Source organism: Heptranchias perlo, unplaced genomic scaffold (assembly GCF_035084215.1).
Source record: "Heptranchias perlo isolate sHepPer1 unplaced genomic scaffold, sHepPer1.hap1 HAP1_SCAFFOLD_217, whole genome shotgun sequence".
NCBI classification, from domain to species: Eukaryota; Metazoa; Chordata; class Chondrichthyes; order Hexanchiformes; family Hexanchidae; genus Heptranchias; species Heptranchias perlo.
The window spans coordinates 315,035-577,272 of record NW_027139231.1 but is presented as its reverse complement, the minus strand read 5'-3'; the positions used below and the strand labels follow the sequence as shown (position 1 = coordinate 577,272).

General features: G+C 45.0%; 2 protein-coding genes across 2 annotated transcripts; one reads left to right on the top strand and one right to left on the bottom strand.

The window, feature by feature from the left end:
- Nucleotides 1–67,568: 67,568 nt before the first annotated feature.
- LOC137310106 (DCC-interacting protein 13-beta-like) lies at nucleotides 67,569–158,593 on the top strand. Its single transcript, XM_067978065.1, has 21 exons — nucleotides 67,569–67,701; nucleotides 84,610–84,708; nucleotides 87,796–87,855; nucleotides 93,137–93,208; nucleotides 98,210–98,297; nucleotides 104,643–104,684; nucleotides 111,999–112,057; nucleotides 114,158–114,304; nucleotides 120,844–120,926; nucleotides 121,199–121,360; nucleotides 132,016–132,204; nucleotides 138,750–138,792; nucleotides 138,892–138,948; nucleotides 139,048–139,139; nucleotides 141,100–141,252; nucleotides 141,343–141,395; nucleotides 151,062–151,236; nucleotides 154,436–154,472; nucleotides 154,744–154,890; nucleotides 155,218–155,265; nucleotides 158,156–158,593. Exons 1-21 carry the CDS (start codon nucleotides 67,648–67,650, stop codon nucleotides 158,276–158,278), a joined length of 1,983 nt encoding a protein of 660 aa, XP_067834166.1. The 5' UTR covers nucleotides 67,569–67,647; the 3' UTR covers nucleotides 158,279–158,593.
- A 4,567-nt stretch (nucleotides 158,594–163,160) lies between these two features.
- Nucleotides 163,161–246,472, bottom strand: LOC137310104 (WASH complex subunit 4-like). The gene is made up of 32 exons (XM_067978061.1): nucleotides 246,175–246,472; nucleotides 239,639–239,692; nucleotides 238,293–238,358; nucleotides 238,065–238,110; nucleotides 234,127–234,194; nucleotides 223,983–224,065; nucleotides 221,765–221,807; nucleotides 221,463–221,566; nucleotides 216,407–216,527; nucleotides 216,083–216,206; nucleotides 215,321–215,448; nucleotides 215,064–215,224; nucleotides 207,964–208,090; nucleotides 207,556–207,681; nucleotides 196,543–196,650; nucleotides 195,674–195,820; nucleotides 192,444–192,523; nucleotides 192,245–192,350; nucleotides 190,696–190,812; nucleotides 189,322–189,490; nucleotides 189,055–189,209; nucleotides 188,675–188,749; nucleotides 188,466–188,570; nucleotides 176,737–176,871; nucleotides 170,401–170,509; nucleotides 169,243–169,309; nucleotides 169,077–169,163; nucleotides 168,580–168,727; nucleotides 167,888–167,984; nucleotides 166,592–166,788; nucleotides 164,979–165,078; nucleotides 163,161–164,396 (listed from the first exon to the last, which is right to left on the bottom strand). The coding sequence occupies exons 1-32, from the start codon at nucleotides 246,409–246,411 to the stop codon at nucleotides 164,329–164,331; spliced, it is 3,558 nt and encodes a 1,185-aa protein (XP_067834162.1). The 5' UTR covers nucleotides 246,412–246,472; the 3' UTR covers nucleotides 163,161–164,328.
- Between the last annotated feature and the right edge of the window lie 15,766 nt (nucleotides 246,473–262,238).

Genomic DNA, 262,238 nt, shown 5'->3' with positions numbered 1-262,238 from the left:
TATAATCCCCCTAGACCCCCACTGACTGAATAATCCTCCTATACCCCCACTGACTGTATATCCCCCTATACCCCCACTGACTGTATAATCCTCCTATACCCCCACTAACTGTATAATCCCCCTATACCCCCACTGACTGTATAATCCTCCTTTTCCCCCCACTGACTGTTTAATCCTCCTATACCCCCACTGACTGTATAATCCTCCCATACCCCCCACTGACTGTATAATCCTCCTATACCCCCACTGACTGTATAATCCTCCTAAACCCCCACTAACTGTATAATCCTCCTATACCCCCACTGACTGTATAATCCTCCAATACCCCCACTGATGATATAATCCTCCTATACCCCCACTGACTGTATAATCCTCCAATACCCCCCACTGATGATATAATCCTCCTATACCCCCACTGACTGTATAATCCCCGATACCCCCACTGAATGTGTAATCCCCCAATACCCCCACTGACTGTATAATCCTCCTATACCCCACTAACTGTATAATCCTCCTATACCCCCACTGACTGTTTCATCCTCCTATACCCCCACTGACTGTATAATCCCCTATACCCCCACTGACTGTATAATCCCCCCTATACCCCCACTAACTGTATAATCCTCCTATACCCCACTACTGTATAATCCTCCTATACCCCCACTAACTGTATAATCCCCCTATACCCCCACTAACTGTATAATCCCCCTATAGCCCCACTAACTGTATAATCCTCCTATACCCCCACTAACTGTATAATCCACCCTATACCCCCACTAACTGTATAATCCTCCTATACCCCCCACTGCCTGTATAATCCCCCTATACCCCCACTAACTGTATAATCCTCCTATACCCCCCACTAACTGTATAATCCCCCTATACCCCCACTGACTGTATAATCCCCCTATACACCCACAAACTGTATAATCCTCCTATAACCCCACTAACTGTATAATCCTCCTATACCCCCACTGACTGTATAATCCCCCTATACCCCCACAAACTGTATGATCCCCCGATACCCCCACTAACTGTATAATCCCCCTATACCCCCCACTAACTGTATAATCCTCCAAAACCCCCACTAACTGTATAATCCTCTATACCCCCACTAACTGTATAATCCACGTATACCCCCACGAACTGTAGAATCCTCCGATACCACCACTGATGATATAATCCTCCTATACCCCCACTGACTGTATAATCCCCCTATACCCCCACTAACTGTATAATCCTCCTATACCCCCACTAACTGTATAATCCACCGATACCCCCACTGACTGTATAATCCCCCTATACCCCCACAAACTGTATAATCCCCTCTACCCCCACTAACTGTATAATCCTCCGAAACCCCCACTAACTGTATAATTCTCCTATACTCCCACTAACTGTATAATCCCCCTATAACCCCACTAACTGTATAATCCCCCTATACCCCCACTAACTGTATAATCCTCCTATACCCCCACTAACTGTATAATCCCCCTATAGCCCCCACTAACTGTATAATCCCCCTATACCCCCACTAACTGTATAATCCTCCTATACCCCCACTAACTGTATAATCCTCCTATCCCCCCACTAACTGTATAATCCTCCTATACCCCCACTAACTGTATAATCCTCCTATACCCGCACTAACTGTATAATCCCCCTATACCCCCACTAACTGTATAATCCTCCAATACCCCCAGTAACTGTATAATCCTCCTATACCCCCACTAACTGTATAATCCTCCCATCCCCCCACTGACTGTATAATCCTCCTATACGCCCACTGACTGTATAATCCTCCTATACCCCCACTGACTGTATAATCCTCCTATACCCCCACCTACTGTATAATCCTCCCATCCCCCCACTGACTGTATAATCCTCCTATACCCCCACTGACTGTATAATCCTCCTATACCCCCCACTGACTGTATAATCCTCCTATACCCCCACCTACTGTATAATCCTCCCATACCCCACTAACTGTATAATCCCCCTGTACCCCCACTGACTGTATAATCCCCCTGTACCCCCACCTACTGTATAATCCTCCCATACCCCCACTAACTGTATATTCCCCCTATAACCCCCACTGACTGTATAATCCTCCTATACCCCCACTGACTGTATAATCCTCCTATACCCCCACTAACTGTATAATCCCCCTATACCCCCACTGACTGTATAAGCCTCCTATACTCCCACTAACTGTATAATCCTACCATACCCCCACTGACTGTATAATCCTCCCATACCCCCACTAACTGTATAATCCCCCTAGACCCCCACTGACTGAATAATCCTCCTATACCCCCACTGACTGTATAATCCCCCTATACCCCCACTGACTGTATAATCCTCCTATACCCCCACTAACTGTATAATCCCCCTATACCCCCACTGACTGTATAATCCTCCTTTTCCCCCCACTGACTGTATAATTCTCCTATACCCCCACTGACTGTATAATCCTCCTATTCCCCCACTGACTGTATAATCCTCCTATACCCCCACTGACTGAAAAAATCCTCCTAAACCCCCACTAACTGTATAATCCTCCTATACCCCCACTGACTGTATAATCCTCCAATACCCCCACTGATGATATAATCCTCCTATACCCCCACTAACTGTATGATCCTCCTATACTCCCACTAACTGTATAATCCCCCTATACCCCCACTAACTGTATAATCCCCCTATACCCCCACTAACTGTATAATCCTCCTATACCCCCACTAACTGTATAATCCTCCTATACCCCCACAAACTGTATAATCCTCCTATACCCCCACTAACTGTATAATCCTCCTATACCCCCACTAACTGTATAATCCTCCTATACCCCCACTAACTGTATAATCCCCCTATACCCCCACTAACTGTATAATCCCCCTATACCCCCACTAACTGTATAATCCTCCTATACCCCCACTAACTGTATAATCCTCCTATACCCCCACTGACTGGAAATCCTCCCATACCCCCACTAACTGTATAATCCCCCTATACCCCCACTGACTGTATAATCCTCCTTTTCCCCCCACTGACTGTATAATCCTCCTATACCCCCACTGACTGTATAATCCTCCGATACCCCCACTGACTGTATAATCCTCCTATACCCCCACTGACTGTATAATCCTCCAATACCCCCACTGATGATATCATCCTCCTGTACCCCCACTGACTGTATAATCCTCCAATACCCCCACTGATGATATAATCCTCCTATACCCCCACTGACTGTATAATCCCCCGATACCCCCACTGACTGTGTAATCCCCCAATACCCCCACTGACTGTATAATCCTCCTATACCCCCACTAACTGTATAATCCTCCTATACCCCCACTGACTGTATAATCCCCCTATACCCCCACTGACTGTATAATCCCCCTATACCCCCACTGACTGTATAATCCCCCTATACCCCCACTGACTGTATAATCCCCCTATACCCCCACAAACTGTATAATCCTCCTATACCCCCACTAACTGTATAATCCTCCTATACCCCCAATGAATGTATAATCCCCCTATACCCCCACTGACTGTATAATCCCCCTATACCCCCACTAACTGTATAAACCTCCTATACCCCCACTAACTGTATGATCCTCCTATACTCCCACTAACTGTATAATCCCCCTATACCCCCACTAACTGTATAATCCCCCTATACCCCCACTAACTGTATAATCCTCCTATACCCCCACTAACTGTATAATCCTCCTATACCCCCACTAACTGTATAATCCTCCTATACCCCCACTAACTGTATAATCCTCCTATACCCCCACTAACTGGATAATCCCCCTATACCCCCACTAACTGTATAATCCCCCTATACCCCCACTAACTGTATAATCATCCGATACCCCCACTAACTGTATAATCCTCCTATACCCCCACTAACTGTATAATCCCCCTATACCCCCACTAACTGTATAATCCTCCTATACCCCCACTAACTGTATAAACCTCCTATACCCCCATTAACTGTATAATCCACCTATACCCCCACTAACTGTATAATCCTCCTATACCCCCACTAACTGTATAATCCTCCTATACCCCCACTAACTGGATAATCCTCCTATACCCCCACTGACTGTATAATCTCCCGATACCCCCACTGACTGCATAATCACCCTATACCCACACTGACTGTATAATCCTCCTCTCCCCCCACTGACTGTATAATCCCCCTATACCCTCATTGACTGTATAATCCTCCGATACCCCCAATAACTGGATAATCCTCCGATACCCCCACTGATGATATAATCCCCCTATACCCCCACTGACTGTATAATCCTCCTATACCCCCACTGACTGTATAATACCCCGATACCCCCACTGACTGTATAATCCCCCTATACCCCCACTGACTGTATAATCCTCCTATACCCCCACTAACTGTATAATCCCCCTATACCCCCACTGACTGTATAATCCCCCTATACCCCCACTGACTGTATAATCCCCCTATACCCCCACTGACTGTATAATCCGCCTATACACCCACTAACTGTATAATCCTCCTATAACCCCACTAACTGTATAATCCTCCTATACCCCCACTGACTGTATAATCCCCCTATACCCCCACAAACTGTATGATCCCCCGATACCCCCACTAACTGTATAATCCCCCTATACCCCCACTATCTGTATAATCCTCCAAAACCCCCACTAACTGTATAATCCTCCTATACCCCCACTAACTGTATAATCCTCCTATACCACCACTGATGATATAATCCTCCTATACCCCCACTGACTGTATAATCCCCCTATACCCCCAGTAACTGTATAATCCTCCTATACCCCCACTAACTGTATAATCCACCGATACCCCCACTGACTGTATAATCCCCCTATACCCCCACAAACTGTATAATCCCCCTCTACCCCCACTAACTGTATAATCCCCCTATACCCCCAGTAACTGTATAATCCTCCTATACCCCCACTAACTGTATAATCCTCCGATACCCCCACTGATGATATAATCCCCCTATACCCCCACTGACTGTATAATCCTCCTATACCCCAACTAACTGTATAATCCCCCTATACCCCCACTAACTGTATAATCCTCCTATACCCCCACTAACTGTATAATCCTCCTATACCCCCACTAACTGTATAATCCCCCTATATCCCCACTAACTGTATAATCCTCCTATCCCCCCACTAACTGTATAATCCTCCTATACCCCCACTAACTGTATAATCCTCCTATACCCGCACTAACTGTATAATCCCCCTATACCCCCACTAACTGTATAATCCTCCAATACCCCCAGTAACTGTATAATCCTCCTATACCCCCACTAACTGTATAATCCTCCCATCCCCCCACTGACTGTATAATCCTCCTATACGCCCACTGACTGTATAATCCTCCTATACCCCCACTGACTGTATAATCCTCCTATACCCCCACCTACTGTATAATCCTCCCATCCCCCCACTGACTGTATAATCCTCCTGTACCCCCACTGACTGTATAATCCTCCTATACCCCCACTGACTGTATAATCCTCCTATACCCCCACCTACTGTATAATCCTCCCATACCCCCACTAACTGTATAATCCCCCTGTACCCCCACTGACTGTATAATCCCCCTATACCCCCACCTACTGTATAATCCTCCCATACCCCCACTAACTGTATATTCCCCCTATACCCCCACTGACTGTATAATCCTCCTATACCCCCACTGACTGTATAATCCTCCTATACCCCCACTAACTGTATAATCCCCCTATACCCCCACTGACTGTATAAGCCTCCTATACTCCCACTAACTGTATAATCCTACCATACCCCCACTGACTGTATAATCCTCCCATACCCCCACTAACTGTATAATCCCCCTAGACCCCCACTGACTGAATAATCCTCCTATACCCCCACTGACTGTATAATCCCCCTATACCCCCACTGACTGTATAATCCTCCTATACCCCCACTAACTGTATAATCCCCCTATACCCCCACTGACTGTATAATCCTCCTTTTCCCCCACTGACTGTATAATTCTCCTATACCCCCACTGACTGTATAATCCTCCTATTCCCCCACTGACTGTATAATCCTCCTATACCCCCACTGACTGAAAAAATCCTCCTAAACCCCCACTAACTGTATAATCCTCCTATACCCCCACTGACTGTATAATCCTCCAATACCCCCACTGATGATATAATCCTCCTATACCCCCACTAACTGTATGATCCTCCTATACTCCCACTAACTGTATAATCCCCCTATACCCCCACTAACTGTATAATCCCCCTATACCCCCACTAACTGTATAATCCTCCTATACCCCCACTAACTGTATAATCCTCCTATACCCCCACTAACTGTATAATCCTCCTATACCCCCACTAACTGTATAATCCTCCTATACCCCCACTAACTGTATAATCCCCCTATACCCCCACTAACTGTATAATCCTCCTATACCCCCACTAACTGTATAATCCTCCTATACCCCCACTGACTGGAAATCCTCCCATACCCCCACTAACTGTATAATCCCCCTATACCCCCACTGACTGTATAATCCTCCTTTTCCCCCCACTGACTGTATAATCCTCCTATACCCCCACTGACTGTATAATCCTCCTATACCCCCACTGACTGTATAATCCTCCTATACCCCCACTGACTGTATAATCCTCCTATACCCCCACTGACTGTATAATCCTCCTATACCCCCACTGACTGTATAATCCCCCTATACCCCCACTGACTGTATAATCCCCCTTTTCCCCCCACTGACTGTATAATCCTCCTTTTCCCCCCCACTGACTGTATAATCCTCCTATACCCCCACTGACTGTATAATCCTCCTATACCCCCACTGACTGTATAATCCTCCTATACCCCCACTGACTGTATAATCCTCCAATACCCCCACTGATGATATCATCCTCCTGTACCCCCACTGACTGTATAATCCTCCAATACCCCCACTGATGATATAATCCTCCTATACCCGCACTGACTGTATAATCCCCCGATACCCCCACTGACTGTGTAATCCCCCAATACCCCCACTGACTGTATAATCCTCCTATACCCCCACTAACTGTATAATCCTCCTATACCCCCACTGACTGTATAATCCCCCTATACCCCCACTGACTGTATAATCCCCCTATACCCCCACTGACTGTATAATCCCCCTATACCCCCACTGACTGTATAATCCCCCTATACCCCCACAAACTGTATAATCCTCCTATACCCCCACTAACTGTGTAATCCTCCTATACCCCCAATGACTGTATAATCCCCCGATACCCCCACTGACTGTATAATCCCCCTATACCCCCACTAACTGTATAATCCTCCTATACCCCCACTAACTGTATGATCCTCCTATACTCCCACTAACTGTATAATCCCCCTATACCCCCACTAACTGTATAATCCCCCTATACCCCCACTAACTGTATAATCCTCCTATACCCCCACTAACTGTATAATCCTCCAATACCCCCACTAACTGTATAATCCTCCTATACCCCCACTAACTGTATAATCCTCCTATACCCCCACTAACTGTATAATCCCCCTATACCCCCACTAACTGTATAATCCCCCTATACCCCCACTAACTGTATAATCATCCGATACCCCCACTAACTGTATAATCCTCCTATACCCCCATTAACTGTATAATCCTCCAATACCCCCACTAACTGTATAATCCCCCTATACCCCCACTAACTGTATAATCCTCCTATACCCCCACTAACTGTATAATCCTCCTATACCCCCATTAACTGTATAATCCACCTATACCCCCACTAACTGTATAATCCTCCTATACCCCCACTAACTGTATAATCCTCCTATACCCCCACTAACTGGATAATCCTCCTATACCCCCACTGACTGTATAATCTCCCGATACCCCCACTGACTGCATAATCACCCTATACCCACACTGACTGTATAATCCTCCTCTCCCCCCACTGACTGTATAATCCCCCTATACCCTCATTGACTGTATAATCCTCCGATACCCCCAATAACTGGATAATCCTCCGATACCCCCACTGATGATATAATCCCCCTATACCCCCACTGACTGTATAATCCTCCTATACCCCCACTGACTGTATAATCCCCCGATACCCCCACTGACTGTATAATCCCCCTATACCCCCACTGACTGTATAATCCTCAAATACCCCCACTAACTGTATAATCCCCCGATACCCCCACTTACTGTATAATCCCCCTATACCCCCACTGACTGTATAATCCCCCTATACCCCCACTGACTGTATAATCCCCCTATACCCCCACTGACTGTATAATCCCCCTATACACCCACAAACTGTATAATCCTCCTATAACCCCACTAACTGTATAATCCTCCTATACCCCCACTGACTGTATAATCCCCCTATACCCCCACAAACTGTATGATCCCCCGATACCCCCACTAACTGTATAATCCCCCTATACCCCCACTAACTGTATAATCCTCCAAAACCCCCACTAACTGTATAATCCTCCTATACCCCCACTAACTGTATAATCCACGTATACCCCCACGAACTGTATAATCCTCCTATACCACCACTGATGATATAATCCTCCTATACCCCCACTGACTGTATAATCCCCCTATACCCCCACTAACTGTATAATCCTCCTATACCCCCACTAACTGTATAATCCACCGATACCCCCACTGACTGTATAATCCCCCTATACCCCCACAAACTGTATAATCCCCCTCTACCCCCACTAACTGTATAATCCTCCTATACCCCCACTAACTGTATAATTCTCCTATACTCCCACTAACTGTATAACCCCACTAACTGTATAATCCCCCTATACCCCCACTAACTGTATAATCCTCCTATACCCCCACTAACTGTATAATCCCCCTATACCCCCACTAACTGTATAATCCCCCTATACCCCCACTAACTGTATAATCCTCCTATACCCCCACTAACTGTATAATCCTCCTATACCCCCACTAACTGTATAATCCTCCTATACCCCCACTAACTGTATAATCCCCCTATACCCCCACTAACTGTATAATCCTCCTATACCCCCACTAACTGTGTAATCCTCCTATACCCCCACTAACTGTATAATCCCCCTATACCCCCACTAACTGTATAATCCTCCTATCCCCCCACTAACTGTATAATCCTCCTATACCCCCACTAACTGTATAATCCTCCTATACCCGCACTAACTGTATAATCCCCCTATACCCCCACTAACTGTATAATCCTCCAATACCCCCAGTAACTGTATAATCCTCCTATACCCCCACTAACTGTATAATCCTCCCATCCCCCCACTGACTGTATAATCCTCCCATACCCCCACTAACTGTATAATCCCCCTGTACCCCCACTGACTGTATAATCCCCCTATACCCCCACCTACTGTATAATCCTCCCATACCCCCACTAACTGTATATTCCCCCTATACCCCCACTGACTGTATAATCCTCCTATACCCCCACTGACTGTATAATCCTCCTATACCCCCACTAACTGTATAATCCCCCTATACCCCCACTGACTGTATAAGCCTCCTATACTCCCACTAACTGTATAATCCTACCATACCCCCACTGACTGTATAATCCTCCCATACCCCCACTAACTGTATAATCCCCCTAGACCCCCACTGACTGAATAATCCTCCTATACCCCCACTGACTGTATAATCCCCCTATACCCCCACTGACTGTATAATCCTCCTATACCCCCACTAACTGTATAATCCCCCTATACCCCCACTGACTGTATAATCCTCCTTTTCCCCCCACTGACTGTATAATCCTCCTATACCCCCACTGACTGTATAATCCTCCCATACCCCCACTGACTGTATAATCCTCCTATACCCCCACTGACTGTATAATCCTCCTAAACCCCCACTAACTGTATAATCCTCCTATACCCCCACTAACTGTATAATCCTCCAATACCCCCACTGATGATATAATCCTCCTATACCCCCACTGACTGTGTAATCCTCCAATACCCCCACTGATGATATAATCCTCCTATACCCCCACTGACTGTATAATCCCCCGATACCCCCACTGAATGTGTAATCCCCCAATACCCCCACTGACTGTATAATCCTCCTATACCCCCACTAACTGTATAATCCTCCTATACCCCCACTGACTGTTTCATCCTCCTATACCCCCACTGACTGTATAATCCCCCTATACCCCCACTGACTGTATAATCCCCCTATACCCCCACTAACTGTATAATCCTCCTATACCCCCACTAACTGTATAATCCTCCTATACCCCCACTAACTGTATAATCCCCCTATACCCCCACTAACTGTATAATCCCCCTATAGCCCCACTAACTGTATAATCCTCCTATACCCCCACTAACTGTATAATCCACCTATACCCCCACTAACTGTATAATCCTCCTATACCCCCACTGCCTGTATAATCCCCCTATACCCCCACTAACTGTATAATCCTCCTGTACCCCCACTAACTGTATAATCCCCCTATACCCCCACTGACTGTATAATCCCCCTATACACCCACAAACTGTATAATCCTCCTATAACCCCACTAACTGTATAATCCTCCTATACCCCCACTGACTGTATAATCCCCCTATACCCCCACAAACTGTATGATCCCCCGATACCCCCACTAACTGTATAATCCCCCTATACCCCCACTAACTGTATAATCCTCCAAAACCCCCACTAACTGTATAATCCTCCTATACCCCCACTAACTGTATAATCCACGTATACCCCCACGAACTGTAGAATCCTCCGATACCACCACTGATGATATAATCCTCCTATACCCCCACTGACTGTATAATCCCCCTATACCCCCACTAACTGTATAATCCTCCTATACCCCCACTAACTGTATAATCCACCGATACCCCCACTGACTGTATAATCCCCCTATACCCCCACAAACTGTATAATCCCCCTCTACCCCCACTAACTGTATAATCCTCCTATACCCCCACTAACTGTATAATTCTCCTATACTCCCACTAACTGTATAATCCCCCTATAACCCCACTAACTGTATAATCCCCCTATACCCCCACTAACTGTATAATCCTCCTATACCACCACTAACTGTATAATCCCCCTATACCCCCACTAACTGTATAATCCCCCTATACCCCCACTAACTGTATAATCCTCCTATACCCCCACTAACTGTATAATCCTCCTATCCCCCCACTAACTGTATAATCCTCCTATACCCCCACTAACTGTATAATCCTCCTATACCCGCACTAACTGTATAATCCCCCTATACCCCCACTAACTGTATAATCCTCCAATACCCCCAGTAACTGTATAATCCTCCTATACCCCCACTAACTGTATAATCCTCCCATCCCCCCACTGACTGTATAATCCTCCTATACGCCCACTGACTGTATAATCCTCCTATACCCCCACTGACTGTATAATCCTCCTATACCCCCACCTACTGTATATTCCTCCCATCCCCCCACTGACTGTATAATCCTCCTATACCCCCACTGACTGTATAATCCTCCTATACCCCCACTGACTGTATAATCCTCCTATACCCCCACCTACTGTATAATCCTCCCATACCCCCACTAACTGTATAATCCCCCTGTACCCCCACTGACTGTATAATCCCCCTGTACCCCCACCTACTGTATAATCCTCCCATACCCCCACTAACTGTATATTCCCCCTATACCCCCACTGACTGTATAATCCTCCTATACCCCCACTGACTGTATAATCCTCCTATACCCCCACTAACTGTATAATCCCCCTATACCCCCACTGACTGTATAAGCCTCCTATACTCCCACTAACTGTATAATCCTACCATACCCCCACTGACTGTATAATCCTCCCATACCCCCACTAACTGTATAATCCCCCTAGACCCCCACTGACTGAATAATCCTCCTATACCCCCACTGACTGTATAATCCCCCTATACCCCCACTGACTGTATAATCCTCCTATACCCCCACTAACTGTATAATCCCCCTATACCCCCACTGACTGTATAATCCTCCTTTTCCCCCCACTGACTGTATAATTCTCCTATACCCCCACTGACTGTATAATCCTCCTATTCCCCCACTGACTGTATAATCCTCCTATACCCCCACTGACTGAAAAAATCCTCCTAAACCCCCACTAACTGTATAATCCTCCTATACCCCCACTGACTGTATAATCCTCCAATACCCCCACTGATGATATAATCCTCCTATACCCCCACTAACTGTATGATCCTCCTATACTCCCACTAACTGTATAATCCCCCTATACCCCCACTAACTGTATAATCCCCCTATACCCCCACTAACTGTATAATCCTCCTATACCCCCACTAACTGTATAATCCTCCTATACCCCCACTAACTGTATAATCCTCCTATACCCCCACTAACTGTATAATCCTCCCATACCCCCACTAACTGTATAATCCCCCTATACCCCCACTAACTGTATAATCCCCCGATACCCCCACTAACTGTATAATCCTCCTATACCCCCACTAACTGTATAATCCTCCTATACCCCCACTGACTGGAAATCCTCCCATACCCCCACTAACTGTATAATCCCCCGATACCCCCACTGACTGTATAATCCTCCTTTTCCCCCCACTGACTGTATAATCCTCCTATACCCCCACTGACTGTATAATCCTCCGATACCCCCACTGACTGTATAATCCTCCTATACCCCCACTGACTGTATAATCCTCCAATACCCCCACTGATGATATCATCCTCCTGTACCCCCACTGACTGTATAATCCTCCAATACCCCCACTGATGATATAATCCTCCTATACCCCCACTGACTGTATAATCCCCCGATACCCCCACTGACTGTGTAATCCCCCAATACCCCCACTGACTGTATAATCCTCCTATACCCCCACTAACTGTATAATCCTCCTATACCCCCACTGACTGTATAATCCCCCTATACCCCCACTGACTGTATAATCCCCCTATACCCCCACTGACTGTATAATCCCCCTATACCCCCACTGACTGTATAATCCCCCTATACCCCCACAAACTGTATAATCCTCCTATACCCCCACTAACTGTATAATCCTCCTATACCCCCAATGAATGTATAATCCCCCTATACCCCCACTGACTGTATAATCCCCCTATACCCCCACTAACTGTATAAACCTCCTATACCCCCACTAACTGTATGATCCTCCTATACTCCCACTAACTGTATAATCCCCCTATACCCCCACTAACTGTATAATCCCCCTATACCCCCACTAACTGTATAATCCTCCTATACCCCCACTAACTGTATAATCCTCCTATACCCCCACTAACTGTATAATCCTCCTATACCCCCACTAACTGTATAATCCTCCTATACCCCCACTAACTGGATAATCCCCCTATACCCCCACTAACTGTATAATCCCCCTATACCCCCACTAACTGTATAATCATCCGATACCCCCACTAACTGTATAATCCTCCTATACCCCCACTAACTGTATAATCCCCCTATACCCCCACTAACTGTATAATCCTCCTATACCCCCACTAACTGTATAATCCTCCTATACCCCCATTAACTGTATAATCCACCAATAACCCCACTAACTGTATAATCCTCCTATACCCCCACTAACTGTATAATCCTCCTATACCCCCACTAACTGGATAATCCTCCTATACCCCCACTGACTGTATAATCTCCCGATACCCCCACTGACTGCATAATCACCCTATACCCACACTGACTGTATAATCCTCCTCTCCCCCCACTGACTGTATAATCCCCCTATACCCTCATTGACTGTATAATCCTCCGATACCCCCAATAACTGGATAATCCTCCGATACCCCCACTGATGATATAATCCCCCTATACCCCCACTGACTGTATAATCCTCCTATACCCCCACTGACTGTATAATCCCCCGATACCCCCACTGACTGTATAATCCCCCTATACCCCCACTGACTGTATAATCCTCCTATACCCCCACTAACTGTATAATCCCCCTATACCCCCACTGACTGTATAATCCCCCTATACCCCCACTGACTGTATAATCCCCCTATACCCCCACTGACTGTATAATCCCCCTATACCCCCACTGACTGTATAATCCGCCTATACACCCACTAACTGTATAATCCTCCTATAACCCCACTAACTGTATAATCCTCCTATACCCCCACTGACTGTATAATCCCCCTATACCCCCACAAACTGTATGATCCCCCGATACCCCCACTAACTGTATAATCCCCCTATACCCCCACTATCTGTATAATCCTCCAAAACCCCCACTAACTGTATAATCCTCCTATACCCCCACTAACTGTATAATCCACGTATACCCCCACGAACTGTATAATCCTCCTATACCACCACTGATGATATAATCCTCCTATACCCCCACTGACTGTACAATCCCCCTATACCCCCACTAACTGTATAATCCTCCTATACCCCCACTAACTGTATAATCCACCGATACCCCCACTGACTGTATAATCCCCCTATACCCCCACAAACTGTATAATCCCCCTCTACCCCCACTAACTGTATAATCCCCCTATACCCCCAGTAACTGTATAATCCTCCTATACCCCCACTAACTGTATAATCCTCCGATACCCCCACTGATGATATAATCCCCCTATACCCCCACTGACTGTATAATCCTCCTATACCCCAACTAACTGTATAATCCCCCTATACCCCCACTAACTGTATAATCCTCCTATACCCCCACTAACTGTGTAATCCTCCTATACCCCCACTAACTGTATAATCCCCCTATACCCCCACTAACTGTATAATCCTCCTATCCCCCCACTAACTGTATAATCCTCCTATACCCCCACTAACTGTATAATCCTCCTATACCCGCACTAACTGTATAATCCCCCTATACCCCCACTAACTGTATAATCCTCCAATACCCCCAGTAACTGTATAATCCTCCTATACCCCCACTAACTGTATAATCCTCCCATCCCCCCACTGACTGTATAATCCTCCTATACGCCCACTGACTGTATAATCCTCCTATACCCCCACTGACTGTATAATCCTCCTATACCCCCACCTACTGTATAATCCTCCCATCCCCCCACTGACTGTATAATCCTCCTGTACCCCCACTGACTGTATAATCCTCCTATACCCCCACTGACTGTATAATCCTCCTATACCCCCACCTACTGTATAATCCTCCCATACCCCCACTAACTGTATAATCCCCCTGTACCCCCACTGACTGTATAATCCCCCTATACCCCCACCTACTGTATAATCCTCCCATACCCCCACTAACTGTATATTCCCCCTATACCCCCACTGACTGTATAATCCTCCTATACCCCCACTGACTGTATAATCCTCCTATACCCCCACTAACTGTATAATCCCCCTATACCCCCACTGACTGTATAAGCCTCCTATACTCCCACTAACTGTATAATCCTACCATACCCCCACTGACTGTATAATCCTCCCATACCCCCACTAACTGTATAATCCCCCTAGACCCCCACTGACTGAATAATCCTCCTATACCCCCACTGACTGTATAATCCCCCTATACCCCCACTGACTGTATAATCCTCCTATACCCCCACTAACTGTATAATCCCCCTATACCCCCACTGACTGTATAATCCTCCTTTTCCCCCCACTGACTGTATAATTCTCCTATACCCCCACTGACTGTATAATCCTCCTATTCCCCCACTGACTGTATAATCCTCCTATACCCCCACTGACTGAAAAAATCCTCCTAAACCCCCACTAACTGTATAATCCTCCTATACCCCCACTGACTGTATAATCCTCCAATACCCCCACTGATGATATAATCCTCCTATACCCCCACTAACTGTATGATCCTCCTATACTCCCACTAACTGTATAATCCCCCTATACCCCCACTAACTGTATAATCCCCCTATACCCCCACTAACTGTATAATCCTCCTATACCCCCACTAACTGTATAATCCTCCTATACCCCCACTAACTGTATAATCCTCCTATACCCCCACTAACTGTATAATCCTCCTATACCCCCACTAACTGTATAATCCCCCTATACCCCCACTAACTGTATAATCCTCCTATACCCCCACTAACTGTATAATCCTCCTATACCCCCACTGACTGGAAATCCTCCCATACCCCCACTAACTGTATAATCCCCCTATACCCCCACTGACTGTATAATCCTCCTTTTCCCCCCACTGACTGTATAATCCTCCTATACCCCCACTGACTGTATAATCCTCCTATACCCCCACTGACTGTATAATCCTCCTATGCCCCCACTGACTGTATAATCCTCCTATACCCCCACTGACTGTATAATCCCCCTATACCCCCACTGACTGTATAATCCCCCTATACCCCCACTGACTGTATAATCCCCCTATACCCCCACAAACTGTATAATCCTCCTATACCCCCACTAACTGTGTAATCCTCCTATACCCCCAATGACTGTATAATCCCCCTATACCCCCACTGACTGTATAATCCCCCTATACCCCCACTAACTGTATAATCCTCCTATACCCCCACTAACTGTATGATCCTCCTATACTCCCACTAACTGTATAATCCCCCTATACCCCCACTAACTGTATAATCCCCCTATACCCCCACTAACTGTATAATCCTCCTATACCCCCACTAACTGTATAATCCTCCAATACCCCCACTAACTGTATAATCCTCCTATACCCCCACTAACTGTATAATCCTCCTATACCCCCACTAACTGTATAATCCCCCTATACCCCCACTAACTGTATAATCCCCCTATACCCCCACTAACTGTATAATCATCCGATACCCCCACTAACTGTATAATCCTCCTATACCCCCATTAACTGTATAATCCTCCAATACCCCCACTAACTGTATAATCCCCCTATACCCCCACTAACTGTATAATCCTCCTATACCCCCACTAACTGTATAATCCTCCTATACCCCCATTAACTGTATAATCCACCTATACCCCCACTAACTGTATAATCCTCCTATACCCCCACTAACTGTATAATCCTCCTATACCCCCACTAACTGGATAATCCTCCTATACCTCCACTGACTGTATAATCTCCCGATACCCCCACTGACTGCATAATCACCCTATACCCACACTGACTGTATAATCCTCCTCTCCCCCCACTGACTGTATAATCCCCCTATACCCTCATTGACTGTATAATCCTCCGATACCCCCAATAACTGGATAATCCTCCGATACCCCCACTGATGATATAATCCCCCTATACCCCCACTGACTGTATAATCCTCCTATACCCCCACTGACTGTATAATCCCCCGATACCCCCACTGACTGTATAATCCCCCTATACCCCCACTGACTGTATAATCCTCAAATACCCCCACTAACTGTATAATCCCCCGATACCCCCACTTACTGTATAATCCCCCTATACCCCCACTGACTGTATAATCCCCCTATACCCCCACTGACTGTATAATCCCCCTATACCCCCACTGACTGTATAATCCCCCTATACACCCACAAACTGTATAATCCTCCTATAACCCCACTAACTGTATAATCCTCCTATACCCCCACTGACTGTATAATCCCCCTATACCCCCACAAACTGTATGATCCCCCGATACCCCCACTAACTGTATAATCCCCCTATACCCCCACTAACTGTATAATCCTCCAAAACCCCCACTAACTGTATAATCCTCCTATACCCCCACTAACTGTATAATCCACGTATACCCCCACGAACTGTATAATCCTCCTATACCACCACTGATGATATAATCCTCCTATACCCCCACTGACTGTATAATCCCCCTATACCCCCACTAACTGTATAATCCTCCTATACCCCCACTAACTGTATAATCCACCGATACCCCCACTGACTGTATAATCCCCCTATACCCCCACAAACTGTATAATCCCCCTCTACCCCCACTAACTGTATAATCCTCCTATACCCCCACTAACTGTATAATTCTCCTATACTCCCACTAACTGTATAACCCCACTAACTGTATAATCCCCCTATACCCCCACTAACTGTATAATCCTCCTATACCCCCACTAACTGTATAATCCCCCTATACCCCCACTAACTGTATAATCCCCCTATACCCCCACTAACTGTATAATCCTCCTATACCCCCACTAACTGTATAATCCTCCTATACCCCCACTAACTGTATAATCCTCCTATACCCCCACTAACTGTATAATCCCCCTATACCCCCACTAACTGTATAATCCTCCTATACCCCCACTAACTGTGTAATCCTCCTATACCCCCACTAACTGTATAATCCCCCTATACCCCCACTAACTGTATAATCCTCCTATCCCCCCACTAACTGTATAATCCTCCTATACCCCCACTAACTGTATAATCCTCCTATACCCGCACTAACTGTATAATCCCCCTATACCCCCACTAACTGTATAATCCTCCAATACCCCCAGTAACTGTATAAGCCTCCTATACTCCCACTAACTGTATAATCCTACCATACCCCCACTGACTGTATAATCCTCCCATACCCCCACTAACTGTATAATCCCCCTAGACCCCCACTGACTGAATAATCCTCCTATACCCCCACTGACTGTATAATCCCCCTATACCCCCACTGACTGTATAATCCTCCTATACCCCCACTAACTGTATAATCCCCCTATACCCCCACTGACTGTATAATCCTCCTTTTCCCCCCACTGACTGTATAATCCTCCTATACCCCCACTGACTGTATAATCCTCCCATACCCCCACTGACTGTATAATCCTCCTATACCCCCACTGACTGTATAATCCTCCTAAACCCCCACTAACTGTATAATCCTCCTATACCCCCACTGACTGTATAATCCTCCAATACCCCCACTGATGATATAATCCTCCTATACCCCCACTGACTGTATAATCCCCCGATACCCCCACTGAATGTGTAATCCCCCAATACCCCCACTGACTGTATAATCCTCCTATACCCCCACTAACTGTATAATCCTCCTATACCCCCACTGACTGTATAATCCCCCTATACCCCCACTAACTGTATAATCCTCCTATACCCCCACTAACTGTATAATCCTCCTATACCCCCACTAACTGTATAATCCCCCTATACCCCCACTAACTGTATAATCCCCCTATAGCCCCACTAACTGTATAATCCTCCTATACCCCCACTAACTGTATAATCCACCTATACCCCCACTAACTGTATAATCCTCCTATACCCCCACTGCCTGTATAATCCCCCTATACCCCCACTAACTGTATAATCCTCCTATACCCCCACTAACTGTATAATCCCCCTATACCCCCACTGACTGTATAATCCCCCTATACACCCACAAACTGTATAATCCTCCTATAACCCCACTAACTGTATAATCCTCCTATACCCCCACTGACTGTATAATACCCCTATACCCCCACAAACTGTATGATCCCCCGATACCCCCACTAACTGTATAATCCCCCTATACCCCCACTAACTGTATAATCCTCCAAAACCCCCACTAACTGTATAATCCTCCTATACCCCCACTAACTGTATAATCCACGTATACCCCCACGAACTGTATAATCCTCCTATACCACCACTGATGATATAATCCTCCTATACCCCCACTGACTGTATAATCCCCCTATACCCCCACTAACTGTATAATCCTCCTATACCCCCACTAACTGTATAATCCACCGATACCCCCACTGACTGTATAATCCCCCTATACCCCCACAAACTGTATAATCCCCCTCTACCCCCACTAACTGTATAATCCTCCTATACCCCCACTAACTGTATAATTCTCCTATACTCCCACTAACTGTATAATCCCCCTATAACCCCACTAACTGTATAATCCCCCTATACCCCCACTAACTGTATAATCCTCCTATACCCCCACTAACTGTATAATCCCCCTATACCCCCACTAACTGTATAATCCCCCTATACCCCCACTAACTGTATAATCCTCCTATACCCCCACTAACTGTATAATCCTCCTATACCCCCACTAACTGTATAATCCCCCTATACCCCCACTAACTGTATAATCCTCCTATACCCCCACTAACTGTGTAATCCTCCTATACCCCCACTAACTGTATAATCCCCCTATACCCCCACTAACTGTATAATCCTCCTATCCCCCCACTAACTGTATAATCCTCCTATACCCCCACTAACTGTATAATCCTCCTATACCCGCACTAACTGTATAATCCCCCTATACCCCCACTAACTGTATAATCCTCCAATACCCCCAGTAACTGTATAATCCTCCTATACCCCCACTAACTGTATAATCCTCCCATCCCCCCACTGACTGTATAATCCTCCTATACGCCCACTGACTGTATAATCCTCCTATACCCCCACTGACTGTATAATCCTCCTATACCCCCACCTACTGTATAATCCTCCCATCCCCCCACTGACTGTATAATCCTCCTATACCCCCACTGACTGTATAATCCTCCTATACCCCCACTGACTGTATAATCCTCCTATACCCCCACCTACTGTATAATCCTCCCATACCCCCACTAACTGTATATTCCCCCTATACCCCCACTAACTGTATGATCCTCCAAGACCCCCACTGACTGAATAATCCTCCTATACCCCCACTGACTGTATAATCCCCCTATACCCCCACTGACTGTATAATCCTCCTATACCCCCACTAACTGTATAATCCCCCTATACCCCCACTGACTGTATAATCCTCCTTTTCCCCCCACTGACTGTATAATTCTCCTATACCCCCACTGACTGTATAATCCTCCTATTCCCCCACTGACTGTATAATCCTCCTATACCCCCACTGACTGAAAAAATCCTCCTAAACCCCCACTAACTGTATAATCCTCCTATACCCCCACTGACTGTATAATCCTCCAATACCCCCACTGATGATATAATCCTCCTATACCCCCACTAACTGTATGATCCTCCTATACTCCCACTAACTGTATAATCCCCCTATACCCCCACTAACTGTATAATCCCCCTATACCCCCACTAACTGTATAATCCTCCTATACCCCCACTAACTGTATAATCCTCCTATACCCCCACTAACTGTATAATCCTCCTATACCCCCACTAACTGTATAATCCTCCTGTACCCCCACTAACTGTATAATCCCCCTATACCCCCACTAACTGTATAATCCCCCTATACCCCCACTAACTGTATAATCCTCCTATACCCCCACTAACTGTATAATCCTCCTATACCCCCACTGACTGGAAATCCTCCCATACCCCCACTAACTGTATAATCCCCCTATACCCCCACTGACTGTATAATCCTCCTTTTCCCCCCACTGACTGTATAATCCTCCTATACCCCCACTGACTGTATAATCCTCCTATACCCCCACTGACTGTATAATCCTCCTATACCCCCACTGACTGTATAATCCTCCTATACCCCCACTGACTGTATAATCCTCCTATACCCCCACTGACTGTATAATCCCCCTATACCCCCACTGACTGCATAATCCCCCTTTTCCCCCCACTGACTGTATAATCCTCCTTTTCCCCCCCACTGACTGTATAATCCTCCTATACCCCCACTGACTGTATAATCCTCCTATACCCCCACTGACTGTATAATCCTCCTATACCCCCACTGACTGTATAATCCTCCAATACCCCCACTGATGATATCATCCTCCTGTACCCCCACTGACTGTATAATCCTCCAATACCCCCACTGATGATATAATCCTCCTATACCCCCACTGACTGTATAATCCCCCGATACCCCCACTGACTGTATAATCCCCCGATACCCCCACTGACTGTGTAATCCCCCAATACCCCCACTGACTGTATAATCCTCCTATACCCCCACTAACTGTATAATCCTCCTATACCCCCACTGACTGTATAATCCCCCTATACCCCCACTGACTGTATAATCCCCCTATACCCCCACTGACTGTATAATCCCCCTATACCCCCACAAACTGTATAATCCTCCTATACCCCCACTAACTGTATAATCCTCCTATACCCCCAATGACTGTATAATCCCCCTATACCCCCACTGACTGTATAATCCCCCTATACCCCCACTAACTGTATAATCCTCCTATACCCCCACTAACTGTATGATCCTCCTATACTCCCACTAACTGTATAATCCCCCTATACCCCCACTAACTGTATAATCCCCCTATACCCCCACTAACTGTATAATCCTCCTATACCCCCACTAACTGTATAATCCTCCTATACCCCCACTAACTGTATAATCCTCCTATACCCCCACTAACTGTATAATCCTCCTATACCCCCACTAACTGTATAATCCCCCTATACCCCCACTAACTGTATAATCCCCCTATACCCCCACTAACTGTATAATCATCCGATACCCCCACTAACTGTATAATCCTCCTATACCCCCATTAACTGTATAATCCTCCAATACCCCCACTAACTGTATAATCCCCCTATACCCCCACTAACTGTATAATCCTCCTATACCCCCACTAACTGTATAATCCTCCTATACCCCCATTAACTGTATAATCCACCTATACCCCCACTAACTGTATAATCCTCCTATACCCCCACTAACTGTATAATCCTCCTATACCCCCACTAACTGGATAATCCTCCTATACCCCCACTGACTGTATAATCTCCCGATACCCCCACTGACTGCATAATCACCCTATACCCACACTGACTGTATAATCCTCCTCTCCCCCCACTGACTGTATAATCCCCCTATACCCTCATTGACTGTATAATCCTCCGATACCCCCAATAACTGTATAATCCCCCTATACCCCCACAAACTGTATAATCCTCCTATACCCCCACTAACTGTATAATCCTCCTATACCCCCAATGACTGTATAATCCCCCTATACCCCCACTGACTGTATAATCCCCCTATACCCCCACTAACTGTATAATCCTCCTATACCCCCACTAACTGTATGATCCTCCTATACTCCCACTAACTGTATAATCCCCCTATACCCCCACTAACTGTATAATCCCCCTATACCCCCACTAACTGTATAATCCTCCTATACCCCCACGAACTGTATAATCCTCCTATACCCCCACTAACTGTATAATCCTCCTATACCCCCACTAACTGTATAATCCTCCTATACCCCCACTAACTGTATAATCCCCCAATACCCCCACTAACTGTATAATCCCCCTATACCCCCACTAACTGTATAATCATCCGATACCCCCACTAACTGTATAATCCTCCTATACCCCCATTAACTGTATAATCCTCCAATACCCCCACTAACTGTATAATCCCCCTATACCCCCACTAACTGTATAATCCTCCTATACCCCCACTAACTGTATAATCCTCCTAAACCCCCATTAACTGTATAATCCACCTATACCCCCACTAACTGTATAATCCTCCTATACCCCCACTAACTGTATAATCCTCCTATACCCCCACTAACTGGATAATCCTCCTATACCCCCACTGACTGTATAATCTCCCGATACCCCCACTGACTGCATAATCACCCTATACCCACACTGACTATATAATCCTCCTCTCCCCCCACTGACTGTATAATCCCCCTATACCCTCATTGACTGTATAATCCTCCGATACCCCCAATAATTGGATAATCCTCCGATACCCCCACTGATGATATAATCCCCCTATACCCCCACTGACTGTATAATCCTCCTATACCCCCACTGACTGTATAATCCCCCGATACCCCCACTGACTGTATAATCCCCCTATACCCCCACTGACTGTATAATCCTCCTATACCCCCACTAACTGTATAATCCCCCTATACCCCCACTGACTGTATAATCCCCCTATACCCCCACTGACTGTATAATCCCCCTATACCCCCACTGACTGTATAATCCCCCTATACCCCCACTGACTGTATAATCCCCCTATACACCCACAAACTGTATAATCCTCCTATAACCCCACTAACTGTATAATCCTCCTATACCCCCACTGACTGTATAATCCCCCTATACCCCCACAAACTGTATGATCCCCCGAGACCCCCACTAACTGTATAATCCCCCTATACCCCCACTAACTGTATAATCCTCCAAAACCCCCACTAACTGTATAATCCTCCTATACCCCCACTAACTGTATAATCCACGTATACCCCCACGAACTGTATAATCCTCCTATACCACCACTGATGATATAATCCTCCTATACCCCCACTGACTGTATAATCCCCCTATACCCCCACTAACTGTATAATCCTCCTATACCCCCACTAACTGTATAATCCACCGATACCCCCACTGACTGTATAATCCCCCTATACCCCCACAAACTGTATAATCCCCCTCTACCCCCACTAACTGTATAATCCTCCTATACCCCCACTAACTGTATAATTCTCCTATACCCCCACTAACTGTATAACCCCACTAACTGTATAATCCCCCTATACCCCCACTAACTGTATAATCCTCCTATACCCCCACTAACTGTATAATCCCCCTATACCCCCACTAACTGTATAATCCCCCTATACCCCCACTAACTGTATAATCCTCCTATACCCCCACTAACTGTATAATCCTCCTATACCCCCACTAACTGTATAATCCTCCTATACCCCCACTAACTGTATAATCCCCCTATACCCCCACTAACTGTATAATCCTCCTATACCCCCACTAACTGTGTAATCCTCCTATACCCCCACTAACTGTATAATCCCCCTATACCCCCACTAACTGTATAATCCTCCTATCCCCCCACTAACTGTATAATCCTCCTATACCCCCACTAACTGTATAATCCTCCTATACCCGCACTAACTGTATAATCCCCCTATACCCCCACTAACTGTATAATCCTCCAATACCCCCAGTAACTGTATAATCCTCCTATACCCCCACTAACTGTATAATCCTCCCATCCCCCCACTGACTGTATAATCCTCCTATACGCCCACTGACTGTATAATCCTCCTATACCCCCACTGACTGTATAATCCTCCTATACCCCCACCTACTGTATAATCCTCCCATCCCCCCACTGACTGTATAATCCTCCTATACCCCCACTGACTGTATAATCCTCCTATACCCCCACTGACTGTATAATCCTCCTATACCCCCACCTACTGTATAATCCTCCCATACCCCCACTAACTGTATAATCCCCCTGTACCCCCACTGACTGTATAATCCCCCTATACCCCCACCTACTGTATAATCCTCCCATACCCCCACTAACTGTATATTCCCCCTATACCCCCACTGACTGTATAATCCTCCTATACCCCCACTGACTGTATAATCCTCCTATACCCCCACTAACTGTATAATCCCCCTATACCCCCACTGACTGTATAAGCCTCCTATACTCCCACTAACTGTATAATCCTACCATACCCCCACTGACTGTATAATCCTCCCATACCCCCACTAACTGTATAATCCCCCTAGACCCCCACTGACTGAATAATCCTCCTATACCCCCACTGACTGTATAATCCCCCTATACCCCCACTGACTGTATAATCCTCCTATACCCCCACTAACTGTATAATCCCCCTATACCCCCACTGACTGTATAATCCTCCTTTTCCCCCCACCGACTGTATAATCCTCCTATACCCCCACTGACTGTATAATCCTCCTATACCCCCACTGACTGTATAATCCTCCTATACCCCCACTGACTGTATAATCCTCCTAAACCCCCACTAACTGTATAATCCTCCTATACCCCCACTGACTGTATAATCCTCCAATACCCCCACTGATGATATAATCCTCCTATACCCCCACTGACTGTATAATCCTCCAATACCCCCACTGATGATATAATCCTCCTATACCCCCACTGACTGTATAATCCCCCGATACCCCCACTGAATGTGTAATCCCCCAATACCCCCACTGACTGTATAATTCTCCTATACCCCCACTAACTGTATAATCCTCCTATACCCCCACTGACTGTTTCATCCTCCTATACCCCCACTGACTGTATAATCCCCCTATACCCCCACTAACTGTATAATCCTCCTATACCCCCACTAACTGTATAATCCTCCTATACCCCCACTAACTGTATAATCCCCCTATATCCCCACTAACTGTATAATCCCCCTATAGCCCCACTAACTGTATAATCCTCCTATACCCCCACTAACTGTATAATCCACCTATACCCCCACTAACTGTATAATCCTCCTATACCCCCACTGCCTGTATAATCCCCCTATACCCCCACTAACTGTATAATCCTCCTATACCCCCACTAACTGTATAATCCCCCTATACCCCCACTAACTGTATAATCCTCCTATACCCCCACTAACTGTATAATCCTCCTATACCCCCATTAACTGTATAATCCTCCAATACCCCCACTAACTGTATAATCCTCCTATACCCCCACTAACTGTATAATCCACCTATACCCCCACTAACTGTATAATCCTCCTATACCCCCACTAACTGTATAATCCTCCTATACCCCCACTAACTGGATAATCCTCCTATACCCCCACTGACTGTATAATCTCCCGATACCCCCACTGACTGTATAATCACCCTATACCCCCACTGACTGTATAATCCTCCTATACCCCCACTGACTGTATAATCCCCCTATACCCTCACTGACTGTATAATCCTCCGATACCCCCAATAACTGGATAATCCTCCGATACCCCCACTGATGATATAATCCCCCTATACCCCCACTGACTGTATAATCCTCCTACACCCCCACTGACTGTATAATCCCCCGATACCCCCACTGACTGTATAATCCCCCTGCACCCCCACTGACTGTATAATCCTCCTATACCCCCACTAACTGTATAATCCTCCTATACCCCCACTGACTGTATAATCCCCCTATACCCCCACTGACTGTATAATCCCCCTATACCCCCACTGACTGTATAATCCCCCTATACCCCCACTGACTGTATAATCCCCCTATACACCCACAAACTGTATAATCCTCCTATACCCCCACTAACTGTATAATCCTCCTATACCCCCACTGACTGTATAATCCCCCTATACCCCCACTAACTGTATAATCCCCCTATACCCCCACGAACTGTATAATCCTCCAAAACCCCCACTAACTGTATAATCCTCCAATACCCCCACTGATGATATAATCCTCCTATACCCCCACTGACTGTATAATCCCCCTATACCCCCACTAACTGTATAATCCTCCTATACCCCCACTAACTGTATAATCCACCGATACCCCCACTGATTGTATAATCCCCCTATACCCCCACAAACTGTATAATCCCCCTATACGCCCACTAACTGTATAATCCCCCTATAACCCCACTAACTGTATAATCCCCCTATACCCCCACTAACTGTATAATCCTCCTATACCCCCACTAACTGTATAATCCTCCTATACCCCCACTAACTGTATAATCCCCCTATACCCCCACTAACTGTATAATCCTCCTATACCCCCACTAACTGTATAATCCTCCCATACCCCCACTAACTGTATAATCCTCCTATACCCCCACTAACTGTATAATCCTCCTATACCCCCACTAACTGTATAATCCTCCTATACCCCCACTAACTGTATAATCCCCCTATACCCCCACTAACTGTATAATCCTCCTTTACCCCCACTAACTGTATAATCCTCCTATACCCCCACTAACTGTATAATCCTCCTATACCCCCACTAACTGTATAATCCTCCTATACCCCCACTAACTGTATAATCCTCCTATACCCCCACTAACTGTATAATCCCCCTATACCCCCACTAACTGTATAATCCCCCTATACCCCCACTAACTGTATAATCCTCCTATACCCCCACTAACTGTATAATCCTCCTATACCCCCACTGACTGGAAATCCTCCCATACCCCCACTAACTGTATAATCCCCCTATACCCCCACTGACTGTATAATCCTCCTTTTCCCCCCACTGACTGTATAATCCTCCTATACCCCCACTGACTGTATAATCCTCCTATACCCCCACTGACTGTATAATCCCCCTATACCCCCACTGACTGTATAATCCCCCTTTTCCCCCCACTGACTGTATAATCCTCCTTTTCCCCCCCACTGACTGTATAATCCTCCTATACCCCCACTGACTGTATAATCCTCCTATACCCCCACTGACTGTATAATCCTCCTATACCCCCACTGACTGTATAATCCTCCAATACCCCCACTGATGATATCATCCTCCTGTACCCCCACTGACTGTATAATCCTCCAATACCCCCACTGATGATATAATCCTCCTATACCCCCACTGACTGTATAATCCCCCGATACCCCCACTGACTGTATAATCCCCCGATACCCCCACTGACTGTGTAATCCCCCAATACCCCCACTGACTGTATAATCCTACTATACCCCCACTAACTGTATAATCCTCCTATACCCCCACTGACTGTATAATCCCCCTATACCCCCACTGACTGTATAATCCCCCTATACCCCCACTGACTGTATAATCCCCCTATACCCCCACTGACTGTATAATCCCCCTATACCCCCACAAACTGTATAATCCTCCTATACCCCCACTAACTGTATAATCCTCCTATACCCCCAATGACTGTATAATCCCCCTATACCCCCACTGACTGTATAATCCCCCTATACCCCCACTAACTGTATAATCCTCCTATACCCCCACTAACTGTATGATCCTCCTATACTCCCACTAACTGTATAATCCCCCTATACCCCCACTAACTGTATAATCCCCCTATACCCCCACTAACTGTATAATCCTCCTATACCCCCACTAACTGTATAATCCTCCTATACCCCCACTAACTGTATAATCCTCCTATACCCCCACTAACTGTATAATCCTCCTATACCCCCACTAACTGTATAATCCCCCTATACCCCCACTAACTGTATAATCCCCCTATACCCCCACTAACTGTATAATCATCCGATACCCCCACTAACTGTATAATCCTCCTATACCCCCATTAACTGTATAATCCTCCAATACCCCCACTAACTGTATAATCCCCCTATACCCCCACTAACTGTATAATCCTCCTATACCCCCACTAACTGTATAATCCTCCTATACCCCCATTAACTGTATAATCCACCTATACCCCCACTAACTGTATAATCCTCCTATACCCCCACTAACTGTATAATCCTCCTATACCCCCACTAACTGGATAATCCTCCTATACCCCCACTGACTGTATAATCTCCCGATACCCCCACTGACTGCATAATCACCCTATACCCACACTGACTGTATAATCCTCCTCTCCCCCCACTGACTGTATAATCCCCCTATACCCTCATTGACTGTATAATCCTCCGATACCCCCAATAACTGTATAATCCCCCTATACCCCCACAAACTGTATAATCCTCCTATACCCCCACTAACTGTATAATCCTCCTATACCCCCAATGACTGTATAATCCCCCTATACCCCCACTGACTGTATAATCCCCCTATACCCCCACTAACTGTATAATCCTCCTATACCCCCACTAACTGTATGATCCTCCTATACTCCCACTAACTGTATAATCCCCCTATACCCCCACTAACTGTATAATCCCCCTCTACCCCCACTAACTGTATAATCCTCCTATACCCCCACGAACTGTATAATCCTCCTATACCCCCACTAACTGTATAATCCTCCTATACCCCCACTAACTGTATAATCCTCCTATACCCCCACTAACTGTATAATCCCCCGATACCCCCACTAACTGTATAATCCCCCTATACCCCCACTAACTGTATAATCCTCCGATACCCCCACTAACTGTATAATCCTCCTATACCCCCATTAACTGTATAATCCTCCAATACCCCCACTAACTGTATAATCCCCCTATACCCCCACTAACTGTATAATCCTCCTTTACCCCCACTAACTGTATAATCCTCCTAAACCCCCATTAACTGTATAATCCACCTATACCCCCACTAACTGTATAATCCTCCTATACCCCCACTAACTGTATAATCCTCCTATACCCCCACTAACTGGATAATCCTCCTATACCCCCACTGACTGTATAATCTCCCGATACCCCCACTGACTGCATAATCACCCTATACCCACACTGACTATATAATCCTCCTCTCCCCCCACTGACTGTATAATCCCCCTATACCCTCATTGACTGTATAATCCTCCGATACCCCCAATAACTGGATAATCCTCCGATACCCCCACTGATGATATAATCCCCCTATACCCCCACTGACTGTATAATCCTCCTATACCCCCACTGACTGTATAATCCCCCGATACCCCCACTGACTGTATAATCCCCCTATACCCCCACTGACTGTATAATCCTCCTATACCCCCACTAACTGTATAATCCCCCTATACCCCCACTGACTGTATAATCCCCCTATACCCCCACTGACTGTATAATCCCCCTATACCCCCACTGACTGTATAATCCCCCTATACCCCCACTGACTGTATAATCCCCCTATACACCCACAAACTGTATAATCCTCCTATAACCCCACTAACTGTATAATCCTCCTATACCCCCACTGACTGTATAATCCCCCTATACCCCCACAAACTGTATGATCCCCCGATACCCCCACTAACTGTATAATCCCCCTATACCCCCACTAACTGTATAATCCTCCAAAACCCCCACTAACTGTATAATCCTCCTATACCCCCACTAACTGTATAATCCACGTATACCCCCACGAACTGTATAATCCTCCAATACCACCACTGATGATATAATCCTCCTATACCCCCACTGACTGTATAATCCCCCTATACCCCCACTAACTGTATAATCCTCCTATACCCCCACTAACTGTATAATCCACCGATACCCCCACTGACTGTATAATCCCCCTATACCCCCACAAACTGTATAATCTCCCTCTACCCCCACTAACTGTATAATCCTCCTATACCCCCACTAACTGTATAATTCTCCTATACCCCCACTAACTGTATAACCCCACTAACTGTATAATCCCCCTATACCCCCACTAACTGTATAATCCTCCTATACCCCCACTAACTGTATAATCCCCCTATACCCCCACTAACTGTATAATCCCCCTATACCCCCACTAACTGTATAATCCTCCTATACCCCCACTAACTGTATAATCCTCCTATACCCCCACTAACTGTATAATCCTCCTATACCCCCACTAACTGTATAATCCCCCTATACCCCCACTAACTGTATAATCCTCCTATACCCCCACTAACTGTGTAATCCTCCTATACCCCCACTAACTGTATAATCCCCCTATACCCCCACTAACTGTATAATCCTCCTATCCCCCCACTAACTGTATAATCCTCCTATACCCCCACTAACTGTATAATCCTCCTATACCCGCACTAACTGTATAATCCCCCTATACCCCCACTAACTGTATAATCCTCCAATACCCCCAGTAACTGTATAATCCTCCTATACCCCCACTAACTGTATAATCCTCCCATCCCCCCACTGACTGTATAATCCTCCTATACGCCCACTGACTGTATAATCCTCCTATACCCCCACTGACTGTATAATCCTCCTATACCCCCACCTACTGTATAATCCTCCCATCCCCCCACTGACTGTATAATCCTCCTATACCCCCACTGACTGTATAATCCTCCTATACCCCCACTGACTGTATAATCCTCCTATACCCCCACCTACTGTATAATCCTCCCATACCCCCACTAACTGTATAATCCCCCTGTACCCCCACTGACTGTATAATCCCCCTATACCCCCACCTACTGTATAATCCTCCCATACCCCCACTAACTGTATATTCCCCCTATACCCCCACTGACTGTATAATCCTCCTATACCCCCACTGACTGTATAATCCTCCTATACCCCCACTAACTGTATAATCCCCCTATACCCCCACTGACTGTATAAGCCTCCTATACTCCCACTAACTGTATAATCCTACCATACCCCCACTGACTGTATAATCCTCCCATACCCCCACTAACTGTATAATCCCCCTAGACCCCCACTGACTGAATAATCCTCCTATACCCCCACTGACTGTATAATCCCCCTATACCCCCACTGACTGTATAATCCTCCTATACCCCCACTGACTGTATGATCCCCCTATACCCCCACTGACTGTATAATCCTCCTTTTCCCCCCACCGACTGTATAATCCTCCTATACCCCCACTGACTGTATAATCCTCCTATACCCCCACTGACTGTATAATCCTCCTATACCCCCACTGACTGTATAATCCTCCTAAACCCCCACTAACTGTATAATCCTCCTATACCCCCACTGACTGTATAATCCTCCAATACCCCCACTGATGATATAATCCTCCTATACCCCCACTGACTGTATAATCCTCCAATACCCCCACTGATGATATAATCCTCCTATACCCCCACTGACTGTATAATCCACCGATACCCCCACTGAATGTGTAATCCCCCAATACCCCCACTGACTGTATAATTCTCCTATACCCCCACTAACTGTATAATCCTCCTATACCCCCACTGACTGTTTCATCCTCCTATACCCCCACTGACTGTATAATCCCCCTATACCCCCACTAACTGTATAATCCTCCTATACCCCCACTAACTGTATAATCCTCCTATACCCCCACTAACTGTATAATCCCCCTATATCCCCACTAACTGTATAATCCCCCTATAGCCCCACTAACTGTATAATCCTCCTATACCCCCACTAACTGTATAATCCACCTATACCCCCACTAACTGTATAATCCTCCTATACCCCCACTGCCTGTATAATCCCCCTATACCCCCACTAACTGTATAATCCTCCTATACCACCACTAACTGTATAATCCCCCTATACCCCCACTAACTGTATAATCCTCCTATACCCCCACTAACTGTATAATCCTCCTATACCCCCATTAACTGTATAATCCTCCAATACCCCCACTAACTGTATAATCCTCCTATACCCCCACTAACTGTATAATCCACCTATACCCCCACTAACTGTATAATCCTCCTATACCCCCACTAACTGTATAATCCTCCTATACCCCCACTAACTGGATAATCCTCCTATACCCCCACTGACTGTATAATCTCCCGATACCCCCACTGACTGTATAATCACCCTATACCCCCACTGACTGTATAATCCTCCTATACCCCCACTGACTGTATAATCCCCCTATACCCTCACTGACTGTATAATCCTCCGATACCCCCAATAACTGGATAATCCTCCGATACCCCCACTGATGATATAATCCCCCTATACCCCCACTGACTGTATAATCCTCCTACACCCCCACTGACTGTATAATCCCCCGATACCCCCACTGACTGTATAATCCCCCTGTACCCCCACTGACTGTATAATCCTCCTATACCCCCACTAACTGTATAATCCTCCTATACCCCCACTGACTGTATAATCCCCCTATACCCCCACTGACTGTATAATCCCCCTATACCCCCACTGACTGTATAATCCCCCTATACCCCCACTGACTGTATAATCCCCCTATACACCCACAAACTGTATAATCCTCCTATACCCCCACTAACTGTATAATCCTCCTATACCCCCACTGACTGTATAATCCCCCTATACCCCCACAAACTGTATGATCCCCCTATACCCCCACTAACTGTATAATCCCCCTATACCCCCACGAACTGTATAATCCTCCAAAACCCCCACTAACTGTATAATCCTCCAATACCCCCACTGATGATATAATCCTCCTATACCCCCACTGACTGTATAATCCCCCTATACCCCCACTAACTGTATAATCCTCCTATACCCCCACTAACTGTATAATCCACCGATACCCCCACTGACTGTATAATCCCCCTATACCCCCACAAACTGTATAATCCCCCTATACGCCCACTAACTGTATAATCCCCCTATAACCCCACTAACTGTATAATCCCCCTATACCCCCACTAACTGTATAATCCTCCTATACCCCCACTAACTGTATAATCCTCCTATACCCCCACTAACTGTATAATCCCCCTATACCCCCACTAACTGTATAATCCCCCTATACCCCCACTAACTGTATAATCCTCCTATACCCCCACTAACTGTATAATCCTCCTATACCCCCACTAACTGTATAATCCTCCTATACCCCCACTAACTGTATAATCCCCCTATACCCCCACTAACTGTATAATCCTCCTATACCCCCACTAACTGTATAATCCTCCTATACCCCCACTAACTGTATAATCCCCCTATACCCCCACTAACTGTATAATCCTCCTATACCCCCACTAACTGTATAATCCTCCTATACCCCCACTAACTGTATAATCCTCCCATACCCCCACTAACTGTATAATCCTCCGATACCCGCACTAACTGTATAATCCCCCTGTACCCCCACTAACTGTATAATCCTCCAATACCCCCAGTAACTGTATAATCCTCCTATACCCCCACTAACTGTATAATCCCCCTATACCCCCACTAACTGTATAATCCTCCAATACCCCCAGTAACTGTATAATCCACCTATACCCCCACTAACTGTATAATCCTCCTATACCCCCACTAACTGTATCATCCTCCAATACCCCCACTGATTATATAATCCTCCTGTATCCCCACTGATGATATAATCCCCCTATACCCCCACTAACTGTATAATCCTCCTATACCCCCACTAGCTGTATAATCCCCCTATACCCCCACTAACTGTATAATCCTCCTATACCCCCACTAACTGTATAATCCTCCTATACCCCCACTAACTGTATAATCCCCCTATACCCCCACTAACTGTATAATCCTCCTATACCCCCACTAGCTGTATAATCCTCCTATACCCCCACTAACTGTATATTCCTCCTATACCCCCACTAACTGTATAATCCTCCTATACCCCCACTAACTGTATAATCCTCCTATATCCCCATTAATTGTATAATCCTCCGATACCCCCACTGACTGTATAATCCCCCAATACCCCCACTGATGATATAATCCACCTATACCCCCACTAACTGTATAATCCTCCAATACCCCCACTGATGATATAATCCTCCTGTATCCCCACTGATGATATAATCCTCCTATTCCCCCACTAACTGTATAATCCTCCTCTACCCCCACTAACTGTATAATCCTCCTATATCCCCATTAACTGTATAATCCACCAATACCCCCACTGACTGTATAATCCCCCAATACCCCCACTGACTGTATAATCCCCCTATACCCCCACTGACTGTATAATCCCCCTATACCCCCACTGACTGTATAATCCTCCTATACCCCGACTAACTGTATAATCCCCCTATACCCCCACTGACTGTATAATCCCCCTATACCCCCACTGACTGTATAATCCTCCTATACCCCCACTAACTGTATAATCCCCCTATACCCCCACTGACTGTATAATCCTCCTATACCCCCACTGACTGTATAATCCTCCTATACCCCCACTAACTGTATAATCCCCCTATACCCCCACTGACTGTATAATCCCCCTATACCCCCACTGACTGTATAATCCTCCTATACCCCCACTGACTGTATAATCCCCCTATACCCCCACTGACTGTATAATCCTCCTATACCCCCACTGACTGTATAATCCTCCTATACCCCCACTAACTGTGTAATCCTCCTATACCCCCACTGACTGTAGAATCCCCCTTTCCCCCCACTGACTGTATAATCCTCCTATACCCCCACTAACTGTATAATCCCCCTTTTCCCCCACTAACTGTACAATCCCCCTATACCCCCACTGATGATATAATCCCCCTATACCCCCACTGACTGTATAATCCTCCTATACCCCCACTAACTGTATAATCCTCCGATACCCCGACTAACTGTATAATCCCCCTATACCCCCACTGACTGTATAATCCCCATATACCCCCACTGACTGTATAATCCTCCTATACCCCCACTGACTGTATAATCCTCCTATACCCCCACTGACTGTATAATCCTCCTGTACCCCCACTGATGATATAATCCTCCTATACCCCCACTAACTGTATAATCCTCCTATACCCCCACTAACTGTATAATCCCCCTTTCCACCCACTGACTGTATAATCCTCCTATACCCCCACTGATGATATAATCCTCCTATACCCCCACTAACTGTATAATCCCCCTATACCCCCACTGACTGCATAATCCCCCTATACCCCCACTGATGATATAATCCTCCTGTACCCCCACTGATGATATAATCCTCCTATACCCCCACTAACTGTATAATCCTCCTATACCCCCACTGATGATATAATCCTCCTTTTCCCCCACTGACTGTATAATCCGCCTATATCCCCACTGACTGCATAATCCTCCTATACCCCCACTGACTGCATAATCCTCCTGTACCCCCACTGATGATATTATCCTCCTGTACCCCCACTGATGATATAATCCTCCTATACCCCCACTGATTATATAATCCTCCGACACCCCCACTAACTGTATAATCCTCCTATATCCCCACTGACTGTATAATCCTCCAATACCCCCACTGACTGTATAATCCTCCTATACCCCCACTAACTGTATAATCCTCCAAAACCCCAATGACTGTATAATGCTCCTATATCCCCACTGACTGTATAATCCTCCAACACCCCCACTGACTGTATAATCCTCCTATACCCCCACTGACTGTATAATCCTCCTATACCCCCACTGACTGTATAATCCTCCTATACCCCCACTGACTGTATAATCCTCCTATAACCCCACTAACTGTATAATCCTCCTATACCCCCACTGACTGGATAATCCTCCTATACCCCCACTAACTGTATAATCCTCCTATACCCCCACTGACTGTATAATCCTCCAATACCCCCACTGACTGTATAATCCCCCTACACACCCTCTGACTGTATAATCCTCCTATACCCCCACTGATGATATAATCCACCTGTACCCCCACTAACTGTATAATCCTCCTATACCCCCATTAACTGTATAATCCTCCTATACCCCCACTAACTCTATAATCCTCCTATACCCCCACTAACTGTATAATCCTCCTATACCCCCACTAACTCTATAATCCTCCTATACCCCCACTAACTGTATAATCCTCCTATACCCCCACTGACTGTATAATCCCCCTATACCCCCACTAACTGTATAATCCTCCTATACCCCCACTGACTGTATAATCCCCCTATACCCCCACTGACTGTATAATCCTCCTCTACCCCCACTGACTGTATAATCCTCCTATACCCGCACTGACTGTATAATCCTCCTATACCCCCACTAACTGTATAATCCTCCTATACCCTCACTGACTGTATAATCCTCCTATACCCCCACTGACTGTATATTCCCCCTATACCCCCACTAACTGTATAATCCTCCTATACCCCCACTGACTGTATAATCCTCCTATACCCCCACTGACTGTATAATCCTCCTATACCCCCACTGACTGTATATTCCCCCAATACCCCCACTAACTGTATAATCCTCCGAAACCCCCACTGACTGTATAATCCTCCTATATCCCCACTGACTGTATAATCCTCCAATACCCCCACTGACTGTATAATCCTCCTATACCCCCACTAACTGTATAATCCTCCAACACCCCCACTGATTATATAATCCTCCTATACCCCCACTAACTGTATAATCCTCCTATACCCCCACTGACTGTATAATGCTCCTATATCCCCACTGACTGTATAATCCTCCTATACCCCCACTAACTGTATAATCCTCCAATACCCCCACTGACTGTATAATCCTCCTATACCCCCACTGACTGTATAATCCTCCAACACCCCCACTGACTGTATAATCCTCCTATACCCCCACTAACTGTATAATCCTCCAACACCCCCACTGACTGTATAATCCTCCTATACCCCCACTGACTGTATAATCCTCCTATACCCCCACTGACTGTATAATCCTCCAACACCCCCACTGACTGTATAATCCTCCTATACCCCCACTAACTGTATAATCCTCCGATACCCCCACTAACTGTATAATCCTCCTATACCCCCACTAACTGTATAATCCCCCTACACACCCTCTGACTGTATAATCCTCCTATACCCCCACTGATGATATAATCCACCTGTCCCCCCACTAACTGTATAATCCTCCTATACCCCCACTGACTGTATAATCCCCCTATACCCCCACTGACTGTATAATCCTCCGATACCCCCACTGACTGTATAATCCTCCGATACCCCCACTGACTGTATAAACCCCCTATACCCCCACTAACTGTATAATCCTCCTATACCCCCACTAACTGTATAATCCCCCTATACCCCCACTAACTGCAAATCCTCCTATACCCCCACTAACTGTATAATCCCCCTATACCCCCACTGACTGTATAATCCTCCTATACCCCCACTAACTGTATAATCCTCCTATACCCCCACTGACTGTATAATCCTCCTATACCCTCACTGACTGTATAATCCTCCTATACCCCCACTGACTGTATATTCTCCCTGTACCCCCACTAACTGTATAATCCTCCTATACCCCCACTGACTGTATAATCCTCCTATACCCCCACTGACTGTATAATCCTCCTATACCCCCACTGACTGTATATTCCCCCAATACCCCCACTAACTGTATAATCCTCCGAAACCCCCACTGATTGTATATTCCCCCTATACCCCCACTGACTGTATAATCCTCCTATACCCCCACTGACTGTATAATCCTCCTTTTCCCCCCACTGACTGTATAATCCCCCGAAACCCTCACTGACTGTATAATCCCCCTATACCCCCACTGACTGTATATTCCCCCTATACCCCCACTGACTGTATAATCCTCCTATACCCCCATTGACTGTATAATCCGCCTTTTCCCCCACTAACTGTATAATCCTCCTATACCCCCACTGACTGTATAATCCTCCTATACTCCCACTGACTGTATAATCCACCTATACACCCACTGCCTGTATAATCCTCCAATACCCTCACTGACTGTATAATCCCCCTATCCGCCCACTGACTGTATAATCCCCCTCTCCCCCCATTGACTGTATAATCCCCCTATACCCCCACTGACTGAATAATCCTCCTATACCCCCACTGACTGTATAATCCCCCTATACCCCCACTGACTGTATAATCCTCCTATACCCCCACTGATGGTATAGTGCTCCTATACCCCCACTGACGTTATAATCCTCCTGTACCCCCACTGACTGCATAATCCTCCTATACCCCCACTGATGATATTATCCTCCTGTACCCACACTGATGATATAATCCTCCTATACCCCCACTGATGATGTAATCCCCCTATACCCCCACTAACTGTATAATCCTCCTATACCCCCACTAACTGTATAATCCTCCTATACCCCCATTAACTGTATAATCCTCCTATACCCCCACTGACTGTATAATCCTCCTATACCCCCATTAACTGTATAATCCCCCTATACCCCCACTAACTGTATAATCCTCCTATACCCCCATTAACTGTATAATCCTCCTATACCCCCACTGCCTGTATAATCCTCCAATACCCTCACTGACTGTATAATCCCCCTATCCGCCCACTGACTGTATAATCCCCCTCTCCCCCCATTGACTGTATAATCCCCCTATACCCCCACTGACTGAATAATCCTCCTGTACCCGCACTGACTGTATAATCCCCCTATACCCCCACTGACTGTATAATCCCCCTCTCCCCCCACTGATGGTATAATGCTCCTATACCCCCACTGACTGTATAATCCTCCTATACCCCCACTAACTGTATAATCCTCCTATACCCCCACTGACTGTATAATCCCCCTATACCCCCACTGACTGTATAATCCCCCTATACCCCCACTGACTGTATAATCCCCCTATACCCCCACTGACTGTATAATCCCCCTATACACCCACAAACTGTATAATCCTCCTATACCCCCACAAACTGTATGATCCCCCTATACCCCCACTAACTGTATAATCCCCCTATACCCCCACGAACTGTATAATCCTCCAAAACCCCCACTAACTGTATAATCCTCCTATACCCCCACTGATGATATAATCCTCCTATACCCCCACTGACTGTATAATCCCCCTATACCCCCACTAACTGTATAATCCTCCTATACCCCCACTAACTGTATAATCCACCGATACCCCCACTGAATGTATAATCCCCCTATACCCCCACAAACTGTATAATCCCCCTATACCCCCACTAACTGTATAATCCTCCTATACCCCCACTAACTGTATAATTCTCCTATACTCCCACTAACTGTATAATCCCCCTATAACCCCACTAACTGTATAATCCCCCTATACCCCCACTAACTGTATAATCCTCCTATACCCCCACTAACTGTATAATCCTCCTATACCCCCACTAACTGTATAATCCCCCTATACCCCCACTAACTGTATAATCCCCCTATACCCCCACTAACTGTATAATCCTCCTATACCCCCACTAACTGTATAATCCTCCGATACCCCCACTAACTGTATAATCCTCCGATACCCCCACTAACTGTATAATCCCCCTATACCCCCACTAACTGTATAATCCTCCTATACCCCCACTAACTGTATAATCCTCCTATACCCCCACTAACTGTATAATCCCCCTATACCCCCACTAACTGTATAATCCTCCTATACCCCCACTAACTGTATAATCCTCCTATACCCCCACTAACTGTATAATCCTCCCATACCCCCACTAACTGTATAATCCTCCTATACCCGCACTAACTGTATAATCCCCCTATACCCCCACTAACTGTATAATCCTCCAATACCCCCAGTAACTGTATAATCCTCCTATACCCCCACTAACTGTATAATCCCCCTATACCCCCACTAACTGTATAATCCTCCAATACCCCCAGTAACTGTATAATCCACCTATACCCCCACTAACTGTATAATCCTCCTATACCCCCACTAACTGTATCATCCTCCAATACCCCCACTGATTATATAATCCTCCTGTATCCCCACTGATGATATAATCCCCCTATACCCCCACTAACTGTATAATCCTCCTATACCCCCACTAGCTGTATAATCCCCCTATACCCCCACTAACTGTATAATCCTCCTATACCCCCACTAACTGTATAATCCTCCTATACCCCCACTAACTGTATAATCCCCCTATACCCCCACTAACTGTATAATCCTCCTATACCCCCACTAGCTGTATAATCCTCCTATACCCCCACTAACTGTATAATCCTCCTATACCCCCACTAACTGTATAATCCTCCTATACCCCCACTAACTGTATAATCCTCCTATATCCCCATTAATTGTATAATCCTCCGATACCCCCACTGACTGTATAATCCCCCAATACCCCCACTGATGATATAATCCACCAATACCCCCACTAACTGTATAATCCTCCAATACCCCCACTGATGATATAATCCTCCTGTATCCCCACTGATGAGAAAATCCTCCTATTCCCCCACTAACTGTATAATCCTCCTGTACCCCCACTAACTGTATAATCCTCCTATATCCCCATTAACTGTATAATCCACCAATACCCCCACTGACTGTATAATCCCCCTATACCCCCACTGACTGTATAATCCCCCTATACCCCCACTGACTGTATAATCCCCCTATACCCCCACTGACTGTATAATCCCCCTATATCCCCCCTGACTGTATAATCCTCCTATACCCCCACTAACTGTGTAATCCTCCTATACCCCCACTGACTGTAGAATCCCTCCATACCCCCACTGTCTGTATAATCCTCCTATACCCCCACTAACTGTATAATCCTCCGATACCCCGACTAACTGTATAATCCCCCTATACCCCCACTGACTGTATAATCCCCCTATACCCCCACTGACTGTATAATCCTCCTATACCCCCACTAACTGTATAATCCCCCTATACCCCCACTGACTGTATAATCCTCCTATACCCCCACTGACTGTATAATCCTCCAATACCCCCACTAACTGTATAATCCCCCTATACCCCCACTGACTGTATAATCCCCCTATACCCCCACTGACTGTATAATCCTCCTATACCCCCACTGACTGTATAATCCCCCTATACCCCCACTGACTGTATAATCCTCCTATACCCCCACTGACTGTATAATCCCCCTTTTCCCCCACTGACTGTATAATCCTCCTATACCCCCACTAACTGTGTAATCCTCCTATACCCCCACTGACTGTAGAATCCCCCTATACCCCCACTGACTGTATAATCCTCCTATACCCCCACTAACTGTATAATCCCCCTATACCCCCACTAACTGTACAATCCCCCTATACCCCCACTGATGATATAATCCCCCTATACCCCCACTGACTGTATAATCCTCCTATACCCCCACTAACTGTATAATCCTCCGATACCCCGACTAACTGTATAATCCCCCTATACCCCCACTGACTGTATAATCCCCCTATACCCCCACTGACTGTATAATCCTCCTATACCCCCACTGACTGTATAATCCTCCTATACCCCCACTGACTGTATAATCCTCCTGTACCCCCACTGATGATATAATCCTCCTATACCCCCACTAACTGTATAATCCTCCTATACCCCCACGAACTGTATAATCCCCCTTTCCACCCACTGACTGTATAATCCTCCTATACCCCCACTGATGATATAATCCTCCTATACCCCCACTAACTGTATAATCCCCCTATACCCCCAATGACTGCATAATCCCCCTATACCCCCACTGATGATATAATCCTCCTGTACCCCCACTGATGATATAATCCTCCTTTTCCCCCACTGACTGTATAATCCGCCTATATCCCCACTGACTGCATAATCCTCCTATACCCCCACTGACTGCATAATCCTCCTGTACCCCACTGATGATATTATCCTCCTGTACCCCCACTGATGATATAATCCTCCTATACCCCCACTGATTATATAATCCTCCGACACCCCCACTAACTGTATAATCCTCCTATATCCCCACTGACTGTATAATCCTCCAATACCCCCACTGACTGTATAATCCTCCTATACCCCCACTAACTGTATAATCCTCCAAAACCCCAATGACTGTATAATGCTCCTATATCCCCACTGACTGAATAATCCTCCAACACCCCCACTGACTGTATAATCCTCCTATACCCCCACTGACTGTATAATCCTCCTATACCCCCACTGACTGTATAATCCTCCTATACCCCCACTGACTGTATAATCCTCCAACACCCCCACTGACTGTATAATCCTCCTATACCCCCACTGACTGTATAATCCTCCTATACCCCCACTGACTGTATAATCCTCCTATACCCCCACTGACTGTATAATCCTCCTATAACCCCACTAACTGTATAATCCTCCTATACCCCCACTGACTGGATAATCCTCCTATACCCCCACTGACTGTATAATCCTCCTATACCCCCACTGACTGTATAATCCTCCTATACCCCCACTGACTGAATAATCCTCCAACACCCCCACTGACTGTATAATCCTCCTATACCCCCACTGACTGTATAATCCTCCTATACCCCCACTGACTGTATAATCCTCCTATACCCCCACTGACTGTATAATCCTCCTATACCCCCACTGACTGGATAATCCTCCTATACCCCCACTGACTGTATAATCCTCCTATAACCCCACTAACTGTATAATCCTCCTATACCCCCACTGACTGTATAATCCTCCAATACCCCCACTGACTGTATAATCCCCCTACACACCCTCTGACTGTATAATCCTCCTATACCCCCACTGGTGATATAATCCACCTGCACCCCCACTAACTGTATAATCCTCCTATACCCCCATTAACTGTATAATCCTCCTATACCCCCACTAACTCTATAATCCTCCTATACCCCCACTAACTGTATAATCCTCCTATACCCCCACTGACTGTATAATCCCCCTATACCCCCACTAACTGTATAATCCTCCTATACCCCCACTGACTGTATAATCCCCCTATACCCCCACTGACTGTATAATCCTCCTCTACCCCCACTGACTGTATAATCCTCCTATACCCCCACTGACTGTATAATCCCCCTATACCCCCACTAACTGTATAATCCTCCTATACCCCCACTGACTGTATAATCCTCCTATACCCCCACTGACTGTATAATCCTCCTGTACCCCCACTAACTGTATAATCCTCCTATAGCCCCACTGACTGTATAATCCTCCTATACCCGCACTGACTGTATAATCCTCCTATACCCCCACTAACTGTATAATCCTCCTATACCCTCACTGACTGTATAATCCTCCTATACCCCCACTGACTGTATATTCCCCCTATACCCCCACTAACTGTATAATCCTCCTATACCCCCACTGACTGTATAATCCTCCTATACCCCCACTGACTGTATAATCCTCCTATACCCCCACTGACTGTATATTCCCCCAATACCCCCACTAACTGTATAATCCTCCGAAACCCCCACTGACTGTATAATCCTCCTATATCCCCACTGACTGTATAATCCTCCAATACCCCCACTGACTGTATAATCCTCCTATACCCCCACTAACTGTATAATCCTCCAACACCCCCACTGATTATATAATCCTCCCATACCCCCACTAACTGTATAATCCTCCTATACCCCCACTGACTGTATAATCCCCCTATACCCCCACTAACTGTATAATCCTCCTATACCCCCACTGACTGTATAATCCTCCTATACCCCCACTGACTGTATAATCCTCCTGTACCCCCACTAACTGTATAATCCTCCTATAGCCCCACTGACTGTATAATCCTCCTATACCCGCACTGACTGTATAATCCTCCTATACCCCCACTAACTGTATAATCCTCCTATACCCTCACTGACTGTATAATCCTCCTATACCCCCACTGACTGTATATTCCCCCTATACCCCCACTAACTGTATAATCCTCCTATACCCCCACTGACTGTATAATCCTCCTATACCCCCACTGACTGTATAATCCTCCTATACCCCCACTGACTGTATATTCCCCCAATACCCCCACTAACTGTATAATCCTCCGAAACCCCCACTGACTGTATAATCCTCCTATATCCCCACTGACTGTATAATCCTCCAATACCCCCACTGACTGTATAATCCTCCTATACCCCCACTAACTGTATAATCCTCCAACACCCCCACTGATTATATAATCCTCCCATACCCCCACTAACTGTATAATCCTCCTATACCCCCACTGACTGTATAATGCTCCTATATCCCCACTGACTGTATAATCCTCCTATACCCCCACTAACTGTATAATCCTCCAATACCCCCACTGACTGTATCATCCTCCTATACCCCCACTGACTGTATAATCCTCCAACACCCCCACTGACTGTATAATCCTCCTATACCCCCACTGACTGTATAATCCCCCGATACCCCCACTAACTGTATAATCCCCCTATACCCCCACTGACTGTATAATCCTCCTATACCCCCACTAACTGTATAATCCCCCTATACCCCCACTAACTGTACAATCCCCCTATACCCCCACTGATGATATAATCCCCCTATACCCCCACTGACTGTATAATCCTCCTATACCCCCACTAACTGTATAATCCTCCGATACCCCGACTAACTGTATAATCCCCCTATACCCCCACTGACTGTATAATCCCCCTATACCCCCACTGACTGTATAATCCTCCTATACCCCCACTGACTGTATAATCCTCCTATACCCCCACTGACTGTATAATCCTCCTGTACCCCCACTGATGATATAATCCTCCTATACCCCCACTAACTGTATAATCCTCCTATACCCCCACTAACTGTAGAATCCCCCTTTCCACCCACTGACTGTATAATCCTCCTATACCCCCACTGATGATATAATCCTCCTATACCCCCACTAACTGTATAATCCCCCTATACCCCCACTGACTGCATAATCCCCCTATCCCCCCACTGATGATATAATCCTCCTGTACCCCCACTGATGATATAATCCTCCTTTTCCCCCACTGACTGTATAATCCGCCTATATCCCCACTGACTGCATAATCCTCCTATACCCCCACTGACTGCATAATCCTCCTGTACCCCCACTGATGATATTATCCTCCTGTACCCCCACTGATGATATAATCCTCCTATACCCCCACTGATTATATAATCCTCCGACACCCCCACTAACTGTATAATCCTCCTATATCCCCACTGACTGTATAATCCTCCAATACCCCCACTGACTGTATAATCCTCCTATACCCCCACTAACTGTATAATCCTCCAAAACCCCAATGACTGTATAATGCTCCTATATCCCCACTGACTGAATAATCCTCCAACACCCCCACTGACTGTATAATCCTCCTATACCCCCACTGACTGTATAATCCTCCTATACCCCCACTGACTGTATAATCCTCCTATACCCCCACTGACTGTATAATCCTCCTATAACCCCACTAACTGTATAATCCTCCTATACCCCCACTGACTGGATAATCCTCCTATACCCCCACTAACTGTATAATCCTCCTATACCCCCACTGACTGTATAATCCTCCAATACCCCCACTGACTGTATAATCCCCCTACACACCCTCTGACTGTATAATCCTCCTATACCCCCACTGATGATATAATCCACCTGCACCCCCACTAACTGTATAATCCTCCTATACCCCCATTAACTGTATAATCCTCCTATACCCCCACTAACTCTATAATCCTCCTATACCCCCACTAACTGTATAATCCTCCTATACCCCCACTAACTCTATAATCCTCCTATACCCCCACTAACTGTATAATCCTCCTATACCCCCACTGACTGTATAATCCCCCTATACCCCCACTAACTGTATAATCCTCCTATACCCCCACTGACTGTATAATCCCCCTATACCCCCACTGACTGTATAATCCTCCTCTACCCCCACTGACTGTATAATCCTCCTATACCCCCACTGACTGTATAATCCCCCTATACCCCCACTAACTGTATAATCCTCCTATACCCCCACTGACTGTATAATCCTCCTATACCCCCACTGACTGTATAATCCTCCTGTACCCCCACTAACTGTATAATCCTCCTATAGCCCCACTGACTGTATAATCCTCCTATACCCGCACTGACTGTATAATCCTCCTATACCCCCACTAACTGTATAATCCTCCTATACCCTCACTGACTGTATAATCCTCCTATACCCCCACTGACTGTATATTCCCCCTATACCCCCACTAACTGTATAATCCTCCTATACCCCCACTGACTGTATAATCCTCCTATACCCCCACTGACTGTATAATCCTCCTATACCCCCACTGACTGTATATTCCCCCAATACCCCCACTAACTGTATAATCCTCCGAAACCCCCACTGACTGTATAATCCTCCTATATCCCCACTGACTGTATAATCCTCCAATACCCCCACTGACTGTATAATCCTCCTATACCCCCACTAACTGTATAATCCTCCAACACCCCCACTGATTATATAATCCTCCTATACCCCCACTAACTGTATAATCCTCCTATACCCACACTGACTGTATAATGCTCCTATATCCCCACTGACTGTATAATCCTCCTATACCCCCACTAACTGTATAATCCTCCAATACCCCCACTGACTGTATAATCCTCCTATACCCCCACTGACTGTATAATCCTCCAACACCCCCACTGACTGTATAATCCTCCTATACCCCCACTGACTGTATAATCCTCCTATACCCCCACTAACTGTATAATCCTCCGATACCCCGACTAACTGTATAATCCCCCTATACCCCCACTGACTGTATAATCCCCCTATACCCCCACTGACTGTATAATCCTCCTATACCCCCACTGACTGTATAATCCTCCTATACCCCCACTGACTGTATAATCCTCCTGTACCCCCACTGATGATATAATCCTCCTATACCCCCACTAACTGTATAATCCTCCTATACCCCCACTAACTGTATAATCCCCCTTTCCACCCACTGACTGTATAATCCTCCTATACCCCCACTGATGATATAATCCTCCTATACCCCCACTAACTGTATAATCCCCCTATACCCCCAATGACTGCATAATCCCCCTATACCCCCACTGATGATATAATCCTCCTGTACCCCCACTGATGATATAATCCTCCTTTTCCCCCACTGACTGTATAATCCGCCTATATCCCCACTGACTGCATAATCCTCCTATACCCCCACTGACTGCATAATCCTCCTGTACCCCACTGATGATATTATCCTCCTGTACCCCCACTGATGATATAATCCTCCTATACCCCCACTGATTATATAATCCTCCGACACCCCCACTAACTGTATAATCCTCCTATATCCCCACTGACTGTATAATCCTCCAATACCCCCACTGACTGTATAATCCTCCTATACCCCCACTAACTGTATAATCCTCCAAAACCCCAATGACTGTATAATGCTCCTATATCCCCACTGACTGAATAATCCTCCAACACCCCCACTGACTGTATAATCCTCCTATACCCCCACTGACTGTATAATCCTCCTATACCCCCACTGACTGTATAATCCTCCTATACCCCCACTGACTGTATAATCCTCCTATAACCCCACTAACTGTATAATCCTCCTATACCCCCACTGACTGGATAATCCTCCTATACCCCCACTAACTGTATAATCCTCCTATACCCCCACTGACTGTATAATCCTCCAATACCCCCACTGACTGTATAATCCCCCTACACACCCTCTGACTGTATAATCCTCCTATACCCCCACTGGTGATATAATCCACCTGCACCCCCACTAACTGTATAATCCTCCTATACCCCCATTAACTGTATAATCCTCCTATACCCCCACTAACTCTATAATCCTCCTATACCCCCACTAACTGTATAATCCTCCTATACCCCCACTGACTGTATAATCCCCCTATACCCCCACTAACTGTATAATCCTCCTATACCCCCACTGACTGTATAATCCCCCTATACCCCCACTGACTGTATAATCCTCCTCTACCCCCACTGACTGTATAATCCTCCTATACCCCCACTGACTGTATAATCCCCCTATACCCCCACTAACTGTATAATCCTCCTATACCCCCACTGACTGTATAATCCTCCTATACCCCCACTGACTGTATAATCCTCCTGTACCCCCACTAACTGTATAATCCTCCTATAGCCCCACTGACTGTATAATCCTCCTATACCCGCACTGACTGTATAATCCTCCTATACCCCCACTAACTGTATAATCCTCCTATACCCTCACTGACTGTATAATCCTCCTATACCCCCACTGACTGTATATTCCCCCTATACCCCCACTAACTGTATAATCCTCCTATACCCCCACTGACTGTATAATCCTCCTATACCCCCACTGACTGTATAATCCTCCTATACCCCCACTGACGGTATATTCCCCCAATACCCCCACTAACTGTATAATCCTCCGAAACCCCCACTGACTGTATAATCCTCCTATATCCCCACTGACTGTATAATCCTCCAATACCCCCACTGACTGTATAATCCTCCTATACCCCCACTAACTGTATAATCCTCCAACACCCCCACTGATTATATAATCCTCCTATACCCCCACTAACTGTATAATCCTCCTATACCCCCACTGACTGTATAATGCTCCTATATCCCCACTGACTGTATAATCCTCCTATACCCCCACTAACTGTATAATCCTCCAATACCCCCACTGACTGTATAATACTCCTATACCCCCACTGACTGTATAATCCTCCAACACCCCCACTGACTGTATAATCCTCCTATACCCCCACTGACTGTATAATCCCCCGATACCCCCACTAACTGTATAATCCCCCTATACCCCCACTGACTGTATAATCCTCCTATACCCCCACTAACTGTATAATCCCCCTATACCCCCACTAACTGTACAATCCCCCTATACCCCCACTGATGATATAATCCCCCTATACCCCCACTGACTGTATAATCCTCCTATACCCCCACTAACTGTATAATCCTCCGATACCCCGACTAACTGTATAATCCCCCTATACCCCCACTGACTGTATAATCCCCCTATACCCCCACTGACTGTATAATCCTCCTATACCCCCACTGACTGTATAATCCTCCTATACCCCCACTGACTGTATAATCCTCCTGTACCCCCACTGATGATATAATCCTCCTATACCCCCACTAACTGTATAATCCTCCTATACCCCCACTAACTGTAGAATCCCCCTTTCCACCCACTGACTGTATAATCCTCCTATACCCCCACTGATGATATAATCCTCCTATACCCCCACTAACTGTATAATCCCCCTATACCCCCACTGACTGCATAATCCCCCTATCCCCCCACTGATGATATAATCCTCCTGTACCCCCACTGATGATATAATCCTCCTTTTCCCCCACTGACTGTATAATCCGCCTATATCCCCACTGACTGCATAATCCTCCTATACCCCCACTGACTGCATAATCCTCCTGTACCCCCACTGATGATATTATCCTCTTGTACCCCCACTGATGATATAATCCTCCTATACCCCCACTGATTATATAATCCTCCGACACCCCCACTAACTGTATAATCCTCCTATATCCCCACTGACTGTATAATCCTCCAATACCCCCACTGACTGTATAATCCTCCTATACCCCCACTAACTGTATAATCCTCCAAAACCCCAATGACTGTATAATGCTCCTATATCCCCACTGACTGAATAATCCTCCAACACCCCCACTGACTGTATAATCCTCCTATACCCCCACTGACTGTATAATCCTCCTATACCCCCACTGACTGTATAATCCTCCTATACCCCCACTGACTGTATAATCCTCCTATAACCCCACTAACTGTATAATCCTCCTATACCCCCACTGACTGGATAATCCTCCTATACCCCCACTAACTGTATAATCCTCCTATACCCCCACTGACTGTATAATCCTCCAATACCCCCACTGACTGTATAATCCCCCTACACACCCTCTGACTGTATAATCCTCCTATACCCCCACTGATGATATAATCCACCTGCACCCCCACTAACTGTATAATCCTCCTATACCCCCACTAACTCTATAATCCTCCTATACCCCCACTAACTGTATAATCCTCCTATACCCCCACTAACTCTATAATCCTCCTATACCCCCACTAACTGTATAATCCTCCTATACCCCCACTGACTGTATAATCCCCCTATACCCCCACTAACTGTATAATCCTCCTATACCCCCACTGACTGTATAATCCCCCTATACCCCCACTGACTGTATAATCCTCCTCTACCCCCACTGACTGTATAATCCTCCTATACCCCCACTGACTGTATAATCCCCCTATACCCCCACTAACTGTATAATCCTCCTATACCCCCACTGACTGTATAATCCCCCTATACCCCCACTGACTGTATAATCCTCCTCTACCCCCACTGACTGTATAATCCTCCTATACCCCCACTGACTGTATAATCCCCCTATACCCCCACTAACTGTATAATCCTCCTATACCCCCACTGACTGTATAATCCTCCTATACCCCCACTGACTGTATAATCCTCCTGTACCCCCACTAACTGTATAATCCTCCTATAGCCCCACTGACTGTATAATCCTCCTATACCCGCACTGACTGTATAATCCTCCTATACCCCCACTAACTGTATAATCCTCCTATACCCTCACTGACTGTATAATCCTCCTATACCCCCACTGACTGTATATTCCCCCTATACCCCCACTAACTGTATAATCCTCCTATACCCCCACTGACTGTATAATCCTCCTATACCCCCACTGACTGTATAATCCTCCTATACCCCCACTGACGGTATATTCCCCCAATACCCCCACTAACTGTATAATCCTCCGAAACCCCCACTGACTGTATAATCCTCCTATATCCCCACTGACTGTATAATCCTCCAATACCCCCACTGACTGTATAATCCTCCTATACCCCCACTAACTGTATAATCCTCCAACACCCCCACTGATTATATAATCCTCCTATACCCCCACTAACTGTATAATCCTCCTATACCCCCACTGACTGTATAATGCTCCTATATCCCCAGTGACTGTATAATCCTCCTATACCCCCACTAACTGTATAATCCTCCAATACCCCCACTGACTGTATAATACTCCTATACCCCCACTGACTGTATAATCCTCCAACACCCCCACTGACTGTATAATCCTCCTATACCCCCACTGACTGTATAATCCCCCGATACCCCCACTAACTGTATAATCCCCCTATACCCCCACTGACTGTATAATCCTCCTATACCCCCACTAACTGTATAATCCCCCTATACCCCCACTAACTGTACAATCCCCCTATACCCCCACTGATGATATAATCCCCCTATACCCCCACTGACTGTATAATCCTCCGATACCCCGACTAACTGTATAATCCCCCTATACCCCCACTGACTGTATAATCCCCCTATACCCCCACTGACTGTATAATCCTCCTATACCCCCACTGACTGTATAATCCTCCTATACCCCCACTGACTGTATAATCCTCCTGTACCCCCACTGATGATATAATCCTCCTATACCCCCACTAACTGTATAATCCTCCTATACCCCCACTAACTGTAGAATCCCCCTTTCCACCCACTGACTGTATAATCCTCCTATACCCCCACTGATGATATAATCCTCCTATACCCCCACTAACTGTATAATCCCCCTATACCCCCACTGACTGCATAATCCCCCTATCCCCCCACTGATGATATAATCCTCCTGTACCCCCACTGATGATATAATCCTCCTTTTCCCCCACTGACTGTATAATCCGCCTATATCCCCACTGACTGCATAATCCTCCTATACCCCCACTGACTGCATAATCCTCCTGTACCCCCACTGATGATATTATCCTCTTGTACCCCCACTGATGATATAATCCTCCTATACCCCCACTGATTATATAATCCTCCGACACCCCCACTAACTGTATAATCCTCCTATATCCCCACTGACTGTATAATCCTCCAATACCCCCACTGACTGTATAATCCTCCTATACCCCCACTAACTGTATAATCCTCCAAAACCCCAATGACTGTATAATGCTCCTATATCCCCACTGACTGAATAATCCTCCAACACCCCCACTGACTGTATAATCCTCCTATACCCCCACTGACTGTATAATCCTCCTATACCCCCACTGACTGTATAATCCTCCTATACCCCCACTGACTGTATAATCCTCCTATAACCCCACTAACTGTATAATCCTCCTATACCCCCACTGACTGGATAATCCTCCTATACCCCCACTAACTGTATAATCCTCCTATACCCCCACTGACTGTATAATCCTCCAATACCCCCACTGACTGTATAATCCCCCTACACACCCTCTGACTGTATAATCCTCCTATACCCCCACTGATGATATAATCCACCTGCACCCCCACTAACTGTATAATCCTCCTATACCCCCATTAACTGTATAATCCTCCTATACCCCCACTAACTCTATAATCCTCCTATACCCCCACTAACTGTATAATCCTCCTATACCCCCACTAACTCTATAATCCTCCTATACCCCCACTAACTGTATAATCCTCCTATACCCCCACTGACTGTATAATCCCCCTATACCCCCACTAACTGTATAATCCTCCTATACCCCCACTGACTGTATAATCCCCCTATACCCCCACTGACTGTATAATCCTCCTCTACCCCCACTGACTGTATAATCCTCCTATACCCCCACTGACTGTATAATCCCCCTATACCCCCACTAACTGTATAATCCTCCTATACCCCCACTGACTGTATAATCCTCCTATACCCCCACTGACTGTATAATCCTCCTGTACCCCCACTAACTGTATAATCCTCCTATAGCCCCACTGACTGTATAATCCTCCTATACCCGCACTGACTGTATAATCCTCCTATACCCCCACTAACTGTATAATCCTCCTATACCCTCACTGACTGTATAATCCTCCTATACCCCCACTGACTGTATATTCCCCCTATACCCCCACTAACTGTATAATCCTCCTATACCCCCACTGACTGTATAATCCTCCTATACCCCCACTGACTGTATAATCCTCCTATACCCCCACTGACTGTATATTCCCCCAATACCCCCACTAACTGTATAATCCTCCGAAACCCCCACTGACTGTATAATCCTCCTATATCCCCACTGACTGTATAATCCTCCAATACCCCCACTGACTGTATAATCCTCCTATACCCCCACTAACTGTATAATCCTCCAACACCCCCACTGATTATATAATCCTCCTATACCCCCACTAACTGTATAATCCTCCTATACCCACACTGACTGTATAATGCTCCTATATCCCCACTGACTGTATAATCCTCCTATACCCCCACTAACTGTATAATCCTCCAATACCCCCACTGACTGTATAATCCTCCTATACCCCCACTGACTGTATAATCCTCCAACACCCCCACTGACTGTATAATCCTCCTATACCCCCACTGACTGTATAATCCTCCTATACCCCCACTGACTGTATAATCCTCCAACACCCCCACTGACTGTATAATCCTCCAACACCCCCACTGACTGTATAATCCTCCTATACCCCCACTAACTGTATAATCCTCCGATACCCCCACTAACTGTATAATCCTCCTATACCCCCACTAACTGTATAATCCCCCTACACACCCTCTGACTGTATAATCCTCCTATACCCCCACTGATGATATAATCCACCTGTCCCCCCACTAACTGTATAATCCTCCTATACCCCCACTGACTGTATAATCCCCCTATACCCCCACTGACTGTATAATCCTCCGATACCCCCACTGACTGTATAATCCTCCGATACCCCCACTGACTGTATAAACCCCCTATACCCCCACTAACTGTATAATCCTCCTATACCCCCACTAACTGTATAAGCCCCCTATACCCCCACTAACTGTATAATCCTCCTATACCCCCACTAACTGTATAATCCCCCTATACCCCCACTGACTGTATAATCCTCCTATACCCCCACTAACTGTATAATCCTCCTATACCCCCACTGACTGTATAATCCTCCTATACCCTCACTGACTGTATAATCCTCCTATACCCCCACTGACTGTATATTCTCCCTATACCCCCACTAACTGTATAATCCTCCTATACCCCCACTGACTGTATAATCCTCCTATACCCCCACTGACTGTATAATCCTCCTATACCCCCACTGACTGTATATTCCCCCAATACCCCCACTAACTGTATAATCCTCCGAAACCCCCACTGATTGTATATTCCCCCTATACCCCCACTGACTGTATAATCCTCCTATACCCCCACTGACTGTATAATCCTCCTTTTCCCCCCACTGACTGTATAATCCCCCGAAACCCTCACTGACTGTATAATCCCCCTATACCCCCACTGACTGTATATTCCCCCGATACCCCCACTGACTGTATAATCCTCCTATACCCCCATTGACTGTATAATCCGCCTTTTCCCCCACTAACTGTATAATCCTCCTATACCCCCACTGACTGTATAATCCTCCTATACTCCCACTGACTGTATAATCCACCTATACACCCACTGCCTGTATAATCCTCCAATACCCTCACTGACTGTATAATCCCCCTATCCGCCCACTGACTGTATAATCCCCCTCTCCCCCCATTGACTGTATAATCCCCCTATACCCCCACTGACTGAATAATCCTCCTATACCCCCACTGACTGTATAATCCCCCTATACCCCCACTGACTGTATAATCCTCCTATACCCCCACTGATGGTATAATGCTCCTATACCCCCACTGACGTTATAATCCTCCTGTACCCCCACTGACTGCATAATCCTCCTATACCCCCACTGATGATATTATCCTCCTGTACCCCCACTGATGATATAATCCTCCTATACCCCCACTGATGATGTAATCCCCCTATACCCCCACGAACTGTATAATCCTCCTATACCCCCACTAACTGTATAATCCTCCTATACCCCCATTAACTGTATAATCCTCCTATACCCCCACTGACTGTATAATCCTCCTATACCCCCATTAACTGTATAATCCCCCTATACCCCCACTAACTGTATAATCCTCCTATACCCCCATTAACTGTATAATCCTCCTATACCCCCACTGCCTGTATAATCCTCCAATACCCTCACTGACTGTATAATCCCCCTATCCGCCCACTGACTGTATAATCCCCCTCTCCCCCCATTGACTGTATAATCCCCCTATACCCCCACTGACTGAATAATCCTCCTGTACCCGCACTGACTGTATAATCCCCCTATACCCCCACTGACTGTATAATCCCCCTCTCCCCCCACTGATGGTATAATGCTCCTATACCCCCACTGACGTTATAATCCTCCTGTACCCCCACTGACTGCATAATCCTCCCATACCCCCACTGACTGTATAATCCTCCTATACCCCCACTGACTGTATAATCCTCCTATACCCCCACGAACTGTATAATCCTCCTATACCCCCACTGACTGGATAATCCTCCTATACCCCCACTGACTGGATAATCCTCCTATACCCCCACTAACTGTATAATCCTCCTATACCCCCACTGACTGTATAATCCCCCTATACCCCCACTGACTGTATAATCCCCCTATACCCCCACTGACTGTATAATCCTCCTATACCCCCACTAACTGTATAATCCTCCTATACCCCCACTGACTGTATAATCCTCCTATACCCCCACTAACTGTATAATCCTCCTATACACCCACTGACTGTATAATCCCCCTATACCCTCACTGACTGTATAATCCCCCTATACCCCCACTGACTGTATATTCCCCCTATACCCCCACTGACTGTATAATCCTCCTGTACCCCACTGACTGTATAATCCTCCTTTTCCCCCCACTGACTGTATAATCCTCCTATACCCCCACTAACTGTATAATCCCCCGATACCCTCACTGACTGTATAATCCCCCTATACCCCCACTGACTGTATATTCCCCCTATACCCCCACTGACTGTATAATCCTCCTATACCCCCACTAACTGTATAATCCTCCTATACCCCCACTGACTGTATAATCCCCCTGTCCGCCCACTGACTGTATAATCCCCCTCTCCCCCCACTGACTGTATAATCCCCCTGTACCCCCACTGACTGTATAATCCTCCTATACCCCCACGAGCTGTATAATCCCCCTCTCCCCCCACTGACTGTATAATCCCCCTATACCCCCACTGACTGAATAATCGTCCTATACCCCCACTGACTGTATAATCCCCCTCTACCCCCACTGACTGTATAATCCCCCTATACCCCCACTGACTGAATAATCCACCTATACCCCCACTCACTGTATAATCCCCCTATACGCCCACTAACTGTATAATCCTCCTATACCCCCACTGACTGTATAATCCTCCTATACCCCCACTGACTGTATAATCCTCCTATACCCTCACTGACTGTATAATCCTCCTATACCCCCACTAACTGTATAATCCTCCTATACCCCCACTGACTGTATAATCCCCCTATACCCTCACTGACTGTATAATCCCCCTATACCCCCACTGACTGTATATTCCCCCTATACCCCCATTAACTGTATAATCCTCCAATACCCTCACTGACTGTATAATCCCCCTGTCCGCCCACTGACTGTATAATCCCCCTATACCCCCACTGACTGTATAATCCTCCTATACCCCCACGAGCTGTATAATCCCCCTCTCCCCCCACTGACTGTATAATCCCCCTATACCCCCACTGACTGAATAATCCTCCTATACCCCCACTGACTGTATAATCCCCCTATACCCCCACTGACTGTATAATCCTCCTATACCCCCACTAACTGTATAATCCACCTGTACCCCCACTGACTGTATAATCCCCCTATACCCCCACTGACTGAATAATCCCCCTATACCCCCACTGACTGAATAATCCTCCTATACCCCCACTGACTGTATAATCCCCCTATACCCCCACTGACTGAATAATCCTCCAATACCCCCACTGACTTTATAATCCTCCTATACCCCCACTGACTGTATAATCCTCCTATACCCCCACTGACTGTATAATCCTCCTATTCCCCCACTGACTGTATAATCCTCCTATACCCCCACTGACTGTATAATCCTCCTGTACCCCCACTGATGGTATAATCCCCCTATACCCCCACTGACTGTATAATCCTCCGATACCCCCACTGACTGTATAATCCTCCGATACCCCCACTGACTGTATAAACCCCCTATACCCCCACTAACTGTATAATCCTCCTATACCCCCACTAACTGTATAAGCCCCCTATACCCCCACTAACTGTATAATCCTCCTATACCCCCACTAACTGTATAATCCCCCTATACCCCCACTGACTGTATAATCCTCCTATACCCCCACTAACTGTATAATCCTCCTATACCCCCACTGACTGTATAATCCTCCTATACCCTCACTGACTGTATAATCCTCCTATACCCCCACTGACTGTATATTCTCCCTATACCCCCACTAACTGTATAATCCTCCTATACCCCCACTGACTGTATAATCCTCCTATACCCCCACTGACTGTATAATCCTCCTATACCCCCACTGACTGTATATTCCCCCAATACCCCCACTAACTGTATAATCCTCCGAAACCCCCACTGATTGTATATTCCCCCTATACCCCCACTGACTGTATAATCCTCCTATACCCCCACTGACTGTATAATCCTCCTTTTCCCCCCACTGACTGTATAATCCCCCGAAACCCTCACTGACTGTATAATCCCCCTATACCCCCACTGACTGTATATTCCCCCGATACCCCCACTGACTGTATAATCCTCCTATACCCCCATTGACTGTATAATCCGCCTTTTCCCCCACTAACTGTATAATCCTCCTATACCCCCACTGACTGTATAATCCTCCTATACTCCCACTGACTGTATAATCCACCTATACACCCACTGCCTGTATAATCCTCCAATACCCTCACTGACTGTATAATCCCCCTATCCGCCCACTGACTGTATAATCCCCCTCTCCCCCCATTGACTGTATAATCCCCCTATACCCCCACTGACTGAATAATCCTCCTATACCCCCACTGACTGTATAATCCCCCTATACCCCCACTGACTGTATAATCCTCCTATACCCCCACTGATGGTATAATGCTCCTATACCCCCACTGACGTTATAATCCTCCTGTACCCCCACTGACTGCATAATCCTCCTATACCCCCACTGATGATATTATCCTCCTGTACCCCCACTGATGATATAATCCTCCTATACCCCCACTGATGATGTAATCCCCCTATACCCCCACGAACTGTATAATCCTCCTATACCCCCACTAACTGTATAATCCTCCTATACCCCCATTAACTGTATAATCCTCCTATACCCCCACTGACTGTATAATCCTCCTATACCCCCATTAACTGTATAATCCCCCTATACCCCCACTAACTGTATAATCCTCCTATACCCCCATTAACTGTATAATCCTCCTATACCCCCACTGCCTGTATAATCCTCCAATACCCTCACTGACTGTATAATCCCCCTATCCGCCCACTGACTGTATAATCCCCCTCTCCCCCCATTGACTGTATAATCCCCCTATACCCCCACTGACTGAATAATCCTCCTGTACCCGCACTGACTGTATAATCCCCCTATACCCCCACTGACTGTATAATCCCCCTCTCCCCCCACTGATGGTATAATGCTCCTATACCCCCACTGACGTTATAATCCTCCTGTACCCCCACTGACTGCATAATCCTCCCATACCCCCACTGACTGTATAATCCTCCTATACCCCCACTGACTGTATAATCCTCCTATACCCCCACGAACTGTATAATCCTCCTATACCCCCACTGACTGGATAATCCTCCTATACCCCCACTGACTGGATAATCCTCCTATACCCCCACTAACTGTATAATCCTCCTATACCCCCACTGACTGTATAATCCCCCTATACCCCCACTGACTGTATAATCCCCCTATACCCCCACTGACTGTATAATCCTCCTATACCCCCACTAACTGTATAATCCTCCTATACCCCCACTGACTGTATAATCCTCCTATACCCCCACTAACTGTATAATCCTCCTATACACCCACTGACTGTATAATCCCCCTATACCCTCACTGACTGTATAATCCCCCTATACCCCCACTGACTGTATATTCCCCCTATACCCCCACTGACTGTATAATCCTCCTGTACCCCACTGACTGTATAATCCTCCTTTTCCCCCCACTGACTGTATAATCCTCCTATACCCCCACTAACTGTATAATCCCCCGATACCCTCACTGACTGTATAATCCCCCTATACCCCCACTGACTGTATATTCCCCCTATACCCCCACTGACTGTATAATCCTCCTATACCCCCACTAACTGTATAATCCTCCTATACCCCCACTGACTGTATAATCCCCCTGTCCGCCCACTGACTGTATAATCCCCCTCTCCCCCCACTGACTGTATAATCCCCCTGTACCCCCACTGACTGTATAATCCTCCTATACCCCCACGAGCTGTATAATCCCCCTCTCCCCCCACTGACTGTATAATCCCCCTATACCCCCACTGACTGAATAATCGTCCTATACCCCCACTGACTGTATAATCCCCCTCTACCCCCACTGACTGTATAATCCCCCTATACCCCCACTGACTGAATAATCCACCTATACCCCCACTCACTGTATAATCCCCCTATACGCCCACTAACTGTATAATCCTCCTATACCCCCACTGACTGTATAATCCTCCTATACCCCCACTGACTGTATAATCCTCCTATACCCTCACTGACTGTATAATCCTCCTATACCCCCACTAACTGTATAATCCTCCTATACCCCCACTGACTGTATAATCCCCCTATACCCTCACTGACTGTATAATCCCCCTATACCCCCACTGACTGTATATTCCCCCTATACCCCCATTAACTGTATAATCCTCCAATACCCTCACTGACTGTATAATCCCCCTGTCCGCCCACTGACTGTATAATCCCCCTATACCCCCACTGACTGTATAATCCTCCTATACCCCCACGAGCTGTATAATCCCCCTCTCCCCCCACTGACTGTATAATCCCCCTATACCCCCACTGACTGAATAATCCTCCTATACCCCCACTGACTGTATAATCCCCCTATACCCCCACTGACTGTATAATCCTCCTATACCCCCACTAACTGTATAATCCACCTGTACCCCCACTGACTGTATAATCCCCCTATACCCCCACTGACTGAATAATCCCCCTATACCCCCACTGACTGAATAATCCTCCTATACCCCCACTGACTGTATAATCCCCCTATACCCCCACTGACTGAATAATCCTCCAATACCCCCACTGACTTTATAATCCTCCTATACCCCCACTGACTGTATAATCCTCCTATACCCCCACTGACTGTATAATCCTCCTATTCCCCCACTGACTGTATAATCCTCCTATACCCCCACTGACTGTATAATCCTCCTGTACCCCCACTGATGGTGTAATCCTCCTATACCCCCACTGACTGTATAATCCTCCTATACCCCCACTGACTGTATAATCCTCCTATACCCCCACTGACTGTATAATCCTCCTATACCCCCACTGACTGAATAATCCCCCTATACCCCCACTGACTGAATAATCCTCCTATACCCCCACTGACTGTATAATCCCCCTATACCCCCACTGACTGAATAATCCTCCAATACCCCCACTGACTTTATAATCCTCCTATACCCCCACTGACTGTATAATCCTCCTATACCCCCACTGACTGTATAATCCTCCTGTACCCCCACTGATGGTATAATCCTCCTTTCGCCCCACTGACGGTATAATCCTCCTGTACCCCCACTGACTGTATAATCCTCCTATACCCCCACTGACTGTATAATCCTCCTATACCCCCACTGACTGTATAATCCCCCTATACCCCCACTAACTGTATAATCCTCCTATACCCCCACTGACTGTATAATCCTCCTATACCCCCACTGACTGTATAATCCCCCTATACCCCCACTGACTGTATAATCCTCCTATACCCCCACTGACTGTATAATCCCCCTATACCCCCACTAACTGTATAATCCCCCTATACCCCCACTAACTGTATAATCCTCCTATACCCCCACTAACTGTATAATCCTCCTATACCCCCACTGACTGTATAATCCCCCTATACCCCCACTAACTGTATAATCCTCCAATACCCCCACTGACTGTATAATCCTCCTATACCCCCACTGACTGTATAATCCCCCTAGACCCCCACTAACTGTATAATTCTCCTATACCCCTACTGACTGTATAATCCTCCTATACCCCCACTGACTGTATAGTCCTCCTATACCCCCACTGACTGTCTGGGGAAAAAAACTCGATAGGGCCTATTACTGGGCGTAGGCAGTGTTCTCCGCGAATAACCCGCGCCCAAAGGCCCTGCGCAGGCAGGACAAGAACTTCATCCGGCCTTAGTACTCACCGTCAATCTGCGTTGAAATCTCGGCCTTGCGATCGATTCAAGTAAATGCACACTTGCCACCAGTTGGGGGGGGGCGGGGGGGCAATCTCTTAAAGGGAGGATGTCTCTTCATATCTCTTAAAGGTAGCTGGTACCTGTTATTTGCTAAAAATAACAGTCTGCTGTTGCGTAGAGTCCAAACAGAGATCAGACATTGCACATGTAAAACACAGATGCAGGTCATGACCCTATGTTTACACACTGATGAGTTATATTAAGACATTGAATAAAGGTTGAGCACTACTAACTCTCCATCCTGCAATCTGTGTGCCAGACCTCACCAATCTGCCAATCTGAGTTGGTACCAGACCTGTGAGAGTGCATGCACCAAGGTTCTCTGCTGATGCACTGGAGACCTTGGTGCAAGAGATGGACAGAAGGAGAGACATCCTATATCTGTGGGGGGAGGGGGGGGCAAGTGGCCCTCCAGACATATGGCCCCAAAAGGCAGTGGGAAGCAGCAGGGGATGAAGTCCATGCCAGGTGCACAGCACATGGTTGCAGTGCAGAAAGAAATTCAATGCTTTGACACGAGTGGTCAAGGTGAGTGAGGTCAACTGTCAAGTGGTGTCTCCTACTAACTGCACCACACACTACACCCCCATCACCCACATACCAATAAACTCTTTCCATCAGTACTCAACTCTGCCAATCAGATGCTTCCTCTCACCCTTACACATTACCACTGTTGCAAGCCGCCCAACCACAACTCACAGGCCACACACACTGGCAGCTATTCAACCTTTCCAGGCACATCACCCAGACACACATGCTGCTTTCTTGCAGAAGAAAGTGGCGCATAACAGGAGGCAGCAAGTGGCAGCGGTATTTAGCCCCTCGAGCCTGTTCCACCATTCAATGAGATCATGGTGGACCTGTGACCTAACTCCATATACCCGCCTTAGCCCCATATCCCTTAATACCCTTGGTTCACAGAAATCTATCAATCTCAGATTTAACTTTCACAAGTGAGCTAGCATCAACTGCCGTCTGCAGAAGAGCGTTCCAAACGTCTCCCACCCTTTGTGTGTAGAAGCAGTTCCTAATTTCACTCCTGCATGTCCTGGCTCTAAATGTTATGCTATGTCCAAAAACAGTTACAAATGTCTCGGCAGCCAGAAGCAATCATCCAGCCGCTAACTTGTAAATCCTGCATGGTCCCTTTAAATAGCACCGGTGGGGGGGGGTCCTCCCGGCACTCTAAGACACGTTCAGATGGTCGTTGTGAAGACTGTGCGTTGAGTTGAGCGTTAAGTGCCAAAATGATGCCAACTTTAAATCAGCGTTGCACACCGATTGTATCCATTTTCTCCCTACTTTACATGCTTCCAGCGTTCGGTATTTGCGCATGTGCTAACTCCTATACCAAGATGGCGTCCGGCACACGTCATGCTGGAAACATACGTGCACAGCCAAGCCGCCATCTTGGATGTTTGCGAGGCCGCGTAGCGCTGTAACAATGGGCGCTCCATGGCCCAATTTAGCACCGCATATTCCACTATATCCCCATTTACAGTATAATCCCCATATCCCCATTTACAGTATAATCTCCTATATCCCCATTTACAGTATAATCTCCTATATCCCCATTTACAGTATAATCTCCTATAACCCCACAGACGGTATAACCCCCCCCCATTCCCACAGACTGTATTTGTTTTATATCCTCACTGACTGTATTATCCCCTGTATCCCCATTGATTTAATCCCCCCATATCCAAATTGACCGTATAATCCCCTATATCCCCACTGACGGTGTAATCGCCTGTATCCCCACTGACTACACAATCCTGCTATATCCCCATTGACTGTATAATGCCCTATATCCCCACCGCCAGTATAATCCCCTATATCCCCTCTGACGACCTAATCCCCCTATATCCCCACTGATTCTATAATCCTCTATACCCCACTGACTGCATAATTCCCTGAATCCCCACAGACTGTATAAACCGCCATTTCCTCACTGACTATATAATCCCCTGAATCCCCACTGACTGTATAATCCCCCAATCTCCACTGACTGTATAATCCCCCATATCCCCATTTACAGTATAATCTCCTATATCCCCACATATGGTATAACCCCCCATATTCCCAGACATTATTTCCCTTATATCCCCGCTGATTGTACAATCCACTGCATCCCCACTGTCGCTAAAATCCTCTTTATCCCAGTTGACTGTATAATCCCCGTATTCCCACTGACTGTACAATCGATTGTATCCCCACTGACTGTACAATCCCCTCTAGCCTACTGACTGTATATTCCCCTCTAGCCTACTGACTGTATAATCCCCTGTATTCCCACTGACTGTATAATCCCCCGTATCCACACTGACTGTATAATCCCCTATTTCCCCAATGACTGTATAACCCCCTATATCCTCACAGACTGTATAATTCCCTGTACCCCAATGACAGTGTCAGCCACTGTATCCCTACTGACTGTATAATCCCCTATATCCCCACCGACTGTGTAATCCCCTGCATCCCCACAGACTATATAATCCCCCCTATCCCCATTGACTGTATAATCCCCCATATGCCATTCACTGTCCAATTCCCTATATCCCCACTGACTGCAAAATCCCCTGAATCCCCACAGACTGTATAATCCCCATATTCCCATGGACTGAATTATCCTTTATATCCCCACTGACTGTATAATCCCCTATATCCCCACTGACTATATAATCCCCTTTATCCCCACTGACTATATAATCCCCGGTATCCCCACAGTCTGTATAATCGCCTATATCCCTTCTGACTGTATAATCCCCTCTATTCCCACTGACTGTACAATCTATTGTATCCCCACAAATGGTGTAATCCCCTCCAACGAGGGAGGAGGCTCTGTGAACATCCCCATCCTCAATGATGCCAGAGTCCAGCATGTGAGCGCAAAAGAAAAGGCTGAAGCGTTTGCAACCAGAAGTGCCGACTGGATGATCCATCTCGGCCTCCTCCCGCTATCACAGAAGGAAGTCTTCAGCCAATTCGATTCACTCCACGTGATATCAAGAAACGGCTGAGTGCACTGGATACAACAAAGGCTATGGGCCCCGACAACAACCCGGCTATAGTGCTGAAGACTTGTGCTCCAGAACTAGCCGCGCCTCTAGCTAAGCTGTTCCAGTACAGCTACAGCACTGGCATCTACCCGACAATGTGGAAAATTGCCCAGGTATGTCCTGTCCACAAAAAGCAGGACAAATCCAATCCGGCCAATTACCACCCCATCAGTCTACTCTCAATCATCAGCAAAGTTATGGAAGGTGTCGTCAACAATGCTATCAAGTGGCACTTACTCACCAAACCTGATCACCGATGCTCAGTTTGGGTTCCGCCAGGACCACTCGGCTCCAGACCTCATTACAGCCTTGGTCCAAACATGGACAAAAGAGCTGAATTCCAGAGGTGAGGTGAGAGTGACTGCCCTTGACATCAAGGCAGCATTTGACCGAGCGTGGCACCAAGGAGCCCCAGTAAAATTGAAGTCAATGGGAATCAGGGGGAAAACTCTCCAATGGCTGGAGTCATACCTGGCACAAAGGAAGATGGTAGTGGTTGTTGGAGGCCAATCATCTCAGTCCCAGGATATTGCTGCAGGAGTTCCTCAGGGCAGTGTCCTAGGCCCAACCATCTTCAGCCGCTTCATCGATGACCTTCCCTCCATCATAAGGTCAGAAATGGGGATGTTCGCTGATGATTGCACAGTGTTCAGTTCCATTCGCAACCCCTCAGATAATGAAGCAGTCCGAGCCTGCATGCAGCAAGACCTGGACAACATCCAGGCTTGGGCTCATAAGTGGCAAGTAACATTTGTGCCAGACAAGTGTCAGGCAATGACCATCTCCAACAAGAGAGAATCTAACCACCTCCTCTTGATATTCAACGGCATTACCATCGCCAAATCCCCCACCATCAATAGCCTGGGGGTCACCATTGACCAGAAACTTAACTGGACCAGCCATACTGTGGCTACAAGAGCAGGTCAGAGGCTGGGTATTCTGGGCGAGTGACTCACCTCCTGACTCCCCCAAAGTCTTTCCACCATCTTCAAGGCACAAGTCAGGAGTGTGATGGAATACACTTGCCTGGATGAGTGCAGCTCCAACAACACTCCAGAAGCTCAACACCATCCAAGATAAAGCAGCCCACTTGATTGGCACCCCATCCACCACCCTAAACATTCACTCCCTTCACCACCGGTGCACTGTGGCTGCAGTGTGTACCATCCACAGGATGCACTGCAGCAACTCGCCAAGGCTTCTTCGACAGCACCTCCCAAACCCGCGACCTCTACCACCTAGAAGGACAAGGGCAGCAGGCACATGGGAACAACACCACCTGCACGTTCCCCTCCAAGTCACACACCATCCCGACTTGGAAATATATCGCCGTTCCTTCATTGTCGCTGGGTCCAAAATCCTGGAACTCCCTACCTAACAGCACTGTGGGAGAACCGTCACCATACGGACTGCAGCGGTTCAAGAAGGCGGCTCATCACCACCTTCTCAAGGGCAATTAGGGATGGGCAATAAATGCCGGCCTCGCCAGCGACCCACATCCCGTGAACAAATATAATATATATATATCCCCCAGTGTGTCCAATCCCCATATCCTCACTCACTCTTCCATCCATTGTATCCCCGCTCCTGAGCTCCCGCAATTTGGAGGCACGCGTCCGCCCTCCCGTTTGTCTATCGTCGCCTCAGACGGGCACGAGCACGGTGGCGGAGCGGGCACGAGCACGGGGCACGGCGAGCACGGGCACGGCGGGTCCTCGGACGCTGTGCGGGAGCTGCGGTATCGCGGGCCGGACACACGGAGTCTCCGGAGTGAAGATGCCGCCTGTGGATAAACTGCTGCTGGAGGAGGCGCTGCAGGATAGCCCGCAGGTACCGACCCACCCCCCGGGCCCAAGCGTCCGCTCCCCCGGCCCTCCGCTCCCCCGGCCCCGGCCCTCCGCTCCCCCGGCCCCGGCCCTCCGCTCCCCCGGCCCGGCCACGGCCCTGGCCCCCCGGCCCCGGCCCTCCGCTCCCCCGGCCCGGCCACGGCCCTGGCCCCCTGGCCCCCCGCTCCCCCGGCCCTGGCCCGAGCGTCCGCTCCCCCGGCCCTGGCCCCCCGCTCCCCCGGCCCCCCGCTCCCCCGGCCCCGAGCGTCCGCTACCCCGGCCCGGCCACGGCCCTGGCCCCCCGCTTCCCCGGGCCCGAGCGTCCGCTCCCCCGGCCCCGGCCCGAGCGTCCGCTCCCCCGGCCCCGGCCCGAGCGTCCGCTCCCCCGGCCCCGGCCCGAGCGTCCGCTCCCCCGGCCCCGGCCCGGACCAAATTTTGATCCTCTGCACTTTTTCGCTTACGGAACCCCGCGAGTCGCCACCGGCCTGTTTGCGGTCTCCGGGAGAGCGGGGCCCGTAACTCAACGCTCGCCTCCCGGGGAGAGTAGGGTCTCTCTGTGTCTGTGGGGAGGGAGAGTCGGGTCTCTGGGGGGGGGGGGGGGGGGGAGAGTCGGGTGTCTGTGGGGAGGGAGAGTCGGGTCTGTGGGGAGTGGGGTCTGTGTCTGTGTGGGGGGGGGGGGGGGGAGAGGAGAGAGAGGGAGCGTAGGGTCTGGAAGACTGGTGTGGGGAGGAGGGGTTCCACTTCATGGGACACTGGCACCAGTACTGGGACAGGAAGGAGCTGTACCCCTGGGACGGGCTCCACCTGAACCGGAATGGGACCGGAGTCTGAGTGGAAAGGATAAATAGGGCTGTGGATAGGACTTGAAACTAATAAGATGGGTGGAGGGATTTGGGGAGGAGAACAAGTGTGAAGAAAAAAGAAATAGGAAATGAGAGTCAAGGTCAGACCAAGTTAAGGAATGAGGGTAACACACTGCAAGGGAACAAATACAGTTATAGAACATAAGTACAAAGTGAGGGGAACAATTACTAAAAACAAATTAAATTGCCTGTGTGCACAGTATCCGAAACAAAACAGGGAAACTGGAAGCAATAACTCGTAGCGAGGAGCCAGATGCAGTCAGGAGAACTGAAATATGGTTACATAAGGAAAAGGGCTGGCAGTTAAATATTGCAGGATATAATGTATTTAGAAAAAAGGGACATAAGTAACATTAAGGTAGAAACCGAATCCCTATGGATTGAGGCAAAGGATAAGAAGGGATCGATCACGTTAATAGGGGTATTCTATAGACCACCTAATAGTGGACGGGAAGTGGAGGATGAAATATATAGGCAAATCTATGAAATGAGTAAAAAACACTGAATAATAATCATGGGAGATTTTAACCACCCCCAAATAAACTGGCAAGAAGAGGTAAGGAAAGGGGAATGGAGTTTTTACAGTGTGTACAGGACTCCTTTCTTACCCAGTATGAGAAGCCCAACAAGAGGAATCACTGCTGGATCTAGTAATGGGAAATGAACCAGGGCAGATAAGAGAAGTGAGTGTAGGGGAACATCTAGGCAATAGCGATCATAACATAATGAGGTTTAAGATAATGATTGAGAAAGTCATAAGTAAGACAAAGACCAAAGTAATAGTTTGGAAAAAAAGCTGATTTTTGGGGGGATAAGAATGGAACTAGGGGAGGTAAACTGGAAGAAGAAATTGACAAAGAAATAGAACAGCAGTGGGAAATATTTTAAAAAGTGATCAATAGAGTTCAGGAGAAATATATTCTCTAAAAAAACAAGAACAAACTAGTCAATAATGAAACACCATGGATGAATAAAGAAATAAGGGTAAAATTGAAACTAAAGAAAAAGGAATACTCTACATAGACAATAAGGGAGAGGATGATAAGAGGGAGTACAAAAAGGATAGGAAAGAAGTCAGAAAAACAATTGAGAGCAAGGAGGAACTATGAGATTAAATTATTAAGGAATATAAAAAGAAATAGTAAAGTATTCTGCAGACACATAAATAACAAAAGAAAAACCAGGATAGGGCCATTAAGGGGTACACACGATAAACTCACAGGTAACGACAGCGAAATGGCAGAAATACTGATTAGTTACTTAGTCTCCCTGGTAAATATGGAGGCAAACAAGGTGGGCCGGAAAGTAGAAGAGGAGATCGCAAAAGATATTAAAACATTTAAGATAGAAAGGGGGGAGATAATTGAAAAACTAATTAAACTTAGGGAGGATAAGACCCCTGGTCCAGATGGATTGCATCCACGAATATTAAAATAAGTTACGGAGGAGATTGCAGGAGGAGATACATATATATAAAAAATCATTAGAGAAAGGAGTAGTGCCAGAGGACTGGCGGACAGCTAATATTATTCCTATATTTAAAAAGGGAGCTAGAATAAGTCCAGGGAATTATCGACCAGTTAGCCTAATGTTGGTGGTAGGAAAGATAATGGAATCTTTGTTCAAAGGTGTAACAGAAAGACATCGAGAGAATGAAAATATGATAAAGAATAGTCAGTTTTCAGAAGGGAAAGTCTTGCTTGACCAACCTTATTGAATTCTTTACAGAAGTAACAGAAAAAGTAGACAAGGGTGATGCAGTAGATCTAATATATTTGGATTTTCAAAAGGCCTTTGATAAGGTAGTGCATTGTAGACTCATGACTGAGGTCGGGGCAGGTAACAATGGATGGCAAGTTGGCTACAAAACAGAAAACAGAGAGTGGGGGTTAAGGGTAGCTACACAGACTGGTAAAAGTTGGGAAGTGGTGTTCCACAGGGATCGGTGCTGGGACAACTGTTGATCACAAATGACATTAACTATTTGGATTTGGGAATCAGAAGTACAATTTCAAAATTTGGGGACGACACCAAATTGTGGGGTGCAGTTAATACAAAGGAAAAATGCGTCAAAATGCAAGAGGACGTTAATAAACTTGCAGAATGGGCATGTAATTGGCAAATGAATTTTAATATAGATAAGTGTGAGTTGGTGCATTTTGGTAGGACAAATAAGGAGGCCACATACTGCTTTGATGATAAGAGTCTAAATGGGGTAGAGCAACAGAAGGATCTCAATACAGATACACAAATCACTAAAAGTAGCGATGCAGGTTAATAGGCCATAAAAAAGCAAATCAAGCACTGGGGTTCATTTCTAAAAGCAAAGAAGTTATGTTAAACTTGTATAGAACCATCGTTAGACCACACTTGGAGTATTGTGCACAGTTCTGGTCTCTCCAGTTGGTTGAAGGGTAAGGCCTCTCTGGGCTGGGGGGGAGGGCGGGGCCCCTCCCGTGTCGGCTGGGGGGGGGGGGAGGGCGGGGCCCCTCCCGTGTCGGCTGGGGGGGGGGGGGTGGAGGGCGGGGCCCCTCCCGTGTCGGCTGGGGGGTGGAGGGCGGGGCCCCTCCCGTGTCGGCTGGGGGGGGAGGGCGGGGCCCCTCCCGTGTCGGCTGGGGGGGGGAGGGCGGGGCCCCTCCCGTGTCGGCTGGGGGGGGGAGGGCGGGGCCCCTCCCGTGTCGGCTGGGGGGGGGAGGGCGGGGCCCATCCCGTGTCGGCCGGGGGGAGGGCGGGGCCCCGACTCTCCCGGCGGGGGGGATGGGTAGAATCTTTCTGAGGGGAGAAGAATAGGGGGTCTCTGGGTGGGGGTGCGGGGGCGTGGTCAGTCGGGGGTCTCTCTGCGGGGGGCGGGGAGAGTAGGGTCTCTCTGCGGGGAGAGTAGGATCTCTCTGCGGGGAGAGTAGGGTCTCTCTGCGGGGAGAGTAGGGTCTCTCTGCGGGGAGAGTAGGGTCTCTCTGCGGGGAGAGTAGGGTCTCTCTGCGGGGAGAGTAGGGTCTCTCTGCGGGGAGAGTAGGGTCTCTCTGCGGGGAGAGTAGGGTCTCTCTGCGGGGAGAGTAGGGTCTCTCTGCGGGGAGAGTAGGGTCTCTCTGCGGGGAGAGTAGGGTCTCTCTGCGGGGAGAGTAGGGTCTCTCTGCGGGGAGAGTAGGGTCTCTCTGCGGGGAGAGTAGGGTCTCTCTGCGGGGAGAGTAGGGTCTCTCTGCGGGGAGAGTAGGGTCTCTCTGCGGGGAGAGTAGGGTCTCTCTGCGGGGAGAGTAGGGTCTCTCTGCGGGGAGAGTAGGGTCTCTCTGCGGGGAGAGTAGGGTCTCTCTGCGGGGAGAGTAGGGTCTCTCTGCGGGGAGAGTAGGGTCTCTCTGCGGGGAGAGTAGGGTCTCTCTGCGGGGAGAGTAGGGTCTCTCTGCGGGGAGAGTAGGGTCTCTCTGCGGGGAGAGTAGGGTCTCTCTGCGGGGAGAGTAGGGTCTCTCTGCGGGGAGAGTAGGGTCTCTCTGCGGGGAGAGTAGGGTCTCTCTGCGGGGAGAGTAGGGTCTCTCTGCGGGGAGAGTAGGGTCTCTCTGCGGGGAGAGTAGGGTCTCTCTGCGGGGAGAGTAGGGTCTCTCTGCGGGGAGAGTAGGGTCTCTCTGCGGGGAGAGTAGGGTCTCTCTGCGGGGAGAGTAGGGTCTCTCTGCGGGGAGAGTAGGGTCTCTCTGCGGGGAGAGTAGGGTCTCTCTGCGGGGAGAGTAGGGTCTCTCTGCGGGGAGAGTAGGGTCTCTCTGCGGGGAGAGTAGGGTCTCTCTGCGGGGAGAGTAGGGTCTCTCTGCGGGGAGAGTAGGGTCTCTCTGCGGGGAGAGTAGGGTCTCTCTGCGGGGAGAGTAGGGTCTCTCTGCGGGGAGAGTAGGGTCTCTCTGCGGGGAGAGTAGGGTCTCTCTGCGGGGAGAGTAGGGTCTCTCTGCGGGGAGAGTAGGGTCTCTCTGCGGGGAGAGTAGGGTCTCTCTGCGGGGAGAGTAGGGTCTCTCTGCGGGGAGAGTAGGGTCTCTCTGCGGGGAGAGTAGGGTCTCTCTGCGGGGAGAGTAGGGTCTCTCTGCGGGGAGAGTAGGGTCTCTCTGCGGGGAGAGTAGGGTCTCTCTGCGGGGAGAGTAGGGTCTCTCTGCGGGGAGAGTAGGGTCTCTCTGCGGGGAGAGTAGGGTCTCTCTGCGGGGAGAGTAGGGTCTCTCTGCGGGGAGAGTAGGGTCTCTCTGCGGGGAGAGTAGGGTCTCTCTGCGGGGAGAGTAGGGTCTCTCTGCGGGGAGAGTAGGGTCTCTCTGCGGGGAGAGTAGGGTCTCTCTGCGGGGAGAGTAGGGTCTCTCTGCGGGGAGAGTAGGGTCTCTCTGCGGGGAGAGTAGGGTCTCTCTGCGGGGAGAGTAGGGTCTCTCTGCGGGGAGAGTAGGGTCTCTCTGCGGGGAGAGTAGGGTCTCTCTGCGGGGAGAGTAGGGTCTCTCTGCGGGGAGAGTAGGGTCTCTCTGCGGGGAGAGTAGGGTCTCTCTGCGGGGAGAGTAGGGTCTCTCTGCGGGGAGAGTAGGGTCTCTCTGCGGGGAGAGTAGGGTCTCTCTGCGGGGAGAGTAGGGTCTCTCTGCGGGGAGAGTAGGGTCTCTCTGCGGGGAGAGTAGGGTCTCTCTGCGGGGAGAGTAGGGTCTCTCTGCGGGGAGAGTAGGGTCTCTCTGCGGGGAGAGTAGGGTCTCTCTGCGGGGAGAGTAGGGTCTCTCTGCGGGGAGAGTAGGGTCTCTCTGCGGGGAGAGTAGGGTCTCTCTGCGGGGAGAGTAGGGTCTCTCTGCGGGGAGAGTAGGGTCTCTCTGCGGGGAGAGTAGGGTCTCTCTGCGGGGAGAGTAGGGTCTCTCTGCGGGGAGAGTAGGGTCTCTCTGCGGGGAGAGTAGGGTCTCTCTGCGGGGAGAGTAGGGTCTCTCTGCGGGGAGAGTAGGGTCTCTCTGCGGGGAGAGTAGGGTCTCTCTGCGGGGAGAGTAGGGTCTCTCTGCGGGGAGAGTAGGGTCTCTCTGCGGGGAGAGTAGGGTCTCTCTGCGGGGAGAGTAGGGTCTCTCTGCGGGGAGAGTAGGGTCTCTCTGCGGGGAGAGTAGGGTCTCTCTGCGGGGAGAGTAGGGTCTCTCTGCGGGGAGAGTAGGGTCTCTCTGCGGGGAGAGTAGGGTCTCTCTGCGGGGAGAGTAGGGTCTCTCTGCGGGGAGAGTAGGGTCTCTCTGCGGGGAGAGTAGGGTCTCTCTGCGGGGAGAGTAGGGTCTCTCTGCGGGGAGAGTAGGTCTCTCTGCGGGGGGTCGGGGAGAGTCGGTCTCTCTGCGGGGGGTCGGGGAGAGTAGGGTCTCTCTGCGGGGGGTCGGGGAGAGTAGGGTCTCTCTGCGGGGGGTGGGGAGAGTCGGTCTCTCTGCGGGGGGTCGGGGAGAGTCGGGTCTCTCTGCGGGGGGTGGGGAGAGTCGGTCTCTCTGCGGGGGGTCGGGGAGAGTAGGTCTCTCTGCGGGGGGTCGGGGAGAGTAGGGTCTCTCTGCGGGGGTCGGGGAGAGTAGGGTCTCTCTGCGGGGGGTCGGGGAGAGTCGGTCTCTCTGCGGGGGGTCGGGGAGAGTCGGGTCTCTCTGCGGGGGGTGGGGAGAGTCGGTCTCTCTGCGGGGGGTCGGGGAGAGTAGGTCTCTCTGCGGGGGTCGGGGAGAGTAGGTCTCTCTGCGGGGGTCGGGGAGAGTAGGTCTCTCTGCGGGGGTCGGGGAGAGTCGGTCTCTCTGCGGGGGGGTGGGGAGAGTAGGTCTCTCTGCGGGCTGCTCCAAAATCTCTCCTTCCCCAAAATTTTTAATGGAACCGCACTACCTATAACTGAGGTTACAAGAATGATCTAACAGGGAGGGGTGGGGGGAGAGAAACACCCTTTTTGACTAGCTCCTTGCCAGCAAGTTGTGTATTGGTTATGTTACTGGATTAGTAACCCAGAGGCCTGGACTAATAATCCAGAGAACAAGTTCAAATCCCAATATGCCAGTTTGAGAATTGGGATTCAGTTTAAAAATAATCACGGATTGAAGAAACAAACCTGGTATCAGTAAAAGTGACCACAAAGCTGTTGGATTATCAAAAAACCCATTGGTTCACTGATGTCCTTTAGGGGAGGAAACCTGCCGTCCCTATCCAGTCCGGCCTATATGTGACTCCAGTCCCACACCAACGCGATTGACTTTTAACTGCCCTCTGAAGTGGCCGAGCAAGTCACTCAAGTCATCAGGACAACGAGGGATGGGCGATAAATGCTGGTCTTACCAGCGACGCCCACAGGCAAGAACGAATAAATAAATGGTGAAGGCTGGGTGATGTGGAAGAGCAGAGAGATTTGGGGGTTCAGTTTCACAAGACCTGAAAAGCAGCTCCTCAAGTGGAGAAGGTCATACAAAGCAAATGGAAACGTGGGTTTTATGACAAGAGGTTTCGAAAGTAAAAGTGGGGATGTAGAGGTGAATCTATAAACCTTACAGTGGGAGCAGTGTGTACAGTGAGAGCAGTGTGTGTAGTTTTGGGCCCCACACTATAGGAAGGATGTTGAGACAATAGAGAGGGTACAACACAGATTCACCAGGAAGCTGCCTGATATGAGGAAATACAAATACAAAGAGTGACTTGAAAATTGGGGCTGTTTCATCAGAAAAGCGGAGATTAAGAGGTGATTTGATTGGGGTGTTTGTAATTATGAAGAGTCGATAAAAACAGTTGTTTCCAACGATTGAGGGGGCTTAGATAGAAGCTTGACTGTAAGAGTTTTAGGAGAGGGAGCAGGAGAGACTATTTTACAGCCAGGGTTCTGAGGATGTGGAAAGTACGACCGGAGTTAGTGATTGAAGCAGAGACCATGTCAACATTCAGGAATAGATTAGACAGGTGAGTGAAGGAACTGTGAATAAAGGGATATGGGAACAGGACTACTGTTCATGTGGAGGATAAATAGCAACGTGGACTGGTTAGGCTGAAGGCCTCTTTCCGTGTTGTCATTTGATGTAAATTGAATCATACAGCAGCTCCTCGTTCTTCAGAAATATGTTTGAGTTTCACGTGTAACTAGTTGCTGTTTGAATGTTTCGTTGCCAGTCAGATAAGCAAAACCTGTTACAAACCGTGTATGAACTGTTCTACATTGAAATAATCAAAGACAGTACTATGTGAAGGTTTATTTTACCTTTGCTCATTGGAGAGATACTATCATAAATGAAATAACTCACCTAACTATCTACAATTAGTTTCAAATTTAGACTTTGTTGTCATCACAAAGTGTTACTGTTACCTTAAATGCATGATTTGTAGATCTCCAAATAATTCTCAGTGGAAGAGAACTGCCCCCAAGACTCTTCTACATTGTTGATTCATATATTTATGTATCAGAATGACATAAGATTGAATGTGCATTTAGTTATTGAGCTTTGTCTCATTAACTGGCATGTAATTGAAAGGAAACATAACCTGAGTTTTGACCACACCAGAGAAGCTGGCTCAGAACGGACTGCGGATGTAGAACACTGGTCGGTCTCTGGTGATGAACACATGGAGTCAAAGCCCAAGTGTAGTCTTCAGCTGAGATCATTGGACGAGGGCATGCAGACATAATTCACTCGCCATTTTGAAATTGTCTACCCTGTCTTTTTTAATATTTCCATTATAAATTGCTGTGCCCGCACTTGGAATGGACACTGCCTATGTAAAGTTGTCACGCTGTCATTATACCCGCTCTCCCCCTGTGGAATGGCTGCAATACCACCACTTGCAGGAGGGTATAATTCATTTAATATTCTCATATAAATGGTTTGTAATATAGGGTGAATTTAGCAGTGAAGTGAAGATCAGAGATTTGGACATGGAGATCAGTGTGTCCGATTTGTGGCACTCGCAGTTTTCTTGTGATTAGTTGTAATTGCTGGAAAATCCGGAGGACCAAAAATAGGGCAGGCTGACCTTTGCATCCCGATTCAGTGAGCTGTGCTCCTGCTGAGTGAGGCTGTGCATTGGTAGCAGATATATATACAGATACCCTCCTTCGCGTTGAGTGCTGGTGTAGGAAAAGAATGACAAAGCTGATGCCTCAGTGCACCAGTGCCGGAGAGGACACTTGTTCCTATGAAATAAAATGCTCCAATATGTACTTAATCTGCTTGGAGCTGTGAGCCAAAAGGACACTGAGGCAGGAACAGGGGCACCTCCTCCACACATTTCACCCAGCAAGTGTACAATTCTTTTTCTCAATATAAATACAAGAATTAAAAAAATGTATCAATTAAGTTTCTGATGCACTATAACAAAATGTGTTCTAAAAACATCTTGAAATCATGATTTAAAATGACCATTTAATGAATGTTTCTCAGCACGTTTTTATATAGTAACTATTATCTTACGTAGTCCAAGGTTGTCTAAAGACACTGTATTTATAAGAGATGTTAATTTTTTATCATAATGTGTATGGTGCTCTATTCTTAATAAACTGGAATGGTTGCTTTGTTCATCTGTGCGCAGCAGAGCTATACTGACTAGGGAGCTCCCAGATTCAACCCCTGGTCTGTGCTGAGTTAGTTGATCTCTGATGCTGAGTTAGTTAAGTGCTGGTAACGGCTCTATAATTTATCCAAGTGTCCAGGGTGGAGAGAGGAAAATTGGCCATGGTTGCCTTTCTAGATTGCTGCTCGTGCCTTGAGCTGGGAGTGTCGATATGTGGACATTGGGTATGGCAGCATCAGGCTGACCAATCTCATACACAGATTGGTCACAGCTGGACAGCAACAAGAAGCTTATCAGTGCTCTGTGCTGGTAAATTAGGTGGTTTAGCTGATTAAACTGAAGATAGTAATTAATAAATCCGATAGGGAATTCAGGAGAAAGCTCTTTATCAAAGAGTGGTAAGAATGTGGAACTCACCACCACAAGGATTAGTTGAGGCAAATAGCATAGATGCATTTAAGGGAAGGCTAAATAAGTGCATGAGGGACAAGGTAAAGGCCAGTTGAGGGACTATATTTGTTTTCAGGATGTGGGCAACGATGGCAAGACTGCATTTATTGCTCATTGCTAGTTGTCCCGAGAAACATAAGGTGGTGTGCCTTCTCTTTGAACCGCTGCAGTCTGTGTGATGCGGTTCTAAGCTTAACATGAGAGAACCTTCTCTCTCCAGATCTTAGTGAACTGACTATAGACTGTGAGCTTCTGTCCTTTTTTCCATAGCTGGATAAGAAGCCAAGGACTTGACCTCTGGCGTTCTTAGCTCCATGTGTCCAGTGACTGGACAGTTGGGCTGTCAATTATACTGACTACTTGCTCCCTTTGGCCCTTCCACCCCAAAGTAGGAAGCACTCTCTGCTGAGCTCATGGGAAAGAAGTCCTACCAGTATAATCATCCAAACTCCTGTCTGGGTTGGGTTAATGAATCTTATTGTCTAAACCAAATGTATCTAAGAGGTATCATTCCACAAACTGGTTTGTCTACCTTTAATGCACACCCTCCATCACTCCTGTTCAGAGAATTTAACCCTTTGAGAGCTAAATTTAATGAATAACGTTTTAATATAAATCTGTGGTAAAATAGAACTCCTGAGCATGGACTGTTTCATTATTAGAGAAGTTGTGAATGGAGCTGAATGCTGGAATCATCAGTGAACAGCCCCACTGCTGAACTCATGATGGAGGAATGGTCATTAACGAGGCAGCTAAAGATGACTGGGCCAATGACAGTGTCTTGAGGAACTCTTGTGGCAACCACAGCCATCTTGTGCATCAGGCATGACAACAGCCATCGCAGGGTAACTTTCTTGACCCATGTTTAGCTCCGTCTTGCTGAGGCTCCTCAGTGGCATACATGGTTGAATGCTGCCTTGAGATTGAGGGCAACTATCCTGCCTTCTCTTTTCGCATTCAGCTCTTAAGTCCATGTTTGGAGCTGAATGGTTTTGTTAGAACCCGAATTAAAGGATGGTGAGCAGGTTATTAATGCGTAGATGCTATTGGTGACTCCTTCCATCTTTTTACTGATGGTTGGCAGGAGGCTGATGGGGTGGTAATTGGCCAGGTTAGATTTATCCTGGTTTTTGTGGTTAGGACATACCTGGGCAATCTTCCACATTGGCAGGTAGATGCTAGTATCGTAGCTGTACTGGAACAGTTTGGTTAGGCGAGTGGTTAGCTCTGGTGTGTTGGTCTTCAACGTGACAGCCAGGATGTTGTCATGGCCAATAGCACATGCACTTAGCTGCTGTTTAATATCACATGGATAAACAGAATTGTTTGGACACTAGCATTTACGATGGTGGAGACGTCGGGACGAGGCTGAGTGGGGTCGTTCACTTGATACTTTTGGCTGATGGTGCTTGAAGACACCTCAGCTCTGTCTCTTGCATTCATGTGCTGAGCTCCACCAGGAGCCTGCTCCTGTTAGTTGTCTGATTGTCCATTCTCAACTGGATGTTGTAGGGCTACAGAGCTTTGTTCTGATCCATTGGTTGTGTATCGCCTGCTGCTATTTGTGTTTGGCATGCAAGTAACTCTATGTAGTAGATCTTGGTATGGTGGTAGTGCCACACTACACGATGGAGGCTGGAGATGATGTACACAGACTGTGATTCATGGGCAGCTATGTCTGCAACAAGGAGGTTGGGGAAGATGAGGCCACGTAGGTTACTGCCTTGTGTTAGCTCCCTCACCACCTGATGCAGACCCTGTCTGGTAGGTATATCCTTCAGATGAACATCGGAACAGGAGGAGGCCATTTAACCCCTCGAGCCTGTTCCACCATTCAATTAGATCATGGCTGATCTGTATCTTAACTCTATCTACCCGCCTCAGTTCGTTACCCTCAATACGCTTCCCTAGCAAAAATCTATCAATCACAGTTTTGACATTTTCAATTGACTCTCAGCCTCAACAGCTTTTTGGGGGAAGAGTTCCAGATTTCTGCTACCCTTTGTGTGAAGAAGTGCATTCTGACATCACCCTTCAATGGCCTACCTCCAATTTTAAGGTTATAGAATCATAGAAATCCTATGGCACAGAAGGAGGCCATTCACTCCATCATGTCTGCTGGCCAAAAAAAGAGCTATCCAGCCTAATTCCATTTTCTAGCTCTTGGTCCATAGCCCTGTGGGTTACGGCACTTCAAGTGTATAATTCAAGTACTTTTTAAATGAGTTGAGGGTTTCTGCCTCTACCACCCTTTCAGGGAGTGAGTTCAAGACCCCCACCACCCTCTGGGTGGAAACATTTCTCTTCAGCTCCCCTCTAATCCTTCTACCAAAGGTATTAAGGGATATGGGCCAAAGGCAGGTATATGGAGTTAGATCACAGATCAGCCATGATCTTATCAAATGGCGGAGCAGGCACGAGGGGCTGAATGGCCTACTCCTGTTCCTATAATTACTTCAAATCTATGCCCCCTGGTTATTGACCCCTCCGCTAAGGGAAATAGGTCCTTCCTATCCACTCTAGGCCCCTCATAATTTTATATACCTCAATCAAATCTTCCTTCAGCCACCTCTGATTCAAAGAAAACAACCCCAGCCTATCCAATCTTTCCTCACAGCTAAAATTCTCCGTTCCTGGCAACATCCTCGTAAATCTCCTCTGGACCCACTCTCGTGCAATCATGTCTTTCCTGTAATGTGACCAGAACTGTATGCAGTGGCCTAACTAGTGTTTTATACAGTTCTAGCATAAGCTCCCTGCTCTTATATTCTCTGCCTCAGCTAATAAAGGAAAGTATTCCATATGCCTTCTTAACCACCTCATCTACCTGTCCTGCTACCTTCAGGGATCTGTGGACATGCACTCCAAGGTCCCTCACTTCCTCTACACCTCTCAGTATCCTCCCATTTATTGTATATTCCCTTGCTTTGTTTGCCCCCTTGTTCTGGACTCTCCTACCAGAGGAGATAGTTTCTCTCTATCTACCCTATGAAATCATCTTAAACACCTCAATTATATCTCCTCATAATCGTCTATATTCAAGGGAATACAAGCCTAGTCTATGCAACCTGTCCTCATAATTTAACCCTTTTAGGCCCGGTATCATTCTGGTGAATCTGCACTGCACCCCCTCCATTCTTCCTGAGGTGCGGTGCCCAGACTGAATGAAGTTCCCAGATGGGGTCTAACCACAGCTCTGTACAACTGTAACATTCCATTAGCCTTTTAAATTATTTTTACTATCTGTCCACGAGCTTTTAGTGATTTCTGTACTTGGACCCCTAAATCTCTCTGCTCCCCCACAGTTCCGAGCTTCTCACCATTTAGAAAATACTCTGATTTCTCTTTCTTAGGTCGAAAGTGGATGACCTCTCACTTCCCCACATTGAACTCCATCTGCCACAGTTTTGCCCACTCATTTAATTGATCGGTGGCCCTTTCCAATTTCTGTTCCCATCTACACTATTTACTGTGTTACCTAACTTAATGCCATCAGCAAACTTAGATATACAGCTCTCTATTCCTTCATCCAAGTCATTTATAAATATAGTGAGAAGCTGAGCCCCCAGTACAGATCCCTGGGGGACACCACTCGTCACATCCTGCCAATTGGAGTACATACCCTTTATCCCCACTCTCTGTCTCCTACCTCCTAACCAATTCCCTATCCGTGTCAATAGGTTCCCTCCAATTCCATGCGCTCTCTTGTTAAGTCATTTTTGTAATGTGGAACCTTATCGAATGCCTCTGGAAGTCCATATAAATAACACCATAGACACTCCCTTATCTATCACATTAGTGACCTCCTCAAAAAATTCAACTAAGTTCATTAGACATGATGTGTTTAGGCCAGTGGTGATAAGGGAATGTCTATGGATGTTATTTATATGGACTTCCAGAAGGCATTCAATAAGTCATTTTTGTAATGTGGAACCTTAACAAGAGAGCGCATGGAATTGGAGGCAACCTATTATTTTACATGGTATTTAACTTTAACGTATAATTATGTTCCCTTGATATGCACTAGTGGATGCTACAATTAATGTTAAAAACATACTTTAACACAATCGGGGAAAAAATATGCATCTCAAAATGTCTTAAGTACCTTTCAACAGTTTCATCAAAGAATAATAATTTCAACAGTGAAGAGTTTAAACAATTCCATCAGTAAAATGTCTTGAATTTCTGGAGTTATTGATGGGGCTGTCCCAATGTACTTAGTACTTTTATCCCAGGAGTATCTGAGCTTTACAAACCACGAAAGTAAGAGGTGTTTTTTTCAGTAAACACCACTCCACGTGGCCCAGCACTTTTGGCCATCTCTTGCTAACATCTTTGGGTTTGTTGCAATAGGTGACTTTGTGCTGGGGACCCAGTCATCCTGAATTGCCCGATTCCCTCCACCCCCCCCATGATGTCCTACATGGCAGGTAGAGCAGGGACCGAGGTTCCCACAAAACCTTGCTGCTAAAAGCAGGCAGTAACTCTGCTTATTTTAACAGATGCTGAGTGTAAGGATAGCTTTTATAATTGGCAACATTTCTCTCTGGTTCTGGTATATTCTGGAATTTTGCTTGTAGCTTTGGGAAGAAGGCGGATGATCTTGCAGCCCCCACCCCACTTTGTGGGGTTCATGGATCCTGGTTTGAAAATCTGTGGTTTTAACTATAAGATGACAAATCTCCCTTAACAGACCCTCGGCTGAGCTGTTCATCAAACCTCTGGAGTCACTTATTACTGACCCTATTTGGGGCCACTTGGTGATCTCGTGTTTACGTTTTCAGTGATAAAAGAACTAAAGGTGACACTTAGTGACATTCTTGTATTGTGCAGCAAGGGGAAGATCTGATTCTAAAACGGATCATCTTGGTTATTTCTAACATTTGGTCAATCTACCTTTTCCAATTCTTCTCCCCTTTATTGTGCCCTCTATTAGCTGCTAAAACTATGTTTATTTTTCTGCATAGTGGGCTATATTTAGAGTATAAATTACAAGATACTTTGTTTCACCTTGAGTATAAACCTGCCGAATTCATCATTTTCAAACTCCTGTGTTTACAACACCAAGTGCAGAAATACTTACACTGGGCACTGCTTTAAGGGAAGTGTATTCTTCCCTTGTATACTGAATGTGTTGGAGAACTGGATACTAACATATTATTTTCACTCTTGTACTGTGACAGGGCACGGTCTGTGGTGCACGACCTCGTACTGTGACAGGGCACTGTCTGTAGTGCACGACCTCGTACTGTGACGGGGCACTGTCTGTACTGCACGACCTCGTACTGTGACGGGGCACCGTCTGTAGTGCACGACCTCGTACTGTGACGGGGCACCGTCTGTAGTGCACGACCTCGTACTGTGACGGGGCACTGTCTGTAGTGCACGACCTCGTACTGTGACGGGGCACTGTCTGTAGTGCACGACCTCGTACTGTGACGGGGCACCGTCTGTCGTGCACGACCTCGTACTGTGACAGGGCACCGTCTGTCGTGCACGACCTCGTACTGTGACAGGGCACCGTCTGTCGTGCACGACCTCGTACTGTGACAGGGCACCGTCTGTCGTGCACGACCTCGTACTGTGACGGGGCACCGTCTGTCGTGCACGACCTCGTACTGTGACGGGGCACCGTCTGTCGTGCACGACCTCGTACTGTGACGGGGCACCGTCTGTCGTGCACGACCTCGTACTGTGACGGGGCACCGTCTGTAGTGCACGACCTCGTACTGTGACAGGGCACTGTCTGTAGTGCACGACCTCGTACTGTGACAGGGCACTGTCTGTAGTGCACGACCTCGTACTGTGACAGGGCACTGTCTGTAGTGCACGACCTTGTACTGTGACAGGGCACCGTCTGTCGTGCACGACCTCGTACTGTGACAGGGCACCGTCTGTCGTGCACGACCTCGTACTGTGACAGGGCACCGTCTGTCGTGCACGACCTCGTACTGTGACAGGGCACCGTCTGTCGTGCACGACCTCGTACTGTGACAGGGCACCGTCTGTCGTGCACGACCTCGTACTGTGACAGGGCACCGTCTGTCGTGCACGACCTCGTACTGTGACAGGGCACCGTCTGTCGTGCACGACCTCGTACTGTGACAGGGCACCGTCTGTCGTGCACGACCTCGTACTGTGACAGGGCACCGTCTGTCGTGCACGACCTCGTACTGTGACAGGGCACCGTCTGTCGTGCACGACCTCGTACTGTGACAGGGCACCGTCTGTCGTGCACGACCTCGTACTGTGACAGGGCACCGTCTGTCGTGCACGACCTCGTACTGTGACAGGGCACCGTCTGTCGTGCACGACCTCGTACTGTGACAGGGCACCGTCTGTCGTGCACGACCTCGTACTGTGACAGGGCACCGTCTGTCGTGCACGACCTCGTACTGTGACAGGGCACCGTCTGTCGTGCACGACCTCGTACTGTGACAGGGCACCGTCTGTCGTGCACGACCTCGTACTGTGACAGGGCACCGTCTGTCGTGCACGACCTCGTACTGTGACAGGGCACCGTCTGTCGTGCACGACCTCGTACTGTGACAGGGCACCGTCTGTCGTGCACGACCTCGTACTGTGACAGGGCACCGTCTGTCGTGCACGACCTCGTACTGTGACAGGGCACCGTCTGTCGTGCACGACCTCGTACTGTGACAGGGCACCGTCTGTCGTGCACGACCTCGTACTGTGACAGGGCACCGTCTGTACTGCACGACCTCGTACTGTGACAGGGCACCGTCTGTACTGCACGACCTCGTACTGTGACAGGGCACCGTCTGTACTGCACGACCTCGTACTGTGACAGGGCACCGTCTGTACTGCGGGACCTCGTACTGTGACAGGGCACCGTCTGTCGTGCGGGACCTCGTACTGTGACAGGGCACCGTCTGTACTGCACGACCTCGTACTGTGACAGGGCACTGTCTGTCGTGCGGGACCTCGTATGGCAGTAAAGTATCAAAACTGTTGGACATATATTGGATGTTAATATTGAACTAATGCTCCTCGCAAAGTGAGCGCATTTGTGAAAGATAGTTTTGATCATTTCAAATGTTCTACCAAATCTATAAAATCTATCTTTTGCGTATTTGCATGAACTTAGTGTATTGTATTTCTTGTTTTAGACACGTTCCCTGCTGAGTGTGTTTGAGGAAGATGCGGGCACCCTAACCGAATATACAAACCAGCTGCTGCAGGCCATGCAGAGGGTATATGGTGCACAAGTAGGTACACCATGGTTACTACTGTCTTGTTGATTTATATCTGTTTGTAATGAGTAAGAATTTTCAGCCTGATTAACCTATAATTCAATATCTCACATCTTTCATGACTCAGTCACATTGCAATCTAATTACTGAAAAGGTACGAATGTAATGCATGGCCTTTCTCTCCAAAAATAGGTTAAGTTATTGTAAAGCACACAAATATTTGAGTTAAGACTCAGCCAACCACTCCCTAGTAGTAGATAGCAGTATATAGCATACTGCCAAAACCAGCCTGAGTCAAAGAATGAGGCTACGCATTCACACACTCCCAATAATAATGGGAGCTCAGGAATACAGGAAAAGTACCACTTGACTGACTTGGATGCACATTCCCATTATACATTGTAAAGCAGAGTACATATTGGATGTATACTTGAAAAGAAATTTGTAGCGCTATGGGGAAAGAGCAGGGGAGTGGGACTAATTGGATAGCTCTTTCAAAGAGCCAGCACAGGCATGATGGGACAAATGGCCTCCTGTGTTGTACAATTCTATATGAGAAATGCCTTTAGGATTAGATTGTCAAATAATAAAAAGTCAGTCAGAACAATTACTGGAGCAATATGTGATTTTTTCTTAATACTTGAGAAGAGAGAAAAATAACACAAAAATAGGTGAGTCCAATCTCTACAAACCTTTTCAATATCCCTTTACTTGTTGGTGAATCTGAAATATGTCTTTCCTTTTTGAATGCCTCGATTGAATTCACATTGATGATGTTTGTGGTTAGAACATTGCAAAGACTCAACAGGGAATGAGTCGGGTTGGGAACATCTGCTTGGGACTGAGCACAGTGTTGGGTGATTTAAGGAGAATTCCCTTGGCTGATCGACTCCAATGTTTTACTGACAAAATGGAGAGCATAAAGGGTTTGATGGAAAGTCCTGCAAATTTGAAAATTTTTTGAAACAATTAATTTTTTAAAAACTTGAAACATGCTCCTGAAGTACCATCCACTTTGTATTGTAGAAAACTTAATTGCACTTTCATCCTCTCCAATATCTTTTTAAAACTGTCTAATTTTTGCTCAGTTTTTCTGAAATTTCTTTATTCCATTCCCACTTCCTGCCTCATGTACGGATTAGTACTGGTTTCAATGTTAAATCTGCATGGCCATTCATTCATATAATTCGATCTCCCATTACTGAATCTCTTTCACTAATTCAGTGTAACTAAAGCTCCCCCAAATCCTTCCTTAATGATTTTCTTATATTTTCACATAACTCCATGTTAGTTTCCTTTTTTTGTCCCAATATTTAACACTGGTAATTGATAACAGGTTTTGGTTCAAATTGGTTTGGACCTCTACTTTTCTTCGGTTAAGGATACTGTACTAATGATTGCCAGGTGCTTCCTTTCTGACAATGATACATCTCCCTTCCTCTTCTAAATATTTTAAAGTCTGGTATGTGAAATTTGCACCCATCCTTTACCTTTGACCTCACATCAGTCCAACTTACTCCTCATTCATTCAGTTCCACATATAACAAGTGCTGTCACCCTATGGGCACTAGGGACACAGCCCCTTTCTTGCCATGCTTGCATGAGTTGCTCTTTCACTATCCTTGTATATAAAGCCTCACTGTCAGCTGTATGCTCCCATTATCAGCAGCAGTTGCATGCTGTTGTTTGCACACACAAGTCGTCTGCACTTTTTCTATTTTGATACTAGTTCTTTGCCTTTCAAAAGTCCTTAAGTTTTTTTTTTAGAAGCTTTAAAACTTCCATTATAATTAGAAAAGTTATATTTAGTCATCAACACTTGCCGATGTACATTTACCAAGTGTTCCTATAACAGCATATTGATTCTTTACCTTTCAATCTTCTTGGTCACCTTAACCTCGGCATTGGTTTATTTGGCACCCAGTGTCAAGATTTGTATTAAATGCCATGCACCTATTTTAACTACCAACACCCAGATCCCACGCCTACTGATATTGTGCAACTTCTAACACTGACCTTTGTGCAGAGTTTAGTAACATGGTTCTTTGGGAATAAAGCTCTTTGATGCCCTTGCTGTCTACTCCTTGACTGCACAGGAGCAGCTGAGGAACTTGGAGCCTATTCTACATATGTTTGGCGATCTCTTAGCAAATATGCACGTATAACAAATGTGTTTCACTTAACACTAATGTAGCACTAGCTCCTGTGCTTTCACAGGCCAATCCCTTTTCCTGAGAACATTGGCCATAAGCATTTCAGCAATGCAATGCTCCAAGCCCATCTGCACATCACAATCCTCACCCCCCCCCCCCCCCCCCCCAGTCTCTGCGATACACTTCTATTTGTACAGTGTTGTGCAACTAAAGAATGTTGGGTTACTGGAAGACTGCTTAAGTTTGTGGTAAATACTTTTTTGCTGTACTTGCACAGCACTGGAGTCCTATGAGATTTTAAAAAAATCATCAATGTTGTCTTTTAGGCAGAGATAGCCACTAAATTCTTTATTGGTAGGTTTCATTTTTAAAAAACAGGATACAATGGAAGCGCATAAAATTAAATATACAAATATCATTGCAGTTTTATTGCAACATTGATACCCACCAAAGCAAAGTTCTTATGAGGCTTCAGCTGATCAAATGTATTTACAGCTATTAAACATGCAGGGGTTGTAAAGATGACGCAAAAAGGCCAACATTGATTTTGTCAGTGTGTTTTGATTGTGTACAGCCTACTACAGATATTACAAAAATGGATAAGAACGTGAATTATCCAATAATTTGAATTAAGCAACGTAAATAACAGCAAAAAGTTAAACAAATTCTTAATTCCAGTGATTGGAATTAAGAGTAATGTCATTAATTGTCATAGTGTAGTGACCAATTATAATTAATGCATAGTCTAAGGGAGCTTTTACTGATAGTTTGATCTTACTGATGGTTGTTTTGATGGGTTTACGTTCTGCAGGCTGCAGATTATGGAGCACTGAGGCACTTCACAAACCTCTTGCCAAATTATCTGAAAACATTCTATTGTATTATTGTCTCTAGCCGAATGTTTTATACCTCAGAAAGTTGCTGATGTGTTAGCTTTTTGTTTTTGCAGAATGAAATGAGTATCGCAACTCAACAGCTGTCCAAACAGCTTCTTGCATATGAGAAACAGGTAAGAACGTGGTAGAGATTTTTATTCTAATGTTCCTTTCTTGGTTACTTTCTGAAGCAGCTCAAGTCGTGCCAGATAGGTAACAGTCCACTGTGATAATCTACCAGAAGGGCAGAAAAATTCCTCCGTTTTAAAACCTGTGAATTTAAAATAGTTGTAATCTCAATGATCTAGCATATGAATGGTTATTACATTAAGAAGCTGCTAACTGGTTAACTGTAAAGGATCGTGAGGATGACTCATTGCAGTGCTGTTAACCAGCTGCTCTGCCTCTCCTCCCGGATATGCTGCTATTAATGCTACACTACTCAGTGCTCGCAAACTGACACCGAGTGGGACACCACTCATCTAATGGAAGTGCTGGTAAGCACTGTTCAGCATGCTGCTCAAATGACTAGAAGAAAATAAAAGTGGCCGTATTCCTTTTATATCAATAACATAACAGCCCATTGGAGATCAGGGCAGAGCAGCTGATTAATCATCTGTTTAAAGTGTCTGAGTGTGGAGCAGCATTGCCGAGCACTCACAAGCCACCTAGTCTGATGTCACTTTCCTGCTCACTCCCCGCACCTTTTAATATTCCTCTTTCAAGCAACTAATTCCTTTCATTCAATTACACTGTGGATCGCTGCTTTCTGGTATACTGATTATCACTATTGGTCGAATCAATCTATCATCAGATTCCACTATTATTCTAGGGTGTAGTCAATTGATATTTATCCAAATCCAGTCTTTTATGTGCTGTTAGTTAACTTCACAGTTAAATATTACCCAGTGAAGTACAACATGAACCTGGGGCTTTATAGTAATTACTTAGTTATAAGGTGACGGGGCCCGTACTGTGGGTGACGGGGCCCGTACCATGTTTGGTTTGTATTGTTGAAGTCTCAGATCGAAAATCTTTGTTGTGGTTCCTGTTAAAAACTTCGCTCCAATGTGTTGAATTGTTTCTCAGCTGTTATTTCTCATTATTTTTGGTGAGGGGGACAAATATGTCCGGTAGATTGTCTCTACATTTCCATCAATTCATCCTGTGGAGAAGTATTAAGATTGTAGAATAGTCTGGGCAGTATCCTCAACCATCATCCTTGTGGTAATGGAGCCCCAGCAAGCGGAGACTAGAGCTCCGGTCTCTGAATACTGGTTGACATCCAGCGAGGTACTCTCATCCGGTGGGAGTGGAGTGGTGACCGCCCCCCACAATCGTATCTAGTCGACCTTTTGGTAGGGGGCTGAGAGTCAGACTAACAACCTGTCCACGTAAAAGGGGTCTCTGTTACAGAAACAACCCATCTGCTGGATGTAAAATAGTGGAAGAAATAGGTTGCCTCCTGCCGCTTGGAGAAGAGGAGGAGGTGTCGGAAGACACATCCATATTGCTGTCTTTTAAAGATGTCAAATTAACAACTAGTCTATGTGTAGAGATTGGTACGTTCAGTTATGAGAAAAGGTACATGTTTATACAGTATCCCATCCTGTCATCACAATTGCATAATCATCAGTTGCTTTCCAGTGACAGTTGTTTAGACAAATGTGGCAGCCAATTTACACACAGCAAACAGCAATGAGATAAATGACCAGATAATCTGTTTTAGTGATGTTGGTTATGGGATAAATATTGACGAGAACACCGGGGGGAACTCCCCTGCTCCTCTTTGAAATAGTGACATGGGACCTTTTACATCCACCTGAGAGGGCAGACAAGGCCTCGGTTTAACGTCTCATTGAAAAGACGGCACCTCCAATAGTGCAGCACTCCCTCAGTATTGCACCGGGAGTGTGGGCCCAGATGTGTGCTCAAGACTCTGGAGTGGGGCTTGAACCCATAACCGTCTGACTCAGAGGGGAGAGTGCTACCCACTGTGGACATACTACCTTCACTGATTACAGAAGAATGACAAACAACTGATTTCACAGCTTTACTGTCAATGTAGATTAGTCGTGTGGTGAGACCTCACCTGGAGTACTGTGTACAGTTTTGGTTTCCTTATCTACGGAAGGATATACTTGCCTTGGAGGCGGTGCAACGAAGGTTCACTAGATTGATTCTTGGGATGAGAGGGTTGTCCTATGATGAGAGATTGAGTAGAATCATAGAATCATAGAATCATAGAAGTTACAACATGGAAACAGGCCCTTCGGCCCAACATGTCCATGTCGCCCAGTTTATACCACTAAGCTAGTCCCAATTGCCTGCACTTGGCCCATATCCATCGATACCCATCTTCCCCATGTAACTGTCCAAATGCTTTTTAAAAGACAAAATTGTACCCGCCTCGACTACTGCCTCTGGCAGCTCGTTCCAGACACTCACCACCCTTTGAGTGAAAAAATTGCCCCTCTGGATCCTTTTGTATCTCTCCCCTCTCACCTTAAATCTGTGCCCCCTCGTTATAGACTCCCCTACCTTTGGGAAAAGATTTTGACTATCGACCTTATCTATGCCCCTCATTATTTTATAGACTTCTATAAGATCACCCCTTAACCTCCTACTCTCCAGGGAAAAAAGTCCCAGTCTGTCTAACCTCTCCCTGTAAGTCAAACCATCAAGTCCCGGTAGCATCCTAGTAAATCTTTTCTGCACTCTTTCTAGTTTAATAATATCCTTTCTATAATAGGGTGACCAGAACTGTACACAGTACTCCAAGTGTGGCCTCACCAATGCCCTGTACAACTTCAACAAGACATCCCAACTCCTGCATTCAATGTTCTGACCAATGAAACCAAGCATGCTGAATGCCTTCTTCACCACCCTATCCACCTGTGACTCCACTTTCAAGGAGCTATGAATCTGTACTCCTAGATCTCTTTGTTCTATAACTCTCCCCAACGCCCTACCATTAACGGAGTAGGTCCTGGCCCGATTCGATCTACCAAAATGCATCACCTCACATTTATCTAAATTAAACTCCATCTGCCATTCATCGGCCCACTGGCCCAATTTATCAAGATCCCGTTGCAATCCTAGATAACCTTCTTCACTGTCCACAATGCCACCAATCTTGGTGTCATCTGCAAACTTACTAACCATGCCTCCTAAATTCTCATCCAAATCATTAATATAAATAACAAATAACAGCGGACCCAGCACCGATCCCTGAGGCACACCGCTGGACACAGGCATCCAGTTTGAAAAACAACCCTCGACAACCACCCTCTGTCTTCTGTCGTCAAGCCAATTTTGTATCCAATTGGCTACCTCACCTTGGATCCCATGAGATTTAACCTTATGTAACAACCTACCATGCGGTACCTTGTCAAATGCTTTGCTGAAGTCCATGTAGACCACGTCTACTGCACAGCCCTCATCTATCTTCTTGGTTACCCCTTCAAAAAACTCAATCAAATTCGTGAGACATGATTTTCCTCTCACAAAACCATGCTGACTGTTCCTAATTAGTCCCTGCCTCTCCAAATGCCTGTAGATCCTGTCCCTCAGAATACCCTCTAACAACTTACCCACTACAGATGTCAGGCTCACTGGTCTGTAGTTCCCAGGCTTTTCCCTGCCGCCCTTCTTAAACAAAGGCACAACATTTGCTACCCTCCAATCTTCAGGCACCTCACCTGTAGCGGTGGATGATTCAAATATCTCTGCTAGGGGACCCGCAATTTCCTCCCTAACCTCCCTTCACGTCCTGGGATACATTTCATCAGGTCCCGGAGATTTATCTACCTTGATGCGCGTTAAGACTTCCAGCACCTCCCTCTCTGTAATATGTACACTCCTCAAGACATCACTATTTATTTCCCCAAGTTCCCTAACATCCATGCCTTTCTCAACCGTAAATACCGATGTGAAATATTCATTCAGGATCTCACCCATATCTTGTGGTTCCGCACATAGATGACCTTGTTGATCCTTAAGAGGTGACCTCATTTGAAACGTGTAAGATTCTGAGGGGGCTTGTCAGGGTAGATGCTGAGAGATTGTTTCCCCTGGCTGGAGAGTCTAGAACAAGGGGGCATAGTCTCAGGATAAGGGGTCGGACATTTTAAGACTGAGATGAGGAATTTCTTCACTCAGGGTTGTGAATCTTTGGAATTCTTTACCCCAGAGGGCTGTGGATGCTGAGTCGTTGAATATATTCAAGGCTGAAATGGATAGATTTTTGGACACTAGGGGAATCAGGGATATGGGGATCGGGCAGGAAAGTGGAGTTGAGATGGAAGATCAGCCATGATCTGATTGAATGGCGGAGCAGGCTCGAGGGGCAGTATGGCCTACTCCTGCTCCTATTTCATATGTATGACTTTGAGCTGATGCAGTCTTGAGCAGTCCTACCTCAAAAGAAATGATATTTCTGCTAATAGCTGAGCACCAATTACATTTTTTTGCACTTGAACCAAATCGTAACGTAAACACAGAGAATCTCAATCTCGGGCTTCAGCAGCACAAACCAATCATGCACCTTTAGAGGGTCTCCAATCAATACAGTAACATTATAATGTAATATATTCTTGCCAATCTTTTCATTGAAAAACTTAATATGCAAATATTTTCTTGATACAAATGCATCTTAAAATGAGTGTTTCATACCAAAGTTTGTTTTATAGTTAATAGATTTGGAACCTGAAATCATACCATGGATTTTTAGGATACAAATATTTAAGTGTTCAGCTGGAATTCTTTTCTGTAGTCTACATTAGACCATTAAAAACCCAGAGAAAAAATTTAGGCAAACTCGTTTAGTATTTGTATTCCTAATTTCAGTGCGCTAATAAACTTAAATAAGCTTGCCTGTTGGCAGAGTAGGTAAAGGAAATGTCACAGAGCCCCACAAAAGGCCCGCCTGTTCTGCGTCACTGGGGCAGCAGTAGAAAGGCCAACCTTGGCCTCATTAGCCATGGAGAGGAAAGTCAGCTAACATTCCCACTCCTGATCGATATCCCTGACATCCACCTGAAACTGGGCAGAGGTGTACAGGTGAGGTCAGGAATTGTGCTCCATCAATTACCCTGCTGACAAGACCATCTTTTCCCACCAGATCACTAATTCAGTGAAAAAGTAGGTGCGAGTACCAAATGGGGAATAACCCCTTATACCTGTGTCTACCTTTTCACTAGAATTAGTAACGAGGATAATCTATCCCTGTTACCTAGCATCTCAAATGTAGATCGGCCAATTGGACGTGGTACTGGAAGACATCTGGCACACCTGGAACTGGACTCCAGCTGTTGTTCCCTTCTGCAAAGGAGGGTAGAAAAAGCAGAAATCTGCAAAAAAAATAATTCAAATAGCTGTGTATATCTAACTCTGAAATGCTTTGTCACTTTTTAGAATTTCGCCTTGAGCAAAGGGGACGATGAAGTGATTTCTACCCTTCAGCGTTTTGCCAGAGTTGTAGATGAGGTAATACATGAAAATGATATGCTTTTTAACCTGTTGAGTACAGTGGTGTTATGGTAGTGTAGTGATCCTGCAGCTGGATTAGCAACTCAGGTGAGGAGTTCAAATCCCACCATCGCAAGGTGTGAAATTGAATTCAATAAATCTGGTAATGAAAGCTGCCAGATTGTTGTAAAAACCCAGCTGGTTCACTAATGTCCTACAGGGAAAGGAAACTACCACTCTTATCGGCTGACCAATGTGTGACTAGTCCACGCTACATGGTTGCCCTCTGAAGTGGCCTAGCAAGCTGGGTGACTAGTGGTGGACAATAAGTGCAGCTTTGGGAGCTGGTGTATTTCAAATAGTGGAATCATTTCACGTTTATATTTGTTTTGGATGAAAATGGCACACATATATTCCAGATATACTCCACGTCAATTATCAAGAAAGTAGATTTTTCTGTTGGGAATATAAGACTGTGTTGCATCAAGAATTGGAATTTTTGCAAAAATATGTACAAGGCGAGCTGTGTTTTACAATTAAATGACTAATGTTTCCTATTGAGTCCAGTTGTGCAGTTTGGTTATTGATTTCACTGATCTGATTTAGGTTCTGGTTAGATTATCCTGTGTAACTTATTATTGATACAGTGGCAATTATATGTGAGAATGTTGAATGTGTGAAACTAGAGCATGGAGCTCACTTGTGAGAAACTAAAGTTGTAAGTGAAGCAACTGAACGTCATAAGTTCTTGATAATTAGAATGCGGAGATGAGAGGACAGCCAGTTCCTTTGACATTGCAAAATGGTTGCGAATCTCTGAGAAATCCAAGCATGCCTGCTGTGAGAAACTGAAGATATTAAAATGTCCCAGCAAATTGCTCTGGGTGTAAGGTACAAGATTTGGGATAAGTTACGGAAAAGAGAAGAATAAGAGGAGACCTTATAGAGGTGTGTAGAATTGTGGAGGGGTTTGATGGGGTGGATGTGGAGAGGCTTCCACTTGTGGGGGACCCGGAACAAGGGCACATAAATGGATGGCCACCAACAGATCAAATGGCGAGTTTGGAGTGGGGGGGGTTTGGATGGAGAGTGTGGATTTTGTTGCCACTTGGAGTGGTTGAAGCAGAGAGCATTGATGCATTTAAGGGGAGGTTTGATGAATACATGAGGGAGAATGGAATAGCGGAATTGGGGGGCAGGGTGGAAGGAGGCTCGTGTGGAGTATAATCACCAGCAGGGACCAGTTGGGTCGAATGGCCTGTGTCTGTGCTGTGGATTCTATACAAAAAGTGATCCAATGAACCAAAATCTAAATTAAATTAGAGGGAAGAACAAAGATGCAGTAGAGCATTGTGGTAGATCATTGAAGGAAGATAACAAAGGGGAGCAGTTAGAGGGTCGTGTGATGAAGGTGACTAATACCAGTCAATGGAAGTAAAACCCTGGGCTGGGACACGCTAATTGTACCTTGAAGTAATATCCTGCAATACCTTCCCTTGAAGTAATATTTTGCGTTCCCTTACCTTATGGTGTTCCCCTTTACACGTGGAATTATTTCTGTTCTATTTCCCTGTCCCTTCACCAATATGTTAGTTGATCGTGAACCAGAATGACATAGGCTATGACCTGATACACATACCAATGATGATGCTCCTCATCTGAGTTTTTGAATGAGTTGCTAGTTTGATATGTGAGAGGCAGATGCAATCACATTTAGGACAGGTGAATTCAAGGTATGTTGATGCAGTCTGATTGCCAGTTTATGATTCTCTTTCCTTTCCTGGTGTGCAGCTTCAGCGCACTGTCCCTCCAGAATGGCCTCTGCTTTGGTCAAAGGCAAACCACTGCCTGACTGTCTGTAGCAAGCTGTGTGCACTGTTAAACAGGGATTGAAGTTAAGGAGGAGGAGTATGAAATATTGGATGGGATAAACATAGTGAGAGAGGAAGTATTAAGGGGATTAGCATCTTTGAAAGTGGATAAATCACCAGGGCCGGATGAAATGTATCCCAGGCTGATAAAAGAAGCCAGGGAGGAAATAGCAGAGGCTTTAACAATCATTTTCCAAACTTCACTGGATACAGGCGTGGTGCCGGAGGATTGGAGGACTGCTAACGTTGTACCGTTGTTTAAAAAGGGAGCGAAGGATAGACCGAGTAATTACAGGCCAGTCAGCCTAACCTCGGTGGTGGGCAAATTATTGGAATCAATTCTGAGGGACAGGATAAACTCTCACTTAGAAAGGCACGGAGTAATCAAGGACAGTCAGCACGGATTTGTTAAGGGAAGATCATGTCTGACTAACTTGATTGAATTTTTTGAGGAGGTGACAAGGAGGATCGATGATGGTGGCGTGATTGATGTAGTCTACATGGATTTTAGCAAGGCTTTTGACAAGGTTCAACATGGCAGATTGGTCAAAAAAGTAAAGGCCCATGGGATCCAAGGGAATGTGGGAAATTGGATCCAAAATTGGCTCAGTGGCAGGAAGCAAAGGGTAATAGTTGACGGGTGTTTTTGCGACTGGAAGGCTGTTTCCAGTGGGCTGCCGCAGGGCTCAGTACTAGGTCTTTTGCTTTTTGTGGTATACATTAACGATTTGGACTTAAACGTAGGGGGCATGATTAAGAAATTTGCGGATGACATAAAGATAGGCTGTGTGGTTGATAGTGAGGAGGAAAGCTGTAGACTGCAGGAAGATATCAATGGATTGGTCAGATGGGCAGAAAAGTGGCAAATGGAGTTCAATCCGGAGAAGTGTGAGGTAATGCATTTGGAGAGAGCAAACAAGGCAAGGGAATACACAATAAATGGGAGGATACTGAAAGGTGTAGAGGAAGTGAGGGACCTTGGAGTGCATGTCCACAGATCCCTGAAGGTAGCAGGACAGGTAGATAAGATGGTTAAAAAGGCATATGGAATGCTTTCCTTTATTAGCCGAAGCATAGAATATAAAAGCAGGGAGGTTATGCTGGAACTGTATAAAACACTAGTTAGGCCACAGCTAGAGTACTGCGCACAGTTCTGGTCACCACATTACAGGAAGGATGTGATTGCACTGGAGAGGGTACAGAGGAGATTTATGAGGATGTTGCCAGGACTGGAGAATTTTAGTTATGAGGAAAGATTGGATAGGCTGGGGTTGTTTTCCATGGAACAGAGGAGGCTGAAGGGTGATTTGATCGAGTGGATAAGGAGGACCTATTTCCCTTAGCGGAGGGGTCAATAACCAGGGGGCATAGATTTTAAAGTGATCGGTAGAAGGATTAGAGTAGAAATGAGGAATATTTTTTTCACCCAGAGGATGGTGGGGGTCTGGAACTCACTGCCTGAGAGGGTGGTAGAGGCAGAAACCTTCAACTCATTAAAAAAAATATCTGATGTGCACTTGAAGAGCCGTGACCTGCAGGGCTACGGACCAAATGCGGGAAAGTGGGATTAGGCTGGTGGCTCGTTTCTCAGCCAGCGCGGACACGATGGGCCGAATGGCGGCCTCCTGTGCCGTAAATTTTCTATGATTCTATGATTCTTCACAGCTAGGGCTCCTAGTACTTTGTGCCTATGGAAAGAGCCACAGAATTTAGCACTCTGGTTGTTTCCCTTCCCCAGGTTTAAGAACATAAGAAACAGAAACAGGAGTAGGCCACAGGGCCCCTCGAACCTGCTCCGCCATTCAATAAGATCATGGCTGATCTTCGACCTCAACTCCACTTTCCTGCCCGATCCCCATATCCCTTCATTCCCCTAGAGTTTCTCCACTGTAAATGTATTGGAACCAGTGGCTGATGTGCCCATACCTGGTGTTCTGATTCCAAATGGTGTCCCGTGATACCAACCATTCAATCCCCATTGATGTGCACTTTGTGAATTCTCTGAATTTTGTATTTTGCACAATTCACCTGTATCTGAAGTGTGCATGGATTAAGTGACCCCAATGACCTCAGCTCCTCAATCAGCTGATTTTGCAGAAACTCTGAGTCCAGTTTAGAAGGTAAGTATATAAGGTGTGAAATGCAAGGAGATTAACAAGTTGTAAATCCTTCCTTATTTTGCCCAATGTGCAATACTTGAAACAATCAATCTGCTAAAACAGCCACTAGTTGAATGTAATAAAAACAGAAAATGGTGGAGAAGCTCAGTAAGTCAGGCAGAATCTGTGGAGAAAGAAAGAGTTAACGTTTCAGGTCAATGACCTTTCTGTCCAAACCCTGACGTTGAGTGCAACAGACCCAAATAAACATCAAGGACACAATTTCTGAGCCTTAAGGACTGGAATCTACAATTGAATTTGACTGCATTGTGCAAGAGCTGAATTCTACAGCTTTTTAAACAGTTGATTTGAAACTTTTCTTTGTGCCTAGGAAACTCGAGGCTAACTCTGCAGTTAGCCTGTGTACCTTGGTGCCGTCTCCAGGCTTTGGTGTGGGTACAACCTGTGATTTACTTTAGGGGCTGTGATGCATCGATAGACAGAATAAAATGCACTTCTTTCAACGTGCATGGGCTTGGCTTCTGTGGCCGGTTAACAGCTGGGCATTAGTTGCACCCACCAGAAATGAAGATTTAAAAAAAACTCATTTATCTTTTGGTGGGGTGGGGGGGGGGCCGCAAACAAAAAAGTCCCATTTTCTACATTGAGAGTGACCGGAGCTTTTCTCTGTCTTGTTCTGTGAATCGGGTGTATGATGAACACTTCCCGTATATTTTCAGTACATATTAATAGCCACAACTGCAGTCACACAGCTGATTAAAATACCTTTGATGCACGTGTGCTTAGGGTGAAAATTCTCTTTCTGTGTTGGTTGATAGGAGAGATCTGCACATACAACTGGGTGACTGGACTTGAAAGCTGGGTCCGTGTTGTGCTGAGATGTTTGGTCCTTGTGTATGACTGGCAATGTGCACTGTGATCCCTCCAGCATAAAGTTAACCTGCTACTTAATAGAACTGTAATTTGACTGGTCAGTTCATTACTGAATGGCAGTGAGTAACTAATAAAATCACTTATTTTTTTCACAGCTAAATTCTCTTCATACAGAGCTAGCTAAACAGGTTGCTGACACAATGATATTCCCAATGATACAGTTCAGGGAAAGGGATCTCACAGGTATTGTTGAACATCAGCTATTTCTTGGACTGTTAGATTCACCTTAGGAATGCATAATATTTAATATGTTGCATTGCTTGGCCTGGCAGCATTTGACACTGGCATCATTTGGATATGCAAATATTGCAAGGAGCCTTATTTACCTGTCTTGAGTGAAAACACTATCAGAACCATTTTAACACAAGATCCTTTCAACTAGTGAACCTAACCTTAAAATTCACCATGTGATACTAGAAAATGAACATTTAGTACATTTCTGTGAAATTCTTCCCATCACTTCAGTCGAGATTAACGCCTTATACACTAGCATCCCATGGTATAATGTCGGGTATGGGTGTTGCCTGTCGATCCATTGCACTTGCTGCTGGTTTTATGGTTCTTTGTTACAATGGCCATCATACCACATCATTACGGGGTGTGTTCTCTGGTTGGAGAAAACCCCCTGTTCTTTTTCATTCACTGACAGGGAAAGCTGCGTTTCCTGAGAATGCGATTTCATTAGAAGTAATTAAAATTAACAGCCAGTCACGGAGCACCTATAAGAATGACCCATCAGTGCTTCTCAAGCAGCCAGTAAGTCACTTGGAAAGTTTGTTGTTCCAAGTGCACAATGTTTCTGATCGGCTCCAGGGCAAGTTGTGAAAATCTTGCTTTACCCATGAATCTCTGCATGTGTATTCCCCTGGATATTATAAAAAACCTGCCTAGACAATCAGTTTTACTTTTAGAACATACTAACCTCCACTTCAATGATGACCAGTAATTCAAGACAGTTAATGGAAAATTCATAATAATTGTATATTAAAAACACATTTAATCACATTACAAACAAAACAAGTGCCATTCCTAAAAGAGAATACAGCATTATGCCTGTAGCTATTGCCATACTAAAGCTGTCTGCTGTTACTTGCTAATTGATTTACTGACACTTCTTTTAAGTACAGACTACCCTTAACTTGAAGTTGGTTCGTTCATATTACTGGATAATTCAAAAATTGTTTTGCACTTATTGCATTGGTTAATTTGAATTTCTGGACAATTTGAAGTTTGTTTGTGCGCAAATAAAGGACTATGTACTATCGGGCCTAGACAGCATTGTACCCTATTTTACTCCACTGACTTTTGTTATGCACCAAACACCATGTTAATTCTTTTATTGGATTAACTTGGTCAATCCCATAATGTGTACATTACTGGATGAGATTGTGGGTGTTGTGCACATGGAGTAAAACGTAGCAGAAATGACAAGGGGAACATTACCAATGCAGTCATGAAGATTTGAAATGTATTTGTTCGTTTCTGTTATAGTGAATAGATTTAATTTGTGTTTTCTCCCATACAATTTATTCAAATTTATTTGCGGTCAGTGTTTCAATTTGTCATAAGCCGAGGATAGTTCAAGAATAACGTAGAAAAACAAATGGCAGCTTCTGCACCTCAGCATCTGAAACTATTTACATTTTAAAAAAATCTATATTATCCACGTGAAATAAAGTTCTCCGTGCAATTATTAAACTCTGAGGAAAAGGTCAACTGAACTGAAGCTAATGTAGTTGAGAACTTAATCCGTACAAATGTTTGATCTAGTTAATTTTTGATGATGGCTCTTGCGAGATCTGCCATTCCCTGGGTATCATTTTAATCTCAGAGACTCTCTTTGTTATAAAAGGTACTCCATTATAGCAGACTTGGCCTTTTGTATCGATTATTATCTTGTGTCCCAAATCACCACACATGCACAAGGCAGAGTCTAATATGTCAACAGATAGGAACTATGTCTGGTGTGCACAGTGAGACAGTCAGCAGCATGTGCAAATCCCCTCTCATTTAAAAAAAATGTAGATTTGGTGGATATTTTACGAATGGTTCCTTAATCCATTTTTGGAGGGCTATAACCCTCAGTTCTATCGTAGTACTAGTATAGTACAACACAGAGGAGGCCATTCAGCCCATCGTACCTGTGCCAGCTCTTTAAAAGAGCTATCCAATTAGTCCCAATCCCCTGCTGTTTCCCCATAGCCCTGTAATTTTTTTCTCTTCAAGTATTTATCCAATTCTCCTTTGAAAATTACTATTGAATCTGCTTCCACCACCCTTTCAGGCAGTGCATTCCAGATCATTACAACTCGCTGCTTAAAAAAATGTTTCCTCATGTTGTCTCTGGTTCTTTTGCCAATCACCTTAAATCTGTGTCCTCTGGTTACCAACTTGTCTGCCACTGGAAACAGTTTCTCCTTATTTACTCTATCAAAACCTTTCCTAATTTTGAACATCTCTATCAAATCTCCTCTTAACCTTTTCTACTCTAAGGAGACCAACCCCAGTCTCTTCACATAACTGAAGTCCCTCATCCCTGGTAACATTCTAGTAAATCTCCACTGCACCCTCTCTAAGGTCTTCACATCGTTCCTAAAATATGGTGCCCAGAATTGAACATAATACTCCAGCTGAGGCCTAACCAGTGTTTTATTAAGGGTTGGCACAACTTCCTTGCTTTTGTACTCTATGCCTCTATTAATAAAGCCAAAGATCCCATATGCTTTTTTAACCGCCTTCTCAACTTGTCTTGCCACCTTCAAAGATTTGTATAAACACACTGCCAGGTCTTTCTGTTACTGCACTCTCTTTAAAATTGTTCCATTTAGTTTATATTACCTCTCTTCATTCTTCCTATCAAAATGCATCACTTCACACTTCTCTGCGTTAAATTTCATCTGCCATGTGTCTGCCCATTTCACCAGTCTGTCTCTGTCCTCCTGAAGTCTATTACTATCCTCCACGTTGTTTACTACATTTCCGAGTTTCATGTCATCTGCAAACTTTGAAATTATACCCTCTATACCCAAGTCCAGATCATTAATATATATCAAAAAGAGCAGTGGTCCTAATACTGACCCTGGGGAACGCCACTGTATGTTTCCCTCCAGTCTGAAAAACAACCGTTTACCACTACTCTGTTTTCTGTCCCTTGCTAATTTTGTATCCATACTGCCACTGTCCCTTTAATCCCATGGGCTTTAATTTTGCTAACAAGTCTATTATGTGGTACATTATCAAATGCATTTTGAAAGTCCATATACACATCAACTGCACTACCCTCATCAACCCTCTCTGTTACTTCAACAAAGACTTCAATCAAGTTAGTCAACCACAATTTTCCTTTAACACATCTGTGCTGACTTTCATTTATTAGCCCATACTTTTTCAAATGCCAATTAATTTTGTCCCGGATAATTGTCTCGAAGTGTTTCCCCACCACCGACGTTAGACTGACTGGCCTGTAACTGCCGGCTTTATCCCTCTCCCCTTTTTTGAACAGGGTGTCACATTTGTAATTAGCACCATTCCCATACCTAAGGAGGATTGGAAGATTGTGGCCAGAGCCTCCACAATTTCCACCCTTACTTCCCTCAGTAACCGAGGATGCATCCCATCTGGACCGGGTGACTTTTCTACTTTGAGTACTGCCAATCTTTTGAGTACCTCCTTTATCTATTTTTATCCTCTCCAATATCGCTATTCCCTCCTCCTTTACTGTTGCAATGGCAGCATCCTCTTCTCTAGTGAAGACCGATGCAAAGTATTCATTTAATACCTCAGCCATGCCACCAGGCTCCACAAGAAGATTTCCTTTATTGTCCCTAATCGGTCTCACTCTTCCTTCGACTACTCTTTTGCTACTTACGTTTATAAAAGACTTTTGGGTTCCCTTTTATGTTAGCCGCTAATCTATTTTCTTTGCCCCTCTTAGTTCCTTTTTTAGATCTCCTCTGTACTTTCAGCCTGGTTCTCTACTATATTATGAATCTTACATTTATCATAAGCCTCCTTTTTCTGTTTCATTTTAATTTCTGTATCTTCAGTCATCCAGGGAGCTCTAGCTTTGGATGCCCTTCCTTACCCCCTCGTGGGAATGTGTCTACTCTGTACCCGAACCATCTCCTTTCGAAGGCCGCCCATTGTTCAATTACTGTTTTGCCCACCAATTCTTGATTCCAATCCACCTGGGTCAGATCCCTATTTAACTCATTGAAATTAGCCCTCCTCCAGTTAAGTGTTTTTATGCTTCGTTGTTCCTTTTCCATAGCATTCTAAACCTGATGATGATATGATCGCTATTCCTCAAATGCTCCCCCCACTGAAACATGCTCCACCTGCCCCACTGCATTCCCCAGAACCAGATCCAGCACAGCTTCCTTCCCTGTTGGGCTGGAAACACACTGATCAAGGAAGTTCTCCCCCTCTTTGCCCTTTGCACTATTAATGTCCCAGTCTATATTGGGATAATTGAAGTCCCCCATTATCACTGCTCTATAGTTCTTGTATCTTTCTGTAATTTGCTGGCAAATTTACTCCTCTATCTCCTTCCCACTATTTGGTGGCCTATCGTATACACCCAGTAGTGTAATAGCTCCTCTATTGTTCCCTAATTCTAACCAAATAGATTCTGTCTTTGACCCCTCAACTACATCATCCCTTTCCAATGCTATAATAGTTTCTTTGATCAATACTGCCCCCGCTCCTTTCTTTCCTTCCCTATCTTTCCTGAATACCCTGTAGCCAGGAATATTAAGTATCCAATCCTCCCCTTTTTTGAGCCAGGTCTCTGTTATTGCCACTATATCATAGTCCCATGTGGTGACTTGAACCTGCAGTTCACCAGCCTTATTCACCACGCTCCGTATATTTACACACATGCACTCCAATCTCATCTTAGATTGCCTTGCATTTGCCCCGTGTCTGATCTCTCCTATTTCTGAACTATTCTTTACTCCAGTGATATTTGTCCCTCCCAGTCCTCTGTGCACCTTGTTTCTCCTCTTTAATGTTTCATCCTGGTGCCCATCCCTCTGCCAAATTAGTTTGAACCCTCCCCCACAGCACTAGTGAACCTCCCCGTGAGGACACTGGTCCCAACTCTCTTGAGATGCAACCCGTCCATCTTGAACAGATCCCTCCTGCCCCAGAACTGGTTCCAATGCCCCAGGAATTGAAGCCCTCCCTCTGCACCATTGCTCCAGCCACACATTTACCTATCTTATCCTACTATTCCTATACTCACTATCGTGTGGCTCTGGGAGTAATCCAGAGATTACCACCTTTGAGATCCTGCTTTTTAACTTCCTCCCTTGCTCCTCAAACTCTGACTACAGGACCTCAACCCTTTTCCTTTCTATGTCATTGGTTCCCACATGGACCACGACTTCTGGCTGTTCCCCTTTTCCCCCCACAGAAGGTTCTGCATCCATTCAGTGATCTTTTCTCTGGCACCAGGGAGGCAACACACCATTCGGGACTCACGTCTGCAGTTGCAGAAAAGCCTCACTATCGAATCCCCTATAACTGCATTTCTACACTTTCTTTTGCCCCCCTGTGCAGCTGAGTCTCCCACGGTGCTGTGGATTTGCTCCTGACTGCACTCTCCCGAGGTGTCAACACCCTCACTGGTATTCAACACTGGAATACCAGTTTGTGAGTGCCACACTCCCAGGGGACTCCTGCACTGCCTGCCTGTTCCTCCTAGTCTGGCTGGTGGTCACCCACTCCCTCTCTGCCTGAACTCTAGCTGCAGGGTGACCATGCTACATATGGACAAATAATTGTTTTGCTTTCTACTAATATTACAACAGCTTAACTTTATAACCTTTGATAAACCAAGCTAACATGGTGGACAGGGAGATGCCTCATTGGTATCTTTTAAATTATTTAACCAAAGGTTAATGTCAACTGTTTTGTGCCTGTGTAAACTGAGTCTCTGGCTAGGAGGAGTTACGCTGCACAATGCAGCATGAAAGCTGAACTGACACATACAACTGAAATAAGCAGATCATTAAAGCATCCTGGATTATTGATACGCTCCTGAGGTAAACTCAGCCCCTTCACATTGTTGGAGTCCTTTTAAAGCAATCGCTGATTGGTGTGTGATCATCACTTCATTACAGATAGCAAGTGGAATGCAGTTAAAGTGGATTTTATTTCTTTTAGTGAGACTACACCTTGCAAATCAGGAAAAAGAAACCTAAAACAGTTACCTTTAACCATAAAATGGATTAAACACTAATTTGATGGTTCCTTGTTTTAGTTTACTGATTTCCTCTCTCCCCTTTGAATTGCACCTGTTGGAATTAATTGCCATTAATTTATACAGTCTTATGTAAGGGAAACATTTTATTGATTGCATTAAACCAGGCAAAACATACAGCTGGTTAATGCATCTTAGTATTTGTGTCAGTCAAGGACTGAATGTTGAATATTATTTTAATAGATGGGTATCTGTCTGAGCGTATTTTTAAAATTTCTTTTTAAGTATCTTACACTGAACATTACTGTTTTTATCATTTGCAGAAGTAAGCACTTTAAAAGATTTGTTTCTTCTTGCTAGTAATGGTATGTATAATTTTTTTCATTTCTAGTTGTTAATTTTTAATTGCTTACATATTGAGCCATGGTTTTTTTTTTGGAAATGGGTCTGTCTCTATCACACATGTACACAAGCTGCACCACTCACGTACAAAATCCTTCACAGCCACCAGGAAGGGGAGACCCTCATTCTGTCCATCTTAAGATGAATTCAAACAACCTTCCGTGGATGAAAAGATGATGTTTTTTGCCATTTGAAGCATTCGCTAACATGTGGCATGTTTACTATTAGTTCAGGACTGGTTGAGGTCATGTTCTATAATGTTGTCATGCACCTTTGGTACTTGTACTCTAATCCATCTCAAGTAATATGGAATTGAATCTGTTCGTGGCTCTGAAGGTTCCTATGTACAATATGTTTTATCTTTCAGTCCAATTCCTACAGGAGCTGAGTTCATAAATAGAATTTATGTTTTTAATTGCTAATCTACCTTTTTTTGTTTGGAGATATGAGGTTGTAGCATATAGAAAATAGGAATATTGCAATGATCCAGTTATATAACTGAGTGTGGAATAAGGTAGGGTGAGCTTTGTGCATTATCTGTCCTTTCTCTGATGTTTAATACTGTCCCGGGCTGGGGGAATTCTTCCCCCCCAGTCACTCCCACTTCAGATCAAAAAACAAATTTCTTCCCTGTGATTATTAGTTGATGTAGTCTTGACAAGAATTTTTGTAAGATTGGGACTTTTCCTTCTGTCACCAGGATGTGTAATCGGAGAGATATAGCATTTTCAAAACATTGTGGTTCCAGTTATGGGCTCCGTTGATGCTGAGCCAAAGAAAAAGGTATTGGGATTGGTGACCAGAATCTTGGTCAAAGAGGTGGGTTTAAGAAGGATCTTAAAGAGCAGAGGAACGTGGAGAGGCAGAGGGGTTTAGGGAGGGAATTCCAGAGTGTGGGCCTAGATAGCTGAAGACATGGTTGCCAATGGTGGGCCAAAGGGGGGTTGCACAAGAGGCTGGAGTGAGAGTAATGGGGAGTTTGTGAGGGCTGCAAAAGGTTAGAGATAGGGAGGGTGTGAGGCTATAGAGGGATTTAAACACTGATAAGAATTTTAAATCTGGGGCATTAGGGGAACGGGAGCCGATGAAGATCAATGAGGCGGGACCTGGCAGTTTTGTTGCTTTTGTTTGTAGTAAAATGTAGGAAAGTTCAGAGCTAATAAAACCTTCACTTCAACAGTGGGCACACGTGTCATTAGGATGAATGTGTGAAAGACATTGTCTGATCTCACCCCTATTGTCAATGACACTAACTCATCACTTTAAGGGCTCCACATGCAAAATGATTCCCTCTGTATAAATATTATGTAGCCCATCAGATTTTTATGGGATGCTTCAGTATGACCTGAGCACCCAGTGCTCTGGGTCAGAAAACTTTTACCAGATTATTATAAAATAGATTAAAATTGTTGCCTGTGTAAGTCTCTGGTCTTCCAAAAGAATAGAATTCTGACACAAATTACGCATTTATTTTGGATCCCAATTTTCTAAACATATTTAAACCTATATGTGTGTGTATATATATATAATATCGTTTTAAAAAAAAATAAAAATACTAAGGTTTAGAAAAAGGTGTGCATTGCACTCATTTTTCAGGTGTGAAAGGCAGACCAATTTAGCAGTGGGGTGATGTGAGCCCAATCTGCACTGGTGTTTGTCCCTCGGCTAACTTTGTGGGGCCCATTTTTAGGCATATTTATGTAAATATTCAAGGGGCCCAATGCTTGACCCACTCAGGCTATTTCAGTGCCAACTATTGTGAGTTTCTGCAATTTGTTTCTTGAAAACACCATCCTGTCGAGTCAGGGGGTGCAGGAGTGTTCCTCGATTCCACAGGTGTCATGACCGCCCCCCCCCCCCCCCCTCCCCTCCTCTGTTGCCCGCTCCAATTCCCTTCGCTCCCGGGACATACCTGAGGCCAGCAAGTCAGGCAGTTCGACATTGATGCCTCCACTTGAGCGAGCTGCCTGTGGAGGTGCAGCCAGTGCCGGGCAGCTCACCCAATTATTCAGATGAGGCCTGAGGACCAATTTCCAGCGATCCTCGGGCCTCTTGCATTTGCCGTGTGCTGTTTCCGCTGCTCTGAGTCTAGGTCTGAGAATGGGCCAGGACTAATCTCTAGCTGTAAATATTCCATGTGGTAACTATGGGAGGGGGAATTTCTCAGCTCTGCATTTCTTAAACAGCTTTTCGTTCAGTGTTCTAGTTTGACCTCGACTAAACTACCACAATTTATTCATCAACAGCAAGCCCACAATGTGTTTCCAGCATCACAGACATTCCTTTTTAGCTATTAGAATGGGAAAAGTGGGGCCGTGCAGTAAATTATTGCCTCTCTTCCCAGCACTTAACTCTTCTGCACTTATTAGAATTGTGTTGCTGGAGCACTGGTCTCTTCAGTGAATGTTTGGATAGGAATGTGCCAAGGATCTCTTATTGGTCAGTTGTATGATTCTAAATGTGGCAACCTGCGATTTTCTTTTAAACAAGGAAATATATAACATTCTGGGCCCACACAAAGCAGTGAGTTTAATAAATACGTAGCTGAGTCTATTGGTTTTAATGTAAACTGCTCAAAAATTTCAGTTGCAGTACTGCAATGAGGTGCATGTTATGTCAGCATCCCACAAAGTCCATTAGCTGGTCTGCTCGCCACTGATTGCTGCACTGTATTTCACAAATATCCCTGCTGCTTTGGCAGAAATGATTTGTGATGAAAGATCTATTTAAAATCTCTGCTGGATTTTTTTAAACTGCACCATGTCTACAACACAAGTTAAACAGACTGTGCTGTAAAAAATCCATTGCACTGGTAATACGTCTGTAAAAGCCGTGCCTAATCTATTTACACTGGAAAGCTGTCTGGAGAAACAGCAATCATACAGAGTACCACTTGCACCTCAAGGTTTCCAGGTTATAATTTTTTTTAACGAGACCCTCATCTCTTTTTTTATGTGCTATTTCTGTAATAATGATGTGGTTTATGGGAGATGACACTTCAGTCCAATCCGAAGGTGTCTGAAGCAGAAAACACTGGTACCAGCCGAGGGTACAACATTACACATCCAGTATTTACAATATCCTCGAGACCTGTACGAAATGCCGACTCCAAGCTGTGGGGCGTGTTCAGGTTTCTCCCACAAACCACAGCATCTGAGCAACTCCAGTGGCAACGCAGCCCAGAATACTGGGTCTCCGCAGGTGGGACAATGTCACTCATAAAGGTATTTCCTTAGCAGGTAAAAGAAAAACAGTTCCATTTATAAACTGCTTTGTTGAATGATGTGGAGATGCCGGTGATGGACTGGGGTTGACAATTGTAAACAATTTTACAACACCAAGTTATAGTCCAGCAATTTTATTTTAAATTCACAAGCTTTCGGAGGCTTCCTCCTTCGTCATTTTCACATCGTTCACCTGACGAAGGAGGAAGCCTCCGAAAGCTTGTGAATTTAAAATAAAATTGCTGGACTATAACTTGGTGTTGTAAAATTGTTTACAATTGCTTTGTTGAAAGTATTTCCCTTATCCACCCTTCTTTAACAGATTATTTATCCCTCCTCCCTACCACATATTTGTACATTACCTCAAATTAATGGAACATTTTTTGTACATGACCTTTTTGTGATGTGACCTATGTAGATTTCTCTACTTGTGATTGATCCAGAAACGTACACTTCTTGTCTGTGTCCCAGCTGTAGAAACAGAGGCTGATACGGTTATGCTCTGATCTGAGAACGATACCGAGGTTCCAGCTTTAACTGCAGCATAAGGCTGAAGCCCAACCTCGGGCTCAGTGTACAAGTTCATAATCTTTCAGTTAATTGCTGTTATCAACCTGCTCCTGGTGAACTGATAAGAGATTACATTAAATTCTAGTCTCCCTTTCAGTGAAGTGGAAACATGATTCATCCCTCTTGGAAAAACAAGAAAATGTTGAGTTTTATAGGGAAAGAGAAATGGAATTAGAGTAGACAGGTCAAAAATAAACACCAGTACGTGTGTGATGGATCAAATGGCTGTGTGCGTGTGCGTGTGCGTGTGTGTGTGTGTGCGCTGTAATTTTCTATGATTCTAGTGAGGAATAAAATTTCCATATTCTTTTAATGGTTTGTATTGAGTGCCTTAAAGAAATAGCTGTGTGAATTCAGCGATGCCACCCTGTAAAGGAGCGGTGATCAGAGGTAGGTCGTCTTCCCATAGTGCCAAGTCTCTGACCCGCACTCCCCTCAAGGCTTCATTCCCCCCCCCCCCCCCCCGGATCGCAGGACCATTGAACATGCCTCAAGACCCTTAAAGATGAAGGAAAGGCAGGGGAGGCGTTTGGTGTGTAGACTTTTTCTCATGCATATGTAGCTTTAAAATAATATTCCTGGAAGGCATTTCCTGTCTGGTGAGAGATACTTTTATAGAATTTATCTGGATTTGAGAAAACACAAAATGTATGCACATCCAAGAGTACAGAACTGGCAACACCATATTTTGCCTGTGCCTTGTGTCATGGGTTCTGCACCTTTTTCGGTACCAATTTGTTCATAGCATATTGTAAGTAGGAGTTTTGCGAACTGTACCCATCCTTGTGCACTTTCCTCCATTCCTGGAGAGCCAGAATATGCCTGGAGCTATCTGGGATGCCTTTTGTAAAATAAATGTGTAATTAATCAGAGGATATATTGAACAGTTCCTTCTGCTACTCAAATTCCACTCTCCATTTATGTGGGTAAGGGTGATTGTGGCAATTTTACCACTTTGTGTAAAGAACATCCTGCGAGTACTCTTTTGTAAAATTTTACATTGTAGCCACACTGTTCAATAACTAACGCTGAAAGATTGCAGAGAAAAGCCACCAATATATTAATGGCCGCCTTCTGTGCTGTAACATACTATGATACTATGAAATGAAGTCACTTTTGTGATCTGGACAGCCAGTTTGCACAGAGCTAGTTCCCACAATAGCAATGAGATAAATTTGTTTTTGGTGGTATTAATTGAGAGATAAATGTTAGCCAAGACACTAGGAGAATTCCCTGCTCTTCAAATAGTGTCCGTGGGATCCTGTGTGTTCACCTGAGAGCGCAGACAGGATCTTGTTTTAAAATCTCATCGGAAAGACGGCACCTCCAACAGCACAGCACTCCTTCAGTACTGCACTGAAGTGCCAACCTGGATTATGGGTTCAAGTCTCTGGAGTGGGGCTTGAACCCGTGACCTTCTTGATGACAGAGGTGAGAGTGCTACCACTGAGCTACGGCTGACAACTAGGCCCCATGCTCTGGAATTCCCTCCCTAAATCCTTTCGCCTCTCCACCTCTTCCCCCTTTGAGACCCTCCTTAAAACCTACCTCTTTGACCAAGCTTTTGGTCACTCCATCTAATATCTTCTTTGGCTTGGCATCCATTTTTTTAATTGCACCCCTCAACTCATTGCTGTGTGTGAAACCTTGCTGTGCACAAATTGGCTGCCTCATTTCCTACATAACAGTGACTACATCAAGGTCGTGAAAGTCGCTATATAAATGTAGGTCCTTCTTCCAGATGTTTTTCCTATGTTAAAGGCACTATATAAATACAAATTGTTTGTGAACCTACTGAGTAATGATACAAAATGTGACCATTGGATAGCTCGTTAAGTGAGGGGTCAGACTGAATTTCTTCTGGGTAATACTTCAGTTCCAGTACATAGAACGATGCCAAAAATTAGTAGATCTAAGAGGCTTTGCTATAATCTCTGAACTGGCATTGGTTTGTTCACTGCAAGGGTAAAGTTACTGTAAGAGAAAGTATTTATGTGCAGTTGTTCCAGGGTGAGGATAGCAGAAATGAAATTTTAATGGTTCCTCCACTGAGCTCTGAAAGTATTTATTGTGCTTAAAGAACTGAGCCCCACTGCTCCAATGACATCACCCAGCGATCACTCCGAGCACCACACCCACTTCCTGTCGTTGGTGGGTATTTTATAACCTGGGAAAGCCAGGACTTAGTAATAGTCACAAATATAATGCAAGATACCACACATGCTGGAAATCTAAAATATAAGCAGAAAAGTGTGGAGAGAACAGGCGGATGACATTTCAGGTTTGGGTTCTGAAGGGTCCAAGCCTGAAATGTTGACTCAAACGTTCTCTTCTCAGATGCTCACTGACCTGCTGTGTGTTTTAAGCTTTTTCTGTGTTTGTTAGAACAATTGTAAACAATTTTACAACACCAAGTTATAGTCCAGCAATTTTATTTTAAATTCACAAGCTTTCGGAGATTTTCTCCTTCCTCAGGCAAATGTTTCAAGATCTCCTTGAAGCCTACGCATTTATACATATTGAACAATAATACATGGTGTTTACAGACTGCCCCTGCAACTGCCCGTTGCCAAGGCAATCACCGTGTTCAGACAGAGAGGTGTTACCTGCAGAACCTCCGAATACACATTCAACAAAAAAACAAACAGGGAAAAAAAACAGAGAAAAAAAAACACAGAGAGAGGCAGAAACATCCGGAAGGCAGAGAGAGCCAGCAAATGACCCATTATATTAAAAACAGATAACATTTGTTCGCTGGTGGGGTAACGTGTAGCGTGACATGAACCCAAGATCCCGGTTGAGGCCGTCCTCATGGGTGCGGAACTTGGCTATCAATTGATAGCCAAGTTCCGCACCCATGAGGACGGCCTCAACCGGGATCTTGGGTTCATGTCACGCTACACGTTACCCCACCAGCGAACAAATGTTATCTGTTTTTAATATAATGGGTCATTTGCTGGCTCTCTCTGCCTTCCGGATGTTTCTGCCTCTCTCTGTGTTTTTTTTTCTCTGTTTTTTTTCCCTGTTTGTTTTTTTGTTGAATGTGTATTCGGAGGTTCTGCAGGTAACACCTCTCTGTCTGAACACGGTGATTGCCTTGGCAACGGGCAGTTGCAGGGGCAGTCTGTAAACACCATGTATTATTGTTCAATATGTATAAATGCGTAGGCTTCAAGGAGATCTTGAAACATTTGCCTGAGGAAGGAGAAAATCTCCGAAAGCTTGTGAATTTAAAATAAAATTGCTGGACTATAACTTGGTGTTGTAAAATTGTTTACAATTGTCAACCCCAGTCCATCACCGGCATCTCCACATCATGTTAGAACAATGTTTAAGTAGTTTCTTGTGTAAGAATTCAGAATAAATCTGTAACTAAGTGATTATTAATTGGGTGAAACATGAATATTCCATCCTCACAATGTTTTGTACTTTTTTTAAACCATTCAATGTCTGAATTAAATTGCTGGTATCTATTTTTTGTAGACCACGATGCAGCAATGGCAAAATACAGCAAGCTGCCCAAGAAGAGAGAAAATGAAAAGGTACACCATGTTTTACACACCATGGGGATGAAATGTGACTTGGGTGGTGATACTAAACGGGTGAGATCGCATGGAAGTGGATATCGTGTGGGGAGTACAACGGACGGCCCAGACAATACCGTCCGCTTGCACTACCCATCAAGACCAACTTCTACCCCCTCAACTTTACATAATTCACAACACAAGATGTTAAACATCTTGGTGGATTGTTTAAAACAAGGGAAAAACTGTTTCTACTTGTCGGTGAGTCAGTAACCTGAAGGCCTAAGTTTAAGATCATTATCAAAGGATGTTGAGAGAGGTATGGAATGGATTTTAATGCAGAGAGTTGTTAGAAAATGGAATGTCCTACTAGAAATAGCAGCGGAGTAAAATCCTCAACAGCTTTTAGAAGGGAAATGGAAAAAGAAGTTTAAAAGGTTATGGAGAAGTGCGGGGGAATGGGGCTAAAGGGACTAAAGGGATGGCTATATCAGAGAGCTGGTGTGATGGGCCAAATGGCCTCCTGTGCTGCAGAATTCTCTGAAGATTTTTACCGTAATTCTGCGGCAGAATCTGTTTTTCTGCATGTTTTCCCTTCTCTTTAGGAAAATCCAAAAAGTTAGCATTTTCCTGAATACAAAATCCAGAGTGCGCAAGTTAGCAAGCTGAACATGAAGGGAGCTTGAGCAGAACAAGTGGGGAAGGGGCTGCTGTGGGACTGCAGAGATATTGAGGACAAGCTGTCAACTACACTGACCAGGAGCAATATGAAATATTTTGCAACTGAAAATGCTTTTGTAAATGTAAAGAACAGGCTTAATTTAGTTAATAACTGAAGCAATTAGTTACTGTGGTCGACTGAATTTCTATTTTTAAAATGATGCAGTGGTTCATTTATTATTTTCCTGAATAAATTGGATAATCTGATGGAGAAAATGACATGGGGTGCCTGTCTCTTAAAGAGTATAAACCTACAGACTGCAGCTTCCTCTTCTTGCACTGCTTTTTATAAGCCCCTTTATTCAGTTATTTATCTATCATTTGCATTGCTGCTACTTCCACAAGGGAGAGAAGCATTTCTCAATAATGTTGTTAATTTTTGTGCTGTTGAGTAGAGTGTGTATCGAGGCTCCTGGGTGGTTAAGGCAGTGAGGGGCTGATCCATACCGACCAGGAAGGTCCTAGGTGAGAATCCCTGACCTGGGCCGGGTGGCCTGAGCTCAGGGTGGATATGGAGGTGAGAATCCCTGGGCCGGGTTGCCTGAGCTCACGGTGGATATGGGGGTGAGAATCCCTGGGCCGGGTTGCCTGAGCTCACGGTGGATATGGGAATACAGTTTTCACCTTTTTCCAGATTTGGGTGCAAACTTGGAAATGTCCAAAATAAAGATTACACATAAAAATTCACAGGTCAAACAGTACTTGGTTTCCTGGGGAGTCACTGAACTCGAGCACTTTTTAGTTTCATAACTCAATAACACACATTGAAATTTAGTAATCTGCCCCGTACATTCATAAAACCAATATTTAAAAAAAACTTGCTGCAATGGAGAAGTGTTATTACTAGCTATCCCGCCAGACAACTAGTTATGATGGGGAGTGTGAAAGCTCCTTTTGCATTTAAAGTCCCCATTTAAACTAATTAAAGTGTATGATAGTTTACGATATTAAATGAATGGGATAAACAGAACTCACCTCTAGTAACTGTTACTTCATATAGTCAATTCATTATCCTTTGTGTATCTAGGTTTGTCCATTGGAAAAAAAACTTCATTATAATTATAAATGTAATTAATATTAATCTAACAAGTTTTTATTAGTTTAAATTAATTTTCTTTCCTAGGTTTTCTCTTGCAACCTTATGTTTTCTATCTGCCTTTAGTTTAAATGATAGATATCCTGGTCACATCATATAAAGGGGGAATGTCATTGAAGGACAGGCGCATCAGTCCTCCCCTTAACCTGGCAAACCTCCAGTATCCGTAAGGTAACTTAATTTAAAGGTCAGGCTTGCGTGGTAGGTAATTCATGTTTTACCAATGTATACTTGCAAGGAAAAGGTTTTAAGCATTTATTGGAACAATAACCCAACTTGTTCTTGCTGCTTCTGTTTTTCAGTTGAAGGCGGAGGCAGTAGCAGAAGTAGCTGCTGCAAGGAAAAGACAGCATCAGTCTTCCTTACAGTACTATTGTGCCTTAAACGCGTTACAGTACAGGAAACGGGTGGCGATGCTGGATCCGTTGCTTGGCTTCACACAGGGTCAGGTTAGTGAATCTGTTGGCTCAACATGTGGAATATTTGCTGGGTCCCTAAATTGGGAATGAACGAACAACTGAACATAGACCTCACGTGCAACTTGGATGCTCCAGAACTGGATTCTGATTTGAATTTTGAACTTTACACTCTGAACCTAATTTCAAACAATCAGAGACCCTGAAGTATTGGCATCTCCGCTTCAGAGTGAAGCCAGAGTATCAGAGTTTATTATCCATACAGTGATTAAACCCACCATGTACTCTTCTGTGTTGATGAGGCATCTGTAATTCCTGTGTCCTGAGAACGTTAGAGGCAGGAAAATAATAAACTAGCGCACAGAATTATAAATAATAAAGAATCGTACCTTCAGTAGATGCTGGCAGGCTGATAATGTTCCATTGCAGCACAGGTCCCAGGGTAATCTGTACAATGATATGCACAATCTTACAACTAGTTAACAGTGTTTAAAACTGGGTCAAGCCCCCCCCCCCCCCCCCCCCCCCCCGGTGCAGCGGGTCAAGGCCCCCCCCCCCCCATCTGTGCAGCGGGTCAAGGCCCCCCCCCCCCATCTGTGCAGCGGGTCAAGGCCCCCCCCCCCAATCTGTGCAGCGGGTCAAGGCCCCCCCCCCAATCTGTGCAGCGGGTCAAGGCCCCCCCCCTGTGCAGCGGGTCATGGCCCCCCCCCTGTGCAGCGGGTCATGGCCCCCCCCCTGTGCAGCGGGTCAAGGCCCCCCCCCTGTGCAGCGGGTCAAGGCCCCCCCCCTGTGCAGCGGGTCAAGGCCCCCCCCCTGTGCAGCGGGTCAAGGCCCCCCCCCTGTGCAGCGGGTCAAGGCCCCCCCCCCTGTGCAGCGGGTCAAGGCCCCCCCCCTGTGCAGCGGGTCAAGGCCCCCCCCCCTGTGCAGCGGGTCAAGGCCCCCCCCCTGTGCAGCGGGTCAAGGCCCCCCCCCTGTGCAGCGGGTCAAGGCCCCCCCCCTGTGCAGCGGGTCAAGGCCCCCCCCCTGTGCAGCGGGTCAAGGCCCCCCCCCTGTGCAGCGGGTCAAGGCCCCCCCCCTGTGCAGCGGGTCAAGGCCCCCCCCCTGTGCAGCGGGTCAAGGCCCCCCCCCTGTGCAGCGGGTCAAGGCCCCCCCCCTGTGCAGCGGGTCAAGGCCCCCCCCCTGTGCAGCGGGTCAAGGCCCCCCCCCTGTGCAGCGGGTCAAGGCCCCCCCCCTGTGCAGCGGGTCAAGGCCCCCCCCCTGTGCAGCGGGTCAAGGCCCCCCCCCTGTGCAGCGGGTCAAGGCCCCCCCCCCTGTGCAGCGGGTCAAGGCCCCCCCCCTGTGCAGCGGGTCAAGGCCCCCCCCCTGTGCAGCGGGTCAAGGCCCCCCCCCTGTGCAGCGGGTCAAGGCCCCCCCCCTGTGCAGCGGGTCAAGGCCCCCCCCCTGTGCAGCGGGTCAAGGCCCCCCCCCTGTGCAGCGGGTCAAGGCCCCCCCCCTGTGCAGCGGGTCAAGGCCCCCCCCCCTGTGCAGCGGGTCAAGGCCCCCCCCCCTGTGCAGCGGGTCAAGGCCCCCCCCCCTGTGCAGCGGGTCAAGGCCCCCCCCCTGTGCAGCGGGTCAAGGCCCCCCCCCTGTGCAGCGGGTCAAGGCCCCCCCCCTGTGCAGCGGGTCAAGGCCCCCCCCCCTGTGCAGCGGGTCAAGGCCCCCCCCCTGTGCAGCGGGTCAAGGCCCCCCCCCCTGTGCAGCGGGTCAAGGCCCCCCCCCTGTGCAGCGGGTCAAGGCCCCCCCCCCTGTGCAGCGGGTCAAGGCCCCCCCCCCTGTGCAGCGGGTCAAGGCCCCCCCCCTGTGCAGCGGGTCAAGGCCCCCCCCCTGTGCAGCGGGTCAAGGCCCCCCCCCTGTGCAGCGGGTCAAGGCCCCCCCCCTGTGCAGCGGGTCAAGGCCCCCCCCCTGTGCAGCGGGTCAAGGCCCCCCCCCTGTGCAGCGGGTCAAGGCCCCCCCCCTGTGCAGCGGGTCAAGGCCCCCCCCCTGTGCAGCGGGTCAAGGCCCCCCCCCCTGTGCAGCGGGTCAAGGCCCCCCCCCTGTGCAGCGGGTCAAGGCCCCCCCCCTGTGCAGCGGGTCAAGGCCCCCCCCCTGTGCAGCGGGTCAAGGCCCCCCCCCCTGTGCAGCGGGTCAAGGCCCCCCCCCTGTGCAGCGGGTCAAGGCCCCCCCCCTGTGCAGCGGGTCAAGGCCCCCCCCCTGTGCAGCGGGTCAAGGCCCCCCCCCTGTGCAGCGGGTCAAGGCCCCCCCCCTGTGCAGCGGCTCAAGGCCCCCCCCCTGTGCAGCGGCTCAAGGCCCCCCCCCTGTGCAGCGGCTCAAGGCCCCCCCCCTGTGCAGCGGCTCAAGGCCCCCCCCCTGTGCAGCGGCTCAAGGCCCCCCCCCTGTGCAGCGGCTCAAGGCCCCCCCCCTGTGCAGCGGCTCAAGGCCCCCCCCCTGTGCAGCGGCTCAAGGCCCCCCCCCTGTGCAGCGGCTCAAGGCCCCCCCCCTGTGCAGCGGCTCAAGGCCCCCCCCCTGTGCAGCGGCTCAAGGCCCCCCCCCTGTGCAGCGGCTCAAGGCCCCCCCCCCTGTGCAGCGGCTCAAGGCCCCCCCCCTGTGCAGCGGCTCAAGGCCCCCCCCCTGTGCAGCGGCTCAAGGCCCCCCCCCTGTGCAGCGGGTCAAGGCCCCCCCCCTGTGCAGCGGGTCAAGGCCCCCCCCCTGTGCAGCGGGTCAAGGCCCCCCCCCTGTGCAGCGGGTCAAGGCCCCCCCCCTGTGCAGCGGGTCAAGGCCCCCCCCCTGTGCAGCGGGTCAAGGCCCCCCCCCCTGTGCAGCGGGTCAAGGCCCCCCCCCTGTGCAGCGGGTCAAGGCCCCCCCCCTGTGCAGCGGGTCAAGGCCCCCCCCCCTGTGCAGCGGGTCAAGGCCCCCCCCCCTGTGCAGCGGGTCAAGGCCCCCCCCCTGTGCAGCGGGTCAAGGCCCCCCCCCTGTGCAGCGGGTCAAGGCCCCCCCCCTGTGCAGCGGGTCAAGGCCCCCCCCCTGTGCAGCGGGTCAAGGCCCCCCCCCTGTGCAGCGGGTCAAGGCCCCCCCCCCTGTGCAGCGGGTCAAGGCCCCCCCCCTGTGCAGCGGGTCAAGGCCCCCCCCCTGTGCAGCGGGTCAAGGCCCCCCCCCTGTGCAGCGGGTCAAGGCCCCCCCCCTGTGCAGCGGGTCAAGGCCCCCCCCCCTGTGCAGCGGGTCAAGGCCCCCCCCCTGTGCAGCGGGTCAAGGCCCCCCCCCTGTGCAGCGGGTCAAGGCCCCCCCCCTGTGCAGCGGGTCAAGGCCCCCCCCCTGTGCAGCGGGTCAAGGCCCCCCCCCTGTGCAGCGGGTCAAGGCCCCCCCCCTGTGCAGCGGGTCAAGGCCCCCCCCCTGTGCAGCGGGTCAAGGCCCCCCCCCTGTGCAGCGGGTCAAGGCCCCCCCCCTGTGCAGCGGGTCAAGGCCCCCCCCCTGTGCAGCGGGTCAAGGCCCCCCCCCTGTGCAGCGGGTCAAGGCCCCCCCCCCTGTGCAGCGGGTCAAGGCCCCCCCCCCTGTGCAGCGGGTCAAGGCCCCCCCCCTGTGCAGCGGGTCAAGGCCCCCCCCCTGTGCAGCGGGTCAAGGCCCCCCCCCTGTGCAGCGGGTCAAGGCCCCCCCCCTGTGCAGCGGGTCAAGGCCCCCCCCCTGTGCAGCGGGTCAAGGCCCCCCCCCTGTGCAGCGGGTCAAGGCCCCCCCCCTGTGCAGCGGGTCAAGGCCCCCCCCCTGTGCAGCGGGTCAAGGCCCCCCCCCTGTGCAGCGGGTCAAGGCCCCCCCCCTGTGCAGCGGGTCAAGGCCCCCCCCCTGTGCAGCGGGTCAAGGCCCCCCCCCTGTGCAGCGGGTCAAGGCCCCCCCCCTGTGCAGCGGGTCAAGGCCCCCCCCCCTGTGCAGCGGGTCAAGGCCCCCCCCCTGTGCAGCGGGTCAAGGCCCCCCCCCTGTGCAGCGGGTCAAGGCCCCCCCCCTGTGCAGCGGGTCAAGGCCCCCCCCCTGTGCAGCGGGTCAAGGCCCCCCCCCCTGTGCAGCGGGTCAAGGCCCCCCCCCCTGTGCAGCGGGTCAAGGCCCCCCCCCTGTGCAGCGGGTCAAGGCCCCCCCCCTGTGCAGCGGGTCAAGGCCCCCCCCCCTGTGCAGCGGGTCAAGGCCCCCCCCCTGTGCAGCGGGTCAAGGCCCCCCCCCTGTGCAGCGGGTCAAGGCCCCCCCCCTGTGCAGCGGGTCAAGGCCCCCCCCCTGTGCAGCGGGTCAAGGCCCCCCCCCTGTGCAGCGGGTCAAGGCCCCCCCCCCTGTGCAGCGGGTCAAGGCCCCCCCCCCTGTGCAGCGGGTCAAGGCCCCCCCCCTGTGCAGCGGGTCAAGGCCCCCCCCCTGTGCAGCGGGTCAAGGCCCCCCCCCTGTGCAGCGGGTCAAGGCCCCCCCCCTGTGCAGCGGGTCAAGGCCCCCCCCCTGTGCAGCGGGTCAAGGCCCCCCCCCTGTGCAGCGGGTCAAGGCCCCCCCCCTGTGCAGCGGGTCAAGGCCCCCCCCCCCGTGCAGCGGGTCAGGCCCCCCCACCGTGGAATATATATAAAAAAGACAAAAACCATAACTATTCATTAAACCCCCACCCCACACAAGAAGATTTATTCATAAAACACACCCCTTCCAATGAATTCATAGATAAAGAAAATATTGACTACTTATTGCAGTGACTGTTCTGCCTGTTGCAAGCATTGGCGAATTATATTCAAGGCTGCAGTACTGAAAAGTAATGCTTTTACACTCGGCCTTGGTAACTACAAGAAATAGCAGCACACTCTGAACTCATTGAATGATTTCATAAATGCGAGGAAAATCTAACATTACACTTCATGTGATCCACCTCAGAATAGAGCTCCATTCACCACAAACCGTCCAGTTAAACTCACCCATTCATTGCTCCCTCACAGTGGCCCCAACACATTGGCTTAATGTGAATTTCAGGCCTTGTGTCTGACTTTCTTTCATGACCTGAAAGCTTAGAGCTGATGTGAACGATAAGCACAACTTTTACACCTGTCCAATATCTAAACTGTAGTAACTAGTAACTGAAAAACAAGTTGTCCACTGCCAGCTGGTCTGACAAAAAGGGATGATGGTCACAAAAAATTAAAATGCGCCTAACATCACCCAAAAAAAGCTCACTTAATGAGACATTGAACACAGCTGAGCCCACTTGTGAGGCACCCAACATATACCAGCCTTCAATGCTCACAACTGGTTCACTCATGGAGTAATGTCTGTCGGCAGAGTGATACTATCCAGGATCCTCGAATTGGCAAATCTCTTGATATAAACGGAAGCCAAAGAAAACTTTTATTTTTAGTAGATAAGTATATGAAACAGATTATGCTAATATACTCATTCTTTTTGTACATTTTGGTGAAATCTAGACAAAGCAAGTAAAGGGTAAAAGTTATAATCTGGTTTTAAGATAAACAGTGTAGTCAAGGGCTACTTAACCTGCCTGTGGGCCACAATGCCCAGCCTCACAGCCGGGGTAAGTCAGTCAGTCATTTGCCCTGGTTTGTTCTGTTTGAATTTTGTGGGCCTGGAAGTTTGGAACTGGCTGCTGTTAACGAGTAAATCTTAAATCAGAACACCAAAATGTGTTAGTATCAGCAGCTGGAGATGTAAGGGAATTAGTGCGAACGGGGATTTAAACTTGATCTACGTGGCCTGTGAGCCTCTGCAGTGCTCACGTAGGTGAAGACCAAAGCGCACCTTTAGATGTACTGTCAATGTGGCAAAATCATTGTGACTCCTCTTTACATTCACCTTTTACTAGAATAAACCTTCCTTATATGTATGGATTCCTGAAGTGTTTAGGAGGAATGGAACCAGAGGAAATGTAACAGCTATTCTGTTAATAAGAACATAAGAAATAGGAGCAGGAGTAGGCCAATCGGCCCCTCGAGCCTGCTCCGCCATTCAATAAGATCATGGCTGATCTGATCCTAACCACAAATCTAAATTCATGTCCAATTTCCTGCCCGCTCCCCATAACCCCTAATTCCCTTTACTTCTAGGAAACTGTCTATTTCTGTTTTAAATTTATTTAATGATGTAGCTTCCACTGCTTCCTGGGGCAGCAAATTCCACAGACCTACTACCCTCTGAGTGAAGAAGTTTCTCCTCATCTCAGTTTTGAAAGAGCAGCCCCTTATTCTAAGATTATGCCCCCTAGTTCTAGTTTCACCCATCCTTGGGAACATCCTTACCGCATCCACCCGATCAAGACCCTTCACAATCTTATATGTTTCAATAAGATCGCCTCTCATTCTTCTGAACTCCAATGAGTAGAGTCCCAATCTACTCAACCTCTCCTCATATGTTCACCCCCTCATCCCCGGGATTAACCGGGTGAACCTTCTTTGTACTGCCTTGAGAGCAAGTATGTCTTTTCTTAAGTATGGAGACCAAAACTGTATGCAGTATTCCAGGTGCGGTCTCACCAATCCAGTCTTTAAGCACAGAACATTTGAAACTTGAGAATTCACCCCTCACCTTCTTGTGTATTTCAGATCAACTTTTTCAAGATGGGAGTGGAGATGTTTTCTAAGAAACTGGAGGAATTTTTGTCTTCTGTTGCAACCATGGTTCAAAGGTTAGAAAATTATCCTTTCCGACAACTACAAGTATAATGTTTAATCGTTTTTACTTTTCTGGTTCCAGGGGTTTATCCCTCACGGTGGTTTTATAGTTTTCAGAGAGGAGATATTCAACAAATGGCTTAAATCTGTTGAATGTAACAAAACTTCTTCTTTCATTTATTAAAGAGGAATCCTTCATAGTTACTGTCAAATATTTAAAGTATAGTGTCTCCTGTTGAAACTGTCCACTGCACTAAATGTGAGAGTTGTACATTATCTAATACAGCATCCAAGGGCAACTGGACACGGATGCTGAAAGTATGAGATTGGCCCAGCAGGAGCTGCTGTTAGCCAATGAGACCATCTATATCCCTGATAACAACACTGCTGCATCCAAACCAGCTAACAGGAACCTCCTTCAAAAGGCTGGCTACCTGAATATTCGAAGGTAAGGGCATTACATTTTCCTTTTGTTGATCCTAAAGATGTTTATTTGTAAATTTTAGGCTGTTACATATGTGCGTGGGCGTGCGTGTGTCATAGAATCATAGAAAGGTTACAGCATGGAAGGAGGCCATTCGGCCCATTGAGTCCGTGCCGGCTCTATGCAAGAGCGATCCAGCTAGTCCCGCTCCCCCGCCCTTTCCCCGTAGCCCTTCAAATTTTTTCCTTTCAAGTATTTATCCAGTTCCCTTTTGAAGACCATGATTGAATTTGCCTCCACCACCCCCTCGGGCAGTGCATTCCAGATCCTAACCACTGGCTGGGTAAAACAGTTTTTCCTCATGTCACCTTTGGTTCTTTTGCCACTCACCTTAAATCTATGTCCTCTGGTTCTTGACCCCTCTGCCAATGGGAACAGTTTCTCTCTATCTACTCGGTCTAGACCCTTCATGATTTTGAACACCTCGATCAAATCTCCTCTCAACCTTCTCTGTTCCAAGGAGAACAACCCCAGCTTCTCCAGTCTATCCACGTAACTAAAGTCCCTCATCCCTGGATTCATTCTAGTAAATCTCTTCTACACCCTCTCTAAGGCCTTCACATCTTTCCTGACGTGCGGTGCCCAGAACTGGACACAATACTCCAGTTGTGGCCGAACCAATATTTTATAAAGGTTCATCATGACTTCCATCCTTTTGTACTCTATGCCTCTATTTATTAAGCCCAGGATCCCGTATACTTTTTTAGTCACTTTCTGAATCTGCCCTGCCACCTTCAATTTGTGCACGTACACCCCCAGATCCCTCTGTTCCTGTACCCCTTTTAGAGTTGTGCCCTCTAGTTTATATTGCCTCTCTTTCTTCCTACCGACATGTATCACTTCGCATTTTTCTGCATTAAATTTCATCTGCCATGTGTCCGCCCATGCCATATCCTCTTGAAGTCTATCACTATCCTCCTCACTGTTCACTACAATTCCAAGTTTTGTGCCATCTGCAAATTTTGAAATTGTGCCCTGTACACCCAAGTCATTAATATATATCCAGAAAAGCAGTGGTCCTAGTACCGACCCCTGGGGAACACCACTGTACACCTCCCTCCAGTCCGAAAAACAACTGTTCACCACTACTCTTTCCTGTCCCGTAGCCAATTCTGTACCATGTTGCATGGTATTCCATGGGCCGCAATCTTGATGATAAGCCATGTAATTGTCATATAATTAGACAGAATGCCCATCCTATGCTTGGCCTGCTGCCCATCTATGCCTTTCCTGATCTGACAGCTCCTATCTGTCATTGAGAGAGGAAGTAAGTGAACTAGTGACTGACACTGGGAAGCACGGGTTCTATCCCAGCCTTCTGCTGGGTGCAGAATTGGTCTGTTCCCACTAAAAGGAATAGACTGTTTTAAAGGGTACAAAGAAAGCCATGAGAGTGGGAGCCACAGTATTTTATGAGGCTGATCAGGAGCGACATGGAGGGGTGAGACACACGGACGCATTGGAAATCTGGAAGTGGCATTTAGAAGCATATTGGGGCTAATTTGCCTGCGAGGTTCTTGTCCTGGTGCCCACTGCTGTCAGGGAACCGTAGACATTGATTCGGCAGCAGAGTGTGTCACTGTGGGTGCATGTTCAGCTCTTTCATCACAGCTTAAAAAAAGGCCCGATTTTAATGGGGTGAGCGGTAAGGGTGGGGCTGGAACTTGTTTAAATTATCGTCAGGCATGGAGGCTTTCCATTGGAGCTAAAATCGTTCGCAGGAATTTTGGGGGGCCAATTTCAAGCTTGTAACGGCCAGTAGCACCGGCACCAACCTACACAGGTTCCTACTGAAATCAGTCACTTTGAACTGGAGTAAAAGTAGTGGGAGCGTATTAAATGCTGCACAATTCACACAGTGAGCAGCATTGTTATTGTATTTAGTGTATAAACACGGGGGGCCCAGACTGCACAGAACCCTCAGTCTCTGGCATCATACACCTATGGGAATATATCTACCCCTGAGGAGCAGCTCCTTGCATGTGACAGCAGGGAGATGTTGCAGGGCAATCCACCATGAGTACAGCACTCTCTGTTCATTAAAATGATCACACCTCTTCAACCTGCTCAGGGGAATTTGACAGGAGTCCGTCGTTCTTTGACATATCGATGCATCCAGATTGTCACTGCCGCTGTGCGAAGCTGCACGCTCACTGTGTATTTTATCACTGAGCCACAGCAGCATGGCTTTGCAAGATGATTGTGGATGAGGAAGGCCATCTTTGTTCATCCATCCATACAAAACCTCCCCATTGTAGCATCTAACCGATTCTAGGGTTTCACCTCCACTATTCTATCTGCAACTCCATTCCATGTTTTAATCATTCTTTATTGGAAGAAAAACTTACTGATATTCGTTCTAAATTTGCCTTTTACTAGTTTGAACCTGCATTTCCTTGTCCTATTCATGCAATTTACTTTTTCCATACTGTCATCTCCCTTATATCGCTAAAAGATCACCTCTTAGACTTGTCGTTTCATGGCTGAAAAGCCCAAATGTCTCCAGCCTTTCAGCGTAATTCAGACCCCTGACACTAGAGATCAGCCGGGTGACTCTTCTCCTCACTGTCTCGAGTTCTTGGATGTCTCCCTTGTGTCACAGTGACCAGAAGTCAAGGACGGTCTGACCAGAACTGGTCGCAGTGCTCAAGGACGGTCTGACCAGAACTGGTCGCAGTGCTCAAGGACGGTCTGACCAGAACTGGTCGCAGTGCTCAAGGACGGTCTGACCAGAACTGGTCGCAGTGCTCAAGGACGGTCTGACCAGAACTGGTCGCAGTGCTCAAGGACGGTCTGACCAGAACTGGTCGCAGTGCTCAAGGACGGTCTGACCAGAACTGGTCGCAGTGCTCAAGGACGGTCTGACCAGAACTGGTCGCAGTGCTCAAGGACGGTCTGACCAGAACTGGTCGCAGTGCTCAAGGACGGTCTGACCAGAACTGGTCGCAGTGCTCAAGATGGGTCTGACCAGAACTGGTCGCAGTGCTCAAGGACGGTCTGACCAGAACTGGTCGCAGTGCTCAAGGACGGTCTGACCAGAACTGGTCGCAGTGCTCAAGATGGGTCTGACCAGAACTGGTCGCAGTGCTCAAGATGGGTCTGACCAGAACTGGTCGCAGTGCTCAAGGACGGTCTGACCAGAACTGGTCGCAGTGCTCAAGGACGGTCTGACCAGAGCTCTCTACAGTTTGATCATGACTACCTCTGACTTGTATTTGACTGTTCAGCTATGTAGCTCAATCTTCCATTGGCTTTGTTGATCACTGCTCTGGATTGTTTGAACGTGTTGACTCCTAGATCTCTTTCAAGTTCATCGGTAGCTAGTTCAACACCAGTCATGGGCTACAAGTCTCACCATTTTTCCGTCCTATGTGCAGTACTTTACACTTGTCTGCATTAAATCTCACCTGCCATTGTTTTGCCCATTCATTCTATAATTTCTGAGCTGCCTCCTTCACTTCCACTATCCTTCCTAGTTTGGAATCATCAAATTTGTTCAGTTTTTATTGAGTTTCTGATTCCATATCATTAACGTAAATTAGAAACTCGCGGCCCCAACACCGATCCTTGGGGCACCCTGCAGATATTGCGCCCCCCCCCCCCCCAGCCCGAAATAACACCTACAACATGTACCCATTTGTCTTCAATCCTCAGCCATCTTCTTATCCATTTCCTTTGGTCCCTACAGCTTTGACTAACTAATGGCCTTAGTTTAACAACTAGTCTTTCAAATTTGGAAATCTAGGTGCACCATTTCTTAGAGCTTTCCACAGTCTAATTGTGTTGTTACTTCCTCAAATAACTCAAGGAAGTTGGTCAGCAAGATCTTTCCTTTCTGAATCCATGCTGACTGCTGTTATCATTGTACAGGTAATCGTCAAGTTTACTCCTGATATTTGATTCCATTATTTTACATGGAATGGAAGTCAGACTTACTGGGCCTCTAGTTGCCTGTGTCTGTTTTGTCACCCTTTTTGAAGATGGTGACCACATTAGCCTGTTTCCAATCTATTTGTATCTAACCCTAAGGATAGAGTGACTTTGAGTCCTTTTCGTATGTCCAGGATTTTCACATCACTTATAGTAAAGTTGGGTGCAGAGCATCATCGATTCCACTCTACCCGACAATGTGGAAAATTGTCCTCTCCACAAAAAGCAGGACAAATCCAATCCGGCCAATTACCGCCCCATCAGTCTACTCTCAATCATCAGCAAAGTGATGGAAGGTGTCGTCGACAGTGTTATCAAGCGGCACTTACTCATCAATAACCTGCTCACCGATGCTCAGTTTGGGTTCCGCCAGGACCACTCGGCTCCAGACCTCATTACAGCCTTGATCCAAATATGGACAAAAGAGCTGAATTCCAGAGGTGAGGTGAGAGTGACTGCCCTTGACATCAAGGCAGCATTTTACCGAGTGTGGCACCAAGGAGCCCTAGTAAAATTGAAGTCACTGGGAATCGGGGGAGAACTCTCCAGTGGCTGGAGTCATACCGAGCAGAAAGGAAGATGGTAGTGGTTGTTGGAGGCCAATCATCTCAGTCCCAGGACTGTTCAGTTCCATTTGCAATCTCTCAGATAATGAAGCAATCCATGCCCGCATGCAGCAAGACCTGGACAACATCCAGGCTTGGGCTGATAAGTGGCAAGTAACATTCGCACCAGATAATTGCCAGGCAATGACCATCTCCAACAAGAGAGAGTCTGATCACCACCCTTTGACATTCAACGGCATTACCATCACCGAATCCCCCACCATCAACATCCTGGGGGTCACCATTGACCCGAAACTGAACTGGACCAGCCATATAAATACTGTGGCTACAAGAGCAGGTCAGAGGCTGGGTATTCTGTGGCGAGTGACTCACCTCCTGACTCCCCAAAGCCTTTCCATCATCTACAAGGCGCAAGTCAGGATTGTGATGGAATGATCTCCATTTGCCGAGATGAGTGCAGCTCCCAACAACACTCAAGAAGCTCGACACCATCCAGGACAAAGCAACCCGCTTGATTGGCACCCCATCCACCACCCTAAACATTCACTCCCTTCACCACCGGCGCACTGTGGCTGCAGTGTGTACCATCCACAGGATGCACTGCAGCAACTCGCCAAGGCTTCTTCGACAGCACCTCCCAAACCCGCGACCTCTACCACCTAGAAGGACAAGGGCAGCAGGCACATGGGAACAACACCGCCTGCATGTTCCCCTCCAAGTCACACACCATCCCAACTTGGAAATATATCGCCATTCCTTCATCGTCGCTGGGTCAAAATCCTGGAACTCCCTACCTAACAGCACTGTGGGAGAACCTTCACCACACGGACTGCAGCGGTTCAAGAAGGCGGCTCACCACCACCTTCTCAAGTGCAATTAGGGATGGGCAATAAATGCTGGCCCTGCCAGCAACGCCCACATCCCATGAACAAATTTTTAAAAACCACACGTACCCATTCAAGCTCAGTCAGACCAAGCCATGCCATCCAAAAATAGAGGATATTACTCAGTCAATGTGCAGATATTGTGTGATGTTAACTTGAGTCACTTCAATATTAATGTCATAGAATCATAGAATCATAGAAGTTACAACATGGAAACAGGCCCTTCGGCCCAACATGTCCATGTCGCCCAGTTTATACCACTAAGCTAGTCCCAATTGCCTGCACTTGGCCCATATCCCTCCATACCCATCTTACCCATGTAACTGTCCAAATGCTTTTTAAAAGACAAAATTGTACCCGCCTCTACTACTGCCTCTGGCAGCTCGTTCCAGACACTCACCACCCTTTGAGTGAAAAAATTGCCCCTCTGGACCCTTTTGTATCTCTCCCCTCTCACCTTAAATCTATGCCCCCTCGTTATAGACTCCCCTACCTTTGGGAAAAGATTTTGACTATCGACCTTATCTATGCCCCTCATTATTTTATAGACTTCGATAAGATCACCCCTTAACCTCCTGCTCTCCAGGGAAAAAAGTCCCAGTCTGTCGAACCTCTCCCTGTAAGTCAAACCATCAAGTCCCGGTAGCATCCTAGTAAATCTTTTCTGCACTCTTTCTAGTTTAATAATATCCTTTCTATAATAGGGTGACCAGAACTGTACACAGTACTCCAAGTGTGGCCTCACCAATGCCCTGTACAACTTCAACAAGACATCCCAACTCCTGCATTCAATGTTCTGACCAATGAAACCTAGCATGCTGAATGCCTTCTTCACCACCCTATCCACCTGTGACTCCACTTTCAAGGAGCTATGAATCTGTACTCCTAGATCTCTTTGTTCTATAACTCTCCCCAACGCCCTACCATTAACGGAGTAGGTCCTGGCCCGATTCGATCTACCAAAATGCATCACCTCACATTTATCTAAATTAAACTCCATCTGCCATTCATCGGCCCACTGGCCCAATTTATCAAGATCCCGTTGCAATCCTAGATAACCTTCTTCACTGTCCACAATGCCACCAATCTTGGTGTCATCTGCAAACTTACTAACCATGCCTCCTAAATTCTCATCCAAATCATTAATATAAATAACAAATAACAGCGGACCCAGCACCGATCCCTGAGGCACACCGCTGGACACAGGCATCCAGTTTGAAAAACAACCCTCTACAACCACCCTCTGTCTTCTGTCGTCAAGCCAATTTTGTATCCAATTGGCTACCTCACCTTGGATCCCATGAGATTTAACCTTATGTAACAACCTACCATGCGGTACCTTGTCAAATGCTTTGCTGAAGTCCATGTAGACCACGTCTACTGCACAGCCCTCATCTATCTTCTTGGTTACCCCTTCAAAAAACTCAATCAAATTCGTGAGACATGATTTTCCTCTCACAAAACCATGCTGACTGTTCCTAATTAGTCCCTGCCTCTCCAAATGCCTGTAGATCCTGTCCCTCAGAATACCCTCTAACAACTTACCCACTACAGATGTCAGGCTCACTGGTCTGTAGTTCTCAGGCTTTTCCCTGCCGCCCTTCTTAAACAAAGGCACAACATTTGCTACCCTCCAATCTTCAGGCACCTCACCTGTAGCGGTGGATGATTCAAATATCTCTGCTAGGGGACCCGCAATTTCCTCCCTAACCTCCCTTCACGTCCTGGGATACATTTCATCAGGTCCCGGAGATTTATCTACCTTGATGCGCGTTAAGACTTCCAGCACCTCCCTCTCTGTAATATGTACACTCCTCAAGACATCACTATTTATTTCCCCAAGTTCCCTAACATCCATGCCTTTCTCAACCGTAAATACCGATGTGAAATATTCATTCAGGATCTCACCCATCTCTTGTGGTTCCGCACATAGATGACCTTGTTGATCCTTAAGAGGCCCTACTCTCTCCCTAGTTACCCTTTTGCCCTTTATGTATTTGTAGAAGCTCTTTGGATTCACCTTTGCCTGATCTGCCAAAGCAATCTCATATCCCCTTTTTGCCCTCCTGATTTCTCTCTTAACTCTACTCCGGCAATCTCTATACTCTTCAAGGGATCCACTTGATCCCAGCTGCCTATGCATGTCATATGCCTCCTTCTTCTTTTTGACTAGTGCCTCAATCTCCCGAGTCATCCAAGGTTCCCTACTTCTACCAGCCTTGCCCTTCACTTTATAAGGAATGTGCTTACCCTGAACCCTGGTTAACACACTTTTGAAAGCCTCCCACTTACCAGACGTCCCTTTGCCTGCCAACAGACTCTCCCAATCAACTTCTGAAAGTTCCTGTCTAATACCATCAAAATTGGCCTTTCCCCAATTTAGAATTTTAACTTTTGGGCCAGACCTATCCTTCTCCATAGCTATCTTAAAACTAATGGAATTATGATCACTGGTCCCAAAGTGATCCCTCACTAACACTTCTGTCACCTGCCCTTCCTTATTTCCCAAGAGGAGGTCAAGTTTTGCCCCCTCTCTAGTCGGGCCATCCACATACTGAATGAGAAATTCCTCCTGAATACACTCAACAAATTTCTCTCCATCCAAGCCCCTAATGCTATGGCTGTCCCAGTCAATGTTGGGAAAGTTAAAGTCCCCTACTATTACCACCCTATTTTTCTTGCAGCTGTCTGTAATCTCCTTACATATTTGCTCCTCAATTTCCCGTTGACTATTTGGGGGTCTGTAGTACAATCCTATCAAAGTGATCTCTCCCTTCTTATTTTTCAGTTCTACCCATATAGACTCAGTGGGCGAACCCTCGGATATATCCCCTCTCACTACTGCCGTGATGTTCTCCCGAATCAAGAACGCAACTCCCCCTCCTCTCTTACCTCCTGCTCTATCTTTCCTATAGCATCTGTACCCTGGAACATTGAGCTGCCAGTCCTGCCCCTCCCTTAGCCATGTTTCAGTAATAGCTATAACATCCCAGTCCCATGTACCCATCCATGCCCTGAGTTCACCTGCCTTGCCCATCAGACTTCTTGCATTGAAATAAATGCAGTTTAATCTAGACTTCCCTTGGTCTTTGCCCTGCTTTCTCAGACCATCTGTCCGGTCATGTTCTGTACACTCTCCCTTACTGCCTTTTGTTTCTGTCACCACTTTATTTCCCACTGACTTCCTGCATCGGTTCCCATCCCCCTGCCACATTAGTTTAAACCCTCCCCAACAGCACTGGCAAACACTCCCCCTAGGACATTGGTTCCAGTCCTGCCCAGATGCAGACCGTCCAATTTGTACTGGTCCCACCTCCCCCAGAACCGGTTCCAATGGCCCAGGAATTTGAATCCCTCCCTCTTGCACCATCTCTCAAGCCACGTATTCATCTTAGCTATCCTGTCATTCCTACTCTGACTAGCCCGTGGCACTGGTAGCAATCCTGAGATTACTACCTTTGAGGTCCTACTCTTTAGTTTAACTCCTAACTCCCTAAATTCAGCTTGTAGGACCTCATCCTGTTTTTTACCTATATCGTTGGTGCCTATATGCACCACGACAACTGGCTGTTCACCCTCCCCCTCCAGAATGTCCTGCAGCCGCTCCGAGACATCCTTGACCCTTGCACCAGGGAGGCAACATACCATCCTGGAGTCTCGGTTGCGTCCGCAGAAACGCCTGTCTATTCCCCTTACAATCGAGTCCCCTATCACTATAGCTCTGCCACTCTTTTTCCTGCCCTCCTGTGCAGCAGAGCCAGCCACGGTGCCATGAACCTGGCCACTGCCACCTTCCCCTGGTGAGCCATCTCCCCCAACAGTATCCAAAACGGTATACCTGTTTTGGAGGGAGATGACCGCAGGGGACCCCTGCACTGCCTTCCTACTCTTCCTCCGTCTGTTGGTCACCCATTCACTATCTCCCTCAGTAATTTTTATCTGCGGTGTGACCAACTCACTGAACGTGCTATCCACGACTTTCTCAGCATCGCGGATGCTCCAAATTGAGTCCATCCGCAGCTCCAGAGCCGTCAAGCGGTCAAACAATAGCTGCAGCTGGACACACTTCCCGCAGGTGAAGGAATCAGGGATACAGGAAGGAGCCCTGAATTCCCACATCCCACAAGAGGAACATGACACGGCCCTGGGATCTCCTGCCATGACTTAACCCTTAAATTAGCTTAAGAACAACTACAATGTCAAGAGAAAAAAAAAGGAAAGAAAAACTACTTACCACTCCCTTTAAGGAGTTTACTCCTTTAAATTGTTCTCAATTTAGAGAATGTTAACTACACTAGGGACCTTGATTCACTAAAAAATAAACGCTACTTCCTATAAGACCTGCAGACCTTCCCTTTCCTTTTACTTTAGTTACTGTCGATAAGTAGAAATACTCACCTGAACCTACTCACCAATCAGGTGCCTCCCCTGTGTCGCGTCCCGATCTGATTCCTGACGTCACTTCGAACTCGGTCGCAGCTCCGCTCGGCTCCTCTCAGCGCTCTGAAATCCCGCCTTTTATCGGACGCTCCCTCCGCTCGGCTCGGCTCCTCTCCCACAATGCCCCTCCTGGGAGCAGACATGATTCTTTGCAGGCTAAGTGTGATATTATGGACAAACCATGACTATTTTGGACATCTCTGGTGTACTGCAAAATGAAATACGAGTGATCCAGGTAATAAGAGTTAGTACTTCAGGTCTCCAAAATACTCCTCAATGATTACATTGGTTTTGGTTTGCACCTCATTATAGCACTTCTAAACCCTATTGGTTGTCATGGTAACAAGTGTCACCAGCTAAAGTCAAACATGATAGCTGGAATTCCCCAGGAGCTCTCCACCTAACTTTCTATCTGTTTGAAACGGTTGGAATGTCACTGGATGTGAGAATCATGGTAGCCGTGATCGGGTGTGAAGGCCCGAACTGATTGAAGCGAACCGGAGTGAGACTGCGTCCTGTAGGGAGTTTCAGTTCACTTCACTCTGATATCAGGTCAGCTGCTGCCTCTGAATTCAGGCTGCATTTAGCAGTGGGGATAGAACCCACTTTGCACCAACCCTACAGTTAAGGGGCGAGCCGTACAATATTGAGGGTGAGCCAAGCTGTCACCTATATACCAACTGCCAGGATTGGCATAATGATTTGGTGTAATTTAAACAAAATGAATTTTTATTGCTAAATATTACCCAATGTGTTAACTCGGGTATAATTCCATCTCTCTGTCCCTTTTTCCCATTAGTAAAACAGGCCTGGTGTCTACATCCTGGGAAAGGTTGTACTTCTTTACTCAAGGAGGTAATCTGATGTGTCAGCCACGAGGGGCAGTGGCTGGAGGACTGATCCTGGACCTGGACAATTGCTCTGTCATGGCCGTGGATTGTGAGGACAGAAGATACTGTTTCCAGATCACTTCACCTTCAGGCAAAACGTATGTCGCTACTGCAACCCGTCTCCTACACCACGTTCCCCACTGAAGTTGTCATTTTTACTGCATTAGCATTCCTCCGATTCTATTCCAATGACACTAAATATTTATACTTTAATACTGCAGGATCTCCAATGGTGTTGCTTATGGGTAGTCTTATGGCTTGAGAAGAGTTGTGATGTTTAGCTGCTAACCTTTAAATAGGGAAATACGGGTAATTTTAGTTATATGCTGTTGCCAATCACAGTTTGTAAATTTTGGACTGCACTTAGATGACTGACTTTTTTTTCCAAAGTGTCATGTTCGGAGTGTGATGGATGTATGCTGCCTACTTGTACCCGTGACAAACCCTGAATTCTTTGTCTGCTTCAAACCTCAGCTTTTCTAGTCATAGAATCGTTGCAGCACAGAAGGAGGCCTTTCAGCCCATCAAGCCTGTGCCGGCTCTTTATAAGAGCAACCCAGTTAGTTCCATTGCCCCGCTCTTTCCCCACAGCCCTGCAAATTTTTTCCCTTCAAATATGTATCCAATTCCTTTTTGAAAGCCACAATTGAATCTGCATCCACCACCCCCTCAGGCAGTGTATTCCAGATCATAACAACTCGCTGCGTAAAAAAAGTTTTTCCTCATGTCGCCTTTAGTTCTTTTGCCAATCACCTTAAATCCGTGACCTCTGGTTCTCAACCCTTCCGCCAGTGGGAACAGTTTCTCTCTATTTACTTTATCTAAACCGTCATGATTTTAAGTACTTCTGTCAAATCTCCTCTCAACCTTCTCTGCTCTAAGGAGACCAACCCCAGCTTCTCCAGTCTATCCACGTAACTGAAGTCCCTCATCCCTGGAATCATTCTAGTAAATCTTTTCTGCACCCTCTCTAAGGCCTTCACGTCCTTCCTAAAATGAGTTGCCCAGAATTGGACACAATACTCCAGTTGTGGCTGAACCAGTGTTTAATAAAGGTTCATCATAACTTCCTTGCTTTTGTACTCTATGCCTCTATTTATAAAGCCCAGGATCCCGTATGCTTTTTTAACCGCTTTCTCAACCTGCCCTTCCACTTTCAAAGATTTGTCTCTCTGTTCCTGCACCCACTTTAGAATTGTACCCTCTAGTTTATATTGCCTCTCCTTGTTCTTCCTGCCAAAATATATCACTTCGCTGCATTAAATTTCATCTGCCATGTGTTCGCCCATTCCACCAGCCTGTCTATATCCTCTTGAAGTCTATTACTATCCTCCTCACTGTTCACTGTCCTTCCAAGTTTTGTGTCATCTGCAAATTTTGAAATTGTGCCCTGTACACCCAAGTCCAAGTCATTAATATATATCAAGAAAAGCAGTGGTCCCAGCACCGACCCCTGGGGAACACCACTGTACACCTCCCTCCAGTCCGAAAAACAACCGTTCACCACTTCTCTCTGTTTCCTGTCACTTCGACAATTTTGTATCCATGCTGCCACTGCCCCTTTTATTCCATGAGCTTCATAAAGTAGAGATGTTGCTTACAGCTGCTGTTCAAAACTTCAGTTAATCACATGCACAGGAATTCCCAACCAGCCAAATACATTTGCTCTTGGTTTTAGCATTCAGCCAACAGTGGGCATTACTGGTTTTCCTGATCAGCCAGTGGCGTGCCCTGTTGGTTTTCCTGATCAGCCAATGGCGTGCCCTGTTGGTTTTCCTGATCAGCCAGTGGCGTGCCCTGTTGGTTTTCCTGATCAGCCAATGGCGTGCCCTGTTGGTTTTCCTGATCAGCCAGTGGCGTGCCCTGTTGGTTTTCCTGATCAGCCAGTGGCGTGCCCTGTTGGTTTTCCTGATCGGCCAGTGGCGTGCCCTGTTGGTTTTCCTGATCAGCCAGTGGCGTGCCCCGTTGGTTTTCCTGATCAGCCAATGGCGTGCCCCGTTGGTTTTCCTGATCAGCCAATGGCGTGCCCCGTTGGTTTTCCTGATCAGCCAATGGCGTGCCCCGTTGGTTTTCCTGATCAGCCAATGGCGTGCCCCGATGGTTTCCCCTTGCAGCTAATTGATTGCGAAGGAAAGTTGGCGACTGGAACACAATTTGAAATAGAATCTTCTGAAGGGTTTTCAAGGCCTTTTTCTCCCAGCTGACTCAGTCCATAAGCGCAGTCTGAGGCTCACGCTGTGTTTTCTAATAAACACAAAGAATAACTTGTACCAGCACCACCTGGGCAGCTCCAAGAAAAGATCATGGGGATTGAGTGATTCAACAAAGATAATCTGCTCATGGCCTCCTTTTAAAAACAATGAAATATTTAAACATTTCTCTATTTAAATTCTAACATTACTTAAATAGAAGTGCAGCATCAGTCTGTCCCTGATTTCCACCACACATTTGTGTCTCGTACTTTTCTTATCTATTTTCACATGTTTTTGTGAACTTGGAAAGATTGACTGAAAAATTCCTGGGAAATACTCTTGGCGGGTGGGGGGGGGGGCAAAAAAAGTTGAAAACATGAAGCTCCATTTCAATATATCTTGTCTGTCATTGAGCAGAAAAGAGAACATCGGTTACCAAAACTAAACATCAGAGTGGAGGCTGGTGGTGACTGCCTGTTATTTGATTCATTTACCTGCAAGTCGTCATGGACCAGATAGCACACTTAGATCGCAAGCTGCTTGCTGTGCCCAGGCACCTCGTACATTCCCCCTCTCCTGTGCCCAGGCACCTCGTACGTTCCCGCTCTCCTGTGCCCAGGCACCTCGTACGTTCCCGCTCTCCTGTGCCCAGGCACCTCGTACGTTCCCGCTCTCCTGTGCCCAGGCACCTCGTACGTTCCCGCTCTCCTGTGCCCAGGCACCTCGTACGTTCCCGCTCTCCTGTGCCCAGGCACCTCGTACGTTCCCGCTCTCCTGTGCCCAGGCACCTCGTACGTTCCCCCTCTCCTGTGCCCAGGCACCTCGTACGTTCCCGCTCTCCTGTGCCCAGGCACCTCGTACGTTCCCGCTCTCCTGTGCCCAGGCACCTCGTACGTTCCCGCTCTCCTGTGCCCAGGCACCTCGTACGTTCCCGCTCTCCTGTGCCCAGGCACCTCGTACGTTCCCCCTCTCCTGTGCCCAGGCACCTCGTACGTTCCCGCTCTCCTGTGCCCAGGCACCTCGTACGTTCCCGCTCTCCTGTGCCCAGGCACCTCGTACGTTCCCGCTCTCCTGTGCCCAGGCACCTCGTACGTTCCCGCTCTCCTGTGCCCAGGCACCTCGTACGTTCCCCCTCTCCTGTGCCCAGGCGGCTGACTGCAATCCTCTGCTGCTCGGCAGTACCTCCTGAGAATCGTGCACCTTCTGTGTCCTCAGCCTCCTGGACCACATTCACCGATCACAAGGTAATTGTGGATGGGGGAGGCCACTGCCCCATCTCAGCCCATCCATCCAGACTGACCCTAAAAGTCCCCCCATTGCAACATGCACTTGATTCTTAAAGATTGCAGGGTTTTCACTTCCACTGCTCTCTGGGAATCCGTTCCTGTCCTTTTAAACTGATATACCTACTATACCCATGTTTTTTCCAGTACAAGTCGCCTTTTAACTGCTGTGATGTAACTTGGAAATCTTCCCTTTCATTAAACTCAGTGGTGCCAAGAATCTACGGCAGAGTAAGAAAGAACATGCATTTATATAGCACCTTTTACTTCCTCAGGACATCCCAAAGCTTCACAACCAATGAATTATTTTGAACAATAGTCACTGTCGTTTTGTTAAGGCAATGCAGTAAGGAAACACTTCTCAGTTTGACTGTGGAGCTGGAGTATGCTGCTTGGTGTCAGCTGTGGCTCAGTCTGCCCCCTCAGCTGGACGTAAAACATCCCCATGGCACTTTTCAGTGACGAGCAGGGGAGTTCTCCCCGATGTCCTGGCCAATATTTATCTATCAACCAACATCGCTAAAACAGATTAGCTGGTCATTATCGCATTGCTGTTTGTGGGATCTTGCTGTGCGAAATTGGCAGCACCGTTTCCTACATTACAACTGTGACTGCACTTCAAAAGAACTTCATTGGCTGTAAAGCACTTTGGGACGTCCTGAGGTCGTGAAAGTCGCTTTATAAATGCAAGTTCGTTGTTCTTTCTTTCTTGACTTCACCATCAATGACCTTAACAAAGCTTTACCAAGACTTTTTACTCAGTTTCTGCTAATGTTTGTTCATCCAGTTTTGAAGAAGTAGAAGTCCTCAAACCAGGGCTGAACACGTACAATTAGAAACATAGAAATTGGTAATTGAAAAAAGACCAAGGTCCATCTAGTTCACCTTCTATCATCCTGGTAATCACATGATCCAATGATAATGGAGTTGTTGACTAATCACAGCGATCAATCTCTATCAGTGAGTCTCCAACAGACCCAGACATGAGGTGAGGAAAACCCCCAGTGGTGGAGAGCTTTGGGATCCATAGGTCCAAAGTCACCTGTTCCTCCCGAGCCTGTTACACTCACCACGTCATGTCTTAAATTACTCATATACTGTAACCTAAAATATTATTTTCTGAAAGAAACCTTTCTAATTTGCATTTGAATGAATCAACACTGTCTGTTTCACCGTCTCCCCAGGGAGCCTGTTCCATAGATTGACCACTCGTTCACTGAAATATTGTTTCCGTGGATTAGTTTTGTACATACTCCCCTTCAAGCACAGGCCGTGTCTTCTGGCTCTACTGCTCTGGACAAGGTGAAACAACTTGTTCTATATCCAGTCCCTTTAGAATCCTAAAAATAGCAACCATACCATCTCTCAACCTTCTTTTCCAGTGAGAACATGCCCAATTTACATAATCACTCATAATCCAATCCCTCCATCCCCTCAAACATCTGGTTACGTTCTTCTGCATCCTCTCAGTCGCTGCAATACCCTTTCTGTACTGTGGTGACCAGAACTGTACACAGTGTTCTAAGTGTGTTTGCACCAATGATGTATAAAGTGTCAGGATTACCTCACTACTTCAGCTCAATATTGACCTTTTAATGCATCTCAATATCTGATTTGTTTTACTCACTGCCACCGAGCATTGTTGCAGTAGCTTCAATTTATTGTCAATCAGGACCCCCAGATTTCTTTCATTGATTATTTTCTTTCCATTTAAGTAATAGCTTCACATGGGGATATTTTGTCCCCATGTGAAGCATTTTACATCCCTCTACAGTGAATTCCATCTGCCATCTGTCTGCCCAATTCCCGAGTATATTGAAATCCTCCTGTAGCTTATCCTGTGCAGCTTTGGACTCTACCACCTTCATTAGCTTTGTATCATCTGCAAATTTAGTCACTGTGCTTGTGACTCCTAGCTTCAGATCATTTATTGTGGGACCCCACTGGTAACATTCTCTCAGGCTGGTGACAATCCCTGGACCCCCACCCTCTGGGTTCCATTGGTCAACAAGTTGCATATCCATTGTGAAATATTTCCACTGATTGCCGCTTTCTTTATTTTCAGTACTAGCCTTTCCAGAGGAATTGTATCTGAAATCCAGGTACACCACGTCCACTGCCGTACCCCAGTTGAGCTCCTTCGTCACACCCTCGAAGAAAACTAGTAAATTAGATTGGCAACCCATATCTTTTATGATTTTATTTCTATCCAGCTGCTACATGATCTTATTTTTAATAAGGATTTATACTCACTGGTCTGTAGTTTCCTAGGTCACTTTTGGTACCGTTTTTAAAAAATGGAGTAACATCAGCCTTTCTCCAGTCCCCAGGCACCTCTCCAGTACTCAGTGATTTCTGGAAGATTTGTGCCTTCAATTTCCTCCTTTATTTCCTTAAGGATCCATGGATACATCTTATCCAGCCCCTGAGATTTGTTCACCTTCAGTTTACATAGCTGTTCAGTAACCGTGCTGGTGGTAATGTGAATAGTGTCACAACTCACCTTTGCAACAGCCTCTAGTTCCCTTTCCTGATCAAGTAAGTTACCTGTCTCCTCCTTGGTAAAAACTGAGGCAAAAATCTTATTATTCACATTTGCAGCCTGTGTAGTGTCAGTTGGTGTGCCCTCACCCATTAGTCCATTAGCACTTTCTTCAATCATTTCTATTATATAAAGTGGAAAATCCTGTAAAAGAAACAGATGTAAATTGAATTTAAAGTTCCAGTGTTAGAGGGGGTGAAATGAGGCTGAACTTGTGGACGTACTCGTGCTCCGGTGTTATAATGTCACCCTCACTTTGCATTACCATTTGTAGAATGAATTACTTTACTGTCCTGTCACCCAACTACAAACACGAGTATCAAATTAGTTGTTACTATATTCTACTTATTACAGATTTCCTGTCACTGAGCGTCTACTCTAGATAAGTGTCTGATCGTGTTGTGTAAGGCTGTGCAACATCTTCCAATTAGTCCAACTAATGCAACATGGATGAAGCCAAAATAGGTTTGTCTCAGCAATGGGAGCAGGAGAGTTACATTTTATAACCAAAAAGAAGCAGGGGCATATCTGGTGCTAATGAGGATGTCACTGTTGTGTAACCATTGGACTGTTCAGTAATGGGCTTAACTGTGCAGTACATTCATACATTAATGGTTATATTCTAGGGGCATTATCCTTCAAGCAGAAGGCAAGCAGGAGTATGAAGAGGTATCAAATTAAATTATATTCAGGAATTTCTCTTTGCTTTATGTTGATTTCTGTAAGAATTGTCATAATTTTTCTTGTTTCTGTTTATTACCATCATAGTGGATTTGCACCATCAATAATATTTCCAGACAGATCTACCTCACTGACAACCCAGAGGTAACTTTTTTATTGTTGTATAAATGTTGCTGTATTTTGCCTTAAAATGTCAGTAGTTCAAGGTTCATGCCTTAACACTCGCTTTCTCTTGTGTGCTAGGCGACTGCAATCAGGCTGAACCGGACAGCAGTGGAAGCAGTGACACCTACATCCACGTTTCAGAAAAAACACGAAAGTTTTCGTCCTGAGAGGTAAGAGGTGAAGTGTGATGAATTGGTTCATCAGTTACTGTCTGACGGTGATTAATGCACAGTAACCATCTGCAAACATTCAGTCTCTGACCCGTTTGAAACTTCAAATCCACATTATCATTAAGTAACAAAGTCTGTACAACTCAGACTTGTGATTTTATTAAATCCTCTTGAGTGAGGAAAATGCAGTCGATCGTTAATACATTTATGGGAAAACGTCAGAGGATCAGCTTTCTTCATTCAAAATTGAGTTTTATCTGATGCAAATCGCAAATAGTCTTTAAAACTACAACAATACTTTGCATTTGTATGGTACTTTTAAAGTAATATAAAGGCCCAATGGGCCGAGTGCTGGTGGAAGCATTAGAAGAGTTTTCAAAAAGTGTTGGTCAAACAGGTTTGAAGGAGGCTTTTAGAGGTTGGCAGAGAAGTGATGAGACAGAGGTTCAGGGAAACTTTACCGTAGAGTGAGGGTTACTGGAGGGATTTACATAAAGGAACATGGATTTTGAACTTGTTGCACTGGGAGACGGAGCCACTGGAGGTAACTGAGGATAAGGATGATGGTTGAGCTGGACTTGAGGGTGGAGTGGGGTGACAGAGGTTTGGTCAAGCTGGGGTTTGGCTTGTATATTACAGAAACTGCAACACCACTGCTTGACCCATGTCCCAGCTTGTGGGGAGTCAGGTATCCCCACCAGGCCCTGCCTTGAACCCATTAAGCATTCTCGACCCCTTTCACATTACCATCCTGTGATCCTCACGCCCCCGACTGCCGTAAGAATCTCCTCCGTAGGCCAGAAAGGCCTGCGAGCCCACCGAGCGTGCATCATCACCGCGTTCAGCTGCGCTTCTGCATATTTCATTACAAACAGCGGACATAAAGTATGGAAGGAGACCACGTATGGTTTACACTGTCCTGGACTCGGTCCAACTTACTAAATCTGCTACTGGAGGAAAGTCACCACAGGAGAATTTCTAAAGGCAATTGTGACAATTCTCTATAACACATTTAAGTTTGGCGTACAGTCATGAAAAGTCAAGTTGTACTCATTTAAATTAAGTATATTCTTATATTCACAGAATTTTAGAATCAGAGAATGATACAACGTAGAAGGCAGCCGTTCGGCCCATCGTGCCTATGCTGGCTCTTTGAAAGAGCTATCCAATTAGTCCCACTCCCCTGCTCTTTCCCCATAGCCCTGTAATTTTTTTCCCTTCAAGTATTTATCCAATTCCCTTTTGAAAGTTACTATTAATCTACTTCCACCGCCCTTTCAGGGAGCGCATTCAGATCAAAGTTTTATTGGGCTAATTCCAGAATTGTGTGTTTATAGGGAGTGTGGGTTGGAGAATTGAGACTGTGGTGTTGTAGTCCTGTCTCTGATACATGCTCCCTTCAAACACGGCTCCCCACTGGGGGTGCGAAATGATGCAATTAACCCATATATCTGCAGTTCTTACTGGACAAAATTGCCCATTTAAAAGTCCCCCTTGAGTGAGGCAGGTCATTCCCCCACCACCTGTGTCTGATGTACCCTATTGGGCTACTTGGGCAAGTTCATTATTGGGCTACTTGGGCAAGTTCATTTTGATGCAGCTTTTGCTGATCTCTCCCCCTGTGAGCTGAACCCAGTCAACAGACACACTGAACACCGGGTGTAAAATAATAATGAGTTATTGACTGACCCACACTGTAGCATTTTGTGTGAATATGATTTTGTTGCTCCAAATTGTCACTTTTCATTTGTGCTTAAAGAATCAGAGAGATGTTATAGCCTGTGCCCCTGCTGAATGATCAGGAGATTCTGTCCCTGCCCACAGTAACCCTGATCACATTCCGTCTGCCACCTCTAAGCATTCCTGAGGATGCTGATACTTCTCCATAGTTTCAAGGGTGAGAAAGATTGCTGGGATTTGGATCTGTACCAAGTGAAGTGTTGTTTTCTGTGCATTACAGAGCTGAGAGTGTGCGTATAGAAGCTGCAAGCAGTGAGAAGAGTGTGACCGATGCCCCAGAATCAGCAGACCCACTCATAATCCCTGGAACCCCAATTCAGTTTGACTTGTGTACAGCAAGTGAAGACTTTGATCAGGACAGGTCTGTCAGCAGGTATGTGGATTCAACATTTGAAAAACGGGAAAAAAAATCTGAGTCTCAGAAAATATACCTGTGTACTTCAATTGGTTAAATATCTTTCAGACGCACAAACCCATTTGGAGAATCGGAACATGACAAAGCTGCTACTTCAGAGGGTAAGAAATCTTTTAGAAGAAACAGTTGCTTATAATAGTTTGTTTTTATCACAAAATAATTCTACTAAAGGTGAAAGTTAAACATTGAATACTAGTGAGTTTAGAGCATGCCACTGCACATCAAACAGGTTTCTGTAAAGCTCCAAGCTCTTCTCAAACATTGCTCTTTTACTCAGAAGGATGCATAATTTGGTGCTTAATGTTTGACATTAAATACCAGCTCTGTACACCTCAATTTCCTGTACACGTGGGCATAACTTTATTATAAATTGAGGATGAACAAATTAAGAAAAAAGTAAGCAACCTTTCTTCAACATTGCATTCCTCCTTAAAGTATACAAAAGAAAGGTGAGAAAATTAGGCCTGTCAGTACTCCCCCCTTTCACCGGCAGCACAGTCTCAAACACTCTCCTCCCCCCAACTGCTAAGACCTGTGCGAGACTTAAAAAAAACAAACAACTCTGGCCAATATTGGGGGAAAAAGCTCTAGGAAATTCTTCCCTAGTACAATTTAGCAAATTACAGGGCAAACCTAGTAGCACATCACTAGACAAACTTAACTAACCCTGACATGGCCCAGTGTCCCTTTAACTAACCCTGATATGGCCCAGTGTCCCTTTAACTAACCCTGGTATGGCCCAGTGTCCCTTTAACTAACCCTGGTATGGCCCAGTGTCCCTTTAACTAACCCTGACATGGCCCAGTGTCCCTTTAACTAACCCTGACATGGCCCAGTGTCCCTTTAACTAACCCTGACATGGCCCAGTGTCCCTTTAACTAACCCTGACATGGCCCAGTGTCCCTTTAACTAACCCTGACATGGCCCAGTGTCCCTTTAACTAACCCTGACATGGCCCAGTGTCCCTTTAACTAACCCTGACATGGCCCAGTGTCCCTTTAACTAACCCTGACATGGCCCAGTGTCCCTTTAACTAACCCTGACATGGCCCAGTGTCCCTTTAACTAACCCTGACATGGCCCAGTGTCCCTTTAACTAACCCTGACATGGCCCAGTGTCCCTTTAACTAACCCTGACATGGCCCAGTGTCCCTTTAACTAACCCTGACATGGCCCAGTGTCCCTTTAACTAACCCTGACATGGCCCAGTGTCCCTTTAACTAACCCTGACATGGCCCAGTGTCCCTTTAACTAACCCTGACATGGCCCAGTGTCCCTTTAACTAACCCTGACATGGCCCAGTGACCCCTTCTCTCAGGAACTTGCATCCCTTTTAACCGGGCGGTCATATATCCGAAGTTACCCATCTACCTGTAACCTGAAAAGAACTACCTATCCTGCCCTCTCACGTTCCTGACTCTGCCTACGTATTTTGCAGCTCACCCTCTGGTCTTACTTCAACTACACATTTTCAACATCCTGTCCGTATTTACTCCATCCGTTCCTTTCATAACGTTAACCCACGGCCAGGAGGAGGCCATTTAGCCCATCGTGTCTCTGCTGGAGCAATCCAAATCCAATCCCCATGCCCCATGCTCGCCCCATAGCCACTGCTTCAAATATTTATCCAATTTTCCCTTAAATGATGCAATGGTCTTTGCCTCAAACACTCCCTGTAGCAAAGCAATCCATCCTGCAATAACACTGTAGAAACTTCTCACCTCTTTCTTCATTCTTAATGACAATTTTAAATTGGACTAAAAATTGATAAAGAAGAGGTACTTGAAAGGCTGTGGCTGTACTTAAAGTAGATAAGTCACCCGGTCCGGATGGGATGCATCCTAGGTTGCTGAGGGAAGTACGGATGGAAATTGTAGAGGTACTGGCCATAATCTTCCAAACATCCTTATGGTGCAAGAGGACTGGAGAATTGCAAATGTTACACCCTTGTTCAAAAAAGGGTGTAAGGATAAACTCAGCAACTACAGGCCAGTCAGTTTAACCTCTGTAGTGGGGAAACTTTTAGAAACAATAATCCTGGACAAAATTAACAGTCACTTGGACAAGTGTGGATTAATGAAGGAAAGCCAGCACGGATTTGTTAAAGGCAAATCGTATTTAACCAACTTGATTGAGTTTTTTGATGTAACAGAGAGGATCGATGAGGGCAATGCGGTTGATGTGGTGTATATGGACTTTCAAAAGGCGTTTGATAAAGTGCCACATAATAGGCTTGTCAGCAAAATTGAAGCCCATGGAATAAAAGGGGCAGTGGCAGCATGGATACAAAATTGGCTTGGTGACAGGAAACAGAGAGTAGTGGTGAACGGTTGTTTTTTGGACTGGAGGGAGGTGTCTAGTGGTGTTCCCCAGGGGTCGGTGCTGGGACCACTGCTTTTTTTGATATATATTAATGACTTTGACTTGGACTTGGGTGTACAGGGCACAATTTCAAAATTTGCAGATGACACAAAACTTGGAAGTGTAGTGAACAGTGAGGTGGATAGTGATAGACTTCAAGAGGATATAGACAGGCTGGTGGAATGGGCGGACACATGGCAGATGAAATTTAATTCAGAAAAGTGCGAAGTGATACATTTCGGTAGGAAGAAAGAGGAGAGGCAATATAAACTCAGCAACTACAGGCCAGTCAGTTTAACCTCTGTAGTGGGGAAACTTTTAGAAACAATAATCCTGGACAAAATTAACAGTCACTTGGACAACTCTAAAAGGGGTACAGGAACAGAGAGACCTGGGGGTATATGTAGACAAATTGTTGAAGGTGGCAGGGCAGGTTGAGAAAGCGGTTAAAAAAGCATACAGGATCCTGGGCTTTATAAATAAAGACATAGAGTACAAAAGCAAGGAGGTTATGATGAACCTTTATAAAACACTGGTTCGGCCACAACTGGAGTGTTGTGTCCAGTTCTGGGCACCGCACTTTAGGAAGGATGTGATGGCCTTAGAGAGGGTGTAGAAGAGATTTACTAGAATGATTCCAGGGATGAGGGACTTTAGTTACGTGGATAGACTGGAGAAGCTGGGATTGTTCCCCTTAGAGCAGAGACGGTTGCGAGGAGATTTAATAGAAGTGTTCAAAATCATGAAGGGTCTAGATGGAGTAGATAGAGAGAAACTGTTCCCATTGGCGGAAGGGTCAAGAACCTGAGGACATAGATTTAAGGTGATTGGCAAAAGAACCAAAGGTGACATGAGGAAAAACTTTTTTTCACAGCTGTGGTTATGATCTGGAATGCACTTACTTCCCTCAGAAACCTAGGATGCAACCCATCCGGACCGGGTGACTTAACTACTTTAAGCACAGCTAGCCTTCCTAGTACCTCTTCTTCATCAATTTTTAGCCCATCCAGTATCTCAACTATATCTTCCTTTACTGAGATTCTGGCAACATCATCTTCCTTGGTAAAGACAGATACAAATTTAATAACTCGGCCGTCCCCTCTGCCTTCATGAGTAGATCTCCTTTATGGTCCCTAATCGGCCCCACCCCTCCTCTTACTACCCGTTCACTGTTTACATGCCTGTAGAAGACTTTTGGATTCCCTTTTATGCTGGCCACCAGTTATCAACCTGACATCTGTCGTGTACCCCATTTTTTCGTTTCATCTTACTCTCTATCTCTTTTGTCATCCAGGGAGCTCTGGCTTTAGTTGCCCTACCTTTCTGCCTCATGGGAATGTGTCTAGACTGTACCTGAACCATCTCATCCTTAAATGCCACCCACTGTTCAATTACAGTTTTGCCTGCCAATCTTTGATTCCAATTTACCCGGGCCAGATCTGTTCTCATCCCATTGAAATTGACCCTCCTCCAATTGAGTTTTTACTTTAGAGTGGTCCGTGTCCTTTTCCATAGCTATTCTAAACCTTATGATACTATGATCGCTGCTCCCTAAATGCTCCCCCACTGACACTTGCTCCACTTGGCCCATCTCATTCCCTAAAACCAAGTCCAGCAATGCCTCCTTCATCACTGGGCTGGAAACGTACTGGTCAAGAAAGTTATCCTGAACACAGTTCAAAAATTCCTCTCCCTCTGTGCCCCTTATTATTATTGTTATCCCCGTCTATATTAGGATAGTTGAAGTCCCCCATTATCACTACTCTATGGCTTTTACACCTTTCTGTAATTTCCCTGCAAATTTGCTCCTCTATATCCTTCCCACTAGTTGGTGGCCTATAGAATACACCCAGTAGTGTAATGGCACCTCTAATGTTCCCTAACTCTAACCAAATAGATTCTGTCCTTGACCCCACCAGGACATCCTCTCTCTCCAGCACTGCAATATTCTCCTTAATCAATACTGCCACCCCCCTCCCCCCTCCTTTCTTTCCTTCCCTACCTTTCCGGAACACCTTATATCCAGGAATATCCTGCCCTTTTTTGAACCAGGTCTCCGTTATCATATTCCCATGTGGCTATTTGCGCCTGCAGCTCACCAACCTTGTTTACCACACTTTGTGTGTTTATACACATGCACCGCAAACCAGTCCTAGACTTTCTAGTAATCTCTCTGTCTGACCCCACCTAATACTGTACTATTTCTTACTCTAGTGCTATCTGTCTCTCCCAATCCTTTGTGCACCTTGTTTCCCCCTTCGAATGCTACATCCTGGTGCCCATCCCCCGCCAAATTAGTTTAACCCCCCCCCCCCCCCCCCACAGCACCAGTGAACCTCCCCGCGAGGACACTGGTCCCGGCTCCGTTGAGGTGCAACCAGCCTGTACCACCCCCCAGAACTGGTCCCAATGCCCCAGGAATCTAAAGTCCTCCCTCCTGCACCATCTCTCCAGCCACGCATTCATCTGCTCTGTCCTCCTATTTCTACACTAACTAGCGCGTAGCACCGGGAGTAATCCGGAGATTACTACCTTTGAGGTCCTGCTTCTTAATTTCTTTCCTAACTCCTTAAAATCTGCCTGAAGGACCTCATCCCTCTTTCTACCTATGTCGTTGGTACCGATATGGACCACGACCTCTGGCTGTTCACCCTCCCCCCTCCAGAATGTTCTGCAGCCACTCTTACACGACCTACATTCGCACTTTCAGCAGATGATATATTTGAACCCTGGGTGTCTCTCATCATCCACATCCTTCAGTGCCTTTCCATTGAATGTATGCTCCCATTCCTTGTTTTTTTCCCTCCCAAAATGTATTCCCTCACACATCTACACATCAAGTTGTATTTGCCACCTGTCTGCCAACCTATCTATATCTTCCTGAAGTCTTTTACAGTCCTCACTCTTCATCAAACCTCCAATTCTTGTGTCATCAGCAAATTCTAAGTGTACTCTCTATGCCCAAGTCCAAATATCTATCAATACCAAAAGGTAGGCTCAGCCCTGACCCTGGGTTACATCACTTTCAACCCTTCTCCACTCCAACACCCAATTACCCCAACTCTTTGTTTCCTGTCACCCAGCTCTCTATCCGTGCTGATACATTCCCTCCGCTACCATTCACTTAAATATCACTAACCAGCCTTTTATCGAACACCTGAGAATCCATAGACACCTACTGCATCCTCTTTATTTACCCAACCCATCACCTGGTCAAAAAACTCTTCAATTTGTCAAGCATGATTTACATTACAGACCCATGCTACCCGTCCTTGATTAACTCATGAACTTAGAAATGCTCACTCATTTCACCCACACATTCAAAGAATGTGCCCAGAACTGACATTAGGCTAATAGTCTAGTTACCTGTTTTTCCCCTTCTCTTCGTTCTTGAACAAAGGTATTACATTGGCTACTCTCCAGTCCAACAGCGCAATTTGCATATTTAAGAAGGATTGAAAAATTGTGGCCAGAGTCTCTGCTATCTCCTCGACTTCTTTGACTATGCTACAACAACAGTTTACATTTATATAAGCTCCTTTTACTTGTGAAGTGCCTTAGGAAGTTTTCCCAAGAGCGTAATCAGACAAAAATTGACACTGTGCCAAAGGAGGAGACATTAGGAAAGGTGACTAAAAGTTTGGTCAAGGAGATAGGTTTTAAGGAAGGCCTTAAAGGAGGAGAGAGAGGTTTAGGGAGGGAATTCCAGAGCTTAGGGCCGAGGCAGCTGAAGGCACGGCCGCCAATGGTGGGGCAAAGGGAGTGGGGGATGGACAAGATGCCACAATTGGAGGAGTGCAGAGATCTCGGAGGGTTGTAGGGCTGGTGGAGGTTACAGAGATAGGGAGGGGCGAGGCCATGGAGGGATTTGAACACAAGGATGAGAATTTTAAAATCGAAGAGTTGCCAGACTGGGAGCTGATGTCAGTGAGCACAGAGGTGATGGGTGAACAGGACTTGGTGCGAGTTAGGATACGGGCAGCAGAGTTTTGATTGAGCTGAAGTTTATGGATGGGAGGCCGGTCAGGAGAGCATTGGAATAACCAAGTCTAGCGGTAACAAAGGCATGGATGAGGGTTTCAGCAGCAGATGAGCTGAGGCAGGGGCGGAGATGGGTGATGTTACGGAGGTGGAAGTCGGGGGTCTTGGTGATGGAGCGGATATGTGTTCGGAGGCTCATTTCAGGGTTAAATAGGACGCCACGATTGCGAACGGTCTGGTCCATCCCTCAGACAGTGGCCAGGGTGAGGGAATGGAGTTTGTGGCGGGGACCAAAGACAATGGCTTCGGGCTTCCCAATATTTCGTGAGAGGAAATTTTTGCTCATCCAAGTCTGGATGTTAGACAAGCAGTGTGACAAATCAGAGACAGTGGAGGGGTCGAGGGAGGTGGTGGTGAGGTAGAGCTGGGTATCGTCAGCGTACATGTGGAACCTGGCGTCATGTTTTCGGATGATGTCGCTGAGGGGCAGCATGTAGATGAGAAACAGAAGGGGGCCAAGGATAGATCCTTGGGGGAGTCCAGAGGTAACGGTGTAGGAGTGGGAAGAGAAACCATTGTAGGAGATTCTCTGACTACGACTGGACAGATGAGAATGGAACCAGGCGAGGTCAGTCCCACCCAGCTGGACAATGGAGGAGAGGCATTGGAGGAGGATGGTGTGGTCAAACATGTCAAAGGCTGCAGACAGGTGGAGAAGGATGAGGGGGGGGGGAATAGTTTACCACAGTCACGGAGGATGTCATTTGTGACTTTGATAAGGGCCGTTTCAGTACTGCGGTAGGGGCGGAAACCTGATTGGAGGGATTCAAACATGGAGTTGCAGGAAACATGGGCACGGATTTGGGAATCGACAATACGTTCAGAGACATTGGAGATGGGCAGTAGTTTATAAATAGAGTGGTCAAGGGTGGGTTTTTTGAGGAAGCAGGGTGATGACAGCAGATTTGAGGGGGAGGGGCAGTACCTGAGGAGAAGGAACAGTTAACAATATCAGCTAACATGGGGGCCAGGAAGGGAAGTTGGGTGGGCAGCAGTTTAGTGGGAATAGGGTCGAGGGAGCAGGAGGTGGATCTGATGGACAAGGGGAGGGCATGAGGCGAGATAGGAGAGAAACTAGAGAAACTGTTCAGAACTAGGGCAGGGGGAAGTTTGGCTCGGTGGGCTAGGGGAAGAGAGGGAAGCGGCAGAGGCAGCTGAATGGATGGTCTCAATCTTAGTGGCAAAGAAGCCCCTGAGCTCCTTGCACTTACTGGAGGCGAGGGTGGAGGAGGCAGGGGAGAGGGGTTTACGGAGATGTTTGGTAGTGAAGAAAACACTGGGCTGCAGCCCGGCGACTTACCCACCTTGGGGGTCTGCTAATTTTTTCAAAATCAGTTCCTTTTCTTACGTTTGCTGAGATCACAGAAAGGGAAAAGGAGACACTTGAGCAGTGAGTCAGGTATTAAACAGTGGGCCTGGAGCCTGGGCATGCAGGAGGGGGCAGTATTTCCAATTAGAAGTTGTCTAGAAGGAAACATCTTGCCAAACATAAGTCAGCCTGCCCATGAAAGGGACGGGCGTGGTTATTATTAATTGTTCTCAGTTCATCAGGGAGAGACTGTGATTGAGTGAAGGAAGTGGGTTTGGTTAAACTGTTAGTCAGTTTGTACACTTGCTGTCCGTATAATAAAACAGCTTAATGATTCCCGTCGGCTTTGTCTCACTAAAGTGTTTCTCAGTCTCTCTATTGAAAGACCGGAGAAGTGGACGTGAGATCAGGCACAAAAGACACAATATCCAGCTCAGGTCACAAAGGCGATCTGATTGTTACACCCCTGGGTAACACTGTTCCATAATTAGATATTGGGCAGTAAGGGGACATTCCTGAACGTAAGATGCCTGCACCACTTACGGGAGTAACTTGCACTGGTATACCTGAGAGAATATCCAAGAATGGCCTCAAACCTGTAACTAGCGCACTTCGATATAGCACCCAAGGGTACACTGAGAGGCCTTCCTGGGAGGGAGAAGGTTAGAATCAGACGGAGAGTCTCTGGCGGTCTGCTCTATTAGTTTCCTGGCAGCTAACCAAAAAATGGCATTGACACTGTCCTGAGATCAGATTGACTCTTCTTGGACAACGGAGGATAGATCAGTGAAGGGAGGTGTTCGAGGGGTCTACATTCATGAGGGTAACGTATTATTGCTAAAATTTGCAGTGTATTATATCATAATTTATCATGGCATCATAGTCGGTTCAGCACAGAAGGAGGCCATTCAGCCCATCGTGCCTGTGCTGCTCTTTGAAAGAGCTATCCAATTAGTCCCATTCCCCTGCTCTTTCCCCATAGCCCTGTAATTTTTTTCCCTTCGAATATTTATCCAATTCCCTTTTGAAAGTTATTATTGAATCTGTTTCCACCGCCCTTTCAGGCAGCGCATTCCAGATCATAACTCGCTGTGTAAAAGAATGTTTCCTTACGTCAGCTCTGGCTCTTTTGCCAATCACCTTAAATCTGTGTCCTCTGGTTACCGACCCTCCTGCCACTGGAAACAGTTTCTCCTTTATTTATTCTAGCAAAACCGTTCATGATTTTGAACACCTCTATCAAATCTCCCCTTAATCTTTTCTGTTCCAAGGAGAACAATCCCAGCTTCTCCGGGGTCTCCACATAACTGAAGTCCCTCATCCCTGGCACCATTCTAGTAAATCTCCTCTGCACCCTCTCCAAGGCCTTGACATCCTTCCTAAAGTGCAGTGCCCAGAATTGAACACGATACTCCAGCTGAGGCCTAAGCTGTGTTTTATAAAGGTTTAGCATAACTTCCTTGCTTTTGTACTCTACGCCTCTGTTCATAAAGCCCAGGATCCCATATGCTTTTTTAACAGCGTTCTCAACTTGTCCTGCCACCTTCAAAGATTTATGAATGATCCCCAGGTCTCTCTGTTCCTGAACCCCCTTTAAAATTGTTCCATTTAGTTTATATTACCTCTCCTCATTCTTCCTACCAAAATGTATCACTTCACACTTCTCTGTGACATATCTACCATTTCACCAGTCTGTCACTATCCTCCACATTGTTTACTACATTTCTGAGTTTTGTGTCATCTGTAAACTTTGAAATTATACCCTCTATACCCAAGTCCAGATTATTAATGTATATCAAAAAGAGCAGTGGTCCTAATACTGACCCTTGGGGAACACCACTGTATACTTCTCAAAAACATCCAGTCTGAAAAACATCCGTTCACCACTACTCTCTGCTTTCTGTCCCTTAGCCCAATTTTGTATTACAGATATAGCTTTGAAGCCACTGATTTTAGTTTCTCTCTCTGTGACGATGTACAGATTGAACGGAATTTAATTTTTATTAAGCTTTATAGCAGCAACATTCTAATGTATTTCACATTTACTCTTTTCACAGATTTGCTTCTGCACCAAGTGTTTACAGTCAGGTTTTTAGGCTCCATAGAAGCAAGAACTGACCAAAATGATGAGTTAATCTATGAGACAATGAGACAGGTTTTGGCCGCACGGGCGATCCATAATGTTTTCCGTATGACGGAGTTTCAGATGGTTGTCAGCTCCAGGAACCTGAGGTAAATAGAAGGCTTGGGCATAAAGATTTTATTTACTCTCTTCACTTTCCTCTCAATCCAGAAAATATGGAACTGAAGTTTCATCAGACTTTAAATACAATATGTGCAAAGATTAATAAAACACTGTAGCTTGAGATTTGCTTTTAAAGATAAAAGCAGTAATAATAAAACACAATGTGCTTTCATTTGTAGAATTTGGGTTATAGAATCATAGAAAGTTATAGCACAGAAGGAGGCCATTCAGCCCATCGTGTGCGTGCTGGCCGAAAAAGAACTATCCAGCTCAATCCCACTTTCCAGCACTCGATCCGTAGTCCTGTATGTACATAGTACTTTACTATGCACTTTACGTATCGCTCAAACATTGAACAAATTGGGAGAAATGAGCAGCTGGAGATTGGGATCACTGAGGTTATTAACTGGTTAGTTCAAGTAGCTGTGATACTTTTGGGGGGTGGGAGGGGTCGGTGGGGTTTATCTCGGGAGGGGGCTGCTGTGGGGTCTGGCTCACTAGCAGAAAGAAAGACTTGCATTTATATAGGACGACCTCACTATACAGCCAATGAAATACTTTTGAAGTGTCGTCACTGTTGTAAGAAACACGGCAGCCAATTTGTGCACAGCAAGATCCCACAAACAGCAATGTGATAATGACCTGATAATCTGTTTTTGTAATGCTAGTTGAGGGATAAATATTGACGAGGACACGGTGGAGAATTCCCCTGCTCTTCAAAATAGTGCCATGGGATCTTTTGCATCCACCTGAGAGGGCATTTGCATCCACCTGAGAGGTTTAACATTTCATCCGAAAGACGGCACCTCTGACAGTGCAACACTCCCTTGGTACTGCACTGAAGTACCAGCCTGGATTATGGGCTCGAATCTCTGGCGTGAGACCTGAACCCACAACCTCCTGACTCAGAGGTAGGAGTGTGACCCACTGAGCTCCGGCTGACAATAATAATGGAGTCTGGCTAATTAGTGGCTTCCTGCTGTCTGTCAGCGCTGAGGGGAGGGGCACAGCAGGACATGGGCATAGACCTGACAGTGTATCTAAGATATCTCTGCAAACGTTAAATTTGTTTTGTGATTGGTCCTTGTCTCATTTGTACATCAAAGTAGCATGAGAAAAGATTGGGTATGCCTTATGTTCAGTAATCTAAAATGGTTTTTTTCAACAATACTCATGATAATTAGAGACTGCCTGTTCGCTTTCAAAATTCAACTTTTAAAAATCCCTCAAATTGAGATAGAATCATAGAAGTTACAACATGGAAACAGGCCCTTCGGCCCAACATGTCCATGTCGCCCAGTTTATACCACTAAGCTAGTCCCAATTGCCTGCACTTGGCCCATATCCCTCTATACCCATCTTCCCCATGTAACTGTCCAAATTGCTTTTTAACAGACAAAATTGTACCCGCCTCTACTACTGCCTCTGGCAGCTCGTTCCAGACACTCTCCACCCTTTGAGTGAAAAAATTGCCCCTCTGGACCCTTTTGTATCTCTCCCCTCTCACCTTAAATCTATGCCCCCTCGTTATAGACTCCCCTACCTTTGGGAAAAGATTTTGACTATCGACCTCATCTATGCCCCTCATTATTTTATAGACTTCTATAAGATCACCCCTTAACCTCCTACTCTCCAGGGAAAAAAGTCCCAGTCTGTCTAACCTCTCCCTGTAAGTCAAACCATCAAGTCCCGGTAGCATCCTAGTAAATCTTTTCTGCACTCTTTCTAGTTTAATAATATCCTTTCTATAATAGGGTGACCAGAACTGTACATAGTACTCCAAGTGTGGCCTCACCAATGCCCTGTACAACTTCAACAAGACATCCCAACTCCTGCATTCAATGTTCTGACCAATGAAACCAAGCATGCCGAATGCCTTCTTCACCACCCTATCCACCTGTGACTCCACTTTCAAGGAGCTATGAACCTGTACTCCTAGATCTCTTTGTTCTATAACTCTCCCCAACGCCCTACCATTAACGGAGTAGGTCCTGGCCCGATTCGATCTACCAAAATGCATCACCTCACATTTATCTAAATTAAACTCCATCTGCCATTCATCGGCCCACTGGCCCAATTGATCAAGATCCCGTTGCAATCCTAGATAACCTTCTTCACTGTCCACAATGCCACCAATCTTGGTGTCATCTGCAAACTTACTAACCATGCCTCCTAAACTCTGGATCTGTCAGCTTTCTGAAGTTGGTAGAGAATTTATAGTTACAACAGGTATGTAACCAGTAGTCTCAATGTTTTTTCCTTATGTATAGTTTTTAAAAATATATAAATTTTACCTGAATAAATCTTTTGCAATACAACCAAATATATGTAGTTAGAGACTGAAGGTGAAGCTCTCTATCATTTGGCTAGTTTCCTAAGATGCATTAGTAGTATTTAAATTCTACACACTGCACCAGCTCAGATTGTAGAAGCTGCCTTCAGTTGATAGTCACAAATCGAGGCAAAAATATCACGTCTAAGCCTATGCTTTTGGGAGAGACCAGACCTTCAAATTAAAGCGTTAATGAAGATATTAAAAGATACAAAAAATAATCCAGTGGATTAATTTAATCCTGTTGTGAAATATGTAATTTTAAAATTTTTATTTCATTCCATTTCTGAGGAAAGAGAGATTTGATTGGTTCATCAACAAACTACTTGTTGAAATCTTTAAGACCATAAGAAATAGGAGCAGGAGTAGGCCATTCGGCCCCTCGAGCCTGCTCCGCCACTCAGTCAGATCATGGCTGATCTTCAACCTCAAATCCACTTTCCCGCCTGATCCCCATATCCCTCAATTCCCCTAGAGTCCAAAATAAGAACATAAGAAATATTTACGTACAGTGTAACTGGAAGGAATTTGTGGACAGGAATTAAGCACTATGTGCTAGATTTTTAATACAAATTGAACATTTTAAAATGACTTGTTATTTTTCTTCAAATTTAACCTTTTAGAAAGGATGTATGCATAGGAATAACTAAAATCTGCTATTTTAAGTAGGATTGAATTACTAATTTTACAGCAAGTATAGTTTGAGTTGTGAACATGTAGCATGATTTGAGCATTTAATTAATCTGTAAGCCATTCTTTTGTAATATTCAGAATAAAAAGCAATAGGTAATTAATGTAACTAGCTGTCAACTAGAGATTACTGATGGTAGATAAATAATTATATTTGATTGCAGGTTCGTTGATCCACAAACGCAAGTTACAAAAATAAGTGTGAGTAACAATATTCTGTTACTATTCTACCTTCTGGGCAAGTTTACTCTCTACTGTGTCTTCAAATATTATTGAATGGTCCTGACCTCATCTCTAATTCAAATGGCATTTGACTCATTGTTTGTACATGGAACTTCATGATCCACTTTGCAAATAAAGAATTTTTTCCCCTTTTCAATGTAAGCAAGAAACAACAATTGTAATCTGGGTTGGAATATAAAGTTACAATCCTGTAGAGAAGGTGATGTGTAAAATTGCATCTATTTTCCAGTTTGCCCTTAGTGACGTGACACTGCATGCTACTCATCAAGATAACCAGAGGTTAATTGGGTTTGTGGTTCGTGATCCCGACTCCCACACAGAAAGCAAAGCGTTACTCACCTGCTGCATTTTTGAAACGAATGATGATGGAGAAAAGGTAGATCAGTCTCTGTACAATTTCACTATGTATAGAAGCTCAGAACCTGTCGCCTGCATTACAATGTCTGAACCTCCATTGATTCTTTCTCCTCTCCCCACATTCACCATTGAGATAAACCTGGTCTTTGCTCTGTAACCAGTTTTTACTGGGATAGGGGACAGACTCGATGACACTGCGTCAACTGGGGGTGGAGTGGGAGGAGGAGGGAGGGCAGACACGATGACGCTGCCCTAACTGTTAATTATTTCCATCATAAACAGCAGGTTTGTGTGTGTTTGCTCATCTTTATGAACAGTATGCTGTCACGTGTCTCTTGTTTTCCAGATATGTTCCGTTATAAATCTTGGAAGGAAAATTACTCAGGCGGAAAAGGTGAGTGTTAAACTGATTTTAGTAAGTGAAGGAGTGTATGTTACAGGGCACTGTTTAGATCTACAATTTGGGAGTAGGCAGACCTTAAAAGAACGGTTTTACACTCACTACTGTCGGAACACTCCCGTTTAGGCGAAGGTTGCAGCCCACATCCCGTTCAGTTTTTGAATCCTAACCTTTCCTCGATGATTGAAATGTTACCTGAGCATCGGAGACAAATATCTGGATGTAAGAAGCTGTACACGTGCTTCAGATAGCACACAAATGGTAATGAGTCTTTGGTTATATTTATTAACTACATCTTACACACAATTCCCAACCCTAACCATACTTCAATTTAGTAGAATCTGCTCCAGCTTCAAGGTGTCAGCTGCTGCCTGAGGTTCCTGTTCAGCTACATGTCAATTTTAAGATAATGACTGAAACTCTTATCTCTCTAGTCGTAGCCAGAGAATCTCCTGCAATGGTTTCTCTTCCCGCTCCCGCACCATTACCCCTGGAGACCCCCAACGATCTATCCATGGCTCCCTCCTATTTCTCATCTACATGCTGCTCCTCGGCGACATCATCCGAAAACACAAAGTCAGGTTCCACATGTACGCTGACGACACCCAGCTCTACCTCACCACCATCTCCCTCGACCCTTCTACTGTCTCTGATTTGTCACATTGCTTGTCCAACATCCAGCACTGGATGAGCAGAAATTTCCTCCCACTAAATATTGGGAAACCATTGTCTTCGGTCCCCGCCACAAACTCCTGGCCACTGTCTGAAGCTGAACCAGATCGTTCATAACCTCGGCGTCCTATTTGACCCTGAGATGAGCTTCCGACCACATACCTGCTCCGTCACTAAGACCGCCTACTTCCACCCCTGTAACATCGCCCATCTCCGCCCCTGCCTCAGCTCATCTGCTGCTGAAACCCTCATCCGTGCCTTTGTTACCTCTGGACACGACTATTCCAATGCTCTCCTGGCTGGACTCCCATCTTCCACCCTCCGTAAACTTCAGCTCAACAAATATCTGCTGCCTGTACCCTAACTCGTCCTGTTCACCCATTACCTCTGTGCTCACTGACCTACATTGGCTCCTGGTCTGGGAACACCTAGATTTTAAAATTCTCATCCTCATGTTCAAATCCCTCCATGGCCCCGCCCCTCCCTATCTCTGCACTCCTCCCCCAGCCCCACCCTCTCAGATCTCTGCGCTCCTCCCCCAGCCCCACCCTCTCAGATCTCTGCGCTCCTCCCCCAGCCCCACCCTCTCAGATCTCTGCGCTCCTCCCCCAGCCCCACCCTCTCAGATCTCTGCGCTCCTCCCCCAGCCCCACCCTCTCAGATCTCTGCGCTCCTCCCCCAGCCCCACCCTCTCAGATCTCTGCGCTCCTCCCCCAGCCCCACCACCCTCAGATCTCTGCGCTCCCCTCCCAGCCCCACCCTCTCAGATCTCTGCGCTCCTCCCCCAGCCCCACCCTCTCAGATCTCTGCGCTCCTCCCCCAGCCCCACCCTCTCAGATCTCTGCGCTCCTCCCCCAGCCCCACCCTCTCAGATCTCTGCGCTCCTCCCCCAGCCCCACCACCCTCAGATCTCTGCACTCCTCCCCCAGCCCCACCACCCTCTCAGATCTCTGCGCTCCTCCCCCAGCCCCACCACCCTCAGATCTCTGCGCTCCTCCCCCAGCCCCACCACCCTCAGATCTCTGCGCTCCTCCCCCAGCCCCACCACCCTCAGATCTCTGCACTCCTCCCCCAGCCCCATCACCCTCAGATCTCTGCGCTCCTCCCCCAGCCCCACCCTCTCCGATCTCTGCGCTCCTCCAATTCTGTCCTCTTATACATTGCCTACTTCAGTCCACCAGTGGTGGCCATTCCTTCAGCTGCCTGGGCCCTAAGCTCTGGAATTCCTTCCTTAAACCTCCCTCCTCCTTTAAGACGCATCTTAAACCTACCTCTTTGACCAAGCTTTGTCACCTGTCCTAATGTCCTTTGGCTCGGTGTCAATTTTTGTCTGATTACACTCCTGTGAAGCGTTTTACTGCATTAAAGGTGCTGTATAAATGCAAGTTGTCATTGAAACAAACACCTGCCAGCTGGTGGAGTTCAGTTTGATGTAAGCTGGTAACCCACCTTGTGCTTGTGTACAGACTAGCCGGAGAAATTTTTCCCGAAGCTGAACTGTCAATGCAGCTTGAATCATCGATCAGAACAGACTAGGGCCGTGCGCTAAATGGACGAACCACACTACGCAGACTAGGGCCGTGCGCTAAATGGACGAACCACACTACGCAGACTAGGGCCGTGCGCTAAATGGACGAACCACACTACGCAGACTAGGGCCGTGCGCTAAATGGACGAACCACACTACGCAGACTAGGGCCGTGCGCTAAATGGACGAACCACACTACGCAGACTAGGGCCGTGCGCTAAATGGACGAACCACACTACGCAGACTAGGGCCGTGCGCTAAATGGACGAACCACACTACGCAGACTAGGGCCGTGCGCTAAATGGACGAACCACACTACGCAGACTAGGGCCGTGCGCTAAATGGACGAACCACACTACGCAGACTAGGGCCGTGCGCTAAATGGACGAACCACACTACGCAGACTAGGGCCGTGCGCTAAATGGACGAACCACACTACGCAGACTAGGGCCGTGCGCTAAATGGACGAACCACACTACGCAGACTAGGGCCGTGCGCTAAATGGACGAACCACACTACGCAGACTAGGGCCATGCGCTAAATGGACGAACCACACTACGCAGACTAGGGCCGTGCGCTAAATGGACGAACCACACTACGCACTACAGCTGCAAAGCTATAGTTTGACTAGTTAGAACCAAAAAGTGAATTTCATTTTTTAATACCAGAATAATTATGTTTCAGGACCCGGATGCGTTAGCTATGCTCATGAAGTCGACAACACTCAGTTCTGACGGAAAGTTCCTTTTACTCAGTCAACCGACAGACAAAGAGGAGGCTGAAGAGGGTTTAGAATCAGAAGCCTAGGATCTGCTGCAAAAAATGTTTGTAATCTTTAACCATTTCTTTGATTTCCAGTTCAATCTTTTCATTGTGTAAAATGTATTTTTCTCTTGAATTTTAAACGAATGAAGCTATCGGTGAATTGTATGAAGGATGAAGGCTGTACTTTCAGCAGAGGGATGGTGAATCCCAGTGTTCAATGTATAATTCAGGGTTGGTTTACACCAGCAATCAAACTCAAAAGCAAAAAGGCAATCAATCTGGAACTGACTTATTAATAACTTAATTATTAAACTGACTTTCACTAAACAGATTAAAGTGCCTAAACTTTTAAAAAACTTTGAGGAATCCTGCTGTTCTTCCTTTATTGACAAAGAAAGACTTGATTTTCTACAGCGCCTTTCACAACCTCAGGTCGTCTCAAAGTGCTTTACAGCCAATGAAGTACTTGAGTGTAGTCACTGTTGTAATGTAGGAAAATAAGTAGATGTACTGCAAAGGTTACAAACTGGCAAATAAAGTCAGGGCTGTTGGTGTAGTAGTTATATTAACAGTGTTGTTAACTTTAAGTATTACTATACTAGTAGCAAATGTGCACCTTACTGGCATCAAATTCTAATTGTACATGGCGGTGGGGAAAAGCATGTTCAGAACAAAGCTGGAATACAGCCCCTGTAGTATTAACGTTCACAAGTCGAACACCATTACTGGATTACCACATGCACTACATTTGTTAAACGTGTTCCTGAATGTTAATGCATCATAAGTCATCACAGTAGAAAGTTCTCACATCTGCATCATTTCTTCCCATTACAGTAAATGAGACCCTGGAATGGTCACATCCCCCTCTCACCACTGTTTGCAGTTAGCAAAATGATGGGGGGGGAAAAAAGGAAAAGCATAGACATGATTCTGCCGAAAACTTGCTCGTGGGCTCGTGTTTTTTTACCCTTGTTGGACACAGCATCAATAATCTCTGTTATCCTACATTCCTCAATGTTCATATCGATGCCTAAGGGTAAATAAAATGAGGTGTAAGGACTGCTCCACCAAGGGCCTTGAGAGGAAAGACTGCACAGAATAGCAGTCTGCAGATAACTCTGCCTTTAATCAATCTTTCCTTAATCACTATCCAGTCAACCATAGAAAACCTCTAGGCTGTTAGATGTGAAGCCCAGTTGCCCCATCACTAACCAGACTCTGGTTCCCTTGCAACTGTGCAGAAGGGTTCAATCATCTATTATTAGGTCCTTTTTGTGTTATGGTTGGTGAAAGACTAAGCCTGCATAAAAGTTACAGCAAATTGTTATGAAGGACAGCAGCCACCTGTAATTGTGTACTGTCCCAACTCCTGCAAAATCACTCCACGCTGGTACAGCACTTGAACCTGACCCTAGGTCTCTGTGCAGCTTAGCCCACCTGCTCCTGTCGGCATGGGCCTATCCCAAATACCAGTTTGCTACTTTTATGCCTTGTTTCAGGACTAGGGGAAGTTATTACAATTCTTAACTTGACTGGAGCACAACTTGCTGGTTAGCATTAACACATCCTAGTTATGTTCAACTAGCACAAGATGGAAGGAAACTAATCCAAATCAGATGGTCATGGAAGTGACAGGGTTCATAGAATCTCAGAAATGACAGGCTGAATTCTGTACGATCGCCCCAGAGCTGTCTAACCCTATTTCCTTCTATATCTTTTCAAATACCAATTGAATTCCATGTTAAATGTTAGTCTCTGCCTCAGTGGTTGTTTGTGGGAAAGTATTCCATGTTCAAATAACTCAAAGTTCCTCCAATTTCCCGCTTTGTTCTCCTCAGTCTCTATCCTGCCTCTCACCAATTCACTAGAAGCTATCTTAACCCTCTTTTCCCTAAAATGTATTCCTTCACATTTTCTGCACTGCATCTGCTCTTTTCACTCACTGGTCTACAGCCTTATATAATAAAAGCAAACTTTAATGATCTTTTGCCTACAAATCAACCATTTATAGAAATGGGAATAAGAGGTTGGTGAAAGACTAAGCCTGCTTAAGATTACAGCAAATTGTTATGAAGGACAGCAGCCATCTGTAATTGAGTACTGTCCCAACTCCTGCAATAAGAGGACTGAACCCAGATCCCTGGGGCTTTCTGCGAGCTGCACACCACCAATCCCAGATACATCCCAATACCACATCTTACTTTTTGTAACAAGTCCCTTATGCGACACCTTATTAATCACCTGAAAATCCACGAATGCAGATATCCACTGCACGTCCTTTGTCTTTAACAGCTTTTTGAGGAGTAAGTGTAGTGAGCATAAGCTGTCCTCTTGAAATCCATGCTGCCTGTCCATCTACTCTAATTTCATCCCTTATGGGCTCTGGAAGTTTATCTGCAACTGAAGATTAACTGGCCTATTCTTTTCTTGAACAGTCCTTTGGGGCAATTCACAATTCCACTGTGCTTCCTTCCCAATCACCTGCTATCCAGAGATGCATCCCATCTGGATTTGGTGACTTGTCTATTTTTTAGTGCCATTAGCTTTTTGAATATTTATCTCCAGTATCTATTTTAAAATTCTCATCCTTGTTTCCAAATCCCTCCATGGCTCTCCAGCCTTACAACTGGGACACCTCTCTGCTCCTCCAATTCTGGCCTCTTGCACATCTCAGTTTTCTTCACACCACAATTGGCGGCCGTGCCTTCAGTTGCCTAGACCCGAAGCTCTGGAATTCCCTCCCTCTATCCTCCTTAAAACCTACTTCTTTCAATGGTCCTAATATCTTATGTGACTCTGTGTCAGATTGTTTGATAATCGCTCCTGTGAAGCACCTTAGGATGTTTTACTATGTTAAAGGTGCTATATAAGTACAAGTAATAATGCAAGTCAGCTCACAGTCTGACTGTCACCTTCCTCTGTGCCATTCCCTTACTCTCGATTACACTGCCTGCTTCCCTCCACAAACTGGGACAGGACATCTGTCCACTGATTCAGTCTCCCACAGGAGACTAATTACAACCAATAAAGCCAAGAACACTCTTGATAATTAGTTTCAGGGAAGAAACTTTGCAAGTAAATAATCTGGATCTGAGTCAGAAGGTCATGGGCTCAAATCCCACTCCAGAGACTTGAACACAAAATCTAGGCTGACACTTAAGTACAGTACTGAGGGAGTGCTGCACTGTCAGAGGTGCCGTCTTTCAGATGTTCTGTTAAACCCCTCAGGTGGACATAAGAGTCCCAGTTTGTGGAGGGAAGCAGGCAGTGTAATCGAGAGTAAGGGAATGGCACAGAGGAAGGTGACAGTCAGACTGTGAGCTGACTTGCATTATTACTTGTACTTATATAGCACCTTTAACATAGTAAAACATCCTAAGGTGCTTCACAGGAGCGATTATCAAACAATCTGACACAGAGTCACATAAGATATTAGGACCATTGGTGAGTTCTCTTAACCAATATTTATCCCTCAACCAACATCACTAAAAGCAAATCATCTGGTTATTTATCACATTGCTGTTTGTGGGATCTTGCTGTGCACAAATTGGCTGCTGCATTTCCTACATTACAACAGTGACTGTAAAGCACTTTGGCACCTCCTGAGGTCATGAAAGGCATAATATACATATACACAAATGCGTACACATACATTAAACTGCTAGTGCTATAGTAACAGCCTGTTCCCCTATCAATCCTGCTCACAAGATTATATAAAGATTTAATGAGCATTACCACCTACTTTTGATGTTCTACTGCATGTATCTATTACACTAGTGAGTGGAAAACTTACCACTCTTCCAATTAAAGTTTGTAAAGTCCCCCGATCCACCTCGCTCCTGTTCTCCTCTGACCTGTTGATCAGATGAGATTTCACTCTTCCCCCTCCCCGATCCTGGGAAGGTAACAATACCTTTGACTATTTGTTACTCTGTTCATCACACCGCCCGAGTTACACCACCTGAAAACTTAGCAAGTCCCCATCAAAGTAACTTGTCCCTGGATTGTAGAATGGAATCTCTTTTCCCCCCACAATATAAATCAGGAGACACCACAGAGGCTTTGACCCACAGCTGTGAACAGAATTAAAACAATTTTACAACACCAAGTTATAGTCCAACAATTTTATTTTTAATCCCACAAGCTTTCGGGGGCTTTCCCCTTCCTCAGGCGGTGTGGAGAACCGCCTGAGGAAGGGGAAAGCCCCCGAAAGCTTGTGGGATTAAAAATAAAATTGTTGGACTATAACTTGGTGTTGTAAAATTGTTTACAATTGTCAACCCCAGTCCATCACCGGCATCTCCACATCAACAGAATTAAAGATTGTAACTGGGATTTGGGTCTTGCTTGGACAGTTAACCTGGGAGGTGCAGTAATCGGATGTAGAGTCAGGCAATGTGTTCTATTTACAAGTGATTGCACCAGTATGAAGGGTTACCAAATAAAGCTGTGTTTTATTTTTATAAATCTGCTTGGTAGTTTGATATGAGCCTGAAAGCTGCTGATGCAAACAAACCATTTTATAAGATGAGGGAAAGTAGTTGACATTTTCTGGTTATTTTGCTGCTTATGGATAATATTGTAAACATTAAACACTTTCTTGCAATGAAACTGTGTCACTTGTAAACATTATCAGCATTCTGTAAATGTATTAATGCAATCTATAACTTTTTTTAACCTGGTTAGTGATTTAATGAGATAAAGATGAACAGACCAGAATGACTTGTTATTATCATTACACTAGAATAGTTGAACAAAAACATTTCAAAGACAGAACTGGCAGGAGCACATTTGCCCATGAATGATACAAGGGTGCTTTTAAATATCAAAATCTGAGGTGAGTGTATATACACAGACACGTACATACCTTGAAGATACCACTTCCCTTTATACCAGGTTCATAAAGTACATTTAATAAATAGTAAAAGGTAAACAGAAAAGTTTTATGTGCTGAAAGATTCACAGGATTAAAAAATTAGAGTTTCACATTATGATGTTCTTTAATTATTTTGAAACTGAACAAACTATTTTGTTTGGTCCAATATTCCTGAGTATTACAAATTATTAGTGCATATAAACTGGCAAATATATCAGTTACATTTTATACCAGGTGGCTTGCAATTAAAAAGCTGCATACAACAGGTTTAATTCAAATACTTAAGTGCAACTTAGAAAGAGTCTGACACTTTATCAAACACTTCTGTTCTTAAATAAACTGATTTATTCAAATGAGAATTCCTTTTAGCAGGTTTTAGACATTTCAAATATATGTAAATTTGCACATTTTTATATAGTTTTGTAGAATTAGGTCCATGCACTTCTGTATTCAAGTGGGGGAGCTGTTGCAGCATGAGTGAGAGACAGCTTGAAGCAAACTGATTAGATGCTGGAGATCAAGACTGAAGCAGCACAATCTAGAACCAGAAATTAATATAAAAGCCAAAAAGGATTAAAGCTTTGAATACTGACAGCTTTATACTCAGCCTGTAGACCCCACTCCTGCCTAAAAGGAGAGAAGTTCAGTTATAATCAGCCTGTTATAACTTGGAGCATTAGCTGCCTTTGTTCTGCAATGATGTGGAGATGCCGGTGATGGACTGGCATACTCCTAGTCAAAGCAATAAAAATTAGGGCTTTGATATCCCACTGTAAACGAGTGATCATTTATTTCACTGCTCGAGTACAATTCCATTCAGTTAAATTTTGACCATGGTGTTTTGTTTAACGAGACAAAGCTCATCAGCACTGAACGGATTAGGTAGACCTGTCCACCATTACTGCTTGCCAAAGAGGAAAATGATCTACGATGGCTGGCGGATTTTGTGAACATAACACGGGATCTGCCAGCTTCTCTCACCCACCCTATAGAAACCAGGCACCAGAAACTGCGGCCAGGACTCTAGTCAGGAGATTCAAGCTCTGGGACTGCAAAATGTACAATAGTCCAGTCAAAGTTTCAAGCACAAAAACCAAGCCACATGAAAATATAAATTAGTTACAAAAGCAGTCAAAAAGTAAACAGTGCGAGAGACAATAAGGGAAGGTGCAGAGAGAAAGAAATACATGGTAATAAGTTTTCTTTGAATGTGGCACTATTTCATACTAGAGTCGGACACCGAACTGTTTAACGAGTCATCGTTGCTCGATTTGGCTGATTCATCTGGAGAGAGGAAAATGTTACAAGTTGTTAGGATTAGAAAAAAATCAAATCACTTCAACCAAATATTGGACATTAAAATGAATTTCACGGCACAATAGTCATTAATTTACCCCACACTATACAGAACTAGAAAATAATTAGTATGTGTCCTTTGTACACACTGCAGCCTGAAAATTATGAGATTTCTTTAACTGTGCCCAAGTCTGCCCCCCTCATGTGTTAGTAATAGTTGCAACCTGAGGCAAGCAGTGCAAGACAATGAGATACTAGAAAATAGTTGTTCCATTTTCAGCCAGTTTTTACCTTCTAGCTCTAAGTTGCAAAAACACTTTTCTCCTACAATAGAACTCCCTCTCCCCTCACCCCCAACATTAGCAACTGAGATGTTTTCTTTTAAACTGTTAAAAGACAATATTCCTGCTGTAATAATGCAATGCCCCAGTGTTGACCTACAGTATTGCACTGCACTGATACGACTCCCACACTGCTGCATCAGTCATATAACCCAGCCCAATATACAGCTGGTCTTTGATGGGTCATTATCCAGAAAGAGGAAACACAAATTGAACATTGAACACTTGCCTTCCCTCTCCTTTCTCTCCTGACTTTCCTCTGCTGCCGTCTGATCTCCCCTGAAGAAAATCCTGGCACTGCTCAGTGAGAAATACAGCAGCTCAAACTCCTGAACACAAAGAATACAATCAATATACAATCAATAAACTAGTCAGGGCAGCCTCACTTTACATTGGTTGGACAAGAGCTACACAGCAAGTTGGATCCATGAACAGGTTTCTGTCCAACTTTATCGAACTCTTAATAAAATTCTTCCTAAAGTGCAGTTGACTTTCCTCACACACAGATTGATGGAGCCTCTTGCATTAATTGGATCATAAATATTATGCTTTTTTTGGAGCCTGTGTTTTCGAGAAGTGTTATAAGATACAAGCAAACTGATTGTTCCCATTCGATTTGACCTGCAGCAGAAACTGAGAGGCTGATCAAATTCGGTCAGTAGATAGTCACCTTAATTCCAAATCCCTGTGACTGCATTTACCAGATCATTATTTTTTGAGGCGGTAACAAGGAGGGTCGATGAGGGCAGTGCATTTGATGTAATCTACATGGATTTTAGCAAGGCCTTTGACAAGGTCCCACATGGCAGACTGGTCAAAAAAGTAAAAGCCCATGGGATCCAAGGGAATGTGGCAAATTGGATCCAAAATTGGCTCAGTGGCAGGAAGCAAAGGGTAATGGTTGACGGGTGTTTTTGCGACTAGAAGGCTGATCCACTGGGGTTCCGCAAGGCTCTGTACTCGGTCCTTTGCTTTTTGTGGGGGGCTTGATCAAGAAGTTTGCAGATGATACAAAAATTGGCCGTATGGTTGATAGTGAGGAGGAAAGCTGTAGACTGCAGGAAGATATCAATGGATTGGTCAGGTGGGCAGAAAAGTGGCAAATGGAATTCAATCCGGAGTTCTCCCCGGTGTGAGGACCAATATTTATCCCCCAACTAACATCACCACAAACAGACCGACTGTTTACTGATCCAATCACTATTTCTGAGCCTTCTGTGCACAACGTCCGATAAATGGAACACTTCAAAAAGTAATCAATTTTGGGATGTCCTCAGGACATGAGCTGTAATAAATACAAGTTCTTCCTATTTAACAGCTTAATTAATTTCTAAAAATGCCGTCTACAAAAGTAGCAAAGGTCTTTTTTACCGCTGTCATTTAACATTTATCTTATCTTTTTATTTTTCCCTTTGAACTAATTCTAATTGTACAATCTGCTCAATGTTTGAAAAGTAATACATTAGAAAATGCATGATTCATGATGTTAGATTCAGAGTTAACGGATATTAAATAAACATGCTTGTGGCTGCCTGCACTGATTGTTCCCAAACTATATGGCCAGCAAGCAGATGTGATCCCAATCAACAAAGCATTTTGGTTGTGTTTTCTGACCAAACGTTCCAGGTGTATGATTTCATTTGACATCAATATCTTAATTATAAAATTCCCATTTGAATACCAGCCACAAACATACAGCTTTTATCCTGTGTTTGGATTACCTCAAATCAAGCTGGACTTCCATTTTTAGAGCAGACTCAGAGTTGCTGCTGCAGTACTCCGAGTGACGTGACAGAGCACAGAGCATCAGACTACCTACTTGAACAGAAATCAGTACTGTACCTGCAAATAGATGTCCAACCTTTTCTGGGTTAGATTCATCGTTTGCATGAGTTTTTCATCTTGATTAGTTGACTGAACATGTTGCTGTTTGAGAACTGCATTCTTTTCTTTCATATATTTCTCTCTCACTGACTGAAACCAGTGCAACGAGTCAAATTCCTGGTACTGATCCAACAGTTTAAGAATGTAGGCAACACCTGCAATAATTGAAGAACTCACACAGATCAGCAATGTATAAACAAATTAAGCCTTAAACACTTAATGCGTGCATCAGAATTTGAACTCAGCTGTGAGGAAACTGGGAGGTTAGGGAGAGAAAAGACTGGAAATAAGGAATTCAGTCACCGTCCAATTGCGTGTATATCCGAGAAACTGCCCAGAGCCGCTCGGCCTGACTGACAGAGCACAGCGCTGGAGCACCAGCCTAACCAAGATACACTGAATCTTGTGCTCATCGTCTCCTGTCAGTCATATATTTAAACATTTATACAAAATCTTTCTCTTTTGTATCAGTACTGTATTTGGGTGTTCCTGATGGGCATCAGTTTCGTCAACAAGATGCTTGGAAAGGCATTGAATAGGGGAGGGGGGAAGGGCAGCTTGCTCCTCAGTATATCCAACTTACACCAAGAGCTTCATTGAGAGGCACAAACTCCTACAAGATAGTTTCACCAACTGAGAGGAGCAAACCCGACCAGACCAACTTGCCCTGCCCATTCCACCTGGTGCAAAATGAGACTCACTTTCCATTTATTTCCATTTTGCAAGTGTCTTTAAAAAAAAATCAAAACTGCACAAGCATTAATCTTTTTTGCCACTTTTTCCAGCTCCATTTTAAAGATTATGGAAGCAGCCTGCTCCAGGTCAAGTCCCGTTCAAAGCCCTGGAATGGCAATCTGTGGACAAGCATTAATGTGTGCTGCCAGTTAATGATGAACCCTGGCAGTACTGTAACAGGGGAGCTTTGCCCACAGAGTTTGGAATAACTGAGACCATGGTCACCTTTTGTTTAGATAGCTCTAAATTTCCAATGTTTATAGAGGCAAATGGAAGTTGAATTTTCCATCTTTTCACCAGCTCAGCTCCTATCTGCCATGATGTACAAGGCATTAGAATACACACAAACAGATGACACACTTCAGACTGAGCTCCTGACCTCCAAATTGGTCTTAATTTGTTGACTTACTGGTACGTTGCTTTTGTTAACCGCTGACACAATCTTTCAGCAGATAGGAGAGAGAGTCCCAGGAGTGCATCAACATTACAGGAAAATCACATAGATGTATTTTGACTAACCCATTGCAAACCCGTCATCGGTAAAGGCAGCTCCAACTTTATTCTTCTTATTCAACTTCTCCTTGCAGCTTATTGAGTGGTCGACAAAGTTCAATGTCTGTAAAGATCCAGCCACAACCATCAGACATTAGTGGACTGTTACAGACTTAACGTATCCCCTACAATAATACCAAGTATAACTTGGCTGAGGGTTTACAGTTAAATTTAAAAATGAAAAAGTCAAGAAGTTCAATACTATTAAACTGACTACTTCAGGTTGCAATTTATTGATAAAAATCTCATGTCTGTGCACACTTCTAGCTATTCCCATTATAAATTCCTGTGTCCACATTTATAATGGTAACTGACTTTGTAAATGCATAATGCTGTAATTATATTTTCCTTCCAATGGAAACCTCAGTTTAACATCTCCCAGCCCCTTTCTACTGCAGAGACTCTAACAACCAACCAACTCCTCTGCTTCCCAAATTCTTGTACATCTTCCCATTTAACTATGACGAATATAAAATCGAAGTGCTATGTAGAAATAAGGACAGAATGTAAGATGGTAAATGGGGATGCGATAAGTCTGCATACCCTGTTCTAATTATCCTCTGCCCTCTAACTTCACTACGCTCATGTGCAGTGTCACAGGAGATTGACTAGTATATCAGAAAATGCAGGGTAATCTAAACATGGACAGATATACCTACCAGTGGAGGCACAATGATGTAGAAGTTGCGTAGATGCATATTTTTAGAGCTACGGAACTCAGGAGCAAATACCTCCACCAGCATCTTGAAGTATTCAGTCCCCTCTGCGGAGTTTCTAGTGAGATCAGTAAGGACAGAGTCCAGCTGTCTAGCATTTAAAAAAAACAGAACAGGAAGGTTAAAAAAAAACCACTGCAATGACCAACACCCATTTAAAATGAGGAATGATTAAATGGACAGCAATCATATTTCTCAGTCCTCTTGAGGAAGGTGCTAGGAGGTTAGTACTAACTGAAGAATAAACCTGCTGGGAAATGGTAAAGATGTTTTTGTCCAGACCAACTGTGAATGATGTGATCAGAAAGCAAAGAACCGAATATGTGATTTGGACTAATTTAGACGGTTGATTCAGTATTAGATGTACTTGGTTGCGCAGTACCTCTCTCAGGGTAAGGTGTGATTTTAACCACGGCCAGTGCTTTTCCTGCTAACGTTACCTGGCCGCTGTCTGAGTTTCCTCCGAAAGTCCTTCTTCTTTTACAAGTTCCTCAAAGTTCACAATATCCTCCAAGTCCGGAACAAATCTAAAACAGAGTTGAGTCACTGTAAGCTCATTGCTCGCTGTGCCAAGTTTGGACACTTGCTTTTGTAATTAAACAGTACCTTATTGCATTACTACAGCAATGCAGTCCACCAGATCGAATCATCCGAACATAGCCCATTGCGTTCCCTGAAAGGAAAACCATTATCTAGAAAAATGAAAGGCATTCACCCATAGTACAAACATCATATACTCACTCCTATTGTGTGTACACTATTCCATTAATTGTATTCTCATCAAGACGTACAAACACTTCTGGTATAACTAAACAAATAGTTTACTTAACCACACATGCATGTGTCCAATGAGCAAATCAACCCTCCTGCAGGGCACACATTACATAGAATGTACAGCACAGAAACAGGCCATTCGGCCCAACATGTCTGTGCCGGTCTTTATGCTTCACAGGAGCCTCCTCCCTCATCTCACCCGATCAGCATATCCTTCTATTCTTTTTTCCCTCGTGTTTATCGAGCTTCCCCTTAAATGTATGTTATTCGCCTCAACTACTCCATGTCGTAGCGAGTTCCACATTCTAACCACTCTCTGGGTAAAGAAGTTTCTCCTGAATTCCCTATTGAATTTATTACTGACTATCTTATATTTATAGCTCTAGTTCTGTCCTCCCCCATAAATGGAAACATTTTCTCTATGTCTATCCTATCAAACCCTGCCATAATCTTAAAGACCTCTATCAAATCACCCCTCAGCCTCCAATATTAGTTGGAATTTAAGACTGAACCACGTAAGGAAGTTACTATCTTTCAAAATTTGATAACTAGAAGAGCTCAGAATCAGTTGTACCTCCCTGATCATGTGTGTGTGACTGCGTCACCAGGTGTAGCACTGAGCCAGACGCGTCACCAGGTGTCGCACTGAGCCATACGCGTCACCAGGTACCAGGTTCAATCCCTGCTCTGTGCTGAAGTAGCTGATCACAAATGGGGTTGAGGTGTGGTCCACTTCAAACTCTTAGTTTTCAAATTCAACATGACCTCCATTTCCATGGATTGTCTATAGGCCATCATCAACCCCTTCTCCAAGGCCCAAACCAGAGAACTTAGTTGAGGTACAGACTCCAATCCACCTTTCCATTAGCACAATAGGGCTGAGCATCTTTGGACCATACCAGCAAATTACATACTGTATCTAGAAACAGAAGAGGAACCCCAAAACAGTATGGCTTACACTGCATTGGAAGTTCTCCTTCAGTCACTTACCTATCTGGCTAATAAGCTGCCTGAACTGGTCGAGGTAACTCTGTCCCTCTGGAGTCAGCCCAAGTTTTCTGATGCCTCGATTAAACTTGTCTGCCCGGTCAAAAGGATACTGTGAACAAGAGTAAGTTGATTCATCTTACTAAACTGTGACTGAATCGAGGAGCAAAGCCAACAATGTACAGTGAATCAATCACACTTTTTATTATTTGCTATTTTCCAAGATTTTTACTGGTTTCAGAGATTGTATTCCACAATTCCATCCATTTTTCTATGGAATCTGCAAATTGGAGGCCTGTGGTTGGACTGTTCTTTAACTTTTTGCTCCCCTTACACATCTAATCCTCTCCCACAGGACACAGAGGGATTGGAATCAGAAACTGGTGGGGCAAAACAGTAAATGAACAATGGGAGGCGTTCAAGGAGGAGATGGTTCGGGTACAGAGTAGACACATTCCCACGAGGGGGAAAGGAAGGGCATCCAAAGCTAGAGCTCCCTGGATGACTGAAGATACAGAAATTAAAATGAAACAGAAAAAGGAGGCTTATGACAAATGTAAGGTTCATAATACAGTAGAGAACCAGGCTGAATATACAAGTTACAGAGAAAATCTAAAAAAGGGAATAAGAGGGGCAGAGAGAGTATGAGAATAGATTAGCGGCTAACATGAAAGGGAACCCAAAAGTCTTTTATAAACATATAAATAGTAAAAGAGTAGTCAAAGGAAGGGTGGGACCGATTAGGGACAAAAAAGGAGATCTTCTTGTGGAGGCAGAAGGTATGGCTGAGGTACTAAATGAATACATCGCATCGGTCTTCACTAGAGAAGAGGATGCTGCCATTTTAACAGTAAAGGAGGAGGGAATAGCAATATTGGAGAGGATAAAAATAGAGGAGGTACTTAAAAGATTGGCAGTACTCAAAGTAGAAAAGTCACCTGGTCCGGATGGGATGCATCCTCGGTTACTGAGGGGAATAAGGGTGAAAATTGCAGAGTCTCTGGCCACAATCTTCCAATCCTCCATAGATATGGGAACGGTGCTGGAGGACTGCAAATGTTACACCCGGTTCAAAAAAGGGGAGGGATAAACCCGGCAATTACAGGCCAGTCAGTCTAACATCAGTGGTGGGGAAACATTTAGAGACAATAATCCGGGACAAAATTAATTGGCACTTGGAAAAGTCTGGGCTAATAAATGAAAGTCAGCACGGATTTGTTAAAGGAAAACCCTGTTTGACTAACTTGATTGAGTTCTTTGATGAAGTAATGGAGAGGGCTGATGAGGGTAGTGCGGTAGATGTTGTGTATATGGACTTTCAAAAGGCATTTGATAAAGTACCATATAATAAATTAAAGCCCATAAGAGAGATAGGAGCAGGAGTAGGCCATTCGGCCCCTCGAGCCTGCTCTGCCATTTAATGAGATCATGGCTGATCTGATTTTTACCTCAACTCCACTTTCCCGCCCTTTCCCCATATCCTTTGACTCCCTTGCTGGTCAAATATTTGTCTAACTCAGCCTTGAATGTATTCAATGACTCAGCCGCCACAGCTTTTTGGGGTAAAGAATTCCAAAGATTCACGACCCACTGGGAGAAGAAATTCCTCCTCATTTCCGTCTTAAATGGGCGACCCCTTATTCTGAGACTATGCCCCCTAGTTTTAGATTCCCCCATGAGGGGTAACATCCTCTCAGCATCTACCCTATCGAGTCCCCTCAGAATCTTGTATGTTTCAATAAGATCTCCTCTCATTCTTCTAAACTCCAATGAGTAAAGTCCATGGGATTAAAGGGACAGTGGCAGCGTGGATACAAAATTGGCTAAGGGACAGAAAGCAGAGTAGTGGTGAATGGTTGTTTTTCAGACTAGAGGGAGGTGTACAGTGATGTTCCACAGGACTACTGCTCTTTATAATACAGATTAATAACCTGGACTTGGGTATATATGTTATAATTTTAAAGACTGCAGATGACATAAAACTCGGAAGTGTAGTAAACAACTTGGAGGATAGTAACAGACTTCAGGAGGACTTAAGACATACTGGTGAGATGGGCAGGCACATAGATTCATAGATTAGGCCGAATGGCCTCCTTCCGTGCTGTAACCATCGAGTCCGTGCCGACTCTAAGTAAGAGCAATCCAACTAGTCCCACTCCCCCGCTCTATCCTCACAGCCCTGTAAATTATTTCCTTTCAAGTACTTCAGTTCCCTTTTGAAGGCCATGATTGAATCTGCCTCCACCACCCCCTCGGGCAGTGCATTCCAGATCCTAACCACTCGCTGGGTAAAAAAACTTTTTCCTCATGTCACCTTTGGTTCTTTTGCTAATCACCTTAAATCTATGTCCACTGGTCCTTGACCCTTCCACCAATGGGAACAGTTTCTCTTTATCTACTCTGTCTAGGCACTTCATGATTTTAAATACCTCTATCAAATCTCCTCGCAACAGTCTCTGTTCCAAGGAGAACAACCCCAGCTTCTCCAGTCTATCCACGTAACTAAAGTCCATCGTCCCTGGAATCATTCTAGTAAATCTCTTCTGCACCCTCTCTAAGGCCTTCACATCTTTCCTGAAGTGTGGTACCCAGAACTGGACACAATACTCCAGCTGTGGCCGAATCAGTGTTTTATAAAGGTTCATCATGACTTCCTTGCTTTTGTATTCTCTGCCTCTATTTATAAAGCCCAGGATCCAGTATGCTTTTTTAACCGTTTCCTCAACCTGCCCTGCCACCTTCAACGATTTGTGCACATATATCCCCAGATCTCTGTTTCTGTACCCCTTTTAGAGTTATGCCCTCGAGTTTATATTGCTTCTCCTCGTTCTTCCTACCGAAATGTATCGCTTCGCATTTTTCTGCGTTAAATTTCATCTTTTTTTAATTTGTTCATAGGACGCAGGTGTCGCTGGCAAGGCCAGCATTTATTGCTCATCCCCAATTGTCCTTGAGGTGGTGGTGGTGAGCCACCTTCTTGAACCGCTGCAGTTCGGGTGGTGAAGGTTCTCCCACTATCTGCCTCGTGTCCGCCCCTGCCACCAGCCTGTCTATATCCTCTTGAAGTCTATCACTATCATCCTCACGGTTCACTACGCTTCCAAGTTTTGTGTCATCTGCAAATTTTGAAATTGTGCTCTGTACACCCAAGTCCAAGTCATTAATATATATCAAGAAAAGCAGTGGTCCCAGCACTGACCCCTGGGGAACATCACTGTACACCTCCCTCCAGTCTGAAAAACAACCGGTCACCACTACTCTCCGTTTCTTGTCCCTTTGCCAATTTTGTATCCATGTTGCTACTGCCCCCTTTTATTCCATGGGCTGCAATCTTGATAAGCCTACCGTGCGGCACTTTATCAAATGCCTTTTGGAAGTCCATATACACCACATCAACTGCATTGCCCTCATCTACCCTCTCTGTTACCTCATCAAAGAACTCTAGCAGGTTAGTTAAACACGATTTGCCTCTAACAAATCTGTGCTGGCTTTCCCTAATTAATCCACACTTGTCCAAGTGACTTAATTCTATCCCAGATTATTGTTTCTAAAAGTTTCCCCACCACCGAGGTTAAACTGACTGGCCTGTAGTTGCTGGGTTTATCCTTACACCCCTCTTTGAACAAGGGTGTAACATTTGCAATTCTCCAGTCCTCTGGCACAACCCCCCCCCCCCCGTATCTATGGACGTTTGGAAGATTATGGCAGTACCTCCGCAATTTCCACCCTTATTTTCCTCAGCAATCTAAGATGCATCCCATCCGGATCAGGTGACTTATTTACTTTAAGTACAGCTGGCCTTTCATGTCATGGCAGATGAGATTTAACGCAGAGAAGTGTGAAGTGCTGCATTTGGGTAGGAAGAATGAGAGAGGCAATATAAACTAAATGGTACAACTTTACAGGGGGTGCAGGAACAGAGAGACCTGGGGGTGCACATACACAAATCTTTGAAGGAAGTTGAGAAGGCTGTTAAAAAAGTTTACGGGATCCTGGGCTTTATTAATAGAGGCAAAGAGTACAAAAGCAAGAGTTATGCTAAACCTTATAAAACACTGGTTAGGCCTCAGCTAGAGTATTGTGTTCAATTCTGGGCACCATACTTAAGGAAGGATGTTAAGGTCTTAGAGAGGATGCAGAAGAGATTTACTAGAATCGTACCAGGGATGAGAGATTTCAATTATGTGGAGAGACTGGAGAAGCTGGGATTGTTCTCCTTAGAACAGAGAAGGTTAAGGGGAGATTTGATAGATGTGTTCAAAATCATGAAGGGTTTTGATAGAGTAAATAAGGAGAAACTGTTTCCAGTGGCAGAAAGGTCAGTAACCAGAGGACACAGATTTAAGGTGATTGGCAAAAGAACCAGAGACGACATGAGGAAACATTTTTCATGCAGCGAGTTGTTATGATCAGGAATGCACTGCCTGAAAGGGTGGCGGAAGCAGATTCAATAGTAACTTTCAAAAGGGAATTGGATAAATAGAATCATAGAAGTTTACAACATGGAAACAGGCCCTTCGGCCCAACATGTCCATGTCGCCCAGTTTATACCACTAAGCTAGTCCCAATTGCCTGCACTTGGCCCATATCCCTCTATACCCATCTTACCCATGTAACTGTCCAAATGCTTTTTAAAAGACAAAATTGTACCCGCCTCTACTACTGCCTCTGGCAGCTCGTTCCAGACACTCACCACCCTTTGAGTGAAAAAATTGCCCCTCTGGACCCTTTTGTATCTCTCCCCTCTCACCTTAAATCTATGTCCCCTCGTTATAGACTCCCCTACCTTTGGGAAAAGATTTTGACGATCTCCCTTATCTATGCCCCTCATTATTTTATAGACTTCTATAAGATCACCCCTTAATCTCCTACTCTCCAGGGAAAAATGTCCCAGTCTATCTAACCTCTCCCTGTAAGTCAAACCATCAAGTCCCGGTAGCATCCCAGTAAATCTTTTCTGCACTCTTTCCAGTTTAATAATATCCTTTCTATAATAGGGTGACCAGAACTGTACACAGTATTCCAAGTGTGGCCTTACTAATGTCTTGTATTCAATGTTCTGACCAATGAAACCAAGCATGCCGAATGCCTTCTTCATCACCCTATCCACCTGTGACTCCACTTTCAAGGAGCTATGAACCTGTACTCCTAGATCTCTTTGTTCTATAACTCTCCCCAACGCCCTACCATTAACGGAGTAGGTCCTGGTCTGATTCGATCTACCAAAATGCATCACCTCACATTTATCTAAATTAAACTCCATCTGCCATTCATCGGCCCACTGGCCCAATTTATCAAGATCCCGTTGCAATCCTAGATAACCTTCTTCACTGTCCACAATGCCACCAATCTTGGTGTCATCTGCAAACTTACTAACCATGCCTCCTAAATTCTCATCCAAATCATTAATATAAATAACAAACAACAGCGGACCCAGCACCGATCCCTGAGGCACACCGCTGGTCACAGGCCTCCAGTCTGAAAAACAACCCTCTACAACCACCCTCTGTCTTCTGTCGTCAAGCCAATTTTGTATCCAATTGGCTACCTCACCTTGGATCCCGTGAGATTTAACCTTATGTAACAACCTACCATGCGGTACCTTGTCAAAGGCTTTGCTAAAGTCCATGTAGACTACGTCTACTGCACAGCCCTCATCTATCTTCTTGGTTACCCCTTCAAAAAACTCAATCAAATTCGTGAGACATGATTTTCCTCTCACAAAACCATGCTGACTGTTCCTAATCAGTCCCTGCCTCTCCAAATGCCCGTAGATCCTGTCTCTCAGAATACCCTCTAACAACTTATCCACTACAGATGTCAGGCTCACCGGTCTGTAGTTCCCAGGCTTTTCCCTGCCGCCCTTCTTAAACAAAGGCACAACATTTGCTACCCTCCAATCTTCAGGCACCTCACCTGTAGCTGTCGATGATTCAAATATCTCTGCTAGGGGACCCGCAATTTCCTCCCTAACCTCCCATAACATCCTGGGAAATACTTGAAGGGAAAAAATTTGTGGGGCTATGGGGAAAGAGCAGGGGAGTGGGACTGATTGGATAGCTCTTTCAAAGAGCCGGCACAGACATGATGGGATGAAAGCCCTCCTCCTGTGCTATACCTACTGTGATTCTTTGAACGGATCATCAGAAAGCACAAATGAAACAGGTTGAAATTTAGTATACTGCTTTCACTTGGCTTACAACTGACACCCAACCTGCCATCACCTGGCCCGCACACTGCCTAAACACAACTCACACTGTGCTCCCGGTCAAGTAAGTGCCTGAAGGACACCGTCCACAAATAAACTGAACTTCAATACTTTAGCAGTTCCACTCATACCTTTTGATCATTTTGGTCCTTGGTCTCCTTAAAGAATCGAATGTCTTTGATTAGTCGAGACTTGATATGTTCATCATACATGAACTGGCTGAAAATATAAAATTTTTTCCTCAGAAACTGGTAGGTGAAATTGACCTGGAACAAAAATTGCAAGGATACAGTTTGCGTAATCATAGAACCATAGAAAATAGGAGCAGGACATTCAATATGATCATGGCTGATCCTCTATCTCAATATCATATTCCCACTCTCTCCCCATACCCCTTGATGCCTTTTGTGTCTAGAAATCTATCGATCTCCTTCTTAAATATATTCAGTGACTTGGCCTCCACGGTAGAGAATTGCACAGGTTCACCACTGAGTGAAGAAATTTCTCCTCATCTCAGTCCTAAATGTCCTACCCCGTATCCTGAGACTGTGACCCCTCGTTCTGGACCCTCCAGCCAGGGGAAACATTCTCTCTGCATCCAGTCTGTCGAGCCCTGTCAGAATTTTATATGTTGTAACGCAAAAACACTCACACTGCCCCAGGCTCGCGATCACACACACACTCTGCCTCTACAGAAATGGGGAGTAGGTGGAGGGAAAAGAGGGATTGAAAAATGCTTTTGGTTTGCAGCATACTCAAAATAAGCAAGATATGTAGCAACTGAATGCTGGAAGTATTCCACTGGAAATATTCCACTGGAAATATTCCACTGGAAATATTCCACTGGAAATATTCCACTGGAAATATTCCACTGGAAATATTCCACAACAGCCGGTCCATAAAACACCACCTCAGAAGTTTTTGGGTCATGTATAAAAGGGTCAGTGTAAGTTCCACAGTCACCCACTATGTATAACATCACAAATGTAGAGCATGAGTGTTCCTTTCTGTCCCTTTCATTTCCCATTTAAAGCTTCAAATACTTAATCTCTGGTTCTTAGAGCTCTCTATACTCTGTATAATCTTTTCATACAATGCATTTATATTTGAAGGTGTGAAAAACCCAGAGTAGATGTACTTGACGGTAAACATACTGAAGATATTTGACTTATCAACTCTAGGCAATTTGTTTCAACTTTATTTATCAAAGCAATTTGTTACCTTGCTTCTAATGACCTCACATATTGCATCAGAAGTGTAGAGCTGGGCTTGTACCCAAATACAAAACTGGTTTGCAAATTCTTATAGATTTCACATCTAGAGATAAGAAAGGCATGAATGCGGGTTTCAATATCAGATGGGCTGGGGGGGTGCAGAAAAAGAGGCTTGCGATGGAGAGGATGTGGGATCAGAAACTCAGCTCAGGGTTGAGCCTGAGACAGTGGCCAGGGAGGGGGTGGAGTTTGTGATGATAGAGCAAGCCCCAAAAATGACAATTTCAGTCTTCCCAATATTTACTACAGTAAGTTAAAACTCATCCACAATTGGATGTAGGACAAGCAGTCAGACAGCAGAAGAGTTGAGAGGGGTGGTGGAGAGGTGGAGCTAGCTGCCATTAGTGACAGAGGCTGATCCCATGTTTGCAGTTGTTGTCACCAAGGGGCAGATGTAGATGGGCCGGGGGCAAGGATGGATCCTCGGGGAACTCGAGATGGCAGCACAGCAGTAGGAAGAGGAGTCATTGCTGGAGGTGCTCTGACTACGGTTCGACAGTCAAGAGTGGAATCGAGCAAAGGCAGTCGATGAAGCATGACAACAGAGGAGAGGCATTGGAGAAGGACAGCGGTCAACTGTGTCAAAGGCTGTAGAGGGGACAAGGAGAGAGAATGCACAGAGGACGTCATCTGCAATTTTAGTTAGGGCCATTTTGGTGCTGTGGGAAGAGTGAAAGCCAGATTGGAGGGATTCAAACAGGGTGTTGTGGGAGGGATGGGCACAGAGTTGGGAGGTGACAACATGTCCAACCACTTTGGAACGGGGCGATGGTTACTGAGGACAGAGGGATCAAAGGTGAGGTTTTTTTTTTTGAGAACGGGGTGATGACTGTGGTTTTGAAAGGGAGGGGGATTATGCTTGAGGAGAGGGAGCCGTTAACAATATCAGCCAGCACAGGCATCAGGAAGGGAAATTGGGTGGTCTGGAGTTTAGTGGAGTTGGGGGGTGGGGGAGATGAGGCTAGTAAAGGGGGGGGGGGGGGAGGAAGGAGGAGAAGGAGGACATGGAGATGATGAGGAAGAAACTAGAGACTAAAGGGTAAAGGGGTAGGGGCTGGGAGAAAAAATAAAGTTGAAATCTGAAACTCACTCACAAAAGGCTGTGGGTGCTGGAGGACAATTGGAGCTTTCAAGACTGAGATCGATAGATTTTTGTTGGGTCAGGGTATCGAGGGATATGGAGCAAAGGCGGGTAAATGGAGTCGAGGTGCAGATCAGCCATGATCAAATTGAATGGTGGAGCAGGCACGAGGGGTTGAATGGCCGACACTGTTCCTCGTGTTCCAATGAGAAGCAGCAGAGGCAGCCGAATGGATGGTCTGTTGACAAAGAAACCCATGACTTGCTGCTAGTGAGAGCAGATGGGACAGGGGAGGGGAATGTGTGGAAGTAATTGGTGGTAGAGAAAAGGAGCTTGGGGTGATCTTCACCCTTTGGAATAATCCTACAGTAGTGGGCGGTTTTACACAGAATGTACAGCACAGAGACAGGCCATTCGGTCCAACTGGTGTGTGATGGTGTTTATACTCCACACAAGCCTCCTCCCTCCCTACTTCATCTAAACCGGTCAGCATATCATAAGAACAGAAGAACATAAGAAATAGGAGCAGGAGTAGGCCAATCGGCCCCTCGAGCCTGCTCCGCCATTCAATAAGATCATGGCTGATCTGATCCCAACCTCAAATCTAAAATCATGTCCAATTTCCTGCCTGCTCCCCGTAACCCCTAATTCCCTTTACTTCTCGGAAACTGTCTATTTCTGTTTTAAATTTATTTAATGATGTAGCTTCCACAGCTTCCTGGGGCAGCAAATTCCACAGACCTACCACCCTCTGAGTGAAGAAGTTTCTCCTCATCTCAGTTTTGAAAGAGCAGCCCCTTATTCCAAGATTATGCCCCCTCGTTCTAGTTTCACCCATCTTTGGGAACATCCTTACCGCATCCACCTGATCAAGCCCCTTCACAATCTTATATGTTTCAATAAGATCGCCTCTCATTCTTCTGAACTCCAATGAGTAGAGTCCCAATCTACTCAACCTCTCCTCATATGTCCGCCCCCTCATCCCCGGGATTAACCGAGTGAACCTTCTTTGTACTGCCTCGAGAGCAAGTATGTCTTTTCTTAAGTATGGAGACCAAAACTGTATGCAGTATTCCAGGTGCGGTCTCACTAATACCTTATATAACTGCAGCAATACCTCCCTGTTTTTATATTCTATCCCCCTAACAATAAAAGCCAACATTCCGTTGGCCTTCTTGATCACCTGCTGCACTTGCATACTAACCTTTTGATTTTCTTGCACTAGGACCCCCAGATCCCTTTGTACTGCAGTACTTTCCATTTTCTCGCCATTGAGATAATAACTTGCTCTCCGATTTTTCCTGCCAAAGTGCATAACCTCACATTTTCCAACATTGTATTGCATCTGCCAAATCTCCGCCCACTCACCCAGCCTGTCCATATCCCCTTGTAGGTTTTTTTATGTCCTCCTCACTCTCGACTTTCCCTCCCATCTTTGTATCATCTGCAAACTTTGATATGTTACACTCGGTCCCCTCCTCCAAATCGTTAATATAGATTGTAAAGAGTTGGGGACCCAGCACCGACCCCTGCGGAACACCACTGGCTACCAGTCCGAGAATGTACCATTTATCCCAACTCTCTGCTTCCTGTTAGATAACCAATCCTCCACCCATGCCAGAATATTACCCCCAATCCAGTGATTCTTTATCTTGAGCAATAATCTTTTATGTGGCACCTTGTCGAATGCCTTCTGGAAGTCTAAATACACTACATCCACTGGTTCCCCTTTATCCACTCTGTACATTATATCCTCAAAGAACTCAAGCAAATTTGTCAGACATGACTTCCCCTTCGTAAAGCCATGCTGACTTTGTCCTATTAAATTATGTTTATCCAAATGTTCCGCTACTGTCTCCTTAATAATAGACTCCAAAATTTTACCCACCACAGATGTTAGGCTAACTGGCCTATAATTTCCAGCCTTCTGCCTACTACCCTTTTTAAATAATGGTGTTACATTAGCAGTTTTCCAATCTGCCGGGACCTTTGCCGAGTCCAGAGAATTTTGGAAAATTATTACCAAAGCATCCACAATCCCTACTGCCACTTCCCTCAAGACCCTGGGATGTAAGCCATCAGGTCCAGGGGATTTATCTGCCTTGAGTCCCATTAATTTACTGAGTACCAATTCCTTAGTGATTTTAATCGTATTTAGCTCCTCCCCCCCTAGAGCCCCCCGTTTGTCCACTGTTGGGATATTCTTAGTGTCCTCTACCGTAAAGACTGAAACAAAATATTTGTTCAGCATTTTTGCCATCTCCATGTTTCCCACCATTAATTTCCCGGTCTCATCCTCTAAGGGACCTACGTTTGCCTTAGCCACCCTTTTTCTTTTTATATAACTGCAGAAACTCTTGCTATCTGTTTTTATATTTTTTGCTAATTTATTTTCATAATCTATCTTCCCTTTCTTAATCAATCCTTTCGTTACTTTTTGCTGTCTTTTGAAGACTTCCCAATCTTCTATCCTCCCACTAAGTTTGGCTACCTTATATGTCCTCGTTTTTAGTCGGATACTATCCTTAATTTCTTTACTTAGCCACGGATGGCTGTCATTTCTTTTACACCCTTTTTTCCTCAGTGGAATATATTTTTTTTGAAAGTTGTAGAATAACTCCTTAAATGAACACCACTGTTCATGTACCGTCTTACCCTTTAAACTATTTTCCCAGTCCACTTTAATCAATTCCGCTCTCATACCATCATAGTCTCCTTTATTCAAGCTCAGTGCGCTTGTTTGAGAACCAACCTTCTCACCCTCTAATTGGATATGGAATGTAACCATGTTATGGTCACTCATTCCAAGGGGATCCTTAACTAGGACATTATTAATTAATCCTGGCTCATTACACAGGACCAGGTCCAAGGTTGCTTGCCCCCTTGTAGGATCAGTTACATACTGCTCAAGAAATCCATCCCTAATACACTCAATAAACTCTTCCTCAAGGCTGCCCTGCCCAATTTGATTTGTCCAGTTAATATGATAGTTAAAATCCCCCATAATTATAGCTGTTCCCTTATTACATGCCCCGACTATTTCCTGATTAATACTTCTTCCAGCAGAGTTGCAACTATTAGGAGGCCTATATACTACGCCCACGAGTGTTTTTTTCCCCTTATTATTCCTTATCTCTACCCAAACTGTTTCATTATCCTCATCCTTTGTCCCAATATCTTTTCTCTGTATTACAGTGATTCCTTCCCTTATTAACATAGCCACCCCACCTCCCCTTCCTTCCTGCCTGTCCTTCCTGATTGTTAAATACCCTGGCATATTTAATTCCCAGTCGTTGTCACCCTGCAGCCATGTTTCTGTAATGGCCACAAGATCATACCCATACGTCGTTATTTGTGCCGTTAACTCGTCCATTTTGTTACGAATGCTACGTGCATTCAGATAAAGAACTTTCTCACTTATCTAGCTTCCCCTTAAATCCATCTAGGCTAGTTGCCTCAATCACTCCTCGTGATAGCAAGTTCCACATTCTAACCAGTCAGAAGTTTCTCCTGAATTCCCTATTGGATTTATTAGTGACTATCTTATATTTATGACACCTATTTCTGGTCTCCCCCACAAGTGGAAACATCATCTCCGCATCTACCCTATCAAACACTATTGTCTGAATGAGCTTTATCAGGTCACCCCTCAGTCTTCTCTTTTCCCCAGCCTGCTCAATCTTTCCTGATAGGTATAACCTCTCAGTTCTGGTATCATCCGAGTAAATCTTTTTTGCACTTTCTATAAATATGCACGTCACTCCGCTTTTTAAGAAAGGAGAGAGAGGGAAACCAGGGAATTATAGACCAGTAAGCCTAACATCTGTTGTGGGGAAAATGCTGGAGTCTATAATTAAGGATAGGGTGACTGAACACCTCGAGAATTTTCCGGTAATCAGAGAGCGCCAGCATGGATTTGTGAAAGGTAGGTCATGCCTGACAAACCTGATTTGAATTTTTTGAAGAGGTGACTAAAGTAGTGGACAGGGGAATGTCAATGGATGTTATTTATATGGACTTCCAGAAGGCATTTGATAAAGTCCCACATAAGAGACTGTTAGCTAAGATAGAAGCCCACGGAATCGAGGAAAAAGTACGGACTTGGTCAGGAAGTTGGCTCAGTGAAAGGCGACAGAGAGTAGGGATAATGGGTAGGTACTCACATTGGCAGGATGTGACTAGTGGAGTCCCGCAGGGATCTGTCTTGGGGCCTCAATTATTCACAATATTTATTAACGACTTCGATGAAGGCCATAGAAAGTCTCATATCCAAGTTTGCCGATGACACAAAGATTGGTGGCATTGTAAGCAGTGTAGTTGAAAACATAAAATTACAAAGGGATATTGATAGATTAGGTGAATGGGCAAAACTGTGGCAAATGGAATTCAATGTAGGCAAATGTGAAGTCATCCACTTTGGATCAAAAAAGGATAGAACGGGGTACTTTCTAAATGGTAAAAAGTTAAAAACAGTGGATGTCCAAAGGGACTTAGGGGTTCAGGTACATAGATCATTGAAGGGTCATGAACAGGTGCAGAAAATAATCAATAAGGCTAATGGAATGCTGGCCTTTATATCTAGAGGGCTAGAGTACAAGGGGGCAGAAGTTATGCTGCAGCTATACAAAACCCTGGTTAGACCGCACCTGGAGTACGGAGAGCAGTTCTGGGCACCGCACCTTCGGAAGGACATATTGGCCTTGGAGGGAGTGCAGCGTAGGTTTACTAGAATGATACCCAGACTTCAAGGGTTAAGTTACGAGGAGAGATTACACAAATTGGGGTTGTATTCTATAGAGTTTTGAAGGTTAAGGGGTGATCTGATCGAAGTTTATAAGATATTAAGGGGAACAGATAGGGTGGATAGAGAGAAACTATTTCTGCTGGTTGGGGATTCTAGGAGTAGGGGGCACAGTCTAAAAATTAGAGCCAGATCTTTCAGGAGCGAGGTTAGAAAACATTTCTACACACAAAGGGTGGTAGAAGTTTGGAACTCTCTTCTGCAAACGTCAATTGATACTAGCTCAATTGCTAAATTTAAATCTGAGATTGATAGCTTTTTGGCAACCAAAAGGTATTAAGAGATATGGGCCAAAGGCAGGTATATGGAGTTAGATCACAGATCAGCCATGATCTTATCAAATGGCAGAGCAGGCATGAGGGGCTGAATGGCCTACTCTTGTTCCTATATTCCTATGGATGTCAGAACTGTTCACAGAACTCCAAGTGTGGTCTAACCAAGGTTCTATACAAGTTTAACATAACTTTCCCTCTAGAAAGGGGAACAGATAGGATGGATAGAGAGAAACTATTTCCACTGGTTGGGGATTTTAGGAGTAGGGGGCAGAGTCTAAAAATTAGAGCCAGACCTTTCAGGAGTGAGATTAGAAAACACTTCTACACACAAAGGATGGAAGAAGTTTGGAACTCTCTTCCGCAAACGGCAATTGATACTAGCTCAATTGCTAATTTTAAATCTGAGATAGATAACTTTTTGCCAAGCAAAGGTATTAAGGCATATGGGCCAAAGGCAGGTATATGGAGTTAGATCACAGATCAGTCATGATCTTATCAAATGGCAGAGTGGGCTTGAGGGGCTGAATGGCCTACTCCTGTTCCTATGTAAATGAATCCAAGTGCTTTTTTTTAAAAAAAAGGCCTTATTAACCTGCTTTAAGATTTGTGTATCTGTACCCCCAGATCCCTCTGCTCCTCTGCCCCATTTAGGCTGTCATTATCCAAGCAGTATGGGGCCTCCTTATTCTTCCCACCAAAATGTAATACCTCACACTTATCTATAATTGAAATTCATTTGCCAATTACACGCCCATTCTGCAAGTTTATTAATGTCTTCCTGTGATTTGTTGCAGTCCTCCTCAGGATTAATTATAACCCCCCAATTTGGTGTCATCCTCAAATTTTGAAATTGTATTTCTGATTTCAAATCATTTATGTAAATGATGAACAACAGTGATCCCAGCACCGATCCCTGGGGAACATCACTTCCCACCTTTTGCCAGTCTGAGTAGCTACCTTTAACCCCCACTCGCTGTTTTCTGTTTTGTAACCAGCTTGCTATCCATTCTGCTACCTGTCCCCGATTCCACATGCTCTGACCTTAGTCACGAGTCAACTATGCGGTACCTTTTCAAAGGCCTTTTGAAAATCCAAATATATTACCTCTACTACATTACCCTGGTCTACTATTTCTGTTACTTCTTCAAAGAATTCAATAAGGTTGGTCAAGCAAGACTTTCCCTTTTGAAATCTGTGCTGACTATTCTTTATTATACTTTTGGTTTCTAGATGTTTTTCTATTACATCTTTGAGTAAGGATTCCATTATCTTTCCTATCACCAACGTTAATCTGACTGGACTATAGTTCCCTGGACTTGTTATATCTCCCTTTTTAAATACAGGAATAATACTAGCTTTGGCAAGGCCCAGCACAACTTGCAATCAGACCTGGCAATGAACGGCCAAGGCAGTTGTGTGACAGCTATGCTCAGGTCTGCACCTTTTGGCAGTAAAGGTACAGGCCACATAGGGGGAGGGGCGGGAGAGAAACAGGGGGTCGGAGTCGGTGAAGGTTTTTTGCTGGCGACCAGAGTATTGGAGGGGAAGGACTGGTTACAGATTAACTGCAGAGATATCAAGGCAGTTTGGAGTTTGAAAGTGACGCTGTAAGCAACTTGGGGAGGGGGTAAAGAAGAATTTATTTCCATTGGCAAATGCAGAAAAAGGTGGGTTTGCAGGAGATGGGGAGGTGAGGAGGTCTGAGTGGTGAGGGATACAAGGAAGTGGTTGGATATAGCCTCAGTATAAATGGGGAAAAAACTGAAGTGAGGTAGGGGGCAGATTAGACAAAAAGCATGGGAAAAGGAGTATTTAAAAAATGCAAAAATGGTTAAAATGTATGCAGTGGAATGCACAGTGTGGGTAAGTAAACTGGGGGAACTGGGAGCAACTATTTTACAGAAAGATCTAGACTTAATAGTATTAACAGAAAGCTGGCTGCAAACTGAAAAAGAATGGAAAATAAATATAAATCGGGACATATTTATTATCCGTGCTTTTATTATCTCCAGTCTCGACTATTGCAACGCTCTCCTGACCGGCCTCCCCTCTTCCACCCTCCATAAACTTCAGCTTATCCAAAACTCTGCTGCCCGTATCCTAACTCGCACCTGTTCACCCATCACCCCTGTGCTCACTGACCTACATTGGCTGCCAGTCCAGCCACGCGTCGGTTTTAAAATTCTCATCCTTGTTTTCAAATCCTCGCCCCTCCCTATCTCTAACCTCCTCCAGCCCTACAACCCTTTGACATCTCTGCACTCCTCCAATTCTGGCCTCTTGCGCATCCCCCGAGGGAGGTGAGGGAGGAAATTGCCATGACCCCAGGAATTACAGTTCAACAACAACAGCAACCTGCATTTATATAGCACCTTTAACGTAGTAAAACATCCCAAGGCCCTTCACAGGAGCGATTAACAAAATTAGACATCGAGCCACAAAGATCTATTAGGACAGGTAGGTTTTAAGGAGCATCTTAAAAGGAGAGGTGGAAAGGTTTAGGAAGGGAATTCCAGAGTTTGGGGCCTAAGCACCTTAAGGCACAGCAGCCAATGGTGGAGCGGAGGAAATCAGGGATGCGCAAGAGGCCAGAATTGGAGGAACACAGGGGTCTCAGAGGGTTGTAGGGAGTTTACAGAGATAGGGAGGGGCAAGGCCATGGAGAGATTTGTACACAAGGATAGGAATTTTAAAATCAGGCTTTATTGGGTGTGGATGTGACCTGAGGGGACTAGAAAGTGGTCAATGTAGTACTGATTATTAAAAAGGGAGATAGAGCTAAACAAGATAATTACAGGCCAGTTAGCTTAACATCTGTGGTAGGGAAAATTTTACATCTTTTATTAAGAATGAAATTACCATGTATCTAGAGAAAATGGTTAGAAGTAGCCAACACTGGTTTCAAAAGAGCTGATCCTGCTCGTCCTCAGATTCCTTTGAGAGGTAACAGACGTGGTGGATGGAGGAAATGCAATGGGTGTAGTGTGTACAGACTTTAGGAAATCGTTTGCCAAGGTACCACATGGGAAATTAATGAAGACGATTAAGGGTTATGGAATTAGGAGAAAGATAGCAAACTGGATTAAAAGTGGGTTACAAGGGAGTAGGAGTCACGGGCAGTTTTTCCAGAGTGCTTGGAAGTGAGCAGTGGTGTCCCACAGGGTTCAGTTCTGGGTCCACTACTGTTTACTCTGTACATCAGTGATTTGGATATAGGCCTAGAGGGAGTGGTGTCCAAATTTGCAAATGTTACAAAATAGAAGGGGTAGTTAATTCTTTACAAGATCCTAGGAAACTGCAAAGGGAAATTGATTAAAAGTGGACTAAAAAGTGGCAGATGGAATTTAATGTCAGTGTGAGGTGATACATACCGCCCCGGTGGGGGGGGGGGGGGGGGGGGGGGGGGGGGAAGCCGGCTCGGTGCTGTGAAAGAGCAGAGAAATTTGGGTGCACAGGATCACAGAATATTAAAGGCAGCACCTTAGACTGATACAGCTGTAAAAAAAAGCTAATGGAACTCTAGGTTTTATCACGAGAAGTATAGAATATAAAAGCCAAGGTGGTAATGATGAGCCTGTATAAAATTTCAGTTGGAGTACAGTGTGCAGTATTGGGCTCCACACTATAGGAAGGATATTGAGGCAATTGAGAGGGTACAACACAGATTCACCAGGATGCTGCCAGGTATGAGGAAATACAAATACAAATACAAAAAGAGACTAGAAAAATGTGGTCTTTTCATTAGAACGCATATTACAGAGCGATATGATAGAAATGTTCAAAATTATGAAAGGACGGGACAGGAAAGATAGAAACAGACTGTTTGCAGCGGTTGAGCGGTCTAGAGCAAGTGGCCACTGTTACAAGATTAAAAGTAAGAGGTTTAGAACAGAGAGCAAGAGAAACGTCTTTATGCAGAGAGTTGAGGCTGTGGAATTCACTTCCAGGGTTAGTGGTTGAGGCAGAAACTATGTCAACATTCAAGATTAGATTGGATAGGTGGACAAATGGACGTGCAAACAGGGTGGGTAAATGTGATTTGGACTATTTACTCATGTGGAGGGTAAACGTTGACACGGACTGGTGGGGCTGAATGGCCTGTTTCCATGTTGTAACTTCTATCTATGTCTCCATACAGCGATTACCACTAACATTTGGAGAAACCAATTTGAGCAAGTTGAAGAGTCCAACAGTGCGAGAAGGATAAGCAGTGCAGATATCTTTTGTCCAGCTCAGTGGCTTCATCCTGCCTTCTACTGTGCATATCATGCATATGTTAATAGATTAGGAATTGTAACTCCTCCCAGCCAGTTCCTCAATTGTAATCAGTACCCATTCTTCAACCAAAATATAGTTTAAATATAAATCCAGAAAACTTTTTGCAAATTTCTTTTAACAATTCATCCAATTGAGTGCCAAGGATACTTACTGTTGTGTTCATAATGCCTGTTCCATGTGTACGGATTGAGTTTGCAACATGCCTAATGTTGATTGTATTCAAATGTTTATTGTTGCTTGTGCGTTCAATGAAGATCTGTAATGTGTAATGAAACGCAAGTTTCAAACTTCATGCTGACAAATGAAAGTTTCTCTTAATTATGAGTCTCAAAAATCCAAGCTATCAGTTGCTAAACGTACCTGGTTGTTGAGATTGTAGAGATACCGTGAAACAAACACATGGATATTTCGCATTATTTCCAGAACATCTAATCCCTGCAAACAATTTGAAATTACATTAGAACAGAATACTGCAATTGCCTTGCACTAACTTTAACTATCTGGTAAATAGTTACACTGTAATGGAAACTTTTATTAATATATCCAAATGCAAAATTAAACACGGATAATTAACTCACAAAACCACATGAGAATTTAAAGCTTGGTCTCGGTGTAGAACTGCCAGAATTCAGCACAGGCTTCATTTTGTGCCAAACTCAGAACAGCCATTTGTCTTCCTATTCACCATTACAAAGCAGTCCTGGTAAATGATATACACTAAAAAGCTGCACAGCACTCACCTGTTCCAGGGTCTGGCTGGGTAGGTGTGGTTCGGTCATGGAGAGACTGTACCGCTGGGTTGCTAGATTTCTCATTTCACTATAGGTGGCCCAGTCATGAATAGCCACTGTTGTCAGGTTATAGAAAGTCTTGTCCAGATAGTGAGTTACATATGCTGTTAAACATTTGTGAAAATGATTTTTAATTTGACATAACTGTTGCCCACTTTACAATGTGATGTTTAACGAACAGACATTGAATAAGCTGAAATCTGAACAGAAACTAACCTTTGACATCAATGAATCTGTTAAAGAAGCGGATTGGTTTGATAGAGAAGAAATCAGTCAAGTCTTTGATGCCGACTCTGAATGGATTGCGATCATCTAATTTTAGATGTGTGTGCACAGAGAGTCTCAGGTCCTTCTCTATCTCCTTACACAGCTTATCCAAAAGGTGCTGTTGGGGAAGGAGAGGAGAAGCATGAGGGACCCAGAGAAGGAATGCAATGAAGAAAAAATAATTCTTCAACAGGTTTACAGACACATTATAACACTTTTAATGTTTGAAGCTTTTCTGAATTAGTTTGATTCAGACAGCATCAAGAAATCATTAATTCAGTCATACCTTTCTTAAAGGAAGTTAAAAACAAGTGAAACTGTAACCGTTCCCTGCTGGAGAACTTTTCAAACTATAAAACTAGATTGTAGAATGATAGAACCTCACCCTCAGTCTAACCAGTACTATTCTCACCCCACCCCCCAAAAAATCCCTCCAATCCAGTACAATGACGGGCACGATGGGTCTGTCTCTGTGCCACGCAAACTCAATGCGACTGGGTGGAAATGTAATCACATTTCCCTCAGCCTATCAGGAAAGTCTCAGCCTGACGGTGCAGCAGGAGCACGCTTATGCTTTGCATTAAAAAGAGGACCTATAAAACACAACATTTTAATGGCATATTTAAACTTCATCGATGGCACCTCAAACTCAACCCGAGTTCCTAAAGAGTTGTTAGTGAAGTCACATCCTTACCTGCTCACAAACGGTCAAAAAGGTCATTTTACAGCAATTATTTTCCACGTTAACTCCAGGAGGGACAATGGATCTGTAGTTTGAGTCTGAGACGAGCAGGTGCTGAGGGTTCCAGCGTGGGGTCTGAAGATTGAAACGATCTACCACTGACCCTGCATACACACCACCCCCAGCATAGCTGTGAAGCACTTTGCAGTCATGTTAAAGATGATGTGCGAATGCATCCTTAATGCACCAAATTGTTAGTGACAAAATTGGATATTAGTAATATTACTGATGAAGTCTGCTTAAAGCATACTGCTTCATTTACACACCTTCTGGTATCCAAAAATTCAGGGACACGAAATTTCTGACCCAAAATCTGAGTCCTAAGTCTACAACAGAAACAGCCAGTAACTCAATTTGAGTTAAAGCCTTATTGGACAAAACATGGTTCTCCATCTAAGCAAATCTTGGAAGCTCTTTGATTCCCGATATCTTAAGACAAGGGCCTGAGTTTCACATTTAAATGGAGGGACAGACCTGGATTAGCTGAAATTTTAAACCAGGACAACTCATTTTAAATACATCCTTATTACAGTACATCCCATTACAATGCCAATGGCATTTTTTGCTTCGATACCAGTTACCTCATTTAGCACATCCATGATTTCTTTATCAAAGCACTCCAGCAACACTTGGGTGGATTCCAGGTGTCTTGCATGCATCATGGGTGGGACACAATCCCTCAAAGCACTAAACATGTACTGAAAAACAGTGAAATATCAGACTGTGGAAAACAAACATTAACATTTTACGACAACTAAGTACATTTTCAAGTTTACATAAATCAGTGTCCCAACATATTTCTCCAGCATACTGCATATTATACATCTAATATTTGACATATATAGAATCTACTTCTTTAAACAAAGGTTATTTTCAAATCATTACTTTCCACTCAACTTTATTCGATCTTGAAGGAGATGGTCCAAGAAATACTAATTATATTTTCAATCCTTATTTGAAAGGGTACAGGAATAGGTTCTTAAAGTTACGACCAATTTGAGAAGGTGGTGAGGGAGAGAGGAGCCCAGATAATCTCTGCTTTGTGAGTTACATTAGGCCCATGATTTCTTGTTAGCATCTGTCACTTCAGATTGAGGAACTGAAGTTTAATGCAAAAAGTTAAAAGGACTTTAACTGTTCCATTTCAATACTGATCAAGATTTCTACACAAATATTTTAATATTCATGGGCCGTATAATGTAGTACATCTTGAAGGAAGAATTTTATATTAAAAATCTTTCAAAATAGTTCAGTTCAAAATCATACTGATTCAACATGCCCACGTGATACTATAAAACAGGCGGTTAGAGACAGCTTGGGGTAATGTCCCCGTGTGACATCATGGCGTCCTATTCCAGTGACATCACAAATGAAGGGCTCCGCCCACAATCCCCATTCATGTTATGTCCCCACGCTGCCTCTAACCAGCAAAAATACCACACCAACACACTGATAAGTGTTCCAATATTCTGTAATATTTACAATCCTGTGAATTTAGTGGAATACACTTCTTTTTAAATATGCACCATATGTAACAATTCATGCAGCTTCCAACATTTTATATTTGTTCATTCTGGGGATGTGGGCATCACTGGCAAGACTGGTATTTATTGCCCATCCCTAGTTGCCCTGAAGGTAATGATGAGCCTTCTTATTCTCTGTAGTAGATTGGATACAACTGAGTGACTTGTTAGGCCACTTCAGAGGGCAGTTAAGAGTTAACCACATTGGTGTGGGACTGGAGTCACATATAGACCAGGCCGGGTAAGGACGGCAGGTTTCCTTCCCTAAAGGACATTAGGGAACCAGATGGGCTTTGAACAACAATCGGACAGCTTCACGGTCACTTCTAATGATACCAGCTTAATTTAAAAAAAACTTAATTCAAATTGTCAAAATGCCATGAAGGCATCTGAATTTACGGTCTGATTGCTAGTCCAGTAACATAACCACTACACTACTGCACCCATGGTCTGAATCCTTGGATGATGTATGCATATGATTAATAAAATGGACATCATCCAATATACAGATAAGTGAAACAGATAACTCCTGTAAATTAATATGAATCCTGTAATTGAGACTAGTCCAAGCTGCAGTTATGTAAACATCAATATAATTTGCTCTTACATGTACTCGTGCAGAATCTACAGCATTGTCATAAACATCATCCAAGTAGATGGGGAAAATGGTTCGATGCCAGTACAAGAAGTTGCAGTTGCACAGAACTTGAATCCTGCAAGATGCATCAAAATGTTTAACTTTGTTGCTTGGCCCAGAGTAGATTGTAGTACTTATGTTCTCTCTGTAAACAGCCTGGCTTACTCACCGCTCCCTCAGCTCACTGATCAGGTCCAACTTCTTCAGCACTACTTGCAGCGGCAACAATTCCTCATCTCGGAATGTTTTCTTCAGGAGCCAAAATGAGCAAGGCAGCATTGGTCAGATGAGAGAGTAAACAGCTACCCATAGCATGGCAAAGTTACAATATTCAGCACTTTAAACAAGTACTCCAGAACTAAGTTATTCCAAAACTACTAAATGTGTTTCGACCATTTCTAAACTGTAATAATATTCAGCATGTAGAATCATGGAATGGTTACAGCACAGGAGGCCGCCCTTCAGCCCATCGAGCCCATGTCGGTCTTTGCAAGAGCAATCCAGTTAGTCCCATTCCCCCGCTCTTTCCCCGTAGCCCTGCAAATTTTTTCCCTTGAAGTATTTATCCAATTCCTTTTTGAAAACCACAACTGAATCTGCTTCCACCACCCTTTCAGGCAGCGCATTCCAGATCATAATTTGCTGCGTAAAAAGGTTTTTCCTCATGTCACCTTTGGTTCTTCTACCAATCACCTTAAATCTATGCCCCCTGGTCACTGACCCCTCTGCTAAGGGAAATAGGTCCTCCCTATCCACTCTATCTAGTCCCATCATAATTTTATACACCTCAATTAAATCTCCCCTCAGCCTCCTTTGTTCCAAAGAGAACAACCCCAGCCTATCCAATCTTTCCTCAGAGCTAAAATTCTCCAGCCCTGGCAACAGCCTCGTAAATCGCCTCTGTATCCTCTATAGTGCAATCACATTTTTCCTGTAATGTGGTGACCAGAACTGTACGCAGTACTCAAGCTGTGGCCTAACCAATGTTTCATACAGTTCTAGCATAACCTCCCTGCTCTTATATTCTGTGCCTCAGCTAATAAAGGAAAGTATCCCGTATGCCTTCAAAGATCTGTGGACATGCACTCCAAGGTCTCTTTGTTTCTCTACATCTCTCAGTATCCTCCCATTTATTGTGTATTCCCTTGCCCTGTTTGTCCTCCCCAAATGCATTACCTCACACTTCTCTGGATTGAATTCCATTTGCCACTTTTCTGCCCACCTGACCAGTCCATTGATATCTTCCTGCAGTCTACAGCTTTCCTCCTCACTATCAACCACATGGCCAATTTTTGTATCATCTGCAAACCTCTTGATCAAGCCTCCAACATTCAAATCCAAAATCATTTATACCACAAAAAGCAAGGGACCTAGTACTGAGCCCTGTGGAACCCCACTGAAAACAGCCTTCCAGTCACAAAAACACTCGTCAACCATTACCCTTTGCTTCCTGCCACTGAGCCAATTTTGTATCTAACTTGCCACTCTCCCCTGGATCCCATAGGCTTTTACTTTTTTGACCAGTCTGCCACGTGGGACCTTGTCAAATGCCTTGCTAAAATCCATGTAGATTACATCAAACGTACTACCCTCATCGACCCTCCTTGTTACCTCCTCAAAAAATTCAATCAAGTTAGTCAGACACGACCTTCCCTTAACAAATCCATGCTGACTGTCCTTGATTACTCCATGCCTTTCTAAATGACGATTTATTCTGTCCTTCAGAATTGTTTCCAATAATTTGCCCACCACCGAGGTTAGGCTGACTGGCCTGTAATTACTCGGTCTATCTTTTTCTCCCTTTTTAAACAACGGTACAACATTAGCAGTCCTCCAATCCTCTGGCACCATGCCAGTAGCCAGGAAGGATTGGAAAATGATGGTCAGAGCCTCCATTATTTCCTCCTTTGCTTCTCTTAACAGCCTGGGATACATTTCATTCGGGCCTGCTTCATCTTACTGTCTATCTCTTTTGTCATCCAGGGAGCTCTGGCTTTGGTTGCCCTACCTTTCCCCCTCGTGGGAATGTACCCGAAACATCTCCTCTTGAAAGGCCGCCGACTGTTCAATTACAGTTTTGCCTGACAATCTTTGATTCCAATTTACCCGGGCCAGGTCCGTTCTCATCCCACTGAAATTGGCCCTCCTCCAATTGAGTATTTTTACTTTAGACTGGTCCATGTCCTTTTCCATAACTAATCTAAACCTTATAATACTATGATCGCTGCTCCCGAAATGTTCCCCCACTGACACTTGCTCCACTTGACCCACCTCGTTCCCCAGAACCAGAACCAGCAATGCCTCCTTCCTCGTTGGGCTGGAAACATACTGATCAAGGAAGTTCTCCTGAACACACTTCAGAAATTCCTCTTCCTCTTTGCCCTTTACACTGTTACTATCCCAGTCTATATTAGGATAGTTGAAGTCCCCCATTATTACTACTATATAGTTCTTGCACCTCCCTGCAAATTTGCTCCTCTATAGCCTTCCCACTAGTTGGTGGCCTATAGAATACACCTAGTGTAGTGGCACTTCTATTGTTTAACTCTAACCAAATAGATTCTGTCCTTGACCCCTCCAGGACATCCTCTCTCTCCAGCACTGCAACGTTCTCCTTGAATCAATACTGCCACCACCCCACCCCCCTCCTTTTTTTCCTTCCCTATCTTTCCTGAACACCTTGTATCCAGGGATATTTAGTACCCAATCCTGCCCTTTTTTGAGCCAGGTCTCCATTATCGCCACATCATATTCCCATACAGCTACTTATGCCTGCAGCTCACCAACCTTATTTACTATGCTTCGTGCATTTACAGATATGCACTCTAAACCTCTTAGACCTTCTCGTATTCTCCTAGTCTGATACCACCTAATACTGTACAATTTCTTACTCTAGTGCTATCTGTGTCTCCCAATCCTTTGTGCACCTTGTTTCTTCTTTCGAATCCTGGTGCCCTTCCCCCTGCCAAATTAGTTTAAACCCCCCCCCCCCCCCCCCCCACAGCACTAGTGAACCTCCCCGTGAGGACACTGGTCCCAGCTCTGTTGCAGTGCAACCTGTCCATCTTGAACAGATCCCTCCTGCCCCAGAACTAATCCCAAAGCCCCCAAAATCTGAAGCCCCCCCTTTTGCACCATGTCTCTAGCCACACAATAGCCTGCCTTATCTTCCTATTTCTGTAATCACTAGCACGTGGCACTGGAAGTAATCCAGAGAGATTACTACCTTTGAGGTCCTGCTTTTTAACTTCCAACCTAGCTCCTGAAGCTCTGACTGCAGGACCTTATCCTAGTTTTGTACATGTAAAGGATGAATGTCAGAACTGGGATGTAATTTGCATTACACAAAAACAAAATTATCCTTAAGATCTTAAGAAAGATACAAGAGTTTATGCTCACCATTTGGGTGCCCACACTTAATGCTAGTGCGACTACGAGTCTGCGCTCTTTGGTACTGGGTCCATTGAGAGCACTTTCAGCCAACACAAGAGCTGACAGCACATCCAGACGTCGTTCACTGTACTTCTTGTCAGATATCACTCTTTTCTGAAGGAACAATGTAACTATTTTCCAAATGAACATCAATCTGCTGTTCCTGAAATTTAAATCTAAATCCGTGATACTACACATAGTCAGTAAGCTAACATAGGCAATAAAATGTACAACATTTATTAGTGGGGGATCATTTAATGTGAAGTTAATTCACGATTTCACACTATCACGGGTTCAACAAACCAAATTCATTTTTAAGGTCACCACTGCAGCCATCTTTTCCCACTCCATAGGCTGTGAAAGTGACGCCATTTAAAAGGAGTATTTAAGATTAGACTGAATACAAAGATGCGGCTGTTGTGTTTTACTCACTATCTCTACAGCCACAGTTTTTAATTAAAGCTCCAGACTGGGCAAAGTTATAGCTGGAAACTTGCTTTCAGTTTGTCCCTCATTCCCCTCCTCCACCACTGTGGAAACCAAGTGATGCTCAGACTTTGCAAATGACCATCTCAGGAGGCCAGAAGTCACCATTTTGACAAAAAAAGGCAAAATATTTGTTAATTATCAGCAGCAACACAAACTACAACTTAATTCATAAAACAGGAGATGTCACCAAGTCACCTGAGCTGCAGAACAATTAGAAAACTGATACAATCAGGAAAATATACTGATCTCCACATATAGTCAATGCACAGTCCTCAGTCTAGGGTTACCATGGTAACCCCTCATACACAACATGCATATAAAAGAACTGGAAAACAGAATGTACAAACCTTAGCAATAGATATGGAATTAAGGGCCTGATGCTGAAGATATTGAGCAATATGACACACAGAATCTGCTATGACCATAGTCCTCCTATGGGCAGTGTGTTCAATTGCCTAGAAAAAAAATGGAAAATGCTGCATGTGATTTATTATAAACAGCCACAAATCCATTAAGCAATATATTGTATCTTGTAAGCATCACCTGGTGAAGAAACGGTGTACTACCGTCAAAAAACTGGAATTGCCACCAAAAACATTTTTGTTGAAAAGCATTTCAATTACCTCAAAAAACAGTTGTTTTCTAACCATGTACTGCCAATATCGACTAATTGGATCTCGGTGCACCAGTAAACTGGAATCTCCCAATTTTCAATAGATACTATATGAACCACAAAGCACCTGTCTTGAGAAATACCTCACGACTCGCATTTATATATAGAAAAACATCCCAAGATTCTTCACAGAGGCGTATTCCTCTTTCTTAGGACTGTGGGCTAAGTAACATAGCATAAAATAAAATTTTAAAAAACAACTTAATCTAATAAATTAAACAAGGCCAGTACTTGGTTCAGCCTAAAAATAATTTGATTGGCATTGTAGTAATCAATAAGTTATGACAGGGCAGGAGGTGTGTTGCAGCTGCAATATATGGGAGCTACTGGACAGTTTTGTCCAGGGAGACTACATCTGCGGTAAGTGTCTGCTGCTCGAGGAACTTTGGCTCCGAGTTGAGGAGCTGGAGTCCGAGCTGCAGACATTGCGAGGCATCAGGGAGGGAGAAAGTTACCTGGACACTTTGATCCAGGAGGCAGTCACACCCCTTAGACTAAATACTGTAGAATTGGCAGGTGGTCACGGACAGGAGGGTGTGACTGCGAGTGAGGCAAGTACGGGGATCCAGGAGGGAGCATTGCAGGAGCCTCAGCCTCTGCACTTATCTATTGGACAAGAGGTCCACAAGGGCTACAAGAACAAATGCAGGGACTGCAGGATGAGCAAACTGGCCACGGCACCGTGGTTCAGGGGGCCATTCAAGTGGGGGGAGTAGGCGACAGTATAGTTAGAGGGATAGACACTGTTCTCTGCAGCCAAGAGCGAGAGTCCCGAAGGCTGTGCTGCCTACCCGGTGCCAGGGTTAAGGACATCTCCTTAGGGCTGGAGAGAAACTTGGAGTGGGAGGGGGAGGATCCAGTTGTCATGGTCCACATCGTCCTACCTATGTCGTTGGTACCTAAGAGGTTCTGCTGAGGGAGTTTGAGCAGCTAGGGACTAAATTAAAAAGCAGAACCACAAAAGGTGATAATCTCCGGATTATTACCTGAGCCACGAGCAAATTGGCACAGGGTAAATCAGATCAGAGAGATGAATGCGTGGCTCAAAGGTTGGTGTGGGAGAAGTGGGTTTCGATTCATGGGGCACTGGCACCAGTACTGGGGAAAGAGGGAGCTGTTCCGTTGGGACGGTCTTCACCTGAACCATGCTGGGACCAGTGTTCTGGCAAACTGAACAACTAGGGCAGTAGAGAAGGCTTTAAACTAAATTGGGGTTGGGGGGGGAGGGGGGGGGGAAGGAGGGCTCAGGTGGGGCGAAGTTTAGATTGATAAAGAGAAAAGACAAGGAAATAGGACAGGAAAGTGATGGGGGTAATGATAAACAGAGTGTGTCAGGAAGGGACGGAGCGTACAAACATAAGAACAAATGGGGCCGGCGTAGAAAAGAATGGTAAGAAGACAAAATTAAAGTATCTTTATCTGAATGCACGCAGCATTTGTAATAAGATAGATGAATTGACGGCACAAATAGAAACAAATGGGTATGATCTCGTGGCCATTACAGAGACGAGGTTGGAAGGTGACCAAGGTTGGGAGCTAAATATTCAGGGTTATTTAACATTTCGGAAGGATAATAGTGAGAAATGATCTTGGCTTAGAAGATCAAGATGTTGAATCAATTTGGGTGGAGGTAAGAAATAACTGATATAAATCAGGAAATAACAGGGGCTTGTAAAAAAGGTAATGCAATAATCATGGGCGATTTTAACTTTCACATAGATTGGACAAATCAAATTGGCAAAAATAGCCCTGAGGAGGAGTTCATAGATTGTGTTAGGGACTGTTTCTTAGACCAATACGTCAGGGAACCAACCAGGGAACAGGCCATTTTGGATCTGGTAATGGGTAATTAAACAGGATTAATTAATGATCTCAAAGTAAAGGATCCCTTGGGAAACCGTGATCATAACATGATAGAATTTCACATCCAGTTTGAGAGGTAGGATCTTGGGTCTGAAGCTACTGTATTAAACTTAAATAAGGGCAATTATAAAGGAATGAGGGCGGAATTGTCTAAAGTGGACTGGGTAAACAGATTAGATGGTATGATGGTGGATAAACAGAGGCAAACATTTGGAAAGATATTTTATGACTCGCAAAAAAAAAATATCCCTGAGGAGGAAAGACTCCACAAAAAGGGAGGAGATATTATGAGGGGCGTCAAAGAGATAGGTCTTATGGGGTCTCAAACAAGGAGAAGGAGGCACAGAAGTTTAGGGAGGGAGTTCCAGAGCATGGGGCCTAGATGGATGAAGGCATGGCTGCCAATGGCGGGTCAGAGGGAGGGGGCATGCACAAAGGGAGGAAGAGAGAGTTCGGGGGGGGGGGGGGGGGGGGAGGGGAAGAGAGACGGTTGTAGGACTGGAGGAGATTACAGAGATAGGGAGGGGCAAGGCCATTGAGGAATCTGAACACAAGGATGAGAATTTTAAAGTGGAGGTATTGAGACCGGGAGCCAATGTAGGTCAGCGAGGACAAAGGTGATGGGTGTGGGACTAGGTGTGGGTTAGGATATAGGCAGTAGAGTTTTGGATGAGAAGAAGTTTACAAAGGGTGGAGGATGGGAGGCTGGCCAGAGCATTGGAATTGTCGTGTCTGGAGGTAACAAAATATGGACATGAGTTTCATCAGCAGATGAGCTGAGGCAGGGGCAGAGAAGGGCGATGTTACAGAGGTGGAGGTAGGCGGTTTTTGTGATTGAGAGGAAATGAGGTTAAAAGTTCGGGTTGAATAAGACAGAGGTCGTGAACAGTCTGATTCAACCTGAAACAGTAGCCATGGAGGGGGATGGAATCATTGGCTAGAGTACGAATTTTGTGGCATGGGCTGAAAACAATGGCTTTGGTCTTCCCTAGAGGAAATTGCAGCTCATGTAAGACTGGATGTAGTCTGACATTTCAGAGGTCGAGAGAGATGGCGGAGTGGGAGAGCTCGGTGTTATCAGCGTAAATATGGAAGCTGATCCAGTTTCTAAAGATAATGTCACCAAGGGGCAGTACTTAGAAGAGGAAGGGGGGGGGCAGGGGCAGGAGCAGGAATGGATCCTTGGGGAGCTCTAGAGGTAATGGTTGGAGGCTGGGAGAAAAAGCCATCACTGGAGACACTCTGGCTACAATTGGGCCGGTAAGAAAGAAGAATGAAAGACTTGCATTTATATAGCACCTTTCACAACCTCAGGACGTCCAAAAGTGCTTCATGGTCAATGAAGTACAAGTGGAACCAAGAGAGGGCAGTGTAGTCACTGCTGTAATATGGGGAAACAAGGCAGCCAATTACACGCAGCAAGGTCCAACAAACAGCATTGAGGTAAATAACCAGATAATCTGTTTTAGTGGTGTTTGTTGAGGGATAAATATTGGACAGGACACCGAGGAGAAACTCCCCTGCTCTTCTTCGAATAGTGCCATGGATATTTTACATCCACTTGAGGGTAGAGGGGCCTCGGTTTAAAGTCTCATCCGAGAGACGGCACTTCCAACAGTGCAGTACTCCCTCAGTGCTGGTCTGGAGTGTCGACCTGGATTATGTGCTCAAGTCTCTGGAGTGGGACTTGAACCCACAACCCTCTGGCTCAGAGGGGAGAGTGCTACCATTAAGCCAAGGCTGACAAATATTCTTATTTGTTCAAATCTTCATTTATAGAAATCAATTATGCTAAATTAGTAGAGAAGATGGGCTGGAGAGAGCAACACCGTGGGATTTAAATTTGGAACTAGTTTGGAACTAGGGATGCCAACCTTCCCGGACGCTACTGCTAGCAGCCCATGGGCCGAATGGCCTCCTCCTGTGCTGTAATTTCTATCATTCTATGAAAACTCTCCTTTATTGAGTCCGAGCCCAGGGAATGGTTTAGAAATGATGGTGCTGAGCTGAGTTCAGGACGATATGCCCTACGAGAAGTGCCTCAAACACTGAGCCCCCTGTGCGATCTCTGTTTAGTTCGGGTCGGTGTGTACTGGCCGGTTTTGACGTGTGAAGTCCAAGTACAGATCAGCTCTGACTGAGGCTCCCAGTTCAGAGTTTGTCACCTTCACGTGGATCAGGAATCCAAGATATAGGGAGAGAGATTGGGCAAGTTAAAAGTGGCATTGACTGGGAAGCCTGTCCACACCCTGTATAGTGCTGGGGGATTCTGGCTATGGTTTCAGGGTGAATATCAGCAGGTTATAGGATTACTACTAGTTACCAGTAAGATATTGAGGCATTATACCTATTACTACCAGTTACATATAGACCATCAGTGAGTTATTTTATTACTGTTGGTTATATGGTGAATCTGAGTGTCACCAGTGTTTCTTAGTTACTGGTGGAATCAAAGTTCCTCCCACCTCAATTTCCCCCCGCCCCCAACTCTTCCCCCGCGGTTCTCAACAGCTGCAGGTGTGAAACCACGAGCGAAGATACCCAGCTGCCTTTATACGGTAAATGCAGTAACATTTGCAGAAGTCGCAGGGTCAGACCTCCAGAGTTTTCAACCCCATTTGGAGTGTGAAGCACATCCAGATCTTTGAGAAAAAGAAGCAAATAACAACTTTAGCTACTATGGAGATGGAATCAAGGGAAACTCTCTGCACATTGGCCCATGAAGTAGTCATGATATAAACAACTTCACCTCTGAAGAGCAGAGATGCAGGTTCCTCCCCGTGAGGATGCTAAGCAAAGCTAACTAAACATTAGGGAAATGGAACAAAACAAGCAGTGACGATGGTTTTCTAAATAGAACCAAGGCACTACAAACAAACAATGCAGAAATATTTTCCCTTCAGAGGGAAAGCACAGTGCTGGATAAAATATTTGCACTATAATTCTGAGCCAAATGAAGCTCAGGAAATTTAGGAACTTTGAATGAGGCTTTGTTCTGAATGACAAATAATAAAAATTCAACCCATCACCTGGGCATGAATCTGACTAACTCAGCAAATCAATATAACAAGCAGCAATAGTTTAAAGCAAGAAATCTAAACAAAAAAAGCCTGCTTCCATTTCTAAAGTAGCTACAAGGAGTAATTTGCATGAAATGCTGACATAGGATCAGATGTAAAACAAGTTCAAATCCCAGGTGATTAACAAGGAGTTTCACTTTCCAGATACCCATCAGGGACTGGACACCACTGGATGTGGGCTGAACTTTTCCAAGATGGATAATGCACTACAAAAGCTATGTCAAGGAGCTGGATGCTGCAAATAAATCAGAATTCCCAGAATTTAATTCCCTAACATATCAAAACACAAACCGTTTACACTTAGAACCTTGAAAGGCTTCTGTAAGGAAAAAAATCCTTGCAAAGTATCTACAAGGAAAGAAACTGTTCTGTGGTAGGCTGATCTTCCCACCAGCCAACAAAGGTTGAGAATTACATCCACTCCTGCAGAATCCAAGCCTCATGTACCTACCCTGTTCACACATCCCTTTATTCCCCTTTCCTTCAACCACCTACCTAACCCACTCTTAAATGCTGACACGGTCTCTGTGTTCCAAAGCCTCCTCTGTGTAAAAAAAGTTTCTCCTGCTCTCTGTCCGAAATCACTTGCATTTAATCTTTATTTATGTCCCCCTTTCTAAACCTTAAATCACTGGAAATAGTCTATTTCTATCTATTCTGTCCTATCCCTCCATTATTTTAAACACTCCCCTCAAATTACCCCACAATCCCTTCTGTTCTGATGAAACAGCCCTGATTTTCAAGTCTGTTTTTGTATTTCATCATATCAGGCAGCTTCCTGGTGAATCTGTGTTGAACCCTCTCTATTGCCTCAACATCCTTCCTATAGTGTGGGGCCCAAAACTACACACACTGCTCCCACTGTGCTCTTACTAAGCACTGAGTAAGATCTGGTCACCCATCTATGCTAACACTTCTGATAAACGTTAATTGATATTCCAGACTGAAAGATTTGACAAGTTGTTCTCTCTTGGACAGGTTATGAAAATGACTGGTCTCTGAACCTCAACGGCTCAATGTATCCCGCAAGAAGCCGAGCCACAGATCAGCAAGATCCCTGGTCCAATCTTTGTCCACTGCAGAGTTAGCTGATCTCAGCGACAGCAGCAGTAAAGGTTGCAACTGGCGTCAGTGGCCTTCGGTTTGGGGAGGGAACAAAAACCCCACCAGGAGTGAAAGTGAAGCGAAGGCGAGAGCGGTCTGGGCTTTGACACCTGGCCTCCCGCAGTTGAATAAGCTACTGGCCCTCGCTGTCAAAGCTCAGTCCCTTGCAACGACTATTTGAGTGAGGTACTGGAGGTGACCCATGCCTCTGGAAGGACTCAAACCCTTCAAGAGCAGGGGAGAAAATTAGTGGGAAAGAAATGGGCCGCTCTACTTCAATCTGTTGGGAAATTCTGGATACAGGAAGAAATTGAGGGACAACACAAAGAAACTTCCCCAGACAGGAGTCGGAGGCTGTCCAATTCGATAACTGTCCCACTTCTGTAAGGAAGACCTTCTTGGTCTGGAATGTGCCGAGAAATCCATGCAGTTCTGAGTACTACAGCTGAAGATCTCTGTTGTCTCCCAATGAACCATGTCAGCTTTGCTCAGTTGGTAATGCTTTTGCCTCAATCAGAAGATTGTGGAATCAAGATGCTAATCGTAACTGACACTCCCGTGCAGTACTGAGGGAGGGCAGTATTGTTGGAGATGCTTTTCTTTGGATGAAACATTAAACCACAGCTCATTGCCTGTCCCAGTGGTTCAGGCAGATGTTAAAGATCCCTCGAGCAGCATGGAGTTCTCCCAGTGTGTTACCCGACATTTCTCCTCCAGCCCAAGACCACTAAAAACAAGTAAACTGCTCATTCAGCTCAATCCTGTTTGTGGGATTTTGTGGTTAAAATGGTGGCACGTTTGCCTATATAATAGTCCACTGCACTTCAAAAGTACAAAATACACATAAAGACATGTTGTGATGCTTTTGTGTCTTTACGACTCTTCACTTCAGATTCTTCAGCTCTCATAGCTTAGATCACGCTTATTGGTGAGTCCCAACTTGCTCTGTCTTTGACAATGCCTGCACTAGCCTCATCACAGGCACAAAAACCTGCCCATTTTTAAGCTACTAGAATCATTCCTATGCCTCCAGAGGGTCTTTCCCCAGCCTTTGATAAGCAATAGTGATCTAACTCTAGGTTTAAACTATTGTGAATTGAATAATTATTATTGAAAATTATGTAGAGGCATTGAAGAAGGTACAAAAAAGATTCACAAGGATGGTACCAGAACTGAGAGGATACCAATCAGAAGTTGATTGGGAGAGTCTGTTGGCAGGCAAAGGGACGTCTGGTAAGTGGGAGTCCTTCAAAAATGTGTTAACCAGGGTTCAGGGTAAGCACATTCCTTATAAAGTAAAGGGCAAGGCTGGTAGAAGTAGGGAACCTTGGATGACTCGGGAGATTGAGGCCCTAGTCAGAAAGAAGAAGGAGGCATATGACATGCATAGGCAGCTGGGATCAAGTGGATCCCTTGAAGAGTATAGAGATTGCCGGAGTAGAGTTAAGAGAGAAATCAGGAGGGCAAAAAGGGGACATGAGATTGCTTTGGCAGATAAGGCAAAGGTGAATCCAAAGAGCTTCTACAAATACATAAAGGGCAAAAGGGTAACTAGGGAGAAAGTAGGGCCTCTGAAGGATCAACAAGGTCATCTATGTGCGGAACCACAAGAGATGGGTGAGATCCTAAATGAATATTTTGCATCGGTATTTACGGTTGAGAAAGGCATGGATGTTAGGGAACTTGGGGAAATAAATAGTGATGTCTTGAGGAGTGTACATATTACAGAGAGGGAGGTGCTGGAAGTCTTAACGCGCATCAAGGTAGATAAATCTCCGGGACCTGATGAAATGTATCCCAGGACGTTATGGGAGGTTAGGGAGGAAATTGCGGGTCCCCTAGCAGAGATATTTGAATCATCCACCGCTACAGGTGAGGTGCCTGAAGATTGGAGGGTAGCAAATGTTGTGCCTTTGTTTAAGAAGGGCGGCAGGGAAAAGCCTGGGAACTACAGACCGGTGAGCCTGACATCTGTAGTGGGTAAGTTGTTAGAGGGTATTCTGAGAGACAGGATCTACGGGCATTTGGAGAGGCAGGGACTGATTAGGAACAGTCAGCATGGTTTTGTGAGAGGAAAATCATGTCTCTCGAATTTGATTGAGTTTTTTGAAGGGGTAACCAAGAAGATAGATGAGGGCTGTGCAGTAGACGTGGTCTACATGGACTTCAGCAAAGCCTTTGACAAGGTACCGCATGGTAGGTTGTTACATAAGGTTAAATCTCACGGGATCGAAGGTGAGGTAGCCAATTGGATACAACATTGGCTTGACGACAGAAGACAGAGGGTGGGTGTAGAGGGCTGTTTTTCAAATTGGAGGCCTGTGACCAGCGGTGTGCCTCAGGGATCGGTGCTGGGTCCGCTGTTATTTGTTATTTATATTAATGATTTGGATGAGAATTTAGGAGGCATGGTTAGTAAGTTTGCAGATGACACCAAGATTGGTGGCATTGTGGACAGTGAAGAAGGTTATCTAGGATTGCAACGGGATCTTGATAAATTGGGCCAGTGGGCCGATGAATGGCAGATGGAGTTTAATTTAGATAAATGTGAGGTGATGCATTTTGGTAGATCGAATCGGGCCAGGACCTACTCCGTTAATGGTAGGGCGTTGGGGAGAGTTATAGAACAAAGAGATCTAGGAGTACAGGTTCATAGCTCCTTGAAAGTGGAGTCACAGGTGGATAGGGTGGTGAAGAAGGCATTCAGCTTGCTTGGTTTCATTGGTCAGAACATTGAATACAGGAGTTGGGATGTCTTGTTGAAGTTGTACAAGACATTAGTAAGGCCACACTTGGAATACTGTGTACAGTTCTGGTCACCCTATTATAGAAAGGATATTATTAAACTAGAAAGAGTGCAGAAAAGATTTACTGGGATGCTACCGGGACTTGATGGTTTGACTTATAGGGAGAGGTTAGATAGACTGGGACATTTTTCCCTGGAGAGTAGGAGATTAAGGGGTGATCTTATAGAAGTCTATAAAATAATGAGGGGCATAGATAAGGTAGATAGTCAAAATCTTTTCCCAAAGGTAGGGGAGTCTATAACGAGGGGACATAGATTTAAGGTGAGAGGGGAGAGATACAAAAGGGTCCAGAGGGGCAATTTTTTCACTGAAAGGGTGGTGAGTGTCTGGAACGAGCTGCCAGAGGCAGTAGTAGAGGCGGGTACAATTTTGTCTTTTAAAAAGCATTTGGACAGTTACATGGGTAAGATGGGTATAGAGGGATATGGGCCAAGTGCAGGCAATTGGGACTAGCTTAGGTGGTATAAACTGGGCGACATGGACATGTTGGGCCAAAGGGCCTGTTTCCATGTTGTAAACTTCTATGATTCTATGTTACACGCATCAGGAAAGGCTGAACAGGCGGGGGCTCTTTTCTCTAGAAAAAAAGAGAAGGTTGAGGGGTGACCAGATCGAGGTCTTTAAGATAATGATAGGGTAGATGTGGAGAAGATGTTTCCACTTGTGAGGGAGTCCAAAACTAGAGGTCATAAAATATTAAATAGTTGCTAATAAATCCAATAGGGAATTCAGGAGAAACTTCTTTACTCAAAGAGTGGTGAGAATGTAGAACTCGCTCCCACAAGGAGTAATCGAGGTAAATAGTATAGATACATTAAAGGGGAAGCTAGATAAGCACATAAGGGAGAAAGGAACAGAAGGATATGCTGACAGGGGTAGACGAAGCAGGGAGATTAGAGGCTCGTGTGCAGCATAAACACCGGCACAGACCAGTTGGGCCGTATGGCCTGTTTCTGTGCTGTAGTTTCGATGTAACGGATGTATTTACAGTAGAAATTCTAGTACAATCTCCTCAAAAGGAAAGTTAAATGGTTAAGATCTAACCTGAACTTTCAAATCATTTCCTTTCTTGTATTCTTAATGAACTGTTGGAGGTTAGTCTACCAGTCTTTGTGAAGGTTTCAATCTGTTTGACTTAGCCCCCCCTCGAAGGATTCTCCCGTTTGCCCCATTTTATAATCCTCAAACTGTTACCAGGGCATGTTAAAATGTCCTAATTACCAGCCTCATTCAAAAAAACAGGCTGTACATCCATAACTGAACCAAAGTCTGTACGAACTGCAAACTTCTCCTTAAGCCTGTCACAACGGAAATAATAACAGCAAACATTGTAATATCTGTAATGAGATTGGGTGGGACAGTGCAGATGGATTGTTAGGTATTGTGCCCTGAATTCAAGAGACAGCTGGTCGACCAAAACAAGACAGAATTGCTTCATTTTTGTCACACTGATAAGGTGTTACATAAATGCAAGTTTTTTTTCTTAACCATATTGGTGCTTGGGTCTGTCCCTATTGAAGTCTCAGCAGCATCGCTGCAAGATGTTAAGTACATAAATAAATACCCCTCATTTGCAGAAGTTAGAACAGCAATTGGAAAATTAAATATCTGCATTCCCTAGTATTAAAAGAATCTGGTGGATAATATGTGGAAAGAGCAATAGAGGCGCTCGTCGCTGGAAAATCACCTCAGAAGTAGTCCTACAGAAAATTAAGATCAACTTTTGCTAAAACGGCAGAAAAAAGGAAAGCAAATGTGAACTCAATTTCCGTGACACTCAATATCAGATGAATGAACTGAGTTACTAAGTGACACACATTTCCAACAGCTTACCTTTAAAAGTTCCACAAGTCTGCACAATGCTTTAACAGATGTTTTGGTCATGGGTTTCTGCATTGACATGTACAGGTTCATTGTGGTTCGGATGATGTTACTGAGGCTGTTTGCGTACAGAATACCCTAAAGACATCAAACCGGTCAGTTAGATTTGGTCTTCCACTAAACAATAAAATAGTGCATGTCATAATTTACATTCCATTATAAGCCATGGCAATTCAAAGCCTAGCACAATGTGATTTAAAAGACCAAGCTTTGTATTTTCTACAAACCCAGGTCCTGAACACCTGTGAGAATGCACAAACTGAAGTTTTAAAATGCCAGTTATTTTCTAAACCAACCACATTCATTATATCTGCCTTTTATCTCGAGGACCAAAGAAATCAGCAGATTTAAAAATATTACCTGTATAAAAATGTTACACCTGCTGGACAGATCCTCAGCAAACTTCTCCATACTCTGCTCCTTGGACAAGACGGATTCCATTTTCATCATCCATGAGCTTACAAACAAGTAGTACGACTGCACATCTCTACAAAATAATGTTTTTCTTCAATTAGAAATGTGTGAAGATTAAACCAACAGAAGTTGAGTGTGTAAAGAACTTTTTCCCCCAAAATCCTCCCCACACTCCATTTTCTACCAATCTTCTCTCACCCCGTCCGGGCTTTGCCTTCTTGCTGGGAATTTTTTTTCGCAGACACTGGTCATCCTCTTATAACCAAACACAAGTGGTCATTCATCATTTAAGTGTTTGCAAGCTATTTGAATGTGGACAGCATCATAGTGAAGCCTTGTCTTGCCCTAACCAGATATCCACACACTGCCAACAGAGTTCACTAGATCACAATCAGGAACAAGAATCCTGGCTAATTCCCCCCCACTCCAAAAAACACAGGTTAGAGGCACCCTACCCGAAATCAGTTAATCACCACAGACGGAATCCAACCTCACACCTTCCTGGGCTCTATACCACGTGGACTCAGTTTTCACCAATTGATTTAACAAAAACTTGCATTTATAAAGTGTCTTTAATGTAGAAAAACATCCTATGGTGCTTCAGAGGCGTAATCAGAGAAAAATGCACACCAAGTCAAAATAAGTTATATTAGGAGGGGTGACCACAAATACGGTCAGAGAGATGGGTTTTGTAGATGGTCTAAAAGGATATCACAGAGGGTGTAGAACATTTTGGGGGTGGGGGGGGGGGGGGGGGGGGGGGGGGAGAGGAAGAGAAGGGGAACAGCTGGGAGTCATGATCCACGTGGGAACCAATTACAGAGGAAGGAAAAGGGATGGGGTCCTGCGGTTAGAATTTCAGGAGCATAAGGAGGAAGTTAAAAAGCAGGATCTCAAAAAGGTAATAATCTCTGGGTTACTCCCAGTGCCACAGAATAGTGAGTATATGAATAGTAGGATAAGACAGGTTAGTGCATGGCAACAACCTGGCTCAAAGAAAGGGAGGATTAGGTTCTTAATATTCCTGGCTACAAGATATTCAGGAAAGATAGGGAAGGAAAGAAAGGAGGGGGGCTGTATTGATTAAAAAAAACAGTAATCAGAATATCATTTGGTTTAGAATAGTTATAGAAAAGGACAAGGAACAGTCAAGCATAAAAATACTAAACTGGAGGAGGGCTAATGTCAGTGAGTTAAAAAGGGATCTTGCCCAGTTCGATTGGAATCAAAAATTAGTAGACAGAACAGTAATTCAACAATGAGAGGCCTTCAACGAGGAGATGGTTCGGGTACAGAGTAGACACATTCCCACGAGGGGGGAGGAAGGGCATCCAAAGCTAGAGCTCCCTGGATGACTAAAGATATAGAGAAGCAGAAAAAGGAGGCTTATGATAAATGTAAGGTTCATAATACAGTAGGGAACCAGACTGAACACAAAGTACAGGGGAGATCTAAGAAAGGGAATAAGAGGGGCAAAGAGAGAGTATGAGAATAGATTAGCAGCTAACACAAAAGGGAACCCAAAAGTCTTTTATAAACATATAAATAGCAAAAAAGAGTGGTCAAAGGAATGGTGGGACCGATTAGGGACAAAAAAGGAGATCTTCTTGTGAAGACAGAGGGTTGGCTGAGGTACTAAATGAATACTTCACATCTGTCTTCACTAGAGAAGAGGATGCTGCTAATGTAGCAGTAAAGGAGGAGGGAAAAGCAATAATGCAGAGAATAAAAATAAATAAATAAAGAGGTACTCAAAATGTTGGCAGCACTCAAAGTAGAAAGTAACCCAGTCCGGATGGGATGCATCCTAGGTTACTGAGGGGAGTAAAAGTGGAAATTGCAGAGACTCTGACCACAGTCTTCCAATCCTCCTTAGGTATGGGGATGGGTAATTTATTTATTAACGACTTAAGATGACAGGATAGAGAGCCACATATCCAAGTTTGCTGATGACATAATGATAGGCAGCATTGTAAGCAGTGTAGATGGAAGCATAAAATTACAGAGATATTAATAGATTAAGTGAATGGGCAAAACTGTGGCAAATGGATTTCAATGTAGGCAAATGTGAGGTCATCCACTTTGGACCTAAAAAAGATAGATCAGAGTACTTTCTAAATGGTGAAAAGCTCAAAACAATGGAGGTCCAAAGAGACTTCGGGGTCCCCCCCATACATAGATCATTAAAATGTCATGGACAGGTACAGAAAATAATCAAAAAGGCTTATGGAACGCTGGCCTTTATATCTAGAGGAGTAGAATACAAGGGGGTAGAAGTTATACTACAGCTTTACAAAGCTCTGGTTAGACCACACCTGGAGTACTGGGTTCAGTTCTGGGCACCGCACCTTCGGAAGGACATATTGGCCTTGGAGGGAGTGCAGTGCAGGTTTACAAGAATGATACCTGGACTCCAAGGGTTAAATTATGAAGCAAGATTACCCAACCTAGGGTTGCATTCCCTGGAATTTAAAAAGATTAAGGGGTGATCTGATCGGTTTTCAAGATATTAGGGGGAACTGAGAGAGAAACTATCTACCCTATTTCTGCTGGTTGGTGAGTCCACGCAAAGGCTAATAGAAGTTTGGAACTCTCTTCTGCAAACGGCAGTTGATGCTAGCTCAACTGTGAACGGAGATTGATAGATTTTTGTTAACCAAAGGTATTAAGGGATATGGGGTCACGGTGGTATATGGAGTTAGGTCACAGATCAGCCATAATCTCACGAGGAGCTAAATGGCCTCGTCCTGTTGCGATGTCGAAGGACTAAATGTTACAACCCTGTTCAAAAAAGGGGGAAGAGGGATAAACTCAATTACTGGCCAGTCAGCCTAACATTGGTTGCAGGGAAACTTTTGGCACTTGGAAAAGTCTGGGCTAATAAATGGAAGTCAGCGCGGATTTGTTGAAGGAAAGCAATGTTTGCCTAACTAGATTGAGTTCTTTGGTGAAGTAATGGAGAGGGTTGATGGGGGTAGTGCGGATGATGTTGTGTATATGGACTTCCAAAAGGCATTTGATAAAGTACCACATAAAACTCGTTAGCAAAATTAAAGCCCATGGGATTAAAGGGACTGTGACAGCATGGATACAAAATTGGCTAAGGGACAGAAAGCAGAGAGTACTGGTGAATGTTTTTTTTCAGACTGGCGGGAAGTATACAGTGGTGTTCCCCAGGGGTCAGTATTAGGACCACTGCTCTTTTTGACATACATTAGAGGGTATAATTTCAAAGTTTGCAGATGTCACAATACTCGGAAATGTAGTAAACAATGTGGAGGATACAGACTCAGGAGGACAGACAGACTGGTGAAATGGGCAGACACATGGCAGATGAAATTTAAAGCAGGGAAGTGTGAAGTGATACATTTTGGTAGGAAGAATGAGGAGAGGCAATATAAACTAAATGGTACAGGAACAGAGACCTGGGGGAGGATGTACACAAATCTGAAAGTGGCAGGACAAGTTGAGAAGGCTGTTCAAAAAAAGCATATGGGATTCTGGGCTTTATTAATAGAGGCATAGAGTACAAAAGCAAGGAAATTATGCTAAACCTTAATAAAACACTGGTTAGGCCTCAGCTGGAGTATTGTGTTCAATTCTGGGCACCACACTTTAGGAAGGATGTCAAGTCCTTGGAGAGGGTGCAGAAGAGATTTACTAGAATGGTACCAGGGATGAGGGACTTCAGTTATGTGGAGAGACTGGAGAAGCTGGGGTTGTTCTCCTTCGAACAGAGAAAGTGAAGGGGAGACTTGGTAAAGGTTTTGAAATCATGAGCTGTTTTGATAGAATAAATGAGAAACTGTTTCCAGTGGCAGAAAGGTCGGTAACCAGAGGGCACAGATTTAAGGTGATCGGCAAAAGAACCAGAGGCGACATGAGGAAACATTTTTTTTTTAAATGCAGAACGTAATGATCTGGAATTCACTGCCTGAAAGGGCGGTGGAAGCAGATTCAACAATAACTTTCAAAAGTGAATTCAATAAATACTTGAAGGGAAAAAATTTAACAGGACTGTGGGCAAAGAGCAGGGGAGTGAGACAAATCGGACAGCTTTCAAAGAGCTGACACAGGCATGATGGGCCGAATGGCCTCCTTCTGTTCTGTAACTACGATATGATTGGAGTGGGAGGTGGAGAGGTGGAGAGGGAATTCAAAAGTATAGGGCCTGAATGGCTGCACAAGAGACCAGAGTCGGAGGAAGAGGTTTTTTTTTGGGGGGGGGGGGGGTGCGTTGTAGGACTGGAGGTGGTTACAGGTTATATTAAAACCTTTACTTCTGTGCATTGGGATCCGATTATCCCACACGCTCTAGCCCTGTTGGGCCTGAAGGCTACATTTGGTTTTGAGTCTCCATGTGCAACCAGTTTATATTAAAATCGGTACGGTGTTACCCACTCCATTTTAAAGATAGGCAAACAGCTTCTATGGGGTTTTGCCATGTTAAAACATCCACACTTGGGCATCACCTTGCCCTGCCATGGCTGTAGATGTGCCCTCGAAAGGACTGCCCATTGTTCAGTGAGCAACTATTAGCGATCACAAACCCAGTCACGCCTGCAGGTCCAGCTCTACCACTAGATGGAGCTCCAGATCCTCACAGCTCAGACCGAGATTCTCCACAGCCCGAGGCTGAAACCAGATTGCCTGGATATAGATGGGTTTCCATTTTAAAATACACAATTTTTAACTCTATTGTAACATCATCCTCCTGCTATGCCTGTCCAGAAATGGCTGAGAATCAGCGAGTGCAGAGGCTCAAAATTTGCTGCAAGTGCAGGGACAGCCAGAGTCAGAGGGCCAACACAGCCTAAAAATATCAGGCCCCAAGGTCCAGGAAAATAATACAAGCTGTGGAAAGAAAATCAAGGGGCAAAGGGGAGGGAGGAACTAAAAACAATCACTATCACTCGAGAAAAAGTACTAGGTAAACTAATGGGTCTAAAAGGCTGACAAGTCCCCTGGACCTGATGGTTTGCATCCAAGGGTCTTAAAGGAAGTGGCTACAGAGATAGTGGATGCATTGGTTGTAATCTTCCAAAATTCACTAGATTCTGGAAAGGTCCCAGCGGATTGGAAAACCGCAAACGTAACACTCCTATTCAAGAAGGGAGTGAGACAGAAAGCAGGTAACTATAGACCAGTTAGCCTAACATCTGTCATTGAAAAATGCTAGAATCCATTATTAAGGAAGTAGTAGCAGGACATTTGGAGACTCATAATAAAACCATGTTGACTCTCCTTGATTGTATGAAAGGGAAATCGTGTCTGACAAATTTATTAGAGTTCTTTGAGGAAGTAACGGGCAGGGTGGATAAAGGGGAACCAATGGATGCAGTGTATTTGGATTTCCAAAAGGCATTTGATAAGGTGCCACATAAAAGATTACTGCACAAGATAAGAGCTCATGGTGTTGGGGGTAATACACTGGCATGGATAGAGGATTGGCTAACTAACAGAAAACAAAGTCGGGATAAAAGGGTCATTTTCAAAATGGCAATCTGTAACTAGTGGCGTGCCGCAGGGCTCAGTGCTGGGGCCTCAACTATTTACAATATATATCAATGACTTGGATGAAGGAACAGAGTGTCTTGTGGCCAAATTTGCTGATGATACAAAGATAGGTGGAAAAGCAAGTTGTGATGAGGACACAAAGTGTCTGCAAAGGGATATTGACAGGTTAAGCGAATGGGCAAAAATTTGGCAGATGGAATATAATGTGGGAAAATGTGAAGTCATCCACTTTGGGAGGAAAAATAAAAAGCAAAATATTATTTGAATGGAGAAATACTACAAAATGCTGCGGTACAGAGGGATCTGGGTGTCCTCGTACGTGAAACACAAAGTCAACATACAGGTGCAGCAGGTAATCTGGAAGGCAAACGGAATATTGGCCTTTATTTCTAGGGGGATGGAGTATAAAAGCAGGGAAGTCATGCTACAACTGTACAGGGTGCAGGTGAGACCACACCTGGAGTACTGCGTACAGTTCTGGTGCCGTTATTTAAGGAAGGACATACTTGCATTGGAGGCAGTTCAGAGAAGGTTCACTAGGTTGATTCCGGGTATGGAAGGGTTGTCTTATGAGGAAAGATTGAACAGGTTGGGTCTATACTCATTGGAGTTTAGAAGAATGAGAGGAGATCTTATTGAAACATACAAGATTCTGAGGGGACTCGATAGGGTAGATGCTGAGGGGATGTTACCCCTCATGGGGGAATCTAATACCAGGGGGCATAGTCTCAGAATAAGGAGTCGCCCGTTTAAGACGGAAATGAGGAGGAATTTCTTCTCTCAGAGGGTCGAGAATCTTTGGAATTCTTTACCCCAAAAAGCTGTGGAGGCCGAGTCATTGAATACATTCACGGCTGAGTTAGACAAATATTTGATCAGCGAGGGAGTCAAAGGATATGGGGAAAGGACGGGAAAGTGGAGTTGAGGTAAAAATCAGATCGGCCATGATCTCAGGCTCGAGGGGCTGAATGGCCTACTCCTGCTCCTATCTCTTATGGTCTTATGGTGAGAAGAGGCAGCCCTAGGCCCTGAAAGACAGGCCTGTAAGGACAAAAGTTCTTCTGGATGATGATAGGTGAGTTTATTGGTACGTTCTGTGGTTTGTTTTTGGAGCTGGTGACTTGATACATATATATATGCGCCTTATAGAAAGTTTGGGCCGGGGGAGGGGGAAGAGAACTCGCACACATTATCTGGAGTCTGCAATCAGCCTGACACACCATAGAGGTTCACTCCACAGGAGAGCCCTCATCACTAACTCCCCAGAAGAAATAGTCTTTCCCCATTCACTATCAAAACCCTTTATAATTTAAAAAAGCTATTAAATCTCCTCTTGGCCTTCTCAGCTCCAAATAGGCCCAGTCACTTCTCAACCATACTTTCCCATCCCTGGCCTCATTGATGAAGCTACACCGTATTCTCTCTATGGCTTTAATGTGGAGTGGCCAGAACATACACTGTACAATAGTCCACAAACCAAACAAAACAAACAATAGTCCACATACAATAGTCTACAAACAGAGACCTACTTGGTCAGAGTTTGGGCCTTCTGTTGTAGAAAGGTTTCTCTCTGTAATTTAATAGATTGTAGATTCTTTTTTTCTGCAACCTTTACAGCTGGTGCCATTTTGTCTAGCAGGAATTGATCAGCAAACCAGATAATATTGGCAGTGAGTGTAATGGCCGGTACCTGCATTGAGCCAAACAAAAAGATCAATATCCAGAAATTAACAAAACTGCATTTAAAAAGTTGAGTGAAACATCCCAAAAGGCAGACATCACTCACCTTCTTACAGACGTCTAGCAAGGATTTATACAGCTTTTTATCTAATGTTCTGAAAATCTGGAAGTGCAAGACAAAAAGTGCACAGACTCCGACATACTTGTCTCGCTGGTCAATCTCTGAAGGCTCTCCTGGTGTAAACACAGAAGGGAATGAAAAACTTGTATGAATAACAGAATTTTTATTGGAATGCACTGCCTGAAAAAGTGGTGGAAGCAGATTCAAAAAGGAATTGAATAAATACTTGAAAAGGAAAAAATAACCGAGCAGGGGAGTGGGACTAATTGGATCGTTCTTTCAAACAGCCAGCACAGGGACGATGGGCCAAATGGCCTCCTTCTGAGCTGTACAATTCTATGATTCTAAGATTAAACCATGGATAACTTTCAGCCACACACAAAACCAAACGGACACTAAATATCATTCTTGAACTGAACAAATTTCTTCCAAACAATATTCTGGAGGTAGAACCATGGGCTTCACTCACCAAATGAAAATTAAGCTCAAAGATGAAACATGATCCAATTGATTGCAAATAATGCAATATCAAACAGTGACCTTAACTAATCAACTGCACGTTGCAGGAATGAACATTTAGGCCTGGCGCATCCTTATGATTGTATTCTGCTGATTATTTGCACTGATGACTTTTTTAAAAATTGAATTCAGCCACTTCAGGCATCAGAAGTAGAAACAATAATAAAACACCTGGTTACACATTCAAGAAAACCAGCCCGTAAGGTTTGAAGCACAACAAGATCTTACCTAGCTTGGACTCTACATTGGTGAAAATGGTGCGAATATTGTGGGCAAACTCTTCTGTAAACGTGCTATTCTTTGAGACGGAGGCCGGTTCATTCCTCTTATCAAACTGCTGTTCAACACAGGCCTAAGGAATAAATTCAGTCAATACCAGAGTGACTGTGAAAACATGTCATCTCACAGGTGTAAGCTATGACACCAGCTCTAGAACATTAAGTTGGAGACTATTACTGCCACAGGCTTCTTAATTAGATACAAATTGAAGTTTATTTCTGTTAGTAATGTATTTCAGTGGCTTTGCTATGCTGTATACAAATATACCCTGACCTGAAAAATCACCCCATCCAGCACCTGACCCTCCAGCTTCAACAGCAATTTCTCAAATGGTTTCAGCTTTTCCTCAGCAATTCCAAATTTTGACGGATTGTGGTGGACAGATTTCAGTAATCTAAAAACCATCAAAAATGCAGTTGTAAATATTCTCAAATACAATACCTTGCAATTAAATCTACTTGTCCATCTGAGGGTAACTACATTTAAGACAAGTAAAGACCTGTTTAAAATGAGGCTAACTTTTTTTTTAAAAACATGACTGCATATCCGAACTTTTGGACAAATTTCAGAAATGCAAACTAGAGGATGGCAATAATTGGTGAAGTATCTGGGTCAGCTTATGCACCAATTGCTGCCTGTGTTGCTTGTGAGAACTACAGCTCAGCAGCACCACTTGTAGGTACTTCACAGTACTGCAATCACTTGTAAAATCCACATCCAACCACAGGGATTTAAAATTAAATATTCAAAGCTGTAATTGCAAGGTTGAATGGTTACAAAAATGAAGAGTCGATTATAGATGGAGATATTCGCTCTACAGTTTTGCTTTTCTTCCTCAGAACATTCTGGAATACTGTATATGAGTAATTTAAGACATGACATGTGGTGAGTGTAATAGGCTCGGGAGGAACAGGTGACTTTGGACCTATGGATCCCAAAGCTCTCCATCACTGGGGGTTTTCCCCACTCATGTCTGGGTCTATTGGAGACTCATTGATAGAGATTGATCGCTCTGATTAGTCAACAATTCCATTATCTTAGTGGTATAAACTGGGCGACATGGACATGTTGGGCCGAAGGGCCTGTTTCCATGTTGTAAACTTCTATGACTATCATTGGATCATGTGGTTACAGAGACACAATCTATTTGGTTAGAATTAAGGAACAATAGAGGAGCTATTACACTACAGGGTGTATACGATAGGCCACCAAATAGTGGGAAGGAGATAGAGGAGTAAATTTGCAGGCAAATTACAGAAAGATGCAAGAACTATAGAACAGTGATAATGGGGGACTTCAATTATCCCACTATAGACTGGGACAGTAACAAGAGAACTTTCTGGAACTGTGTGTTTCCAGCCCAACGAGGAAGGAAGCAGTGCTGGATCTAGTTCTGGGGAATGAAGTGGGGCAGGTGGAGCACGTTTCAGTGAGGGAGCATTTGGGGAATAGCGATCATAATATTAGGTTTAGAATAGTTATGGAAAAGAACAAGGAACAATCAAATGTGAAAATACTTAACTGGAGGAGGGCTAATTTCAATGAGTTAAAAAGGGATCTTGCCCATCTTGGAATCAAGCAAATCAAAAGCAAAATACTGCAGATGCTGGAAATCTGAAATAAAAACAGAAAATGCTGGAAATACTCAGCAAGTCAGGCAGCATCTGTGGAGAAAGAAAGAGTTAACGTTTCAGGTCAGATCTTCAACTTAGATCTTCAACTTCTTCCAGTTCTGACGAAAGGTCATTGACCTGAAACATTAACTCTGTTTCTTCCTCACAGATGCTGCCTGACTGGATTGGAATCAAGAATTGTTAGGGAAAACAGTAATTGAACAAAGGGAGGCCTTCAAGGAGATGGTTCAGGTGCAGAGTAGACACATTCCCACGAGGGGGAAAAAGAAGGGCATCCAAAGCGAGAGCTCCCTGAATGACGAAAGATATAGTGATTAAAATGAAACAGAAAAAGGAGGCTTAAAACAAATGTATGGTTTGTAATACAGCAGAGAACCAGACTGAATACAGAAAGTACAGAGGAGATCTAAAAAAGGGAATAAGGGGCAAAGAGAGAGTACGAGAATAGATTAGTGTCTAACATTAAGGGGAACCCAAAAGTCTTTTATAAACATATAAATAGTAAAAGGGTAGTCAAAGGAAGGGTGGGACCGATTAGGGACAAAAAAGATCTTGTGGAGGCAGAGGGAATGAGAGACACTAAATGAATACCTCACATCGGTCTTCACTAGAGAAGAGGATGCTGCCACTGTAGCAGTAAAGGAGGGGGTAGTAGTGATATTGGATAGGATAAAAATAGATAAAGAGGGGGTACTTAAAAGATTGGCAGTACTCAAAGTCGAAAAGTCACCTGGTCCGGATGAGATGCATCTTCGGTTACTGAGGGAAGTGAGGGTGGAAATTGTGGAGACTCTGGCCACAATCTTCCAATCCTAGTTAGATATGGGAGCGGTGCTGGAGGACTGAAGGATTGCAAATGTCATACCCCTGTTCAAAAAAGGGGAGAGGGATAAACCCGGCAATTACAGGCCAGTCAGCCTAATGTCGGTGGTGGGGAAACTTTGGAGACAATAATCCGGGACAAAATTAATTGGCACTTGGAAAAGTCTGGGCTAATAAATGAAAGTCAGCACAGAATTTCTAACGCAAAATCACATTTGACTAACTTGATTGAGAGGGTTGATGAGGGTAGTGCGATTAATGTTGTGCATATGGACTTTCAAAAGGATTTGGAAAAGTATTACATGTTAGCAAAATTAAAGGCCACAGGATTAAAGGGACAGTGGCAGCGTGGATACAAAACTGGCGAAGGGACAGAAAACAGAGTGGTGAACGGTTGATTTTCAGGTTGGAGGGAAGTGTAGCGTGGTATTCCCCAGGGGTCAGTATTAGGACCACTGCTCTTTTTGATATATATTAATGATCTGGACTTGGATACAGAGGGTATAATTTCAAAGTTTGCAGATGATACAAAACTCGGAAATGAAGTAAACAATGTGGAGGATAGTGACAGACTTCAGGAGGACACAGACAGACTGGTGAAATGGGCAGGCACATGGCAGATGAAATTTAACACAGAAGAGGGACTTCAGTTACGTGGATAGATTGGGGAAGTTTTCCTTGGAACAGAGACAGTTGCGAGGAGATTTGATAGAGTTGTTTAAAATCATGAAGGGTCTAGACATAGTAGATAGAGAGAGAAACTGTTCCCATTGGCAGAAGGGTCAAGAACCAGAGGACACAGATTTGTGATTGGCAAAAGAACCAAAGGTGATGTGAGGAAAAACTTTTTTTTACACAGCGTGTGGTTAGGATCTGGAATGCACTGCCTGAGGGGTGGTGGAGGCAGATTCAATCGTGGCTTTCAAAAGGGAACTGAATAAGTACTTGAAAGGAAAAAATTTGCAGGGCTACGGGGATAGGGACTAGCTGGATTGCTCATGCATCAAGCCAGCACGGACTCGATGGGCCGAATGTGCTGTATCCTTTCTATGATACATTTTGGTAGGAAGAATGAGAGGCAATATATAGTAAATGGTACAATTTTAAAGGGGGTGCAGGAACAGAGAGACCTGGAGGTGTGTGTACACAAACCTTTGAATGTGGGAGGACAAGTTGAGATTGCTGTTAAAAAAGCGAATGGATCCTGGGCTTTATTAATAGAGGCATAGAGTACAAAAGCAAGGAAGTTATGCTAAACCTTAATAAAACACTGGTTAGGCCTCAGCTGGAGTATTGTTTCCAATTCTGGGCACCACACTTTAGGAAGGATGTCAAGGCCTTGGAGAGGGTGCAGAAGAGATTTATTAGAATGGTACCAGGGATGAGGGACTTCAGTTATGTGGAGAGACTGGAGAAGCTGGGATTGTTCTCCTTAGAGCAGAGAAGGTTAAAGGGAGATGTGATAGAGGTGTTCAAAATCATGAACTGTTTTGACAGAATAAATAAAGAGAAACTGTTTTAATGGCAGAAGGGTCGGTAACCAGAGGACACAGATCGGCAAAAGAGCCAGAGGCGACATGAGGAAATATTTTTTTACGCAGCGAGTTGTTACGATCGGGAATGCGCTGCCTGAAAGGGTGGTGGAAGCAGATTCAATTGTAACTTTCAAAAGGGAATTGGATAAATACTTGAAGGGAAAAAATTTACAGGGCTTTGGGGAAAGAGCAGGGGAATGGGACTAATTGGATAGCTCTTTCAAAGAGCACGTTGGGACAAATGGCCTCCTCCTGTGCTGTACCTACTATTTGATGGTAGAAGGCGAACCAGATGGACCTTAGTTTTTTTAGTCTAGCAATTGCTCTGTCCTGTGTTCCTCTTTGGTTCCCCCTGCATTACACACCGCTCCACAGCTAAGACAGGGGGCAGGCAGGCTACCAACATGCCAATTGTTCAGGGTGTACAAGAGTAGCCTGGCTGACTTCTCCCCACCCACCCCCCCACCCCCCCAATTTTTGGCCATGAGGAAATGTCTTGCTTGCTGAGCATACCCCCATGCAAACAATCAGCTGCAAACCCATAATAAAAACAGAAAATGCTGGAAATTCTGAGGTCAGGCATCACCTGTGGAGAGAGAAACAGAGTTAACATTTCAGGTCAATGACCCTTCAGAACCGGAAGAAGTTGAAGATTAAACAGTTTTTAAGCAAGTACAGAGCCAGGAAAATGGGGGGTGGGGGGTGGCGGGGTGGTGAGGCAAGAACAAAATGGAAGGTCTGTGATAGGGTGGAGGGCAGGAGTGATTAAATGACAAAAGGAATGATGGCGCAAGGCAAGGAGGGCCTTGATTTCAATAACTTCAGATCATAACACTGCTCCCACTTTTTTGGACACCAGATGCTGCTAATGCTTCTGCCATTTACAGCTCCTCTAGACCCATCTTTTGTTTCTTTACTTGTCCCATTCCCACCCTCCTTGCCTTGCACCATCATCCCTTTTGTCATTTGATCACTCCTGCCCTCCACCCTATCACAGACCTTCCCTTCTGTTCTTTTCCCTCCCCCCACCAATGCCTTCCCCGGCTCTGGACTTGCTTAAAAACTGTTCAATCTTCAATTTCTTCCAGTTCTGGCAAAAGATCATTGACCTGAAATGTTAACTCTTTCTTTCTTCTCAGATGCTGCCTGACCTGAGTATTTCCAACATTCTGTTTTTATATCAGATTTCCAGCATCCACAGTATTTTGCTTAAGATGCAATCCCATGCCTTCCTACTGCAACACAGTAAATCAGCAGACAAACATGATCTACCGGTGAGCTAAATGATTTATAGCCAGTGAAATGATGAGCATTTCACTTTACACTTCACATTCTAACCTTTTGTACATGATCCAGTGGTCCTTCAACGTAACGTGATTCTCGATTATTTCATCCAAAATTAGAAGAACAGCCAGAAGCTCCCCGAGGTGTTCATATACAGTCTGCAACAATACGCATTGACACAGCTCACAGTATCACTGCACAAAGATACCAGCTCCACATTTAAACAGAAGTCAACCAACTTTGACACATAGTCTATAGTGACTTGTTCAATAATGAGATGGTGTTAAAATGAAAATGGCTGAGGTTAGCAATTCCTTTGTTTACAGTACGTCATTACAGTTTAATTCACAACTCACCTGGAAATGCACCCCAGTTGTTTCTATGATTTTCGGTGCCGTTCTAAGGAAAAGGAAAATTCAAGATTATGACAAGCACTTTATTTTTTCACAAGATGCTATTATGCACGATGACATACCAGTAGCATTAAATTATAATGGACATAAGTGTTTTTCTGCAATAGAAAAAGCATTAAATGAAAGACATTGTGGGTGCCACAGAACAGGGACTGAAAATAACTAAATAAAACATTTGTAGATACAGGGGTGGTGCCAGAGGACTGGAGAATTGCAAATGTTACACCTTTGTTCAAAAAAGGGTGCAAGGATAAACCCAGCAACTACAGGCCAGTCAGTTTAACCTCAGTCGTGGGGAAACTTTTAGAAACGATAATCCAGGACAAAATTAACAGTCACTTGGATAAATGTGGATTGATTAGAGAAAGCCAGCGCGGATTTGTTAAAGGCAAATCGTGTTTAACTAACCTGGTAGAGTTTTTTGATGAGGTAACAGAGAGGGTAGATGAGGGCAATGCAGTTGATGTGGTATATATGGACTTTCAAAAGGCGTTTGATAAAGTGCCGCACGGTAGGCTTATCATCAAGATTGCGGCCCATGGAATGAAGGGGGCAGTGGCAACATGGATACAGAATTGACTAAGGGACAGGAAACAGAGAGTAGTGGTGAACAGTTGTTTTTCAGATTGGAGGGAGGTGTACAGTGGTGTTCCCCAGGGGTCAGTGCTGGGACCGCTGCTTTTCTTGATATATATTAATGAATTGGGTGTACAGGGCACAATTTCCAAATCTGCAGATGACACAAAACTTGGAAGGGTAGGAAACAGTGAGGAGGATAGTGATAGATTTCAAGAGGATATAGGCTGGCTGGTGGAATGGGCAGACATGTAGCAAATGAAATTTAACACAGAAAAATGCGAAGTGATACATTTTGGTAGGAAGAACGAGGAGAGGCGATATAAAGTGAAGAGCACAACTCTAAAAGGGGTACAGGAACAGAGATCTGGGGGTATATGTGCACAAATTGTTGAAGGTGAAAGGGCAGGTTGAGAAAACGGTTAAAAAAGCATATGGGATCCTGAGCTTTAGAAATAGAGGCATAGAGTAGAGTACAAAAGTATGGAAGTCGTTTTGAACCTTTATAAAACACTGGTTTGACCACAACTGGAGTATTGTGTCCAATTCTGGGCACCACACTTCAGGAAAGATGTGAAGGCCTTAGAGAGGGTGCAGAAGAGATTTACTAGAATGATTCCAGGGATGAGGGACTTCAGTTACGTGGATAGACTGAAGAAGCTGGGGTTGTTCTCCTTGGAACAGAGAAGGTTGAGAGGAGATTTGATAGAGGTATTCAAAATCATGAAGGGTCTAGACAGAGTAGATAGAGAGAAACTGTTCCCATTGGCGGAAGGGTCTAAAACCAGAGAACATAGATTTAAAGGTGATTGGCAAAAGAACCTGACATGAGGAAAACTTTAACACAGCAAGTGGTTAGGATCTGGAATGCACTGCCCGAGGGGGTGGTGGAGATAGATTTAATCACGGCAGTCAAAGGGGAACTGGATAAGTACTTGAAAGAAAAAAATTTGCAGGGCTACGGGGATAGAGCGGGGGAGTGGAACTAGCTGGATTGCTCTTACATTGGGCCCGCGTGGACTCGATGGGCTGAATGGCCTCCTTCCGTGCTGTAATCCTTCTATGATTGTATGAAAAACAAGAATGCCAATCTGGCCTGAACTCCAGTCAAAGTCCCAGGGGTAAAAAGGATGAAAGTCTCCTCACTGCTTGTTTAAGGATCCAGTGTAATTGCAGAAACATTCTGATTTTATTTGAGGTAATTTCGATCCTGTTACTCCTGGGTATGTGTCCGCAGTATAAAGTTGTCCCAAATTTGGCACCAGGGCTAGCATTTCTGCTCAGAGACCACAGGGTGGCTGATATGGGCAATGGAAATGCCGTATTAGTGCAGTAGGAATGAGGTTAAGGTACATTTTGGGGCAGAGTGCAGCTGCAGATTGAAAGGTCCCTCGTGCTGTGACATTGGAGGACCCAATAGTGACAATAGGTGTTAAGGTGGGAAAGTGTTCCATTCCCAAGCACCAGCATCCCTCACCTTGACGAGCAGAGTACAAATAACATTTTTAAAAAGCAATGAAGTATTCACTTCTTTCCTCACTCGCGTTTACCCAATGTACTAAGATACAGTGGAAAGTTTACTTACTTATTGCTGGTGTAGAGTGAAGCAAGCTGTTGAACAATATTCATCACCACTTCGTAACATCTTGTAATGAAACAAGACAACTCCTATAAAAGTGGAAACAGTGCCAGTTACTCCTTCTAACTTTCCTGTTCAATGATTTCTTGAAATTGTCACAAGCTAAGTGTCTCCGGGCCAGTTTATGACACATTCTCCTTCCTGCCCGCACCACCTCCCCCCCAACAATCCCCCATTGTAAAGACACTGAAGCCAGCTCAGCCCACCCGCTGCAGCCACACCAGTGCAATAAATTCTAACAGTTTTCTTCTCGATTAGCACCAGTGTGTTTGGAGTTGATATTTAAAGTTCTGCTCAGCCAAGTTACAACTGGAAAAAAAAGCTCGAGAACGATGCTCACAATAGTTGCTGCAAAAGATATTTAAGATCAAGAGGAGCAAAAATTGCCCAAGTTTTAAAAGCTGCACATTTTCTCTTTTGGTGATTTCATGCTGTTTCTAATTTCTTTTCATGGAATCCTACAGCACAGAAGGCAGCCATTCGGCCCATCGTGCCTGTGCCGACAAGAGCTATCCAATTAGTCCCACTCCCCTGCTCTTTCCCCATAGCCCTGCAAACCTTTCCTTTTCAAGTATTTATCCAATTCCCTTTTGAAAGTTACTATTGAATCTGCTTCCACCTCCCTTTCAGGCAGTGCATTCCAGATCATAACAACTCACTGTGTAAAAAGATTTCTCATCTTCCCTTTAGATCTTTTGCCAATTATCTTAAATCTGTGTCCTCTGCTTACTGATCCACCTGCCAGTGGGAACAGTTTCTCCCTATCTACTCTATCAAAATCCCTTAACACTGGTACATCTTCCACACTGCTGTTTGCAGACAGAGGAGTGGAGGCCAGGCAGTAAACAGGAGGGTGAGTGCCAGGGAGTGCAGGAAGTGAATGATAGGCAAGTGTCAAGACTCGAGGTGGGGACATAAACAATTTGGACTCAGGAATCGGAAGTATAATTTCAAAATTTGCGGACACCAAATTTGGGGGTATAGTTAATATTGAGTAAGACTGCAACAAAATACAAGACGACATAAATAAACTTGCAGTATGAGCATTATTTAGCAAATAAATTTCAATATGGATAAGTGTGAGGTGTTACATTTTGGTAGGAAGAATAAGGCGGCCACATACTGCTGGGAAATAACAGTTTCTGTAGACATGCTATAGACAGAGCTAAGCAATTCCACAACCAACGGATCAGATCAAAGCTCTGCAGTCCTGCCACATCCAGTCGTGAATGGTGGTGGACAATTAAACAACTAACGGGAGGAGGAGGCTCTGTAAACATCCCCATCCTCAATGATGGCAGAGGCCAGCACATGAGTGCAAAAGACAAGGCTGAAGTGTTTGCAACCATCTTCAGCCAGAAGTGCCGATTGGATGATCCATCACGGCCTCCCCCAGATATCCCCACCATCACAGAAGCCAGTCTTCAGCCAATTCGATTCACTCCACGTGATATCAAGAAACGGCTGAGTGCACTGGATATAGCAAGGCTATGGGCCCCGACAACATCCCAGCTGTAGTGCTGAAGACTTGTGCTCCAGAACTAGCCGCGCCTCTACCCAAACTGTTCCAGTACAGCTACAACACTGGCATCTACCCGACAATGTGGAAAATTGCCCAGGTATGTCCTGTCCACAAAAAGCAGGACAAATCCAATCCGGACAATTACCGCCCCATCAGTCTACTCTCAATCATCAGCAAAGTGATGGAAGTTGTCGTCGACAGCGCTATCAAGCAGCACTTACTCACCAATGCGCAGTTTGGGTTCCGCCAGGACTGCTCGGCTCCAGGCCTCATTACAGCCTTGGTCCAAACATGGACAGAAGAGCTGAATTCCAGAGGTGAGGCGAGAGTGACTGCCCTTGACATCAAGGCAGCATTTGACCGAGTGTGGCACCAAGGAGCCCTCGTAAAGTTGAAGTCAAAGGGAATCAGGGGGAAAACTCTCCAGTGGCTGGAGTCATACCTGGCACAAAGGAAGATGGTAGTGGTTGTTGGAGGCCAATCATCTCAGCCCCAGGACATTGCTGCAGGAGTTCCTCAGGCCCAACCATCTTCAGCTGCTTCATCAATGACCTTCCCTCCATCATTAGGTCAGAAATGGGGATGTTCGCTGATGATTGCACAGTGTCCAGTTCCATTCGCAACCCCTCAGATAATGAAGCAGTCCGTGCCCACATGCAGCAAGACCTGGACACCATCCAGGCTTGGGCTCATAAGTGGCAAGTAACATTCGAGCCAGACAAGTGCCAGGCAATGACCATCTCCAACAACAGAGTCCAACCACCTCCCCATGACATTCAATGGCATTGCCATTGCCGAATCCCCCACCATCAATATCCTAGGGGTCACCATTGACCAGAAACTTAACTAGACCAGCCACATAAATACTGTGGCTACAAGAGCAGGTCAGAGGCTGGGTATTCTGTGGCGAGTGACTCACCTCCCGACTCCACAAAGCCTTTCCACCATCTACAAGGCACAAGTCAGGAGTGTGATGGAATACTCTCCACTTGCCTGGACGAATGAAGCTCCAACACTCAAGAAGCTCGACACCATCCACGACAAAGCAGCCCGCTTGATTGGCACCCCATCCACTACCCTAAACATTCACTCCCTTCACCACCGGCGCACTGTGGCTGCAGTGTGTACCATCCACAGGATGCACTGCAGCAACTCGCCAAGACTTCTTCGACAGCACCTCCCAAACCCGTGACCTCTACCACCTAGAAGGACAAGGGCAGCAGGCACATGGGAACACCACCACCTGCATGTTCTCCTCCAAGTCACACACCATCCCGACTTGGAAATATATCGCTGTTACTTCATCGTCGCTGGGTCAAAATCCTGGAACTCCCTTCCTAACAGCACTGTGGGAGAACCTTCACCACATGGACTGCAGCGGTTCATGAAGGCGGCTCACCACCACCTTCTCAAGGGCAATTAGGGATGGGCAATAAATGCTGGCCTTGCCAGCGATGCCCACATCCCATAAACAAATAAAAAAGTCTAAATGGGGTAGAGGAACAAAGGGATCTAGAAGAAAATAAAGCACTGGGATTCATTTCTAGAGGGATCGAATTGAAAAGCAGAGAAGTTATGTTAAACTTGTGTAGAACCTTGGTTAGACCACACGTGGAGTATTGTCAACATTTCTGGTCTCCATATTGTAAAAAGGATATAGAGGCACTGGAGAAGGTGCAAAAAAGATTTACAAGGACGATACCAGAACTAAGAGGTAAACCTAGTCAGGAAAGACTAAACAGGCTGAGGCTCTTTTCTCTAGAAAAGAAACTGAGGAGTGACCTGACACAGGTTCTTAAGATGAAAGGGTTTGATATGGTAGATGTAGAGAAAATGTTTCCACCTAGGGGAGTCCAAAACTAGGGGCCATAAATATAAAAGAGAGTTACTAATAAATCCAATAGGGAATTCAGGAGAAATTTCTTTATTCAGAGAGTGGTAAGAATGTGGAACTCACTACCACAAGGAGTAGTTGAGGCAACCAGCATAGATGCATTTAAGGGAAAGCTAGATTAAAAAGATGAGGGAAAAAGGAATAGAAGGATATGTTGGCAGGGTTAGATGAAGTCGGGAGGGAAGAGGCTCGTGTGAAGCATAAACACTGGCATGGACCTGTAAGTTCTATGTAATGAAGGCCAAGGAACAGAGCTCCAAGAAAGAGTCCAAGGCAGGGACAGAAACCCTTGGCAACCAAAAGGAAAGGCCCAAGCGAGGCGTGAATCAGTGCTGGTAGTGGTGGAGTCAGGAATTTGAAGGGAGGCTTTGCAGAGCTAATTTGCGAGTAAGTAGTTCATTTGTGTGTGCGCTGGACTGTAAGCAGGAACTGTGAAGGTGGCTGACAGGGAGCCAAACCTATTTTTTTTTTAAAATGACTTTACTGATTGGCTGTTTTTCATGGAGGAAAAATGCATCCAATTAAAAAACTGGGGCACGAGCTTGCACTGAACCAATCAAAGCTCACGAGGTTTTACACAAAGAAATTGAACAGACAAGTAACTTAATCTTTATGCCATAGCCCAGTCACTGACGTTCCTCCAGTAAATAGAGAAGGCAAAACATGGTGCCGTTTGTTACTTTAACTTGTTCACCATAGCTGTCCCACACACAGATCAGTGTAAACAATTTTACAACACCAAGTTATAGTCCAACAAATTTATTTTAAATTCCACAAGCTTTCGGAGGCTTCCTCCTTCGTCAGGTGAATGGTGTGGAGGAAGGAGGAAGCCTGACGAAGGAGGAAGCCTCCGAAAGCTTGTGGAATTTAAAATAAATTTGTTGGACTATAACTTGGTGTTGTAAAATTGTTTACAATTGTCAACCCCAGTCCATCACCGGCATCTCCACATCACAGATCAGTGTGTTCATTCTCATAGCAGTACAGCAACTCAAAGACATTAGGTGTATTGGGAATCTTCTCACCACTCCCCCAATTTCACCTTTGATGAACTAAACCCTTTTTAGGCTTCATTGTCTGGTGCTAGTTCAGAAGCACCACTCATTGTTTTAATAAAACTTCATTTTGTTCAGCACTATGTTGAGTGCTGAAATCGTGGCAATTTCAGTGTTTACCCAAGGAACAGCCAGCTATTACAGTATGGTGCTGGTACACATTTAATGGCCCTTCACTGGAGTAATCCTCAACCCATCCAGGTTCCAAATCAGCATTTGTAAACACACAGTTTGCAACTTTTCCAATACTTAAGAGCCAAGAATATGATGAGAAAGCACAGGTCGTTGAAGGTGGCAGGGCAGGTTGAGAAAGCGGTTAAGAAAGCATACGGGACCCTGGACTTTATAAATAGAGGCATCGAGTACAAACGCAAGGAGGTTATGTTGAACCTTTATAAAACACTGGTTTGGCCACAACTGGAGTATTGTGTCCAGTTCTGGGCACCACACTTTAGAAAGGATGTCAAGGCCTTAGGGAGGGTGCAGAAAAGATTTACTAGAATGATTCCAGGGATGAGGGACTTCAGTTACGTGGATAGACTGGAGAAGCTGGGGTTGTTCTCCTTAGAGCAGAGAAGGTTGAGAGGAGATTTGATAGAGGTGTTCAAAATCATCAAGGGTTTAGATAAAGTAAATAAAGAGAAACAGTTCCCACTGGCAGAAGGGTCAAGAACCAGAGGACACAGATTTAAGGTGATTGGCAAAACGAACCAAATGCTGTAACCGTTCTGTGATTCTATGTTTTCCCTTGCAGTGCGTTACCCTTGTTTCTTAACTTGGTCTGACCTTTACTCTTATTTCCTATTTCTTTTATCTTCAGACTTCTTATTTTCCTCCAATCACTCCCTCCCGTCTTACAAGTTTAAAGTCCCATTGACAGCCCTATTTATCCTTTCCGTTAGGACCTTGGTCCCATTCCACTTCAGGGGTACAGCTCCTTCCTGTCCCAGTACTGGTGCCAGTGTCCCATGAAATTGAACCCCTCCTTCCCACACCAGTCTTTCAGCCTGATCTGTCGATCCCTATGCAGGTCCTGATGAATTGGCCTTGTTGTTCCTGCTTTCCCTTTCTGTACTATGTGGTACATTCAATGTACTGCCTGATATGTCCTCAAAAAACCCCCACAACCGCCCCTTTGACCTACACCAATGCATTCTGAGGAACTCTATGTTGCACCCTGATTATGGAGTAAGATCTCCCTGCAACTAAACACAAACCTGACTCACCAAATTTGATAGAATCATAGAATGGTTACAGCGCAGAAGAAGGCCATTCAGCCCATCAAGGCCTTGCCGGCTCTTTATAAGAGCAATCGAGTTAGTCCCATTCCGCCGCCCTTTCCCCGTAGTCCTGCAAATTTTTTCCCTTCAAGTACTTATCCAATTCCCTTTTGAAATCCACAATTGAATCTGCCTCCACCACCCTTTAAGGCAGTGCATTCCAGATCATAACTACTCATGTCACTTTTGGTTCTTTTGCCAATCTGAGTCCTTTGGTTCTCCACCCTTCTGCCAATGGGAACTGTTTCTCTCTATCTACTCTGTCCAGAGCCCTCATGATTTTGAACACTTCTATCAAATCTCCTCAAAACCTTCTCTGCTCTAAGGATAACAATCCCAGCTTCTCCAGTTTATCCATGTAACTGAAGTCCCTCGTCCCTGGAATCATTCTAGTAAATCTTTTCTGCACCCTCCCTAAGGCCTTCACATCCTTCCTAAAGTGCGGTGCCCAGAATTGGACACAATACTCCAGTTGTGGCCGAACCAGTGTTTTATAAAGGTTCATAATGACTTCCTTGCTTTTGTACTCTATGCCTCTATTTATAAAGTCCAGTGCTTTCTTAACCGCTTTCTCAACCAGTCCTGTCACTTTCAACGATTTGTGCACATATACCCCCAGGTCTCCCTGTTCCTGTACCCCCTTTAGAATTGTACCTTTTTGTTTATATTGCCTCTCCTCATTCCTCGTACCAAAATGTATCACTTCTCCACGTTAAATTTCATCTGCCGTATCCGCCAGCCTGTCTATGTCCTCTTGAAGTCTATCACTAACCTCCTCAGTGTTTACTACTCTTCCAAGTTTTGTCTCATCTGCAAATTTTGAAGTTGTGCCCTGTACACCCAAGTCCAAGTCATTAATATTAATATGATATATTAATATTAATCAAGAAAAGCAGTGGACCCCCGGGGAACACCACTGTATACCTTCCTCCAGTTATAGAACATAAGCACAAAATGACAAAAATAAAATGAGAATTATTAAAAACAAATTAAATTGCCTATATAGTGACATGCACAGCATCCGAAACAAAACTGGGGAACTGTAGGCAATAATTCGTAGCGAGGAGCCAAATGTGGTAGGAATAACTGAAACATAGTTACATAAAGAACAGTACTGGCAGTTAAATAATGCAGGATATAACGTATTTAGAAAGGATAGGGAAGGAAGAGACAACTAATTAGAGACAACATGACGGCAATGGAAGAGGGACATAGGTAATATTAAGATAGAAGTAGAATCCATACGGATTGAGACAAAGGATTAGAAGAGGTCGATCACGTTAATAGGCATATTCTAATAGTGGAAGGGAAGTGGAGAATGAAATATGTAGAGAAATCTATGAAACGAGTAACAAAAAAAATCAAATAATCAGGGGAGATTTCAACTACTCCCAAATAAACTGGCAAGCGGTAGGGAAAGGAAATAGAGTTTTTACAACGTGTGCAGGACTCCTTTCTTACCCAGTATGTGAGACACCGAAGAGAGGAATCACTGCTGGATCTAGTAATGGGAAATGAACCAGGGCAGATAAGAGAAGTAAACGTAGGGAAACATCTAGGCAATAGTGATCATAACATAATAAGGTTTAAAATAATGTTTAAGACATAAGTAAGACAAAGACTAAAGCAATAGTTTGGAAAAAAAGCAAATTTTGGGGGAGGGATGAGAATGGAACTAGGAGAGGTAAACTGGAAAAATAAATTGACGACGAGACAGAACAGCAGTGGGAAATATTTACAATAGTGATCAAGGCTTCAGGAGAAATATATTCCTCTAAAAAACTAGCCACTAATGAAACACCATGGATGAATAAAAGGATAAGGGTAAAACTGGAAGTAACAAATAGCATAATCTAAGTACATAGTCAATAAATGAGAGGATGACAAAAGGGAATACGAAGAGGTTAGGAAAGAAGTAAAAAAAAATTAGGAAAGCAAAGAGAAATTACTAAATTAAATTATTATAAAAAGAAATAGTAAAGTATTCTACAGATATATAAATAAAAAAAGAAAAATCAGGATTGGGATAGGGCCACGAAGAGATACACAAGATAAACTCACAGGAAATGACAGTAAAATGGCAGAACTATTGGCAGAACTAGTTACTTTGCCTCATTTACCAGGGAGACTCAAGGTGGGCAGGACATTAGAAGAGGAGATCAAAAAAGGTATAAAGACATTTAAGGTAGAACTGGGGGAGATAATTGATAAACAAATCAAACTTAAAGAGGTTAAAACCCCTGGTCCGGATGGATTGTATCCACGCATATTAAAAGAAGTTAGGGAAGAGAGAGCAAAGGCACAATTACACATATATTAAAAAATCATTAGAAAAGGGGATAGTGCCAGAGGAGTGGCAGACGGCTAATGTTATTCCTACATTTAAAAAAGGAGAGAACACCAGTCCAGAGAACTATAGGCCAGTCAGCTTCACGTTGGTGGTAGGAAAGATAACGGAATCTTTACTCAAAGATGTAATAGAAAAACATCCAATAATCAAGAGTCGTCAGCACGGATTTCAGGAGGGAAAGTCATGTTTGACCAACTTCATTGAATTTTTCGAAGTAGTAACAGAAAGACTGGACAAGGGTAATGTAGTAGATGTAATATATTTGGATTTTCAAAAAGGCCTTCGATAAGGCTCATGACTAAGATCAGAACATGTGGAGTCAGGGGACAGGTAGCAGAATGGATAGCAAGCTGGCTACAAAACAGAAAACAGAGTAGAGGTTAATGGTAGCTCCTCGGACTGACAAGGTGGGAACTGGTGCTGGGGCCACTGTTCACAATTTACATGAACAATTTGGACTCAGGAATTAGAAGCACAATTTCAAAATTTGGTGGATGACACAAAATTGGGGGCGGGGGTAGAGTTAATACAAAGGAACAATGCGCCAAAATGCAAGAAGACGTTAATAAACTTGCAGAATGGGCTTGTAAATGGCAAATGAATTTCAATATAGGTAAGTGTGAGGTGGTGCCTTTTGGTAGGAACAATAAGGAGGCCACATACTGCTTGGATAATAAGAGTCTAAATGGGGCAGAGGAGCAAAGGAATCTCAGGATATAGATACACAAATCACAAAGTAGCGACAGAGGTTAATAAGGCCATAAAAAAGGCAAACCGAGCACTGGGGTTTATTTCTAGAGGGACAGAACTGAAAAGCAGAGATGTCATGTTAAACTCGCACAGTTCTGGCCTCCATATTATAAAAAGGATACAGAGGCATTGGAGAGGGTGCAAAAAAGATTCACAAGGATGATACCAAAACTGAGAAGATATACTTTTCAGGGAAGACTAAACAGGCTGGGCCTCTTTTCTCTAGAAAAGAGAAGGCTGAGGGGTGACCTGATAGAGGTCTTTAAGATAATGAAAGGGTTTGATAGAGTAGACGTAGAGAAAATGTTTCCACTTGTGGGGGAGCCCAAAACTAGAGGTCATCAATATAAGATAGTCGCTAATAAATCCAATAGGGAATTCAGGAGAAACTTCTTTACCCAGAGAGTGGTTAGAATGTGGAACTCACTACCACACGGAGTAGTTGAGGAAAATAGCATAGATGTATTTAAGGGGAAGCTAGATAAACACATGAGGGAGAAAGGAATGGAATAGTAACCTGAAAGGGTAAGATAAAGTAGGGAGGGAGGAGGTTCATGTGGAGCATAAATGCCAGCTTAGACCAGTTGGGCCGAATGGCCTGTTTCTGTGCTGTAAATTTAATTTAACAATGCAAGATTCCTGAAGTGGTTCCGATTTACACAGGTATCAATCACACGTTGGGAATCAGGTGCATTATATCACACATTGGAATCAGAATCTCACGTCCTCGCTATACGGTGGGACACGGTCCAGTGTATGAGCATTGTTAGCGTGTGATTTTTGAAAGCAATCAAGACGACATTAAATTATTTGTCAAGTATTGTGGAAAATCCAAAAGTGATACAAGTGACTGACTTCATATAGGAACTGTTCATAGGATGACTGTTTTCAAAAGGAACAGTGTCTAATAACAGAATCTTGAATAATTTAAAATCTGGAAACCACTCAGCAGTTAGAGATAAACAAAGTGTACAGACAGGTGACATTACAAAATATTGGTCTTTTGCCCCCAGATTTAAATCAAACAAATCACAAAGCTAGATTTACAAAAAAAATTGTGAAAGCCAAAGTGTAAAAATAAATGCCGTTCAACACAAAGACCATTCTCTCCCACCAGCCCAGTCACTCTCAACCTGAAAGCAGCTCATGAGCACAAAACACACACTGTTGAGAACAAAGATTTTGATACTTTTATAACTAGTACGAACAAACACTGTGCACCAAAAACAGTTAGCATACCTGTAAGAACGAAATAAACCTGCCCATCTGGACCTGTGACTCTCCTTCCACCATACTCGAATCTGTAACTAAAACAGACAGCGAGGTTACTGGATCCTTACAGATTGCAGGTTTTAAAAGGATAGTGAGAGCCACGCACCCGCCGCCCGAGAGCGGGACGAATAAAAATTTACACATGTACAGAACAATTCAAAAATTTTTGTGGGAACACCAATTCCTCAACTAATAACATTACCTGGAGTTCTGAAGTTATAAAGCGATACCACAAACTCCATTCCCTAGCTACCGACTCCAATCCTCTCTCTGGTCACCGTTCTGAGGCTGATCCAGACTGTTCGCAACCTTAGCATCCTATTTGACCCTGAGATGATCTTCTGACCACATATCCGCTCCATCACCAAGACCACCTACTTAACATGGTCAGTCTCCACTCCTGCCTCAGCCCATCTGCTGCTGAAACCCTCATCCATGCCTTTGTTACCTCTAGACTGGATTATTCCAATGCTCTCCTGGCCGGCCTCCCTTTTTCTACCCTCCATAAACTTGAGCTCATCCAAAACTATGCTGCCCATATCCTAACTCGCACCAAGTTCCATTCACCCATAACCCGTGCTCATTGACCTACATTGGCTCCCGGTCCGAGAACACCTCAATTTTAATATTCTCATCTTGTCCCTTATAGACAGAGGCGGGAGAATTTATAATGGGGAAGAAGGAAATGGCAGAGAAATTAAACAAATACTTTGTGTCTGTCTTCACGGAAGACGACACAAAAAACCTCCCAGAAATACTAGAGAACCAAGGGTCTGGCGAGAATGAGGAACTGAAAGAAATTAGTAGTAAAAAAAAAAAATAGTACTAGAGAAATTAATGGGACTGAAAGTCGATAAATCCCAAGGATCTGATGATCTATATTCCAGGGTTTTGAAAGAGGTGGCTAGAGAGATAGTGGATGTATTGGTTGTCATCTTCCAAAATTCTATACATTCTGGAACGGTTCCTGCAGATTGGAGGGTAGCAAATGTAACCCCACTATTTAAGAAAGGAGGGAGAGAGAAAACAGGGAACTACAGAACGGTTAGCCTGACATCAGTAGTAGGGAAAATGCTAGAATCTACTATAAAGGATGTGATAACAGGACACTTAGAAAATAATAATAGGATTTGGTAGAGTCAACATGGATTTATGAAAGAGAAATCATGTTTAACAAACCTATTGGAGTTCTTTGAGGATGTAACTAGTAGAATAGTTAAGGGGGAACCAGTGGATGTGGTGTATTTGGATTTTCAGAAGGCTTTCGATAAGGTCCCACACAGGAGGTTGGTGAACAAAGTTAGAGCACATGGAATTGGGGGTAATATACTGGCATGGATTGAGAATTGGTTAACAGACAGAAAACAGGGAGTAGGAATAAACGGGTCTTTTTCAGGTTGGCAGACTGTGACTAGTGGGTACCGCAGGGATCAATGCTTGGGCCCCAGCTAGTCACAATCTATATCAATGATTTGGATGAGGGGACCAAATGTAATATTTCCAAGTTTGCTGATGACACAAAACTAGGTGGGAATGTGAGTTGTGAGGAGGATGCAAAGAGGCTTCAAGGGGATATAGACAGGCTAAGTGAGTGGGCAAGAACATGGCAGATGGAATATAATGTGGAAAAAATAGTTGAAGTTATCCACTTTGGTAGGAAAAACAAAAATGCAGAGTATTTTTTAAATGGTGAGAGATTGGGAAATGTTGATGTTCAAAGGGACCTGGGTTACCTTGTACACGAGTCACTGAAAGCTAACATGCAGGTGCAGCAAGCAATTAGGAAGGCAAATGGTATGTTGGCCTCTATTACAAGAGGATTTGAGTACAGGAGTAAAGATGTCTTACTGCAGTTATACAGGGCCTTGGTGAGACTGCACCTGGAGTATTGTGTACAATTTTGATCTCTTTACCTAAGAAACGATATAATTGCCATTGAGGGAGTGCAACGAAAATTCACCAGACTGATTCCTGGGATGGCGGGATTGTCGTATGAGGAGAGATTGAGTAGACTAGGCCTGTATTCTCTGGAGTTTAGAAGAATGAGAGGTGATCTCATTGAAACACTCAAAATTCTTACAGGGCTCAACAGGGTAGATGCAGGGAGGATGTTTCCCCTGGCTGGGGAGTCTCGAGCCAGGGGTCACAGTCTCAGAATAAGCGGTAGGCCATTTAGGACTGAGATGAGGAGAAATTTCTTCACTCAGAGGGTGGTAAATCTTTGGAATTCTCTACCCCAGAGGGCTGTGGAGGCTCAGTCATTGAATACATTCAAAACAGAGATACATAGATTTCTAGATATTAAAGGCATCAAGGGATATGGGGATGGTGCAGGAAAATGGCATTGAGGTAGATGATCAGCCATGATCTTGTTGAATGGAGGAGCAGGCTCCAGGGGCTGGATGGCCTACTCCTGCTCCTATTTCTTATGTTTGTCTTCAAATCCCTCCATGGCCTCACCCATCCCCATCTCTGACCTCCTCCAGCCCTACAACCCTCCGAGATCTCTGCGCTCCTCCAATTCTGGCCTCTCGCACATCCCTGATTTTAATCGCTCCACCACTGACGGCCATCCTTCAGCTGCCTAGGCCGTAAGCTCTGGAATTCCCTCCCTAAACCTCTCCACTTCTCTCTTCCTTTAAGATGCTGCTTAAAACCTGCCTCTTTGACCAAGCTTTTGGTCACCTGTCCTAATATCTCCTTTTGTGGCTCAATGTCAAATTTTGTTTGATAACGCTCCTGTGAAGCGTCTTGGGACGTTTTATTACGTCAAAGGCACTATATAAATGCAAGTTGTTGTTATTAAAAGGGGTAAATCAGGCCTTTTATTCTGGGTGGGAACAGCAGAAGAGAACAGGGCAGGGAAATTCAACAAAAATATCCTAAATATTACTTGAATGCAGCTGTGTGTACTATTATACCATAATATGCGTTACTTTGGAGATTTACAAACACAAAGCTACACTAATTTGGGGCTGTAGTTTGGACTGGAAATTTTCGAGTACAAAATTCTGATACAAGCAGATAATGAAACATGATGAAATGTTCTGAATTATCAGGACAGAGATATTAAAATATTGACCTTCAATGAGAAGAATCTGTAGTTGTACTGTAGTTACCTCAGAGTTTAACCCTGGCTTTGTTCATTCTAACTAGGAACCGACCAGGACAAACAGACTTTAAGCAGAGCCAACAAGGACTGACCGAGAACAGCTATTGACAGCCCTTTGGTCTATAAGTCCAAGGTAAAATAAATGTACTGACTTCACATTGTTGATATATTGGCACAGAACCCACACAGCTACATACAGCAAAATCAGCACCAGGACCACATGCAGCAAGTTAATGAGTCCAGTAACCCAGGCCTGGATTAAAAATACAGCAGAGACAAATGGAATTAAAGGCTCCTCTCTCTCTCTCTGATTACTGCCATATGTTAAATGCTCCTCGCTCTCTGATTACTGCCATATGAATATCCAATGTGAAAAAGGGCTGAGACGAGGTCCCAGAAAGATTCAAGCTGATATCATGTTAAGTTTTGATGGTAAAATGCCAGTTTCCAAGTTCTTGTTACATCCCCTTATCTTATGCCATTTTAATTTCCTTGCCAGCCATAATGGCTAAACATTTGAAACTTTAAAAAACTGTCTAACCTGAATTTAAATATTCCAGAAAACAAATCCCCAAATCCACAGCAAAAATTTGCCTATAATTAGACAATCTCAGTAAGTGTGACAGATAAAATGTCTCACTGGTGCAGAAGGGAGTGTTTATCCGAGCCTAGGTTGATGGCACATTATTCAGGCAATCACTGAAATATATTGAATGTTAATATATACAGTAAATCATATCAAAGCACTGGCTGCTAACAAGGAACAAATTTAAAGCAAAAAAGCACAACTAACCTCCTTCCCCATAGAACAGAAGCCCGTTGTAAAATTTAGTTTCAGCCTGAAAGACACAACATCCATACACTATAAAACACCTGATATAATAAGTAGGGCATTTAGTTTTGCTAAAGTATATTTCAATACTCACTGAATGAAACAGTAATACTGCAAGCTAACTTTACAATAATTTTAAATAAAACTGCATTACTTAGTACTTAAAACAAAAATAGTGCTTTCTCTTACCTCATATTTCAACTTTTTTACTTCACAACAAAGAGCAGCATAAACTGTAATCACTTTATTCAGGACCTACAAAAGATTGTTTTTACATAATTAGCAGACATTCAAATCATAACCACTACCCACCTAACTCCACATTTTAGATCTTTTACACAGTTATCCGTTTTGACAGCTAAACTTTTAAATTTGTGATTTGCATATTTAAATCGAACATAAAAACACAATGATCACTTCTACTGTTTTTGTGTAGAAAGATTCCACAAAAACCCTTCACACAAATGTATTGTTCAGTGGCACATCTAGCTGAGCTAAGCTACTCTCAACTTAAACAGAGCTATTTATAACCATACATTTACAAACGTTAATCTGTTCACACACAGCCTCAACCAGGTTCACACTTGCTGAATGCGAGTAACAGCTGCTATCCAACCTTCATTAAACAACCACTGCAAACCTGATTTTGGCCCAAAAATCGCTCGGAGCAGCAAACCACAGCTTTATACTAACTTTACACTAATTTACCGCGGTCTTTACTGGGGGCAATTTCTCGAATAGGAAGCGGAGAAGAGCCCAGTGTCAGTTGAGGTGAAGTGAGGACCCTGGGAAAAGCTAGAGGATCGATCTCTCTCCTCGAACAATCAGATCGCAGCATTTTTGACAAGCTGCGAAACTGTTTCTGCAGGCTTGGAACATAAAATCCAGGATTTGAAAGGTACACTAAAATCATTGTAAAAACAGTTATAGACAGTGAAAAAGAGTAAGAAATAATCGAATTAATGAAGAGACAGAAGGGGGAAAAGCAAAAAAGTTTTTTTTAAATTTGAAAAAATGCTTTTAATGACCAAAAACTATTAAAATGAGTAATAAGACTCCACATTTTTTAATTGTTAATTTTTAGTTGTTTGGAAGTCATTAAAACTTAGTTTAGACTTGGTATTTTTAAGCATACCTGTTTTGTGATGATATTAGTTACTTTCCAGCTGGGCAGATGAGCAAGTTGCTGCTTTTTCACTGATTTCTCTGATCGCAGCGTGCGATTTCCCTTTAATTCGAAGCTGTTATATCGCCACTGAACGACGAGGAGCAAGTTCCAGATTTCCGTGTTTCACTGCGCATGTGTGAACGCTGGAACTTGCTCCTACATTTCGCCACTAACAACGGCGAGCACTGTTAAGCTCACTTATTTTCCAAACAATTTCTGACTCCTTAAAGAAAACTTTTTTCTTTTCACCCAATTACCAATATACATAACTATATAAAATCCATAAGGCCTTGATATAGAAATATAACTGATGCAATCTTATCTAATGTTATAACTGACTGTCGTTTACAGTCTGGTGTCAACTTACTTTGTTTTCGGTTTTAATAAGTTCCAGTAATGAGGACTGTTCATATGGCAAAAGCTGAAAGATAAAAAAACATATTAAAACAGTGTTTGAAAACAGTGTAACTTGTTCATTCAACATGGCCTTGATGTAGATAATTTAACCGTGATGTAACACTCAGCATTGCACAGCACTCTATTTTCCTCTTGCCCACTTTCTCCCTGCCTCTCAAAGCCACCAACTCCGCTGCTGGAATACAGTTCCACGGTGCCAGTCACCCGCTCGTACCTCAGCTAGTGGCCGTTATTTACACGCAGGGGCTGACAGCGTTTGACCACAAAGATGACAGTCGAGCCTGATCACGTCCTCACCCAACACCCATATACGCAGGGGGTAGTGCGCCGCCTTCTCGAACCGCTACGGGCCATGTGGTGACAGTGCAGCCACAATGCTGCTAGGGAGGAAGTGACGAGGGGCTACCTAGGCCATTTCAGAGGACAGTTAAAAGTCAACCACGTCGGTGTGGGATTGGAGTCACACATGAGCCAGACCGGGTAAGGCCAGCAAGGTTTCCTGGCAGAGAACCAGTTGGGTTTTTAACAACTTCATGGTCGCTTTTACTGATACCAGCATTTTATTTTCAGATTTTTTTTCTAAACTGAATTCAAATTCTCAAACTGCCATGGTGCAATTAGAACTCACGTTCTTTGGATTACAAGTCCAGTAACATAACCACTACACTACTGTACTGTCTCACAGCTACTCTGCACAGACCAGAGATCAAATCTGGAACCTTCTTGGTCTGCATGACTTAGTGACAATGCATAAATCCTTTGTTTACACACCCCATGCTTGCGTGATTTTGGACAGTGTCTAACAAAATCTGAAAATAAAAAGCAGGTACCAGTAAAAAAGTGACCATGAAGCTGTCGAATTGTCATTAAATCCCAACTGGTTCACTAATGTCCTTTAAGGAAATGTAGTAAAAAAAATACATCTGAAGCAAAAGCGTGATATTAAATCAGCTCCAGCAGGCTAAAGGAAAAGGATTGTTAATTTACACATCATAAAAGACCACAGAAAAGGATAGACCACGATAGCAAGAACCACCAGCTCCAGGTAGGCTGGAAATCGTTTCAACACCTACCTGCTTAACTTAATTACTTTGTGGACACAGAGAAAGCAAGTGAAACGTCAATCAATTGTGGGTTGTATTTGGAAGAACCTATTGTTGACAGGTCCTCATCCCAGAGTTCAAAGTTAAAGACTTTTAAAGCAAAGCAGAAGTTAGAATTAGAGACCCCCAACTCTACTGCTCCAACCTTGCCTTCCACCTCCTGGCGGTGCCACCTCACCACGAATCTTCACGGTTTGATGCAGGCTTACCGATTGCCAGTGAAGCAGATGACCTGGCTATAAGAGAAAGCCACGCTACACTACAACGGTGTCCATCAAAATATTTGGAATCGTCCCGACAAGCTTGAGCAAACCATGAGTATATAACTTTCGTAATGGGGTTAATCTAAGATAGACATTTGATTTCCAAAAGATTATGCATTTTGGGGAGTCAGATGGTGTTTTTTTATATTATTGTTAAAGCAATTCTAAATCGTGCATAAACCCAAGATGTTGCTTAATTCTAACATCAATTTTTCTAGTGTATAATAAATGATTATAAAGAAAACAAAGCCATGGTTTGTGCCTCAAGTTCCTTTAGGAAAAATAGCACATTAAGTTGAATATAAAATTAAACCTTGTGGAAATAAAAAAGCATTTCCCCAAATTAAAGTGTAAAATCACTCGGCACTTTTTGCTCCTACAGAAGGAAACCTGCCGTCCTTACCCGTTCCGGCCTATACATGACTCCAGTCCCACACCAACATGGTTAACACTTAACTGCCCTCTGAAGTGTCCTAGCAAACCAAGTGACTTCTTCCATCGGGGGGAACATAAGAACATAAGAAATTGGAGCAGGAGTAGGCCAATCGGCCCCTCGAGCCTGCTCCGCCATTCAATAAGATCATGGCTGATCTGATCCCAACCACAAATCTAAAGAACACAAGAAGTCGGAGCAGGACCCGGCCACATAGCCCCTGGGCCCTCTCCGCCACCCACAGGGCATTGACCGATCCGAACTCAGCTTCATGTCCAATTTCCTGCCCGCTCCCCATAACCCCTAATTCCCTTTACTTCTAGGAAACTGTCTATTTCTGTTTTAAATTTATCTAATGATGTAGCTTCCACAGCTTCCTGGGGAATTCTGGGAAGAGGCAAGTTTGAGCACATGAGATAACGGTCATATCGTTGAAGGGTTTAGTCCTGGGATTGCTTCATCCTCAACAAGCAGCCAGAAAACTTAACTATATGGCCAGTAAAGTAATAGAAGAATTAATTAAACTGTGCACTGTTCGACTTAGACCAGACATTGAGTACAGTGTCTACTTCAAGACACAAGGGAGGCATTCAGGACCTGAAAACAATGCAGACACAAGACAGATCCCTAGCTTCAGAGGACTGAATAATTGAAAAAAACAACGGACAAACTTGGGTTCCACCTTAAAGAGCTGTGAGAGTGGGGATCTTAAATGTACTAAGATAAACAAAGATAAGTTAAATGTGGAACAGTTCTTCAAACTAAGTCGTAAAAGTAGGCAAAAGAGTCAGAATTCAAACTAGTGAACGGCAAACTCGGCTGTCAAGAAGCTCTTCGCACAGTTATCAATCTTCGTGTTCAGATGAACTAAGTTGGGCTGAACAGCCATCTTCATCTGTATATACTTTGTAATCTACATATATAGGCAAAATATGGCTTTAGCATTGAAGTGTACTCAGTCTGAACACAAGATGGACACAGGATGCTCAGCCAAACACACAAAGTGCTAGCCTATTGCAGTCTTTGGGTATCCAAGCTCTCACAGCTAGTCTGGGACTCTATTAATTCCTCACTGTGGTAGGGAACTCACAAGTAACGTCTACATCTCCACGGTCATGGGATTTATGTTTCGTATACCTGGTAGCTCAAATTAATAGGAATGCATATTTGATTACATAACTATTATAGAAAGCACTGTTTTTACATTTACATAATAGGAGTAGGAGTAGGCCATACGGCCCCTCGAGCCTCTCCGCTATTCAATAAGATCATGGCTGATCTTAGACATCAACTCCACTTTCTCACCCTATCGCCATAACCCTGAATTCCCTTAGAATCCAAAAATCTATCAATCTCAGCCTTGAATATACTCAATGACGGAGCATCCACAGCCCTCTGGGGTACAGAATTCCAAAGATTCGCAACCCTCGAGTGAAGAAATTTTTCCTCTTCTCGGTCCTAAATGGCCGACCCCTTATCTTGAGACTATGACCCCTAGTTCTAGACTCTCCAGCCAGGCGAAACGGCCTCTCAGCATCTGCCCTGTCAAGCCCTCTAAGGATTTTGTGTGTTTTAATGAGATCACCTCTCATTCTTCTAAACTCCAGAGACTATAGGCCCATTCTACTCAATCTCTCCTCATAGAACAACCCTCTCATCTCAGGAAATAATTTAGTGAATCTTCGTTGCACCCCCTCTAAGGCAAGTATATCCTTCCTTAGGTAAGGAGACCAAAACTGTACACAGTACTCCAGGTGTGGTCTCACCAGAGCCCTATATAATTGCAGCAAGACCTCCTTACTCTTGTACTCCAACTCCTTTACAATAAAAGCTAACATACCATTTGCCTTCCTAATTGCTTGCTGTACCTGTTAACTTTGTGATTCGTGTACAAGAACACCCAAATCCCCATGACTACCAACATTTCTTAGTCTCTTACCTTTTAAAAAATATTCTGCTTTTCTAGTCTTCGACCAAAGTGGATAATTTCCACATTATACTCCATCTGCCACCTTCTTGCCCACTCACTTAACTTGTCTATATCCTTTTGCAGCCTCTTTGCATCCAAGTTTGCTGACTATACAAAGCTGGGTGGGAAAGTGAGCTGTGAGGAGGATGCAAAGAGGTTGCAAAAGGATATAGACAAGTTAAGTGAGTGGGCAAGAAGGTGGCAGATGGAGTATAATGTGGAAATTATCCACTTTGGTCGAAGACTAGAAAAGCAGAATATTTTTTAAAAGGTAAGAGACTAAGAAATGTATCCAAATTCAGTCCCTTCATCTAAGTCATATTGTAAACAGCTGAGGTCCTAGCAATGATCCTTGCGGTACCCCACTAATTACAACCTGCCAGCCTGAAAATGACCTGTTTATTCCTACTCTCTTGTCTGTCCGTTAACCATTCCTCTATCCATGCTAATATATTACCCCCAATCCCTTGAGCCCTAATCTTGTGTAACAACCTCTTGTGTGGCACCTTATCGAATGCCTTTTGAAAATCCAAAAATATACTACATCCACTGGTTCCCCCTTATCTATCCTGCTAGTTACACCCTCAAAAAACTAATACATTTGTCAAACATGATTTCCCTTTCATAAAAGCATGTTGACTCTGGCTGATATGATTTTCTAAGTACCCTGTTACTACATCCTTAGTAGATTCTATCAATCATTTTCCCTACTACTGATGTCAGGCTAACTGGCCTCTGGTTCAATTTTCTTTACCTCCTTTCTTGAATAGTGGGGTTATATTTGCTATCTTCCAATCCACGGAGACTTTCCTAGAATCTAGGGAATTTTGGAAGATCACAACCAATGCATCCACTATCTCTGCAGCCATCTCTTAAAACCCTAGGATGTAGGCCATCAGGTCCAGGGGATTTGTTGGCTTTTAGTCCCATTAATTTCTCCAGTACTTTTTCTTTACTAATCTTAACTACTTAAGATCTTCACTCTCATTAGACCCTTGGCGCCCCACTATTTCTGGTATGTTTCTTGTGTCTTCTACTGTGAAGACAGATACAAAATATTTGTTTAACGTCTCTGTCGGTTCGTTATTCCCAGTTATAAATTTACATTTTCTAACACCGCAACACACAAAGACGGCCATTAAACACTCAGGTAGCACGTTCATTACCTGCCTGTTTGATACTCATCTAACAAAGGGCTCAAACACTGTTTTTTAAAAATATACAATTCAAAGAGCGTTTACCTGGATTCCTCAGGTACGCTATAGTTGTCACAACAATAATGGTCATCAAGAAACCACACTTTTTGTTTCACTGTCAAGTGTATACAGAGCAAAAAACAGCAAAGGCAACTCCTGGGGACTTTTTAAATTGTACCACACACCTTTCAAAAAGACAAGACATTCCCTGAGAGACAACCATTCAAATGTAAAATCAAAGGGAAAGAAGAATAAAATCAACAGCCAATAAACAACTATAATAAACAAGTCCCTCCCCAGGAGGCGACTGTCACTAATAGATACCCGGTCCAGTCAAACGAGCAGTCCATGTGTTAGTGTTAAATGCCATGTCCTCGGTGTCCAGTTGCAGAGGCTTTGACCAAATCAGTAGAAACAGCTAACCATTTCAGATTGTCTTCTAATTGACGTGCTGTCTCTGCTGCTCCATCATGCATCAATCTGGGATTGCTCATGTGGCACCATCTCTCTCAAAGTGTGGCCCCATCTTCAGCACATTCAGCATTACAGATCAGAAAGCTGCCCAGTTACTTGATCTTTTTCATATTCAAGAATCTTCTCTCAGACTGCAACTGATACTGTAAGGCAGAATACGTTTTCAACCAACCTCTGTCCTGATACCGCCAACAGGAAACAAAATCAGTGCCTAACCTAGTTTGTCACAGACTTTCTGCACAGGGCACTTCTCTGGAACAAAAGCCTTAACATTATGTTTGGGTTTATGAAACATTGGCTGCAAATCCGGGCTGAAACCCGACTTCTCCACAGGTTTTCAAGTGATAATGCAGGTCACCGAAACAGTCATGAGGACTGCTTAGTTTCCAAACAACTGAAGCATCGGTCGGACAGACTCCTCAGCTTTGATGTAATCTATTGGCTCATTCCTTGTATCGGTTGTCAATGGTTTAGAAATGTTCCTTAGTGCCATGTTTCCATCCAGATACCTGAAAATGCTCCAAACTCTCCTCATAACTTCCAAAGTGACTAAAGGAATCCCAGATTCTAGTCTCGTGTGACTGGAAATTGGACTTAACCACAAGAAAGCTTCAGAAAACTATAACAAAATCAAGCTGATAGTTAACTTTTACTTAAAAATCATAACCCTTGCAATCATCCTGTTGCTCTCCCAGTGAACGTCAGTAGTATGCCAGTTTGGGACAATGAGTCCAGTGTTCCATAAATTCACTGCAACCATCAAATTATCTTTCTGTTACTGAAAGCAAGCAAGGCAACTGTATAATTCTTTCCAAGTTATGAAGGTGACAAGTTGGTGCTCTGCAAATTCAGCAGATGTAGCTGCACGAATCCCTTACACAGGATTGATGTGCAGTATTAATCATCCAACAAAAAATGAGTGTCAAGCAGGTTAATTGCTGATATACCACACAAAATTAACAAGCATCTTGTGAAAACTTTTTTAAAATTGCTAAACTGTGGAAAATAGTCTACAAACACATTAAAATTAAGGTTTTATAAGACATACCCTAAGGGCTATAGGATCCAGAGTAAAATCCCAGACATCTCCAACAGAGTCATCCAACGCATCTTCAATTCTTTTCAACTGATTGGTATACTCCTCTAGAAATCTCCCGTAATTCTTCAGCTGCACTTCAGCATGGATTCCTAAACACAGAGGCAGAGGATCTGAAGGATGCAATACTTTGCTGTCTGAAGTTTGATTGTTTGATACTTCAGCTGAAACGCTCCAGCAATGGCTCATTAACCCTTTCTAAGTTAGACCAAAGCCAGAAGGCTCATAAAGCTTTCACTATCCTCTCCCTTCAAGAACATACACATTGACCCTTTGCAAATTCGAGTGCTACACAACATTCCCTGATAGGGTGGACAGAGAGACCAGGGAGAGGAAAGGGGGGGGGGGGAAGGAGAGGGGGAGCAGGGAGCAGGGAGAAGATGAGGAGGGAGCAGGGAGACGATGAGGAGGGAGCAGGGAGACGATGAGGAGGGAGCAGGGAGACGATGAGGAGGGAGCAGGGAGACGATGAGGAGGGAGCAGGGAGACGATGAGGAGGGAGCAGGGAGACGATGAGGAGGGAGCAGGGAGACGATGAGGAGGGAGCAGGGAGACGATGAGGAGGGAGCAGGGAGACGATGAGGAGGGAGCAGGGAGACGATGAGGAGGGAGCAGGGAGACGATGAGGAGGGAGCAGGGAGAAGATGAGGAGGGAGCAGGGAGACGATGAGGAGGGAGCAGGGAGAAGATGAGGAGGGAGCAGGGAGAAGATGAGGAGGGAGCATGGAGAAGATGAGGAGGGAGCAGGGAGAAGATGAGGAGGGAGCAGGGAGAAGATGAGGAGGGAGCAGGGAGAAGATGAGGAGGGAGCAGGGAGAAGATGAGGAGGGAGCAGGGAGAAGATGAGGAGGGAGCAGGGAGAAGATGAGGAGGGAGCAGGGAGAAGATGAGGAGGGAGCAGGGAGAAGATGAGGAGGGAGCAGGGAGAAGGGAAAAGAAGAGAAGAGGAGAGGGGGGTGGGGGAGAGGAAGGAGGAGAGGGGGAGGAGGAGGGGAGGGGGGTGGGGGGGTGGGGGGGAGAGGAAGGGGGGGAGGAAGGGGGTGGGGGGAGAGGAAGGGGGGGGAGAAGACCGGCCTCCCTTACTCTGAGAGCCGTCATCGAAGCGGTCGAACTGCCAATCGGGCGATTGCGGATCCAGCGCCATCTTCAGATCCCCGTGACCGCGTCACGTGCTCCTCCTGCCCCGCCTCACTGCGCAGGCGCTCGTGTGCACAGCCCTCTGGGAGATGTAGTTTGGGGTCAGGGTGGAGGCCGGGCCGGGCCTTAAATACCTGGAAACAGGACACGACTAGGAACCGGGAGAGCTGTCGGTTACAGTGGCGGCAACTGTGGTCTCCTGGAGCTCGGGTTATTGACTACCAGGGCTCCAGAGGAATTGCCAAAAGTTTTTATTGCTTAAATTGCCCTGTGTTTTTTTTGCCTCTCAGGAGATTGAATGCGAATGGAATGGGTTTAATGATGAGTGTGGAACATAAGAAATAGGAGCAGGAGTAGGAGTGGGCCATCCGACCCCTCGAGACTACACCATTCAACAAGATCATGGCTGATCTTCCACCTCAACGCCATTTTCCTGCACTATCCCCATATTCCTTGGTGCCTTTAATATCTAGAAATCTATCGATCTCTGTTTTGAATGTATTTGATGACTGAGCCTCCACAGCTCTTGGGTAGAGAATTCCAGAGTCACCACCCTCAGTGAAGAAATGTCTCCTCACCTCTGTCCTAAATGGCCCCGAGTTCCAGACTCCCCAGCCAGGGGAAACATCCTTGCGTCTACCCTGTTGAGCCCTGTATGAATTTTGTATGTAGGTTTTGCTGTGCTGGAATAGGATAGGCTTGATCGATCAGCTGGTCTTTTTGTGGCCATCAGTTTTGTACATTTATATGTTCATAATGGCCCAAGATATCAAGGCAGTATTCAGCTGACTTATGGCACAGAGGAGCCCGAGGAAAAGTTTGGTCAATTGTTGGTGGGGGGGGGGTCAAGAAAAAAATTGCTGGAATAAAACCTGACAGAAGGCAGATGGTTGTGGTCGATGGAGACCACTCACTGGAGCTCCAGTTCCTCAGGACAGCATCCTCAGCCCAACTGTCTTCAGCTGCTTCATCAATGACCTTCGCTCCATCATAAATGCAAAAGTGAGGCGGTTCCTTAATGATTCTACAGTGTTGAGCTCCATTCACAACTCCTCCAGTAATGAAGCTGCCCATACCAGCCTACAGAATGACCAGGATAACATCCAGGCTTGGGCCGACAAGGTAACAAGCAACACTGACACCAAATAAGTGCCCGGCAATGACCATCTCCAACAATAAAAGCCCCAACCATCTCTCTGACCTTCATTGATGCTACCATTGCCGAGTCCCCCACCAACAATCACCACATTTGGGAGGCAGAAGGATTTTTGGAATGCACACTGCAGGTGGTGGTCAGCCCACAGGCAGAGCGAGTCAGTGAGGAATGTCCATCGGAGGTAGGAAAAGTGTGAAGGAGGCAGTGCAGGGATCTCCTAAGATTGTTGAATTAACAAATAATCATTCACAATTAAATTAACAAATAAGTAGCTGTCAGTATTAGGACCACTATATATATATTAATGACCTAGACTTGGGTATAGAGGGTATAATTTCAAAGTTTGCAGATGACACAAAACTCAGAAATGTAGTAAACAATGTGGAGGATAGTAACAGACTCCAGGAGGACAGAGACTGGTGAAACATGGTAGATGAAATTTAACACAGAGAAGTGTGAAGTGATGCATTTTGGTAGGAAGAATGAGAGGCAATTTAAAGTAAATGGTACAATTTTAAAGGGGGTGCAGGAACAGAGAGACCTGGGGGAGTATGTACACAAACCTTTGAAGGTGCAGGACAAGTTGAGAAGGCTGCTTAAAAAAAGCATATGGGAGCCTGGGCTTTATTAATAGAGGCGTGGAATACAAAAGCAAGGAAGTTATGCTAAATTTTTTTTAAAAATCACTGGTTAGGCCTCAGCTATTGTGTTCAATTCTGGGCACCACACTTTAGGAAAGATGTCAAGGCGTTATAGAGGGCACAGAAGAGATTTACTAGAATGATACCAGGGATGAGGGAGTTCAGTTATGTGGAGAAGCTGGGGTTGTTCTCCTTACAGCAGAGAAGGTAAAAGGGAGATTTGATAGAGGTGATCAAGATCATAGAATCATAGAATGGTTATAGCACAGAAGAAGGCCATTCGGCCTGTCGAGTCCATTCTGGCTCCCTGCAAGAGCAATCCAGCTATTCCCACTCACCCATTCTTTCCCTGTAGCCCTGCAATTTTTTTTCCTTCAAGTACTTATCCAATTCCCTTTTGAAAGCCACGATTGAATCTGCCTCCACCACCCCCTCAGGCAGTGCATTCCAGACCATAACCACTCACTGTGTAAAAAAGTTTTTCCTCATGTCAACTTTGGTTCTTTCACCAATTACCTTAAATCTGTGTCCTCTGATTCTTGACCGTTCCACCAATAGGAACAGTTTCTCTTCATTTACTTTATCTAAACCCTTGATGATTTTGAACACCTCCATCAAATCTCCTCTCAACCTTCTCTGCTGTAATTAGAACAACCCCAGCTTCTCCAGTCTATCCACGTAACTGAAGTCCCTCATCCCTGGCAGCATTCTAGTAAATCTTTTCTGCATCCTCTCTAAGGCCTTCACATCCTTCCGAAAGTGCAGTGCCCAGAATTGGACACAATACTCCAGTTTTGGCTGAACCAGTGTTTTATAAAGGTTCATCATAACTTCCTTACTTTTGTACTCTATGCCCCTATTCATTAAGCCCAGGATCCCGTAGGCTTTTTTAACCACTTTCTCAACCTGCCCTGCCACTTTCAGTGATTTGTGCACATATACCCCGAGTTCTCTCAGTTCCTGCACCCCCTTTAGAATTGTACCCTTTAGTTTATATTACTTCTCCTTGCTCTTCCAACCAAAATGTATCACGTCGCATTTCTCTGTATTAAATTTCATCTTTTTTTTATTTGTTCATGGGATGTGGGCGTCGCTGGCGAGGCCGGCATTTATTGCCCATCCCTAATTGCACTTGAGAAGGTGGTGGTGAGCCGCCTTCTTGAACCGCTACAGTCCGTGTGGTGAAGGTTCTCCCACAGTGCTGTTAGGAAGGGAGTTCCAAGATTTTAACCCAGCGACGATGAAGGAATGGCGATATATTTCCAAGTCGGGATGGTGTGTGACTTGGAGGGGAACGTGCAGGTGGTGTTGTTCCCATGTACCTGCTGCCCTTGTCCTTCGAGGTGGTAGAGGTGCTGTCAAAAAAGCCTTGGCGAGTTGCTGCAGTGCATCCTGTGGATGGTGCACACTGCAGCCACAGTGCGCCGGTGGTGAAGGGAGTGAATGTTTAGGGTGGTGGATGGGGTGCCAATAAAGCGGGCTGCTTTGTCCTGGATGGTGTCGAGCTTCTTGAGTGTTGTTGGAGCTGCACTCATTCAGGCAAGTGGAGAGTATTCCATCACACTCCTGACTTGTGCCTTGTAGATGGTGGAAAGGTTTTGGGGAGTCAGGAGGTGAGTGACTCGTCGCAAAATACCCAGCCTCTGACCTGCTCTTGTAGCCACAGTATTTATATGGCTGGTCCAGTTAAGTTTCTGGTCAATGGTGACCCCCAGGATGTTGATGGTGGGGGATTCGGCGATGGTAATGCCGTTGAATATCAAGGGGAGGTGGTTAGATTCTCTCTTGTTGGAGATGGTCATTGCCTGGCACTTGTCTGGCGCAAATGTTACTTGCCACTTATTAGCCCAAGCCTGGATGTTGTCCAGGTCTTGCTGCATGCGGGCTCAGACTGCTTCATTATCTGAGGGGTTGCGAATGGAACTGAACACTGTGCAATCATCAGCGAACATCCCCATTTCTGACCTTATGATAGAGGGAAGGTCATTGATGAAGCATCTGAAGATGGTTGGGCCGAGGATACTGCCTTGAGGAACTCCTGCAGCAATGTCGTGGGACTGAGATGATTGGCCACCGACAACCACTACCATCTTCCTTTGTGCTAGGTATGACTCCAGCCACTGGAGAGTTTTCCCCCTGATTCCCATTGACTTCAATTTTACTAGGGCTCCTTGGTGCCACATTCGGTCAAATGCTGCCTTGATGCCAAGGGCAGTCACTCTCACCTCACCTCTGGAATTCAGCTCTTTTGTCCATGTTTGGACCAAGGCTGTAATGAGGTCTGGAGCCGAGTGGTCCTGGCGGAACCCAAACTGAGCATCGGTGAGCAGGTTATTGGTGAGTAAGTGCCGCTTGATAGCACTGTCGACGACAGCTTCCATCACTTTGCTGATGATCGAGAGTAGGCTGCTGGGGCGGTAATTGTCCGGATTGGATTTGTCGTGCTTTTTGTGGACAGGACATACCTGGGCAATTTTCCACATTGTCGGGTCGATGCCAGTGTTGTAGCTGTACTGGAACAGCTTGGTTCGAGGCGCAGCTAGTTCTGGAGCACAAGTCTTCAGCACTACAGCCGGGATGTTGTCTGGGCCTATAGCCTTTGCTGTATCCAGTGCACTCAGCCGTTTCTTGATATCACGTGGGGTGAATCAAATTGGCTGAAGACTGGCTTCTGTGATGGTGGGGATATCGGGAGGCGGCCGAGATGGATCATCCAATCGGCACTTCTGGCTGAAGATGATTGCAAACACTTCAGCCTTGTCTTTTGCACTCATGTGCTGGCCTCTGCCATCATTGAGCATGGGGATGTTTACAGAGCCTTCTCCTCCCGTTAGTTGTTTAATTGTCCACCACCATTCATGACTGAATGTGGCAGGACTGCAGAGCTTTTATCTGATCCGTTGGTTGTGGAATTGCTTAGCTCTGTCTGTAGCATGTTGCTTCCGCTGTTTAGCATGCATGTAGTCCTGAGTTGTAGCTTCACCAGGTTGGCACCTCATTTTTAGGTACATCTGGTGCTGCTCCTGGCATGCTCTTCTACACTCCTCATTGAACCAGCATTGATCCCCTGGCTTGTTGGTGATGGTAGAGTGAGGAATATGCCGGGCCATGAGGTTACAGATTGTGCTGGAATACAATTCTGCTGCTGCTGATGGCCCACAGCGCCTCATGGATGCCCAGTTTTGAGCTGCTAGATCTGTTCTGAATCTATCTCATTTTGCACGGTGGTAGTGCCACACAACACGTTGGATGGTGTCCTCAGTGCGAAGACGGGACTTTGTCTCCACGCGGACTATGCGGTGGTCACTCCTACCAATACTGTCATGGACAGATGCATTTGCGACAGGTAGATTGGTGAGGACGAGGTCAAGTAAGTTTTTCCCTCGTGTTGGTTCGCTCACCACCTGCCGCAGGCCCAGTCTAGCAGCTATGTCCTTCAAGACTCGGCCAGCTCGGTCAATAGTGGTGCTACCGAGCCACTCTTGGTGATGGACATTGATATCCCCCACCCAGAGTACATTCTGTGCCCTTGCTACCCTCAGTGCTTCCTCCAAGTGGTGTTCAACATGGAGGAGGACTGATTCATCAGCTGAAAGAGGGCAGTAGGTTTCCTTGCCCATGTTTGACCTGATGCCATGAGATTTCATGGGGTCCAGAGTCAATGTTGAGGACTCCCAGGACCACTCCCTCCTGACTGTATATCACTGTACCGCCACCTCTGGTGGGTCTGTCCTGCCGGTGGGACAGGACATACCCAGGGATGGTGATGGAAGAGTCTGGGACGTTGGCTGAAAGGTATGATTCTGTGAGTATGGCTATGTCAGGCTGTTGCTTGACTAGTCTGTGGGACAGCTCTCCCAATTTTGGCACAAGTCCCCAGATGTTAGTGAGGAGGACTTTGCAGGGTCGACTGGGCTTGGTTTGCCGTTGTCGTGTCCGGTGCCTAGTGGTCCGGTTTTATTCTTATTATGACTTTTCGCAGCGAGATTTTACAACTGAGTGGCTTGCTAGGCCATTTCAGAGGGCAATTAAGAATGAACCACATTGCTGCAGGTCTGGAGTCACATATAGGCCAGACCGGGTAAGGACGGCAGGTTTCCTTCCCTAAAGGACATTAGTGAACCAGATGGGTTTTTATGACAATCTGGTAGTTTCATGGCCACCATTACTGATACTAGTATTTTAATTCCAGATTTTATTTAATTAATTGAATTTAAATTCCCCAGTGGTGGGATTTGAACTCATGACTCCGGATTATTAGTCCAGACCTCTGGATTATTAGTCTCGTAACATAACCACTATGCTACCGTACTCACGTGTCCACCCACCTGCCACGTGTCCACCCATGCCACCAGCCTGTCTATATCCCCTTGAAGTGTATCAGTATCCTCCACACTGTTTACTACACTTCCAAGTTTTGTGTCATCTGCAAACTTTGAAATTGTGCCCTGTACACCCAAGTCCAAGTCAGTATGTATCAAGAAAAGCAGTGGTCCTAAATCTGACCCCCTGGGAACACCACTGTGCACCTTTCTCCATTCCGAAAAACAACTGTTCACCACTACTCTCTGTTTCCTGTCACTTAGCCAATTTCGTATCCATGCTGCCATCGCCCTCTTTATTCCATGAGCTTCAACTTTGCTGACAAGCCTATTATGCAGCACTTTATCAAAAGCCTTTTGGAAGTCCATATACACCACATCAACCGCATTGTCCTCATCAACCCTCTCTGTTCTCTCATCAAAAGACTCAATCAAGTTAGGTAAACACGATATGCCTCTAACAAATCTGTGCTGGCTTTCCTTAATTTATCCACACTTGTCCAAGTGAACACCATCATGAACAGTTTTGATCGAATAAATAAGCAGAAACTGTTATTGGTAAACGGAGGACGCAGATTTAAGGTGATCGGCAAAAGAGCCAGAGGCGACACAAGGAAACATTTTTTTACGCATCGAGCTGGAATGCACTACCTGAAAGGGTGTTACAGAAGATTCAATAGTAACTTTCTAAAGAGAATTAGATAAATACTTGAAGAGAAAACATTTACGGGGCTATGGGGAAAGAGCAGGGCAATGGGACTAATTGGATAGCTCTTTCAAAGAGCTGGCACAAGTACGACAGGCCAAATGGCCTCTCCTGTGCTGTACCTACTGTGGTACTATGATACTATTGAATTAACAAATAGATATTCACTATTGAATTAACAAATAATTATTCACTTGAATTAACAAAAAATTATTCATAGGAACAGGAGTAGACCATTCAGCCCCTCGAGCCTATTCTGCTATTCAATTAGATCCTGGCTGATCTGTATCTTAACGCCATCTATGCGCCTTAATTCCGTAACCCTTAATACCTTTGCCTAACATAAATCTATCAATCTCAGTTTTGAAATTTTCAAATGACCCCCAGCCTCAACAGCTTTTTGTGGGAGAGAGTTCCAGATTTCCACTCCCCTTTGTGTGAAGAAATGCTTCCTGACATCACCCCTCGACAGCCTAGCTCTAATTTTAAGGTTACGCCCCCTTGTTCTGGACTCCCCCCACCAGAGGAAATAGTTTCTCTCTATCTACCCTATCAAATCCTTTAATCATCTTAAACACCTCAATTAGATCACCCCTTAATCTTCTATACTCGAGGGAATACAAGCCTAGTCTATGTAACCTGTCCTCATAATTTAACCCTTTTAGCCCGGTATCATTCTGGTGAATCCGCGCTGCACCCCCCAAGGTGCCCAGAACTGAAGGCAGTCCCCAGATGGGGTCCAACCAGAGCTCTGTACAACTGTAACATCACTTCCACCCCTTTGTATTCCAGCCTTCTTAAGATAAAGGCCAACATTCCATTAGCCTTTTTAATTATTTTTTATACCTGTCCACTCGTTTTTAATGATTTCTGTACTTGGACCCCTAAATCTCTCTGCTCCCCCACAGTTCCGACCTTCTCACCATTTAGAAAATACTCTGATCTATTTTTCTTAGGTCCAAAGTGGATGACCTCACACTTCCCCACATTGAACTCCATCTGCCACAGTTTTGCCCACTCACTTAATCGATCAATGTCCCTTTGAAACTTTCTGTTCCCATCTACACTATTTACTGTGCCACCTAACTTAGTGTCATCAGTAGACTTAGATATACGGCTCTCTATTCCTTCATCCAAGTCATTTATAAATATAGTGAGAAGCTGAGGCCCCAGTACAGATCCCTGGGGGACGCCACTAGTCACATCCTGCCAATTGGAGTACATACCCTTTATCCCCACTCTCTGTCTCCTACCTCCTAACCAATTCCCTATCCGTGTCAATAGGTTGCCTCTAATTCCATGCGCTTCCATTTTTGTTAACAGTCTCTTATGTGAAACCTTATCGAATGTTCCTGGAAGTCCATATAAATACCATCCATATAGACGCCCTTATCTACCACGTTAGTGACCTCAAAAAATTCAACTAGATTAGTTAGACATGACTTACCCTTTACAAAATCCATGCTGACTCTCTCTGATCTGTTCATATTTGTCCAAATGCTCAGTCACTCTGTCCCTAATAACAGATTCTAGTAACTTCCCCACAACTGACTTTAGACTAATCTCTCCCACCCTTCTTAAATAATGGAGTGACATTGGCAGTTTTCCAATCCATGGGGACAATTCCTGAATTGAGAGAGTTTTGGACGATCACAACTAACTACAATTTCCTCACTTACTTCTGACCCATTCATAGCCCCTTTTGCACCCTTGAGTACCCCACCACCACTTTCTCCATCACCAGACACTTCCTGTCATTATGTTCTGCCTTAAAGCAGTTAAACTTAATTCTTCTGCTTCTTAAAAATGAATGGACAGAAACTCACTGGATGGGGATATGTAATTTCCTGATATTTACTCCCAATGTAAGCCAGGAGAACAGAAGTGGAAAATTTAGTGCACTGTTATTGAGTTTGATGACTTATGCAGTCTAAAATTACCTAGTAGAAGCCTCAAAAATGTGTTTATGCAGTTTCCAAGTTTATTATGTGGAATTACATAGAACGTACAGCACAGAATCAGGCCATTCGGCCCAACAGGTCCATGTCGGTGATTATGCTCCACACAAGCCTCCTCCCTCCCCAATTTCACCTAACCCTATCCTTCTATTCCTTTCTCCCTCATGTGTTTATCTAACTTCCCCTTAAATGCATCTATGCTATTCGCCTCAACTACTCCTTGTGGTAGCGAGTTCCACATTCTAACCACTCTGCGTAAAGAAGTTTCTCCTAAATTCCCTTTTGGATCTATTACTGACTATCTTATATTTATGACCTCTAGTTCTGGTCTCCCACGCAAGTGGGAACATCTTCTCCATATCTACCCTATCAAACCCTTTCATAATCTTAAAGACCTCTATCGGGTCACCCCTCAGTCTTCTCTTTTCTCGAGAAAAGAGCTCCAGCCTGTTCAATCTTTCCTGATAGGTATAACCTCTCAGTATTGGTATCATCCTAGTAAATCTTTTTTGCACTTTCTCCTGTGCCTCAATATCCTTTTTATAATATGGAGACCAGAACTGCTCACAGTACTCCCAAGTATGGTCTAACCAAGGTTCTATACAAGTTTAACATAACTTCTCTGCTTTTCAATTCGATCCCTCTAGAAATGAACCCCAGTGCTTGGTTTGCTTTTTTTATGGCCTCATTAACCTGTGTCGCTATTTTTAGTGATTTGTGTATCTGTACCCCCAGATCCCTCTGCTCCTCTCCCCCATTTAGTCTCTTGTTATCCAAGTAGTATGTGGTCCCCTTAATCTTCCTACCAAAATGCACCACCTCACACTTCTCTATATTGAAATTCATTTGCCAATTACACGCCCATGCTGCAAGTTTATTAATGTCTTCCTGTATCTTGTCACAGTCCTCCTCGGTGTATATATATAAAAGATTCCTTAAGCCTCAAAATGGTTCAGAAGAGAGATTATTTACTGAATTTTCAACAGCAATAAACAGCAATCAGTTCCCTATAATCAATCTGTTTACTTTTTTAAGAGACAACAAAGAAAGCACAATAACAGGTGATCACATTATTCACAAGTGTTGTTTGTGAAAAGCTGATAACAGAAAAGCATAACTGTTAATACATTTATATAAACATCATAAATGTTTTCGACATCATCCGAAAACACAACATCAGATTCCACGAGTACGCTGACGACATCTAGCTCTACCTCATCACCAGCTCCCTCGACCCCTCCACTGTCTGTCATTTGTCACAATGCTTGTCTGACATCCAGATGAGCAAAAATGTCCTCCAACTAAATATTGGGAAGACCGAAGCCATTGTCTTTGGTCCCCGCCACAAACTCCGTTCCCTCGCCACCGACTCCATCCCTCTCCCTGGCCACTGTCTGAGGCTGAACCAGACCGTTCACAACCTTGGTGTCCTATTTGACCCTGAGATGAGCTTCCGACCACATGTCTGCTCCATCACTAAGACCGCCTACTTCCACCTCTGTAACATCGCCCATCTTTGCCCCTGCCTCAGCTCATCTGCTGCTGAAACCCTCATCCATGCCTTTGTTATCTCCAGACTCGACTATTCCAATGCTCTCCTGGCTGGCTTCCCATCTTGCACCCTCCACAAACTTGAGCTCATCCAAAACTCTGCTGCCCATATCCTAACTCGCACCAAGTCCTGTCCTCCCATCACCCCTGTGCACGCTGACCTACATTGGCTCCTGGTCTGGGAGTGCCTGAATTTTAAAATTCTCATCCTTATTTTCAAATCCCTCCGTGGCCTCGCCCCTCCCTATCTCTGTAACCTCCTCCAGTCCTACATCTCCGAGATCTCTGCGCTCCTCCAATTCTTGCCTCTTACACATCCCCAATTTTAATCGCTCCACCATTGCCTTCAGCTGCCTGGGCCCTAAGCTCTGGAATTCCCTCCCTAATCCTCTCCGTCTCTCCAACTCTCTCTCCTCCTTTAAGATGTTCCTTAAAACTTACCTCTTTAACTAAGCTTATGGTCATCTGTCCTAATATCTCCTTATGTGGCTCGGTGTCAAATTTTTGTCTGATTACGCTCCTGTGAAGTGCCTTGGGATGTTTTACTACGTTAAATGCACTATATAAATGCAAGTTGTTATTGTTGTTGTCATTCACGCACTTGAAATCGAAAATTTTGAGAATTCAATCTCCAATTTCTTTCAAAGTCTTTTGGTAAAAGCAAAGAAACTCTCCAATCCTCACAGAATGAAGGGATACATTCTATTACCCTTCAACTCCTGTTGATGTACAGATTGCGTTTTAGGAAATTCTGCAAACTGCACATTCTCAAAATGCAGATGTGATATTCAATGGAAGCTAGGCTTTTGAGACAGATTGATGCCTTGAAGTAAAACTTTTAATTAATGTATCAAAAGACATAAAAAACAACTCACTGGGTAAATGTAATCATGTTATTGTGAAATATATAATTTGCTGATTTTTAAAATTTTGTTCAAAACCTTATTTTGAACATTAGAATATTTAGGTACTGAGAAAAAGTGCTGATCATTTTGAGTGATCAATGGTGTGACAGATAATAGTGACAGGTCAGTGTTGTCATTTAACCAAGGAATATCAATTAGAGGCAAGTAATAATTAGGTAAATGTAGGTATTTTAACATTGGAATTCATATTGGAAATGTTAAATCACAGGTTTCAATCTTGCCCTATGCAAGGTACAAATAAATCTCCCATGGCAGTGCATGCGGTAAATTACAGAATATGCTTTCCCTCTTGACTGTGTTGCTGGTTCTCTCTGCCTCTCTTTTTCTTCTGTCTTTCTCTCTCTCTCTGCTACTTCTCTCACTGACTCTTCTTTTTGGTACTCTGTCTTATTCTACTTCTATTTCTATCTTTTTCTTTCCATTTGGGTGACCCAGTGTGGAGGGGAACGCAGACACTGATGCCAACAGTCTGATGGGGATTGCAGAGAAATTGTGGTCTTCACCATCACCCTTCCCATCCCCCCTCTACCATCACATCCCCTACCCCTTCACCTTACCAGTATTCCCTCCTCTTCTTCCTGTTAGAGGATCGGTGTTCTTACTTATAAGTTGATAAGTTAGTCCTCAAAATAATGGGGCTCAAAACCATTAATTGAAATCATAGAAATTAAGCATACAGTGATAACTATTATTGAATATAATTACACATACACTTAGCAGCACACTTACGGCTAGTTCGCCGGTGAATTCAAACACGTTACAGTTTTCGAGCTCGAGGACTTTGCAAGGCTGATCAGGCCTCATTGAATTCTGAGGTATCTCTCCTAACACCCCCTTTTTTTAGATCTTTTTCCCAATCCTGCTACATAAGTTCTTTGATTAAATGACAGAGAGGGTTGATGAGGGGAGTGCAGTAGATGTTGTATATATGGACTTTCAAAAGGCATTTGATAAAGTGCCACATAATAGACTTATTCGGAAAATAGAAGCACATGGTATTAAATGGACCGGGTGCGTAATTGGCTAAGTGATGGGAAGCAGAGAGTGGTGAACGGATGTGATTCTGAGTGGAGAGAAGTATGCAGTGGGGTCCCCCAAGGATCAGTATTCGGACCATTGCTTTTCTTGTTATATATAAAAGACTTGGACTTGGGTATAGGGAGTATAATTTTGAAGTTTATAGATAATACAAAACTTGGCAACGTAGTAAATAGTGAGGAGGATAGTAGCAGACTTCAGGAGGACGTAAACAGACTGGTGAAACGGGCAGACACATAGCATATGCAATTTAATGTGAATAAGTGTGAAGTGATACACTGTGGCAGGAACAACATGGAGAGGCAGTATAATCTAAATGGTGCTAATTTGAACGGGACACAAGAGCAGAGGGACCTGGGGGTACATATTCACAAATCTTTCAAGGTGGCAGGGCAGGTTAAGAAAGCATATGGGATACTAGGCTTTGTAAATAGGGGCAGTGAATATAAAAACAAGGAAGTCATGCTAAACCTTTACAAATCATTAGTTAAGTCTCAACTGTATACAGGGCACCACACTTTAGGAAGGATGTCAAGGCCTTGGAGAGGTTGCAGAGGAGGTTTACCAGGATGATACCATGGCTGAGGGACTTCAATTATGTGGAGAGATTGGAGAAGCTGGGATTGTTCTCCTTAGAGCAGAGAAGGTTGAGGGCAGACCTAATAGAGGTGATCAAAATAATGAGGGGTTTTGATAGAGCAGGTAGAGAGAAACTGTCTCCACTGGCAAGTGGGTCGGTAACCAAAGGTCATAGATTTCATATAATTCGCAAATGAACTAGAGGGGAAATGAGGAGAAATTTTTTCACATAGAGGGTTGTTAAAATCTGGAACGCACTACTTGAAAGGGTGGTGGAATCAGATTCCACAGGAACTTTCAAAAAAGCAATTGGACAAGTACTTGAAGAGGACTAATTTGCAGGGTTATGGGGAAAAATTGGGTGTGGGACTAAATAGGACAGCTCAAAGAGCAAGCACAGGCAAGCTGGGCCAAGTGGCCTCCTCCTGTGCTGTAAGATTCTATGATTCTATAAGTATTCACATGTTCCATAGCATTACCTCATTCAATTAGCTGTTCTCCCTTATCAATAAGTGCAGTTTTAACATGAATAACTCCCGAAACTGTGTTCTTGCTTTACCTTGACTAAAATGTCAATCAAATCATTCAACTGGGGACAGTTACAGAGAAATTAATGAACAAGGGCTCCCTACAGGCAATGATAGCACTTCACCATATTCCTTATGCAGATGTGGCCTTGGAGGAGTTAATATCCCTAGCTATTGAAATTATAATTTCTTGAATTGATGGTCAAAACATGTATCCTGGGAGGACATTTAACTGCCATAAAGATGTCACCTATCTCACGTTTCCCTGCACAGCTGAGAGATGTATGTGGCTGGAAGAACAAAGGAAGCCAGTTGCTGACTCCCTTATCAACTAAATGTCTCTGCCTGGTACAACTTTGCAATAACTTTAATTTTAATTACTTCTTTCTCATCTGGTAAGGATGGTGTATTCGCAGATATATTCTCCTGCAGAATTTGTTATCCACTAATTACTGAAATGTCTTTTAATTAGGTTTAGTGTCCAAACTGACCATTGCTTTTCATTGCATTTTATATTAATAAAATAAAGCAGGCCGGCTTATCACTACACTTTCGTTCTTCTAACAGGAACTCACTTAACAAACAAAAGCGAAAAGTTAATATTACTACAAGAGACTGCAAGACAATTTAATTAACCCATTCCTTACACTATCACCCCTCCCCCCCATCACTATCACTACCTCTTCCCCTTTGAAGTGTCAGCTCAATCCCTTTATCCTCCTCTCCCTCTTGGTCCACTGTCACTCACCTCATTCTTAATCCTCCATCCACTCCCTCTGATTCCCAATTAATTACTCCAAGAGCAGATGACAAGAAGCCAGTGGCCCACTCACCTTTAAACTGTTTCCCATCCTCTCCTATCCATTTCCCCATAGAGGTTGCTTGCAAAATTTGATGTACTTGTTTTTAAAAAGAATAAATCAAATTAGAGTGAGGAAAGACACTACCTGTCTCACAAGTGTTAGCAATTAGAACTTTTTCATTTTCTAACTTTCAACAAAACAGATGTGAGATAACGAGAGGCTTTCTGTTGGCTTCAAAATTCAACTTATGTTCTTTTTAAAAATTAACTAGAATTCCAATGATAAATATAGTCTGGCCAGGGTTTTCCATTCGTACACTCACTTTCCCACTTTACCTGAATGAAGCTTTTGAAAACATTTTTCTCGCTTTTCTTCAAATAATTCTGAAAAACAACTGAGCAGAAACCATTAAAAGCTAGAGAGAAAATCAGTACAATACAGATGGCATAAAGATGATTACTTTTTGTACCTGTGCACTAGATTTTAGTGATTTATGTTCTTGGATACCCAAATCTCTTTCCTCCTCCACAGTTTCTAGACTCTCGCCATTAAAAAAAATTCCAACTTGTCTTTCTTGAATCCAAAGTGGATGAGCCCATACTTCCCCACATTGGTTTCCATCTGCCACAGTTTTGCCCACTTCCTTAATCTGTCTATTTCCTTTGTAACTTC

Bases quoted from the DNA above. Each gene is read 5' to 3' on its own strand.
- LOC137310104 (XM_067978061.1), bottom strand. From the start codon at position 246,411: ATGAGCCATTGCTGGAGCGTTTCAGCTGAAGTATCAAACAATCAAACT. The intron at 234,195-238,064 runs GTTAGTTGTGCT...TGTCTGTTTTAG, and splicing joins TCTGTTCTATGGGGAAGGAG to TTACAGATTCGAGTATGGTG. The intron at 195,821-196,542 runs GTTTGTACATTC...TTGTTCCTTCAG, and splicing joins ATTCCATATCTATTGCTAAG to AAAAGAGTGATATCTGACAA.
- LOC137310106 (XM_067978065.1), top strand. From the start codon at position 67,648: ATGCCGCCTGTGGATAAACTGCTGCTGGAGGAGGCGCTGCAGGATAGC. The intron at 132,205-138,749 runs GTATGTCGCTAC...GTTATATTCTAG, and splicing joins ACTTCACCTTCAGGCAAAAC to GGGCATTATCCTTCAAGCAG. The intron at 139,140-141,099 runs GTAAGAGGTGAA...TGTGCATTACAG, and splicing joins GAAAGTTTTCGTCCTGAGAG to AGCTGAGAGTGTGCGTATAG.